The sequence below is a fragment of the Lytechinus pictus genome, chromosome 5, assembly GCF_037042905.1.
Source record: "Lytechinus pictus isolate F3 Inbred chromosome 5, Lp3.0, whole genome shotgun sequence".
Classification (NCBI taxonomy): domain Eukaryota; kingdom Metazoa; phylum Echinodermata; class Echinoidea; order Temnopleuroida; family Toxopneustidae; genus Lytechinus; species Lytechinus pictus.
The window spans coordinates 2667716-2956073 of NC_087249.1; the positions used below are offsets into that span (position 1 = coordinate 2667716).

A 288358-nucleotide genomic window follows, 5' to 3' on the forward strand; every position below is an offset into this window, starting at 1 on the left:
ATGAATCGAAATATTGACAGTTTCTATATAAGATAGACCATAAAATAGTATAAATTCATATTACACCTTTACTATTCCCAAAACACTTTACGAGCCTCTATTCATTTTGCATATTAAGCCAGGTGTTGCCTAACAAATTAAAAAAAAATCACACATAAATGGAATAAAGGTACAAATCTGTTCAAAAAAGTCTATTTCATCAAAGTTTGTTATATTTCTCACTGTAAAAAGCTAAAGATCCTAATTATGGTATCTGAAAATTCAGGTATTTTTCTCTTTTTTAAAATTTTATTTTCAACAAAAAAAGTTGCTTAAGCAAAAATCTAACTCACTGTACACTGTGATGCCTATTTTTTCCGGGAATCTTTCTTTCTTCTTTTCTTTGTATAAATGACTATACAGCTCATGTAATTATTATCATCTATTGATGTTGAAAGTTATGATAAAATTATACTGTTTACGTACGTGTTATGTAGGCCTAGACATTTACAGAAATTAATGAGAATTCTCTCAATAACCAATCACACATCAACATCATTTAAAGTTAGTAAATTTTGTAATGAAGATATCAATATGATATCTAAATATTTTACATACACATAGTTCCATAATGTGTTCCAACTATGGATGGCCAAAGTAACTCAGATTGTCAATATTGAATGCCTGATTTATCAGTGTTTTGGTGCTCAAACTAATTTAGAAACTGCATTGGAATTCTATTTCTTGACCACTACAGCATGAAGCCAGTGCTCTCCAAAGTTGACGAGGCAATAAATATCACGATTTTGATATATTTCTGAAGTCTATAGAAAACACACGATTAGAAGATTTCTAATTTATATTCATTATGCGAGGCCAAAGCTCTGGTAACAAAGTTGTCACATTTCACTACCGAGCAGTATCTCACAATACGGACATTATATATTTTTTCACATCAAAGGGCCATAAAAAACAACACATCTTTTGGGAACTCATGAAAAATATGCTCGTATGAGCTAAAACTTTCAAGATTTAAATCCAAACTTATTTTGAGTATTATTCAGTCTTCTGCGTTGAAAAAGGTGTTTTTATATAAATTACATTTTAGATCATGATAAGGACATTTCTTTTTTGGAAAAAATGCTTTGAAGACGGCATGAGAATCCAGGCAAGCATACCATCGCACCAGCCAACAATATACCCACGGGCACACAGTGTCATTGCAGGGATTTAACAAAGAATTTATCTCCACTGCGTTGCAATAATTGATCCATGTCATGAAATACGTTATTAAAAGATGGAATGCGCGAATGATCGCTCATGCGCAGGGGGACTTTTCGTTTGGATTTGTGTTCCTCTCTGAGCTAGTAGGGATTTTTCACTAATGCGACGAATGACAGATTCAAGAACCCATGAAAATAATGTACTGAAAGTGCCCTTCAAATGACAATGAACAGCTGGGAGGTCTTTGTCGAAAATTGGTGAACCGGAACAGCAGTTTCGTCCTAAGTTTCGGAGCTGACGAAATATTGCAAATTTGTCCAGAGTCCAGGACGAAACTGCTGCATTGATTCACCAATTTTCAACAAAGACCTCTTGGTTGCCCATTGTCATGAAGGGCATTTGACAATACATTTTCTATGTTCTTAAATCCATCATGCTTCGTTGAAGCGAAAACTATCTACTTTCCTCCTGAGTAACCGTCGTGTTAGCCCCTAAAATATGATGTGAAATGAACATTCCCTGTCCATGATGGGTCCATGATTAAGAAGTACTTTCTGATCTGGAATGTAGTACGCTCAGCATAAACCACAGCTCATTCTGCAGTGCGTTGTCATGTAACTTTCATTTTTACCGCATTCTCCGTCAGACGCCCATTCAGCGCAGTTGTTGCTACTGTCATAACAATCAGGATCATCTAACAAGGGAGATAAATAAATAAATGAAAATAAGTAAACAACTGAATTGATAAATCTATAAAGGGGGCTAGTAGATATACAGTATATAAAAAAAGAAAAGTATGTAACGAGATTTGTCACCTCTCCAGCTCCCCTGCCGTCAAGGCGGTAGGTGTGAGTGGGGTGATGACGGATTTCTTTTCTGCTTGTAAATTAATTTTCGACGGGAAAGTCGCAAATGATGTTACCTATGACTATTTTTACTAATCAAAATGTGTACAAAATTGTTCCTTTTCATGGCTCCTAGATATGCCGCTACATGTCTGATTACTGAAATTCATGTGATGTAAATATATTTAAAAAAAAAAAAATCTATACATGTATAATGACATTTTTTAAGCGGCAATAAACGCTAACTACTTTCGCCCCATCTATACCCTTTGTGTCATACCCTGATAAGTGTGCATTTCATCTTTATTGTATCTGTAACGCTATATTTTAATATAGTTTCCATAAGTGTCCTACGCAATATTAAGAAATAAAAAGAATCCCTTACCAGATAGATAATGAGGTAGGCGGAACTCAGTTCAGACCAATTTCTCGAAATCGTTATCGATTTGAATTCCTGGGCATTACACAATCCGTGTTATGCTTTTACACGTGTATGCGCCCAGACATAAACCATTTAAATCTGTCGTGCTTTTTAGAGAGAGGGAGTTGGTGAATGACATCTTACCATCACACGCATTACATGATCTTCTACAGTTTGGTCTCATCCATGTTGGGTTAATCTCACATTCTCCTCGTCTAGCCCAGTCTTGACAGTGACTCTCTTGATCCTCACATACTATATGATTGAATAATAATAAAGGGTTGGTTAGATGGTTGGTGATGATCAATATCAGTCAGATTAATGATTATCAGTCAGATTAATGATTATCAGGTCTGTTATCATCGTTACAATCACCATCATTACCGCCGTTGTCATCATCGCTATCATCATCTTCATCATCATCATCACCATCACCACCACCATCATCATCATCATCACCATTATTATCATCATTATTATCATCATCATTAACACCATCATTATTATTATCATCATCATTACCATCATCATTATCATCATCACCACCACCATCATCATCATCATCATCACCATCATCATCACCACCACCACCATCATCATCATCATCATCACCATCACCATCACCATCACCACCACCACCACCATCATCATCATCATCATCACCACCACCATCATCATCACGTTCAGCACCATCATATTCATTCCCAGCTTCATCGCTACCATCACATCGCTGCCATCAAAAAAAGTATTATCCTAATAATAACTTTACAAGATTCATTATCACAATATTGTAAATATAATAATTATTACTTTGCCGGCAGCATGGTGATCACCCCAATGCTGATTTTTTTTTATAATCACGATGACCTTAATTACCTCCGTAAAAAAAATCATTCATTTTCTTTTCTATTTCTTTACAAAGGAGATTATTCTTATAATTGGTTTGCTGTAGGGCAGTGTTTGAGCGAGTATGTTATTTCTGCACACTTGAAAAATAAAGTGCTAAATAAACCATACGGTTTTCTTCAAGAGGGCATTCTATGAATTTTCCTTTAGTTGATTATTATTTTATTAAATTTGATAGAAAATGTCATTTAAAAAGTCGCTCTTGGGAGGATGACTATATTTGGAGGATATCTCCCCGAGGTATAATTAACGTCATTTTGTTCCTGACAACTCATCAGCAAAACAAATTAGATAACTGCGCCAGACACACACAGGGCGTAAAGAAAATTGGACACTTCATATCGTGGTAAAGTATAAGCATCGAAAATTACGCGCAGATTTGACAAGGTTATTTAATTAGGAATGTTACGTAATCGATGATTGGCCATCTAATTCAAATCTCAGTATGGTGCGACGAACCGATTTCTCGCTATAACCAATTAACCTCCTTGCTAAAATGTATTATTAAAGGCTCGGTCACACCGCTAGAACTTGCTGGAGCGTTCCTGGAGCGGTGAAAAAAAATCATCCCAGCTCGTTACCGTTCACCACCGTTTAACAGAAGTTGGCCCCCGTTAAGGCAACGCCGTATACGCTCGGCCACCGCTAATGGTCCCTCCTACCGCTCCGAAAGTTTTGAACTCCTCTCCGGCAAAGTTCACCACCGCTCCAACAATGCCCAGAGCAGCCCAGTCAAAGATTTGCACCACTAGACGTAAGTTCGTGGACGCTTGGGTCCGCTAGGCCAACGCAAAGATCTTAAACGCTGGACAACCGCTGCTTCGCCAGCTTTGCACGGGCGGTGATTAAACGTTGCACAAACTTTGGTGGTGCGGTTTTAAGCGTTTTACAAGCGGACACGGGATTGCTGGAATGGTGTCGGGCGTTGAAGCAGTGATCCATTGCGGTGATGAACTTTGGTTTGGCGTTGGTATGGAGGTGTCGAAGCGGGACCAGAATATCAACGCTCGCGTCAACGCTAAAGCAACGCATGCGTCAGCGGTGCACTGCTAAGGCAACGCCCGTGTTTTCCATTTTTTCCCATTTTGTGCGCGTTGACGAGCGTTGTCGAAATTCGGCCCCTCTCCCTACCATTCAAGGAACCAACAAGCCTTAATGAACTATACGTTCCCTTGAAATTTGAATGCTTTTCTTCAACAAGCCTAACCACTATTTTTTAATCAGGCGAATGGCAAAGCTAATTTATTCAGTAGAGATTGATTGTCAAACATCATTTATCAGGGCGGTGTACTTAAACAGTAGCTTACAAAGGGTTCGAACCCGGTTCGAACTTCCTATCATAACCATATTTGAGATCTTCCACCATTATTATAATTATTATTATCATTATTATTATTATTGTTATTTCCATTGTCCACAACTTGATGTTCTGTTGGTATATTAAACAGTAACCGGACTTCTTCCAGAAATTTAGGGTTATTGTTCTATTTTCTATCAAATGGGTTCTCTTCTCATTGTTCACTTCTCTTTCTAATTCAAGACATTCCGTAGGATATGAGCTGTTCCAAGCAAGCTTGCCTTCCGTATCGTTTCAAAGGACACCTCGACTCCCGAGAACAGCCAGAAAGCTTCTGTGTCTTGTTGTGACAGTTCCTAAGGCTCCGATGACTATTGGAGCCTTATGATTATTGTTATTTATTATTATCATTATTATTATTATTATTATTATTATTATTATCATCATCATCATCATCATCATTATTGTCATTATTATTATCATCATCCATGTCATCATCAGCAACAGCAACATCATCATCATCATCACTAATATTACTGTTCTTACCACTTTGTGGTACATCTATGGGATGAGTAGGAGGATCTGGTTCTTGTGGAACCACCTCTACCTCTGGTTCAGGTTCAGGTCGGGTGCACACTCCACAGCTTAACCGACAATTCTTCTTCATGTACCGCTTGTTTGCAGTACACTCACCCCTCTCCGCCCAAGCTGCACAATCTTCGTTTTTATCTACACACTCTGTATTACCAGAATAGAATAATATCAAGATTTTAATGACCGTCGTTACATGTATGTGTTTCTATGGAATGTATACAGCACTTTAAACAGGTATCACTGTTATCATTTTGTGAAGGCTTATTGTAAAGGAGAATTATCATTAACTTCAGTCTCAAAGAGAGCACAACTCACCATGCAAGAGAGGACCCCCCCCCCTATCCCATACCATTATTGCAGTACAAAAATAAAAGTAAAAGCAATCAATGATAATGGTAAACATACGAGATTGTGGTGCAGATGTAGTAGGTGTGTCAGTCACTTCTGGTTCTGTAGAGAATAAAAAAATAATTTCTTAATCATTAGGTATATAGTACATGTGATATACACTGATGAAATAAATACATTCAAGCAGAACTAGCCAAATAATTTTTGTGAAAGATGAGTGTTTTATTTCGAATACTTAAAACGGTACATAACTGTAAACTGTATTCTGTAATGAGCAGCTTTTGAGTGAAGCTGGTATGTCGTTATTTCGTATTTATTTATTTTTGTGCAAAAATATTGTAGTTACTAGTAATTAATTAGGTAATGATAGATCTCTCAAAACCACGCTTCAATAAGAATCTCATTATTTCGAGTATGAAAATAAGTCACGCAAGAATAATTATAACTAGCCGATCATTCATGTTGATCAAATAAAAATACGTCCATACTATCACAAAAATTATGATTTAATCTGAACCCCTAGCCCCACCTCCTCCCTCGCTATGATTTTCACTTAGTGAAATGGGAGTTAAGGGATGGAGAGGAAAGAAAGCAGAATATCAAGAGGGATCTGCTGCTCTTATAACGATATTCTGAAAACCAAATATGCAATATTGTTACATTTTAGTGGATTTCATCCTGCGAACGATATGCATGTTTTGTCAATGTTTACAAACCTGGCTTATACAGCATACTTTTTATAAAAATAAAAAAATAATGTTGCACTAGAGTAAAGTTTAACTAAAAGTGCATACTTTACATGAAAATAAACATTATACCTTCTTGTTCATCTATCTGGCAATTCACAAATAATTGGTCCATCTCAGATAAAGATTCTGAAAAAATAAAAGGAAATAAAAACTTGATTGATCAAAATACTGAAAGAGACATGGTATCAGAACCTTATAAACATTATAAAATGAAATTGTATTGTACTTATACATATTTCTATTACAATATAACTTATTTGGCAGTGTGAATATAAAATGAAATAAATATTGACTGATTTTCCTCACCTGGATTAAAACTGCAGCGATCTATCATCTTATTTTGACATGGAAAGACTTCTAACATGACCTTATAGAGGGTGTGATCATATCTAGCTAATTTTTCTCTCCTATCTACTCCTGTATGAACTCCATATCTATACGGTGCTAACACATTAAAGTAACTCTGAACTCCGTCGGCGAAGTACCTGATAAAAAAAAACATTAGAAATCATGTCAAACTTATACTTCATTACCCAAAGAAGCTGATATGAATTACAAAATCACTCTGCAAGACACTATCTGGCCAATTCGGCCCCACAGGGTTGTATATGTCGACTTGGTGAAATGCCAAGTCCACTCATAAACAGTTGTGTGTCATTGTCAACTTGGAGAGATATTCTTAACATAAATCATAATATTTGATTATAAGTCAAAAGCAAGATGACGTATCTCGTCATGTTTACATAATAACGCATTATCGATAGCACTTTAAGGCTTACGTAGATTAGCGCAGGTACAACGCACTCGGATTGATCCCTGCGTCAAGGTATAATGCAACGGACATAACTCACTCTTCCATAGAGTCGTCAGAGCGTGAATTAGCCCAGAGATGTTCCCGTCGTGCATGGTAGTAGGCTGCGCCAAGCTTACGACTAAACACCCTGTCTGACGCAAGACCTATCTTTAGGATGCTATGTGCAAGTGAATGAACGAATGTATCCTCATCAAACCAACGGTCACTGTCACGACATAATAGATTCTCCTCAGCAGCTGACGCAAGGGGGATATATAATGTACCTGGGTGGAATTAATTGAAAGCATTGTTATAAACTTATATTAATCAAATAAGGAACAATTATTTTTGCAAAATGTTAGAAATTGAATAATAAGAAAAAATGAAACAGAAGCAGTCAAAATAATATTTATATATTTCTGTTCTGCTCTTTGGATTAGAAGAGGGGAAAATATTTTTTGGCTTAGAAGAATGCATATTTATAAGTAAGAGAAAGTACCAATAGGCCCCTATATTCCGTTCAAGCCAATAGACAGATAATCAACAAATTCATTAAGTACTGACAGGCAGACGGGTTTTAATTCTAAAATGCCAATTTTTTTTCAAAACTCACACACGGGTTTGAGTTCAAAATCATCCATCATTCTAATTTGATAATAAACCTGCAGAGATGGTCAAGAACTAACATTCTTTTGGATGATCCCGGGAAGCTTTATCAACCTCCTATAATATACCGAGCCCCCCCCCCCCCCCCCCAAAAAAAAAAAAAAAAAAAAAATGTGGGGGAGATCACACTCGGACAGGATCCGTAATAAGACTGGACTGGTGATATGCTCAACGTGTTATCGTCATATAAATGAAGAGCGCCCTCACCTCCTAGTGATCGAATACGGTCGTTATAACTTTCATCAAGATGAGAATGTTCAGGCAGATGAATGGTGAGTTCATTCTCTGCTAAGATGGCGATACGCATGAATTTCTTATACATCTCTTGCCTGAGGTCTCTCCGATCTGCCAACATGACACGTACGACGTAACATGCACGTTTAATTGCAGCGTCAGACACACGTGATGACGCCACTATTGGGATTGCGTAAGCGTTCGTGTACTTCTGATAGAAAGGACTGCAAAGGAGGTAACATGAAATTACCAATTTATGAATCATAATTTGACTGTCTGCGTAAATAATCTAAATGTTTGTAATTGCTCAAATGATATCCAATTTTAATGAACTTCTTTCTTGGGTTTTTTCTTCACTCTTCAATTTGTTCATTTTTTTACTTTTTAATTTCCCTCGTCTCCTTTTGTTTTAATACTTAAAAAAAAATCATAGGGGGGGGGGGGCTTCCCCTTGTAGCACCACCCCTGTATAATGTCATATTTCATTTGTAATGGTACATAAATGTAATTCTGTTTCAGAACATAAATTTGGAATGGATACCAATATTATTTTCAACCGAACAGCAGATCAGAATATTCACACATGAACAGTGCTGTTTGCTTTTCGATGACTGATGGAATTCTGACCCGCATTCATTTACATCTGACCTTTGACCTCTGAACTGTAGTACTAACCTTAGACCCATGTTGACCCTTACATGAGCAGGCACTGGACCTACATGGTCACATCGCCATGAGTTGAGTGCAGAACCATGTCGATCGCCCTTATTACGTCTCGTATACTGCAGATACGTAGCTGAATATCAACAATAAAGTAAAACATGAAAAGGTTAGGATTTCTTATTTTCTCCCCCCAAAAAATCTGAATAATATACCCTATTTTCATTCGCAAAGAGTTTGAGATGACAATGTATAGGGTTCATCAATGGCGTCTTCTTAATCCACATTTTTTTTTTCTTCTGGTGTGTGATAGCTGATACGAACACAATATAGGCCTTAAGAAACCCTGAGAAGTTTGCCATTATGGATCTGTTTTCAAAAGCCCAATCTAATTTCGTTAGTGCACTAGCTGATATAAGAATTATAGATTCAATTGTAATAAACTTTCTTCTTATTTTTGTTTTAAAAAATATTTGCTCTTTTTATCTACCCCCCCCCCCTGTCTCATGATATTTATCTCTCATACTTACAATATTGTGCTGAATTTCTGATAAAGTAAGCTCCAGTCTCTGTTTCTTCCGATAGTGTTCCATTAGCTTTAATTTTGCAAGGGTGAAAAGGAAAGATTGATAATTAAAATATAAGTTTATATCCGTGTATGGTGAATTGTATCTTGATCATAAAGAATGAGAATAAATATTCAAGTGTAAATAGGGGTTAACTTACGGGTTCCATCCCCTTCTGTACATTGTCCACAGCTCATACGACAATGCCAGTTCATCCAACCAGGGTTGCTTTCACATTCTCCTCGGAACTGCCAAGCACTGCATTCATCCCTCTCATCTCGACATCCTGAATGATAAAAACAAAAAATGATAGTGATGATGACACTACGACGACGGTGGTGGTGGTGATGGTGGTGGTGGTGATGATGATGATGATAATGATGATGACGATAGTGGTGATGGCAGTGATTACGATTAAGATGATATTGTGCTGACGATGACGGTACAGATGGTGATGATGGTGGTGATGATGATGACAATGGTGATGATGATTAAGATGATGATGGTGATGATGGTGGTGGTGGTGATGTGGTGGTGATGGTGATGATGATGATTGTGATAATTACGGTGATGGTAGTAATAAAGATGAATATGAGGATGATGATGGTGATGATGATGATGATTGTTACATTGATGGCAGTGATTCATATCTTCTTTCTGTTGCGAGGTATCGTTTTCAACAGTTCAAAAGCGTAGACTCTACCAAAAGTCAGTGAAAAACTTAATGAAAAATTGTCATTCATATAAGGACAAAGAGCAAATGACAAACCTAACATTTCAGAAATCTTACAATATCCAATTGATTTTATTACAACCGACTTAGATTTCATTTTTATAATCTATACGAAGCTAAGTGTGCAGAATGATAACGATAATTTACCTTTCCTGAGATTTTTTCTCAATTATACCCATGTAAGAAATATTAAAGTTTAGAGGATAGTAATTTGCATTTCATGAAATAAAAAAAGAAATCGTCTCTTTTATCTCAATTTTCAGAACCTAGAAAATGTAATATAATGATAATAGGAATGTGCTAATTGGTTAATACTTACCACATTCTAGCTCATCTGACCAATCACCGCAGTTGTTAGTTGAATCACAGGCTGAATCTCTGTGGATGCATTTTTCTCCATTGGCGCATGGAAAATCCTGAGAATTGCACGATTCTTTGCCTATCAAGTTTAAAAAGCGAACAAACATAATTAGCCTATTATCAAAATGAGACTTCCAACGCACATACACCATAACACACACTCATACCTCACGACAAAAATGATTAAATCCGATCGTTTTAACCATATTTTGATGCACACTTATGAAATATTAAGTTTCAATGCAACAAATCACATTAAAATATCAGTAACTTCATTATGAAAAACTGGAACGTCTTTTATTAATTTCGTTCGTCAATTTTGCCAATGAATTCAAGTCAGTGGTGGTGTCGAAATTTATATGAAACATCAATGTGGTTGATTTTCTATCGACTGCACACATGTGTTTCAGCAGACCCCTCTGATCCTACGATTTGTCACTTACGTGTAACATTATAAGACCTTCAAAAACTGTTGTGTTGCCCCAATCTGACCGCTGAAAGAGAAAACACGGTCACAATTTTTTTTAGTAGACACAAAGGCCCGTATTCTGAAGTCAGGTTTAACTTAGACCATGGTCTAACTCTGTGCTAAAATTATGGAAAGCCAAAAGTGTCAAAATTTTTATTAAGTTGTATGTTTCTTATGTTTGCTGTGCTCTTTCCTGATTCATCGATGGTGAAGACAATCATCTTTTTATACTTCCTACACAATCATGAATGATTTGAGAGCCAAAGAGGTGAAATATTATATCTCTATTGTTAGTGATTTATATGACAATTGGCTAACCATACTTACACCACAACTTTAAACCCGAGTTTAAGTTAAAACAGAGTTCAGAATACGGGCCAAAATATTCAATTGAAGTGCTTTTGTGAGAAAATGTCAGATTTGGGTGAAGAATTTGCTCAAATTTTTATTCAAAGCACTTTAATATGTGTCTTGAAATAATGACTGCATGAATAAATCATCCCAAACGTGATTTTATCTGTAGGGAGCAAAAGCAAAGGTTTAAAAAGAAATACAACAAGAAAACCGACTGAAAGACCCAATATTCATATTTGGAGATTATGAGGGCAACATAACATTTTCGAGCTAAATCTTTAGAGCCTATCCTTATGGTTAGTGTCATCATAAGTTCATCATCATCCTTGTCATCCTCGTCATCATAGCGTCATAATAGCCCCATCATCACCCTCACCATTGCCCTAGTCGTATTTACAGTTGCTATGATAGTGTCATCATTATCATCCTTGCAAACATTGTTATGATGTTCATCACATTATCACCATCATAGCGTCACCAACATCCATTTCATCAGTATGATATCAACCTCCTTATCATCATCCTATTCGTCGAGGTCATCGTAATTATCACATGCATCATCTACTCATTCGTCAATAAATCATGGTCGTCCTCGTCGATGTCGTCATTGTACTTCTCGTAAACATATACTTACAGTCTTTCTCATCGGAGCGGTCACCGCAATCGCCATAGCCATCACACACCAGTTCGTCTGGCATACATTGCATCCTGCTCTTGCACATGAAATGTTGATCCGTACAGTCATCCAAGATGGCTCCTAGTTGGAGGGTTCAATAAACGATAAACGATTCAATTATTGAGAAATCTCTCTATTAGTTCATTAATGAGGATGACTGATACGACTTTTGTTCAGAATATTTATATTATTTATAACGATTACTACAAATAAGCATACAGAATTTGTCAAAATATTTCTGAACAGACATTGAAATGACATCAGCTTTTCAGCAGAAATTATATCTACTTTGGTTTAGTTGGAGCCAAAATTACGCCATGAAGTATACCATAAATATATGCATTTAAGGTTTAAAATTCAGAAGTATAAGATATTATTTTGAATGGCATATCAGTTCGGTGATTGCGGCTATCGGTTCACATATACCTTTAGGTGGCGGTTCTATATCCTTGCAGGTCCATCCATCTTTATCAAGCTCTTGACCACTAGGACAAGAACATGTGTAGGAGCCGTGGGGTTCGTTCACACATGGACCATCGCACCAATCATCGTATTCTAGGCATTCATCGATATCTATAGAAATATGAAGGCATGTATTTTTTAATGTTGCATAATGAAACCATATTCCAAAGAGACCAAGCATAATCTACATGCATCAAAACAATTGAATTGAGTTGAATTCCTCTTCTATCGGCACCTACCCCCCCCCCCTTCTCCCTTTCTCTCTCTCCCACCCGCCTCTCTCCCTCTTTCCCTTCCTCCCCTCCCTCCCCTCCTTTCCTCCATCTCTCTGAATTTCATTTCTATATTGGTGAGGGAGTAATGCCATATAAAAACCCATTATCATTATGAGTTGACCATGAAATTATATATTGTCACAATGGACATCATCTCTGTATAAAAATTCAGCCCTTGATGTAATTTAAGTAATGTAAGGTCAACAAATTATTCAAAATATATTCCTTTAAACGTGGATTAGGACTATAACACATTGTTTTGAAGAATTATCATTCAGCATAATGTTGGCACAATATTCATATTTTCTTCGTATATTAGTGTAATCGTCACTGTGAAAGGACTTACCCTCACAGGTTCCTCGGCGTTCATGGAAGTAAAAACCTTCTTCACATATGCATTCACAGTGATATCTATCAAGCGATATCCCAAACAAACATTGCATTCCATCACAAGCTATAAAAAAAATGTATATATAGAAAATCAATAATCAAAGCTTATATCATTGTGACATAATTAGGTCAAATTCTTGGCACCCAACAAGCTATCATTCACTGATAATTCAAGAACGATTAATTTCACTGCTGGAAAGCAACTTCCAATAATGGTTTTCTTTAAAAGTTAGTGTGTTTTCAGAACCAAGAGTACAAAAAACTATAAAACATAGATATACTTAGACCGTATTATTCAGCGTTTGAGAAACAACGTCACAACTCGCTGCTTAATAATGACCGAGTTCGGATACCATCAAGTTTTTCTGAACATGCAATGTCTTTTTTTTATATTCTCCTATAAACTTTATAAATATTGTAATACTTTTGTATTGTGTGACAAAGACACGTTCTTTTGTTTTTGTTGTCACGATCTTGCAGAAAAACATCAATCACGAGAAAATAATTTTTCTCGAATTTCGTTATTCCGCCCTCTATGCCAGATGTGAAAACACTATAAACTGATTCATGGCCCCATGTTCCCTTCTTATTTTCGGTACTGTTTACAAATGAATTTATATCATAAATGTATAAGAAAAATGGGTCTTTAACTCACGGGGCGAATCTGGTTTAGCAGGGAGTCGAGAGCATGTTCTATTATCTTGGTTAATGATATAATCCACGTGACAGTAACATATATAACTCCTATGCGTGTTGATACAACCTTGCTCACAGCTATTTAGACCCTCAGAACACTCGTTGATATCTTAAGAGAGAAAGAACAAATCTAGATTTAATTTCCTGATGGTGGTGGTCGTGTTGGTGAAGTGGTGGAAGTGGTGGCTGAGTAGTGATGACAATAATGATGATGATGATGAGGATGATGACAAAGGTGATGATGATGGTTACGATGTAATGTTGATGATGATGGTGATGGTGATGATGATGGTTACGATGATGATGACGATGATGGTGGTTCTGATGATTATGGTGGTAATGGTTATGATGATGATGATGATAATGATGGTGATGATGATGATGATGATAATGATGGTGGTAATGGTTATGATGATGATGATGATGATTATGATGATGATGATGGTGGTGGTGGTGGTGATGATGATGATGATGGTGGTGGTGGTGATGATGGTGATGATGATGATGATGATGATGATAATGATAGTGATGGTGGCAATGGTTATGATGATGATGATGGTGGTGATGATAGTGATGGTGGTAATGGTTATGATGATGATGATGGTGATGATGGTGGTGGTGGTGATGATGATGATGATGGTGGTGGTGGTGATGATGATGATGGTGATGATGATGGTGGTGGTGGTGATGATGATGATGATGATGGTGGTGGTGGTGATGATGATTGTGATGATGATGATGATCATCATGATGATGATGATGATGATGATGATGGTGGTGGTGGTTCTGATGGTGATGATGATGATGTTGATGATGATGATGATGATGGTGATGATGGTGATGATGATAATTCTTTTGGGAACTTATACAAGGGGTATAATGAGCAAAAAAATACATAGATCACTTTCGGGTAATATAACTCAATTCAATAATGTATACTCAACAACATTGAATCAATCAAAACAAAACGTTAAGACCTACTTTTTCTAACATCCTGATCATGTATGCACTTGACTTAAAACAATACTGTCAATGCCTGGTAATTTGTATATCTTTTTATATTCTACATGTTCTACGCTGATGGCATCTTAGTGCACTTATATATCGTGGGAAAGGCACTATAGAAATATGAAAAATTATTGTTATTCAAATATGGAAATATCTTTAAAAGGGTGGGTGGGTTGCAGAAATTGTAAATAATGGCACCTGTCGATCATTAATTTTGACATAATTTCACAATAAACCGGGAGTCTCACCTTCGCAAACTTCTGTGATGAAATTATACCTCATTCCATGGCCGCAGCTACACTCGCATCTATTGATATCTAGTCTGGAATTATCATAGCAAGCCAAACCTGAACATACTGAAGATTCAAAGAAATGGATGTTAAAAAGTTATTTCTACATTTTGTTTTCAATCCAACCACCTCCATGATCCAACCTATTTTGCTATGAAAAAAAAAACAGCCTAAAATCAAGATGATAACGCAGGTGATGGTGGTGGTGGTGCTTTTGATGTTAATTCTTTCTTTTAATAATCAACCAATCAACAACGAAATATTTACATGGAAGAGTGAAAGCAAAGATTGAATTGATTGATTAATTGATTCATGAATGAATGAAATAAACGAATAACTAGATAAATAAAATGATACTTTTCACAAGATTGATTCCTTAAATGCACTAAGCTGTGCGAGCGGCATCTCGAGCTAATAATGATACGTGGTTAGGCTTTTTATCACGTGGAAAAGTTATCTTTATTATCATTATCATTATGCAGGTAAGCTGACTTTGAGTTTTAACTTACATAATGGTTTTGGAGCTAAATAACAATCCCAGCCGTTAGTATGAAGAACGTATCCATGGCGACATCTACATTCAAAAGAACCAGGATTATTGGTACATGTTCCTTTGCAACGTCGAGGGTGCTCTCTGCACTCATTAATATCTATAATTGAAGGGGGAGTGTTAAATAGGAAAAAATACAAGAGTATAAAAATCAAAATGTTTATTTGATAACACGGTTGCGTAATGTAGATACTTAAAAGAACATATAGGCCTAAAAATAAATTTTATTATTGTCAAAGTTTCACGATTGGTATCTGAAATGGTATACCCACCGAAGTTGTATACATGTAGACACCGCTACCACTTACATCCACTCCCCTCTCTAATCCTCTCTGCCATTCCCACCCGCCCCCCCCCCCCTCCCCCCTCTTTTCAAGTTCATCGTATTCCACTTTTCCCCATCTCTCCTCCCTGCATCCACCCCATCACCACTCCGTCCCGAAGCCGTATAGTCCATGCTCCTATCAATGGAATTATGACATTATAGAAGTCATGTTTATCTCATAAAAGCGGATGAGACAAGGTCTGTGAGGTGAGGAGATTAACCCACGTAATAACCAGTCAATGTCAAAACCCACGCAATAAAGAAGGATAACTCCATTCAAAACAGGTCAAAACATTGAAAAGGATGAAACATTGCAACCTCAAGAGATGTGAGGAAGGACACTGAATCCATTTCTTCGAAAGCGGGGGATGATGATGGCGTCCTTAACAAAGGAAGGAGGAAGAGGATGGAAAGAAGCAAAATGGACAGAATCATGACAACAATGTATAGAACAATGCATGAATAAGAAGAGCAAATATAGATATAAAAAATAGCAATGATATCATCATGGTCGTGGTTACAATCTAGCACAGTGTCGTGCGGATCAGTGGCGGTACCAAGGTTAGAGACATGGTAGGGCAATACCCCCTCCGTCTCCCCCCCCCCCCCCCCGCCCTCAAGTTAGTGGCGTCGACACCCAACCAACCCTGTCATTTTTTTGTAGTGCTCGGCATAACTTAAAACTCTTGATTCCGCCACTGACAAATAATATACCTTCGCATCTTTGATAGCTGGAGCGTCTGTACCCCTCGTCACATTCACATCTGCATAAAGACGTGTTCACATGCTCATTTCTATCGCACGTAATCTGGCATGAATCTAAGAGAAACATAGAAAAGGCACAGGTGTTATAATGGTTAAAAGTTAAAAAAAAAAAAAAAAGTTCAGTAGACATGGTAGAGCAGATGTATGTGTAAGCTTTATATTGGCCTGTTCAAGATTCGTCAAAGAAATACATACTGACCTGACGACGTAATCGTTCGAGATATTTATATTATTAATCACCCATACCCATAAGCATATCCACATTTATATAACCACAATATATATGATTAATATAATAAATATATGGACCTACGTTTAAACCCACTTGATCAAGTACCAGGGTCTGAAATTCCCTCATTTGGGGTACTATGAGTATGAGTAAAATGGATATGCCTATATACTGGAAAACTGACGATATTGTTCATGCTCTAATGCCATTAGACCATAAACGAACTGGTTGTAGACGAAATGAGATAAGACAATGTGGACGAACAGTGCATTAAAACAATGAACAAGACCAAATGGCAGTTTACCTGATGGCTCATCAACTCTTGCTGGGCTTGGTCTGGTCTTTGTAAGAAAAGATCAAAGAGAAATCAATGAATACAAAAGGAAGAACATTTTAACATTGATTTAAAGTACCTTTTGTCTGCACGTACCACCCTCTTATTTGTTTTCATTCATGCACGAATAGGTGTTCGATTTCAATTTATATTAATGTATTGCGATTCATTATTATAGGTAGAAATGCACGAGAAGTTATTTTTACAGTTACCTATATCATAAACCTTGCGTGTTTACCGAGGAAGTTTGGAGAACATGGTCTTCCTGTCATCATCAGATCATGGTCATAAAACCAAACAGAGATTTTATTACCAATGATTAGTAAATACTGATATGCCATAGTTGATTGAAAATAAATGAAACACATAAATATAAAAAAGAATGTGCAACGGCTGTTCTAACGAAATTCGTTACCAAAGATATGTTCGTTTTCATTAAGAAATACGTGAAAAGGTGATTTATTAATACTAAATAGGTTCATTATTGCGGATTGAAATAATCGCTAGAGGGTATTCATTTGTCTCGCAATCTACTATGGTGATTTATTGTTATCAATGAACATGATGAAGGTAAAACTAAGACAATTGCAACTAGATTTGTCTCTACATGTATATAACAAAGAAATGTATTTTAATTTGACTTACCATAAATTTTTAAAAAGTCATTTCTCTAATATTGAATTTGAATCTCATTTATTTGTTGCTTGTTTTTTTAATTCAATACTTTCGTCAACAATGCGAAATCTATTTCGACCTACATAACTTATATCTATACCGCCTTGAAACCAGGAAACGGGACACGTACTGAAGAAAAAAAAACTGTAGGCCTTGATCAAACTGTTAGCAAATTCTATGACAACAGTGAAAGATATAACTATAGAATTAAACGCAACAGCCAAGGTCATTTCCAAATACAGAGAAAGTGCATTCAGATGGTTCGCATTAGAGACTTGTTAATTAACAGTTCTAGGTTAACCGGGTACTTCCTGTGCCCAATTTTTTAAGGTTTGTTTTCAATGACAGATTTACTTTCAGCCATTCAAACTGCATGATTTCACTAGCTTATAACAACAGGCATGACAAGGTGAAGACCCTGGTCATGGGAAAATGAAGGTACAATCGAAAGATTGGATGGATGGGATGGAAGACTGTAATTCCGAGTCCTGGATCATGAACATGATGAGTGTTTAATTAAAGCCCATTAACAGTTGATTCATTGTCACACCATTATAATTAGATAGGACAGGGGAATAGATAAATAAATTTAACAACCAGATATTATTCACTCGCTTTCAAGTGAAAGTATTCGGTTTTTGTGTCTGTAAATAAGACTGGTATTTGTTAGATCTGCCGCTAAGATATCCACCGGGAAATGATTCGCTATTATTTTGTTCAGTTAGAAATTAATTAACTTTTTATTATTCATTTTACTTAATTAATTTATTCATTTATCTATATAATCTATTTTCATTTATTCATTCTTAAATATTATTTCATATTCATTTATATTTGGAGGCGGGTGTTCTGACGTTTCTCAGCTTTCCCCGAATCGAAACCATTCATTCTTAATTGGCGATGATCTACCTCTAAGGATTATGTCAATTTTAAATTGATTGAGATCAGCCCCTAAAGGCCATTTTTAGAAAAGTAATTAAGCCCCAGTTTGTTATTCCTGCTCATTAAAACAATGTACATTTTTAATTCTTAACGGGAAATTTCACTTGTGCTTGTAGTGGTAAAAGTAAATCCCCATTTTTATTATCCATCCCTCTCAACTATATACATGTAGAAACGAATCATTATCCTACTGTAAAAAAAAAAATATATATATACATGTATATGGGCTCTTAAAGGGGTACTCCAGGCTGAAAATAATATGATTTGAACAGATATAGAAAAATCAGACAAACAAAACACTGAAAAGTTGATCAAAATCGGACAAAAAATAAGAAAGTTATGCATTTTAAAGATTTGCATTACTCCGGTGAAACAGTTCCAGACATGTCTCATGAATATTCAATGAGCAAACTGATGATGTCATATCCCCCACTTGTTCTGAAATTAGGTTGATTCAAATTTTTACCTTCGAGAACTAAAAAAAATTAATGACAACTGATTTAGTGCACTATATATCATTTGCTGCGACTTATTTTATTACAAGGGAGACATATCATTCACACATGTATGAAAAATGAAACAATTATGATTTCATGTAATAACATAAGAAAAGGGAAAGTTGGGATGTGACATCTTCAACCCACCTAATGAATATTCATGACGACGTGTATATAAATGTTTTCACAATGTATTGCTAATCTTAAAAGTTCAATAACTTCGCTATTTGTTATCCGATTGTGATGAAATTTTCAGCATTTTGCTCTGTGAATTTTACTCTATTTATTTAGTTATAAATATTTCAGCCCGGAGTATTATTTAAGGTATAGTTATATTAATGTGCTCATTGATAAAAAGATGAATGAGTCATCCCCCTCAATGTGCTGACGGAGGAGGCTTATCATTTAACACAATATGCGTCATGTCCTCTTTAAAAAGGAAACATTGGATTGGCTCGAAAGACGATTTCATTATGGAGGAAGAATTCAAAAGTCGAATTCCTTGTCAAGTTCAGAGAAAGTGTAAAAAAATACCAATGGTCATGGAGGAAACAACAAAAAAGACTTGATAGTGGCATAGTGGGACAGATCAAGGTTGGGTTTGGATGTTACCCATGAAATGGCTTGCTGGGAAACAAGTTTGATGAGAGATTTTTCTCGCTCAATATTACGATGTTCAAGTTGACTATAAACTTGGAGGAAAAGGGTGAATATGCTTCCAACTATAATATAAGAGTCGATCCTCGAACAGGTGCGAATCTAGATCTATTGGGGCACAGGTGATCCCATCCCTCAGTTGCCCCCCCAAAAAAAAAAAAAAAAAAAAAACTTGTACACCGTGTCTACTCTTTTATGTGGAGTAGCTCTTGAAAAAAGAGAACTTCAAGTACATAAAATATCTTCAGTTTACTGTCATAACTTGTATAATAATTATGAATTAACTTTTTTTCAAAAAAGGATATTGCATATATTATTTTAGTAGTCAATTCACCATATAGTATAAAGGCCTATTTTGTTTATATCATGTTGCAGAAAGGAGCTAGAGTAACTGGTTACATTATGTTCCTTTAAAAACCTTCACTTGAAAACATGTAAACTAAACACAACTCCAGTTGACAAACCACACCGGATTGAGGTTTTCGATAGAAGAAAAAAAAAGTTTTTTTCGCCTGCACAGCAGTTTCACATCAAACAACGTATTAAGTAATGTAACACATGTTGAAGGCATAGAGAGGCATGTGAACTTGGCGTTCGGGGTGAGCGGTTACGATAAGTCCTTTTGGGAGTTTGAATCTCGGAGTCGAACCAGAAGTAAAAAGCAGATAAATAGTCTATACACGTGTATACCTGTCAGGTTGTTTTTTAGGCCTCCATGGTCGAGTATGCCTAGAACCCCAATTTTAAAGTGCTCTGAAGATACAAACTCTGGAACAAACTCAAAAGTGGGTTCTGATTTCCTTTGCTGCTTTGGATTTTAAATTATTGGATAAGTATATAAAAAAATGAACATGATTGTGAAAACTGAGGGTATTGCCCTTCAAGTTTTGAGAGAGTTTTGATATAATCTAAACAAAATCCTCTACCATAGTATGCAATCCAGTGGGTCAGAAAATTTGTGAAAATCTAAAGCCCTATCGCGGTGATATTGATCCAACAACAATCATCTTTGGGTTATAATCGCTATGGCAACGTCTCAAAGGGTTAATACTGAATAGTCTATACGGGTCGGCAGCCGATGATGGTGGGCGCGGGAAAGCCTCTTCATCCCCACCCCCACCACTCCAGTGGATCATGATGGTCTCCTTAAAGCTTCATGTTGACAGTATTGATCAACTCATGTTCAGTCACATTGGGCCGTCACTGGTCCATTAACACTTGCCCAACCCAACTTAAACATCACATACAGGGGATAAAAGCAGTATGATTCAGGACTTTAGTGGCCGAAAATAGTAACCACACTTTGGGGGCATAGTGGATCGAGGCCTATAATATTCGATCTTTCATTACGAAGTCTTTCGTGACAATCCAGACGTTGTACAACATACAACTTTGTACAACATTTCATTCATGTAGGCCTATTATATATAGACAGCTGAAAGAGTGTGTCACTAATTAGCCGAGTAATCTTGTCTATCAACATACCGGCGGAAATTCTCTTACCTGTCTCTGTTTCCTCCTTGCAGATGACCCTCCGATGACACATATAACAAGTAATACAGAAAACATCCATCCTCTTTTTAACGCTGTCATATTCATTGTCCACAGAAACTAGTCTTTACACTGTCGGTTCTTGTTGATATTCTATCCAAATTTGTTCCACACTCCACCAGTAAGATCAGGAATGATAATTCTTCCACAAATTTCCAGTCTCGAGTTTTATGGGTGTTACCATACACTCAGCTCATTTAAAGTGACGTTATTTAGTAGGCCTATTAAAAGAATATAATCTAAGAACTGTCCCGTCGGCGTCGGTGTAATGATTCGGGTACCTAAAGGCCTATAACAGCTTTATTTATGGACTGAAATTATCAGTGATTGTTTATTCTTATGAATTATTTCATTTTCCGAATTAAACGAGAAAATAGAAGTTACAACATGTATTAATCCAGGTCCATGTTCGACTGATTGTTACAAGATTAGAGAAGTGAGAGTATCCAAATTATAAGGAGATTCCGGAACATATTTCCCCCTTCTTTTGGTTACATCTCCAAGAAGATCATCGATGCGTTAACGATCTTGTCTTTGATCGCTTCAGGTCAAGGACATATTGAACATGTTTTTGAGCCAAGAAAAGACATCCAACAAAACGACAACTTTCGCAGATTCGTCCGAATGTTCCAAGAAACAGAAGAAAACTCACGTGATCCCATTGATACACACAAAAAATGATAATAACAATACACTGCTTCACAAGCGCAGCAAATATAAGGAGTTAAGACGAGGTGACTTCATATATAAGGTGTACAGGTGGTGCAGTTTGTGCTGTCATCAAAAGCAGTTTGTGAAGACGACCCACCAATGACCACCGATGACGTTTCGATGTCACACCAAGGACGGGACCAAGGAGCACTTGGTCACACTCACTCAGCTCTGTCTAGTATACAAAACAGATGCGTAAGATTCCCCACGAGTTCATTCCGATTCAGGTTATCTATACTCCTTGTTGGTTCTTTTCTGAGGGGTCCACCATCTTAGCAAAGGATTCCATAACGTTAATAAAAAGAATAAGGTACCAAGCGAGGAGGTGGGATCATATGGAGAGTGAACAATGATGTAGACTCCCTATTCCAAAATTCTGTACAGTGCATACAAACACTTCGCTGGTAGTCAGTTTGGCGCTGACTGGTGGAACTATACGTACGATTTTCCGAGCATCTGTTGATCTTACGTCTACAGGTGGTAAACTTCGTATTTATTTTCTTCAGTAAGGCCTAGTAGACAAGATAGGAAAAGACTATAATATAATGTCTCTGCCCTAAGATTCGACCTCGAGCTTGTGACCTAAGTAACTGGCTATCATAGCAGATGTCCCAATTAAATGTTACTTCTCTTCTCCTTTTGATGTATATATACCTTCTACCACCGTTTTCATGATGTAGACCTCACGGAGACCTCATGCTTTTCACGAGGTACATTGTAATTGAGCTTGACAGGTGGAATTTAGTCTACACGAACAGACTCTATATTGTCCAAGTGAGCATTGTAATGTTTTGTGTTTTTTTTTGGTTCGCCTCCGCACTGCAATTATATCTTCTCATTATTAGTCTCACAATGCAAAACCTGAAAATAATTATAAAAACTCGTCATTGATATTTTGCAATGAATTCATCTCTGCTCTGCACTAGCAGTCAGATAGAGCATGGACCTATCACCAACAGCAGAAGAGCTAAGTAAATGGAAGCCCTGCTTGGTCCCTGTTCGGGAGCAGACCAACGATTGATATCGAATTATTTATTCGAGTAAGGTGAATTATTTTTAGGACTCAGCATGGAGTTGGTAGACAAGTTTTTTTTTGTCATACACACTTAAAATGTTTGGCAACATACTGTCCACTGTGTTGGGTAATGTATGTTGGTAAAAAAATGTATTTATTCTGGGCAATTATTATCCAATATTGAGCAAATTATTTTATTACCCAATTATTAGATTTGAGCAGAATTTAACATATAGTTGTGTGGACAGTATGTTGCCTTGGGTTGGTTAAAAGTTGGGCATTTTTTGCCAAGGTAACTCTCAAATCAACCTCCACTCCATATCCACCCGATCCTTTTACCCAATGATCATTAAATCATAATCCTTGATGTCAAATTATATTTCCTGAGTGCGACCAACTTAGTTTTGCATCGCACTTTATGCCTCGGCTCCCACAAATAATAAATGAATTTAAAAGAAGAATACAAAAATAAGAAATCTTGTAATTGATCTATTGTCGGTACTTCCATACAACAGCGCCACCTTTTCCTGGACAGTGCGGGGGGGGGGGGTGGGGGTGAGGGCAAACTCTGTTGGAGATATCTCAAACCGGATAACCAGATTCGTTATCGCGAAATTTTACATGGAAGTAACCAGATCAGACAGCATTTAAAATCATGAAAAGGATTATTTTGTAATTCTTCTGAAAATCATATTATTCATTTGTGTTATTATCATTTCGAGAAGAGAAAATAATATTTCTTCTTTCCAGCTGGTAGAAAGTATGCGTTGCCATGTACCATTAATAATGCATCTTTTTTGGAACTGGTATGAAAATCGTATTATCTTATTCTTCATCTGAAAATCATCACTTCTAGAAAAAAAAATAACTCCCTTTCCTAGTGAGATATGGTAATTTTTTGGTCATTAATACTTATTTTATAATTAATGTTATTGACACGTTGTTTGCTAAATAATGATTTGGAATTTGAATTTGAATTTATCTATTACAAAATATCACTGTTAGGTACAATTACAAGGAATAGTACATCACATATAAACAAAACATTTGGTAATTGGAGCTAACATAATAGCAAGATGCTAATCGAGGTTAGCCCCAAATAATGTCATTATCATAGTTTAAACAATAATTTTAACTAAATCTCAATATTGTACATCAAATTCAGTACTAATTCTACTTATTACTGTTGCAGAAAATTTCGATCATTTTTAGTGAACATATTTACACTATTTACAAGACAAAAAAATCTTAATTATTCACAAAATCTTTATATAGAATTATTTGTTTTCAGGCAGTATTTTACCATACCAAATTAATTATAATCTTCCAGTAGCATTAATTTTAACGATTTGCTAAATATCTTGCGACTGGGGGTGTTTCTAATATTACTTGGCAGATGATTCCATAAAGTAGGACCAGAAAATGAAATTGATTGTTTTCCCAAATTGGTATTATTTTTGTCAAGATTAACATTTCGCTTTTCTCTATATCGTAAGGATGGTCTATTAATGAAAAAATAATCAATAAAACTATGCGGCAACCGATTATTAATTAAATCGTGCATAAAAACTCCTATCAAATATTGGTATTGCTTGAAAATATCGAGAATATTTAGATCATAAAATAAAGGAGCAGAGTGATAAGTATGATGGTTGAACGTCATTATTCTAGCTATTCTTTTTTGAAGTAATAATATAGGGTTCAAAGTTGTTTTACACGTCCCACCCCAAACTTCCAGACCATACGTTATATGAGGTAAAATAAATGAGTTGTATAACATAACTAAGATTCTCTTTGTTACATAATTCCTCAATCTATAAAATATTCCAATTTTTTGCTTAGCACATTGCATACAATGTCAACCTGTTTTTTTCCATGTGAGGTTTTTGTCGATACATAATACAAGAAATAATGTTGATTCCACACACTCTAGTAAAGTTCCTTTCAGTGACAATTGTCCTGATATTAAAATATTTTTTCGTCTATTTTTAAACAACATATATTTAGATTTGATACTTAAAAATGGGCCACCAGATCATTGTCAGCTATCATCATCTCAATGTCCATAGATGTCTTTCTCTACCTCCATGCATCCCTACCCCCCCCCCCTCTCTCTCTCCCCCCTCCCTCTTTCTCTCTGTCTCTGTCTCACACTATCCTTTGTTTCTCATCCCACCCACCATTTCTTCATAATACTCCTCTGTTTTCAACATTATTATCAGTAAAATAACAAATAACAAATAAAACCCTCCACACTCAGATGCAGCATCATACTGTATTTCTTTCAAACCTAAAATAAAAACCGTGATTCTTTTCCCTCAAGCTGTCTCTGGTTTTGTTCGGGGTTGTCTGGTCCAATTTTTTCTAAAATTCTACAAATTCAACTTCTGAAGCGTGAAATCACCCCTTTTCAAGCACTATATATCTTATGCGTTGAATCAGAATGATTTGTTGTGGTCAAGGTTGTTATGCATTTAATTTTATTGGTATTTAAGCATTATCAATGAAACGATTAAGTCAATAATGTTTTATTTGCCACAAGAGACACTTAAAATCGAATTATGCTGTCACTGAATATTGCCCTAGTTTTATCATGGAGATACAACCACGTACAGATCTGTGTTTGCATCTCCATTGTATTTATTATAATGGGATGCGTTCATTTGAACTCGAGGTGCTTAGTTTTGATGATTGTTTCTTTTGAACATGACTTTGTATTTACATTATATTCAATCATAATTTATGTAACATGCCGACGCGTATCCGTTTTATCAATTAGTCCTTTCTTGATAGACCCTATTGAATTCAAATTCTTGATATCAAGAAAATGAATTGTAGATTTATCATTTCAATTCGATCTTTGCAAGAGGCGCGATAGCTACAGTCGGTAGAGAGGGGGTTTCGGATTACGGTGACCCGGGTTCGATTCCCAAGTGGTGTGCTAGTGCCCTTTGGTAAGGCATTTATCCTCATTACCAGGTCCCTCGGAGAGGACCTTAAGCCGTTGGTCCCCTGGTTGCTTGCTCACAGGCATTTGTGCTTTCTTAGCAGTCAGGTAAAAAACCTCGGTATATTATGATATGAACTGATTTTGATAACAAATGGAAATTGGCTGGCAAACTCACAAGCCAGATGGTCCTTCTCGTAAAGCAATCGTGATTTTTATCAAGTAGACCTCTCGTTGTCATATCTGCCCATATTCGTACATAACTGGATTGATCAATCTAATTTCCTCAGATAAGTATAGAAAGTGGCATCCATGTCAAGTAATTTGGTTGAAACATTTCGATAAAGATTAGTATATTTTTACAAGATGGGTGATATTTTGATGCCGCTGTTGCTTTATTGTATATGTTTACAGAAAACGTGGGGCTGAAGCCCCCTCAGCCCCCCCCCCCCTCCCCGGGCCGGTCCCAGGGGCCGGTCCTGCGGCCCTACCTTTAATTGACGCTCTTCCAATATCATGCTCTCTATTTCATTTCATTTATTTTATTTTATTTCAACACGGTAAACGAACTTCAGCCAATGGCTGTTCTTCTGAACGTCCGTGCGTACATATATTAAAATCACATTACATGTATATACAATTAAGATACATAATACGAAATAAATATACAATTAAAATATCATCAATATTACAAAGAAAAACAAACAAACAGAACAAACAAGTTTACATCATTCTGGCGTCCAATCTAAATATGTTGAAACTAGTTACTTTTAAGTCATTAGGTAGTGCGTTCCAGCTTCTGACCCCCCTGTACTGTAGACTTCTTTTCTTATAATTGCTTTTAACTAAGGGTAATTTGATTTTTAGAGACGATGATCTTAGCATGTAGTTACAATCACTTAAAATAAATCGTTTACGAATGCTCTCTGGTAACATACCATGCATTATCTTGTACGTTGTTTGTAAAGTGCGTACATTTCTTCTTTCTATCAATCTTTTAATAAGAAATCCAAGTAGAATTTGTTCTCGTGCAATCAAATTTGGGGATTTCAGTATAACAGCAGCTTTTAAATGATAACAATTTTGTGATAGATGGCTATGAACTTTATGATTGACGTAATAAAATAATATATTTGTCAAGACAGTGCATGACAATAACCGCAAGAAGTATCTATTGTTATGACTGTGCGTCACTGAGAAAAAGAGCATTCAAATTCTTGACCTTGAATCTTTTTGCATTTCCGGTCTTTGAAAAGGCAAGGACATTCCTCTCATGGAGTATATAACAGGAGGTTTCCATTATCATATGCCTATATTACTTCACAAACTTTTAAAACCCGATGTAAAAGATTCGATGAGGAGAACTGACTCGGTGAAGCTTGATTATAGTTCAATGGTGTTTGATTTCATTCGACCAGAATAAAAACCTTGGACTGATATTTAATAAAAAAACAAAGCTAAAATTACAATATTGGTACATAGGAACAAAGTAACGTTTTGAAACAAAAGTGATTCGCATCATTATGACGTCATAACACAATCATCGTCGTCATCGTCATCATTATCATTGTCGTCGTCGTCACCGTTTTTGTCGTCGTCTTTGTCGTTGCTGTCGTCGAAGGTATCATATGATCAATCATAGTATCGGATCTTGCCATGAATAAAGTTTTCACGTCATCCATTCGTTATCATCAAAATGTAACTCCAGATAGCAAGTGAAAGGAGAATTGGGTCAATTTAAGGATTTTTTAGGAAGAGATGTCAGCGATAGTATCCGTGTTGATTTCAATATTTCTTTTTATTCTTACTCTTCCTTGTCTAAATTATTACATTCTGTTCATAAGTGGAAGTAGTGCTTTGGTAGGAGCAATACCTGAAGATCCATCTCTCACCAAAAGTTGGGAACATGACAAACTGGACAACGATAAATTCATTACAAAAGGTAAGCTATTGTTTTGTAAGAAGTATCTCTGAACATTATATAATTTGTTTCGAATTCGATATGCTGTTTCAAGATGACGCGAGCTCTGTCTTTCAAATTGTTTAATCGATTCCTTTTGACGAGAGAATCAGAAGTGATTTTTCAAAATAGAAATTCTTTTAAGTGCGCCCCTCTGTTAATCATGACTCAAATCACAACGAATCTATCGAAAAATGTCTGGGTATCTGCTGATATTCCTTTGGGGCTGTTTATTTTGTAATTATCGTGTATGTGATTATGTAATCAATAATTTATCAATTCATTCATCAATTTTGATCATCAATATTTTATTAATTTATTGACAGGACACGTCCACCGACGAAGCAGGCCAACGAATTGTCGACCCAACACCGACCATTCTAGTTGCGAAACCGTTTCAGCAATTCCTCGATTTATTCGAGAAAAATACAATTTGGATCCGTTCTATGAGAAATACACACATGCTAACCGGATACCCATCATCTCATCCAGACAGGTATCGGATACCGCGCTTGAAAGAGCCTGCTACACTGTTCGGTTTCTGATGATGGATAGAGCGGATATCCGCGAGGCTCTTCACAACAGAGGGGCACGAGTATCCGTACTTGGTATTAATGAATTAACTAATGAGATACCTGAATATAGATATTTGGATGATTCTTGGAACGCACGTACACGCAGTCTCGGAGGCACTCCTGAAAACCCGGTAACGGTGACAGGTGAATATATACACTGTAAACAAAATATGGGGTAAAAATTTTGATCACCACGAGGGTAATTATGTGTCCAACCAATTTGGGGCAGTATTTTACTTAATGCGGAAAGCATAATTATTGTCCAGTAAGGTTGAACAAATAAGCAGTAATTACTTTAGAGTGGGCAAAATTTTCAGCACACTGGATAAATAAAAATGCCCAAAAGAAATGCCCAATGTTGGTTGGACATATTATAATTACCCTCATGGAGCACTTTACCCAATATTTTTTAGAGTGTACTATTCTCTTCGTTTCTTTAATATTTTCTATCTTGTTTCATTAAGTACTGATGTTTGACTATTATGATCTCCTTTTCCCTTTATCTCTTTCAAACTGAATCTTCATACCTTCATGACCTTGGCCAATGAAATATATAGTAGGACATACAGGCATATTAATTGAATTCAGTGTTGACTTCAGAACATATCATCATCTATCAGTATTAAAAATATATATCTTTTCGACATTTAACTTTAACAGCTTTTCCAAAATTGCAACGTTTTTCTATACGCCCTGTGTAGAAATATCGAGGAATGTAATGTAATTGAACAGAAACAAATGTAATAAAAAGAATTGTAGACCAAAAAATTCATTTGCAAGAAAGTGCATATATAGATTAAAGACTGAAAAATGATTGTCATTATTGTTTAGTAAACATTCTGTTTGATCTCCCTCTGCACCGTCTAGCTGAAGAAAACCTCATCTGCGCTGATGAATCAATCGATCGATGGTATGAGGAAGACATCATCGTACACGAGTTCGTCCACGCCATCCACCTTGTCGCTGTCGACTTCATCGATACGAGCTTTAAGGATAGGCTTAAAAACGCATTTCTTGATGCATTTCGCTCAGGTATTATCAAGGAGCTGGAAGCTCCTTGGTATTATACATGTATAGCAATAAAATTGAAGCAAGGAGAAGCTCCTTGATTGAAGTTGCGCTGACACAGTATTAGAATAGCTCTATGGTATTAGCGATACGATACACTGACACACGAATACTCCACAATATGACACCACATCGACACCTCATTGACCGTTACTCAAAAATCAAAGTGACAACACGTTAACACATCACCGGCACCATATTGAATCCATGCTGATATTCTGTTGTAAATATTCTGGTGTATCTACCTACAGATGTAAGGGAGCACGTGCCCTGATGTGCTATTGGGGGCAAACACACACAAAAACAAAATCATGGAAAGGGGTGAGGAGAAAAATCGAGCAAATGTACTCGAATGTTTAATAATAAGTGCATGGACAACTAAAAAAACTGGTATCGTAAAATTTAGAAAGGGTGCCATTTTAGGGTTTGCTCCCGACATAATATGACAGGCGATCAATGGTGTGTTATCATTCCCCTTTCACTGTTTCAGGTATACATTTTACAATGATTTACGCAAAAGTCTGATTATTGACACTCCAATAGGGCTTTGGTCTAATCATATGGGTGGTACCAACATCAACGAGTACTTGGCCGAGGGTGCGCAGTCATTCTTCAACGTCAACGTCCATCACGATACCGATGATGACCTCCACATTAACATCAGTACACGTGAAGCCCTCTATGGCTATGACCGTCAACTCTATGATATCCTGATGGAGATATTTCCATGTGGCAACCATCTCCTGGATCGATGCTCAAATCAAAGTAATTAGTATTGTTGTTTTGTAGTGAACTGGTAAAGGAGAATAAAGCCCTGCATGAGTATTAGACCCCTTTTGCACGAAGAAAATCTTTGAAGCATATTCTCGTGAGTTTGAGAAAATTATGACCAGGAATAAAACAAAAGTTGTGAAATGGAAAGCTTTGACCCAGCCGACAGAAATATGACACATAATACTTTTTACAGATTATTAATTTTCCTTACTGCATACAGATTATCTTTATTATCACCGTTTGAAAATAGAAAGAACGGTTTCCCATCATCATGACTGATGGAGTGAGAAATAATATAATTGATATAAATATCACCCTTAATCATTTAATTCCATTTATAACATTAAAATTAGAGGACAAAGCTATATAAACTTTGCTGTTTATCTATTCCGATGTCTAATAGGTCAAACAAGTACTTGGCAGGTGAGAAGAGACTGTGTCTCCTCTCCCTCGACACCAAGCGTCGACCAGTATACTGCATCATCAACTTTAGAAGAGCCCTGGGGAATGAACACGACATCGCCGATATCGATGGGACACATCATGTCGACGCCGTCAGAGTCGACGCGGACTACAATTTTAACTGATGAAGGATCATTGACTAGAGTCGCAGTCATTAAGGGGAACCCAGGAAATATGTCATCAGCGATAACTGGTGAGGACGCACTTACAGATCCAAATGAATCCATAACACCAATATCTATAGTCATGATAGTTGCCTAATCACAAGGGTAATAGAGCGCTATTGTAGTAAGGTGACAATGTGTTATTTTTTTCCATAACGCGTTTCCTGAACCGTGTCACGCCTGACGAACTTGTTCTGTCTGGAGCTTTCACTCCACGGCGCTCGACGGAATCAAGAACATAGAAAATGTATTGTCATATGCGATTCATGACAAAGAACAACCAAAGAAGTCTTTGTCAAACATTGGTGAATCAAAAGACCAGTTTCGTCTTTGACTGTATTTAGAGATAAACGTCATATTTGCAATTTTTCGTGAGCTCAGACACTTCGGACGAAACTGCTGTTCCAGTTGACCAAATTCCTAAAAAGACCATCCAGCTGTTCCTTATCACTTAACGGGCATTGTCAATACGTTTAATGCATTCTTGAACTCTCCGTACATCGCGGAGCGAGAACTCCTTAAATCGGCGATTGAGTAACAATTCGTTTTACGTGCATGATTAAATCCAGAGACCACATGTACAATAAAATTTCATTAAAATTACGAATATATTCGAGAGTTCTTAATGTTTTGACAAGAAGGAAACGTATACATTGGTCTCTCCTTTTTGTAAGTTTGATTTGTATTCCAGTATTATCCATACGTGGAAAAAATTATCAAATACAACGTCTTTTTGTTGATTTGTGTTCGAGCTGGTTTTTTAAGTCAATTCAGATTGGTTGGCACCTTAGCAACCTTGAGTATTTTTTTTTTATTTAGCCTGATTATCAATTTAACATGTAATCTTAAACCAGAAAGACTCGAAACATCATCATCATCATCACCATCATCATCATCATCATCATCATCATCATCATCGTCATCATCAATCATCATCATCGTCGTCATCATCATCATCATCAATCATCATCATCATCACCACCACCACCACCATCTTCATCATCATACACTCGTAAAAAAATAAGCACAAATAAGAGTATAGCAAAGTACAAATAATACTGGAAATTATTTATTGATTCATTGCTCTAATTTCTAGTCTATCGATATTCTTGAGTTTCTAGGTTGCTCAGATAGGATATCATTATGTGGTGATCTGGTATCGGTCGAAGAGTGCAGCATTAATCCCATCAAAAGATCACACTGCATAAAGACCTGCCGATTATGTCCAGGTAAGAGGTATCTTTAAATATGCGACGCAACTTTTGTGAAACAGTTATTTTGCAAAATGTCATTTTGCTTGCGCAGAACATTGACAGTCTCTCGTTTACAATCTCCCAAGTTTCTCGTTTATATCAAACAGCACGAGAAACTTCTTGACAACGTACCCGAGACCAATAACAAATTATCATTTGCATGGGGACATGGGTGTCGATCGGTATTCTTGGTTGGGGGGGATGATTGACACAAATATTCTTGTGGATGGGGATCTTTCAATATTAACCCCACTAAAATCACAAGTTAGGACATTTGGGAGTGGTTGATATGCATGGTGTTCTAGGAAATTCCTTCATTGTTGCAGTGTACTGTATTTATATAATTTTTTTAAAATTCAATTTGTGTTACAAGTAAACCCAGTGGCGTACCGTGGGTCATGGCATTGGGGAGCACCAGCAAAAATTTTGAGTCACTTAGTGAGCGCGCGAAGCGTGCTCAGTTGCCAGGTATACTGACCTAATAGACACACTTTAAGGACAGTGCCATATATTAAACAGATATGTATCTCACTGATGAAATAATGCATGCGCGAAGCGCGAGCTTAACATTTTTGATATTCGGACGTAAAAAGGGACATTATAATCAACTTCTTGTAATCATTATACGTACCTGTCTCGCTAAACAATGCGAGCGCGAAGCGCGAGCTGAAATTTTTGTATATATTGACCCCAAACAGGGAGATTTTAAGGACTATATTTAAGGAATCCACTACATATCTCACCACAGTCATCTAATGCGAGTGCTAAGCGCTTGCTGATTTTGTTAGAATTACACATGAAGCACTTGAAGTCATTGTAATCGTGATTATTAACATACGCATCTCAATAATCAAATATTGCGAGCGCGAAGCGCGAGTTGAAAATTTAGGAAATTCAGACCTGAAAAGGGGCATTCTAAAGCTTGTTTGTAGGAATTCACTAAGACCATACATATTTCATTAACTAAATGATGCGAGCGCGAAGCGCGACCTGAAAATTTTTGATATTGAGATCAGAAAAAGGGACATTTTAAGGACTGATTCTAGGAATTCATGGAGAGCAGACATATCTCACCAATCCACTAATGCGAACATAAGCACGGACAGGAAATGTTTTATATTAAGACCTTAAAATGTGGCAATCACTTTAAGTATTCATGAAAAGAAGCATACTATTGCACATAAAATAATAATTCGAAGTGCGAGGAAGTATATTGAAAACAGGAGGTTTTAGTACCACAGGATTATAGTTAAACAGACAATGTGAGCACCAGGAACAATGAAGACATGGGCCCTTATCAAATCATTTTTCATAAAGGGCATACCCCTATAGGATTTACGTCCATGGGGGTTTCCCTGTTTATCTTGCCACCCTTTTCCACCCGTTATTTTCCACCCTTTTGAATCAATTGATTTCTTAAAATTAATTTATTCACCACTGGTGGGATGGAACACCCCATCAACAAAAGTTGTTTTTCGTCGGGGTCCTTTTATGTCATGTGTTAAAAAATATCATATACCGGTACATAAACATTTCATTTTGTTCATCTTGAACCTCCATCCATCTGTTTAAAAGTCCTGGAAAAGAATGTTTTTATTTAATAACAATATACACAAATTGCGAGGGAAACAAACTGATTGATGGCATACTATAATCATCACTATAATCATCATTATCAAACTTTTCATTTTTTCATCATCATTATTACAATTTTTCTACCCTAAATTATTGGGGGGGATGATAATACAGGCCATCCCCCCCCCCCACTTGAAATATTGGGGGGGATATATCCCCCCATCCCCCCCGTGATCGACACCCATGCATGGGGATATATACGGCACCCCGTGTTAGTGATTTTCGTGACATTATATTCGAACAAAATAACGTTGGTATTCTGTTCATAGTTCGAAAAAAATCGAGATATTACCCAAATAATTGTATTTTCTTTGCTGCATGGCTTCATCATGATGTCCATTTTCAGATTGTTCTCCGGCCTTGTGTAGATTATCGGAAACGTATATAGTCGCTTGATGAAACAGTTACTATGACTGAATTAAATGTTTCAAATGACTTCCTTGAAATGTGACAAAAAAAACATACCCTGTGGTTTGCCGTATTTATGTAAATACTATAATGTTAATCGGGACATATTTCAGGTTTTGATAATAAAGAAGTCTTATAGACACCAAAAATGGACGTGGTCATTGAGGAAAACAATCACGTATAAATGGCCAGTTTAGAATTGGATGCCAGGTTGAAGGCCTATTTTTTATAAACTCTACAATTGATGATTACCTTCCTTTCAAAATCTTCCTTTTAAAACAATTTTGTTCTCCTAGGTTGTCTTGACTACCATCGTCTTTGTGGTGTCCTATCGGAGAAAGGCTTCTGCAGAACGAAGATGGAGTACATGTTTTCGGTTTGCCCAAAGAGCTGCAATGTGTGTCAGAAGTAGCATCATAGCTGATCAACTATGAATGGGAATTTTGTTTCAGACAAGACCATGTAGACACTGGAAGCAAACGATGTAGCGCAGATAGAAGAATATCCTACATTGATTAAAGTATGAAAAGTGATTGACAGAATTACCCAGGGTTAAACTAAATCATCAACCCCCGCCCCCTCCCCCCTTCATCAAGCTTATATTACTCTAGTAACTATTCTAAACTATACCTGAAATTCTAAGTTTTATGACTCAACTGGGATTCGAATAAGGCGGGCGCTGTACCACTGAGCCACCAGTGCCATTCAGATATGTTCCAGTGGAATGACACCTAGTGCATGCGGCACTAGCGTACCTAAGGGGGGGGGGGGCAGGGGGGCAGACTGCCCCCCTGACGAGTCACAACTGATCTAGGGGACGTGCCCCCCCCCCCATTGAGAAGCAAAATTACTCATTTGTAATGTAAAAATGCAATGAAAACAAACGTGTGCTTGAAGTTTTGAACTTGAAGACTTTTTTTTTTTTTTTTTTTGCTTGTCAATTTTTTTCGCGGACGAAATATCCTCCAAAAAATTTGCCCCCTTTTGGAAAATCCTAGGTACGCCGCTGGCATGCGGTATGATGGGGGGGGGGGAGGCGAAATTGTTTTTCCCAATATGAATATTCGTGACTTGCATGTGTGTAGAGTGATACTATGATTTAATATTAGATAAATTATGCATGGTGGCTCAGTGATAAAAGGCCCGCTTCGTGACCCGGAGGTCGTGGGTTCAATCCCCGGCTGAGTCATACCGAAGACTGTCTTTTTTTGTCAGACGCTTGATCAACGTATGAAAATAGAGAAGGGTAATGATGTCATGCAGGGCCCGCTGGAAGAAAAGATTCCGGCTGGGGAGAGTTTCATGAAAGGAGTTGTCAGACGTTTTATCCGACAAGTCTCATTTTATCCAGCAGTTACCATAGTGACACTGCTTCTTAGCCAATCAACATCGAGGAAAGTTGTCAGATCTGACAACTTGTCGGACAAAAATCTTGATGAAACGTTCCCAGTGGCTAGCCTGGGTGAAAGAAAGTTATTATCATGATTATTTATTATTTATTAGTCTTTATATAGGACTTCCCGCTATCTGAGTTTTTTTCTCTCTTTGATTCGGACAGCCATGTGGTTGACCCCCCCCCCCCCCATTCTACTGGACCCATCCCAAATGATATCGTACAACTGTTAAGGGGAGACTATATTAAACAGAGCAACCAATGTTTGATTAGGCCTACTGATACTTCAAGTAAAACTGGGGCTTCCCCCATTAAAACTTATACAAAATTAATCATTAACGCCACACATCGAACCATATTCCAAACAAAAGTAAATAATAGTTGAATATTCTTTTGTATAGTCATAATGTTTTCAGAATATTGTCTATATATAACATGACATCGACGGGGATCAAATCATTATTGAAACCCATAATGCTTTTTTTTTTTGGGGGGGGGGGGTGGCGTCCTGGGGCGAATGAACTCGAGCCCCTCCACTCAGTGTTGTGTGTAGGACCGTTACCGTTTGGTTTAGATAAATCATTGAGTTTCCTTGTTTATTTTTGTCGAATTCCATGATAATAAACTTAATCATGAAATAATAAAATGCATGATAGAGGTTTTCCTATTTTCTTTCAAGGTCCCAATTCGATCTCTGGATTGATTCTTTGTGATGTTTCAAAATTAGGTCATATGGATTCCGTCGGAAGTGGTTCGTCAAACAGGAACAATCTTTGCATTAATCGATTGTATTAGTGGTTGCTGCAGCTGTGTTTTAAATCTTATGAGCCAGTTAATTCATTATGTGAACGATCGCTTATTATCACTGGTGGATATAAAATGGAGTCATCCCGGTAGAGATGGAAAAGGGGTGAACTTGACTGTTGGATAATGGTAAACGGGGTAGATGGTCTGTTACAGGATCAGTCTCCTTTTCCAATCCTAATCATACAACCATATTAATTCGCACTGTATATAGATCCCAAAACGCTCATAAATTTGTACTTTTAAAGGTCAAGTTCACCCCAGAAATAATGTTGAATTTAATTAATAGAGAAAAATCAAAAAAGAATAACTTTGAACATTTTCATAAAAATCGGATGTATGAAAAAAAGTTATGACATTTTATAGTTTCGCTTATTTTTCACAACAGTTATAAAATTATGAACAAATCAGTGATATACAAATGAGAGAGTCAATGAAGTCCCCCACTCACTATTTTTGTTTTTTATTGTTATGAATTATACAATATTTCAATTTTTACAGATTTGACAGAAAGGACCAACTTGACTGAACTACAACATGTTAAAACAATGGTAATTCTATATGTTCAGGGTAACAGAAAACTTTGTTTCACAGAAGAATGAGGAGAAAATTAGAATATTTCATATTTCATACAATAAAATACAAAGGAAATAGTGATTGAGTGACGTCATAAGTTCTCTCAGTTGCATACCGACCAGAATGTGCATGTAACTGTTTTGCGAAATTAAGCGAACATCAGTTCTAAAAAATCATAACTTTCTTATTTTACGTCCGTGATTTTGATGAAAATTTCGGTGTTATAATTTATGCTTGTTAGATTTTTTCTCTTTTTATTCAAACCAACTTTTTGTTGGTGTCGGCTTGTCCTTAAACTATGAAACTTGGACCGGGGGGGGGGGGGTTGCGCCCATTCCGTTTATGTAGTGGAATTTCTCAGTAATATTGGCTGTGTTGTTTTAATCTTTGCAACTATCGGGTATAAATTCTGTTGCAAGTGCATGGGCTACCTTTTGGGGGCGTAATCTATTTTAGTCCGCTAGTCACTTTAACATGTACATTGTCAAGGAGACCAATTGGGCTAAACTGGTCTTATGCTTCCATTCTATATCGCCGACGGTGAGAATTACTAAATATATATAGTTGCAGTGAGAAGTGAGAAATGATGGGGTTATAACCAAAAGGGAATTGATGGTTGTTGAGGAAACTATTGACCGCGGGTAAACAAAAATAAAGCCCCATACTATTATTTTTTCTATACAAATTTGTTCTGTTCGATGCTCATATGCCTTTAAAAACATGGGTACATGACTGTTGGTTTTCTCACTTTAATTTATATTTTATTGTTTCCTTAATTTTATGATGTTCCTCTCTTTTCAGATAATGAATTTTGTCAGCTAATTCGATAATTTGGAATTCCCTGAATTTGATCATGAGTTTAAAGAATACATTGACTACAAAAATATTTTTGTATTATCAAAACCATGTTTACGAATTGTTTGACCCCTTTCCCTGTTTCGTTATACCAAGTGGTTGCGAGAGTGAATAGTATATACATGCATCATGTTCAGTACAAAACAGATGTCTCGTTTTTGTTTTGCTTTTTGGTTTTATACAATTGCATAGAAGCTTTACAATGTTAGTTTACTAATGTAAAACAATGTATATAGTATGTGTCTATCCATATAATACAATAAAAAGCGGAATACCAGTCTGACAAAGTTAATTAGCACGTGTAAGTTAATTTCAACACACTAATAAATTTTTGAACCCTAAATGAGACTAATTGTTCCAACCTTTTGGGGTGTTCTTGCATCATAATGGAAATATATATATATATATATATATATATATATATATATATATATATATATATATATATATATATATATGTATATATATATATAGCTGTATTTCTAGCCTTAAAGGGGAATCCAGCCTTGGCCATAAAATGTTGTGTTGGGAAGGAGAAAAATAAATTACACAGAATGGTGAAAGTTTGAAAGAAATCGGACAAGCAATAGGAAAGTTATAGCTGCTTTAAATTGAGATCACTAATAGTATGTAGATTTCAAATTGGCAACTGTGTAAGTAAATTATGACAAAGGGCAAGGACAACTTTCCCATAGGCCATGTACTTTATTATCAGGGATTTGTGGTTTTCTCCTAAGTACCCATTCCCCTGGGGCAGTAATCTAAATATAACCCAGGTAGTATATTGTTTTATGTCCTCATGAAAGAAACATATAATTTGTAATAAAACTTTTGGGAAAAATGACATTTTAGCCATGATATGTATTGGAGTACATAGAAGAGTAGTACTTGCCTTACATCACGATGACATCCCATATGCGGCCAATTTGAAGTCTCCATGGGTATAGTGATTACCAATAATTACAACTTTTAAAAATTCATAACTTTCTTGTTGTTTGTCCAATATTGTTCAAACTTTCACCTATCAACTTGTCTGATTTTTCTCTTTCTTATAAAAACAAGTTTTTATTTGGGTTGGATTCCCCTTTAAAGGTGCACAAAATGACAAATGAGCATAATTGCACTCATTATAGCAACCCCTTGTGGTGCATATACCAAAAATATAGGGTCTAAATTTGAACCCCTATTTCTTAGTGTAAATAGTTATTCAAGATAATGAAATGTGTTTACAAGGCCTACTAATTAATACTTTATTTCAAATTCATGGATATGTGTTCCTCGGATGTTGTTCCGGTATTCCCGAGGTCCAGTGTGACAATTTCTAGTCCGTCAGATCTGACCATTTCCGTATCATCGGCAATTTGGGGTAATTTGCAACCAAGGATTAAATTCGGATGTATCTAGAAATTAATTTGTACATAGACAAATCGGAATTATATATCAGATGCAAATGCATATATCAGGCAAGCCTTTGGCAAGATTTCAGGTTGCTTCTCAAATCGTCGTCACTCCAAAAGCTTGCAGGATGAATATATAATATTGCGAGTCTATATGTCAAACAAAAGTTTCCAGAACTGGGATATCATAAATGCAAGAAAAGAGAGAACGTTTAAAATATTGTTTGCAATGTGTTGAATAAAATCTCAGTAGATTATAAAATTTATTATTGTCATGTATTGTATTTATGTACAGTGCATGCATGCAGTGCTCCCATGAAATAAATTTTAGGTTTTTAGTTATCGTTTCTCTCATCGCAACGTTTATTTTTTTCCTCTGCGTTGATACCTATACGAATTAAAAGGTGTATGATAAAAATTGATTTTTGAATTTGAGTAAAGAACGGGGTAAAAAATCACTTTCTTCCTCCTACCGCACTACTGGTATCGGAGATCCCATCCTGGAAATACATCCGGATCTTACGAAGAGGTCGCGCTTTTGTATGATACGGCAAATACAATACGGTACACCATGTATGCAAACCACACACATCTTGAAGGTCGACAACGTCCATTTGTTCTGTATTGCCTCTGCTGCAGTCATTAATAAGGTAAGAATCTTTTTTTTTTTCGTTTATTGTTTTTCCTTCAATCTGTCACAAATTCTGGCATTACAGGTGAAGATCCATATGGATTGGAAGTATTAAAAGTCTCACCAATTCCAAACCAAGATGGCATTGCCATTGCATTGGTCGGAGTCCGGGGTCGGAGTCTGGAAGTGAAGGAAACGCCTTCTGCTCAGTTAATTGGTAGGCCGACAGCAGCGGGACCGGTGTACACTCCTAATAAACCCGGTGGTATCTTCTATCTCAAGTCTAATGTTACTTAGGGTAGGCAATGGCACCAGATTTGTGCTGTAGACATGTGTAAAAAAGTCAATATGTGAATTGGCCTCAAATTTTCATTCTATATTTTGAGTGAACAATTTAGTTACGGTACAGTAAATGTAGTGACATCTTCACATTTTCTGGCAGCCAAGCCCAAGACTATCAATGACAAGGTGACATGTTTCCACGGCTCCTCACAGAGGCTCAAACAGTCTAGGTCAGCATAAAGACTTTAGAATGCCTATTTTTAGCCACTAGCCCACACAGTATAGCCAGGCAATGGGGATCCAGGAATGGGCTGAAATGCTACATGCATTTCCAGGCACATTTTATGGAGTATTTAAGCCTTATGTTTCACTATTTTGGAAATTTTGAGGTAAGTTTTGAGCAATGTTTTTGACAATAATGCTAATATTATAAATATATTAAGGTAATGCTTTTAGTAGAAATGCAGTTTCATTGGTTTTTTTTGTCCTACCTACTAATGTCACGTCCACATCAGTGTATCGTAGTACCGAACACTTCATAAAATTCAGTCATATTAAATCCAATATTTTCTTGAAAGACCCTGACCGGGGTAAAATCAACCATACATCAACAGAAAGGTAATGATTCAGAGAATAGAAATATACCAAAAATATTACATATATATCTCCTTCCATTAGTTAAAAATTAAATAGAAATCAAAGAAATCGCTCCTCCTGAACTTGTTTCAATTGAGCACCCCCACGTCGCATAAAAATGATGACGTCATGTTGTGTATGGAGGGTCGTGATTCCATAGGTTTGTGTACAAAAAAACTGGGTGATTTTTCTGATTTCCAGATTATGAATTCAATTTTTTTTTCATTTTCAAATGAAAATGGCAGTCACAATCATTCAGTGTTTAAATGGAGGGAAACTCACAACTATTCAAGTACTTTTTGTGTGATTTTTTTGTTTGGCTCTTATTGGGCCTAAATTGCTATGTCAGGAAAAGTTGTTACACATAATCTGAATGCAGATAGAATTGAAATCTGTGCCATATAAGCAGGAAATAAAATATGGCAAAAACTAGTCCAAAACTGTAGATTTCATAAATTCAAGCGTGCGGGAAAAAATATATGTGATATCACTGTGATAGAAGTTAAGAAAATGAAATGCGTAATCTGGAAAGCAAAGATATCATCCATACATCTCGAGGCCGGTGAAAAGCACAATATAGCCTGTTTTCTAAGCCTGAAAATTGGAGCTGTTCTGGGATATGCTATGCTTAGACTTTGTCTGGCTCCGCGGCATCCCCTCCGTCAATAGACCGATGACGGCCATTGGGCTTGTAGTGGTGGAGCTCCACTGATGCCTTAACTACAGCGTCTATGGAGAAAAGGGTGTGATTTTGCATCTTCCTCGATTACTCCTAAATTCTGCTTTGTGATGGGGGAAAAGGAAGAAAGGATAAAGATAAATTTATATTGAATATAATCAGCTTACCACCTTTCAGAAAAATATGCTGGAAAATAGCAAATTTTGATGACAAACAGATCAGGATCAGCCAGCCTTCTTCGATCGCTTGATCGCCATCAGCTACAGCTGAGCGTACATGGACGCGCCAGCAGATTGGCTTCTGGCTGGCACTTTCGTACGCTCAGCTGTATCTGCGCTGACGGCGATCCTCCTTAACAGCGGATTTCAGTCTACACTTACATATATACTCTAGAAGAAGAAGTGACCATTTTATGGGGTATGCTAGGCGGTAGGCCTATTAATGGCAGCTAGGTATACTCGCTAAGATCAGCAGATCCAGGCCAGGCAATGGCACAAGGGACACATACTATTACATAAAACTATATTCACCCAACTCTGCATGGATTGGAATGCCTGAATGTGTATAGTGTAGAGAATAAATCTGTGATGAGTAGAGATTTCTTTCAGGTTTTTTCATGTCATAAAATTTTTAATTGAAATAAATTATGATCTTTCAAATAGCCATGTTATATGATGAATCTTGACTCTCCTTTATGAACTGATGATGTGTGTCCATGCATGCATCATTATGTGCAGTGCATCCTTTGTTGCGCTGCATGCATCTTTGCATTCACATGGCAGTCCATTCATCCATACTAGTATTCAGGCGTACATGTACATTATGAGGCTGTTCTCACTACGTTCCTAAAACTAGTTTACTGGAAACTAGTTTAGTGGAAACTAGTTTAACGCGTAGTGAGAACGGTCGAAGCGGTCTTGGAAGCGATCTTCCAAACCAGTTTGGAAAACCACCTGGCGACGTAGTTTTCAAGATCGCTTTGCCTCGTTAAACTGTTTTTAGCGTAAGTGAGGACATAACCGTTCTTCGCACATTTTGAGCGCGCTACTCCACACGACAGGTGTAGAATGCCCATGCTGCGGTTTCGAATTTCGCGCGAAACGTGTCACCCCACTGAGAGCGTTTCCATAGCAACAAGAGCGCTTTACGTGAAGTGATTTTGAAAACCACTTTCGTGTGATCAAGTGGGAACGCTAGCAAAGCGATCTTCCAAAGTGGTTTCCTGAATCGGTTTCCAGTAAACTAGTTTTAGAAAGCGTAATGAGAACGGCCTCTTTGTAAAGCAGCAATTTGTGTGATTAGAAACCATTCATGAATGAAGCACTTGCATTTATCTAGAAGATTGAAACAGCTACAAAAAAGTACAAAGCATTTTTACAGTGTACAAATCTATCTAGACAGAGTGTCAGACTGTTTATTACTAGTGGTAATACTAAATATTTCTTTTGTTACACTGACATTGTCATTTAAAATGTCAAAGAAAAATTGAAATCATGTTGTGCCGCTGCTACTGTACATAGGTTGTATTTGCAATAATATGTAGATAAATATGTAGGTATCAGACCCACTGCACATTAAGTCCATCTCTAAATTAAAGCACTAGAATTGAAGCTAGAACTGAAGTAGAGGTTTTTTTTTCAAGGCTATGTAAAAAGCAAAAATTGTGAGATCTATTTATATTTTTCAGAGCTAGTCATTCTTTCAGTTTAGATCCATCTAGTCTTGGTTTCTGTGTTGTTTTTAATAAGTTGATGTTGCTTGAAGAGCTTATTTTTTAACTGAAGCCCATCTTTAGTTTTGGTAAATCCCCCCAAAAGTGAATTGTCACTATTCAATTTCATTGCTAGATTATATGCCCCAGAACAGATGTGAAGGATATGTGCCAACTAAAAATGTGTCTTATTGGATAAAGTATAACATACTGATTTTACATTGATTTTAATTTAATTGAGTACCTGATCAAATGTGAGTGTATATTTGTCTTGTTTATAAAACACCTCAAACACATAATAGGCTGAAAATTTCAGGATATAATCTTTGTCTTCCAGACTATTAAGCTAAGTGCTGCTTCAATGTGATGAAGATAAACACATTGGTCAGTAGCTTTTTAATATCCAATTGCTAGTGCTCTTAAATGGCCATTTTACATCAAATTAAAAACATTGCTGAGAGAGGAGATTCGATTTAAATCTAAATCTAATGCCCTAAAAAATGCCATATTCTTTAAAAAATGCATTCAATGACTACTTTGCTTTTGTAATATTGTAATATTTGATGACTTGAGTATAGTTCACATTACTGACCCTTTACCAAAACTAAAGACGGCTTTAAAAAGGGCTCATACGCATAGTCTGAAGCAAAGTGCAACTACCAAAAAAATAAATTATTGTAATCATATTTTTGGGGAAGAGTGAAGATAAAAGTGAGTGTACATGACTACATGTATAAAAAGTTTCATTTTAACAAATTTCTCTTCAGATGCCTGGACATTCAAAATATGATCAAGAACAGCTGAAATAAAGGCAGAACATTTGTGCGTAGTCTAATAAAGTTTGTGACTTGATAGAAAAAAAGATATAGGGCCCTTTTCAACTACATGTACAATTAGATCCACTTTGCCATTATGGCAGCTATACTGGTAACAGGACTCAGTAGCCAATCACAATTTAGAATTCAATTTCAATTAACACAGACTTGCCATACATGTAGTTGTAATGAAATGGGCCCCTGGTCAATTTGGTGCATACTTACAGTATATTTTCCATATATTTTGAGCCAGTTTCTTCCTCAACTCAATCAGCTTTGTTTTAAATCATGAAATGATTAGAATGTTTTTATTGTATATTCTTTTTGGAGTTGATTTCAGTCTAGATTGTGAACCAAGCTCTTCTCATTGTTAAAAGTAATATTTCAAATTGTTAGTGTAAAATGACTGTGACCTACATGTACCAAGGAATACACAAATTCCCCAAATAAGTGTTTCTATTATTATTCCAAGATGCCCTATAACAGTTAGTATGTGGAGGATATGAAATGAACATTATGTTTCACAGGGTAAATTTTGTGATTTTAGATTACATGAAAATGTATTTTAATTGGGTGCCCGACCAAAATAAAACCTGTGCATGGTTTTTCTATTTGATATAAAACCTACATGTATTCTAAAGCATTGGCTGCTCTGAATATTTCAGGATATAATTTTTGTCTGTAGGCTAAAGTACTAATTCTGGTGCCATGGGCGTACAGATTTTTCACGACCAAGAAAAAAAAAGAGAATAGGAAAGGCAAAGGGATAAGGATGAAATATAATATTGTACAAATATTACCGTATGTCAAAATCTATCACAAACTTGGATTTTTGTAACACAAATTTTTGCTCGCTCACATTAATTTTATGCAATATTTTACGTCATATCGAGCCCCCTCAAAATTTTGGGCTTATTACGCCAAGTGGTGCTCACAGCTTTTTATGGAATTGCTTCCTGCTGGTAAAGTTCACGGTTGAGTGCAGTACCTTTCTGGATCGATTTCTTGCTGAAGCAAATTACATGTACGTCATTGCTGTGATTTGAACCCACAACCTTAGTTTTCAAGGCAAAAGTCAGAAGGCCTACATGTACCACCAGATCACAATACTCCACTTATTCCTGAACATAATTTGTTCCCTCAACTTCTTAACACAATCTCATGAATTATGTAACTTGCAGTATTTCAGTAAGCTGAAGAACATGTACAATGTCAAGGGAATGTGAAGTGTGCATGAAGAAAATTGAGGGAACACTGTAAGTATAGTGTTACGAGTTGTATGTAAATTCAAGGGAACAAATTATGGCTAGAAAAAAGAATGTCATGCCACCTGTAAAGGGAACTCCTGGCTTAAAGGACAAGTCCTCCCTAACTAAAAGTTGATTTGAATAAAAAGAGAAAAATCCAACACTGAAAATTTCATTAAAATCGGATGTAAAATAAGAAAGTTGTGACATTTTAAAATCTCACTTATATTCACATGTATTTTATTACATGAAATATTCTAATTTTCCCCTCATTGTCATGTGAAAGAAAGCTTTTAGTACTCCCTGGAAATGAAGAATTACCATTGTTATAACATTTCATGGTTCAGTCAAGTTAGTCCGAATTGTGAAATTCATAAAAATTGAAATATTGTAAAATTCAAACTAAAAAACAAAAATAGTGAGGGACATCATCGACTCTTTCATTTGCAAGTTGCTGAGTTGTACATATATATGTAACTGTTTTGTGAAAAATAAGCAAAACTTTAAAATGTCATAACTTTCTTATTTTTCACCCAATTTTGATGAAATTTTCAGCATCGTGCTTATTCAAATCAACATTTTTCTTGGGTGGAGTCTGGACTTTGACCTTTAAAATACATGTAGTTTGGTTTGAACCGATAAAACAAAACACTGAAAATTCCATTAAAAGTTGTACAAGGAATAATAAAGTTTATATGACATTTTAAAGTCCTTCATTATTTTGGTCAAGTGGCTCTACATGTGTAGATCTACAGTGTACATTCATTTTTTAATGAATATACATGTACACTGTACAGTGAGTTAGATGATGATGTTATACCCCAAATTATTCTTTTGTATTTCATTGTATATATATATTTATTAATTTATTTTAATATACGTATTCGTGTCTCCCTCCTTTTGTTTTCTTTCTTGTCATTGATATTTTTATGAGACTCACTGCATATTCATTTAGCCTTCAACCAACAAGCTTTGCTTTTACTTTTGGCTCCCTCATCTACATCTCTCATTTTATCTTTTTGTCATTATTTTATAACCAACTAGAAGAAAACTTTCTCAGATTTTTCTTTTATTGTTAATTATGTACATATACATTTCATATCTTACAAGGATATTTATGCATATCTAAGAAAATCTGTATCATCTATTATTTGTATTGAGTTGATGATATTTGAAAATTGAAAAGTTGATATGAATAAACCTTGATATCAAATGTTGTTCACCAAGAAGGAAAAAAAAGGATTGAAAAATAAGATAATCATGCCGCATCTTATTCTGTCACAAGACTACATGTGTATGTGAATATGGAAAGGAAAGTGGGGACATCACATCAGAGGGAGGGAGGGAGGATAAAAATATATAAAGAGGGGTACCCAGGGGTAGGACAGAGAGAGAGAGAGAGCAAGAAAAGAAAAAGGAAGAGAGAAATTGTGGGGTGTTGTCTCTGAGTATTGAACAAAAAGAGATATGTCTCTTGTACTGTACATGTTTGCATGTCTGCTGTTTACATGTCAATATATCACAATATTTCAAAATTCAACCTCATCATATTTGGATTTCTTTTTGCAGATCATCTGTGGGTATTGAAATCCCACCCCCTTCAGCCCATCAATCAGGAAAACTGCATGTGCTCCAATTGTTATTGGCTGGATGAAAACTGTGCTCTATCCACAACCACAATGGGCAGACCTTAATTTGCAACCCAATTCACAGAATTTTTAGACGATGATGATGTGAGCAGGGCGCTTTGGCTGCAGACGGTGATCAGTCACAAATACTTGGATGGTTTGAGTTGGCACGTTTGAGCTCTGTACACTACTCCAATAAGAAGATGAGGTGCTGAACCTTGATATTGTGTTCCTCTTCTCCATCGTTCATTTTCATCATCTTATCTTTAGAGAGACGGCGGGAGGTGTCGTTGGTCGTGTAAGATTTACACCATCATGGCCAACTGCCCTAAATGGTAAGCCCTTAACATAAATTATGCAAGATGAAATGTACGTGTCTTGGGCTGTGGATGGGGAATTGGTAATGAGCTGTCTTGCTGTCAAATGTTTACATACATGTACATGTTGGGATTGCCTGTCTTTATACATGTATTTTTGGAGGGCAATGTGTGTTACCTTTAATGTGCATTCATTTGTTCATGAGGCAATGACCTACATGTATAAACTTTCTTATTAAAAAAAATATATGAGATTGAAATTAAGTGGAACCTTAGAATACCTGAATACTACAGAGTCTGCAAAACTGGGCAGCACGTATCATTCACAAAGTTGACCGTAGGCATGATGCTATTCCATTAATAAGGGCATTACACTGGCTACAAAGAATATTATTTAAGATTCTCTTGTATGTATATAAATCATTTCATGATCATGTACCAGTGTATATCAAGGGGGCACTTCAGATTCACAATCCTAAACGAGAAGGTTTGCATTTAGGTGGAGATCTTTTTCGACTAACCTATCGGGCAACTTGGAGCAAGGCCGGTGAACGTAGTTTTACTGTTGCTGCGGCAAAAGAATGGAACAAGCTTCCCATTACATTAAGATCTGAAACTTCTCTTCATAGATTTAAGAAACAGTTGAAAACTTACTTGTATCCAGTACAGATGTACATGTAGCTTTTAAGTGTTGTAAATTGATCTACAGTGTAAATGCTATGACGTTCCTAAATGCCTTATTATTATTATTTATTACATACAGTATGAACAAACATGCAGTGTAATTCCTTAAAGGAGAATGAAACCCTTGAAACCAGCTGAATCCATATCAAAGAAAAAAATCAAAGAAACATATTGTTGAAAGTTTGAGGAAGATTGAATGAATAATAAGAAAGTTATAAGCATTTGAATATTGAGATCATTAATGCCATGTAGATCCTCCTATTGGCAATGCGACCAAGATCTGTGATGTCACACACGTACAACTCCCTCATTACCTAAGTACTTATTTCACTTATATTCTCATTTTTATAGAGTCTATCACAAGGTGAGGTGTTCTCTTTATGAGAGGACAAGTACAGAGGTTTCACAACATTATATCATTGATGAATCGTTTGTCATATGATTAGAATGAGCAAAAAGAGATGTTTGGGGTATATTTTCAGTGTCCAAAAGGGGAGAGTTGTTCATCTGTGACATCATAGATCTTGGTCGCATTGCCAATGGGAGGATCTCCATAGCATTAGTGATCTCGACATTCAAATGGTCATAACTCTTCTATTGCTAGTCCTATTTTACTCAAACTTTTGTTGATCTTATTCTTTGATTTTTCTGCTTTCACAAAAGCTAACTTGCTCCAAGAGTTTCATTCTCCTTTAATAGTCAATTTGAATGGATAAACCAAGCATAACACTGAAAATTTCAAGATTATCAGATATTAAATATGAAACATCAGACATTTTGAAGTTTAGCCTACAATGTAATCTCACAAAATCATTATTTGTGCAAACTGACAATAAATTAGAGTTGATAGTGTCACATGTTGCACTGATAGAATAATACAACACAATACTAGTTTATCAAAATTAGAAATAAAATAATTTCAGTGAATATTACATAACAGTATTTTTTTCTCCAACTGATTTTTGTTTTTATGCATGTGTGCAATTTTTTTATAATAAAAGAAGAGCTTGATGGAATCATGTTTGTGTTTATAGAGTCGAACTATATATTTACTTCAGATGAGGATTTTTTTTTGTATTTCCTATAACTATGGTACATTATATAATTGGTTTTTCATTTGCAAACCACCCATGCAGTGCATAGTTTAGTGAAAGCCAGAAGAAAAAAAAATTGAATGCTAGGCCTATATAGAATTTGATTTCTTATTTTGCATCTTATTTTGAACCAAGATAAGCTGATACTGTAAGACAGCGAATAAGAGATACATGCATAAAGAACATCTTGATGGAATCATGTTTGTGTTTATAGAGTCAAACTATATATTTACTTCAGATGAGGAAATTAGTATTTCCTATAACTACGGTATATTATACAGTATAATTGGTTTCTCATTTGCAAACCACCCATGCAGTGCATAGTTTTGTGAAAGCCAGAAGAAAAAAAAATTTAATGCTAGGCCTACATGTCATTAGATTTCTTATTTTGCATCTCATTTTGAACCAAGATGAGCTGATAAGACAGCGAATAAGAGATACATTGTACATGTATGGCTAGTACACCTGTAGTACACACATGGATAGACATGCACAGGGACCGCGGAACGGTTTTCAAAGTGGGGGGGCTGAGCCAAACGTGGGGAATCATTGTATTGTATCTTCTGTGCAGGGCTTCACATGAAAGTGAGCTTGATGTAGAAGTATACCCGAGTTTCTAGGAACATTTCAATGAAAAAACTTTTTCTTTTTCTTAATTCCTTTCTTTGATTTCAACATTTTTATCATTACTTGTCGGTAACTGACAATACACATTAACATTTACCAGTGCTATATGATTTTCAAAGGCATAATTTTCTTGGTACTTGAATGTAAGGCTTTTTAAAATCATAAAAGTTTCATAATACTTCACATTTTTAATTATCAAAAGATAAGAAATGTATGTCTTACTTACTCGGGGGGGGGGGGGGGGGGTGGGGTCATAGCAGCTACATGTTTTCCTATAGTAATCTAATATTGCATTGACTGTACACATGGATTTTTCTGACTATACACCCATAATATATTCATCAGTTTTATATTGACTTTTTAAACCTTTTCCTTCTCCAACCTCCCCTCCCCTCAAAAAGGCAAAATGAATAAGGGTCTCCTCCCCTAGGCTACACGTACCCCTCCCCCAAATCTCATGCAGCCATGTAGTTTTATTGATTTCTATTCTGGTCAGTGCAAGCAATGCTTGTTCATATCTGTCCGATTTCAATTCTCTTCATAATTTGTTTAATCATTTTCTTTGCTAATTTCTTTTTTTAGCTGTCAACAAAAAATAAACTCCAGCTTCTTAACTGAAACTGAACTATTTGTAACTTAGAAAAAAAAAACAGTTTTAGTAGATCCATGCAACATTGATCAGAACTGTCAAATTTCACTTTTCATCTATACTTGTAAACCAAAAACAAAATTGTATCACACATCCACACTACTAACAGGTATAAAAACCAGGAATTTACTTTTAGCGAGGCAATGCTCAAAAGAATCCTAGAAACTAAAAAAGGGACCCTGGAAATCCCCTTCATCACAATGTTAAGCTTAAAAAATGTTGCAGATTTAGGCAATAGGTTGGGAAAAGTACCCCCTACCCCCCCCCCCCGAAAACCAAACAAAAAATTGTCTGATACAAACAATTAAGTACTTAGTAAGTGTATGTACAAAACAATTTCATAGTAATTTTTTTTTGCAAGAGGGGAATGCAACTTCCTTCATAATTTCATATAGTATTCCTTGTGAACTATACCTTTTAAAAGTCAATAGCAAGCTCCTTCTGGTGTGACTTTTAAAGTGAATGACTTAAATAACAAACTGTGTACAATAGTTCTTCACCATAAAATTGACCACATATTTGTATTTCAATATTGGTAACCAACGTTTTATCATGGTAACTGACATTACATCTCGGTAACTGACATTACATTTTCCACTTGGTAACTGACATTACATATATTTAATGGTACCCTATGGCTTCATTGTTAAAGGAGAATGAAACCCTTGAAACCAGCTGAATCCATATCAAAGAGAAAAATCAAAGAAACATATTGTTGAAAGTTTGAGGAAGATTGAATGAATAATAAGAAAGTTATGAGCATTTGAATATTGAGATCACTAATGCCATGTAGTTCCTCCAATTGGCAATGCGACCAAGATCTGTGATGTCACACACATACAACAAGTACAGAGGTTTCACAACATTATATCATTGATGCATCGTTTGTCATATGATTAGAATGAGCAAAAAGAGATGTTTTGGGGTATATTTTCAGTGTCCAAAAGGGGAGAGTTGTTCATCTGTGACATCATAGATCTTGGTCGCATTGCCAATGGGAGGATCTCCATAACATTAGTGATCTTGACATTCAAATGCTCATAACTCTTCTATCGCTAGTCCTATTTTACTCAAACTTTTGTTGATCTTATTCTTTGATTTTCTGCTTTCACAAAAGCTAACTTGCTCCAAGAGTTTCATTCTCCTTTAATTGGTAATCTTTAATTTTGGTGTAGAAGGGAGGGGTGTTACCTAGAGAGGAAATCTACCAAGTTTCATATAATATATCCTCTTTTCCAGGAAATGAGAAAAAAAAGTTCATGTTTTCGGTAACTGACATTACATACCATATCACATACTTCATCAATGTTTTTTTATCAGATGAATGAATTACTGGTGTTTCTTTCTGTGGGATTTTAAAAAGTGTTATAATAGCAAGCTAAATCACAGGCGAAAATATTATGATCAAACCTGTTCTTTAAAAATCTGTCAAAACAAAATATGTATCAATACGCTATTTTCAACACTAATTTGTATCCATACTTTGGCAGCCATTTTGAAATAAAAAATGGCTGCCAGAGTTGGAAAAAAATTTGTCTCAGAAACTTCAGGTCTTGTTTTATTGAAAAACATAAAGCATTTGACATGAATATCAACTTGATTTTTTTGCCTCTGTGTCCATCTGTGGTGAAAGTGCCCATATGGTCATTTTTACGTTTCTGTATACGGTATTGGAAAAAAGTGGGGGGGCTGAAGCCCCCCCAGCCCCCCCGCTTCCGCGGCCCCTGATGCATACAGTCTGAACTGACAGACAGAGAGACAGGAAACAAAATATGAGAGGGAGTTTATATGATAAAGCCATGAAAAATGGGGTTATTGCTTTTAAAAACTTTCTTTAATAGTCTTTCCAGACCATAAATTTATTATTACATAAAGCTCTTTTGCTTTGATATCAGAATAATTATTGTATTTTATGTTTTCCTGTATTAAATGAACATGTATTAAATGAACATGTATATAAAAATGGTAACCGTTTTTCTGCAGCCATGGTAATGAAAGGAAATCAGTTATCCTCAATCCATCACTCTCCCTGAAAGACCTGACTGTCATAAAATTGCCAGAAGCTATCAGACACATGGGATGTTTGTCGTGTCTTTTTTAAATCAATGCTCTCTCATCTCATATTGATGAAATTTTATCCTGAACCTGTGGTTCAATATTGCTTTCATTGGATGACGTCATTGATGTGTATGCATGCATAATGAAGAACAAAACCCCCCCAAAAAAAAAACTTTACTTTGTTTGAAATGCATGTAGCACTGAGTCAAATAGATCCCAAAATGATCACCATTGTACCCTAATCTTTTTTTTTAAACATTGATCAATCAAATGGTCCATAAGTATCAGTTGAGTACTTCTCATTTTTTCCTCAGTAAGACAGATATTGTGGATAATTTATGAAATGATTCATTTTAATTTTCAGTTGAAGCCTGTTACATCAGGATGAGGCTTTGTCAGACTTTATTTAAAGCTATTTTTCAAGGTTTTCAAGATAGCTCATCTCAACAGGGGTGTTGTATGTACACTGTACATGGATCGTGGGCCTTTTCCTCTGTAGGCCACATCTACAATATAGCTGTTCATTCCAATTTTTTTATTTTTTTGTGTATTATTGTTAAAAAAAGTGCTTTTAGAAGGCTCTTTTGCAACTTTAATACAACATGAGGGCTACATTTGATGGGCAATTGCTTAAGTTCTATCCCTTGTGTTATTTGATTTTTCAGACCTTCTGATGAACACTCTCTGCAGTAATCTTATTTTGTTTGCTCGATGTGAAATTCAAACATTTAATTTGCTTTTGATAATGTCTGTACAGTAAATATAGATGGCGCTATGCTCGACGCTTCAGGTAAGTGGAGAGACCAAGTTTATGAGACATGTTGAAGTGAACTAATCAACTAACCATGTACATACTCCAGGGGCCCGTTGCAGAAAGAGTTGCAATCAATGGCAACTTGATTTTCAACCAATCAACAGCGCGCATTGTGGACTTGCGATTGATTTTTATACTTGCGTTTAAACGCAACTCTTTCTGCTACGGGCCCCAGGAGTCTTTTGGATGCTTTGTAGGGAGGGGTTGTAGCACTGAAGCTTCCATTGCATGCGTACAGCCTACTTATGTATATCGGTAATAATCCCATGGATCCGAATGTGATATTTTTCAGAAACCATTTACTTTTCTTCAATGGATTGCACACATTATTGGTAAATTTGCGGTCTCTGTTAAAGCTTTAAAAAGACCTACCCGGTTCCTATCCCCTCCATCTCCTGATATTGAAGTGCTGTTTTATGTTGTCCAGCATAACCTGTAGATCAGGAACTATTAAAGCACACAGGTCTGTGAACAAAAAAGTTGTTTCCAGTGGCTTGCATTGAAAAAGCTTGGGAAATGTCTCTATAAAAAATCAATTTATATTTTTGTAACATGGAAATCTTGCATGATTTTCAGTAATTTTGAGATGATAAAGTAAATCAACCATGGAGGCAAGGCCTATCCAGTCCCCACCAATTCCCAGGAAGTTATAGGCCTTGTTGTCAGGGTAGGAAGGTCCAGTCCGGGAGTATACTCCCATATCGTCGGCAATGATGATAATAATTATGGAAAGGTAGCCTACATGTAAAAGGTGAATCATATGAAAAATTGTAGATTTGCCCAATGCCCATCAAACTCTACTGTAAGGTAGAGTTCTATGTTTTGCTCATCTGGAGTGTATGTGCAAGTGAGGGGGCGCAATAGCTCAGTCGGTTTCGATTCCCACTTGGTGCGCTAGTGCCCTTTAAAGGCATTAATCCTCATTACCAGGTCACAGAGAGGACCTTAAGCCGTCGGTCCTCTGGTTGCTTGCTTACATACAAGCATTCATGCTTTCTTAGTAATCAAAGGTGTTTCATAACTATCTGAGGTTCACCATGCCAAATCTGCAATTAATGTCAACATTCATGCATTAATACTAGGAGACGGGCATTGATGTGCTCACCAAGGAGAAATTATCAACACTAATACTGTATGTGTCATTTTTTTTTCTGGTTTTCAGGTGTAAGGTGCCCCTTTTAACCCAAGAAAAGTCCCCTCCTGAACATGTCCTGTGCCCCTTTCACCTGAGAAGGACCTGTTGTGTGTCAATGAGTGCCCCTTTGCCTTATCATAGACTGTGCCTGTTCTTAATATAAGATACATGTATTAAGATGTCCTTAAAAACCACTCTTTTTGTGCCTTAAGTATGAGTCAAGTGAGTGGGGTATATAAGTCATTTTTTCTTTAAAATCATGGCCGTATGCAGCGAGGGGGGGGCCAATTAAAAAAAAATTATTTCACTGCGCCTCTATGATAAGCGAGGGAGCGAAGTTTTTTCCAAAAAGTTTATGCGTGCTGCCTCCCCCCTTCCAAGCGAAAAAAATTTCTGCCCTTTTTTCCAGTGCCCCCCCCCCCCCACTTTCAACTTCGCTCCGCCGCCCCTGCTTTTTATATTTACCAAAAACGGGGTTTGAGTCGCTTTGTAAAATCATGGGTACAATGCACATTTTTTGAGCCGGTTCGTAAAATCATTAAATGCCATGCGCATGTTTTTCTAGCAGCACAAACCACATATTCGCTGCATAAGTGGTCGTTTTTTTACCTCTGCAGTCCATTCCAGAGACTTTATAGTACACAAAGAATGGTTTAGGCCACTTCGTAAAAATTTAAGGAGGGGTTTGAGCCGGTTTGTAAGAAATTCTAAAAATGTGCTCTTATGCTTTAAATAATTCTGATTTTTTTCTGAACTTTGGTTTTTCAGTAGAGTGATTATGCCAAAAAAAAAAATATTTTGAAAATTTGACCAAAAATTAGGTATGAGCCGATTTATATATTCACTGACGATGTATGACGTCACAAAAGGTGGTTTCAAACCGCCTCGATCACAAGAATCCCCGTTAAATTACGAGAACTTTTTAGGCTGAAAAATACCCATTAATTATTCCTGCATTCACACCGCCCTGAAACATACCCTTCGGGATAAGTTCCTGAAGTTACGAGCATGCGCAGTATGGTCTGATAAGCAGCAAGGCGCGAAATTCAAAATCACTAGCCCAGCAGCAACCCATGCACGGCGCCGCACCCAACGACACGCTGGGCTAAAAGTTCCCGTAATTTGCTTTCAGACCGCCAAAATACCCACGACCTTGGAAAAATCCCCGCGAAAGTTCTCGTAATTTCGCCAAGTACCTACTATTTATCGGGTATTTTCTTTCGGGGATATTACGCGTAGTTTGCTTTCAGACCGCCAAAATACCTGGTATTTTCTGATCGGGGTAAATTTCCCGATCAGAGAATACCTGGAACTGGCGAACTTCGAGGCGGTCTGAAACCACCTAAAGTTAAAACTTAAAAAATAAAGATTCATGATTCTTTTTCTTTTTTTTGGTTCTTTGATGGATTATCAGGATGAACTTCCACATAACAGGTTCTTAATTCATTTACATGTACTGTACATGAATTTTTGTGATTGGGCAGATTTGAATACATAGCCTATTGATATTTCTTTGATTCTGAGCATGATTAAATAACTTTTTGCCATTTTAAGCATCAGATGCAGACATGCAGTGGATTACCCACCCCTCTAATAGCTAAATTATTACTGCATGCCTGGTATTGGTAAAAGCTTCAAGGTCTAGTCTATACCAACAAAATTTTGCACAAGTGTGAAATTTGTTACAGCTCATATCCTTATTTTCCATTTCAGTATGTATCAGTAGTACTTTAAAAAAATGCCGTTAACATTCACATATGCATTTTCCTGCATGTCATGAATTGGCATGATTTCAGGATTGTTTGAAAGGAAATTTCCCTAGAGCTATTGAATGAAGATTAATAAAGTTTTCATTTTTTATAAAATGTTGTGCATTTATTTCTAGTACGGTAGTACCAAAAATGTATTATGAGAAATGCCCTTTCAAATTTTATTTCAATTTTTTTAGACATGTAGAGATTTAGAGCCAACAATCAAAACCTAATTTGACATCAGGGCAGATGATTTGTAATGTTTTTATAACTCTCATGAATGAAATTTGGCAATAAATGCTTTAATCATCACAGCTGCAAGAAACATAGATACCGAAACTACCGGGATTTATCTTATGGTATGGTATTATAGATATTACATTACAGTTTAAAGTGAATTTACTGGCATCATATTTCATATCTCGTACATGTACTAGCAGAGATTGGGTGAGCTAGTTAACATATAGTGATCAATTAGAAATGTTGATCTTCTTTAGCAGTATCATGATCACTGTACTTAAAGAGTAAAAAGAGAATACCAGGATATGAGTGGATTGAGGAACAGCTTTCTTGGTATCACATGCTTCATAGACAGTATAGCATGTACACTGTGATCACCCATACTGTTCGCTTAAATTTCTGACAGTAAAGTGTCTTATACAGAACTGTTGAAATCAATCATTTCCTTTTTATCAAAACTGTTAATCAATTTAAACTTAAGTAATAAGTAGTCCACGAATATTTCCAGTCTATGTCCTGTAAAATTGCATGAGAATATGGATCTGTGTCATAGTGCCGCCATGGCCTATGGGTTGGCCTCCACAGATCTGGATAAAGATTTCTGCTATGAATGATGGGGGGGGGGGGGACCTAAAGCTACGCATTTTGTTTTCAAACGATAATAACTATGCCAATTTTGATATTTGAACAAATAATTTTTCACTAATTTGTAATAGATATTCTAAAGATCCTTAACCAAAAAAAATATCACAAAACTCACTACGAAAATCCCACCTTGATTCGCCGCCCAATGTAGAAAGGGGTCCTAAAGCTGCGCACTTGGTTTATCATGCAAATAAATAGTATTTCCTGTGCCTCAATTCTTAAAATAAATCCATATCACGATAGAAAAATATGAAATTAAAGTGAATATAACTCCAAAATTTCAGGCATTTGCTAATTTTCTCAGCATTCAATGCCGGGGGGGGGGGGGGGGGCACTCCGTATATAAATCGTGGTGGGTATGTGGCGCGGAGGGGACCCCCATTTTTACATTCAAATTTCAGTTTCAAGGCATAGCAGTTTTTTTTGTCTCGCCTGCAGCACATACCTACCGCTTTTGTGTTGAGTGTTCCCCCCCCCCCCCCCCCGCCGGATTCAATGATTTATTGCAGCCTCTGTAGTCTGTAGAAAAATTGAATAGGGATCGTTCGTCACTCTGCAGTCACAGTTCCACATGCAGAGATAGAGTGCGTATTTATTTTTCCATTGAAATTGCATGCACAATGAAGTTGTGCGTAGCTCTTAGGACCCCGCAGCTCTAGGACCCCTGACGATACATTTAATTGCTTATTACACAATTGACACAGCCAGACACGTCAACGTTCCACTTGTTTAACTTTCAAGCACTACTCTGAAATGTGTTAGCTGTTCCTGTTTAAATTGTCTCATATTATTGATGGTAAAGGCAAACGCCCTTCAGGTTCAATAGTGTAAACACGTTTTGAACTTCTCTATCCCATTTTTGTATGTTCTTTATTTGTTCTTAATGAGAGCTCTGTCTGAAAGGCAAACAGTGAACAAAAACTGATTAAACACAATGTACTTCATGCATACACCCGTCTTCATGAATTTCACACCATGGCATTGGTGTAGGTCACATTGTATGATGAATTTAAAGAAATATGATTCATTTATTTGATTATTAAAGGTCAAGTCCACCCCAGAAAAATGTTTATTTGAAATAAATAGAGAAAAATCAATCTAGCATAATGCTGAAAATTTCATCAAAATCGGCTGTAAAATAAAAAAGCTATGACATTTTAAAGTTTTGCTTATTTTTCACAAAATAGTGATATGCACAAATCAGTGACATGCAAATGAGACAGTCGATGATGTCCCTCACTCACTATTTCTTTTGTTTTTTATTGTTTTCATTTTTTACAGATTTGGCAATAAGGACCAACTTGAATGAACCATATGTAAACAATGCTAATTCCAGATGTTCAGGGAGGAATGAATTGTTGTTTCACTTGACAATGAGGAGAAAATTAGAATATTTCATATAATAAAATACAAAAGATATAGTGAGTGGATGACGTCTCTAGTCTCGTCATATTTGCATACTTACCGGGATATGCATACATGTTGTTTTGTGAAATTAAGCGAAACTTGATTTTACATCCGAATCTGATGAAATTTCATTGTTATGCTTGTTGGGTTTTTGTCTCGCCTGCATAGCAGAGCGAGACTATAGGCGCCGCTTTTCCGACGGCGGCGGCGTCAACATCAAATCTTAACCTAAGGTTAAGTTTTGGAAATGACATCATAACTTAGAAAATATATGGATCTAGTCCATGAAACTTGGACATAAGGTTAATCAAGTACCACTGAATATCCTGTGCGAGTTTCAGGTCACATGACCATGATCAATGGTCATTTAAGGTCAATGAACTTTGGCCATGTTGGGGGTCTTTGTTAAATTACCATCCTAACTCTGAAGGTTTATGGATCTAGTTCATAAAACTTGGACATTAGAGTAATCGAGTATCACTGAACATCCTGTACAAGTTTCAGGTCACATGACCATGGTCAAAGGTCATTTAAGGTCAATGAACTTTGGCCGTGTTGGGGGTATTTGTTGAATTACCATTCTAACTCTGAAGTTTATGGATCTATTTCATAAACTTGGGATATAAGAGTAATCAAGTATCACTGAACATCGCCTGTGAGTTTCAGGTCACAAAACCACGGTCAAAGGTCAGTTAAGGTCAATAAACTTAGGCCATGTTGGGGTAATTGTTGAATTGCCATCATAACTTTGAAAGTTTATGGATAGAGTGAATGAAATGTGGACATGGGTGTAGTTGACAAGTCTTAAGTCACCGTTCAAATGTCATCTATGGTCAATGAACATGGTATTATGTCATATGAATGGTGTTTTTGTGAATGATTATATTACAGTAGTTTTCAAAGTTAGCACTGCTGCTATATTAAATCGCGTAATGCAGGCCAGACTGCCAGAGGCGTTCCACTTGTTCTCTTTTTATTAAAATCTACTTTTTTGTTTGGGTGGACTAGTCCTTTAAAGATGATAGGATGAAATGGTGACTGCTATTGTAGAGTGATATATATATATTTTTTGAGCAGGCAAAAATACCCATAAAAGTGTCAAAATGTACATCAATGATCCACACTTGCAGGTAGTATGTTCAGCTGTTTGGTTCTACAAACCTGTATGATCAGGGTTTTTTAATGAGAACATAACCTTTGTAATAAAATGATTTATTTTTAAAGAGGATCAAATAAATTATTCATCGAGGGAAGAAAGTCAAAGGGGGGGGGGGAACATGAAAAGATACACTTCATATTTACAATTTATTCAAACTTTCTGTACATTTATGATTTCAAATGCAATGTGATCATGCTTTAGGTCATGGGGATAATACAACCTTTCAAGATTCTTTTCTGCTGATGTTGTCTGGTTTTGTCTCTTTTAGCTTTTTCTCTAAAATATTGTTTATTTGGGTTGAATGTCCCTCGAGCATAAATTTAATTTCCATGAATCATTGTCAAATGAAATACATGTACATTAATAACAGTAGCTCCGCTTCTGGGGGATTTGAAAGATGCAATTCACAGCTTTACCAAAACTTTGAATTTAATTTTAATACCTACAGCTAAATTGTATAAATCCATATACTGCCTTACTTTCATGACAGAGGAATTTTAGATATTGATCACATGAAATGACATTTTCTATTTAAATGTTTTTTTTTCTCTCTTTGTGAATACCATTAGGTTACAGCATGGAAAGAATTGGTTCATGGTATGTTTGGCATTGTGTGTGTTGGGTTTAATCCTTATCCTGATCATCAATGATACAAGTATTAACATCATGCAGAGGACTGTCAGTGCGCATAGTAGAAACATTGGCAGGTAAGACCACTTTCAAGTCTGGACTCATGATCATGAGGAGCATTTCATTAACATTTTTTTGTCTGACAAGTTTTCAGATCTAACAGCTTTCCTTGATTTTGTTTGGCTAAAAGCACTGTTACTAAAAATAGGACTTGTTGGATAAAACATCCAACATGTCCTTTCATGAAACGCTCTTATCTGAAGATGATGTGTGGATCGTATCTGAGTCACCCTTTTCTGGGTTTTGTCATTTTTTTTTCAATGATGGATAATGCAATTCTATATGATGTAATTAACTTTTTGCAATATAATTTTATTATTTCAGTAGCTTATAACAACAGATTCCCTTTTGCAATATTTTCGCAAGTTTTATAATTCAGGGTCCTGCACTACTTGTGCCAAATCTTGTGATTTACTGTAAAAGAATATTCATACAAAATTATGTTGAGACATTTAGCTTTGACACAAAATGAAAACATAAAATTTGACAAATTGCAATTAAATGAAAAGTCAAATTGTCATTAAAACTTCTGTTGTTTTATAATCCCAAGATACTCCAAGGATAAGATCCTACCCATCTTATCAAACATGTTACGAGGCACAAAGACGGAGGCAGAGCTTGGAGACATGGAGAGAACCTCAGTCAATGGGTCATTCTTCAGGTCAAACTTAGATGATATCCAAGACCAAGATTACAGCCAAGCTCCAGAGTTACCCATTGCTAAAATGCTCATTGAAGAGAAAAAATATCGCCATGACGACCAGTTTGAAAAGTACATTGTGAGTCAATGATAACTTGAAGATTTTGTTCAGTAGAATGGAATATGGTACTGTGAATTGTTCACTTCTATTCATGAACTATCCTCTCTCATTGAGGCTTTGTTCATTCCATTGCACTCAGCCAGCCTAATGGCTTCATGTGATAGTTAGAACACAACCCAATTCAGGTGCTGATCAGTTCATATATTACTTTTTAGATAGAACTTTATATTGATTCATAACACATGCAATCAGTTGTATTCTATTCTATAATTCTGGATTCTGATTAAAAAAGTTTTGAGTTCAACACTTCATAGAATCTCTGTCTTTTCAAAGAAGAAACACCACTTGTTAAAATCAATTTTGATTTGTTTATTCGCCCCCTCCTGACGACATTGATTTCCTGTTTTCTCCTCATCTCTAGAAATGTCCTACCTCAGTGCGGAAGAAGATGTTGGATAATCCTAAGATTCGATCCAAGTTTATTCCTGATATACCAATCCTCATGTGGGATAAACACTTTAATGCCAGCGAGTACAGAAGACTTACTCAATATAAGGGAATCAATGGATGGAGAAATATGAATTATACTGGTATGTAAACCCTGCTATAGAAAAGTGGTCTTTGGTAATTTTTATTTGTTTTGCTAGTTAATGATTATAGTTGGTACTTGTTTTATTGAAAATTCCATTCAAAGCTATCTGATGAGAATCCAGCGATCAAGACATTTTTTCTTAAAAAATGATATAATAGTATAGATTGCTAATTATTAGATGCTTGTTACATTTTGATTTTCATGTATGAGATTATTCATTGAATGCTTAACAAAAGCCACTTTGTTAGCCTTGTCTAGATACAGAACAATAATACTTGTGATGTATTGGTATGTGATTCTCTCTCACTCTCTCTCTCTTCTTTGTCCCTCTTTCTCTTTCTATCTTGCTTCTCATTCTTGTCTTCTCTCCCGTCACCTCTCTCTTTCTTTCCATCTATCTCTCTTTTGCTCTGTCTTGTCACCTTCTCTCATCTCATTTCTCTCGTCTGCCACTACCTCATTCTCCTTCTTTTCCTCTCTCTATTTCTGTCTTTTCCATCTACATGTATCTCTCTATTTTGTTTCTCTTTCTTGTTTTCTCTCCTTCCACCTTTCTCATCTCTCTCTCTCTTGTTCATTCCCTTACGTTCATAATCTTGATATCTTCCAGATGTTCGTAGCATGGTTGGACAGCTCAATTCTCCCAACAATCAGTACATGTTTGATGACAGGTTACGGAAGGTCAAAGGTCAATCAAGAGATTGCACAACATGTGCTATCATTGGCAATGGAGGTATTCTCAAGGGTTCGGGGAAAGGAGCAGAAATAGATGCTCATGATTATGTATTCAGGTAAGCAAAATCTTGTAGAATCTATGAAAACTATAATTATGCTATATATGTGTATAGATGTGTACATATATAGGAAAATATATTTTTCCTCAGAAAAGATAGATTTCAGTCGAGATGGTGGACTTCAAATGAATTATATCAAACTTACAACTAACTGATTGTATATACATGTGATTCTGGTAGAACATGAGAAATAGGGCAATACATTGTATAGCATATGAGAATAAAAACCTTGGTTTAAAGAATTTCCCAGAAATTACTCCCTATCTCTTTATACATGTATCTAAATTGCTCCTTACTCCTGCCAAACATACACTATTTTAACAGCTGTGCCGGTGAACATTTATGTTTAGTCTGCAATTGTAGTATTTGCTCAATTCTTGAATGTCAAAATCTGAAAATTGTGATTGAATGTGAACCACAGTATTTGTACTCATTGTTAATTATTAATTACTGGCGGCGGCGGCATCAACATTGAAATCCTAACCTAAGGTTAAGTTTTTGAAATGTCATCAGTCTTATATGGACCTAGTTCATGAAACTTAGACATAAGAGTAATCAAGTATCAGTGAACATCCTGCATGAGTTTTAGGTCACCTGACCAAGGTCAAAGGTCATTTAAGGTCAATGAACTTCAGCCTTAATGGGATATTTGTTAAATTGTTAAATGTTCACATGAGTGTCCTGGTCTGAATCCATATTGGGCATTATTTAGAAATTCGTTTTTGTTTAAATAACAAAGTGTTCTATTGTATACAATTTTTTATAATATTTTCGAAAAACAAGGTAGTAAAGTTATTGGTCTGTAATTCGAAAAGAGATGTTTATCACCTTTTTTGTGTACAGGGATTATTTTACCTATCTTCATTTTGTTAGGGACTTTACCAGAACAAAAAGATAAATTTATGATATGAACTAGTGGATCAGCTATATTAAGTTGGATAACCTTTTTGACTAAATTAGTACAAACATCATCAAAACCTGTACTATTAGTACTTTTGAGCTTAGTTACAATATTTATTATTTCATTAGCATTTGTTGGATTTATTACAAGGATTCCAAAATGTGAAGTAAGTTTAGAAGTGACTGATTTGTTCAACTTTGAACGAGCAATATGTATTTAACTCTTCAACAATTTCTACATCTCTAGCTATTTTATTCCTATGTAGTTAATGAAATGTGTACACAGGGGTAATCAAACATCACTGATCAACTTGCACAAGTCTTTGGTCACATGATCAAGGTCAAATGTCATTTAGGGTCAATGAACATATTATTTTGAATGGTGTTTTTTATGAAAAATCTATAGATTTTTTCAAAGTTAGCACTGCTGCTATATTTAATCGTGTAATGCAGGCAAGACTACCAAAGGTGCTGCACTTGTTGTCAGAATCTGTAAAATCAAAATATAAATTTCCCCATTTGGACATGAGCATTCGTACAAATCAATAAAAACATTTTATCATGGGGCATCATGGTCTACTGGTTACGACTTTTGTCTCTCAATCAGAGGGATATGGGTTCAAATCCCAGCCTCAGCGTGTTTTCCTTCAGCAAAAAATTTACCCACGTTGTGCTGTACGCAACCCAGGTGAGGTGAATGGGGACCCAGCAGGATTAATTCCTTAAAATGCACTTAGCGCTGGAAGGCTGCTTGAGCTAAAGCTGGGGTAATAATCCGGAGTTTTATCTTCCATAACTACGGCAACAACATGTCTAGGTCACTGCATGCGATACATGCATGCCATAACTACTTCACAAGTGACATGAGAAACTCTTGTACTTTGACATACGACTGCTCAGCCCAGCATGCCCGCCTTCACCCCGGGACCCCCCTGGGCTAGTCATGAGAAGCGCTAGGCCTACATGGTGTATTATGGCATGGATAAGAAAGTGGTTCTTCTAACAAATTGAGTACATATTAAAGGAGAAAAAAATATAATACTTAATTACGGCTTAGGTATATATATAGTCCATCGAATCGATATTGCATCGAAAATGGATTATTGGTGGATCGCTGGCAAATAAATCCATTGGTCATATTCACCCCTCCAGCTAAAGCATTTATATGTGCACAGCAAAGTCCGTCTGAAATCTATCCAGATTTTTTTTAAAATTATTTTTTGTTACTGGCTCCTACACAAACATCAAGTAATTTTGCACACATATACCGTGTTTACACTTAATCGGCATTTGAATCGGCTCGCGGTTCTGAACCGCGAGCCGATTCAGCATCGGCTTTTTCATAGCGTGTAAACGCGAGCAACTTGAATCGGCTCGCGGTTCAGAACCGGCAATTTGCACCACCAAAGTAGTAGGTTCTATACCGCGAGCCGATGCAGAATCGGCTTTTTTACTACGTGTAAACAGAAAGCCGATTCTGCACCGGCAATTTGTGCGCATTTCAATTACTTTACCATTGTGACGTAATTGTAAGCGCACTGATCCAGCGTTGTCTTTATTATGACGTATATTGTAGGTATGCGTATCATTTCAGATTTTTGCATCGGCTCGCGGTTCTGAACCACAAGCTGTAAGAACGTGTAAACGCAATCCAAATGCCGATTAAGTGTAAACACGGTAAGAGTGAAGGACATGTATGCCCCATGGACATTATGTTTTACTTTCCCCTGAAATGGGGGATTAGATTTCAAATTATTCTTACATTGCAGGGTGCTACATAACTTTTTTGAAGCACTTGCCCAGTCGGGCAAGTAAATTTTCAAATAGTTGGAAAATACTTGCCCGAATATAGATTTCACTTGCCCGAAAAAATCCTTCAAAACAAAGTGTTATTGCTACAAAACAAGTTATAGCCTTATAGTTTTACATACCATACCATTGACGGCTTTAAAAATACATTTTTCAACATGACTACTGATGTACCTTGTAGTTGTATTTCTTTTTTTAATGATTTTTATCTTGAACATCATGACAAAATAAATGGTAAATATGCTCTTTAATAAATTTCCTAATCTCATATATTTTCCATATATTTTGGAGGGGACTAGGACACACAATAAAAAAAGGGGAAATCACTGAAAATAACCAGAGAAAAAAAAATAAGAGAGGGGGAGAGAATGAAAGAAAAAAAAGTAAGAAAGACAAAAAGGACGAAGAAATAAAGGAAGAAAGAAAAGGTATAAGGATAGATGGAAGGAAGGAAAATAAAGAAAAAAAGAAAAGAAAGATACAACGAAAGACATAAAGACATGAAGGAAGGAATGAAGGAAAGAGGTGAAGGAAGGCAGAAAGAAACAATAAGGAAGAAACGAAAGGATGGATGGAAAAAAAAGAAAGATCAAAACAAAAGACAAAAAAAAGAAAATCAGAAAGAAAGAAGGAAAGAAAGAAAGAAGGAAGGAAAGAAAAAAAAATAGAAAAAAACTTGAGGGGAAGAGAAAGGAAGGAAAGAAAGGACCAAATAAAAAAGAAAAAGAAAGAAAAAAGGTAAAAAGAAAGAAAGGAAGAAAGAAAAGGTAAAAGATTGATGGAAGAAAGGAAAAGAGAAAGAAAGAAAATGAGAGAAAGGAAAGAAGAAAGATAGGAAGAAAGAAAAGGTATAAGGATAGATGGAAGGAAGGAAAAAAAAGATACAACGAAAGACAGAAAGAAATGAAGGAAGGAATGAAGGAAAGAGATGAAGGAAGGCAGAAAGAAAAAATAAGAAAGAAAAGAAAGGATGGATGGAAAAAAGAAAGATCAATAGAACGAAAGACAGAAATAAAGAAAAACAGAAAGAATGAAAGAAGGAAAGAAAGGAAGGAAGGAGAAAGAAAGAATGAAAGACAAAAAGAAAGGAAGGAATGAAGGAAAGAAAGAATGAAAGGGATGAAGAAAGGAAGAAAAGGTAAAGAATGGATGGACGGAAGGAAGACAGTAGGAAAGAATGAAAGGAAGGGGAAAAAGAAGGAAGGATTAAAGAAAGAGGTGACCAAAGGTTGGATGGAAGAAAGAAAAAAGATAGAAAGAAAAGAATGACAAAAAGAAAGACAGATATAGTAACAGAAAAAATGAACAAAAGGAAGGAAATTTGAAGAAATAAAGAGAGATTAAAAAGAAGGAAAGATAGGCAGAAAGAAAGAAAATAGAGAGGAAGAAAGCTCAAACTATCCAGTCATAAATAAAGAAGAAAATTTATCAATTTCCTTGGCTAAAAAATAGTTACGAAAGAAACCACGTTTATCAACATACACACAAATGCATATGTGGGACTGTCAAACAAGGTATTTCAGTGTGTGTGCGATACAGACGATCATTTGAAACCCGATCTTTTTTAAGCATAACAGAAGTGAAAATTTCTCCTTTTACTGCTTACAAATGACAGAGCTAACCCAATTTTTAGGAGATATGGACATTACAAGAATTTTCATTGGTAAGAAATGTGAATTTTGACAGTTCTGTCACTTCTGTGGGAGATTTCTTCCAGAGCAAACTTCGTTCGTGCAGCACCGTACTCCGTAGAAACGTGGACTAGGCGCTAGCTAGCTAGGTATGCTAGACAGCCATTGATTCTGTGTGTGTGTGTACGTCTCTGAGCTGTGTGTTTATTGCAGAAAATGACGCAAATTTTGCAATTCGAATTATAAACTTTTTGAAAGAAGAAATTAATGATATTGCTTTTTTTGTCTCTTTTTCTTTTCTATATTTTGATGGTGAAATCTGGGGAATCTTTCTGAAATATAATTTCCATAGGAGAATTTTGCTTGCCCGATTCAGGCAAGCAGTTTTTGTCTTTGCTTCAAAACACTTGCCCGACTCTAACTTTTACTTGCCCCGGGCAATCGGGCAAGCGCTTATGTCGCACCCTGCATTGTTAGGAAATTATACCGAGGTGGTGATGATTATCAGATTCTATTTATTTTCAAAACCTGAATCCATTATAGACCTTTATTTTGATGAAATTCTTTTGTTAATGGGAAAATCAAGAATTTATTTGTGGGCATAGGATCCCTGTACAGACTGAGTGCAATAATATAAGAATCTATTTAGAGGTGCCCTGATTGACTGTTGCTTCCATATTACAGAGACGCTCTCGAGCTATACGATGACTATCATGTGGCTCTAAAAAATCGTCCCAAATCTGAGATGTCATTTTTACCATAGTAGCAACTAGAATTTTGCACACAAGCCGCAGATCTAATGTCCCCATTGCGGTTGCGAAAGTAAAAATTTTCACGTCATACAAATTGCGTTGCAGGACAGTTTTTTACGACAGGGCTAAAAGTCTCTTTCAAAATCAACTAGCGACGTAGAAGTCTGTTTCCCTCGTTGAGCGAAAAGTGCTTATGAATAATAACAATGCGCCTCGGAATATATTGATTTTAGATAGATGGTGCAAAATAAATGCCTGTAATTAATTTTTATCTGTATTATGAAATTATTTTTGTACTGATAATAAAGGGGGAAAAAAAAGAGGAGAATTGGCCCTACCACTTGAGATAATCTGCTATTAAAACCAAATTGCCAATGTTATTTTATATATCTAAAGTACCCCCTACTCCAGTCAAACACACTTTATTTAAAGAGCTGTTCTGCGATCATTTTTGTTTATCTATAATGCTGAAATCGTAAGATTTGCTCAATTCTCAAATGTCAAAATTGTGATTGAATGTGTACGTGTACGTGTTTGTACTCATGATTGCTCATTATTGTTGAAACAAATCATCATCATCTGTAAAAGGCTTCAAATCTTACAATTAAGTGCTACATAAAAGGGGAAATATAATGATTTTTTTCTCTCCTGTTAAAACAATGATTTTGAATGAAGTAATTATAGTGCATAAGTGTACCATGCCTGTCAAAAAAGACACTGACAGGGCAGTTGCTAGAGAAAAAGAGGAGGGTATATTACACATATAATGCACATTTATTAGTGTGTTTTGTAGAGATGCGCTGCATTCGAGGGTTTTCTCCGATTGCTTTTGCATTTTATTGTGAATAACTGAAATGTCTGCATTGTCCCTAACATCACAAATTTGAAAATGTGCATTATTTGTTTTATAAAATGGGTCGGCAGTATAAATTTGTAGTGGAAAAGTTGTTCGAATCTCTCCAAATTTTTGAGGATTGCATGGATGAAAAGATGACACCTGCTTTCTATAATGACATGACAGGCGTATCTAGTATGAGTGCCTATTGAAAGTAAGCCGATTAAAATCCTTGCCATAGCCTTTTCTTTGAAAGAATCCATATTTTGCACATATTTCAGATAGCTTCTCAGTTTTTATGCACTATGTGTAAAACGAAGCACCGAAAATGCATAGCTGGGAGAGCACTTATGACCTGATTATGCACTCACTATTGGCAACATCCTTGAACCCGTTTTATGATTTCTTAAGCATATTTTAGTACTTGATTAATCTAATAATTTGATGAGGAGGAGAAGGATGATGATGATGATGATGAATTGATGGAAGAATACTGACGTTCAATTATTTTTAGATATCCATGATGAAAACACAGGTGCACAGTCAAGCTAAGCTTAATATAGTGGCAACCCCTACAACCATTTTAATTGATATGTTATAGAAAATATTACTTTGTTCATTATTTTCCTGTATAATTAAAGATACTTTTTTTTCTTCAAATATCTCTTTGATACAAAAATGTTTTGTTACATTCTCTGTTGTATGTTGATTTATTAATTTGCTCATGAAAAAGTTGCAGAAATCGATAAATGAAGTGAAATGAAATGATATTTACAATTTGTTGTCCTTGTTTCATTTCACTTTTTTCATTATAGAGTAAATGCAGCAGTGACAAAAGGGTTTGAGAATGATGTAGGTAAGAAGACATCCTTTTATTGTTTTACCATGGTCACACTCCACAACACATTGGCACTGAGACACAGGACTGGATTTGAAATACCAAAAGGAGATGAGGTAAGCAATAGGGGTGTAAAGTGAAAGAGTTGAGGGGAAGAAAATATGAGGAAGGTAGAGGTATAAAACATGTTGTGTGTCTGTCCTTCCATGGTCCTTCCATCTCATTTCTGTTCTCTTGATACTTTTAATGAAGAACTGTTTGAGGGATCAACTTCAAACTTACTCTAAGTACTGAATGCATTTAGGAGTGACAATCATCTTTTGGAGTACCAAGGTCAAATGTCACAGTGATCACTACATCTTGTGCTATGACCAAATAAATGTTCAACATTGGGAGTTCTTGGCTCATTCATTATGCATCTTGGAAGGATGATAATCTTAGTTGATTTGAGGGTCATGAGGTCAAAGTTCAAAGATTACAAAGGTCATTATATGCAATGAAATAATCTCTTTCTTGTGGTCAACCAAAGAACTGTTTGAGGGATCAACTTAAAATGTGGTATTTTGGAGGGTTAGCAATCATTTGGGTGCTCAAAGTAACAATGCTCATTTAGAAGGCATAAATTTCTACTGTTCACATAATCCATCTCGTTTTGTTTGTTGTTCAGTATAAATAGTTTCAAATCTTTTCATCATTCCGTAGAATCTTCGTTACCTATTCTTTGCTGATTCTGACTGGACTTACACCTTTCTATCTGCTGCATTGTCTGGAAAACCTTTACCTAAAAGCACAGGCAAATACCATAGGTAAGCTTCTTATGCTAGGGATTTTTTTTCTCATATTTTGAATTCATTTTTGCTAGAAGCTTTTAAAAATATGACTAACTTTTGCTCATATTCAATTTTATTTTTTCACATAATAAAAAATCATGTACCGGTACTCTTTCTGGAATTTTAGTGCCTTGTGCCAACTTTCTTTGGCTTTTCTTATACGTTGAAGGTCTAACATTCCAACAGTTTTGCAGCCCTCGGGCACCGGGCCTTTAGTTGTGTTTAGCGTTTACCATGTAACACAGTAATTGAATACAAAAGAAAAAGCATGTTATTATAACCCTGACTAGGAGGGGGGGAAGCCCCCCCCCCCCCGGCATTTGGAGAAATATATTTGCAATGTTTTGCCACACTATTTTCTTTTGCGTCTGCCACATCTTTTAAGACCAATTTTCGGATGCCTTGGTACGCAGTTCCAAAGATATGCATAATGTTGTATGTACGTGCCGGATCAAAATTGCCCCAAAACATGATTTATGTATAAAATGTATGAATATTTTTTCTATCACTTATTCAAATTGCCTGATTTTATGCTATTCATATTTGTCACTGACAAATTTCATTTAAAAAAGCAGTGAAAAACAAAAGGTAAAAATCAAAGAATTACATAAGAAATCTATTTGATATCGCTTTTTATTTTAAAAGTACTTCTGCTTAGAATACCTTAAAGGATTTCTACACAAAAAGGAGCAAATTCGAAACTACAATTAGTGGGTTAGAATAAAAAAGTATATTGATATGCATGTTCAAGAAATAAATGACAATTTTGAAGATTAGTTAAAGGGCAAGGTGAGTACCAATTTTCAGTGTGATTGCGTGATTTATGGGTACACACTGATGATGATACAGGTGTTGTTAAACCACACATGATGGCACATGGATTTATTTACTTGTGAGCAAACAGCTGTGTATGTCATTGTTAAATACAAAATCCCCAATTTGATAGCCCCAATTTAGATATGAAAGATAATTTGACATTTTACCTGAAAATAAGAATATTTTGTGATATTATTTTTACTTTGCAAGAGGTCCTCCTGCCTTTCCTAAGCCATTGACTGCTGATAATATCAAAGTTCTGCATCCAGATTTTGAGAGATATATTAAATTAAAGTAAGTGTGTTTCATTTTTCAAAATGTATGTATATATAGTTTCTGTATCTTTGATGTGTGATTCATACATGTAGATGTTTATGTTATATTATATTTTGTATTAATCAAGCATAACATTCTTATTTTTATTATTTGATTAAAAAACCAAATCAAACCAAAAGTCATATCTGTCTAAAATTTCCCCCAGTTTTTAGCTCTGTATCATTAACTTTGAAAGTTTGTACAAGTTTGATTATGAAATGTAAGACAATTTGTATTTATGTCCTTTTTAAATTTTATGATTATCCATATCGCCATGAGCATCATGCCCGATGGATATGTGCGCTTTAAAAGAAGGGCCACCATTATTACTATTATTATTCAGGTATCCTGTTAACTTCTGTAGGTATCATAATCCCTTTGGTAATTTATTGGTGATTAACCAAGTTTATGGTCAACTTTGTATCAAAATATATCCGAACTTACCTGAACTACAAAATGTACCGTTGCACGGCTTTAGGAGGTGACGTCACAATGCCATTCATTTCATTGTGCTCAGTGAAAATGAAGGACGCGTATGTCCTGCTGGCTAGTTGCGCACTGCAGTTGCCCTAGATATGTGCGCTTGTGGGATTTCGCTTTTCTCTTTCCATTTTTTTTGCTCCTTTTTCATAGATTAATGCAGAAGAAAACTCAATATTTTTTCTTCATATTTTGCTAAATTCCGAGGTGTTGTACAACACAAATAGCAAATAAATATCTATTTATTGTAATGAAAAATATAGCAGAATTGTTTTCTTCAAGGTATCGATCGATACATCATCCTATGAGGTTTTGTACACAAGCTACCGTGCAGAAATTGCTCGTATATGCCATGATCGTGGCCATATAGCAGATTACGTAATTGCAAAAAGAGGGTAATTGACCAATCAGAAGCCTTCTCTCATAAGACCCATGAATAGATGATGTTGGGCCCATGATATAGTATTAATAATAATATCCAGTCCTTGTATAGTGCATATCATGTATCATATAACATCTCTAGGTGCTTCCCAAGGTAGTTTGATGCTATTACCCTGGCTTTAGCATGGCAAGCCATTAACAGTATTTCAAGAAATATTAGTTCTTATAATATAGTAAAAATAAATACCAGTTGCGGTAATGATCTCAAAATAAGTTCGAACAGAATGCAATAAAATGACCATCCAAATGTTTGTATGCATAAATAAAAATATGTGCCAAACAGCTCTGGAAAAAAATATGTGTAATTGCTGAGAAATGAGCAAAATAAGCACGAAATTCCATGAAATGTTCCGTAAAATGTTGGGTTTTTTTTACAATATTGATACACTGTCCCACATATGCCTTTTTGTGTCAGTGATCATCAGAATTATTGGTTTTCAGCTAAGATTTCATGATTTCACATAAATAAGTTTATTTCAATGTACCAGATCTAGATCTGTGATAATATTGTGGCATTTAACCTTGATTTTAAAAGCTTTCTCATGAAACAATAGTTAGCTGCAACTACTATGCTTTTCACACTGTACTTTTTTTCCTTAACCCCCTGGAAATTGGTGGGGCTAAGGGGAATTTCCCGGGGTTAAGCTTAGCCCACTTCGTTTTCACACTACGTTTTAGCAAAGTGAGCTAGCACGGTAAATAGTACGGTACTATCTGGCCCTGCAAAAAAGCAGGGTTAGCCGGCGTATTGTGGTGCTAGCACCATAATTACGGTGCTAAGAGATGCAGTGTGAAACAAAATCGGGCTAAGGAAATGTGGGGCTAAGCAAAAGCCAATCACAGAAGTCGAAATTGCACGTTAATCACGCTCTGTATGGTAAAATCATCAATATTCATGAGCTGTGGGATAGTCCGGGGGTTAAGGCGTTAACCCCGGCTAAGCAGATAGTATGGGGTTAAGAAAGACAGTGTGAATAAAAAAAAAGATAGTATGGGGTTAAGGATAGTCCGGGGTTAAGGAAATGCAATGTGAAAAGCATATACATGTACTCTCCTTTACCTTTGATATAATCTGCCTTGAAATGTTCTAAATCATATAGGTAAGGCCATAAACCCAGATGTGATCCCCATTATCCCTAATTCAACTCACCTGTTACAGCTTTACTTGGGAAGGGATCGTAATAATGTCTCTCATTTCCCTCATTTATTGCACCTGTTGCACATAGCTAGCTGAAGAAAAAAAGTATGTTAACAGTTTCTGACAGTGATTGAAAATAATTTGTTTGTAAATACATCACCGCATATAATGTGATTTTGCTGTGGGGGCAATCTAATACCTAATTATAAATTTATTCAGGCACTAGCTAGCCTCCTATATGTACCTCAGTCTCAATTTACAGACAACTGGAGGTTAATAGAAATTATGTACTGATGCTTGTTAACAGGTTGGAATTTGTAGGCTCCTCTCAGTACCAAAGCAGTGATGAAGTACTTAATTAGGTTCTATTCCTGCAGACTAGCTTAAAGGTAAATGAAAGTAGTTGCAGTAAACACTGATTTCACGAGAAAGTCTGTAAAACCAGGCTTAATTGTCATTATATCATCGAGGATCTAGATCTGGTACAGTTACATAAACTGAACTTTGTGAAATCTTGAAATCTACGCTGAAAAATGTTCGCACTGAAGATAACCAACACAGATAAGCGCACGTGATACAGTGTATTATTATTGCTTTGAATGTCGGCCCAACGCTTGACCCGAATCCCGTGCTTATTTGCTAATTTCTCAGCAATTACACAATTTCTTTCAGAATCCTTTGGCATATTTTTTAATTTATACAAACAGACACTTTGGTGGTCATTTCATTGGATTCTGTACGAACTCATTTTGAAATCGTTACCACAACTGGCATTTATCTTTAAGACATTGGCCCTTGTATACTCATTCGTTGCTCATATAGGATAATGAAAGTGTTATCTGTAAGTTTTCATTAGTTTAATTCTTTAAATCAATTATTTATTTGTATTTTTTTCCAGTTGGGTAAATTCAACAGCGCAACATAAAGACGTCCATCGCCCCACTACAGGTGCAATCATGCTATTAGCAGCCTTACATACGTGTGATCAGGTAACGTCATATCAATATCATCTTCAAGTGTTTCAGTGATTACTGGTTTACATAATTTTGTTGTCCATTGAAATTATGAAGTGCCACGTGTGAGTTCCTTATGTGAAAAGTTAAAATGCTAGTAGTACATGGATTTATTATCAGTTAATTGATCAAGCACAGCAATATAATGTGATGTCATTATCTCTCTCTCATTTGTATTATGAGGTGATACCAGATTTCTGATATTTTTTTTGGTGGAAAGTATGATATTTCTAAATTATATTTTTTGTGAATGTTTTGACAAGTTTTCTCAAATTTGTTATCATTTTGGGGTCCTGTTTCACAAAGACTTGTTACAATATTACAGTTTCTATAACAAGTTTTCCATCAGCAAATTAATCTGAATGATTTTAAAAGCTTTAAACTGTTATTGCCAATTGTTATTATCACAAGGTTAGTGAAATGGGCCCTGTTGTTTTCATTAATTAAAAAAAAAATTAATAAGGATCTTAACAAATGCTTGGAATATAAATTGGCCAAATTAAAGGTAACAAAATTTACCTGATTATTTAACAGAGTATCATGATTTCACTTTTGGCAAAATGTAGACTTTGAGGTGCATTGTTTTTAAATGATGAGAATGATAATCAACATTTTAACAATTCATTCTAATTAAGTTAGTGTCATTAAATAGCACTTCAGATATTATTTGAATTGCCATAGTAATTGGTAGTCCTTTTGTAAATAGATAACAATAAGTTACACTTATATAGCACTTATACTTAGTGTTTCTAAGTTCTACACATTGTAATTATTACCATGTACATTTACATAGAGCTTCATGCAATGCCTCCTCTTGTACATGTAGTCATTGCTATTCAAGAAAATTATACTAAAATGGTAATTTATAACAAATCCTTTAGATGAGTGCAGAATAAACAGAAGATATTAAGAAATATCTCCGAAAAAACATCTCTGATTTGTATATACTACACTAGCAATATGCTGTATCAAGTATTCTGTATTCATGAGGTCAAACCCATTGGTCTGTATTCTGAAATCGGGTTTAATTTAAACTGGTTTAAATTCATGGTTTTACTATGGAGAGCCAATCGTGGAATAAATCTCTAATAGTAGAATTTAAATGTATCAGCTCATTTTTCTCTCAAATTATTCTTAACTGAAGGATATATAAGATAGCTTTCTTCACCATTCAAGAGCACAGTTATTATAAGAAATATACAATGTAAGTGAAATTTTTACATTTTTAGCTTCCCATAATTTTAACAGAGTTAGACCATGGTCTACGTTAAATCTGCCTTCAGAATACAGGCTTCTGACTGGATTATCTTCTATTCTCTTTCATTCATCAGGTATCTATATATGGATTTGCAGGGAGCTATTCTGCCTTCAGTGAACATTACTATGATAAGACTTATTCAAAGCATGTCAATTTTGCAAATCATGACAACAACGCAGAAAATAAGCTTTGGCAGTTCTTAGATGAGCAAGGAATTGTCAATCTGTACCGGAGGACTGCTGAAGAAGGCTAGTGTAATGGAATACAGCTTGCTATGGTGAGAGGAATAGAGAGAATTGTTTTAAACAGGGAAATCCAATCGAAGTAGAAGATAATCACAGAGGCAGATTGGTGGAAGTTTGAATGAATGAATGAATGATAAGAAAGATATGAATTTTATGAAGTCGTGATCACTCTACCTATGGGGTTTTGAAATGGCCGACTATGTATTTTATTACTATTGTGTAATGTCATAATGGTGTAACTATTCAATTTACTCCAATACACAGAATAACTAAAATGCCATTTTTGTATAAAATTTTACTCATAATGATATTTTGCTCAATGAGGACCAATAGTGTGTTGCACTGAGGGAAAGGAACAGAGCCATAATAATAGAAAAAAACTACACAATGGGAGAATACTATGGTCATATCCTGTCACAACATACTGACTATAATGACACTTTGAATTTAAAGAGTCATAATAGTGATTTCATTGATCAAGTATCCATAACATTCTTATCACTTGTCCAATGTCATTCAAACTCACAGCATTCTGTTTTTTCCTTTTTCTGTTTCCACACAAGTCACATTGATACCAATGTTGGATACCCTTTAGCTAAGCCTTCATGTTATGTGATGTTAGCACTTTGATCAGAGTGATCAAGTTTCAGTGATGCCTTGAATGTATAGTGCTTCTTCGGATGTTTTCATCCCCTGTCAAAGTGTTCCAACAGCTTCATAGTGTCCCAACATGGTTTCCTAGAATTCCTAGAGATATTTAACTGCAATTTGATGTATGCAGAGGGCCACTGTAGTTGCATCAAGACCGTACCAACACAATAGAGGGGATCATTCTTCATCTGTTTTCACCTGTAGAAGAGAGTCCCAACTTGCTCATCAAAGGCTGTGTTGATGTTTACTTTTTGAAAGCAGTATGGGCATTCTGAAATTCACATCATAAACACTTTTTGAAATTATTGTTCATGGTGTATTACTAGCTCATCTTGGAGAGAAGCAAATTTCATAAACGTACAGCATATTAACTTCTTTTCAGTGCAAATATGGTTTGTATTTAGACAATCACAGAATTACTATATCAATGTAGATTTTAACTCTTGTGTTTTAACCATGTATACAGTACACTTATCTAAAAAGTCAATAGATTAAAAAAATGACTACTGTCAATGATAAGAATAAAAGTGATAACAATCATGATTATGAATGTAATATAATTGTTCGGCATTGAAGTATTCTATGTGTCACCAAAGTCTGCAATAGGGGATAATGTTGTGCCAATCATATGAATAATGAATGTATGCTAGTAAATATCTAGTTGTATGACATTACAATATGCTATAAACTTGTCGCTAGAAATTGAAATAGGGAATGTTATTATTGGTTAATTAATTTTTTTTCACCCACCGGAGTAAAGGCAAGATTAAGGCATCAAAGTGTCATATGCCATCTGTCATAAATGTATTCCTGCAAGATTCTCCTGTGACATAATACAGCTGATGCTTTGTTATTAGTGATGATTAATGTTCATGGAATCCTCTTTATGGTCATAATTTGAATTGGGAAATGAATTAGTATGGTATTTTTTCCCCTCTTATTGGACACCTATTTTTTGTGAGTTTAGATGTATCACAACTTTCTGTCTTAGATAATGCTGCAAATCTGTTTTAATTGTAAAAATTAAGAATCTTAAATTGATGTGTACTTAAAGATTAATATTGCCAAATCTATGTGAAATGTTTGGAGGAGAAATCTATCACTTATATGTATGTACTGGTTGTCTTTCACTGATCATTCCATGTGCTTTTACATTTAAGATGTAAGATATGATGTTTTAATTAAGATTTTCAATGCTGTCTGCCAGTGTTCTTGTGTAACATGTTGTCTCCTTTGTATGTCGTATATTTTGTTGTCATTTGTTTGTTGCGTGTTTATTAATTGGTCATAAATTTGTCTCTGTTTTATTGATTGATCATGAATGCATCTGTTTTATGCTCATTGATGTTTGTTTACATAAGTAGTAAAACCAATTTCCTGTGGGAGAATGATTTGATGCTTATAGCAAAGACTTTCAAGAAGTTTATATTTGATACCCAGTTATATTATATGATCAATATTTGACATCACCAGTGCCTAATAGTTGGATGCAAAATGAAATTCACTCATTGCATCACCATGGTTCACTTCCTGGATCCCGTTTCATAAAGACCTCTTATGATAACAAATGCACAATTTCTAAAACAAATTAGCCAATCAGAATGAAGGATTTCGTGCAACTTTGTTATTACAACAAGTTTCATTAAACGTTGCCCTGGAGGTGTTTCATGTATTGTAATTGAAATCGAAATTGTTAAGAAAATTTCTTCACAGCCAAGCATGCATGACTTCAAATAATGTCATTGCCAAAGCTGTTCATACATTACAGCTAATAGCTGGAATATGGAAACCTAACCCGGTTGCTCAATAGTTTGTAATCACATTAGTTGAAGTTTCAATAGATGTTGATTTAATGTGTTGAAGTAACTTCCTAAGCATTTATACAAATTACTTGTGGGAATTATGTAGTTTTCCATAAATCAAATGACATTGTTTGAAGTAAAGTCATGCTTTTTATAACAATTGAGAACTGAATATGTTAGCTTAACTTGTTAGCACCTTATACTCTAGTTATTCACAAAGTCATCAATAACTTTTTATGAAAATTATGAAGTTGCTCCCTGGTATGATAATTAGGGCTATGTAGGTAGACTACTTCTAGAACAGATACCCCCTCCCCACCCCTATTCCTTTCGATAGGGAAGCATGTTTGTAAAAAAAAAGACTGTGAATTCATATCCCACATTGTATAAACACGTTCATGTTCTTACATTTTACTAAGTGTCGTTACTTTAAGAGAAGATTACAAGAATTTCCAAGTTATCTTTTTGACATGTCCCTTTTTGAGAGGCCTATTTATAATTTATAATTACGACTTATTGAGTCATAAGTGAAATTCCAAATCAATATTAAGATGCTAACAGAACAAGATTGTCCCTTTTTTTTAATTCCAAAAGATTTTAATCTACAATGTAAAATTGAAGATTTATTTTTCCTAAATTCTTACATAGATATAAATAGCTGGGATTCAAAAATATAATCAAACTTCTTGAAAGCCTTTTGCATATGTATGTAAACATTAAATCCAGGTTCCTATGTCTTGTTCTCTTGTACATTCCTATTTATCATTTGTATTGCGATGAGAGCATATGCATTGTTATGTAGGTATTTTAAAATGAAAATATGTGTATGTTCCTGTTTTTTAATTCAAATGCATCAGTCTTTGTTGAATATGTGTTGCGCTCTCTCTCTCTCTCTGTACCAATAAATGTAATATTTAAACGATTGGTTATTTAAGACAAAGTATGTCTTCTTTGATATCATGTGTGAAAAAAAGCCACTGAAACTGTTTGGAAAGCCAAGTGATCTCATATATCTGCAATGACCATCATGTTCAGCATCATAAACAATTGTATATCCTTGCTTAGTAATGATCTGAAATATGATTGGTCAGTTATGGAATGTACAACCAAGCATCAAGGCAAGTTTATGAAAACCTGAGCTAGATGTAGGGATGGGGATTTTCGGTCTCATAGGCCTTTGGTCTCCCAGACTTCTAGAGAGCTGGATATGAAACATGTTTTCACAAAATTGAGATGTTGTCAATTTGAATTTGACTCTGCAAACAATGTTAGGGTTGCATCGTTGTATTATGAGCGTGCCTTTTAAACTTAAAACTGGGTATCAGTACTGGCAACTTGGTTGATATTTTTGAAGAAGGGAAGTTGATTACCAAATCTAAATGAAAATGATTAAAGTTTTGTCTCATATTCTTGTCATTCAACATATGATAAATGTCTTCTTACATTGTGATATTTGAATGTTTATTTCTCATTTACAAAGTTATTAAACTCTCATAACTGAGCATTAGAGTTTTTCCATAAAGAATGGGGTTTGCATCCACATATATACGGTTGGAGTGGAAAGATATTCCTCTCCCCCCCCCCCCCAAGAAAAAAAATACACACATGTTTGTAATTTGTAAATGTTGACAGGTGTGAATTCATTATGTAATAGATCATGGTGTTAGATTAGCTAAATATGAAATGAAAATAATAGATTTGCAGAATGGAACCCCTTCTATAGAATCATTTAAAAGTTTTCATTTTAGTATAATTTATTCGAAACAAAAGTCATATTATTAATAAACAATTGGTGATGATGGAATGAAGGAATATCACTGTGAAGTTCAATATCGGCTTGAGGCTCTGAAATTTGTTAATTTAAACATTTTATTATTTTTAATCATTATGTAGATCTTTTGAAGGATAATGAACATACTTCAATTCAGGTCTATAATAATAAAGTGGGGTATAAGGCTGAAAAAATTAAAAGAAAAACAAACTATTGACCAATGTATCTTCAGTATCACACATAAGTGCCTCAGCCATATCACACATTGTTTTGTTTTACTTTGTATTTTTTTGGACAAAATATTGGCGAATGCCAGTTATGTTCTATTAAAGGTCAAGTCCACCCCAGGAAAATGCTGACTTGAATAAATAGGAGAAAATCAAACTAGCAGAGTGCTGAAAATTTCATCAAAATCGGATGTAAAGTAAGAAAGTTATGACATTTTAAACTTTGGCTTATTTTTCACAAAACAGTGATATGCACAACTAGGTGAGTCAGTCGATGTCCATCACTCACTATTTCTTTTGTTTTTTTATTGTTTGAATTATACAATATTTCATTTTTTATAGATTTGACAATCAGGACCAACTTGACTGAACCATATAGTATTAAACAATGCTAATTCCACATGTTCAGGGAAGAATTAATCGTTGTATCACTTGACAATGAGGAGAAAATTAGAATATTTCATATTTCATATAATAATATACAAAAGAAATAGTGAGTGGATGACATCACAGACTCCTCATTTGCATACCAGCCAGGATGTGCATAAAACTGTTCAGTGAAATTAAGCAAAAATTTAAAATGTCATAACTTTCTTATTTTACATCCAATTTTGATGAAATTTTCAGTGTTATGCTTGTTGGATTTTTCTCTTTTTATTCAAATCAACTTTTTGTTGGGGTGGACTTGTCCTTTATTCAATTCAATTAACGTTGGTAATATTTTTTTTTGATTTTCCATTCAGTTCATATTCATTTTAATAAGTGTGATTATCTTTGTCATAATTGTGTAACAGGAAGGAGTAGTACTATTTTAATTCATATTGCATAGTATTTTGATGATTGAAATCAGTATTGGATGACATGGTCTAAATGCTTTAAATTGATTTATTGTATTCCTGTGCTTTGTTTTTAAATTGTGTTTCTTAACTAATGTGTGCTAATGACTTAAGTATCAATTAAATAGTGATTTATGTTTTTAATCATATGAGTTCATAAGTATTGATTAAGTATTGATTTGTGCTGGTGTTATTTGTGATAATTGTGGACAAAAGGTTATCACAATTAATTTTGTCAATATAACGGATGATTAATGGTTTGATGTTGAAAGCAATTACAGAAAGCAAATGAATATCTACATGGATCTCTTTATTCCAAAATTGAGTCTTGTAGGTGAGCATTTCTGATTTTATTTTTATTATATTCAACACTTCAGAGAAACATGTATGTCAAAATTAATACTATTTGAAATCATTCTAAGCTTTGGAACACAAAATCCAGTCAATTCATCTTTCTTAAAAAATAAAACCTTTATGTTTTGATTGGCATACAGATTTTTGTAGAATTTGTGTTTCACTGCACACACGGCACCCGACTTTCACATCTGGCCAAATCACTTATACAGCCAACGGCACTGGTTTAACAGTGTCAGATTGCATTGCACTTAAATAAGCTGACTGAATGTAAAGATGAAGAAAATCAATTGGAAAAATAATATCCCCCCTTCTTTACTACTTGAAAGCCAAGTTTGAAGCATGTCAGAAATTTGCTTGTATCAGTACTGGTTTGTCTGAAAATAAAGAAAGTTAGAACAGTACCAATATTCTAATATTAATCATAAGTATTTATGTGTCCTTATACCAGTTCATATAATATCAAATGAAATTTTGTGTTGTATTGGCAGAGGTACTGTTGGTACACTTTCGGTTTACAATGCTTGCAATTTTATCAACTGTTTATATTTATATTAGGAAAGCAAATCGCAATGGAATCTTGTGTATCGGGGGGAGGGGGGGTACTGATAATATAAAGTCCATATAGATGTAGAAGGTCTCAAGTATGGCCAATTTTATTAGTAGATTTCGGGGCTGTTGTAAGGAAACCTTTACAATCCATTGCAATTTGCTAATTGCTCATTTCCAATTTATACAATATTTTAAATGTTACCATGTTTGTATTTAATGTTGTAAGAAGCAGACAAGCAATCATGTAAATCTTCAAGTAATTGCCAGACTAATGATCAATTTTGGGACCCAAAATTGACTTACAAATGATTGCTAGTTTCTTTTAACACACAATCATTTGCATTTTCCAAATATTATCATGTAGGTACTGTGCATTGTATTTGCTCTGAAATTAGTATTCACAATGATGTTCTTATATAATACTATCAACTTGTTTACATTTGAAAATGAAATTTCACTGATTCCTTCTTTTGATCTTGCCATTAATTAGTTTGATTAATATGCTATGCTAGCCATCTTTTTAATTGAGAAATTAAAATTAAATTGTAGAAATCATGACTTATGATCCTGGTTATGGAGGGAGGTAGGTGGGGGGGGGGGTGAATATCCAGTCAATATTGACTGTATTCACTCCTTTGCAATGGGTACCGGTTATATTCAAAAGAGATATAAGGCAACTTGTCAAAGGTACATGTATGTGCTGGGTATTAATAGCAAAATAAAATTCTGCCATTAATACCTGTCATATTTCCCCTACGGTGACCGTACTGCGAGTCGAAAATGGCCGTTATGATATTCATTTTTATTCAAACCACCTATATGTAGCTAGTACAAAAAAATGTTAATAAAAAACTGCCCGTTTTTTACTCGCCGTATGGTCGCTGTAGGGAAAATGTGACTGAAGTATAAGGCACTTTGTATTTTAGTCATGGCAGTTCTTCCATATTTCCCATTAATCTATGATGAAATATGAGGATTTGTAGTGAAACACTTGCAGGATTCATGCAAGAAAGAGGTGGCTCTAACTCTTTAACAAGGTGTCTTAGCATGGTTGGACTTCAAACCCTTGGAGGAACAGGGATCGTGAATGTATATGGTCATGCCTCTTTGATGAAGAGTCTCACATTGAGGGGGGGGGTGTTCAATGTACTGTTTAATGTTCATAGGGATGACAAGGGGTCTTTTTCGTTGCATTTTCAAGGTAGAATTTCCATCTGTAATTTGTGTAGATCTACAAGTGGTCCTATGTAGCTCAATCTATTGGATATATAGGTACACTTCCTTTCCCTTTAATAGTTGGCCTGAAAAATGATCTGTTCCGGCTTGCCCATGACCAATATTCTTTCATTCAATAATGATTGAAAAATCTCTTCTTCCAAGGGTGGGTTACTTTGATAGAATTTGAATGTAATATTGTTACAGGGATGATTGATTATAGGCCTACAATCTAAGGATTTGTGTACACCAAAGATACATGTATGATTAATCAATTAATTCTGTACTGAATTTATAATGTATGTTAAGAGATACTATGTGTGGTTTATTTCACCTATTCAACATTCATATATTACTGTAAACCCTACATGAAGAAAAAAGTATGAAAATAAGACCACTTTCATATCATGTACATAAACATGTATTTAAGATTATTCTTAATATTTTTAAGATGAATTTTATTGACTATTGCCTGTGTGTGATGAATCAAAATTAAATGAAATTGTTTTTTCTCTCTTTTACATGAGAAGTATGCAGTGTCATTTGTTGATTCATTGAAAATTTACTTCTCAAGTACGTGTGTTTATTACCCATTCAGTGTCTGTGTGCGAGAGTCAGAGCCACTAGACCAAGACGTGCCCACAATTGAATTTGATTTATGAATATTCCAACTATATTTGCAAATTTCAATTGACATTTGAGATTTAAGTCTCTAAGAGTAATTTAATTTGTTTCAATCAGCCATAACTTCCTTATTCCTTAACAAATTTCTTTCAAACTTTCACTATCATCGCCAGTGTTTGATTTCACATTCATACATGACATAATCCTATTTTCTATTTACACCTATATTTGAATTGCCTTTCTATCTGCCATTCATGTTTTATTCTAATCCAATAATTCATTTATATTTATTCAATCTGTTCATTGTTGAATAACTTGTTATACACGTTGTGTGTATTTGACACATTGATTCAAATGCAAAGAAAACTAATTAGATGATTGTAAGTGATATTTGCTCCACCTGTTCAAATACATATTTTCCCGGTGATTGTGATATAAACTAAAGGATGACTAGAATTATCAAATTAATGGGGGGGGTAAAGAAGGAGGTGGGTTGATCATGATGAAAAAGGAATGATTTATAAGGGATTTTCTGTAAAAATGATAAAGAGGGCAAAGAGAATGAAAAGCAAGAAGGAATTTGAAATACCTAATGGCCAATTATTATCATTATTATATTATATCATATCATATTATATCATTATATTATATGCTGTGCAATGTGTAATTCAAGCTATTATTTGGAACAATTTATATGCCTGTTTGCTTATCACTACTTCTGATTCACGAACTTAGCAAAGTAACCCTTAAAGGGGTACTCCGGGCTGAAAATATTTATATCTAAATGGAGTAAAATTCACAGAGCAAAGAGCTGAAAATCTCATCGAAATCAGACAACACATAACAACATTATTGAATTTTAAAGTTGGGAAATATTTTGTGAAAATAGTTATATGCACATCATCATCAATATTCATTATTCGGGCTGATGATGTCACATCCCCACTTTCCTTTTTTCTTATGATATTACATGAAATCATAAATGTTTCATTTTTTCATACATGTGTGAATAATGTGTCTCCTTTATCATGAAATAAGTTGCAGCAATAAATATCTAATGCACTTAATCAGTTGTCAATCCAATTTTTTCAGTTCTTGGTAGAAAAAATTTGAGTAAGCCCCATTTCATATAATAAAATACAAAAGAACAAGTGGGGATATGACATCAATTTGCTCATTGAATATTCATGAAGACATGCCTAGAACTGATTCAACGGAATAATGCAAATCTTTAAAATGCCATAACTTTGTCATTCCTTGTCTGATTTTGATCATATTTTCAGTTTTTTGTTTGTCTGATTTTTTCTTTATCTGCTCAAATCACATTATTTTCAGCCCGGAGCATCCCTTTAATAAGCAATTGTGACGTAAATTGTTACTATGCAGTCACGCATCATGCATGGTGCACACATTCACTTGAGGCATAGAAATCTTGCGTTTGGGTTACGTTAGTGTTAGCGTTGGTTCATAAACTGGTTCCAGACAGATTTCTGAAATACTGAAATTAGCAATCAAAATTGGCTCCTACTGCGCAAGCACACTAGCAGAAATATAGCCAATATTGCCCTCTATTTTGTACAGGATTCCTATGGGCAAAGCCCGGAAAGGGCAACATGGCAAATATTTACCTTGTTGGTCTCGGATTGAAAGTCGCGAGCGAAATATGACTTTTATTTATCTGTTAAAATGCCTTGTCTAGGTAATTATATATTATGCCTCTCTGCCATTGGATATGAAAAGAATCCTTACATCCCTAAAAGGACTGTTATTTCAGGTGTTAAGGATGAGGGGTGGCAAATGCAACTTTATAAAAGTTTGTCATCATGAGAAAATGTTTTAAAAATGAAAGTTATTTTTTCCCCTACATATTATTTTTCAGAATATCCTTTTTGTATTTTTTTGGGGGGTGGTCTCAATGAAGTTATTACAGACCAATATATCAACTCTAAATTTATTACAATGTCTCATGGAAAGTCATCTGGCACTGTGAATTTGTTCTAAAAAAAAGTTGCAAAAGTTTTCTTTATCCGGGCCTTTTGGAGAATGGCATGGAACATCAAAGCCCCGCTCCGAGGAAGCAATGCAATAAAGCTGCTGGAAGATAGAAAGCAGAGAACAAATAAAAGATTGCATGTCAATCAATACCCCAAGATCGAATAATTCAAGCTTGCCTATTACTTGATACTTGAGGAGATAATTCCTCTTGCAGCTCCAAAAAGCTAAACTAGAATGAACTTTGCAATATATCATGAAAGATTGGTGTCATAGTGAAGATCTCTATTTTACAATAAAATGAGATGACGAAGACGATCTTTTATTCAAGTTTGAGATAAATTTACAGAAGGCAATTGGGCCCAGGCATAATTGTGATTTGTTCATGGGAAATTATAGAACTTCTACAAAGTATCTCATGTGCTATCTTATAACAGGATACACAACCATCGTGTTGAAAGATAATAATTAAAGCAAAATTAACTTTTTTCTCTCCTTTTATTTTTCCTGTCACTTCCTCTTATATTTCTTACAAAATAATAACAAACATAACACTACATGATGTACATTCCAGGTAGTATACATTTTACAGGCCAGATACATGTAGTCATACAAAATAACACTTTCTAAAATGAGAACTGATAGTACAGAAACAATAACAAAATATGATAGCTGTGCTTAATGTGTTGTGACTAAAACATCAACTACATCGAGATCAAATTAATTATAATTTGCTATGAATAAACTAATTGGTATGTTTGTAAACCTCCATTCAGTGATGATGCTAGATTAGGCAGCCTAACTCGCATTCAACACCCAACTAACATGTAATATCATCACCGATTGTCATAAAATATGTGTAACTTGGTAACATTCTTCAAACAATCATTTTACAATGATCAAGTTTATGGTTCTTGAATCTTGACAAGTGTTTAAGGGGATCCTATAAAGGTAATTTTGATTTCAAAGGATCGTGAGAACTTTGCATGAAATGTACCATAAATAGTAACTCGGCCATCAATGGTTGGTGTCGAGGTAATCAATTGATGCAGCATCCAGTCAAAATCAACAATACAACAGTAGTTACCATATCAGTGCCGGGCTACAAACCTATCACCTTGACACAAGTTACCCCTAGATGCAGAGAATGAAAAGGTATGGCTACTATAACACTGTATCCATGGGGTAGTCTTTCCTTTGATATGATGCAGTTAGATTATCTGGACACTAAAAATAATGAGTGATTTTTCTTCAAATTTTTTTTCCATCAAAATAAAACTCCTCTGTGTATTTACTATGATGCTGACTGATGTTAAAAGCTGTTAGTATGTTACAATTGACCCTATGCACGACTGGTTATGCCTTCTTGTGGTTTTTTTCCTATGTAACTGACTAATCATTTCCGAACATGTTCAGTAATGCATGATTTTACAAACCACTTTATGTAACACCCACAAGATGATCCAATGTTTGAATAATTTGATACTCGGCATAAATAATCCTAAGAAAGTTGAATGAATCCTGTAATCAGCATACCTCATCCAACTCTTAACAAAAGCCCAATATCAAAATTGAGTAAAATTGTACTACATGTACTTCTATTATGGACAATGACACATGACATGATAACAACAGTTCAAAACATTCAAGATTTCAGAAGATTCAAATGCGTATTTCCTCATGGAAATCAAGAAAATTCATTATTTGTAATGAGTGTGTAATCGAAAAATAATATTTAAGGTAAACTTCTGTACAATAATTTTTCTCTTCGAAATATCATCCTTATTGAAGTTTTGTTTTTATTTTGCTAAGAATGCCTTCCAAAGTGTAAATACACCTGCTGCTTGTTAAACTTGTGCAGTTACAGATTACCCTTCAATGCAAACAATATCTTATAATATAATGTTTACTTTTTGACTGGTCCACCTACCATATTTAATTAGAAATCTCATTAGTGTGGAAAACCTTTGCAGGTCCAAACAGAGTCATTTTTTTTTTATTCAGTTGAAATTGTAAGATTTAAAATGATCAAGCCTGCCATTTCTTGAGTATTGTGTGCTGCAAACAACTGACTTTAACATTCTCAACTGACAATCCCATTCTCAGCAAATTCGCTGGAAAGCTTCAGTGAAGATTGCATTTTTGAAGAAGAAAAATAGATAAATTGACTTATTGGGGAATGTGTTTTCTCTTATTTACATGATTAGCATTTGTTTAAAACACTCACTCTAAAGAAGCCAAATATGACGAGATTATAAGTACACTTAGTCTATTGTTCTGGGTTGAATAGTGCCATAGTATCAACAGGTACTTGTATCCTGCTTCTCAGGGACATTGCATAACACTCCGTAACATTTGTCACGTCCCTGATACGTTGGCCTCTTACCGACGCTGAAATCTGTGTCATATTGAGCAGGTATTCAATACTGGAATAGATATCCAAGATAAATCGACTTGTCCTTTCGTTGTTCACACCTAATTTCCTGTCCTTCGCATTGGGAAAGCCCCAGATGAACTGTTCACTTTTCAACCAAGTTGTCCTTGATAGCTGACTTGTGTCTTTCACTGGGCACTGTATAGAAATATTTCCAATGCCTAAGTTGTCAGTCAAACTGTCCAAGTAGGAGGACTAACGAATGAGTTGTCCAAGATCTTTGACTTGTCCTACAGCTTCAGCAAGTAATCCATTCCTCTCACAGTAGTCCTACTCTTCTTAACCCTCTTCTTGCTGAAATGGCCCACATTATTGATTCAGCAATGTCTCTCTTGGTGAGTTACCTGACTGCTTTGAGCTCAACATCAAAGACGAGGGTGCTATTTGGCGGGATGGGGCCAATTCTCTGTGATCCATACCTGTAAAGATATGCAGAAACAAATTGAAAATCATTTGAATATCACATTCAGTCATTACAGTGAGCCCTAGGGATGGCAAGGCAGTTTTTTTGAGAAATCACCTCGGAACCACTGTCAATAAAAGGGGAAATTCTAGGGCATCAAGACAGGAAACTGCAGGATGGCCTTAAATTAAAACAAGGCCTGAATTCGCATTCATGCTGGTTTTGAAATTTTGTGCATGTTCTAGTCAGGATTTTGCTGTCAATTTCGATTGAATTATGGAAAATAATTGATTAGGGATGCATCATTTTACCCCCTACAAACTGCACAATGGGATAATTACTCTGAACAATTATAGACCTATACAAGAAACTTGGTTAATTAGCAAGTCAAGGATGTTTATTTGTATATTTGCAGATAAATCAGAAGTGGAATATTCTTTCTTTTTTTTAATTAAGAAGTTCAATCCATTGGTCACAAATGAAATTGACAGAAAGGTGTTATGCTGATGTTTCAGATTAGGAATGAGAAGGAGCAGATTGTAGATTTAAAAAAAAGTGTCAAAATGATTTGAAATTCTAAGGAAGAGGGATTGTGGCTAATTATAACAATGATAATCATATAACATAGATGATCATCATTTTGAACAAGATTGCCAGAGCAATAGCAACATCTTCATGATCTTCTAGATAATCTCAGATAAGATTGTGACCTATGACCTCATGACACCCAAATCTGGGGCCAGTTTCATAAAGATTTACAACTGTTGTAACTTTGCAATTATGGTAAATACCAATTATGGTAAATACCATGGCAACCTTGATACTGATTGGCTGCTGAGCCCTGTTACCATGGTAGTTGCCATCATGGCAAAGTTACAACAGTTGCAAGTCCTTTATGAAATTGGCCCCTGAACAGATCATTGCCTCTCTTGTAGGCACACATGAACCAAAATTAAAAGATAATCCATCTCAGTTTTCAATTATAAAGAGTGAGGCATTTATTGAACTGTGACCTTTGACCTCCAAAAAGCCTCCAGCAACCACCTACAGTGGAGAAAATGCACAAAACATATATTATTTCAGTCATCAGATCAAATTAGGCTTGTTTACACACAATAAAGGCACATTTTCTACCCCTGGGAAGTTTTCCAACCAGTCACCGAGTGAGGCACTCACAATGCTGATAATATATTGCTGATAATGAGTATGAACCAACTTATTTCCATACTAAATTTCATGGCATCGTACATGCAATGTTATCTACTTACGCTTGTGATGGTGGAACTGTCAACCGACGCTTGCCCCCTACTTTCATTCCTAAATTGGAAACAAAGAGAAATCAAACATAAAAAAATGTTCTTACTATTTATTATCAAGAAGAATAATAAAGATCAAAATCAAACTAGTGTTTTATTCTATATGAAAAATATGACTCTGATATTGGATACAGATATAAACATTATTTACAACTGACATAGAAGTACCTTACCCTGTCAATAAAAACATGAAATACAACTTACAAATATTTTTCTCTTTCATGAAGAAATAACAATTCTAATAATGAAATCTTACCTATTATACCAGCATCCCATCCTTTGATGACTTCACCTTTACCAAGACCAAACATGAATGGTTTCCCTGATAGCTGGGAATCAAACTCTTTCTGGTTGCTAGCTAATACTCCACGATAGTACATGAACACCTTCCAATCAAAATAAAATGAAATGGTACAATGTAAGGACTGTATTCCTGTATGAAGTATGCAGTGGTTTTCACACTGTTCAGAGTGACCGCTACAAAATGGTCGTTTAACTTTCATGAATTTTGTAACTACATGATAATAAGGACGAATGTGACAGCAAAATTTCTGACTTGCCCACCTACCACGGATCCCACACAAGTAACAGAGAGGAAAATCAACCTCGAAGCTACTCACTCTAAACAAGGCCTATGTCATACCACAAAAACTATACTTCAACCTAAAAAGACATCTTCTTCCACATGCCCTATCTTCTTTGGCCAGCCTAAGATCCACAAGAATGGGAACCAGCTTCCACCAATCATTTCTACCACATGGTCACCGACTTAAAATGTAGCCCGTCTTCTAGCAACTATTCTGCAGCCACTATTAGGAAAGTCGGCACATCATGTCATCAACTCCTCACACTTCATCAGCAAACTCAGAGACCTCCATCATCACATCAGAAGACCTTCTGGTCAGCTCCGACGTGGAGTCACTTTTTTACTAGCATCCCAGTATGAGAAGCTTGGGACCTCATCAAGAGAAAACTCCAAGACTCTTCTCTACCAGACCAACTCCTATCTCACCCGACCAAATTCACAACCTTCTACTAACCTGCCTTGAGTCAACTTCCTTTCAATGGTGAGGCAGCTTCTACAAGCTACAAGGAGCAGCCTTGGGATCACCCCTATCCCATATAGTCCCAAACATCTACAGGGAACAATGAGTCAGCAGCAATTAAGTATGCTCAAACTCACTCTGGCTCAGATATATAGATACTTTTTGGAAACAGAATAAAATAAACGACTACACATGGTGTAAACTGTTAACCTACCTAACATTTCCATCTTTATGACCTCTGTGACCTTTGGCCACATGATCTATGACTCTAATTACATAATCATTCTCTAAATGAGTCAACCCTTTTGGCCTTCAAACGAAGATACACATACCTTCTTGCCTGGTTTGGCCAACTTCCCCTCTCCGGTTTTCAGGTCTTCAATCGTTGTTCCTGATTGTAACTTTATTTTCTGAATTTTCTGAAAAAAAAAGAGAGGGAAGTAGACATTTGCACATGTTTAAAGAATTTACATAGTACATTTATACTTACATTATGTTGATCTAAGCTAAATGTAACCTCAGAGTGTGTGTGATTTTTTTTTTCATTCCCTTTCATTCCTGACTATAAATCCTTATTACTAACAATCGCAACTAACAATTAACATTATTTAATCTAGGTTCTGTACAAAAAAATATCACTCTTCACCTAAACATAGCAGCAAACTTTCCTTAGGGAATATCCTATCACATAGCCAATATTTATTTTCTTTTTTTCACTTAAGACTTGAAAACTGATGGTTCATGTATTAATGGGTGCTGTTTGTGTTGACCTGTACAGATTGTTAGTGGTTCCAGAAATACAAAACCTTGATAATCTGACAATATCCAGAATAGAGAAATGGATTAGCTTTTGACCTAGCCCCTGTGACTTTAAGAAGAGTTCTTCGCTCAAAGGTACTATGACTCACAGCTTGGTATTGTTCCAGAGTCAAGGTTTTATTGATTTTTAACTTTCTTTGAATATACTTCCTGATCATGCTTCTCTATAAACTTCTAGGACTTTTAAAAATGTTTTACCACATCCAGTTAAGTACGCTTAAAGCTAAATGAACGTAGTTGCAGTAAAACACTGATTTCGTGAGAAAGTCTGTAAAACCAAGGTAAAGTATTGATATATCATCGTGGATCTAGATCTGGTACAGTTACATAAACTGAACTTTGTGAAATCATAATATCTAGCTAAAAAACGATCACACTGAAGATCGCCAACACAGATAGGCACACGTGGGACAGTGTATTATTATTGCTGGAATAAAGACCCGACGGAAGTGACCGAATCCGCGCCTATTTTGCTTATTTCTCAGCAATTACACAATTTCTTCCAGAATCCTTTGGCACATATTTTTTATTTATACAAACAGACACTTTGGTGATCATTTTATTAAATTCTGTAAAAAGTCATTTTGAGATCGTTCCCACAACTGAAATTTATCTTTAAGGTAAGTGTTGCATTATCAAAGCAGTGTTTGATTACTTCACATTCTATCACAAACTCAACAGATAACACATCCTCTAGTATTCAATTAATCTCAATAATTCCCATAAATATCCAGACATCCAGGGAAGGACATTTACCTATATTTTTCAAGATATTTGTTTGACATTGACCGGTGACAATGTTCCCATAGGAAAATCTGAGTCAACCCCAGAATCTATTCTCAAAATGACATACAATCTCTACTTTTGATCTATAAGCAGTATCACAATGCTATGTCACTAACCCAAGAAAAAATCCATCAGATATCATTGCACCTATGGGAAGTTTAGGGGCTTCTTATTAGCTTTCCAGGATCTGGGTTGCATTTTTTGAACAAATTCACCCTTAAACCCTGGGTAATTTTCTCCTTACCCTATCAAAATGTCTTCAGATAAATGAAAAGGGGAAGCTACTTTTAAAAGAGTCCAATTCCCCATACATTGCAAATGAAATCTGTTAAATACTAACTTGTTTAGCTGGTGTTTGTTCCTTCTTGGCAGATTTTTCCTTCTTTTGAACTTCAATATTCTCTTTATTATTGGTTTTTAGATTCTTCAGAGGTAGATCTACTTCTTCCTTGCTCTCTTCTTCCTGGATTCACAAAACGACGAAAAAAAAAATGACAAAGCCAAATAAAAAAATTATTTTTTCATCAAATAGAGAGTGGGGAGGTGAATAGACTGGGGTGCCAGCCTTTTCAAAAGAGTATGATGTACACCGTTCAAACTCTACTTGACAAAGGTAAAGAATCTAACAAATGTAAACTAATGATGACATAAATTCTCAATTTACATTATATTTCAGACTTGAAAGATGAAAACATGTGAAATAAACATTGGAAATAGAGTTATTCCTTTCTTGAAAGGAGGATTACACTTTAGAGGGTAAAGTTGAGTATCATGTCATAAATTGACATTAAATTGCTGGTGTTCAAAACTGTTTCTTGAGGTAACATACTTTACATTTTAAGTTTCTGTCCTTGCAAACTCAAATAATGACCACAAATTATTGATCTTTAAGACAGATATGACTTACCTTTACTTCCTGCTGCTGCTGTTTCTTCTTATTCTTCTTTTTCTTTTTGAGAGGGGATTCAGTCTTTCCTTCAGATTCTGGTTCTGCCTCCTCTATCTTTTGGGGAGCCTGACAAAAAAAATTGAACACCTCAATATCAACTGATTCCAATCATATTGCTTGCCACCCGATAAAAGACACCCACCAGTCTTGTCTTTTGATGCAACAAATTTATAAAACCGACTTTCCTGAATTATTATAAAAGTGCAATATAGAACAATTTTAGAGAGCATAACAGAATTGTTACAAGAACAAATATAAGCCTGGAGGTTCTTGCCATTGAAGAAGTAGAAGGAAACTGTTGATGTGAGGTTGAATGTGAGATGTAAGATTGTTCAAAGTTGCAATGGAAAGTTTTTAGCATCACAACCAATATGAAGAAGGTGATCAAATTGTAAATGTGATAGTTTGATTCATTAATTATTCAATCAATCATTTATCAAACCATCTTCCATCCATCCACCTTACCATCAATTTTCTAATGGGAGTTTTTGATTTGGAGGAATACACATATTCATGCTAGATACATCATCAGTCTGGATAAGAAAATGAAGATAAATGGCAATTACCTTTTGAGGGCTTGCTGTAGGTGATTTCCCTTCTTTGCCTTTTGGAGTTTGAACTTTCTTTTTTGGAGAAGGTTTGGACTTCTCCTCTGTGAATAGAAACAAAAATAGAAAATACAATACCACACCATGTAAAATATTCCTAAAATTCACAATGTTGAGTTGATGATGCTCTGGTGCTTATCACCTGTTGAAATCAACTACTATGTCCAAACTGGAAGTTGAGAAAAAGAATGACTTACTCTTGTCTTTCAATTCCAACTAAATAATTTATATTGTCAACTCAAAACATCACTTTCATTTATATTGTCAATATGAATCATTGTCATCAATGATTCATATATGTATTAATTGGTTATATACCAACTTGGCGTTGATAGAGCAGAAAGCTGATTTGCAGAGTTCCTAAGAGTAACCCCACCAGAAGCTGAAACAGAAACATTTCTTCAATCTACGATGCAGACAGTCCATCTCAGGACTAGCCAAATAGAGTTAGTAAAGCCCTTCCAAGTTATTCACACCCCCATGCAAACCTTCAAAGATCATATAAGTATATATCTTTCTATTCTCTAACCTTCTTCCTCCTCTTCAAAATCCTCCTCATCATCCTCTTCCTCATCATCATCTTCATCATCACTCTCTTCGGCTTCCATATCAAGGACTGGATTGAAATCTCCATCCTCCTCCTCCTCATCGTCATCCTCTTCATCACCACCTTCGTCAGCAGCTATTTCCATTTTGGACAATGTTTCTGCCTGTACAGCCGCTAAAAAAGAAAATGAAATTTTACCAGTCAAGAGAAAAAAATTCTGAGAAATAAGGTTATACAATTTAAAAAAAGCCTTTGCCCATAGCAAGAATGAAACAAAATGCAACTTGTATATAATAGAATTCATATTAAATTACCTATATAAGCAATACTATGGTGCATTAACAGAAATCAAGAGACATCAAGCGATTTTGTCTTAATCAATTCAATACCCAAACTAAAGTATATACGCTGCCAAGAGAAAGTCCCCCCCCCCCCCCCGCTTCATGTATTTGGTAAAATACTGCTGTATCATAGGAACTAATATTTTCCAGATTTCACAAGGATTGACTAGTGAATACTATGAGAATATCCACACATAAGGTTTGAAATTCACTAGCATGTCAATCTTCATTAGTGAAAACACAAGACATTTTGACGCTGAACCCTCAAAACTTTCCTGCCTACACATAGTAAAACTGTAAATTACCCACAAATGAAGTAACTGGCTTCCATAGTTGAGATTAATTTAGAGTAAAGGTACTCCTTTATAATATACAATGTTGGATATGAGCTGCTTACTTACCCTTTCTCTTTTTCTTGTAAGCTGAAAGAGTCATATCATCAGATATAGAATCATCTTGAGATTTTCTTTTCTTCTCTTTCACTGCTTTCTTTGCGCTTTTCTTTGCTGGTTTTAAAGAGAAAATATGGATTAAATCAAATTCAAGAGCTCATTTGTACAAATGAACTGATGCGTAATTCATATGAATCTTGATGATTCATTTCAGGGAAGTATTTTCATGAAGCAATAGTTAGTGATTTTCACTAACAATTATCCTGGGCCACTCATTTGTGAAGTGAAAATCAATATTACTTTTACTATATTCTCCCCTGGATGCAAAAAAAGAAAAAAATGATGGACGTAGGCTGGTTGACCATGGGGAGGTGCACATCTTTGGGAGGTGGAACTAAAGTGGTATGGGGGTGCATATCTTTGGGAGGTGGAACTAAAGTGGTATGGGGGTGCACATCTTTGGGAGGTGGAACTAAAGTGGTATGGGGGGTGCACATCTTTGGGAGGTGGAACTAAAGTGGTATGGGGGTGCACATCTTTGGGAGGTGGAACTAAAGTGGTATGGGGGTGCATATCTTGGGGAGGTGGAACTAAAGTGGTATGGGGTTGCACATCTTGGAGAGGTGGAACTAAAGTGGTATGGGGGTGCACATCTTTGGGAGGTGGAACTAAAGTGGTATGGGGTTGCATATCTTGGGGAGGTGGAACTTAAGTGGTATGGGGGTGCACATCTGGGGGAGGTGGAACTTAAGTGGTATGGGGGTGCACATCTGGGGGAGGTGGAACTTAAGTGGTATGGGGGTGCACATCTGGGGGAGGTGGAACTTAAGTGGTATGGGGGTGCACATCCTGGGGAGGTGGAACTAAAGTTTGGAAAATCAGCTGTTGAAAGCAGAAGGGGTACAGATTTCATTTTGCTTGCCAGTGTAGGAACTCCTCTGCCTTAGTGGGAGGGTGCACATGCACTCAGTGCACCCCAACCTATGCACTTCGCATTGTCACTATAAGCTGGCAACTTGTTTTACAAAAATGTTCAAGATTCTGGGGTCATTAAAAGCTAACTATAAAATCAGTCTATCAAATGATAATAATAGCCAACAGACAATTTTGCTTTGAAGATATTTTTTCTTCAAATTAGTACTCAGTGTAATCTGTCTCATTATTTGGTGCAACTATGACCTTTGACCTCTCACCTGATTCTGGAGTCCATTCTTCTTCTTCACTGTCATCATCATCCTCCCCCTCAAACTCATTGATTAGATCCTGCCAGTTACACGAGACATCTAAAAAAATAAACATACACACAAGGAAATATATTCACCCTGTACTCAAAGATTTTAAATTGGATGACATTTCTTTTGAAATGATGCTTGAGATATGGAGTTCTATATAACTCAGGTAGAAGCTTCCTTTCTACCAAATCTTTGATCAGCCATTGCAAATACACAATTTTGATAATGTAATCCAGCTAAAAGCGTGGATCTCTATTACATACAACCTCAGACAATTCAAGTATTAACAAGTAGTCGTATTTCACTTGTAAGTACACATTACAAGTTTTTCAGTATAAAGGCAAGCCACAATACCACTGCTATTCTCTGCCCTCCTGCCATTGTCTAGAACTAGACGGTCCATGTCACTCTCTTTGATATTCCTATTCATTTAACATTCAGGATGTACAGTATGGAAGCATTTACCTTGTAGATATGTTGGTTTATGTTCACTAGGCCTACAAGCAGTTGGTCTACTTACAAGTATCAGATAGTCTAATGTCACATGGGTTAGTCTATAATCAATTTGGTATAATTGCAGTTTGGTGGATATTACAGATTGGAATACATGATTAATACAATTCCACTTAGTCTGCTAATCACTCTGCACGTCATCAAATTAAAATCTGATGCAGTGATGTACCAAGTTGATAATAGACAAAATGGGTACAAGCCTAACCCGAAATGAGACAAAATTTGTTTTAGATAAACTGGTTCTGGACCAACAAGGATAAGAACATGTTGGATGATACCGAATGGGAAGTAGATGATACAGGCATAGACAAAGAGGCAATTTACCAAACATCCTACCACAATTTCTTTCAAAAAACAAATCACAGCCAATTGCACCGTCAGAGTGAGGCGGTCTTTACCTTGCGATGAAGTGCTTTCCATGTCTGAATCAGAATACTCCTCCTCCTCATCATCATCATCATCGTCGTCGCTATCGTAGTCCTCTTCCTCATCAGATCCAACTAGGAGATTACGAGCTTCTGCTATCAGACCAGGATCCTCCAAGATTGGTTCATCGGTTACAAGGTAACCCGTCAGATGAATAGTTCCTTGATGATGAAAAAACATTGCATTATTATAGACATATTACATGGGGAAAGGTACAGTTATAAAACAAAAGCTTAATTTAACCCAATGTCTTACCTTTCAAAGAGCCTCAATATCCCTTGTACTGGCCCAGAAAAATAATGATTAACTTTAAATATCTGTGTAGTAAAGCATTATGGTAAATTTGATAATGGATATTTTCCCTTCAACAGAACAGATACCCTTTACAATGGACGATATCTTTATCTTGCTTTATAATGAAATGAAATAAGATAAATATTAAGGTGATCAATTAATTTTTCAACTTCTCCTTTCCCTGATTTTCCTTTTCCTGATTTAATGATCGAGAAACACTTTTCATGAGGGTTTTGATGAAAATTTATCAAACAATAACATAGCTTTGAATAAATATTTGATGTTTATGTTTTGAATTTGGAATTGTAATCTCACATTTGTCCAGTAAATATGCCATGGTCTCCACAAATTCAAAAATTACTTTATCTATGGATAACCAACATATTATATTTTAGAAGTTTATGAAATGATATATTTGACCACCATGAATTATCATAAATTGGTAATTCATTGTATCCATTAAATACATGTACATGGGAAAGGTGCTCATGTGCTATGTCACAAAATCAATCTTTTGACAATTCACAATTATAAATTTAATTCATCTCTCATTCATTTTTTATCTCTCATTTTCCTGTATTTCATGAAGAACTAACCCCACAAGGTGAACTTCCCCTTTAAATAAAGACTGCAGTAAGTAGCAATGTCTCAGAATCTTAAAGGGATACTCCGGGCTGAAGATATTTATATCTAAATAAATAGAGTAAAATTCACAGAGCAAAATGCTGAAAATTTCATCACAATCGGATAAGAAATACCGGTAAGCTCATATGGCCCTTCAGGCAGAATGAGCCAATAACAAAGTTATTGAATTTTAAAGATTTGCATTATTCCAGTGAAACAGTTCTAGGCACTTCTTCATGAGTATTCATTAGTTGGGCTGAAGATGTCACATCCCCACTTTCCTTTTTCTTATATTATTACATGAAATCATAATTATTTCATTTTTTCATGAATGTGTAAATGATGTGTCTCCATTATGATGAAATAAGTTGCAGTAAGAAATAACTAATGCACTTAATCAGGTGTCAATCCAATTAATAGTTCTTAGTAGAATTTTTTTTGAATAACCCTTATTTCATATAATTAAACACAAAAGAACAAGAACAGCATTTTGCTGTGTGTATTTTAATCTAATTATTAATATCTTCAGCCCGGAGCATCCCTTTAAAAGATACCCAAACAAGTTTTTCTACTAACCTTTGCCCTCTGAGTAGAAGCTGATTTCCGATCCCTCAGACAAGGTGAGATTGAGAGTTTGTTGAAGGTATGGATACGGTATATCTTCACCGTATTGTAGAGTACAAAGAAGAAACTCTGCTTTCTCATGGCGCACTAACAGCTGCGTTGTACCTGTAATGATGATAGTGAAAATGGTGGTTACTATTGTGTTGGGACGTGTTAAAATTCATTATGAGAGACTGAATCAGGTCACTAACTGATCTACGCCCTAAAGTGACTTTGGGCTCCAAAAATAACGGTATCTTCTTGAGATAGAATGGCAAATTGTCCAAAGTACTTTACATACAGTTATACAACTAAAGAATAAAATCTGATATCACCAAAGAAAAGAGCATTGCAAAATTCTCTGTAATTAGGAATGAAATTATGAAAAAATAACAAAACATCATGATGAATTCTCACAGGTTTTAGAGTTATAATTATATGAGGAGATACAATCAAAATTTGAGAAAAATGAATATCAACAGATAATAAAACTTTTTTGCCTTTGAGCATTTAAAATACTATTTTTTAATTTAAGCATTTGCAATTTCTTGTCCATGAAGTTAGGATTCATTGCTTTTAGTTTCCTTTCTGCAAAATTCAATGTACAGCGTGATTAAAATAAAGGTCAAGTCCACCCCAGAAAAATGGTGCTTTGATAAACAGAGAAAAATCTAAGCAGCACAACAGTGAAAATTTCATCAAAATCAGATGTAAAATAAAAACTATGACACTTTAAATTTTCGCTTATTTTTCCACAAAACAGTTATATGCACAACTCAGTAATATGCAAATGAGAGCGTTGATGATGTCCTTCACTCACTATTTCTTTGGGTTTTTTTACTGTTTGAATTGTACAATATTTCAATTTTTACAAATTTGACAATAAGGACAAAGTGTCAAAGCAATGATAATGTTAAGGGAGGAATAAAACATTGTTTCACATGACAATGAGGAGAAAATTAGAATTTTTCATATTTCATGAAGATAATAAAATACAAAAGATATTGAGTGGATGATGTCATCATTCTCCTCATTTTCATACTATTTCCTGAAAAAGCAAAAATTAAAAATGTCATAACTTTCTTATTTTACATCCAATTTTGATTAGATTTTCAGTATTACGTGTTTGATTTTTCTCTTTTTATTAAAACCAACATATTGCGGGGGGTGGACTTGTCCTTTATAATAGGAGATGGTGTAAATTATGATCAAAATGTTTCTAAATGAATCATCATCAACATTGCCAATAACATATAATGCTAAAATAGTGATAAAAAAGACCATGATAAAATTGCTGATTCAAAACAGTACAAGTCGAAAGGGTCAATACTAATGGCAAAAATGTGACGATAAAATGATAACAGAGATGAAGATGAAGATGATGATGTGATAAAGATTAACATATTGATTTGAAGATGAAGATTAATTTAAGATGTCTAGATGATGATGATGACGACAACATATGATGATTGCAGTGCTCCATGCTAACCTGACTTCTCCCTCGTATCAAGTGCTGCCATGGAAACATGAAAAGACTGATCCACAGTCTGGGAATAGTGCTTCCCTGGCTCTATTGTCAGTCCTGCATAAATTAAAAGAAAAGGAGAAAAGAAAAGATTTAAATCATCACTTTCAGAGAGCATACTTTAATTATAAGAAAAGGAGAAAAGAAAAGAGAGATTTAATTTATCACTTTCCAAGAGCATAGTGTCTACAGATAACTTATTTACATGTGGTAGAAAGGAATAATCATCTCTTCTAGAGTCTGGATTTTCTGACATCTTTTCCACCATTTAGGCCTATAAAGAGGATAATAGCCAAAGTAAACATCAACATGGTCAGGGAAAACACAAACAGTACAGAAATGGGTCAGAGCCAAATGTTGTTGGCGCAGTGCAAATGAAATAACAACAAGAATACTTGTTAAGACTATATATATACCTGTTCATTGATCATAATTATTGCTCCATCTCACTATCAGTTCAACATGTTTATTAGTGGCAAGAACAAATTTCATTAATACCTAGCTCGAGTTCATGGCCTGGGTAGGCCTACTTTAGGTGATGGTTCCCGACTCTGGACTAGCATACACGAACCACCATCTGAGGTACGCCACCCAGGAATAATTAAAAATGACCATTGATATACACTGCTTGATAAGTATGGGGCTGGCTGTATACCCTATGTAAACTAACAATTTGATCTGTTTCAAACTTTGAGGCCGCTAACACTTGGTAGACTCCCTGCACTCATTTAGTTCAAACATTGTCAAAAGGCACAAAAAAAATTATCCAAGCTAGCAAAGCCAAATCTAGAATGTAGATGATCCAAGTAACTAGACCTTGAAACTTGACTGCAGAATTTCAAAAATAGATCTAATATTAACTGCATTATTTCCATACCCAGTAGTTCCATCAACCAATGAATGATCCAGTAGTTCTACAGGAGATTTTAACTAAAAATTAATAACACTGACACACTTCCATTTTCAACTTATTTAATTTTAAATCTAAAAAAAATAAACTTTCCTTCACATTATATCATTCGAAGTAAACACTAATTATCAAAGGTTAAGTTAAGTGATTCATTGTCAACAATTTAGATCAAGATGATTTTAACGTTATATCTTTAAAAACATACTTAGACCCTCTCTAGACAGGAGAGGTGCTGGCCGGTCCGAAAATTGGGATTGTCCCAGAAAACAAAGATATCCTCTGACTCATAAACCAAGACAAATCATGTCTTGATAAATTAAGATTGTCCTTGTTAATGGGAAGTTTTTCACTTACCCCTGTGGGACATAGACAGCAATTACGGGATTGAGATTACTAAAAGTAGATTCTGTGACCTCAATTCCCCCAGTTCAGTCTTTTTATCACGACTTGCCTTGGTGTCGGCACTTAACAGGAGAATTAACTTTCTTAGATTTCTTGTCTGGAAAAATCTTTGAAAAAAGAGACAGTCCCTGTAAGCTGGGACGATCCCAATTTTCTGACCGGCGGCTCTACTGCTAGTCTAATTAAGGGTCTAAACATGATAGACTCTAGATCTAGTTCAAATATGGTAGTGTCTATTTAGTCTATTTCTGTCACTTTGTCACAAATGCTCTGCAGAACCAGACAAAGTCTCAACTGGTGGATCATATCCCTGACAGAAATAGACTGTTTTTTTCGGTGTAACTCTTAGTCTTAATGTGACCTTTTTTTTTCTCATTTTTTAAATTATGATTTACCTAGGGATAGACTACCGGTACCTATGGAAGATTCTGAATGCAGGCATTTTATGCCTCGATCAGTATTCAGTTCTAATTCTACTAGGTTTTTCCTCCTCAAGATTGCTGGCTAATTTCTGAGAACAAGTCTTTCGGCTTACATGTACCTTTAGTATCCAATGTCATGTGATACTGATAATGTCTGTGTGTAATGGCTTGCCTCGTTCTAACGCATGAGTTAGTATCCATGCTCTCATGATCGATTATGACATTGCATTAGATTTTAAAGATTACTGCTATCGATAATGTCTTTAACTAATAATAACTGGAGTTACTGGATTTATATAGGCCCTAGCGCTTTTTCCAGAGGATACAAATTTGTATCCTTAAGCGCTGTTGATGGCATAAGACAATAAGGTTTACGGTTATATAAGTGTGTTTTGAGATGTTTTTTGAAGAGGTCAAGAGAAGAGATGAGAGATGGAGGGAGTTTGTTCCAAAAGACGGGGGGGGGGGGGGGGGGGAGGGTTGGCAAGAGATTGAAAAAGAGTTGAAACCGGCCTGTTTTCTGGATTTTATCGCTAGTCTTGTTGATAATCGCATGTTTTTGCCACTTAGCGATATCATGCAAAAACCTTTCTCTCGTTCTTGATACTACCCGCTATTAATGTAGGGACATATGGCAGTGATTATCCGTCACTCCGTGATTGAGAAAAACGAATGGAATTCACGCAATCACGGAAATGGCCTTGAGAAAGTGGCTTTTCAATTTCAAACGGAAAATCACCGAAAATGTATTTTTCCTCAAAATGCACAGAACAGCAACAGAAATTACTCCAAAATCTCAACAAAATACGAATACTTGCTAGCCACAAAACACCATCTCACTTCTCTTTGTATAAATAATCAGGTCTATCCTTACTGCACTCGACTCCATTCGATCGTATCGAAAACATTCACAAGCGCAAGCTCAATTTTTGCGACCAAAAACCTAGGGCTAACGTTAGGCTAACCCAGGGAGCCGGAGCTCCCTGCCTGGATTAGGGCTAGGCCTAGCCTAGGCTAGGCCATGTAGGCCAACGTAGAACTAGAAAGTAGAACTAGAACTAGAAGGCAGCACACAGTCACACTAGCTCACAGAGACAGATTTTGGAACAACTGCAGAATACCCGGACACTGCGTTACCTTATCGTTGGAGAGCCAACGCACAACGATGTACTTAAGCTATCAAATCAGAAAATCAGCTATAATAAATAATTGAATGATTTACAACTTACAAGTATTTTTTGAATAGATTCTAAGTGTTCAGACTGCACTGTAACGCTAACGATGCGAGCGCGAGCGCGCGCGATTAGTATGTAGACCAACAGTGTCCGCGATGCCAACGATGTGTATATTTTCGTAGTACGTGTAGGCCAACACAGTCCGCGATGCTAGCGGTGCGTTGGTGTCCGTAGTACAGGCCAACACTGCCCGCGATGCCAACGATCTATATACATGTATATATCTGTGTGCAGGCCGACATTGCCCGCGATGCCAACGATGTGTATATTTTCGTAGTACGTGTAGGCCAACACAGTCCGCGATGGTAGCGGTGTGTTGGTGTCTGTAGTCGGTACAGGCCAACACTGCCCTCGATGCCAACGATGTGTATATTTCCGTAGTATGTGTAGACCAACATTGCCCGCGATGCCAACGATGTGTTGGTGTCTGTAGTACAGGCCAACATTGCCCTCGATGCCAACGATGCGATCATATCTGTAGTTGCCTATGTAAACCAACATTGCCCGCCATGGCAACGATGTGTTGGTGTCTGTAGTACATGCCAACAGTGCCCGCGATGCCAACGATGCGATCATATCTGTAGTTTCCTATGTAGACCAACATTGCCCGCGATGCCAACGATGTGTTGGTGTCTGTACTGTAGAGTACAGGCTAACATTGCCCTCGATGCCAACGATGTGAATGTATCTTTAGTAGGTATAGGCCAACAGCGCCCGCGATGCCAACGATGTGTTGGTGCCTGTAGTAGATGCCAACAGTGCCAACGATGCCAACAATGTAAATGTATCTTTAGTACGTATAGGCCAACAGCGCCGGCCAGGATGCCAACGATGTGTTGGTGTCTGTAGTATAGGCCAACCTTGCCCGCGATGCCAACGATGTGAATGTATCTTTTGTATGTATAGGCCAACAGCGCCCGCGATGCCAACGATGTGTTGGTGCCTGTAGTAGATGCCAACAGTGCCAACGATGCCAACAATGTAAATGTATCTTTAGTACGTATAGGCCAACAGCGCCGGCCAGGATGCCAACGATGTGTTGGTGTCTGTAGTACAGGCCAACCTTGCCATCGATGCCAACGATGTGAATGTATCTTTAGTTAGGGTGTCTGAAGCCACACTGAAAAGTGTCAGCATAAGAGAGGCTGATTTAGGGGAAAATGTGGCACATTTTTTTCGGGAAGTTCAGGCTACTAGAAAAATGTGATCTGAATTGATTATTAACTTGTGTTTGGCATGTATGGAAAGAGAAAATTCAGGGGCTTCTTTTGACAGTAAGGACAAGTTTATATGATCATTTTAAATAAGGATTTAGAGATAAATTGCAAACCCTTATTTTTGTGTGTGTTGAGATTGCCATTTCCCCATGCGTTTTCTATGGGAAAATGAAATTTCTGTTTTGCACAATTTTTTTCACTTTGTCGCAATTTTTCATTGTGATCTGGTTTCCAAATCTTTATAAAAATCATACCATCAGAAAGAGCATAAAAAATCCTATTGGACTATTTATGGACAAGTTTTTGGCATTAATAATAAATTTACAACAGCTCTCGGAAGCTAAAAATTTGGATTTGTGTGTGTCCATTTCTTAACTACACAGTCTATGGCAGAGAAATGCTGAAAATTGACCTAATTTCATTCTTCTTTTTTGCAGCCAATAATCAGATTTTTTTCAAAAATGTTACATTTCTGTCAGTCTGAAGGTCATTTCTCTTCAAATTCACAAAGAAAATGTGATATTTTCTTGAAATAAGAAAAATAATATTTTTCTCCAGACACCCTACTTTAGTAAGTATAGGCCAACTTTGCCGGCGATGCCAACGATGTGAACGTATGTTTAGTATGTATATACCATAACAGCGCCCGCGATGCCAACGATGTGTTGGTGCCTGTAGTAGATGCCAACAGTGCCAACGATGTGAATGTATCTTACATAGGCCAACATTGCCGGCGATGCCAACGATGTGAATATGCCTGTAGTAGAGGCCAACATTGTCGGCGATGCCAACGATGTGTCATGTGAATATGCCTGTAGTAGAGGCCAACATTGCCGGCGATGCCAACGATGTGAATATATCTTTAGTAAGTATAGGCCAACTTTGCCGGCGATGCCAACGATGTGAATGTATGTTTAGTATGTATATACCAACAGCGCCCGCGATGCCAACGATGTGTTGGTGCCTGTAGTAGATGCCAACAGTGCCAACGATGTGAATGTATTATATAGGCCAACATTGCGCGGCGATGCCAACGATGTGAATATGCCTGTTGTAGAGGCCAACATTGCCGGCGATGCCAACGATGTGAATATAACCCTAACCCTAACCCTAACCCTAACCCTAACCCTAACCCTAACCCTAACCCTAACCCTAACCCTAACCCTAACCCCTAACCCTAACCCTAAACCCTAAACCCTAACCCTAACCCTAACCCTAACCCTAACCCTAACCCTAACCCTAAACCCTAACCCTAACCCTAACCCTAACCCTAAACCCTAACCCTAACCCTAAACCCTAACCCTAACCCTAACCCTAACCCTAACCCTAACCCTAAACCCTAACCCTAACCCTAACCCTAACCCTAACCCTAACCCTAATTGAATTCAATTCCCATTGAATTCAATTAAAACTTTATTTCATATTTTAATGAAGAAAAAATGAAAATATTTCATGTATAAAAAATACAAAAGAAATAGAGAGTGAATGACATCGATCACCTCACTAACCAGGATATGCATATATTAAACTGTTTTGTGAAACCATACTTTGAAACGCTTGCCAACGATGTTTTGAATGTTGCATTGCACGGTCACATCGTTGGTCGTTGGCTAGCGGCGCACCCAACGATGTATAGCAATAGCTAGTAGTAGTAGGTAATTTAAAAGAGTGTATTAATCTTGTACTATTGCACCTTCACATCGTGGGTCGTTGGTTAGCCAACAATGTTTTAAATGTTACATGGCACCGTCACATCGTTGGTCGTTGGCTAGCGGCGCACCGAACGATGTATATAGCTCTAGTAGGTAATTTAAAAGAGTGTATTAATCTTATTTTATAATATAACAGTTTCACATCGTGGGTCGTTGGTTAGCCAACGATGTTTTGAATATTATATTGCACCGTCCGTACCGTCACAACGTGGGTCGTTGGCTAGCAGCGCACCCAACGATGTTTAATTATAGCTCTAGTATAGTAGTAGTCAAAGGGCAAAGGTCATTACGTATGGCCTGGATGCATTGCTCGTACGTACCGTCATACGTACGTACGTACGTACGTAGTATAGTAGTAGTAGTAGTACCAGTAATGCATGTACGTATATAATAGTATGGATATATCTTGGCTATATACCATTGAATTAGTATATAGCTATAGGTCTTGACATCGTTGTGTTGGCTGACCAACGATTGGGTAGTGAGCAGTGTCGGGGTATTCTGCAGTTAAGCCCAGATTTTACTTTTAACAGTTAAATTCTGTTTTGTGCATTGATCATTCATAATTTATCAAAATCAAAGTTAGCGTGATGACCAATCCTAGTATTTTGCTGACTCAATGATTAATGTATACTAATTTAGTAACTACTATAATTATAATCTAAACACGGAAAGCCACAATTTTTTTACTCACCCCAAAACATTCTGCAAATGGTCAGGTAGCCAAGGATAAATTAAACTAAGGAGTAAGGTATGTGTAGCTGTAGCAAGGCTTGATAAATTTCAATTAGAACACAGCCTGTACAACTGAACTGGGAGTACACGATGTAGAACAAGTTCTAGAAAACATCAATGCATCTATTCTAGCCGGTAGTCAATGCATCTATTTTAGCCGACTGCAACACAGCATGCGACACGACAGCATGCATACGGTGTATGCCATATGCACGTGCTCGACCTCACTCGGAAATTTAAATCATGTTTTATAGATACTGTAGCGCCAGCAAATCTCGCGGGAAAGGTTGGGCTGCGCGCGCTGTTTAGCTACTGCAAGCTGCATGAATGCATATACCGGCGGTACGTATATGGCGCGCCATATACGTACCGTACACGCAGCTTGTTAAACTCTAGCTTGGGGTTATTTATAGTGCCACGTACAGTCGTTGCTTGTTGTCGATTTGACTATAATCCCCCATTTTTCAGAGTTTCGCCGATAGGTTAAAGAAATGGCATTCGGATTGTATACGTTACTAGAGGCAGCGTTACTGTGCATTAATGCTATTGCCATACTCAATGAAGAGAGATTTCTAAGCAAAGGTGAGTGAGAATCCTTTTTTTATTTTTCCTCAGCCCAGCCCCAGACCCACACTAGCGATTTTATGTCATGTTCGCCATGTTATAATAACTTAATACATTTAAATAGACTAGTTTTTAGCCTAACTTTACTAATACTATGTCTATGGCCTAGTAACTATACATGTAGATCTCTAGATTTTATATCTAGAAATCTAATACCAAATAGCGCTTTGCCTTAGGCCTTAGGCTTAGCTGAGCCTGAGTTAGCTCTGTGCCTGTGCTGTGGACTGTGCTTCCAAGTTCCAGTTCCACTCTTCCCGGAATCCTGGACCTGGAAATTCTGGAAAGTTTTGCCTGGCTTTACTTTAGTTTGGCTTTTGCGATTTTCCAGGATAATTCTGGGAAATTATCATCGATTATCATTTCCCGTGATCCCGGGATGATTGAACTTGTTTCTTAGACCATTTAGAGAAAAAATCTGAAATAAAAAAGAAAATGATGGGACAATTGGGGCTAAGGTCAAAGGACAGCGTACTGCGTATTGTTGGTCATTGACAATGACGTTGATTGGCCCTTTTTTTGGTAATGGCATTGTAAGTTAGTGTAGCAAACCAGTTCGCTACGGTTTTGGTTATCTTGCATTAAACGCAGATGGCGCTATAGCTTTTGATGCATGCGAGCTCAATGACCGACGGACGCAATGCATAGCCATAGCAGTGCAAAACAGTTAATCGTAAAGTCGAAACTCACAAATACTCTGTGGTCGTAGGCCTAGTACAGTGTGATTCACCAGTGTTGTTGGCTTCATCAGGCAAATGAACACCAGGTACGTCTTTCCAAATGAATCTGCATCCAGGTTGGTACAGGTAGACCGTATTGCCACTTCAGTGGGTTCCCCAGCCAGGGGCAGGAAGTTAGTTACGTGAGAGATCGTTCTGAACTTTCTGTAGAATCCTTTCCCAGTTGTGTCAAAGTTGAAACCGTAAACCACCTTTCTGATTAAATGAGGGCTGAATCTCCACCCTCTCCCAAATAGCTTCCTTTACACAACTTTTTCGAACACTGAAGTTTTATCACCATCAGCAATGATCGGCGGTATTCGGCATTCCTTTTTCTTCAAAAATATTAATTCTTACCCAAATCTTTGTATGGAACGAACATATCCACGAAATTCTCTCAAACAATAAAATATTAAAGACTTTTCTCCTGAAATTGCTGCATGTAAATTACACTTTCGGAACACTGAAGTAATGATGGGTAAATTTTAAGTTGCCGATTCAAAACATCAAATACGTTTGGGAGGACCCTTTTGTCATGAGCAATAGAAAGATGCGAGATGCAATGAAATGCTCAAGGGTGACAGGGTCACCTCTTAAGCTTACACTTGCCGATCTTTCATCTTCTTGCCTGGGCTAGATGTGCCAGAAAAGTGTTGCTCTATATAGCAATGCTTGTCTCAAACCATACTGGACTGGACTGGGCCGGGAGGATAGAGTACCTCCACCTTGATTTTCCCTCCAATACTTCAGGGATGATTTCTGGGAGATTCCTCTGTACACCTGTTCTCTCACAGCAGCATGAACTAGAGAGATAGGGATGAGGCCAGTCCAGCTTTGTAATTTGTACACTGATGATTCTCTTGAATAGATGAGAGTCTAAATCCTGGAACATTTTCTTTGTAAGATCCAAAATTTCACCTCCATAAAGCAATTCATGGGATGCCAAATATCAGCCAAATCACTGTCCCTAGCTATGGAACAAGAACACCAGTGTATGCTCCTGTAACATACATGGCATAGAAAGTATGTAGACCTTTCTTGTTAATCTTATCAGTCAGATTAAGACGAGTTTTCAGATATCTTGATGCCAAGATGAGTGTCGGCATCAACTTGTGGGATCCCTTCTCTGTCCATTTTCAAGGATACACTTGATGTTGATGATATCTTTCCATGGCTGATCGCAATAACTACACTTTTGGATGCGTTATTAATGCGGTACTTCCATTCAGTGGCATCTAAAGAGGTGACATGAATCATCTCCTTTATTTCTGCTTCTGTGTTACTAAAAATTGATCTTATCTCAAAACAGCACTGATCTATGCCATCTCTATTTTTTGCATTGCTATACCCTCTTTCTTTCATCAACACATTTCTTTATTTTCAATGAATTTATCATCCTCTGTAATTCACCAATTAATCATACATTAATTTTCAATGACTTAATTTTAGTTGGATGGGGAGGAGACCAGAGTGTTGGAGGTTTTGGAGAAGAGCCTGGAATGAAAGCACAGATCATCAACCTCATCAGATCAATACGTCTAGTCATGAGAGGTAAACTAACTTAGATTTAAAGGGTGATTGATGGGGATTGAACCTAGTCTGCAGGCACAGACCTTAGGTTAATGCAGTTTGCATAGTGCATAATACAGAGTCTGAAGTCATGAGACTAGATTCATTATGCACTTTGGTTGCCTCTACAGACAGAGAAATTGGTGTATAGCCTTCACTCTATACATGGTGTGATTGATTAAAGTGTCAAATTTGAGTCTGTGCCTGCAGACTAGGTTGAACCTTTGTCTGCATGCACAGACCCTTGTTTTTCACATAGTGCACAATGAAAAGTCTGAAGTAGGAGACTAGATTCCCACATGTACTATTAAAAGCTTCTTTTATTTGACACTCACACTAGACATGGTATATTTTGAATCGTCAAATTTGAGTCTATGCTGCAGACTAGTTGAACCTCTTGCAGCTTTTACATAAATCCTGTACTAGCATCTGTTTATTAAAGGTCAAATGATTTCCTATTCATTTTCAAAGATTAATTATCAAATAGTAATTATGCCTACAGGTAAACTTGCATGAGTCGATGTCCATGAAGTAGAAGCAATTTAAGACCAGATTCAGCAAAACATACATGTATGTGCCTTTTCTAAATTCAAAGTCACATTCTTCCTATTGACAAACAGATTTCTCAGGACCTAATAGATTTGACTTTTGCAAAGTTACCTGTAATTCAAAAGTCTCATAAAAATCTTCAAACATACCATTGTATGATGAGCGGGTGCCATGTTCGATGTGAATCCCCAGTTTGATCTACAGTCAGCTAATCTATACATTACCTTTTGATTCATACCACCAAATTATTGCTGATTAAATTTTTTTTCTTTTTTTCAACAGTCCCATTGATCTTCCTAAATGCAGCCACTATAGTGATAAAGCTACTCCTAGGATAGCATGATCTCCAGTTCAATTGTAGCAAAGAGACACGGACATAAACTCATGCAATAAAGAACAAAAGTTCAATTGATTTCTCAAGAGTTTGGGAAAGAGATCAATCCATGCTGCCAGCCTAGCATCAGTCCAGTCATTCTTCAATTATATTGATGAAACCAACATCAAACTGACCAAGGATGGAATGGATATTGTCTTGAGAAGCTCTTAATGGCTAATAAGTTGGTCAGTCGGAGTTAGCAAGATGTTAGTATGCAACTGAGGATATCAATGCCTGCACAGCAGGGTATAGAATCAGTTCTACTTCTAGATACGATGTGGGATCAGATCTGCGTTGAACAACAAGGGAACATTTCATGAAAGATTTTCAGTGACAAGTGTTATAAGCTACTGAAATCCTTGCATCTGATTGGCTCAGTACAAATTAGTCAATTGCTCTTCATGATACTTTCCTCTGGTCTATGAGAAGTGAGGTGATTTTCTACTGTAAGGGAGGACAGTACTGAAGGTGCTTACACCCACTAGGTTGCATCATGGTCTGAACTAGATCAAGTCATCGGTAGAACAGGCCTTGGTGTGAAACTGCTACAAACCTTAAACTCCATCCATGGACTAGAGTTCGTAGTATCTACAATCAATGTATCTTTGGTATAGAGAATTGCTGGAGGATTGCCTTGTGCCTATGGTTTGCAACCTAACAATATTCAGGGGGTTTTCATCAAGCAGTTTTAAAGTCATGCACAACTGTATGATCTGTTGAAATATGGCCAGCTGCATATCTAAATCATATTTGATTTAACCAGCTCAGGAGAAATAGCTTTGAATAGCTTTATGAAAACCTTCCTGTTGTAAATTGGTCAGGGGTAAGTTCCACAAAGAATTATTCCGGACCATAAGTTGCCCTTCTACTACTAATTTGCTATATTGTTTGTTTCTTGCAAGAACTAACATTATAGGAAGACATCAAAGCATTAAATTGGTTGGATCTCTCTTGAGGGACATATACTTTCAGGAGTTGTCACATTCACTTTTCATGGAATAACCCCCAAAACCGGTGAAGACTCAATGTTTTACAAAGATTAAGATTTGACTGATGTTGCACTTTAATTCCCAGTTGCATGTGGTACTCACGGCTTCAATCGGATCAGTCATAGCGGGCTCATTCTACTGTATCCATTGATGGTCAGAACATTAGAATGGGATCGCAAACATTGGCCTGTTTCTTGCACCTATTGATTGCAGAACCTTGGCGTTTGAGACCCTTGCCCATATTCTGAACTCCAGTTTAACTTTAATAAACCATACTAAAAATATCTCACCAAAATATCCCAACCTTATTTACATCAATGTTTCTTATTTGAGGATTTAGACATACCTAAAGTTAAACCTGAATTCAGATAACAAGGCTCCAAGATTAATAAAAATCTTGCCTATTTGATATCCGTTGACCTCTATACAAGGTTGTATGTGTATATTTGTAGATATACCACAGAATATGTACACCTGTATCATCATGTTTCAAAGCAGACAAATGTACATATGATGTATAAATCAACGTTTGTTAGAATTGTCAGTGTGTTATTGGATCATATTTTATGGTACTATTTTTCATGGGTCTTACAATTGCATAAAATTTGCATTGGGACAAAATCCTGAAAAATCAAACACAAGTTTATTTTCTCACATTTTTCAGCCAATTAAATGTGCACAATTAGGACATGCATTTTGTAAATTTTAGGATTTTTTGACAAATCAAGTTTTCATGATTCATGCAATAGCCTGCAGTACATGGTTGTTTGATCATATCTATATTTCTTTGATAAAGTATCTTAAACCTAAGTCTTGAATATTTCTATTGCCATTATAGTTTCTGTACAGAGACATGTCATTGATATATTATGTTATTCGATGTATTATCTTTTCAGCATATGAGAGTAAAATTGAAGTTAAAGTAAAATGAAAGATATATACACATAATTTATTTGGAGTCTACTTTTGTGAGTGTTTATGCAAAGAAGTGGAATCAGTATGAGGTCTTGCAATTTCTAGTCAGACTAACTTTTTGAAACACCCTAACTGAATTTGACTTCTAACTTTCAAACAGAGATTCTAGAACTATAATGTTTTTGTGATGTCAAATGTGTTTCTTCCCACAAGGCTGTGGATTAAATTTGTCAACATCAAAGTAATTTCTGCTGGCTCAATCTTTCAAACCTTCCTTTCGGTTTAAAAACATGCCCCGAAGGTACATAGTTTACTTCAACATGGTTAAAATGTCTAGTTTAGTGTATTTCAATTTACATCATTGACATTCGGATTAAGCCGAAAATGTTTTAAAGAAGACAAGCATATGTAACACACGGCCAAAATGGTCCCCTGGAATTTGACAAGAAAAAAAAGGGGTTTTACTACAAAAATGAAATTGTTTTGGTCCCAAGAAATTTGACAAGCAAAAAAAATACAGGGGTTCACTAAAAATGAAGGTCGTTTTCCTTACATTTCTCCAATTTGCCACACCTACCAGAATTCCAGGGAGTGCTGCCTATGGAGAATAATGCACACAGCATCCCCTCGGAAAGTCTTAGGGGTTCTTCAGCAGCCCTGAGACTTTCCCGAGGGGATGCACTCGGCCCTTGTGGACCCTCCCCATTATTAAATAAGATCTACTATCCTAGATGTCACGTAAATTCCATAAACTCTCATTTCTTCCTTATTCAATAATGTTATAATTAGACAGGATATGAGGGAGCTTGACTTGCAAGTGACTTAAAACCTTTTTTTTAATGCATTTTTAACAAATATTCAATATTTATATTCTTGCAATTTTTTTAACTTTCATCACCATATTAGGCATAAAAACTTTCTCTTATTCTTTTTATTTTGTCTATGTTTTCACTATCCTAAGTGCCACCCATTTGGCACCTCTTTCTTTTTCTCTTTCTATTTTTCTCTGACTCTGTCTTTCCTTCTCCCCTCGCTCTCTACAAATCTGCTAATAAAACATTGGTAAAGATATTGGTAATATCAATCATGAAACTTTCAATTGTACTAACTGTAGAATACTCTGCATAAAGGAAAGTGTTTCCAAGTTGAAGCAAGTCATTATTATCTATTTGAGAACAGGCTAAATTTCTTGTAGATGTGCATTTTGTATCAGGATACATAAACTCTCCCTGTTATAAAGTTGGACATTTTAAGAGAATTTATTTCAAAATGCATTTATCACATGCGAATTGATTGAAGAATGAATGAAAATACCTCATCCCGATTTTCTCCTGAATTACATGTAGTCTTGTTTCATCAACCATGTGACAAACTATTTAAATCATTTTACTGAGGCCATAAAAAGAAAACTACATGTACTTAACACACACTATTCAATCATCTCACATCCAACTCAATGGCCCAAATTCACAAAGGTGGTTTCGAAAAACATCGGTTGAACCCATGGTTTTATGCAAATTTCATGTATAAATTACACTTTGAATGTTTTGAATTAATAAATCCACTTTTCAAAACAGTGGACTTATGAATAAAATAGCATAAATAACCACAGCAACAGGCATCAAATTGGTGCAGCATTGGATATTTTTCTAACATACGTGGTAAATAAGCGTAATTTATACAGAAAATCTTCATAAACAATGAGTTCCATCGATGGTTTTCAAATCCACCTTTGTGAATTTGGGCCTGTAATACTCGACACTGATACACTGGTAAAAACTTAAATATCTTCATAACACAAGAACTTTATTGCAATTTACCTTCAAACATAAAATGTAAGTTTTTATAATTTCTTTATAATTCTGTGCATATACTTTTGTTTTACATGTATACATTTATTCTACATTCTAATCATTTTACAGTTTTCTGTTTCGATTCACTTTTGCTATTGATATACCATGCACAAATGGCCTCCATGTTAAAGTGATGGAGATAAAAAGCATGCTCTAAGATTGTATAATACAGGATATTGAAGAAAAGTGTCTCAGAATATTCAAAGGATGATTACAAGTTAGGTGTTGAAAGCAGTGTTGGCTTTGATCAAATGTTAATGTTTACACCAAAAACATGGAATTAAAATTCTTGGTGGTAGGATAGTGTTGGGTTATATACATGTTAAGTGTCTATTTGGAAACCCACTGTTCTAGATGAAGCAGAAAGACTTGACACTAGAACCATACTTAAATTCATGTTTGGTGTTAGAGCTAGATTCGGCAGCCTGATTCACAATCTTGACACCAGCACCTGACTAAAAATCAGCAAATTTAGTGTTAGTGCTACATGTAGGTTAAACAGCCTGAATCATGCTCTTAACACAGCCAACACTATGAAACACTAACACCATAACACTGTTGAATCCTCTACTGACTCCAGTATAAACATGCTCATTAAATCTTGGTTTGATTATAAAGCCAAAACACATCAACATTGCATTCATTAAATTTGGTCACAAATATAAGTAAATAAATGATAATTTGGTGGTTTGGCTGAATAACTTTGACTTGGAGCTTATATGTAGCCCAAAAGGCAAAATTGTACATGCTGTACCTTGAGAAATTGAGATGCTATTAAATCTTAAATTCATTTAGGATTGAAATTATGTTGAGGGAGTCGAAATCAATTCTGAATTTTCAATCATTTTGGCCCAAACATTTCTGAGACGCTACATTTATTTAGTCAGGTATCAAAGATTTTTATTGTTGCCACTTTGAAGAACACAATTATAGAGTCCTTGAATGATAATGCTTTTCTACATATGTAAAGCTACATAATAACACATTCAACCAATGTGTATGCTGGATATAAGATGATGGACATAAAAATTATAAATTAAATAGTATGGATTAAGTTAGTCACCATTGAATATTACTTGAGAATACTTTACATGATAACATAGAATTGAGTAATCCCTTTTCATTTTATTTTTCCACCTAGAATACCTTATATTAATATTGCTTTCTATTTACTCTATGACCAGGGCGTGTAATGTATATATATATGTATGAGTAGATACAATCGCTTTTCAAAATTGATTGTAAATTTTTTGTACCTTGTTTGCCATATACCTACAAGTAGTTTCACAAAGTTATACAATTGAATGAAAACCCTGCATTATTCATGCACACATGAAATAATGATCTAGAAAAGAATGACATCTTTTAATTTTACAGATAATTGTGCAGGAGTAGAGTGATATCTGGGCACCAGATTAAAATTTCTTAGAATCAAAATGAGAGAAAAAAAGAAAATACACAAATTTGATGCCAAGATACAAGACAAGAGAAAACTTCAGTATGATTGCGTATGAGCACATACAAAGAAACAAAAGGATAACATTACACCTGCACAGTCAGCTCCCAAAAAGTGGCTTCCAAGTGATATTCATAACTAGAGGAGAGGTTTTGCATATTTAATGAGCTTGATCCGGACCATAACACCTCTTTTCATTCAGTCATTGCTGCTCTTAATATATATCAAATATCATGATTTTGGTATTATTGTAAAGAAGAAGAATTATTCTTTCAGGTCATGTGTTTGAATTCATTTAAAGATTTTGTAATGTAGGTAAAACTTTTGATCTAAAATATGCTACAAAATAATGATTTTCACCTGAAAAAAAGTTGTTATTTTTACACTTTATTTTTGTTTGAGCCCAAATGATTTTTAAATCATGATAAAGCTGAATATCTATGCTTTAAAATGGTATAAATGTCAAAACAAGAACAAGAATTGTTTTAATCGAGTCAAGATCACACTATTCATTGGCCAAGTACATAAAAAGCAGCTTGAAAACAAGAATACTGTACTCTGATTGGTCAAAGAGACCAAACACTCAATGGCTCCATCCAGTGCTGGATTCACGGCAAGGTCACACTCCCCATGTGGTAATCTCATCTAATTCCCCGTGCTTGTTGTTTTGAAGCATTATCCAGCCAATCAGAAATCTAGATTTCATGCTACTCCAAAATTTTAGAAATCTCGTCTTGTAACTTGGTGGGAAAAGTGTGATCTTGACCCGATTAAAAGTGACTAAGTGATTAAGAGTGACATTGTGAGAAAGTATAGAAATTCAGCTTTGTAATGATATAGATATCTTTGAGGCTCAAAATAAAAAGTTTTGCACAATTTTCAAAAGAAAACAGAGGAAGAAAATTCAGTCTTGATGCACATCTTCAGGCCTGAAATTCACTTATCTATCAAAATATTTTATACAAAATAAGTGACCTACATGAAAGAGAAACATTTACTCTGTCAAATTGTGCAGATATTTCATTTGACTAGAGGATAAAGTAGGTAAATTCTTAGAGAAAGAAAATATCATGATTCTTGAGATTTTGCAGGAAGGAGGATTCAGCCACGAGAGGATTTGGATGAATCTGATCCATTTGCTCATTAGCATAGGGACCTGCGGTCTGACTGTACATGTTGATGTTATTTGTAAGAGTTGTTGTTATGGAATAGTGCCATCTGTGGCGAGATACAAGAGAGTGCTAAAGATGGAATCCAGATAAATGGCTGAACCCAAATGTATATCAGTTTGAAGCCTCCGTTATTTGAAGTTATGATACTGTAGTGAAGTTGAAAGTTACAGTAGGAGTAGAAGAGAAAAGACAAAACAGTTGTAACTACTTGAATTATTGTTTGACGATAGAAATCCTTAAGAGAAGTCTTTTTTCATTTATCACAATATTCTCCATTGTAATGTTGTTTTAACAGGAAAATTACATTGCAACAAGTTATCAAATACGAAAAAATACTTCTGCCATTTCGAAGAACAAAATGTACACAATTTTGCAGTCTACATGTACGTACGATTTTCAGGACTATATCAAAACTATGTGCCATAAAAGTGATAGAGTTGTTGCCAATTCAAAGAGCAATATGCTTAAATTTGTCTTCACAATTTTTTCCTGAAGAAATTAGGCCTAATATGGAATTTATGAAGAAGCATCGAAGAAACTGTGCAGAGGTCAAAGGTCAACAATTACTGGTCGCTGGAGGTGTCGCTACGGATATCAAAGTCATATTCATCAGACCCAGCCAAGTTGTCAAAATCAATGGAATCGATGTCCACATCAGGAACCTGCATGGAGATATAGGATGGATGAAAAGGAGAATTCAATGGTTGCTCATGCAGTGTTATTTCAGTCAAAATAGAATAAATGCACTTGATTCCCTCTATCACCAAAATATGGAATGCATAGCAACTAATCACAGCAAAGTATTAACGCTTTTATATGAAATGCAGTCGTATGTGCTTAGATGCAGTGCAGTGATGCTTTACAAAGGTAGGCAACTGGGAAAAAAGTTTCATGACAATTGAAAGAAATATGGAAAATGAAAACACAGATATAATATACAAGATATTAAAGAGAGGGGATACGCATTTCTACGATCCCAAAAGATTTTACTTAAGACATTACCTGAATATTATTTTCACAAAATATCTTCAAATACCTGACCAGTTTAACATTTTTTATATGGCAAATCTGTGAAATATTCACACCAACCTTTTTGTTGTTGCTTGCTTTCCTAGAAAATTAAGAGGATATGGGCTTTAAAGACAAGTACTTGTCTTGTTTTAACTCCAGAATCTAAGAACATACCCCTTTGGACTTATAACAAAGGTATGACATCCAAGTGGCATGTGCACTGCATTACTTGCCCCGCATCTTTTCAATCTTTCTTTTTTTTAAAGGTGGGGGTATATCTGATTAAAGATACTATTCACAGCAACATAATTAAAAACTGTATATAGAGTTAGAAGGGGAAGTAGTGAATCAGACTTGATGACAGAAAGTTTTATGAAATGGTGAAAACGCCACACATGAAAGCAATAATGGATGCTGACATAATGTCGGTCCCAGACATACATGTAGATAATCAAATTTGATTGATAAACGTACGGGGCCACGGAACTGTTTGAAAGTTGGGGGTTGGCTGACCATGCAAAAATTCACAATCAGATGGTCATTCCATGGAGCTATGGTCATTCTTACGTTTTTGTAAATGGTTTTGGAAAAAAAAAGTGGAGGGGCTTTTTTTACTAGAACTTTTTTCTTTTCATCTTTCTGTCTTACCTTTTCTTTCTTTTCATCCTTTTCCGTCTTGCTTTCTCCCTTTCCCTCTTACTTTTTTTCTTTCTTATATTCTTTCTTTCCAACATTCTTTTTTTCTATTCTATATTCTTTCTCATTTTTTTATCCTATATTCTTTCTCTTTTTTTCTCTTTTTTTTCTATCCTACATTCCTTCCTTCTTTCCTTCCTTCCTTCTCACCTTTTCTTTCTTCTTCACTTTTTCACCCTTTCTTTTATCTGATATTCAATACCCCCAAAATTTTCACATGAAATCAAAATTCAAATCATTGCAAATTTGATGAATTTTGCTAACAGTACCCATGTGCAAACAGAAATTATATTTAAAAAAAAACCACACACACACACACACATCAATGTACATTTTTTTACATTCTGAAGCATTGAAAATAGTAGCCATAATATAAAATGGTGCAGATAAGGGAATGTAAAGAAACAGATCACCAAATGAAAAAATAGATCACCAAGTGATAAATGTCTTTGTACCAGAATCAAGTATGCAACTTTTGTCAATTCAAATATTAACTGACATGTCAAATGGCAAATGAAAAATAAATAACCAGCAAAAAAATGATTATTCAAAAAATGTTGTGCTTATATGTGACATTTATGTGTTAAAAATGATTCTGTTTCAACAAAATGAAAGTTGATGTATAATAATGTTTGGCTGTGATGTGAAAAGAAATACACATGTATGGAATAACAAATAACAATTTTTTTAAAGAAACTGTGCATTTAATATGGTAAGATACATCATGTATGCTTTTATGAAATACAGGTTTTCCAGTCAACATGAATCATTAAAATTGGGAATTTAGGAATTACAATTAACAAAACCAATATCCTATGGGGCAGCTGTTCTCATGGTATATCATCACTTCTTTGAATATTCACAATTCTGTTATTTCCTTGACAAATTTTGTCAAACCTTAATTTCAATGAAAATACATTTCTTTCAGTTCTCTGCTTTTATATTGTAACCAATTCCCTTTATCTTCATTTTTTTTTTTTTTTTTTTTTGGGGGGGTAGGGGTTGGGCACATAAAGATCACACAGGTGTACAAAATGAAACCATCCTTTCAAAAATGACAACACATAGAAATGAGAGTACAATTAATCCAGTCTTTAATATACATTAATTATCTTGGAAAAGTTTGTTGTATTTCAGCATTTAATGAAAGATATCAAAACAATAAATGACCCAACCACACCCCTCCCCCCCAAAAAAAAAAGTATATGAATAAAATTTTCAAAATACATTACTGAAGAAAAAAAACTACAAAATCAGCTCATGCAAATTTGTCAACTTATATAACTTATATGATATTAAAAAAAACACCCTTAATCCACAGAAGAAGCATTTAGAAGTTGACTTGAAGAAATTATACTTGTATTAATAGTCAAAATTCATCACCTCAAAAGCACACAGTAAATATATTTTTTTATTTCATAGAAAAAAGGTTAGCCAAGGCAACCAAAATATAAAATATCAACATGTACTATAAATCTATGCATGCATAACAGTGAAAGTTGCTTGTAAAAATGATCAGCATAAACACACCTCACAATTGAACAACAGAAACAAAATGAGTGCACTTCTTGTATTTTTCATCTAGATAAAATGATAAAAATGTAAAATCCATGACCATGTCCAAATTATCATAAATTCAAAGTTTTAAACACTACCTAGAGCTTTTATAAGTCATACTATTTAAGTCAAAATCAATATCATTCCTTTGAAAAGACTGAAAAAATGTCTAGATGGTCTTTGTGAAAAAAAATAATTATGTCATTACAAAAATCTAATAAAGCTGTCTAATTTAGCAAAGTTATTTCAAATGAAACTGATATTTCAATTTTCATTTCATTGTGAAATCAAATTAACATACAAATTTGGTATTAAAATATAGAAATGTATGTAGTATGCAGCAATTTGTAAATTTTTCAGTTTTCATTTCATCGTGAAATCAATTTAACATACAAATTTGGTATCAAAATATAATTATGTACAGTATGTAGTATGCAGCAATGAAAATAATCTCTAGGCTAATTTCATATTACAATTTATTATTTCAATTTAAAATGAGAAGATTCACAAGGCAAACCAAGATTTCATGCATCAATTCTTTATTTCACTTAAAGTTTCCCATTTTCAGGTTTTAAGATATAACATATTTATTCCGACATCAGTCTCGTGTAACAATGCTGCAGCTTCCAACTAGAATACATGCATACTTGATACTTCCTGAATCACAATAGTTCAAGTAAAAAAAAACAGCTTACACAAGAAATTAACAAGCTTTTAACAGAGAAATTTTGAATATCACCATCACCTAAATTTTGATATATTTCATTCACATAGTTGCATAAATGTTGATGCTGTTCACATGAAATGGCACATTTGTGTGGACAGAAAATCAATTCAGTGTCCTGGCATTTTTTCTTGAAATCTGAATTAGAATTCCCCATTATGATAGAAAATCAAAATTTGGGGTGATGAAAAGTGAAAATGATGAAACCAGTCATTGATCAGTCTGTGACAGACATAGCTCTTGATGTGATAGAGGGATGACGGCAATGATGAGAGGCAGGATGGGGAAGAGACACCAATGAAGATGCAGTGAAATCAATACGAGAGCGGTGCTTGGTGGAGCGATCTGGACCCGTCACCTTGATGCGGATGTGGAGGGAGGTCATGATGTAAATGGACTGGACTAGGACATGCAGGGAGCGTTGGAGCTCCTTGAATGGACCTGCCCTGAACGACCCCGCCTCAAGGATGGCTTGCTTCAACGCATCCTTAGAATCATATGGGTGCATGATCTTATCACAGTTCAGGGTATCATGTGAGCAGTGTGGGCCGGTTCGCTTCAAACCGGATGGGGGAGTGTCATGAGGAGGACGCCATGTCATACCTGGTGCCACGCCCTGCAGCAGGTCTACAGTGGCTAGTCATTGGGAACGGGAGCCATTATTGGTGTAGGTGTGATCCCCAAGGGGCGATGGGGTGCTTTCAGCGACATGTCCATTGGACGTGGAAGAAGAAGTGTCTAAGTATTGTCTCACCTGTTGGGGTACCTGCGGATGGTTGAAAAATCAAGGATGGCAATGTTTGATAGACGGTTCTACAGAGCAGGCTCTGATGAGTGCTCCTGCTCTTCCAACAACATTAACTGGTATCCCACTATCATTCTACCACACCATACACTCTTCATCAGCTCAATGACTCTTGCACTCATGCTCTACTTTCATCCTTCTCTTCAAACTATCTGCTATTTCTCTGAAGTATGCCGTTAGTAATCTTGACAAGGTACATACATTGTGCAATTTAGACCATACTTGACAATCCTCCCCTGAGCCCCCCCCCCCCCAAGGATGTTCTACAATGTTCTTAGTTATATATACCCCCAGTAGGATATTGTAATATTGTGTATCATCATAATTCATGGGAAATGCTTTGAAATTGTTGGAACCACATTATTCCTTGAAGCTTGGTTGAATTAATCGTTATGTGAATTACTATTTTGAATTCTTTCTTGCTCCATTAATACACCTATCATTTCCTTGTTGTACAGCATTCGGGCCCTGCTATGATAACTACAGAAATTACTAATATGATGCAGTACAGCTTTGCATGTTTTTTTCTCCAGCACAACATACTGTACAAGACTTTGCAATCTACAATACAATACCACAATATCACCTTCACAAATTTATAATTTTAACATCTCCAAAGTTGTTTGTCGTGTCTACAAATTCATTTTATCATTAAATAGATTCTCGTAAGTGGCTGGTTGTATAAATTATAGAACCATCTTAATGGGTAGAAATTGACTTTCTTTCATAAATATTGCTGTATCTTTTTTTTTCTTCTTAAAGCCTGTTTTTCATAGCTTTGGTATTAAAGGGGCATAAATGTGAGCTACATATCATTGAACATTACAATATCATACAAGCGTAGTAATTGAATGCATTTCTACTAATTAGAATTTAAGCATGGCATTTTTCCGGCTGTGAGGACCTAAATTCTAATATAGCACCCTCTCTTGGTTGAAGTTTATATTTTCATTTAAAATAACCATTTGAGCATTCGCTTAAAATATTAATTAGATAATAGAAGACTACTGATGAAGATTATATCCTGAAATTTTAAGCCCATTGCCCCATTTCATACTTAAGAAGGCTTTTTTTCTATAAACAAGACAAAAATAAGCAGATATTCTATTTTGATTGGGCACCCGATCGAATTAAATTCTGATGTAAATTATGTAAATTTATCCAATATTTGTTTGGTTTATATCCTTTAAACCGCAACCATTTTTGGGCACATGCATTTATATAATCTAGCAATGAATAAGATTAGTAGTCACATGCACTGGGGGGGGGGATTTACCAAAAATAAAGTTTGTCTCCTTCATCTTATAAAACAACGGGTCAAATTTTCTAGGATATCTGAGTCAGAAGTTTCAAAATGTAAAATGAATAGTTGGTTAGATAAGATGATATGGTTTCAAGTATTGATGTAATGCTACAACTTTGCTGATAATCTTGATTCAATGCTAAGACCTTGCTGATATAATGGCAAGGTCAGACAAAGAAACATCAGCATTTCTTTCTATTCAAGGTTTTAGACCTTTGACCTGTAGTAGATATCTTTCATGTGACATTCAAGATTGTGCTGATGAGTCAATAGTAACAGGATATTGTTGTCATTCAAGTTTAATCAGGTGATTGCAATATTGTTTCACAACACATAGAATTGATAACCATTTTACAGTGTGCTAAATTTGTATTGTACTAAATTGCAAAAACTTTTTCTCTCATTCTCTCATTGTCAAATACATGTACAATGGTATCATGGAAGTGAAATTAAATGAATCAGATTTTGAGAGGTAAGTAGTCAAATGTTCAATTTTCTCATTAGATCTGATCAATTCAAACAAAGTTTTGTATAAAAAAAACAAATGTTCGTTTTTGACAATATGCTATTTTCCAGGGAATGTATTGTTGCAAACACAACTTTTGAACTCCCCCCCCCAAAAAAAAAAAAAAAAAAAAATGGGTTTCATTAAATACTTAATGTACATGTACGCAGTTACTTATTTCAAATAAATGTAATTATATAATGAAATTTCTTGTCTTAATGAAGGAATAAATCCAACCGGTCTTATGAACATGTAAGATAGTAAAAATAAAATGTTACATAAAAGTTTACAAGTGCATGTACCAGTTGTGTACCATCTTGCATAAGAGTTTGACAAATCTGATGTGATCAAATTTCAAAGATATGAGAGAGCCATGTCTGATGTCAAAACCACTTAAAATTGTTCTGTTTTCGAGGATTTTTTTTTCATTTTAGTGAAAGCAGCAGTGGCCCAACATTAAAATCTTTGCCAAAAATAGTGTATTTGTATTTTGCATGTTGACTGAAAGAATCATAAATTCTTAACTTTTAGGGTATTTAAACCGTGAGGAATCTTGTATTCTGGGAATAATTTGTTGCAATGTACTACTCGCGAATACAAATAAACACTCAACCTTGTATCCCGCCAGATAGGGTAATCAAAGTTAAGTCCTGTTTAATATTCAAACCTGGCAATGAATGACTCGATTAGATGCTGTCATGGATATATGCATGTTAAGTGGGGCCTTTTATTTTATTTTATTTCATTTTGAGTAAAAAATAGACCAGAGTGGCTAAAAAAGCATTGAATAGCAGCACGCAAATTCACAAGTTCACCATGCAACAAAATCAAAGCAACTAAGCTCAAGCAAGCAAAATATAAATAAATAATACTATATAAAACCAAATCAGAAACAGATTTAAGACCAAAACACAATACTGTGGAAGTTGATGAGAATAAAGATGGGATGACAGATATAAAATTATTAGATACCACATGCATACCATTGAATATAGGTGATAAGTTAAATACATTTTAATTGCTAGAATTACATGAAATATAGTTGTTCAAGCAGCCCCCCCCCCCCCCTTCATTCTAAATCTTGAAAAATTTGGAGGATGAAAGGGGATAAGACGAATATCACAGGTCTTTGGTTATAAACATGCCCTCTCTTTAACATCAAAACCTTGACAGATTTCTTTTTTTAAGACAAATATTCAAGAATATAAGGTGGTAAGCATTTAAATAGGATAACAGCCAATTAGAAATCATTATTTTGTAGGCTTTTAAAGTTAAGATCAGAAGGTTTTTTTTTTATATTGTCAGTGGGATTTGATTTTGAAATAAAAATGCACATATTACTTTACTATTTTGATTTATCTTTTTTTTAATCCTTTTGAACAAGTTTTCAGTATTTTTTTTTCACTCAGAACTATACAAGCCTTAGACGATTACAACTCAGGAATTTCCACTTGTTACAGTTTAGAATTATCTTCACTTTAATCTAGTTTTTGTAGAATAAATTTCTATGATTTGAATGAGGAAGAGGGGAATAGGACCAGACTTGAATGGTTAACAACTGATAATGAATGAATAATACCAGAACACAGAACAATAAACAATATTTAAACACTATAAAAGTTAAGACTCATTCACAAATGCTGTGTAAACCAGTGGTGCTTGACTTTATATTGAAAAAAGACAACTCAGAATGAAAAATGGAACTCCCATCAAAATCCTCTTCGCCCCTGCCCCCAAACGCTGCACCAAATCTATCAATTTTGTCTTTAAATCTGCATATGTCAACAGTATCTTATTGTTCCATTTTTCAAAGAGAGCAATTTTGTAAAAGATAAAGAGCTTTGAATAATATTTGTCTTTATCATGAAATTGGCAATACTGAAAAATGGGTACACTGGGAAATCTCTTTAAAGTTTAAAAGCTTTAAATTGGCAATGAAGTCTTTGAATTTGCAATTCAGAAAGGTATATCATAAAATTATCTCAACTCTCTACAATGAGAATGAGTTTGTTGTTCCAACAGGTATAAAGGTGATAACTCAACGTGGTTTACACAAGCATTTGCAAACAATATTTTGCAAGAAATCAAGACTCACCAGCCACTGAAGTGGTGTTGACGAGACAAGGAAATCAGCAACAGACATGGAGATATCAGACATCATGTTCAATTGTTGTTTAGCAGTCACAAGGACATTGGCCGGTAGATCACGGATCGTCTGCACCTACAATCAAAGTAATCTCATTTTACCAATTTGTTGAAGAAATGAATTTCTTTTGAAACAAATAAATCCCTTAATGTGAAAGCTAATTGAGACTTCCACGCAAAACCAATAAACTATCACCGCTATACCTGTATATGTCCATAGAAAGAATTTCCAATACTCAATGGTTTCCCTGTGAATGAGCTACTACATGTTTATATTAATACCTACATGCCAAAACACTGACAATGTAATATCCAGGTTTGATTTTTTTTTATAGAAAAAATATAACACTATTATTAAAATAATAAAATTTGAAAAACTGAAAATAAAATTAATTCTTTAAATGAGTAGCTTCATAATAATCCCTTTGTCATATCTAGATGGATAAAATTGAGCTAGATCATTTCTCTGGTACAATTAAAACTTACCTATAATACTTTTCTTCAACTTCTAAAAGGAACTAAAAGTTCTTAATACATCATAAATAGAACAAGAAACAAATCTTTACGGGGCGATGATTTGAGGATACAAAATCATTGGACACTTCCACATTTATTAGAGGGCTAATGAGGGCAACTGATATAACAAATCATTGGAGAGATGGAGGAGAAGGGAGGGGTAGTCAAAATCATTAGATACCTCCCCTTTTATTTGAGGGCTGATGAGGGCAATGATATAATAAATCATTGAAGAGATGGAGAAATAGGGGAAAGGGGAGGGGGTAGAATGAAGAGAACTTTCCATCAATTGGAAGAGGGGGATAATATCTTGCCATAAAACAATGACTGATCAAATGATAAGGGAATCTATATGAAATGCATGGTAAAAACAATCAATTGAGAAAGCAGTGTATCTTCTAAAATTAATCCAGGCAATGTTGAGATTCATTTATGTTCAAGCTAAAAATGTGAATTCTGTTTCTTATTTCCTAAAGCAACCTGTCATGTCATTTGATAATTAATTGCTGGTTGTTGGATTGGACCTTACCTCTTCCAGTGAGTTATAAAGGGCATCAGCAAGCTCACGACCTTCCTCTACCTTGCCTCTTAGATTCTGGGGTAGAAGACGTACACAGCCTGCAATGTTACCACTCAAGACTTGTAGACGACCAGCAAGATTACGAGCAATGGCTAAGGTCTTCTCTTCTCCGTTCTAAAGAAGCATGATAGAAATTATATATTCAATTTAAAATTAATAACAACAATTTAAAAGAAAAAGAAACATTTTCAGGATAACACGATCAGTATAATCCAAGACCTGATATAATACAATTTTACAACAAATTATGATATCAAAAAGAATCATCAAGTAATAATTTATATTCCTTCAAGTACAAAGGACTATTATACATGCATACTTCTAATTTTTTCAGAAGTTTTCATTTAAAATGGGTTTAAATTATTTTACTGTTAATTCCTTTGGCACCTTTAGCACCAACTTGTGGAGGCCTTCGCCTTGCAGTGGGCTGATCATGGCTAATGATGATGATGATCCGCAAATGCTTCATCATTTATAATACAGTGCATAAAATCAACATATTATTAAAGAGCAAGACAATAGGATTTCAACTCACCACAGCATCAACGTCCTTCTTGGCATCACTCTCTTCTTCCAACGTCCAGTCGTCCCAAGTTTTAGAGAGATTTTGATGGGTGGTCTCAATACGGGACTGGACAGCCTTGTTAGCTGAATCAATGTTTGTACGAGCATACTCGATCTAATAAAAAAAAAGTTGAAAAGGGGGATAATACATTGATTGTTTGTTAAAGTTGATTGCATAATAATAACATAAAGAAGGGAACACATTAATTTGTTGTTGAAGCATTTGCTTCCTGACCAGGTTTGTCCCTTGAAATGTCAGTGAAAGGAGCAGCAAGCTGGAGGGCACCAGGCCTAATCAGGATGTAGCCAGGAATTCTAAGGAGTGATGCAAATTGTATTCTAGGTAAATGTGTGTACTTTTTTGTACCAGATAATTCAAAACCTTGAAGGCATCAAGAGAGGTGTAGTGGAAGCATGATAGTAAAATTATAACTAGATTTCTAATTACAATTATCAAGGAATCTCCATACAATCTGACAAAATAAATTGATCATTAAGTAAAAATAATCCTTACAATGCCTATGGGAATTACAGATAATCAGATTCAGCAGGATATATGTTCCAATCCCACTTACCAAGTCTACAGTAAAGTGCAGTTTATCAAGCGTCTCCTGACTACGCTTCTGAGCATAACGGACGTTACGCATGGCTTTGTTGACAACACGACGTCTGACCTTGTTGGACACACGGCTTGCTCGCTGGACAGTCGCCTCAAGGGGCTTATCCTCAGGGATATGGTCTTCCGGTTCAACTCCAGCAGCAGCTAAAGCTTGGTCTGGGACCTGCACCTCACCGTTATTAGCGGCTAGAAGGAGATAGACAAGAGACAAGAGATTTTGAAATACTGGACACAGGTCTCAATTATCATCAAAGGTCTAATGATTGGACAATATGAGAAAATATGAATGACACAAAAATTAAAAGATGAAGAGATGAAAATAAAAGTGAAAATAAATTTCACTAATTTCACTTTTAAAAGTGAAAATATTGTGCAAAGATGAAAAAGAAGAAATGAGGCAATAATAATAATGTGATCCCTACATGGGGAAATCCCAAGATTACTTTGGACTACATTAATTTGTTAACCAAACTAAAGCCTACAGAACAATTTATATTTTGGACAAATATGAAACCATATAATCACACAAGATGTGTGTCTTGACTACTTACTGTTTTCGTCAGGAAGGTAGTAGTCCACAGCAAACTCAGAAAGTAGTAGAGCAGTGTCCACACCAGTGGTCAGTGCCTTCCCCAGTCTGGTCAGTAGAAGGTTATTGATGCGATCTGAACCAGCTTTCTTGGTATTTTCAATCATCTTCTTAGTGCCATCCTGGAGATTCATCATCATCTGATCAAGACAAAACAAGGAATTAAAGAGGAGTGGTAAATTTGTGGATGATTAGAATCAGAAGTAATTCACAGTTTCAAAAACATAGGGGGGGGGGTCCTTTGCTCACATGTTCCCAACGTTGTGGAATAGCCTTCCTAAGACATACAAATTTGTATCTCTGTTGAATCATTAAAAATCTGGGCAAAAAGTTTCTATTTTCTTCCTCACTCTCTATGTGCCTTGAGCAGTCTGGTCTGCTGGGAGGATTTTGGCACTCTGAAGTTGCATTATTACTATTTAGATGTTGAATGTATGAAAAATTGAGTTTCCAAATGTAAAAGATTATTTCCTTTGACCAGATTCAAGACTGACCTTGTATCATTTCGATAAATCTATTAGGTGACTTGAGTAGCATGACAGGGCTATAGGCCTATACTTTCAATATAGCAATAAAAACATTTAAAAATCTTGCTTGATTAAGATATTTCTTCAAATCCAGAAAAGATACAAGTAAAAATGAATTGTATGGCAAGAAAAGGAGAAGCGCTTCTCAAACTCACAACGGATACCTATCAAGTTTGATATGCCAGGGCCAAAACTCTCTTCATATCTGAAAAAAGGTTCAACAGTCAAGACACGAACTCTGCAAACCACAAGACAGTATTAAGTAACATGTTAACATTGGAAACAAAACAATGTCTTTCAGTATTGATACATACCTTCTCTGGTGATTCAGTGATGACTGGGACCTTCTCTTCAAGTTTATCCATCTGCTGGTTAGCATATTCATTAACAGCAGAAACTGAAGAAAAAATAAATATATTGAGGGGCATATTAAGTATTGACCTCTGGAATTGACCTATGCCATACTAATCCTACTCAGCAATACAATCAATTGAAGTGAATTATATATCATGTAAAACATAAGTACTAATTCATTGAGGGGGGTAAAGGTGATTACCACAAGAGGAGGAACCCATTCAACAGGGACAAAAAAAAAACGAATTCAAACCGTACTATCAGAGTTGTTGCCTGTAGGCATGTGAAACCCAATGACTCACTTTGATTAGTTCAAAACCACAACAAATTATTTGATTTCCTGTGAATGCCTACACAAGTTGAAGATCACCTAATACGCTGTAAATAACAATTTTTTTCAAGTAGGAGAAAATCAGTTTTATGGGATTAGATATTTTGATTGGGATAAAAAAATTATTAATTTAACTTTTAAGTATCATCTGCAGATAACCAGTAATGCAAAACCACTTCCCCTCGAATGTGCACATGTACATTATATATATGCAAGCATGAAGCTCCTAAGTCCTAACAAAAGGAAAAAATGAAAGATTGAATTATGATTGCAAAATGAGAAAGCAAGCATTATCTTACTTGGTCCTTCAAGTCTATTGACCACTGGCTGGGCAGTGCTAGCAGCCATGGCTACAGTACTTTCAGCCATCTCCAGAGTATACTTGACCAGACTATTCTTGTCCTTACTCCAGTTGTAAGCATTGGTCACTTGGGACAAGGTTGAACTGACCACAGGAAGTGCAGCCATACGATTGATGACATTAACCTGAGTGCCACAGTCTTCACCCTCTCCTGTAGTTTGGTTCTCAAGTTCTGGCTGCATGCTTGCTGGTTGCTGCTGAGCTTCTATATGTAAAGAACAAAATACAGGAAATCTTAACAAATAAATATGAAAGAAAATTTTAGAGAGTGGGATTCAGGGGAGGTGTGTCATTGACTTGAAAGAATGGACAATTGTTTTTCTCTTCACTTCACTGTCAGACATGCAGGTACACCCTAGAGTAGCAAATTTAAATTGCAAGAAATGACGTGGAAATTGTAATAAATTGCTAATTTGCAAAGTCTTTCAAAGTGATAATTGCCTTTTAACCTGTTGGCCAGGATCAGTTATTAGACCTACAGAGCCCAATATGGGTTATCTCTGGCATCAGGCTTCATGGATTAACTTTTTAAAATGCTACAAGTCATCCATTATTTGCAGAAGTTAAGAATTTCTTTGACTTGCAATGACAAGATTATAAGATCATGCAGTGCGTTGGCTAAGTTGGTAGAGCATCCGTCTCACAATCGGGGTTCAAACCCGGCCGGCCGCGTCAGAACAAAAGACGGTAAAAGATGGGAGTTGCTGCAACCCTGTTTGGCGTTCAACAATTCAAGGGATAGAGCTACATGTACATTGATCTAGCGCTGCACAGTGGCTGCTGGGCCCACAATCAATTGGGCAAAAATTATTTTCATTCAGAGTTTTTCTATTTTCAGATTTCGAACAATAAATTATGGATTTTCTTTTTATTTCAGTATCTCCTTAAATGAGGCATCTCCAAAATCTCTACATTATTATTCTCTTTAAATACAAGCTTTGACAAAATTGTTTCATTAATTTTAGCAATAAAAAGTACAAAGATTCAAGAAAACAAAGCTTTGACCTTAAAAGTGAAACTAGTCAGTACAGTTCATGTGGTCTGCTAACTCTGCTTCAACAAAGGTCACATATATGAACAGGGAATATCCTACAGGTACCTCAACTTTTACAATGTCTTTCTTTGTATTTATTTGGGAGTGAAAGCACTACAAATTGCTCAGATCTAATGCAAAGTGCCAGTTTCAATTCAATCCTAACATTCAAGTTGAAAAGTATAAAGTAAAACACATGATACATTGTAGAGCTAGGCTATACTATATAAATTTTGCACTAAAAAAAAAAAGAATACTTTCCTGGTCCTGGAATTATTTCACACAAACATTTAATAGTAGGATGGGGGATCGGGTGTCCGGACACTTTATATTTTTGAAGCCTTCTTTTTTGTCTTTGGATTACACTAAAAATATGAATTCAATACTTGTAATCATCTTCTATTTTGTTCTTAATAATATTTCCTAACATTTTGTACGGTAAAATTTATGAAACTTCGCTTTCAAATTTTTCCAAATGACTTTCTAAAATTGATCGCCCGGACACACAACCTGTCCGGACACACAACAACTGGGTATAGATTCAGGCTTAATCACACATATATCTCTGATCTAATAATAAATCAACTGTAATTGTAAGTCTAATCTATACACTGAGGCTCATGAGAAATGAGACATTAATACAAATCTCCAGCAAACATTTTGTAATCAAAGTATTTTACTATCTGCAAGGTGCCCCAAGCGCAGCGGAGTGATCCTTGCCTGTGCATACGCAAAACCTACCTGCAACGATCACAAACTTTACACCTGCAATACTAAGGCAGATATTCATTAAAACATCTGACTCAAAATGGTGGAAAAATATTGAATTTCAGGCATTTCATGTAACAACTTCAAAATGCTGCATTTCATATCAAAATCCGAAATTGTGGGCAGGTAGATATGGGGGCACCATGTTTTGTTCAGTCTGGAAATGCTGGCTGATGTTTTTTTCCCCCAGAAAATAATCATGTCCCTTCAAATTTTTTTGAGATTTTCAGCACACTTACCATACTTAGCTAGTCATAAGATTGGGCATTATCAAATGAATTGTTTTGCAGAATAAAAAGAAATTAATGCTTAATCTCAAATTAAATTAATAGGTGGGAAGACATGGGACCCGTTTCACAGGCCTACTCTGTAGCCCTAGTCTAGATTGCAAAAAAAAATAATAACTAAACATGCTAAAGAACACAAGAACATACAGTGCTGTTAGTACAGTAACATCTGAACATGTATGTACATGTAGATCGTAGTAACTGTAAAGAAAGCAAAATGCAGCATTAAACTTGAACTTAGTCTACAAAGACAACTGGTTGAGAAAAAAAGACAACTCACACAAGATTGAAATAGAATTGAAGATGGATCCAAAATGAATTGAGAGCTGACGATATCTTGCACAGTACTACTCAGTAGCAGTCAACTCAGTCAGCTATAGCTGTTCAAGCTTGATGTAACAAGGTTGGAATCGTTCTGATGCAACTTCACAAGAAATGGAACCTTAAATACCCTCAGTTAAATTCTATGTCTGGTAAATGTAATCAATAATGAACAAAGATGTTTTTCTAATCCAAACTAGCCACAAGGATGTATGGTAGATATGAAGAGAATTCAGGAAGCAGACAAAATAATCAATGCAATGCCCATCCACAATACACTTTTGTCTCATGTGGTATACGCACAGTGATACGTGCCTGACTGCATGCTGTCCGCATTCACAGAAACTCTGTTGCAATACTTTTGTCCTTGTGGTGACTTTCAGCTTTGGGTCTGAGTCAGAAAACAGCTGATTGATAGCTCACAGAGAGCTATGACCTACTTAGTATAGTGTTTGTAGAAGAAGAACACCTCAATGACACTGTCAAGTGATTCAACAATATGCCCATAACCTGGCCTTGCAGTAGCCCACTGACTGATTACTGCTAAAAAAAAGTTATAATAGTGTGGTTGGAAAAAGAACAAAATCTACTGGTACCCTCTTATCAGAATATTAACTAAATCATCTTCAGAAGAAAACTGACTGTAATCATTTTTTATTTCACTGTGAAATTTTTTCAATTTAAAATTACGGTAAATCCTCATGAATGAATTACAGATTATTTTTCTTAAACAGCCTTCATGACATGTATAAGTTACAACTTTAATATAGCGCCAGATTTTATCATTAGTCCCCAGTTTTCTGCTTTGTAAAATTCAAATTCTACGTTCTTTTTAAGATCAACTTCTCTTCACTACCATGGCACATGTTCAAAACACAGTAAATAATGATATTTTAATTAGAAAAACAAATTATGTATGCACAGAGGTTGATGAATAAATACTTAAAGGTCAAGTTCACCACAATTAATCGTTGTTTCACTTGGCAATGAGGAGAAAAATAGAATATTTCATATAATAAAATGCGAAAGAAATAGTGAGTGGATGACGTCATCAGTCTCCTCATTTGCATACCCACCAGGATGTGCATATAACTGTTTTGTGAAATTAAGCAAAATTTCAAAATGTCATCACTTTTTTATTTTACATCCGATTTTGATGAAATTTTCAATGTTATGCTTGTTGGATTTTTCTCTTTTTCTTCAAATCAACTTTTTTGAGGGGTGGACTTGTCCTTTAACAATGCATAACCATTTGATTGACAGATTTTCCATTGATGAACAGTTATCTTTATTTTGAAATTGCTTTAATATTCATGATTTTCACTGCATTTTTATATCATTTTCAGGAGCTGAAACTTTCTGAAAGTTGAAACATTGTTTGCCGAGAAATTCTGTTTTCTTCCTAATCCCGTCAAATTTTTCTGCTTTCCATACAAAAACAAGTGGAACGCCTCTGGCAGTCTCGCCTGCGTTACGCGATTTGATATACCTGCAGTGCTGACTTTGAAAAAGACTATTGAATAATTATTCATAAAAGAAAACACTCATATGATAATAAAATACTATGTCCATTTACCCAACATGACCTTTGACTATGATCATGTGACCTCAGACATGTGCAAAACAACTCCATTACCCTTATGTCTATGTTTCATGAACTACATATGTGTAGATCCATAAACTTTTTGAGTTATGATGCCAATTCAACAAATACCCCGAACACGGCTAAAGCTCATTGACCCTAAATGACCTTTGATTTTGGTCATGTGACCTGAAACAAGCACAAGATATTCAGGGATACATGGTTACTCTTATGTCCCAAGTTTCCATGAACTAGATTTATAAACTTTTAAAGTTATGACAATTCCACAAATACCCCAAACATTATCAAAGTTCGTAATCGTTGACCCTAAATGACCTTTGACCTTGGTCATGTGACCTGAAAATCGCACAGGATGTTCAGGGATTCACAACTGCTCTTATGTATAAGTTTCATCAACTAGATCCATAAAATTTCAAAGTTATGATGACGATTCCACAACTACCCCCAACATGGTCAAAGTTTGTTGACCCTAAGTGACCTTTGACCTTGGTCATGTGACCTGAAACTCAGGCAGGATGTTTAGTAATACTTGATTACCCTTATGTCCAAGTTTCATGAACTAGGTCAATAAACTTTTGAACTTATGACGACATTTCAAAAACTTAACCTTGGTTAAGATTTCGATATTGATTCCCCCAACATGGTCTAAGTTCATTGACCCTAAATGACCTTTGACCTTGGTCATGTGACCTGAAACTCAAACAAGATGTTAAGTAATACTTGATTACTCTTATGTCCAAGTTTCATGAACTAGGTATGATGATATTTCAAAAACTTAACCATGGTTAAGATTTCAATGTTGACGGCGCCGCCGCCGCCGCCGTCGGAAACGCGGCGCCTATAGTCTCGCTCTGCTATGCAGGCGAGACAAAAACTGGGGACTTTAGAATATTCATACTGCAGTCAACATGATTCCTCATACTTCCAGTCAGACCGCAGGTCCCTATGCTAATGAGCAAAAAGGCCAGATTCATCCAAATCATCTCGTGGCTGAAACCTCCTCCTTGCAAAATCTCATGATTCGTGAGATTCTCTTACTCTAAGAATTTACCTGTTTTAACCTCAAGTCAAATGAAATATCAATGCACCATCAGATTCATATTGGTCATTTATTTTGTATACAATATTTTGATAAAAAGGTGAATTTCTGGCCTGAAAATGCGCCTCAAACCTGAATTTTCTTCCTTTGTTTTCTTTTGAAAATTGTGCAAAACTTATTATTTTGAGCCTCAATGATATCTATACAGAGCTGCCAAGTTGTATTTTGCATTTTCAGTATTCTTATCCCCCAAAATCAGTATTTTGACAAAAAAAATCAGTATTTTTACCGTGTGAGATAAATATTTTGTATTTTTCCCCAAAAAAGTGTATTTCATAATAAAATGCTTGGCGCACTCGCCCATCACGGCGCTCAAGCTGCATGCAAGCTAAAATGCGCACTGCTCTTGCAGATGAAAAAAAAAAAACATTGAAACTTGTGTATATCTCACCCTGGTTTTTACAAAATGATTGGAAAAAAAACAAGTTACCTGAAATTACATTGATCTAATAACCATATTTGTGTACGTTTTATGAAATAGAGACATGTAGGCCCGAATTCTCAAAGGGTGGCTAACTTAGCCCGTGCTAACTTAGCCCACTGGGCTAACTATCCCCCGTGGGCTAATTTAGCCCACCGAGCATTTCTCAAAGCGTGGGCTAGTTAGCACCCCCGGCTAACTTAGCCCATCGGGCTAAATATTTAGCACGGGGTGCTAAATATTTAGCACGGGGGGCTAAATCTACCACGATCGATGACTGAAGTTAGCGCTCTATTTAGCACTGTACTGAGCATGCTCAGTGTAATAAAGCAGTACTGAGCATGCTCAGCGCCGTATTGAGAGTTTAGTCTGCTAGGGACATGAAAACGTCGCCATCGCAGGGGTTATGAAGCAGGACTCAACCAAAAAAAAATAATGTATCAGCAACATGCACTTGAATTTCTTTGCGAGATGGTATTGACAGCGAACATTGTCATTAATTTGTTAATTAACTTGGGCCAACGTAGGTATATATTTACCGCCGACGGCACGCCGCCTGCGAGCGCTGCCCCTGCCTGCACCGTTCCGGGCAACGTATCGCGTAACCCATGGAGCTCCCTGGGCTACGCATCGTGAGGACCAAGACTGCACTGTTCTACACAGTGGTACCTTAAATGCGAAAAAAGCTATAGGGGCCTACTCTAATTTTAACCTTTTGTTAGGTATGTATAGACTATAGGTTAGATCTAACCTTAGTCCAAATCGAGCACATATCGTAGTACTGAGTACGGAAAATGCAACTAAAAAACTTGCCATTTATAGTGCACATTGTGTGAAATACATCATCGATCTGATTCTGTTTACGAAGCCTACCTACCTTGTCAAAGTGGGTGGATCGAGTTTTGATTGAAAATGAAATGCCATGCTGCTATGGCTATCCTAAAAATTGAATCTTGAAAAAAATTGGGGTCTTGTATGTTACGTTTAGATGCATGTGAAAGATTTATGAGTTAGGGGCTGGGGCCGGCCGGCGCAAGCAACATGATCTCGACCCCACTATCGAGTGCCATTTATTTCTTTCTCTTAAAGTTGAATTAAGAAGGGGGTGAGTTTCCATAAGTATAGGTTCTACATACAATATATAGTATATATAAGTTGTTCAAACACATAGCATGTCACAATAATCATCTGCCTTCTCGATATTTTGCTTTGAAAGTCTATGAAATTAGCCACCTGTCAGAGCCCGAGAGACGAGTGTACAGAAAAGTCACTCGGAGTGTGACGTCACCGGGGGGAATTTAGTATAAGAGGTGCCTGAATGTCATACAGAAATGCTATGCAGAGAGAGAAAGATATTTTACAATTTTTTTTCAAAGCAACTCAAATCAAACAAATAGGACTGATATGTACAAATCTTTACTTTCCCTGTATAAAAAACAGTATGAATAACCACCATGAACTCTTCAATCATGATGTAAGATAGCAAACAGTGAGTTATTGAATGATATTTTCACTATTTCTCATTTATTTTATCACGATGTTCAATCAAGTGAGTAGCTGGAAAGTAATTCCGGCGGCTAGCTCAGCGCGCGCTGAACGCATAATACTAATACACACAACACCCAGGCATTGAGTGTACTGTTATGGTCTGGTATGTCGACTTAGTTCATGGCCGTGCAGCGATCCCCTGGCGTTTTTTCTTCTTTTCTTTTGTCTTTGACTCCACTTTTATATCCTCTGGATCATTTCCACCCATAGCTCATTCCACAGAACAATCTTGAACCAAACGTATAGTATTCTTTCTCGGCCTTCTGAGTTGTTTTCTATATTTAATTACGCTAGGGGTCACCGTCACACATACAAACGCAATTCGGAAGTGAGTTGAAGACAGAAAGATATATAGTAATTAGTATACATCTCTATGGTTGAAGACAACAAGAACGGTACGGTAGCTCGACAGCTAGCTGCGCCGGAGCGGGCGGCCGGTCGGCACAAAGCAATTCCGCAACCAACTGTGTTTTTTTGCAAGAGCCGCGTCACACGCGGATAAATATGTCATAATAACACGTCTGCTACGTTATCGACTGGTGAGAAGATCTCGATCAAATTTCATATTATTCACCTTGAAATTATTCCTTTAGGGTCTATGGTATCATTCTGAGGGAATTCACATATTTGGAATAATAGTACGGCCACAAATATTTTAATCATTTCCTCTTTGCAAGTTCTATGGCTCGCAGATACAACTTCAACTGCAGTTATTCCATAGTAGTACACAAAACGGCACTGCCTTGTTTACTAAACCGGGACCGAATACCCCCCGGTGACGTCACACTCAAAGAACACCCGTCTCGGTAGGCATTGCAGGAGCGAACTCAGGGGGAAATGGGTAGGGATAAATCGTTCAAATTCACTATTTTGAAAAAAGAAAATGGGGGGTCGAATCACCTATTAGTGTTTGGGGGGTTGTAAGGTTGCTATTAATGTAAATATCTCAATATTTGGAATCGTCTTCTTAATTCAACTTTAAACTTTCCTATTTGAAGTAATATTTTTAAAATTTTATGTTCTATTAATTGTATTTTTTCCAATAAGTTATATCTTTATCAATGGGGAAGTTGCAGCAGTATTTGTATGAAATTCCATTTTCTATTATTTTTTTTAATTTAATTATCTTTCACCTTCAAAAACAGAATTCTTTTAAATTTGTTTATTTCGTTATTTTTATTCCTTTATTTATAGTCTACCTCTTATAATTTTTTTTTTTTTTCTTTATCATTTTTATTTTCGATTGATTTTATCTATTTTTTTGGGGGGGGGGAGGAACATTTAATTTCTGCACCCCATGATCGATGAAGTCCTGGATGAACCAAAAATTTAAAGGGGGCTTGATATGGCGTATCTGGTAAAATTAATTTTTAAAAAGTTGTGCGCGAGCAAAAACTTCCAACATTTGTGCCAGAGCTAACAATTTTGGAAGGAGCCAAGATATTAATTGGTAAGCTCCTCCAAGAGCACTCACTGGTCACCGTAATTGCATTATCCCTAACTTATTTCTGTTATTGCTACTCCAGTTGGCGGGGGGGGGGGGGGGGGTAACCAAGTTAGACACCATGCTTGCACATTCGTAAGAGCATGTATTCATTTTTTCAAAGGCAATACAGTATTTTAGCCAGAAAAATGTTGACTTATGAACCCTGGATGAGTAAAAACGGTATTCCACCGATCATAAAAATATATTTGAAATTGGGGGAAATTATGACAAAATGTCCAAGGTACTCCTAGATTGAAAGATAATTGCTAATTATGGTCAATTTTGAAATTATCAGCCTGGTGTCCAGCTGCGGAACCGGGGGGGGGGGGGCCTTGACCGATTGTGATTAACTGTTCCGCAGCCCCTGCCTTGTAATAACTTTGCCCCCCTCCATCCCCTCCCGAAGACCAATTGCTTAATACAGGATATTTGGTCAAAATGCCCCTGCTTTTAAAGAAAAAAAATAAAATCATTTCTGAGGGGATTACAATTCCTACAATAAAAATTAACATTTAAACAAAGTCTTATGATATGCTAACCCCACATGTCATTCTCTCGGTGATATAGCTACCTTCCCTCCTTTCACTTCTCATTTGCTTTCATCACATGCACATTTATCATGTATCTTTACATACCAAAAAACTTTTCTCCCAATTAAAAGTTTATAATAAATAACATTGTAGTACCCACTACAGCAATTTTCTCTAATTGTATCCTCTTGCACAAGCAGTCAGTTTACTTCCTTCATACACAACCTTTACCAACATATCATTCACATTACTACCACCCCTGCCTTACACATAACCTTAATCTTTCCTTGGCACAATTTTAATCTGAAAGTGAATAAAGTATTTCTTATATTAATTTATTTTTTGCCTCCTGTAATAACTGAACACAGGCACATGGAGAGAGAGAGAAAAAAAATCATGTTTTCTGCTGATAACACACCTGGAATACAATATATAAACAAAACGTATGTACATTTATAGTAGATAGATTAGTTTATTCAGTACATTGTTTTTTTTTTAATTAGATCAAAAGTCGTTTATATGACACAAAAAAAATTAATTTACTGTCTACATTTATCACTATGAATGATAAGATACTCGGAAAAAATGTCAAATATATTTCTGAAAGACACTAAAGAAGGATGATTCAATCATAATAATAGTAATATTAAATTGATAATATTACTGGTAGTTTGCATTTATATAGTGCTCATTTCAGTGTATCGAAGTGCCTACGAAAAGCTGGAAAGTAAAAGGATATTAATTCACCAAAATGAAATTATATGATTTAAATTTGACACATTAGGGAGCTGCACATGCCAAGGCAAGTGACTATTTTATGAATAAACAGGTCTTAATCCTAAGAAGACCTGGGGGTGGCGGGGGGCTGAATCAGCCCCCCCCCAGTCTTCTTAGATGTTGAAATAGCCCAGTCTATAGGGTTAAAATTGAAACCATGAGGATTTAAGCATTGATTCTTAATTAAAAAAAAGATAAGTGAGACAATAGACTTGAATAATAAGAATGACCTAAAGTCGGTCCATCTCTTGGCAAAACTGAGTTAAGTATGATACAACTGTTGCTTATTAACCCAACATGTGTGTCATTTATATCCACCCAGAAGTACCTAACCTTTTATCAAACAAGAAAAATATTGTGAATTTGGGTTTTAAAAGCAAGATGGTCATTAGATCACTATTGAAATACAGGAATGCGTGGAAACACCCCAACAACTAAGAAAATATTATTTTCTTTGCAAATAAGTAATAAACCTGTCAATTTATTACATCCTGGTGTTACAAGGTACAGGAGTTTATGTCTTGAGATGGTGCTGTCTAAATTGGCTGTGGTACAGTAGCTTTAAAACCTCTAGGAATAACGAGCTGGTGACAGTCAAGAGATGTACGGGATTGAGCAAGCTACCAGTTTTAACTCAGTGTCCATGTTCATGCGTAGATTATGACATGGCCAATGGAATGCGAAATAGCACGCTATCTTGATTGATTGACGAGAGAATGCAGGCAGGAATTCATCAAAAAAGAAGAGCAAAGGATACCTGCAGTAAGGATCAAGAACAGAATACATATTTAAAAAATTGCTCTTCAGTATTATTTCTAGAAATATATCTTCATTGATGTAACAATTAATAGTAATACCCCTTTTACCTGAAGAAGCAAAATGCATTTTCTTTTCGATTTCTCATTTCTCCTGCAATAGAAAATTTTGCAGTTAACTCTTTAAAATTGTCTGATCGTACATATGAAGAGAATCAAATTATAATAAAATTTGACTAACAACAGGACTGAAAAAGGATGAAATACAGTATGTAAGGGCCAAGTTGACTGCATACATACAAGTAAGATCATGTCAGCTTGGGTGAAGTTGCATAACCGCTCATGATGGCTTTAAGCTCACATCGTTATTTTGTATTCATAATGTATTATGACTATTTTGTCTTTATTCTGGATTATTTTTACATAAGTTTGATTTGTATTGTATTAAGGAAAAAAAAAACATACTATTGACAAAAGCTCATTATCATGGGACATTAAGTAGATGGGAAATAACTCACCAACAGCAAAAAAATGAAGTGAAGACAATTGTATCAAAGTACTGGAAAAGAACCCTTCCTCAGATATTCACTCCCTGATCCTGTTCTAGCATTCTGGTGATGTGCATGGCCGTTTTCTTGGAGAAGCATACCAGAGTTGAAAAGACTCATCTGTGCACCATTCAAGCATTATTCTCCCCATATCTTGGTCCTCAAGGTGACATTCCAACATGTTCAAGTATCTGTGGGTTAGATAAAGTAAAAAATAAAATTTTAAAATGTGGACGAGTTAAATAATATGGATTGTGGACATGCATTCCGAGATCATCACCTTTTTTGCCATATTCCGAACATCGTCACTCTAAAGGTAAACTGCCTACCCAATCAAAATAATGGAAAGGAAATTACAAATGACTTTAATATGTTCTGCAGTAAGTGTAAAATAATAAGATTACAGTTATCCATCAAACAGGTTTTCATTTATTGTGATAACAAAAAAAGATGGCCCCTAAAATATAATTGGTTACAGTTGGCATAAAATAGGAAACCGATATATCAAGATTTTCTTATGGTTAGAAAATTAATGAAATAAAAAAAAATGAAACAAACCTCTCTTTCCATACTCCATACTCAACAATGATGAGTGACGACACTGTTGGAGAACATTAGCCATTTTCAGTATTGTGGCTTAGGTAGTGCCTAATAATGAAGAAATAAAAAGGAAATAAAAATCTTACTATGATATGAATAACAATCAGTAGTAGACTTGATAAATTCTGATATCGTAATACTGTATGATATTTATCTTTATCAAGAATTAGACAGGAATAACTGTTGTTTTGGGGGATTTATTCAACAATTTCTGACATTTTACTATAATCCCAATTGGTAAGCAGAGCCAAAGAAGTTCAGCGGAACAACCAATGTACATAGATAGAGTTGCAGACTGACGCTTTTGGTCTAATCTAGAATCTACTTGTTAGTACAAATAGTAATATTTTGTGTGCTCCTGTTGGTACTTTAAAGGGATTTATTTGATCTAGGGATCAAATAGAAATAATAAACATGCACAATGACTTCAAAATTGTCTACCTGCATGTTAATTAAATGGTAGACCAAAAATTTCAGTCTCTACTCTCTGTATATTGGTTGTTCCGCTGAACTTCTTTGGCTCTACAGTGGGGATGATTGATGGTAGCATTGTCTTTCCGTTAATGTCCACAATCATTATATTATTATGGCATATGAACGTCAAGTTTGACTTGACCTCAATGACCTGAATTTTGCCGGGACCGGCAGGTGCAATAAATACCGTGACTGGGTGAACACCCATCTTTGACGAATAGTGTATTGGTTTTAAAGTGCATAGGTTGTGACTCTCCTATACACGGGACCAACATTTGCGTCCTTTCCGATGGACGGAGTGTTTTCCAACTGCATTCACACCTGCACTAAATACAGTGATGAGAGTCTGAGACATGCTAACAGGAACACACAATGCTATAGCATCAGATTTTTTGTTAGACAAATTTTGGCTTGAACGGGACCATGGGCGGAAATCCCAGGGGGAGATATGTCCCCCCTACCAAAAATAGTAGGGGGGACACAATATCAAATGTCCCCCCTACTATTTTTGGTCTTTTATGATGGAGAAAAATGCATCATTAACATTCGAAATAATACATGTATTTTGGACTAAATGACCTTACATTTTGGGTGAAAACCTTTTTTTTTTTTTTTTTTTTGCTTGTCAAATTTTCCAGAGTGAATAAAATAAGATGAGGGGAAAACTTGGAAAATAAAAACAATCTTTCATGTCACTATATAAAATTTTTGCTCATGCTTCGCGCTCGCATTATTTGATTGTTGAAATATGTAACGTCTTCATGGCTAATTGCAAACAGTCTTTAACAGGTACCTTTTCCATCAGTTAACCTCTGCTCGCACTTCGCGGTCGTAATATATATTCAGTTGTATATACATCTTTTTCAAGATAACAAACATTGCCCAGAATGTTCAAATTTTAGGAAAAAAATACATAAATTTTCCAAAAAAATTTTGCTCGCGCTTCGCGCTAGCATTATATAAGGACAATGATATCATATATTTATGTTGATTTATAAGAATAAAGCTAAAAAGTGACCATGAGGACTACTCCTTCAATGAAACAGACAAAAATTACCTTCAACCAGCCGATCAGGGATTAACATATGGCTGAAAATGTTTTCACCCCCCCCCATTGGCGAAGGCTGGATCAGCCCGTTGTCCCCCCTACCTTTCGGGACAGATTTCCGCCCATGAGCGGGACTCGAACCCCTCACATTGAGATCTACAATCTTATCTGAAACATGCGCTCTAACCTACTGAGCTACGCTGCCTCCCAATGTAAATAAAAAAATTGTTAAAGAAAACAATCCCCAGAAACAAAGGTCATTCCAAATAATCTAGATCTATACACAGTACTAGGTGACATAAGTTTTAGAACTTTATAGAAGAGATTAATACAAAAAAATAAGAAATACAGGGGTCTATAAATTATAATGATGAGTCATGGCCTCACGGGTGCATTTATTTTTTTTTCAAAGAAATATCAACATTCCCAAACACAAAGTCACAGTATTTTTTCTTCTTGGAGGGGGGGGGGGGAGGGGTTGGGGACAAAACTTGATGAGTGGGCAGTTCTTTTTAATAGTTTTATACACAGGCTCCATCATGTGGATCAATCCACCACTATTTTTAACCTGGGTGAATGCCCCCCCAAAAAATGAGTAATCATTCTATCATGACCTTGTTCATTGATTGAGTGATGAGTAATGACTCAAAAATTGAAATAAAGAAAACATCAAACTTTAAACTAAACTTTCAGGTCACTTTACTTAGCTTGTCTTTGCGATGCCAGTGACCGAGTGAGTTTTGCAGTTGCCATACCGTAATTACTATACTCTAGGCCTAGTCATTTATGATAACCCTGCCCTGGCCAGCATGGCCATAGCTACATTGGCGGCGGAAGCCAAAAAATTAAGGGGGGGGGCCACCTGAAATTTTTGGATGGACACGGAAAAAATTTGACAAGCCCAAAAAAAGGCAGCGTAGCTCAGTCGGTTAGAGCGCATGTTTCGGATAAGATCGTAGATCCCAACGTGACTCGTGAGGGGTTTGAGTCCCGCTCATGCCGAAACGCGTCTAACAAAAAAATCTGATGCTATTTACTTAGCGTTGTGTGTTAGCGTGCCTCACCACTGTATTCAGTGCAGGTGTGAATGCAGTTGGAAAGCACTCCGTCCATCGAAAAGGACGCAAATGTTGGTCCCATGTATAGGAGAAACCCAACCTATGCACGTTAAATCCAATACACCGTCACTATTCGTCAAAGAGTACGGTATAGCGGTAGGGTGTTCACCCGGTGTATTGCACCTGCCGGTCCCGGCAAAATTCAGGTCAAGTCAATATTGACATTCATTATATTCATATGCCATAATAATCAAAATAATGATTGTGGGCATTAACGGAAAGACAAGACAAAAAAAAAGGTTATAAACCTAAATTTTAGGAGGGGATCGCAAAAAATTTTGACAAGCAAAAAAAAAAAAAAAAGTCATCAACCTAAATTAGGGGGGGAACAAACATTTCAGGGGGGACAGGTCCCCCCCCCCCGCCTATCCAATGGCCCATGCCATGCAGATCTAAGCTTTATAAGGACATTATCATGATATTGGGAACACCGTTCACTTCATTTACAGCAGTTTTTCTGAACGCGGTCGATCGTGATCCTGGCTTGGAGTGTGTATGGACAGACTGCACAGGACAGTCAGTCAGTCACACACAAAATTGAACGTATGGGACTGTGTCATTACTTCATGCTGTAACTCTTGATGTAAGACTTCCGCATCATCAGGTATTCCGAATCATATTCTGATATTTCGCGTTGGCACAGATAAATGAAAAATCAGCCGAAGGCTCTACAATGATCAAAACTCTTACGTCAAAATGCATACTTACGGTTTTGTTCGAAGATGTGAAGATAAATACGGCATTACGACCCCCTTCCCGTCCATATCGTCGACTCGTTCTCGCGATGCAGAAAATAAAACAATTATTGTTCATGTTGATAATCTGCTTTCTGATTGGTCAAAATCAGTGGGCTAATTTAGCCCACGATTTAGCCCATGGCCAAAGGGGTGGCTAAATTTGTGACGTCAAATGACGCGATTTAGCCCACGATTTAGCCCGGGCTAAGTTAGCCGAGCTTCGAGAAATGCAAAATTTAGCACCATGGGCTAAATGACGTCAAATGACGCGATTTAGCACCATGGGCTAAGTTAGCCACCCTTCGAGAATTCGGGCCATAGAGATTTTTTTTTTTTTTTACAAAAAAACAAAAAACATATTTTTTAAAGAAAAAACGTACTGCCGTATTTTGGTTACAAAAACGTACTAAATACGGCTAAAACGTACTGGTTGGCAGGTCTGTCTATATCACCATAAAGCTGAACTTCTGTACTTTCTCACAATGTCACTCTTGATATGCGGCACCTTTTAATCGGGTCAAGATCACACTTTGCCCATCAAGGTACAAGACGAGATTTCTGAAATTTTGGATTAGCATGAAATCCAGAGTTCTGATTGGCTGGATAAGGTTCTCAAAACAATAGGCGCAGGTAATTTGAGGAGATTACCACATGGGGAGTGTGACCTTCCCGTGAACCCAGGCACTGGAGTGGAACCGTTGGAATTTGCCAGTGTGTGGTCTATTTGACCAATCAGAGTGCAGTGTTCTTGTTTTCAAGCTGCTTTATGTACTTGGCCAATGAAAAGTGTGATCTTGACACGATTAAACAAATTCTTATTTTGAAACCTATACCATTTTAAAGCATACATATCCAGCTTTATCATGATCTAAAAATCATTTGGGCTCAAACAATAATAAAGTATAAAAATAGCACCTTTTGTCAGGTGAAAATAATTATTTTTTAGCATAGTTTAGATCAAAAGTTTCACCTACATAACAAAATCCTTGAATAAATTCAAACACATGACCTGAAAGAATGATTCTCCTCCTTTACAATAATACAAAATCATGAAATTTGATGAACAATTCGATCAGCAATGGCCGAATGAAAAGAGGTGTTTTGGTCCGCATCAAGCTCACTAAGTATGCAAAACTTCTCTTGTCATGAATATCACTTGGATGAAAGAAGTCACTTTTTGGGGACCTGCCTACTGACTGCTTCAAAATAACCTTAACAATACGAACTGCGATCAATAATACATTGACTGATGCTCCTCATATACATGTAGGATCGTAAAATCAACTTTCAAGGACATTTTCCACTTCTAATCCTATATTGTATGCTGCAATTGTCTGATGTTCCATGCTTCTCTTTAAAAACAAGATTCAAGGACTTCCATTTGTTAAACATGTCTATCAAAATCAATCCGCATGAAGATAAAAGACGTGTTCACGCACAGCACCCTCTATTAAGGAATATTACCAGCCTAGATATAGATCAAGGTGATCAAATTTCATCCAAGGGTGGTTCCCCATCCAAATTTCTCACCCCCCCCCAAAAAAAAAAAACACAAATTTTGATTTGAATATATAGCCATTAACACTAGAGTGTGACAGTGCCTCCTGGCTAGCCTCACCCTGCCTGCTGGCCCTGCCCCTGGCCTGGCAACGCGTCCGGATGCCACTGGCAGAGGCCAGAGGAAGAGCGAAAGCAACACCAGGTGGGTGTTTCATAAAGATGTTCGTAAGCAAGTTTAAAGTTAAGAGCAACTGGTGACCCTTTCTTGTGGTAGATGAATTGGCAATTTAGCGCGTAAGAAGGTTTCACCAGTTGTTCTTAAAAATCGCTCTTAACTTACGAACAGCTTTATGAAACGGCTCCCGTCCATTCACACTAATAGTGCGAGATTAGTATTAGTACGGTACTAACCTCATACCAAGAACCGCATTTGGCAGTGTAGTTTTCATGTATGGCAGTGAGTCCAAACTTCGCGCGTGTCCATACTTCGCGGACGGTCATTATCTAAAAAACTAGCCAATATCCTTAAAATCTGACACCACCAACGTGAAAAGCGACCTAAAATTACCCTTTGGTGTAAGTTTCTTTAGGATGAGTTCAGTATTCATGAAAATATTGGCAAAAGATCGGCAAATTTGTCGCCGTTAGCGCCCGTTTTAAAGAAATCTGATATTCTCAACAAGCATCACGATATCACCATTTTGCAAGCATAAATCATCAAAAATGTAAGTTAAATATGGTACTAACCGATTCTATAGCATTTTGCCATCAATCTGATATAAATTTTTCACTTTTTCAGCTTGAGTTTCTGTTTAAATTTCCACAAAAACTTTGGTCCGCGAAGTTAGGTCACACTTTTTCTGAACGGTTTTCCAGCACAGCGCGCATTCGCCGATCGGAATAGAATTTTGAGATCGCGATACCGGCGAAAGCCCTTGACCTACTTCACATTTTCGTCCATGATTTTATACTTTACGATCTTGCCGTCAATGTGGTAACTATTTCTTGAATTCTTTTTGTATGAATTATGAATATTTTGTGAAAAAAAATCAGCCTGATGAATATTTTTGAAAAGTGCGCGAAGTTTGGACACCCCATCATATATCTAACTAGTGGGTTGCGCGTGCTGCGACGCCACTTCTGGCTTCCACAAAACACGACTTCTATGGCTTGATTTTTCTTTTTAATAGACCAAAAGCTTCAGTTTCTGTTATATTGTTCCGCTGAACTCGATTGGCTCCACTCACCAATTTTCAATTACAGAGACCAAAGATCTAACTCGATCTGTAGATCTACAGGGACTCTTGTCTCTTGAGTCTTGTCAAATGTATTGCTGGACACACGAGTGGCCAAAGTATTTCCAAACACCCCCTACACAAGTTTATCTCTGTGTGCAAAATAACTCCCTAAACAAGCTTTTTGCAGGCTTTATTTACACATTTTGGCCCCTAAACAAGTTATCACCATTTGACCCCGGGGAAAAAAATACTCTATAAACACGTTTGGCTAGTCAGGGCTCGACACTAGCGCCGGTCCGACGGTCCCAGACCGGTAAAAATCACTGTCGGACCAGTAGATTTTCAGAAATAGCAAGATTTACTGGTCCGACATGACCAGTAAAAAATATCATTGTCGGGCCAGTAATTTTTCCAAAAATAGCAAGATTTATGGGTCCGACATAAACAGTAATAAAAACTATTGTTGGGCCAGTAACTTTTTCAGAAATGGTCAAATTCGCTAGTCCAACATAAACATGAAAAATATTCCATGACTCATTTCCCCCGTTAAATTCTGGCATTCACACACAGAACACACACAGAATGAATCGCATGCAATTTTTGATAGGGTAACATACAGTGTACACGTGGCTAGCCAGCCACACAGCCCACATGGTAAATTTCCTACTGGCTGCATGAACGAAGCTTGGCTAACCTCTGGCAGAAATCTCTCACAGAACTGGCAAAATTCACATTTCACACTAATGAAAAGCTCTTATAATGTCCATATTTCCTAAAAATTTGCCAAAATTGGGGTAACTCTGTCATTTGTAAGCAGTAAAAGGAGAAATTTTCACTTCTGTTTTAGTTCAAAGAGATCGGGTTTCGAGTGATATCGTCTGAATACATGATAGCCCCACATATGCATTTGTGTGTGTGTTGATACACTTGGTTTCTTTCGTAGCTAGTACTAGTATATTTTAATTGAGCCAAAAAGAAACTGATAATTTATTTATGATGATAGTTTTAGCTTTCTTCCTTTGTTTTCTTTCAATCTTTCTTTCCTTCTTTCTTTTCAATCTTTCTTTGTTTCTTCCCTCTCTTCTTTTACTGTCTTTCTTTTTTAATTTTCCCTTTTTCTTTGTCTTTTGTTCTTTCATTCTTTCTGTCCTGTTAATATTTGTCTCTATTTCTAATGCTCTTTCTTTTTCTTTCTTTTTTGATTTCCTTCTTTCTTTAATTCTTGAGTCCATCCATCCTATATTTATCTCTTCTTTCTTTCTTCATTTCCTTCCTTCTTTTCCCCTTTCTTTCCTTCTTTCTTTGTTACTTTCTTTCTTTCCTCATTCCATCCATCCTTTCTTTACCCTTTCTTGTTTTTATTCCTTCTTTCAGCCCTTTCTCTCTTTCATTCCTTCCTTTCTTCTTTGTCTTTTGTTCTTTCTTTTTCCCCTTTGTTCCATCTATCCTTTTACCTTTTCTTTCTTCCTTTTATTTACTGCTTGCTTCCTTTCCTTTCTTTCTTTGAAGTTTGGTCTTTCTTTTTTGTTCTTCCTTTCATTTATTCTTTTACATTTTCTTTCTTTTTTTTCATATTGCTTGCTTGCTTCCTTCCTTCTTTATTCCTTCCCAACATTCCTTTTTCCTTCTATCATTTTCCCTTTGCTTGATTTCTTCCTTCTTTCAATCCTTTCTTTCTGTTTTCCTTCTTTCCATCTCTCCTTTTACCCTTTCTTTCTTTTTTTATTCCTTCTTTCCTTCTTTCTTTCATTACTTTGTCTTTTGTTCTTTCTTTCTATATTGCTTGCTTCATTTCTTTCCTTCTTTCCTTCATTCTTTTTTTCTTTTGTTCTTTCTTTCCTTCCTTTCCTTCTTTGGTTTTTTTTTCCTTCCTTCACATTTTTTCTTTACTTTTTTCTTCCTTCGTTTCTTTTATTCTTTCTTTTTTCCTTCTTTCCATCTCTCCTTTTACCCTTTCTTTCTTGTTTTATTGCTTCTTTCTTTCTTTCTTTCTTTCTTTCTTTCTTTCTTTCTTTCTTTCTTTCTTTCTTTCTTTCTTTCTTTCTTTCTTTCTTTCTTTCTTTCTTTCTTTCTTTCTTTCTTTCTTTCTTTCTTTCCTTCCTTTTTTCTTTCGTTCTTTCTTTCTTATTTTTGTTCTTTCTTTCCTTCCTTTCCTTCTTTCTTTCTTTAGTTCTTTCTTTTTTTCCTTCCTTCACATCTATCCTTTCTTTACCTTTGCTTTTTTCTTCCTTCCTTCCTTTCTTTTATTCTTTCTTCCTTTCTTTCTTTTTGTCTTTCATTCTTTCATTCCTTCATTTTTTTTTTTTTTTTTGGGGGGGGGTAACAAGAAAGGACAGCAAAATAAACTCACACCTTTTTTTAATGTTTTCTTTATTTTGGGGGACCAGTAGATTTTAGGTTCGGACCAGTAAAAAATTGAAAAACTGGGTATCTACTGGTCCGACATGAATAGGTTGGACCAGTAGAAAAAAAGGGTTAGTGTGGAGCCCTGGGCTAGTCTTAAAAAAAAGCTTTGGAAAAAAAACATACCCTAAAATCTAAATGAGGGAAATAATAAAAACTTCGATTTTATTTAGTTATGTTTGTGAATCTTCAAAGTTTTTTCTCTTTTAACCTCATAAAGTAAGCTCCATACATCAATTCTACTATCAGTAATAAATAAAACATTATTTGATCTCCTTTTATTGAAATATCGGATTTTATGTTAAGTCGTCATTCAGAAATAAAAGGTTCAGGTGATGATGAAGACTAAATATTTTTCCGATACTATCGATATCAAACGATGTCGCGGACTTGGAAGACAAAATTGCCTTCGTGAAACGGAAAGCGCTGATTTGTCGCCAATCTTCCTATCTCGGAAGAATGGTCCTAGGACGTTCCTATACGTATCGCTCATCTCGTCATGCAACAGGCCCTAGGGTTATATTTGAATGAGTGGTCATGGACATTGGTGGTCCGGCAGATTCAATGCCAATGGAAATGGACAACAAATTCATCACCAAATCGTTCTTAATTAGACCTAGATTTAATACATTTTACGCTCATCTCACCTGACATCTTAGATGAATTCCTTGGCCAAATTTATCCCGAGATCGTATCCAAGAAGATGCAAAAAAGAGTAAAAGTTAGAGCCCAAAATTACACTGCAGAACTCCGGCTCTGTACGTGTTACCAGCTCAGCATGTAGCGGCGGCGCGGCAGCTCAGTTAATTAACCATTCTAAGTTAGTCTTTCTTTCAGTTAATTATAATGTATAATAAGTCTTGACGATTAATTTTGACATTTTTCATTTGAATTATTTAAAAATAAAATAGAACTATACATTACACTTATATATTCATGATAATTCTGAATAATGTAGAAGACAAACAACTTAAAATAAGCCACACAGAAGAATGAGATTACATGATTCTGCGCTTGCGCTTGATCTAGCAATCTATTGACGTCATCATGGGAGTTTCCCCATGGGCACACCCCAATTCACTCATCACAATGAACAGGGTAGCAACATGGGCGGATCCATGTAGCTTTCGCCAATAGGGGGGCGAAATTATCGGCCGCTCAAAGCTGCTCAAATTTTTTGTTTGTTTCTTTGAAGAGTTTTTTTTTTCATTTCAGTTCATTTATTTTCTATTAAAAACTCAATCAAAATAAAAAAATAGTACATGAATAGTAATCGGAAGGACACCAAGAAAAGCATAGCTTGCGAGGATGGGGCACTGTACAATAATTGACAAAACAAAACCGATCTTAGATTATTTCTTGTCCTGAAAATTTAACATTTTGGGCAATGATTTGTAATCCTGAACAAGATGCGTATATAGATAATTACTGCGAGCGCGAAGCGCGAGCAAGAAATTTTAGATATACGTTCTGGCCTGGATCAAAACGGGACCTGTTAAGGACTTTGCAGTTAGCCATGAAAAAAATTGACATTTCAGACCTAAAAACGGGAAACTTTAAGATTTGTAAATCATGAAAAAGATAGACAATTGGGTATCTTCCTACTTTAATCAGTGGCGTAACGGGCGGGGGCAGGGGGAGGCAATCTGCCCCCTGGTGGATTTCACCGGGATTTTTTTTTTTAATAAATGGGGAAAAAGATAAAAGAAAGGGAAAGGAGAGGAAAAGGGGAAAGGAGGAAAAGGTAAGGGAAAGGAAAAAGTCGAAAGCAACCAAAGAAAAACACGAATTAAGAACAAATCTATTCGAAGTAGGCCTACTAATGCATTAGCATGATTAGTAAGAAAGGGAAATAAATTTCGATGACAAAATGGCAAACAAAAACGGGAAATTAAGGTAAAATGTAATGAACCAAATGCTAAATTGGATGATGACGAAGAAAAGGGACTAGTAGGCCTACTTCGAAATGATTTTGTTCTTAATTCGTGTTTTTCTTTCGTTGCTGTTCCCGCTTTCCTACCGGTTTCCATTTTTTTAATGTTTATCTTTTGACTTTTTTCCTTTCCCTTTCCTTTTCCTCTTTCCTCCTTTTCCTCCCCTTTCCCTTTCTTTCTCATCCCCTTTCTCTTTTTTCCCCATTTATTTTTTTATTTTTCCCGGTGAAATCCGCCAGGGGGCAGCTTGCCACTGCAAACCCTTCACTCGAGTAAAGGGTCTGAATTGCCGCCTACTCATGCCTTGTGTACTGAAAGCCCTCTCTCTCAGGCCAGCAAATATTGAATGTGCTATTCTTTGCGTGGAGACACACTTGTTGATCAAAGTTTCAATCAGGGTCTGTGCCTGTAGACAAGGACCAAACCCATCTTTAAAAGCACATTTGTTTGAATATATACCGTAAAGAAAAACCAAACAAGCATCATGATGAGGGGAAAAAATCCATAGGCGGCTCCAGGGGGGCCGAGCCCCCCCCCCCCCCTCTTTGGCGGAGCCCCAAAAAAGGAAAAAGAAAGAAAAAAAGGAAAAAAAAGAAGTGAAAAGAAAGGAGGAAAAAAGGAGAGGAAAAATAAGAGGAGGGATACCGTGAATAAAATAAGGTTAGGGGAAGACTTGGAAAATGATTTAAAAATATGTTTCATGTCACTTTATTAAATGTTCGCTCGCGCTTCGCGCTCGCATAGCCAGTTCGATGAGATACATATCTTGCTCAATAGGCTGATATGTAGCTTAAAATATCAAGTTTTGAAGGCAATATACAAAACATATTTCAGCTCGGACATCGAGCTTTTGTTATTTTGTTTGATTTACAAATTTGATTTTTTAAGTGCTCTGTAAAATGTTCGTTTTATGGTGTGAATATCATGTGCACCTATTTGCGCTGTGCGCTCGCATTATTTGATTTGCCAAGTAGGCCTACACATTGTCTTTGTTTATTCCATAAGATTCTTTATAATTCTATCACAAACTACTTAAAATCCCCCTTTTATGACACTTTATCAAAAGTTTCGTCTCGAGATTAATAGTTAAAAATATATCAACTCATAAATCCTATTCATGATTACAAAAGTGCTTCAAATATCCAGTTTCAGGCCTCATTTTTTATGTCAACAAATTTCACTCACTCATTAGGCTTATTACATTAATAAATATGTTGATAAAATTTTCATGAATTCCTAATAACTAAATTGTCCCTTTTTCAGGAATATCGACAAGTGTTATATCGCGCTTAGGAAGAGGAATAGGAAGATAGTCATCATTTTGTGCTACCCACATACACTTCACAATTTCCCTACACAGTGCTTTAGATAGTGCTTAAATTCACCTTTTTCATACCTGAATATCAAATATTTTCCGCTCGCGCTTCGCACTCGCATTATTGATTTTCATGATAAAAAATGAAATGTGTTCAGAATGCCCAGATTCTGTCTAACTCTAAAACACGCGCACACATGTTTATTGAGATATGCAGCTTGATCTTTACTCAAAACGTGCTAAAATTATCCAGTTTGCGCTTGCATTATTAATGTAGGAAGATACCAAAATCCTTTTGATGATTTACAAAACATGAATAAAGTGTCCCATTTTTAGGTCTGAAATCTCAAAAAAAAATCCGCTCGCGTTGCGCGCTCGCATCATACCGTTTATTAAAAAAAGTGCTTAGAATGTCAATTTTTTAGGTCGGAATGTCAAAATGTTTTCAGCTCGCGCTTGCGGTTTGGCTTTTCTATTCAAGATTACATAACACGGATGAAAAGGTTTTGATGATAATGGAATCAGTCATTTGCAGCAGAAAATGTTTTTAATGCATTTAAGTATAGTTCTGGCTACCAACCTTATCAACATCCTTTTCATTTTCCCCTTTAGTGTTCAGGGGAGCGTTTCATGAAAGGACTTGTCGGACGTGTTATCCGACAAGTCCTATTTTATCCGACAGTTACCATAGTAACAGTACCTCTCAGCCAATCAACATAAGAGAAAGATGTCAGATCTGACAACTTGTCGGATAAAAATCTTGATGAAACACTCCCCCGGAACAGTTATAAGCGCTATATAAATGATGTTAATTATTATTATTATTATTAATTATTTAAAGAAATACCATTTGTTTATAATTTCTGTTTTGTATTTTGCCCATGCAGGCACATAAATCAGTGGCGTACCGTGGGTCACGGCGTTGGGTGGGGGGCACCAGCAAAAATTTTGAGTCACTTATAGTGAGCGCGCTCAGTTGCAAGGTATATTAACCTAATACATAGAGATATTTTAAGGACAGTGCCATTAAACGAATATGTATCACACTGATCAAACAATGTGAGCGCGAAGCGCGAGCTGAAAATTTTTGAAATGCAGACCTAAATAAATACATTATGAACAAATTTTTGTAATTATGATACATACTTGTCTCGCTAAACAAACAATGCGAGCGTGAAGCGCGAGCTGAAATTTTTGTTTATATTGACCCCAAACAGGGACATTTTAAGGACTATATTTTAAGAATCCATTAAGAATATATGCATATCTCACCATATAGTCATCTAATGCGAGTGCCGAGCGATTGCTGATTTTGTTAGGATTACATCTAAACACATGAAGCACCTGCAGTCATTGTAATCATGATTAACGTACGCATCTCACTCCCGGGATCTCAGTCACTAATCAAATTTATGAAGAGGGACTTCACTAAGACCATACGTATTTCACTAACCAAATGATGCGAGCGCGAGCTGAAAATTTTTGATATTCAGATCAGAAAAGGGACATTTTAGAAGGACTGATTTTAGGAATTCCCGGATGAATTCATGCAGAGCAGACATATCTTACCAATCCACTAATGCGAACGTAAGCACGGACAGGTAATGTTTTATATTAAGACCTTAAAATCGAGCAATCACTATAAGTAGTCATGAAAAAGAATCATATGTCACTACATAAAACAATAATATCTCGAAGTGCGAGGAAATATATTTGGTGTATATTGACTTGTACTAAAAACAACCGGGAGGTTCTAGTACATATATCTCGTTAAACAGACAATGCGAGTACCATGAACAATGAAGACACAGGCCCAGAGCAAATTATGTTTCATGAAGTAATGAAAAAAAATATAATAATAACAATATAACAATAATATAACATAATTACAATATAACATTATAGTGAAAAATAATTTCTTCTTTCCCACCACGTTTCCCTTCCTTTCTCCCTCTTTTTCTCCTTTTCCCCGTTTTATTTTACCAGCCGATGGGGGGGGGGGGAACGTGCCCCCAAGCCCCCCATGCCCCCCCCCCCCCCGTAGTTACGCCACTGACATGAAATATCTCCTTAATTTATCCCCATAGAATCGGATTAGTGTTATCCCATATCTACAATTATTCTGCTCTCCTCATTTTATAAATTTCAACATATAACATTGATTTTATTACTTTCACATGTCTTTTTGTTATGATTATTGATATTGTATATATTTTGTATTTTACCTTGCAAAGAATTTCGCAATTCAGCCTTCGGCTGCGATGAAGTTTTCTTAATAAACCATTTCAATTTCAATTTTCAATTGGGCTCCCATTTCTTTGAGTCCCGGCCCTCTACGTTCACAATGATCTTGAGATTATTATTAACTTCATATTGACTAATAATGCGGAGTATATTCCACGTACTCCGCATTATTATAGAGGGAAAATATTTTCAAAAGATTTTCCCCAAATACCACGGATATTCGGTATAAGAATTACTCTTATGTCATGTACGCCGAGTATATTTACTGGTTGGGTAGGAAATTGTTTTTTTTTAAATTGCCGAGACCCGGGACAGTCCATAAATTTGTATGGTTTGAACCAGGGACCTTCAGATCTTCAGACCTTCAGGTCTGACGCTCTCCCAACTGAGCTATCTCGGCATCTGAAAACCATATTCATGCATGTCTGTATTATTTCTCCATACAAGCCCTTTTATTCAGGTTTGCGATAGGATGGGTTGATGATGCAATTGGAATATTTATTATGGTATTTCGATTAGGTATATAGGAGAAAAGGAGGAATAAGGAGAGGGTAAATAGGCCGTTACATCAGTGGCGTAACAGGCGGGGGGCAAGCTGCCCCCCTGGCAGATTTCATCGGGAAAATTAAAAAAACGGGAAAAAAGAAAAGGGAGGGAGAAAGAAAGAAAGGGAAAGGGAAGGGAAAGGGGAAAAAGAAAGGAGGAAAAGAAAAGGGAAAAGTGAAAAGAAAACGAAGAAGAAGAAAAAAATTTAATGGAAAAGGAAGGAAAGCGGGAAAAGGAACGAAAGAACATTTGAGAAAGAACTTATCATTCCGAAATAGGCCTATGAAATGCAATAGCATGATGGGAAATAAATCAAAAGATGACAAAATGTCAAACAATAGCGGGAAATGAAGGAAGAATGGAATTAGTCAAAAGCTAAATTGGAAAACAAAGAAAAGGGACAAGAAATAAAACTGAATAACATGACCGGGCTGCTGAGGATAGAAAATAAAGAGCGGGAAGAAAGGTGGACTGCATACAACATTGTGCTATATAAGCTTGCTAAATTTTATGCAAATAGGCTACCGGGGCTTTGCCCCAGACCCCACGCAGTAAGGGCTCTATATAAATTTAATTTCCATAGGTACTTGTTTCCAGCTCGCTGGCGACTTTTTACAAATTTTCCCACATTACTATGTTTTGCCCCATCAAAATATTTGGTTCAACTGGGTTGAATAAATATGTTGTGTAGAAGTTATATTCTGTATATACCCGCGATTTGATTAAAAATAGCGGCAATCTGCGAGGTTTAAATGGCTTTGAAGAAGTTCCGTGGGCTCAAGACGGACCCCAACCTCATAGCACTGCCGTATATGAGTATGGAAGGGTTGGGCAATGGTCCCCAAAAGTTCTACAACCAAGACAAAAAGGAGGAAAGAAAAAGTGTAGGATATGATTTAATTTACTAAATAAAATAATTTTAAAAAATCTCAAAGTTAAATTCTCATGAAAATGTGATTTTTATTCTCGCTCGCTTCGCTCCCTCGGGGCTTATATTAAGCAGCTTTTTAGCACATGAGCCATACTGCGCCTCTCGTTTTTTTTTAACTCTTCACACTACTGCCGCAAAGAATCATGTTCACAGTGGCATTCAGACCACAAAAAAAGGAATGGAAAGAGAGATGAGTGAAATATATTATTCTCTGGATATCATGTCAAAATCTATCACAAAATTTGATTTTTGTATTTAAAAAAATGTCAAAATTTTTGCTCGCTCGCTTCGCTCGCTCGCAACTTTTTTTAAAAGATAAATTCTGCCTGATACGCAATGTCTGGCCCTCTCAAAATCGTCGCCTCATTACACCATTACGCCTGTTCATACCATGATATGACCGGGAAATTTTTGGCTCTTGCCTCCCCCCTCCCTGGCCACCGACACCTGTTACGCCGCTGCTGCATGTCCTACATTCACCATGTTCACACCCGGCCAGGGCGTATTCACGATTTCCAAAAAGGGGGGCAATTTTGTTTAAAAATTGAACCAAGAAAAAAAAATGCGCTTGCATACTTTGTACTTTTTTTTCTTCACTCCCAAATTGTGTTTTATGTCATGAAAAATCTGACAGGCCCACCCCACCCCCCCAAAAAAGAAAACGGGTATTCACTTGCATATGCCCGACAAACAATTATTTTCCGCTACAAATATTTTCTTCAAGGCAGCATATCAAACAAAATATTTTTGAGAGCGTTCGTTCGCATTACATGAGCATTCCAATTTTTCGAGTCTATTCAACGATTCGAAGCGGAGTTGAAGATATCCTTACACAATCCCATATTTAGGTATAAATCAACATTTCAGTTCGCCCTTTGCGCTTGCAATAACTACTTATAATAACTATAACAACTTTAATAACTTATTGAGATACATTTCCTGTTCATGATTACATAGAGTGATTTAAATGTCTCGTTTTAATATCTAAAAAAAATCTGAGCTCGTGATTCCCGTTCCTATATACTCTCTTTCTTTATTCATTCATTTCCGCATAAAAAAACCAAAGTTTGATACATGTTATAACAATCAATAATATTACACAATGTGGGGGAGTCGCTATAAGCTACACTGCTTGTCTAGAGAGACTCCTGTCGTAAGTTTAAAAAAATGCTCCTTATCAGAAATATTATACTTGAGGCAGTCCGGTTTTCAGGTCAGAATATCATGCATTTTCAGTTAGATACCTATCCTGTTCATGATTTTAAAAGGTGCTTATTTTTCAGGTAAGAAAATCGAAAAATTTTGCAGCTCGAGCGCGCATTATTGATTGGCGAGATATGTATCTTCACGAGTCACTGCAAGCTATTATTAACGGATCCCTTGTCAGGTCAGTAATTAAAATGTCAGCTCGAATTGTATACTAATCTTGTTTATGATTAAAAAAAATGTTTTGATTTTCAAGTCTAAACAATATATCCGAAAATTCAAGCTCACGCTTCGCGCTCGCATTATCAAAGAACAACAACCAAAAAGCAGCTTCAAACGGCCTATAGCAGAATGTGCATAAAAATATTTGTAAGCCCCCCCCCCCCTTGGCGAAAGCTGGATCCGCCCCTGCGACCCCCTTAATGTTTATGCCGCCACTATCAAAATACAAAACTCGTCAACTCACATTCTTCGCTAAATTTCTCTCAGGCGCGTAGCCAGGTGGCAGTGGGGGCAGCCCCACCCCCCCCCCCCAAAAAAAAAAAACGAAAAAGGAAGAGAGGAAGGAAAGAAGAGCATAGCTTAAATGTTTTCCTTTATTTTTTTCTCTCAAAAGAATTTAAAAAAACCTATTATATGACGTCTTAGCTTAATTTTGCTTACACGCTCCCCGCCTTTCCACAATGTTTCCTACCCCATTTTTCTCTCCCCGGCCATGCAGACTCATGGATTTCTTGCCAGAAAGAAATAAGTATACATTCGCTCATGAAACCAGAGTAGAAATAGGTATGTAGGAATGTAAGTATGCGATTTTTTTTTCTTTCAAACTTATTGATGACACAAAGTTTTTGGTCAGTGCGGGTAAACACTGTTTAGAGTACCGAATCGATGACGTCAGTTGCCATGGTGTCATGGCGGCCTGGTTTCTCATAGGAGAAAATGGCTGCTATCGGAATTTAATTGCAATCCATCTTTCAGACGAGCCAAAGTCACTTGCAAATACAAATGTGTAACAGACGATCGTCAACTGCGACTCTGTTTAGAACCAGCCCGCCATGACACCATGGCAACTGACGTCACACTTCGGTACTATTGTCACTTCCCATTTTTTCCTCGGGGTTTGGGGAATCGATTTTGGCAAGTATTTGCTCAAAGTGTCAGACAAAAAATTCGTGCCGTGCTATATACAATATAAAAAAGGAATATGAGATGAAATTTTATTCCATGCTCCTGCATATCTAATCCTTGTCTCTTTTTTTTGCGTCCCTATTTTGACATGTTGAATATCACTCATTCTTAATCATACAAAAAGAAGCGCTTATAATGAGCGAAATTACACCTACATTTTTTTCAAATCCAATCACAGATGTTCGCATGGAAAATGAGAATCCTCTCCTTACACCATCCCTTTCCCACCTTGAGCTCTATGTTTATTCAAATTCCTCAATCTAACATCCCTATTTTGTGTTTATAATTTCTTTCGAAAACAAGTTTCTTAATCACACCAAGTCAATTAAATTCGAGGTGATAAGGGTACTAGATACGCGAGGGAGACTTCTTCTTTTGATTTGAATTTGATGAGACATTGGAAACCTCACGCTTAACGCGGGAGGGGGACCTGCACCCTCACCCCCTCCAAAATTAAATCCTGGCTACGCGATTGATTCTTCACTCTCCCCCTCTCTCTTTCTATCTATTTCTCTCTCCCCCTCTTTGTTAATTTTGTAGTGAATTTCTATCACTCATTTTCAGTTGATCATTCTAAAATTTCACTAATTAATAAGGCAAAATTAATCACAAAAATATCAAAATCATATTCAGATACTTTTATCAGTGCAGGCCTATATGTTTCTGGATATCCAACTTCCAACAAATTTCAAATTGAGATTCGTTTTTTATTAATCATGCGACTTTTAACTAATTGGTATTGATTTGATATCACTTTATTGGAATCACAGTAAAGGAAAGTAGTTTACAAAGTGCATAAATATACATAATAAAGATTAAGATAAGCCCATATCATGACTCATCACTGTCAATGCAGGACAGTAGTATAAAGTACAGTATCGGCATAAGTAACAGGTACATTACATAATACAAACATATCTTAAAAATGAGCATGCGAAATGATCAGCCATATAGCCCCTATATACAGTGCGTCCCAGAAAAAACGAAACCGAGATTTAGCGATGATTTATCATAACTTAATCACAAATACAATAGACAAATGACCTACCAATGTAAATTTTAGAATCTCCTCTTTCATCTGATATTACTTAGATTATTCCTCATTCACGCATGAGCGAGCAAAAACAATTTGAAGAAAGGATACCAAAAACTCATTTGGCGGGGGGTATCTGAATTTCAAAAAGAAAATCACATGTCTTAAAAGTTCAATATCTGCTCTTTAATTTGATACCTCAATTACAGAAAATGGTCAAGAAATAACAAAGTTCTGGTATTTGAAAAACGAAATATAACATTAACTTCTCAATTGTAATATAATGTATTTTATATCAATCTAATGAGCACAGACAAAATAATTATATGGATGATTCCTACCACAAAATTGTAAATTCAGATAGCTAGAAAGAAAGTAAGTAAGAAAGAGAAGAGAGAGAAAAGAGAAGGAATGAGAAGAGGAAGATCACCAACCAATCAAAATCAAAGATTCCATACAAGTTATACCACTGGATGGAAAAGTTTTAAATGGTAGCTTTTATGCAATCTGGCCCGGGTCTTCAATTAGTTTGGATACGTGGCATGGGAATGGTAGAGGCTGGAGAGTAGCCAGTCATGTTATAGGACTTACACAAATCAGTAATCATCATATCCTCTATATTTAATGTGTTACATCTTGAAGAATACTGAGCATTTAATCAAAATGGAGCCACATAAATTTCATATATTTTATTTTTTTGTAATTAGTATGGATCTGAACTTTCATTAAAGGGGAATGCAACCTTTAGAACAAGTAGGCTTTTGTCGAAACAGAAAAATCAAAGAATAAGAACAAAGAAAGTTTGAGAAAAATCGGACAAATAATGAGAAAGTTATGAGTATTTGAATATTGCAATCACTAATGCTATGGAGATCCTCCCATTGGCAATGCGACAAGGATGTGTGATGTCACAGTACATGTGAACAACTTTCCCTTTGATGGACTATAAAATACCCTCAAAATGTATCTTTTTGCTTTTTCTTATGTTGATACAAACTCTTTATCCATGATGTATTCTTTAAAAGTCTGTATTACATGCCCTCCTATAGAAAGAACACATGATCTACTGATAGATGTGATAAAAGAGGCAAATTAAGTGAAATATATACTTAAGTAATGGGGAGAGTTGTTCACAAGTGACATCACACATCTTTGTCGCATTGCCAATTTGAGGATCTCTATAGCATTAGTGATCGCAATATTCAAATGCTCTTAATTTTCTCATTATTTGCCCGATTTTTCTCAAACTTTCGTTGATCTGTTTCTTTGATTTTTCTGTCTTCACACAAGCTTTCTTCTTCTAAATGTTTCATTCTCCTTTAATATCAGCATTTGCATGTAAATAGGCATTATAATAGATCCATTAATCAAGATAGTGAGGAATTAAAATTTGAATAGATTTAAAAGTAAAAAATTGCTCCGGTTTATGATTTTTTTTTTCTCGACATTACATGAAAGCAAAATAACATTTTTTTCAAAAAATAATTTTATGGACATGCAGAATGTGGCTGTGGCAAGGTTTTAATTAAAAAAATATATCTGATGATTTTTTTTAGTCTAAAGAATCGTTTTGATCTCTCAATCCATGCAGGGGATTGAAAAACAGCACAGACAAAGGACAGAGGAACACCTTAACATGAAGCTTGCTTCAGGAACATCCAAAATGAGATCGTACTGAAAAATGACTGCACACTGTTATTTACAAACTATTTAATTTACTATAAATGAAAGGCCAGGGTCAGCTAATAATGCGACTATTCATCTATTTTTATTGGTTGATTGATTGACTCCATATTTTACTTCAATAAAAAAGATATTTACAAAGTATGGAGAGCGCACCTTTGCCCATGCTGCTCCTTCACTTTGGAATACCTCCCCATCATTATGTAAAGAACTCTGAAAACATACTTATTTAAAAAAAAATTTAAATGAGTTAGTGCCACGATTGACAGCAAATTTCTCTCATTTCTTTGCTTTTTCTGCCTTCTTCAAAGAGCTCATAGGGACGCATTTGGCAGTGATAAGCGCTATATAAGAATGTTATTAACATACAGGATACATACATCATTTTGCCTATATACACATACATAAAAATAAGAAATGAAATGAGAGGCCTTCAAGAAAGGCCCTGTTGGGTACAAGTTTCCTCAAATACGTGTATTAAATTGCGTTACAGGCATATCAGAATCTTCTATACTTAGTTCTTCTAGTTGATTTTGACTAGCACAATAATTTTTTACAAGAATAGGCTTGTTATTTTCCTCAAAACTGACTACTAACATAACGGATCTCGTTATCTCAAGCAGTTTGTATAATTCCCATCATGGACCTCCATGTCGCCATTCCATAAAATAAAAAAGGATAGTATGAAAAGGGATTTTGAGCAAGCAACGAAGAAAATTGAGGTGGGCATTTTTGTTTAGAAAAAAAATGACGGGCCACCCCCAAAATTGTGCTTGCATACTTTGTTCTTCTTTATCTTTTTTTCTTTTTGAAAATATTTTTCACTCCCGCTTTTTTCTTAGAACTTTTTCTATTCGGTTGATTCGTAGAACCAACCGTTGATCCGTTCGAAGGCTCGTGATCATCTATTTTGCCTCGGTCAAAGTCTCCATCAACATCGCCAACAACCTCCTTATCAATAGTATCATTGAGATCACCGTCGATGTCAGAGAGGATATCACCATTCTTTACATTACTCGAGGTGCTACTGGTTTGACTTGGTCGTCGATCGTCATCCCCAATTGCTCCGTGATGGCTTTTAGAATCTTCGTCATCAGGTGGATGCTCGTAGCACTTGCTTGATTCTCCGTCTGATAGCTGAATAATTGAATAATTAGGAAAATAATAAAGAATACACGACATAAAACAGATTGGGGAGTTTTTAATATGCCTAAACAGTATTTTTAAGCCAATATAGAATTCTATGAGGGATAAAATGGTTGTTGAACATTAATCCTTTAGTTTGCAGTACCTCTTCTACAAGAGAAAACATCCTGACATCATTTAAATGTAAATGAAAGCCCAGTTCGCCTGAAAGTGATGCTTGTAATTACGGCTGATAAGTCAAAGTCACTTCAAATAATAATTCTTCTTTGAATATATATTCGGTTGATTAATATTACCCACCGGTGATCCGATTGAAGACTCGTGATCATCTCTTTTGCCTCTGTCAAAGTCTCCATCAACAACATCCTTATCAATAGTATCATTGAGATCACCGTCGATGTCAGAGTGGATATCACCATCCTTGACTTTATTATCACTCAAGGTGTTACTAGTTTGACATGGACGTTGATCGTCATTCCCAACTGCTCCGTTATGGTTTTTAGAATCTTCGTCATCAGGTGGATTTTCGTAGCGCCTGTTTGATTCTCTGTCTGATAGCTGCGAAATTATGAAAATAATAAAGGAAACAAAGCATGAAAATAGATTCGGCAGTTTCCTATTCTTTACTTGTTCATATACGCCTAAACTGTATCTGTAAGCCAAAATAGATTTTTTTCAAAAAGAATTCCTGTCATAAACTTGTTTCAGTGACAAGAATTAAAAGAATAATATTTAGATTAGGCTATAATAGCTCAGTAAGAATAAATAAAATACTGACAAATGTATACACTGAGAAATCTTTTCGTTAAGTAATCAAGAATGTTGGCAATGAAATGTGTAAATTGGTTATGAAGTCTTTAAATTTGCAATGAAGAAAGGTAAATTATCTCAACTCTCTACAATAAGACTGTGTTTGTCGTTCCGACAGGTCGATAAATTCCAGCTCTTTGATTGCATTTTAATAATGACTGATGTAGTCTATAAAAACCCCATAACTAACCAATAAGCTCTGGTGTTTAACACAAGCATTGGAGAACAAGATTTATTTTTTGCAAGAAATTAAGACTCACCATCCACTGAATAGGCCTCAAAGATACCAAGAAATAAGCAAAAGACATGGAGATATCAGACATCTTGTTCAATTGCAGTTTAGCAGTGACAAAGACATTGATTGGTATATCACGAATCATCTGCACCTACAATCAAAATCATTGACCAATTTGTAGAAGAAAATACTTTAAACTGAAACACATAAGAAGATCCCTTCATGTTTAATATCAAGAATTTTCAATAAGTGAATAAGTTTGGACTTTCCTGTGAGTTAGCTAAATGTTCACATCGATACAAAATGTCAAAAATATTGACAATATATCATCCAAGTTTGATTATTTAAAGAAAAAAATTCTTTCAAAGATAGAAAAAAAGGTGTCTAAATAGATAGTTTAACATTTATCTCTCTGTCACGTACATGGATATAATAGAACTGGTGGGTGTTTCATAAAGCTGTTCGTAAGTTAAGAGCGACTTTAAGAACGACTGGTGATCCTTTCTAGTGGCAAATGGTATATTCATTGGCGATGGTTTAGCGCGTAAGAAAGGTTCACCAGTCGCTCTTAAAGTCGCTCTTTAACTTACGAACAGCTTTATTAAACGACCACCAGAGCGAGATCATTTCGCCAGTGCAATAATAACTTAGCTTTAACTTTTCAAATTCTTAAAGGAAATAATAATTCTTAATACATCAAAAATACAGGAAAAGAGACAAATATTTACAGGGGGAGGTGCCGATGATTTGAGGATACCAGTAGTCAAAATCATTAGAAACATTCAATAGAAGAGCGATATGAAGTAAACAATAATAAATCATTTGGACAGATATAGGGAACAAAGAAAGGGAGAGGGGTAGAATGAATAGGTCATTCATTAATTGGAAGAGGGCATGATAGCTTGGCATGGCATGGCCCTGGGAAGCGGAGAGTGCTGAAGCACCCCACAAATTTCTTTGGCGGTGCTGATATTATTCTCCATAGGCAGCACCCCCAGGTATTCTGAAAGATGTAGCAAAATGAAATAATATAACCAAAATGACCTTCATTTTATAGTGACCCCCCCCCCCCTTTTTTTTTTTTTACTTTGCTTTTCAAATTTTTCGGGACTAATTTGACCTCATTTTGTAGTTAAAACCTTTATTATTATTTTTTTTTTGCTTTACTTGGCTTTTCAAATTTCTCGGGACTAATTTGACCTCATTTCGTACTGAAAACCTTCGTTCCTTTATTTCTTTTTTAATTTAATTTTATTTCATTTTTTTTTTTGCATTTCAAATTTACATCGGCACCCCCAGCCATGAATTAATGTCTGGTCTACAGATAAGGGAATCTGTAATATGCATGAAAGGAATGGCAATTAACAGAAGCTAAAGCGAATCCAGGGTCACTTATAGCTTATATATTGTTAACAAACTTGATTTATGCAATCGATTGTACATTTTGGGCAAATCAATCGTAAAAATTAATTCTTTGATTATTGCTAAACTTTATGTTACAGGGCTCAGGAATGTAAAATAATTCATGTAAACTATTTGTGAGTGCTGACAAATTTCATGAGATTGTGCTCTTATCATCACAAAGCTGTCTTTGTATTCAACAAGTGGAACGTCTCTTGCAGTATCACCTGCATTGCGCAATTCAATATAGCAGGAGTGCTATCTTTGAAAACTACTAAGATTAATAATTATTCACGAGAACGCCATTCATATGATAATAAATACTGATTTCATACTGATTCACCTTAAATGACCTTTGACCTTATCTATGTGACCTGAAACTCACGCAAAAAGATCAGTGACTCTATGATTATTCCATTATATCAAAATGTCATGAAATTAGTCCATATGCTTTTAAAGTTATGACGACATTTGAAAAACTTAACTTTGGATCAGATAATGATACCCCAACATGGTCAAAGGTCAGTGACACTAAATGACCTTTGACCTTGATCATATGACCTGAAATTCATGCAAGATAATCAGTATAAATTGATTACCCTTATTTCCAAGTTTAATGAAACAGGTCCATATAATTTCTAAGTAATGATGGCATGTCAAAAACTTAACCTTGCATGGTTAAAGGACAAGTCCACCCCAACAAAATGTTGATTTGAATAAAAAGAGAAAAATCCAACAAGCATAACACTGAAACTGTCATCAAAATCGGACGTCAAATAAGAAAGTTATGAGTTTCGCTTAATTTCTCAAAACAGTTCTATGCACATCCTGGTTGGTATGCAAATGGGGAGACTGATGACATCATCCACTCACTATTTCTTTTGTATTTTATTATATGAAACTTTCTAATTTTCTCCTAATTGTCAAGTGCATGAAACAACGATTAATTCCTCACTGAACATGTGGAATTAGCATTGTTTAATCCTATATGGTTCAGTCAAGTTGGTCCTTATTGTCAAATCTGTAAAAATTGAATAATGTATAATTCAAACAATAAAAAACAAAAGAAATGGTGAGTGAGGGACATCAACTGTCTCATTTGCATGTCTCTGAGTTGTGCATATCACTGTTTTGTGAACAATAAGTGAAACTTTAAAATGTCATGACTTTCTATAATTTTACATCCGATTTTGATGAAATTTTCAGCGTTACGCTAGTTTAATTTTTTTAAATTCAAATCTCCATTTTCCTGAAATGGACTTGACCTTTAACGTCGGAAAAGTATGGAACGCCAAGTGTAAAGCCACGTATTGTAGCTGTAATAATTTTGTACTTGGCGCCCCGTATAAAAGTGGCGCCTATAATAGCCTCGCTCTGCAATGTGGTCAAGACAAAAATTTATGTATTGCAATTAATATTCGACCTTACCTCTTCCAGTGAGTTATAAAGGGCATCAGCAAGCTCACGACCTTCCTCTACCTTAGTACGTAGACTCTTGGGAAAAAGAAGAACACAGCCTGCAATATTACCACTCAAGACTTGTAGACGACCAGCAAGATTATGAACAATGGCCAAGGTCTTCTGTTCTTTATTCTAAAGAAGCATGAGGAAAATTGTATATTCAATATGAAATCAATAACAATTAAGGATTTCTTACTATTCAAACATGAAGATAATGGGGTCAATGGAAATTTGATTATACATCCTGCATATGGTTCTGAAAACACAAATTTACAACAAATCATGATATGAAAAACAACCATAATTTGTATATTTCAAATTTCAGAGTGTTAGACATGCGTACTTGAAATGTCTTCAGAAGTTTTCATTCATACTGGGGATGTATTAATTTTCTTTCTGTCAATTCCTTGTTAGCTGAATCGATGTTTGTACAAGCACACTCGATCTGATCAAGAAAAAAAAAGGTTGACAAGGGGGAACAAATTAATTTTTTGTTTGTCTCTTGAATTGTCGGTGAAAGGAACAGCAAGCAGGAGGGCACCAGGCCTAATCAGGATGTAGCTAGGAATTATAAGAAGTGATGCAAATTGTATTCTAGGTAAATGTATGTACTTTTTTATCAATAATTCAAGACCTTGAAGGCATCAAGAGAGAAATAGGCCTAGTGGAAGTATATCACAACAAAATTATAACTAGGTTTCTATATTCACAATGTAGGCCTATCCATTAATCTATATACAATCTGACCAAAAAAAACCCCTGACCATTATGTAAATATAATTTATACATGAACCCGTTGGTTCCTGTACAAAGCCTTTGGGAATTACAGAGATCAAATTTCAGCAGGATCCCGGGGGCCACTTCCATTGACGAGTGGATACCATGCGCGACCATGGGGTCTTGAAAAGCACCCTAAACACGTATTTTCCATATTCTGAAAATGCACCCCTTAACAAGTATTGGCGTGTGAAACCCTACCCTTAACAAGTATTGGAAACAAATACTATTGGCAAGTATTCCCAGAACTGAGCCCCTAAACAAGTACAGCAATGTATTTTCCATATTCTGAAAATGCACCCCTTAACAAGTATTGGAAACAAAACGATACTCTTAGCAAGTATTCCCTGAAATGAACCCCTAAACAAGTACAGAGAAATGTTATTGTTATGTCACGCGTCCGTCGGTCGTCGGTTTTACCTTTAGACACCATTATTTTGGTTTAGTACGGCCCCATGCACCTTCCACACCTCGCGCAAATCAGACTCTAAACACGTAGTGTTGGGGCAAAAAGGACATCCTTTATAAAACATTTTTATTTTGTTTTATCATCCCCGCATATTTGACCCTAAACACGTATATTTTTCCGAGCGAAATAGATACCCTTTTTTCATTTTTTGGTGTTTTTGACACCCTTATCACGTTACGTACGTAACGTGCCCTATCTTGAAAAAGACATCCCTTTTACGTGTTTTTTTGGTCGCGCATGGTATCCACTCGTCAATGTAAGTGCCTCCCCCCCCCCCCCCCCCCCCCCCCGGGAGCAGGATATGTCCCAATCCCACTTACCAAGTCTACAGTAAAGTACAGTTTCTCAAGCGTCTCCTGACTACGCTTTTGAGCATAACGGATATTACGCATGGCCTTGCTAAGAACACGACGTCTGACCTTGTTGGACACACGGCTTGCTCGCTGGACAGTCGCCACAAGGGGCTTATCCTCAGGGATATGGTCTTCAAGTTCAACTCCAGCAGCAGCTAAAGCTTGGTGTGGGACCTGCACCTCACCGTTATTAGCGGCTAGAAGGAGATAGACGAGATATTTTGAAAAAAAAATGGACACAGTTCTTAACTATCATCAAGCGTCTCTTATAGGCCAACTGAAAATATATCAACAAACATGGCACATACAATTGACAATTTTAACCGCATTAAAAATTGAGCGAACAAAACTATTAATTAATTGATGTCGCTTCTGAAGGCAGGTCCATTAGTAAATTGTCAAATCGTCTACTGCCAACTCGTCCACTCACCATTTTTATTGTCTACCTTCAATAAGTCTAATGCCATTCCGTCCATCAACATTTCGTCCAACAACTATTTGGTCCAATCAGCATTTAGCAGGCTAATCATCAGTTTGTCTATGACCATTCCGTCTCATAACCAGTTGGTCTAATATCCATTTTATTTTCATTAATTTCGCCCAATTAACACTTATTCCAACTAGACCAAATTGTATATGGAATAGATGGCTATTGGACGAAATGGTGAATGGACAAAATGGCAATTAGACCGTGTGGATAGTGGACGAAGTGATGATAGACCAAATGATAGTAGACGAGTTGGTGATTGGACGAATGGGCATTAGACCAATTGAAAATAAACCTTAGAAGCCACGGAAATTCATTGCTATAACTTGTCATTCAATCAAAATGACACGGAGTTTTATTTCTGTGGCTTCCAACAGTGGCTTGTAACTTGCCATTCATAACAAGAGGACAATAATGCAAAATATGAATGACACAGGTAATCTATGAAAAGATGAATAGATGAAAATAAAAACAACTTTTTGTGCAAATATGAAATACATAGGCGGATCCAGCTTTTGGCGAAAGGGGGGGGGGGGGCGCACTGCCGAGCGGCGCACATATTTTTGCACTTCACCGGCGCCATAAAAGAAAATGTTGAAAAAGGGGTAAAGTCTGACCCTGTCAAATGCTCTTTTCAAAATGTAGGATTTCCAGTCATGCCATTTTGCATGACCACACGCAGATATATTCCAATCTGAAAAGCGGACAATTTGAGCACGATTTTAAATAAAGAACGAGTTGTGTAGCTCAATCTCGCTTGCTGATTTCTCTGTAACATTACCATCTTATTTTATTTTTGCACATGCGGAATTATTGGGGGGGGGGGGCAAAACGATATGTTTGCCCCCCCCAATATTTTCATTGGTGGGGCGATCGCCACCCCCCCCGCCCCCCCCGGATCGACGCCTCTGTATAAACAATGATACTACATCATGAATCATTCGGAATACATCACCAATCCAGGTTTATATATTATCATTCAATTTTCATGTACATGATATAGGCCTATGCAGAATTTGGTATATATTGTGATGCTTTTCACTAAATCTAATGCAATTTGCATGATGAGTAATTTTCATCTAATTACTTTGATGAAACTGGATATGAAGCTTATGACCTGAATTCAGAAAGAGATCCTTCAAGACAGAGCTTTGAAAATAGTTCTCCAGTTTTACAGGTATCGTTATCTTTGTTTTTAACTTCTTCCTGAGTGATCAGATGAATAATATTTAACTTAATGGAAGATGAAAATAAATCAAATTTTGTGGCGTAAACATTTAAACGTTAAAACAAAGGTATTGACAAACTGTATTTATACATTGAAAATGATATTTAGTGGTTTATTCTACCGGCGCCTATTTATTGGAACCAGGGGACGCTGATTATTCTTGACCGGCGCCGATTTAGAACAAGTAGTGCTGATTTTTTTTTTACCGACGTCACGTAAGATTCAGGCAGCGGCAATTCATAATCGACTGGCGCCGATTTAGAACCAGGAGGCGCCGATTATTCTTGACTGGCGCCGATTTTTAACCAGGTGGTGCTGATTATTCTTGTCCGGCGCCGATTTAGATTTAGGTGGAGCTGATTATTCTTGATCGGCGCCGGTTAAGACTCAGGCAGCGCCGATTTATAACCATATTGCGCTGATTATTCTTGACCAGCCCCGATTTAGATATAGGTGGCGCTGATTATCCTTGATCGGCGCCGGTTAAGACTCTGGCAGTGCCAATTTTTCTTGACTGGCGCCGATTTATAACCAAATGGCGCTGATTATTCTTGTCCGGCGCCGATTTAGATTTAGGTGGTGCTGATTATTCTTGATTGGCACCAGTTATATGCAGGCAGCGCACTGCTGATTATTTTCAACCGACGAAGTTGTTGGGAAAAGGGTAGTTAAAAGAAAAGATAAGGATGATGATATGATTGTGCTTTGCTGGGGGATAGTCTTTCCTCTACTGTTCCTAATGCAGTGTATAATTTTTTTTAAGCGGCGCCTTTTCTTTTCTTTCCTTTATTTTTATTTTTTCAAGCAGCGCCTTTTCTTTCTTTTACTTTTATTTTTTTTGAGCGAGGGGGGGGGGCGCGCCCCCTGTGCCCCCCCCCCTGGATCCGCCATTGAAATAGAAGAGAGGAGGCTAATATAATCATAATCCCTTAGTATGTGAAAATTCCGAGATCACTTTGGTCTCTATACAGAACAATTTATATTTTGGACAAATATGAAAACACACAGTTGCATACCATTATTATTTATCATTCTAAAAATAACTCACACGAATATTTTGAAATCGGAAGGGCCACCCTCTTCAAAATGCATTGGACCAATGCCCTCTATTTAAAGATACAAACAATGTTATGATTAAAATCAATCATAAGCATTGCTAAATCATGTACTCAGGATAAGGTTAATCGTGTCTCTCAGGCTACTACACTTCTCCGAATGGTGCAGAAACTGGAAGATTGTCTTTGTGCCATTCGTTCCTGGATGACTGTGAACTATCTACTCCTTAATGATAACAAGATGGAAGTTCTGCATATCTCTTCCCATCGTAGACATACCCCTGAGCTAGATTCAATTCAATTTGCAAATGTTCATATACAGTACATCCCTCTAAAACGATTACTAACTTAGGTGTTTTGTTTGATAATAACTTTTCAATGCGTCCCTATGTCAACAGCATCTGTCGTAAAGCATCCTTCGCCCTAAGAAAAACTGGTAAAATTTGTAAATATCTCTCTAAGTCATCTACTGAAGTCCTCATTCATGCATTTATTAGTTAACTTCTTGACAGTTGCAATAGCCTGCTCCATGGAATTGCAGAAAATGATATTTCTAAGCTGCAGAGAATTCAAAACTCTGCAGCCCGTCTAGTTTCCCTCACTAAAAAGCAAGACCATGTAACAACTACTCTTAAACAATTGCACTGGCTCCTCATTCAATTTCGTATACATTCAAAATTCTACTCCTAACATTCAAATCTCTTCATAATATTTCTCTGAATATCCAGGCATATACTCCCAGTAGGTCCCTTCGTTCTGCAAATCAACATTTCTTAACAGTCAAAAAAGCAAAAACTAAACTTTTTTTTCAAGCTCTGCCCCACGTCTTTGGAACACTCTTCCAGCTTCCCTCCATTGTATCCCAAATATCACATCGTTTCGATCCAATTTAAAGACGTACCTCATGAAGAAAGCGTATTCAACATAGCCCCATTTACAGTGTCCTTGATATTTTTTTAATTTTTAGTTACACGATTTCTAATTTCACTTTTGTTTGTATATTTCGTATGTTCTACATTGTAAATCGCTTTGATATGGATTTCATGAAAAGCGCTATATCATGTATATAAGACTAAGTTATTATTATATTACACTGGTTGAAACACACATCAACCTGGTGTTCTGTGTTTACCAATCTCCACTGTATTGCTTGATCTGAATAAACATGTATTGATTCCCTTTCTCTTGACTACTTACTGTTTTCTTCAGGAAGGTAGTAGTCCACAGCAAACTCAGAAAGCAGAAGAGCAATGTCCACACCAGTGGTCAGTGCCTTCCCTAGTCTGGTAAGTAGAAGGTTATTGATTCTATCTGAACTAGCTTTCTTTGTATTTTCAATCATCTTCTTAGTGCCATCCTGGAGATTCATCATCATCTGATCAGGACAAAACAAGGAATTAAAGAAGAGTGGTAGATTTGTGGATGATTAGAATTCATTTTCAAAAACATAAGGGGAAAGGTCCTTTGTTCATACATGTAAAAGCTCCATGTTGTAGAATAACCTTCCTGAAATCATCAAAATCTGTATCTCAGCTGAATCTTTTTTGAAAATCTTGTCAAAACCTCTCTACTTTCTTTTTAATTCTCTATGACATGTGCCTTGAGCACTCTAGTCTGCAGAAGGTATTTGGCACTTTGTAAGTTACATCGTTATTACTTAACATTATTATTATTATTCAAGATTGAACTAGACAACTTAAATCATGTCGATAAATAGGTGACTTGAGCAGCATGTCAGGGCTATACTTTCAATATAGCAATAAAAACATCACACAACCTTGCTTGATCAACAATTAATCTCTTTAAATCCAGAAAAGACACAGGTAAAATTGAATGATAGCAACAAAGTTTACCTATAATGTTGAAAATGCCACATGGCCAAAACTCTCTTAATTTCTGAAAAAGGTCAAGACACCAACTCTGCATATCACAAGACAGTATTTAGTAACATGTTAACATTGAAAACAAAACAATGTCTTTCAGGTTTGATCCATACCCTCTCTGGTGATTCAGTGATGACTGGGACCTTCTCTTCAAGTTTATCCATCTGCTGGTTAGCATATTCATTAACAGCAGAAACTGAAGGAAAAAAAAGTATATATATTGAGGTGCATATATGAGGATTTTAATAAGGAAAGAAAATGCAAGATTGAATTGTGATTAGACACACGGGTCGTGTGGTCCAGTGGTTAGAGCATTGGACTCATAATCGCAAGGTTGTGAGTTCGAATCCCAACTCTGCCATTGTCTCCACTTTGATAAAAAGGCCCAAGAGTTACGTCAGCTACTATGACTGATTAACCTAGACGTAAAATGTTTCCTAGGTAATTGGTTATATACCAGCTTGGTGTTTACCAGCAAAATGCTGTCCTGTCGAGTTCCTACGGGCGTTACCACAAACAGAAACAAACAAACAGAAAGCAAGGAAGCATTATCTTACTTGGTCCTTCAAGTCTATTGACCACCGGCTGGGCAGTGCTAGCAGCCATGGCTACAGTACTTTCGGCCATCTCCAGAGTATACTTGACCAGACTATTCTTGTCCTTACTCCAGTTGTAAGCATTGGTCACTTGGGACAAGGTTGAACTGACAACAGGGAGTGCAGCCATACGATTGATGACATTAACCTGAGTGCCACAGTCTTCACCCTCTCCTGTAGTTTGGTTCTCAAGTTCTGGCTGCATGCTTGGTGGTTGCTGCTGAGCTTCTGTATGATAAAGAACAAAATACAGGAAATCTTAAATATGAAAGAAATAAAAATAAGATTTTTCTTTTTTCAAGGGTGGGGTTCAGGGGTGTCCTTGACTTAAGAGAATGGAAAATTGTTTCCCTTTTCTCTTCACTTCACTGCCAAACATGTACCTACTAAGGAAGTTTATTGCAAATTACAAGAAATAACATGAAAATTAATTGTAATTAATTTCAAATATCAATATCTAATTGCAAACTTTCAAGTGATAAATCTCTTTCAATCCATTGGCCACAACAGAGCCAAGCATGAGTTATAAGTATACCAGGCTCAAATGACTTAGCATATTATAACATTCTATTCCAACAAGGGTATATGTGCGTGTTCACCACAAGATTGTATGTGGTACTTCATTATCCGTGTGTGGTATTAAGTTTTGTAAGGGTGATTGGGCTATTACAGATGTGTATCACTCAGAAATTATTATATCCGTCTGGGACCGACCTTTAACGTCACCATCCGAAAGACGTGACCAGGGTTCGATCCTCGAACCTCTGCATCAATTTCTAACTTCCCTCCAAAACACTACAATACCTTCTTCTTCTTAACTTGTTTTTATTGGGCAATTAGTCACGAGTGACCATCTTAACCACACACTTTATAACTATAATCAGTAAGATGAATATTATTAATTTCTGATGTACTTTTTCTCTTATTATTTTTTCTAAATGTATTTCTTGAATCGGCTGCCAACCAGTCAAGAAATGATTATATTTGACCCTGCTTTTCGGAGCTTTTTTTTTTTTTTAGTTCTGTCTTCTTTTCTTCTTTTTTTTTCTCCTTCATTTTTTCCTTTTTTCTTCCTTTTTTTATTTTATTTTCTTCTTTTGTTTCTTGCCTTTTTCATTTTTTTCTTGTTTACTTTATTTTGTTATGTGTTGCTTTGTTTGTTTTTATTTGTTTCTATCTCTTTTCTTTTCTTTCTTATTTTATTCTTTCCTTTTTTATTTGATATTCTTTACTTTTCTTTTCTTTTATCTTTGTTTCTATATTTTTATTTTCTTTTTACTTGCTTTTGTTTTGATTTTTAAAGCATTTCTTCTGTCACTTTCTTCTGATGCAATATATGTGACAGCAGAGAAAAAAATGTGACTTGGGGCATGAATGGAAAGTACAGGAAAGAAAAATAAATAAACAAAAACAAAAATATGGGTTGTTAGTATATTATACATTTATTAACTTCAATAAGACCCTGAACATTAGCATATTTATATGTATCTCAATTTCCTCATAGTCTGTCTCTATTATGAATTAATTACTTAAAAGGGAAGCACATGCATCCAAACATTACAAATTTTAATTGTGCCTCTCAAGGGGAGGGGGGCAGAGCCGACTCCCCCCCCCCTCCTCCCGTGGATCCGCCAGTGCATCAATGGATCCATTCGAACGCTAGTCATGCTATAGTAGCTATAGACCATTACCACCGCTGACTACGTTTGCGCGGCGTTCAAGAAATATATTTTAAAAAAATGAAATGAGAACTCACCGAGTGACGATAATAGCAGCAGCTGTTTAAGCTCGTTCTAACCATAGACCAGATCTAACCATGGACCTACTAGCAAGGTTAGATTTGTTCTGATGAAATTTCACTAGAAGTGGAACCTTATATACCCTCACTTTAATCAATGGCGTGGTTATTGAACCAAGGATGTATTGATGTTTTTTTCTAAACCATCCGCAAGGATGGAGATTAGCCCATATCAGGCCGGGGCGAACCCAGCTTTCGTCAATAGGCGCTATAGGCAGGGGCCAAAGATTTCCCGGTCATATCATGGTATGAACAGGCAGTGGTGTAATTAGGCAAAATTTTTGAGGGGGCCAGATATGGCGTATTGGGCAGATTTTTATTTTAATGTTGCGAGCGAGCGAAGCGAACGAGCAAAAATTTTGTGATAGATTTTGACATAATATCCAGAAAATGATATCATATTTCACTCTTCTCTATTTCCTTTTCTTTTTTTAAAATCTGTACGCCACTATGAACAGGATTTTTGCTTTATGATTCTGCCCGAAGCTCTATGCGGCAGTAGCGTGAAGAGTAAAAAAAAAGAAAGAGGGACACATAATGGTGCATGTGCAAAAAAGCTGCTTAATATTAGTCCCGAGCGAGCGAAACAGCGAGAAAAAATATCATTTTTTTCAGTCCTGAGAATCTAACTTGGAGATATTTTTGACAATATATTCAGTAAATGACATCATATCTCATACTTTTTCTTTGCCTTTCTTTCCTCCATTTCTTTTTTGTTCTTGGTTGTAGAATTTTTGGGGGGCATGGCCCAACCCTTCCATCTGTGCGCCGGTGCTATGCAGGTGGGGAAAGGGGCGGAACCTCTTGATATCAAAGCCATTTTAAACCTTGCAGATTGCCGCTATTTTTGATAAAATCGCGGGTATTAAAGGGGTTCTCCGGGTTGGAAATATTTATATCTAATTTAATAGAGTAAAATTCACAGAGCAAAATGCTGAAAATTTCATCAAAATCGGATAACAAATAACGAAGTTATTGAATTTAAATATTTGCTTTATTCCGGTGAAACAGTTCTAGGCATATCTTAATGAATATTCATTAGGTGGACTGATGATGTCACATCCCCATTTTCCTTTTCTTATGTTATAACATGAAATCATATCTGTTTCATTTTTCATGAATGTGTAAATGGTGTGTCTCCATTACGATGAATAAGTTGAAGCAACAATCCAACTGTTTCAGTTCTGGGTAGAAAAATTTTGAATAAACCTAATTTCATATAATAAAATACAAAAGAACAAGTGGGGATGTGACATCATCAGCCCAGCTAATGAATATTCATGAAGACATGCCTGTAGAACTGTTTCACCGGAATAATGCAAATCTTTAAAATTCGACAACTTTGTTGTTTGTTATCCGATTTTGATCAAATTTTCAGCATTTTGCTTTGGGAATTTTACTCTATTTATTGAGATATAAATATCTTCAGCATGGAGTATCCCTTTATCTTTTACACAACACGTTAATCCAATGCAGTTGCGTATTAAACCAAATATTTTGAGGGAGTATAACATATAGCAATGTGTGAAAATTTGTAAAAATAAAAAAAATCGCCACGAGCGAAGCGAGCCCGAAAATGGCGTTTTGAAATGAAATTCGAATTATGCGATACATTTTCCATTATATTCAGGAAATAAGGTTTCAGATGAAGAACCCCTACTGCATTGGGGCAGAGACCCCGGTGGCTTTGCAGATTTAGCCAAAGTAAACATTAAGAGACTTTTAACGGTAACTCTTGCCAACGTAAACCGTTACCTATTGGGACATAATAACGTACAACAGGAGGATATTTCAAGCCTTTGGCTAAGGACTTTTTTGTCCCGATTGCAACCGTTATTGCATCAAATTTACCAATCTTCTTCTTCTTTTTTTTCTTGTCCCTTTTCTTCGTTTTTCCAATGTAGCTCATTCCAATTTACCTTCATTTCCCGCTTTTGTTTACCATTATGTCATCTTTTAATTCATTAATCATGTTAATGTATTCGTAGGGGCGGGTCCAGGGTTTTCAAAAGGGGGGGGGGGACACATTTTCCGGATGAAAATTTGACAAGAATAAAAAGGTTTTCACCAAAAATTGAAGGTCATTTCGTCCGCCAGAATTTGACAAGCAAAAAAAACACTCCCTTTCCAGGGGGGGGGGGGCACACTTGAGTTAAAACGGTATATTTACATTACAAATTTTGATTATGGCTCTCAAAAGAGGCATCCGCCACTGAGTAGGCCCATTTCGGAATGATTTGTTCTTTTTCACATCACGTCTTTTTTCGTTCTTTTTCCCGCTTTTCTTCTGTTTTCCATTTTTTATGCTTTTCTTTAGTTTTCTTTTCAATTTTTCCTTTCTCTTTCCGTTTTCCTCCTTTCTTCTTCCCCCCCTTTCCTTCCCTTTTCTTTCTCACATTTCTCTTTTTCTTGTTTTATTTTTATTTTTCCGGTATAATCCACCGAGGGGGGACATCCCGTTTTCAAGTAATATTGAAAAGCTTTTGTTAGTTAATGTAGTGACATATGCTTCTTTTTCATGACTACTTAAAGAGATTGCCCCCTTTTAATGTCTGAATATATACCATTTCCAGTCCGTGCTTACATTCGCGTTAGTGGATTGGTGAGATAATTATGTCTGCTCTCCATGAATTCCTAAAAACAGTCCTTAAAATGTCTTTTTTTCTTATCTGAATATCAAAAATTTTCAGCTCTCGCTCGCATTATTAGGTTTAGGGAAATACGTATGGTCTTAATGAATTTCTACAAACAAGCCTTAGAATTTCTCTCTTCAGGTCTGAATATCAAATTTGTTCAGCTCGAGCTTCGCGCTCGAAATATTTTATTAGTGAGATACGTATCATGTTCATGATTACAATGACTGCAAAAAGTGCTTCATTTGTTTAGGTGTAATTCTTATATAAAAAAGCACGCGCTTGGCGCTCGCATTAAATGACGATGGTGAGATATGTATGCTCTTCATGAATTTCTTTTTTTAAAGTCCTTGAAATGTCCCTGCTTGGGGTGAATATAACTAAAATGTCAGCTCGCATAGCTTGTTTAGTGAGTGAGACAGGTTCGTAATATGATTACAAAAATTTGCTTATAATGTCCCTTTTTAGGTTTGAATTAAAAAAAAAATTCAGCTCCCGCTTCGCTCTCGCGTTATTTGATCACTGAGATACGAACATAACCTTTTAAATGTCTTTATTAGTAAGCATATACCTGGCTAATGAGCGCGCTTTGCGCGCCCACAAAGTGACTCGAAATTTTGCTGGTGCCCCCCATGCCGTGACCCACGGTACTCCACTGTCTGTACTCATGAATAGGATCTATCTAGCAATTAATGCGAGCGCAAAGAGCCAGTGGACAAATTTTGATATTATATATATATATATTTATATATAAACAACTGATGCGAGCTCGAAGCGTGAGCTAAAAGTTTTAATAGTCCGGTCTTAAAACTTAGCACGTTATATGATAAAGGACAAACTGTAATATCTCAACAAAAATGCGAGGATGAAGCGCAAGCTAAAAATTTTATATACTGACCTGAAAGGAAATCTTTAAAGCACTATTTAATTTTGGAAAATCGAAAAAGAGACGTTCCAAGCACTTTTGTAATTATGGACATGATGCATATCTAATTGAAAAATAACAATTAATTCAAATGCAAAGCAAGAAAATATTTGATAGACTGACCAGACAAGGGAACATTTAAGGACTGCTAAAATAATCTTAGCTTAGGACTTGCTAAGATAAAATAAGGAAAATCGAATAGCAGGATGTTATGTGAATATTGATTTATAAATGGTTTATTTCAAACCCCATATTTATCCTTTTGAGCAGATTATTATCTTACTCAACAGGAAATGCGAGCGCGAAGCGCAAGCGAATTATTTTTTTCTATCTAATGACCTGATAGTCAGTATTTATTTTCCAATTACCCCCTCCCCTAATTTCATTCACTTTTATTCCCCTTTTATCTTTATTCTTCTTGTCTTTTCTCCTTACTTTTTTCCTTGTTTTCCTTATTTCCATTTTTTGGGGGGAGGGGTCGCAAATATTGCAACTTCGCCCCCCTCCCTCCTCGGAAGTGAATTGCGAAGAAGATAAACTAATCAATTAAAATAATCAACACAATGTCCATTCACAACATACAAAGATTTGTGCCTGCATGATTTCATAATGTGCGCATTCTCTGAAGCTCTTGTCCACAACTCAAGGTCGATATGATGAGATAGCACAGAAAGTGCTATGATCTAGTACTCGTGCTTGTAGAACACCTAAATGACACTTGATTAAACAATCAACAACGTGTCCATTCGTAGCTGGTAGATTTCTTGTCTATATTAGTAATAAGAGAAATCGTTAAGAATAGAACAAAGTATACTGGCACCCTCTCATAATAATTATAATTCTGACATTGGCAGATTTTCAATTGATGAACAACAAATGTTCTATTGGATTTTCATGAATTTAAATGCATTATTTGTTATTTTGGGGAGCTGAAAAGTGAAGAATTTTTTTTTCTGTGAACAGTGAATTCGATGTTCTTCCTAATTCCTTTAAATGTTTGTGTTTTCGAAACACATACTGCAGTCATCTTGCAGGGCCCTGGGAACTATTTTTTGCTGGGCGTGCTGAACATGGACGGAAATCTCTCCTCAAAGGTGGGGGATACGATTGAGTTTTCCATTGTTCTTATACACACACACACACGCACACACCATCATCAACCCTCCCCCCCCCACCAACACACACTCTGCGCTCGCACTATTTAATGATATATCTACGTGTTTTTTTTAAATAAAACTAAAGCTAAGAAGTGACTGTATATAAATTATATGTATACGCTTCTTTGCTTTAATTCTATTAAAAAAACTTAGATACATCATTAAATTGTGCGAGCGCAGAGCGCGAGCTAAAATGTTTATAAATTTCATGTACTTTGTCCTGAAAATTGAAAATTTTCAGCAATGTTTGTGAGTCAAGAACAAGATGCGTATCTCAATAAATATTCCGGCACGTGTTTAGATTTAGACCTATGAATCTGGGCATTCCAATTTTTTTTTAATTATATACGAAAAGCAATAATGCGACCGCGAAACGCGAGTAGAAAATGATTATCTTCCTATTCCTCTTCCTCAGCGCGAAATGAAACTTGTCGATATTCCATTCTGAAAAAAGGGACAATTTGATTATTAGGAATTCATGAAAATGATATCATCTTACTTATTAATCTAATAAGCCTATTGGAGCGCGAAATTTGTCAATAAATGACAGGATGGCATGAGATGTAATATATTTTTGGCAAAACCCAAATTGAAAATCAGAAATTATATTATATTTATTCAAAAAATTTAATAATCTTGTAAAGATCACACTTTCCATAACTTTAGACAAAGTAGGCAATAAAATTATCGGTCTATAGTTACATATATTAATCTTCTCTCTTTTTTGTGCACTGACACGTTATCTTTGATATTTTCATATTGTCAGTCACGACGCCGGTTAAATATGTATACTAATGAATCAACAATATATTCTATAACATTCTTTAATAAAATATTGTCAATACCATCGTGACCACAGCTTTTTTTGCTTTTTAAGTTGTTCACTATATCTATTATTTCATTCCTATGTACTGGTACTAAAAATAAAAAATAAAGGGTTTGGTTGACTTAAAAACTTGATATTCTAATCTCCATATCAGCCTATTGAGCAGGCAATGCGAGTATGAAGCGTGAGCAAAAATTATGTATAGTGACATGAAAGATGCTTTCCCTTCACCTTATTTTATTCAATCGTCTTTTTTTATCCTCCTCTTATTTCCTCTCTTTTCCCTTTTCTTTCTTTTTTCTTTCTCTCCACCTTTTGTTTCTTTCTTCCCCCTTTTTTCTTTTTTTCCGTCCATGGTACTGAAGTAAATGTGACAAGCAAAAAAAGGGGGGTTCTACTACACAATGAAAGTCGTTTTTGTCCAGAAAAATTTGACAAGCAAAAAATTGGGGGAGGGGTTTGCTACAAAATGATGGTAGTTTTTATCCCATAACAAATTTGACATGGCAAAAAATAATTTAAAAAGGATTCAACAAAAAAAAATTGGTCCTTTTCCCTACATTTCTCCAATTTGGCACCCCTACCAGAATTCCAGGGGGTGCTGCCTATGGGAAATAATACATGCGGCACCCCCTTGGAAAATCTTGGGGCTGATTCAGCACCCCCGCTTCCCAGGGCAAAAGTGATTCCTTGTACTTCAAATAACCTTTACAATACGATCAATAATCCATTGACTGATGCAGGATCTTAATCCAACTTTCAAGGACCTTTTCACTTCTAATACTCCTTTGATGAACATCCATAAATAAATACACAGTATGCTGCAATTGTCTGATGTTCCACGCTTCTCTTTAAAAACAAGATTCAAGGACTTTCATTTGTTAAACATGTCTATCAAAATCAATCCGCATGAAGATAAAAGACGTTTTCACGCGCAGCACCCTCTACGGAATATTACCAGCCTAGATATAGATCAAGGTGATCAAATTTCATCAAAGGGTGGTTCCCCATCCAACCCCCCCCCTCCCCGATCTCCAAAGAAAAGTAATACACATAATTTGAATATATAGCCAATAACACTCAAATGTGACAGTGGATACTGTACACATGGTACATGTTCACCGCATGTTCAATCAATGAATCAATATTGGAACAAGTGAGCTTGTGTGAAAAAACATAGAAATAAGAGAATGAGATAATGACAGGATGAAAACAATTGGACAAATACTATTGCGATCCTCCTCTGGGCAATGTAACCAAGATTTGTGATGTCACACATAACATTAACTCGCCCAATTAAGTCATAGCATTGAAAATATACCCCAACCCCGATTTTTGTTCATTATGATAGTACAAATTCGTTCTCTACGATACACTCTATTGCATGTCCTCCCATAGCGTTTTTACTGATTGATAATTCAGCAGTACAATTCAGCCAGGGGAGGATCTAGGATTTTTCGAAAGGGGGGCACATTTTTTCGAGGAAAAAAGGTTTTAACCAAAAAGTAAGGGCATTTTGTCCAGGAAAAAAATGACAAGCAAAAAAAAAAAGGGTCTTCAATTTAAAAATTCAAAGGGGGCACATTTATGTTTTAACGGCATTTTTACATTACAAATTTTAATTGTGCCTCTCAAAGGGGGGCGGCTGTGCCCCCCCCCCCGGATCCGCCAGTGAATTCAGCATGCAAACATGTCAAAATTAATGACGCATTCTGCTCTCGTCTGAAACCCCTATAAGACAAAATGCACACATTATACCCGGCGGCCTTTCGCGATTTGTCTTTTTCAGTCGGTTGGCGTTTGATATAAACATCAGAGAAGGCACAGTGCGTTGTCTAAACTTAAAAGGCCATATCTATAAAGAAAAAAAAATGGGGGATTTAGAATAATCATACTGAAAACAACAAGATTTCTCGTACTTCAATAACGTTCACAATACAATCAATAATCCATTGACTGAGGCTCCTCAAATAGGATCTTAAAACCAACATTCAAGGACCATTTCCACAAGTTGATGAACATCCATAAATAAATACCGTATGCTGTTGATTGATGTTCCACGCCCGGGGGGGGCAGTTAAATATATTGCTGTACACACCCGTGACCAAAAAAAAACGCGTTTAAAGGGTTTTTTTTTTCAGTTTTGGACGCGGTCCACGAGTGGACTCGCTAAGGGTATCAAAAACACCGATTTTCAAGAAAAAGGGTGGTTTTGAAAGACTGGTCAATGGTCAATCGCGGGGTCAGACGTATTTAGGGTATGTTTTTCCCCAAAGCTTTTTTTTAGACTATAGCCAAACGTGTTTAGGGTATGTTTTTTCTCAAGCTTTTTCCCCGATGTCATATTTTGGCGACAAGTTGTTTAGGGGCCAAAATGTGTAAAGAAAGCCCGCGAAAAACTTTTTTAGGGGGTTATTTTGCACACAGAGGAAAAACTCGTTTAGGGGGTGTTTGGAAATTTCTTGGTCACGCGTGTAGAGCAATATATTTGACTGCCCCCCCCCCCGGGTTCCACGCGTCTCTTTAAGAACCAGATTCAAATTACACATTCTGTGCTCGTCTGAAACTCCTCTAAGTTAAAAAAAATACAAACAAATACCCGGGCTTTCGCGATTTGTCTTTTTTCAGTCGTTCGGCATTTGATATGAAGATCATAACATGCACAGGACCTTGTCTAAAAGCTATAGATAGGTCATTCTGACCAGTTGCCATCAAAACCAAAGAAAGAGGAATAGAAGTTGATATCAGTGGCAGTGCGCTTTTCTGGCACCTATCATTGATATCCAGAGCGAAATCGCAAAGTACTGCAGATCTATGAACTAAAATGTCGAAATTGGATCTCAATCTACCCGTCAATCTATTACATTTTTAGCTCAGCTCGACTGACATTATAGGCCTATAGATGATTTCCTTGAAAGAGTTTATATCGATATTGTAACCAACGTGTGGCGGTGCCGTGGGCGAGTGGTCTAAGGCTATACATGGAAAGTCCGGGATTCGATCCCCGGCTGCGGCACCCATGCCCGCGAGCAAGGCATTTAATCTACAATGTTCTTTTATCTTGATTTCAAATAAATGAAAATGCTATATGCATTATTGGTAACTAGGTGTGCACTTGTTTTTAAAAAAAAATTATAAAAAAAGAAGAAGAAAAAGAGAAGTTAGCGCCCGAGTTAATCCAGGGTTACACCAAAACTTAATTCTTCCGAATAATTTCGGACTGATTCTGCCCGAATATGGCCTGATTCATATGGATTCGGTGAATTCGGAACCTATTCGTATATGGTTCGGGGATCACCCCGAATCAATTCGGGAGGATTCGGGAGTATTCTGTTTTCCCTCCCCGAATGCGAGAAAATTCGGGAGGGATTCAGAAACATTCGTGGAGGGATTCGGCTCGTTTTTAAATAACATACTTCTGAATGTGGCCACGACAAATTGCATTCGGGTCACATTCGGATCGAATTCGGTTGGATTCTGGGAGGAATTAATGTTTGGCAATTACGGGACGTCAATTCTTGGCAATTTTACTTCGATTCGGGACCTAATGTGGACCGATTCGCATCTGATTCGGTCCAAAATTAATTGGGGAAATTCGGTTTTGGTATAACCCGAGCTTTAGAAAATGATACAGGAATCACATTTTTTTTCATAAGGGGGGGGGGGGGGTAACCAAAAGTTGATCTGCTGGTTTAGATTTCCTTTCAGTCAATTATATTATTCTAGGTCTTGCGAATTATGTTTGACATTTTTCAATTTGAATTCAATGAAAATGAAATACATGACACTAATATTCCTAATAAAGATAGGTATTTTCATCAACACTTTTCCCAATCGGAACATTTTTGTTTGTTTCTTTGAAGGGATAGTCCTGTATAACTATAAATGACTGAGGTTTTAAATAACAGTTACTTTTTAGTTTTCAAGGTAGGGCCTATATCTCGTGAACCAAATAAATTGATGCGTAGCGTGAGCTCAAAGTATTAGAAAATTATTTTTGTTTTGGGTCCTGAAAATTGACTTTTCTGATCAATATTTGTGATTATGAAGAAGATACCTTTGTAATTAATCAATCGATGCGAGCGCGAAGCGCACGCATTATTTATCAAATATTTTTTATATACTGTCATGAAAAGAGACCCGTTAAGGACTCTTTGCAGTGACTCATGATGTCGATACATATCTCAACAATTTAACAATAAGTGCACGAAGCGCAAGCTAAAAATTGTTGATACTCCAACCTGAAAACTTGAAATTCTACGCACCTTAGGATAGGTATGTAACTAAATAATTTATGCGGATTATCATGTAGCGCAAGCTGATTATTATTTTTTTTTAGATTTCATTTCATTCTGTAATCATGAAAAGGATGGGTATCTTCCTAAATCAATAATACTTGCGCGTAGCGCGGACTGATTTTGTTGATATTCCGGTCTGAATCTGGACATTTTAAGCGCCTTTTATTTATAGAAAAAGCTGTGTATCTCAGTAAACAACAGAAGCACGAGCTGTTTCTCACTTCTTTATTTTTTATTTAAATTTAAACCTAGAAGCAGGTATTCTACATTTTAATCATCATGAAAAGGATGGGTATGTTAGGCAGGCCTAAGGGCGAGATGAAAACTATTGATATTCCGATCTTAACAGGGGAAAATCCAAGGCATATTAGGAATTTATGAAAATGATATGTATTCTATAAATCAAATAGGACTAGTAAGAGCGCGGAATATTTCGATATCCAGGCTTTCCATAGGCGGAGGAAGCGGGGGGCAGGGGTCCGCCCTAAATTTTAGGAGGGGACGGTCCCCACTAAAAAACAAAGAGAGAAAGAGAAAAAAGGAAGGAAGGGAGAAAAGAAGGAGGAAGAAAGGAAGAAAGAAAGAAGAAAGAAAAGAAGAAAGGAAGATGAAAAGATAACAAGTAAACTGAACAGCTGAAACAACGAAATATCAAAACCTATATATAGAATAGTAAAAAAATACTGTTTTTACTATGGAAAGTACACAAATTTTAAACTCACTCCCAATGCGATTTTGTTCAGAAAAAGTTGACAACCAACAAAAAAAAAAAATTTTCGCACCACGAAAAAAAAAGAGAAGAGGGCAAGATAAGAAGAAAAAGATATGTGAATAAAATAAGGGGAGGGGAAAATTTGGAAATGAAAAAAAAAATCGGGTTACTACATAAAAAAAGAAAATTTCGCTCACACTTCGCGCTCGCATTGATACAGTAATCTGCTCTTTAGGATGCGGGGGGAGGGGTACTTACATTGACGAGTGGATACCATGCACGACCAAAAAACACGTAAAAAGGGATGTCTTTTTCAAGATAGGGCACGTTACGTACGTAACGTAATAAGAGTGTCAAAAACACTAAAATAATGAAAAAAGGGTTTCTATTTCGTTAGGAAAGCTACGTGATTAAGGTCAAATTTGCGAGGGTATAAAAAAGACTAAAACGTTTTATAAAGGATGTACTTTTTGTCCCGTCAACAATGTGTTTAGAGTCCAATTTGCGGGAGGTGTGGCCGTACTAAACCCAATGATGTAGGTAAAGGTAAAACCGACGACCGACGTCCGTTACATAGCTACAATATCGCTGTACTTGTTTAGGGGTTCAATTCAGGGAATACTTGCCACGGGTATCGTTTTGTTTCCAATACTTGTTAAGGGTAGGGTTTCACACGCCAATACTTGTAAGGGGTGCATTTTCAGAATATTCAGAATATGGAAAATACTTGTTAAGGGTGCTTTTCGAGACCCCATGGTCGCGCATGGTATCCACTAGTCAATGGAAGTGCCCCCCCCCCCCTCCCCCCAGGACTGAATCAGAATAGATCACGCGACACCGTCAAGTAGTACCATATTATGGTAAATTGCCAATTCGTCTACTGCCAACTCGTCCACTCACCGCAGTGTCTACTTTCATTTAGTTTCATAATGCAATTCCGTCCATCAACATTTTGTCTAACAACCATTAGGTCCAATAATCATTTGGTCCTATCATCACTTCGTCTAATCACCAGTTGTTTATTTCCATTCATTTTGCACAATATTAACGCTTAGTCCAATTAGACCAAATGGTATATGGACAAATGGCTATTGGACCGACTGGTTATTAGACGAAATGGTGAGTGGACGAATTGACAATTAGACCATGTGTCGGATAGTGGACGAACTGATGGTAGACCAAATGATAGTAGACGAGTTGGAAATTGGACGAATTGGAAATAAACCGGTTGTGTGTGTAACATACTGTTATTTATTTCATAGAAAAACTATGCTCTTTTTCCTTGTAGTGCAGGTCCATATATACATACATGTGTAAGTAAAAGCATTCCTATCACTGAACATAATAATATACTTTACCTTCTTCAATATCCCTCTACAAAATATCCGCTATTATATCCTACATAGATTGAATCCTGTAAAGTGATTGGTTCAAGTAGCATCATGTGACCGAATATATTTCAACTATGATGTTGCGTGACGTCAGACCTCGATATATTTTTGGATATACCAATATTATGACGTCATTATTTCACAAAACTGGATATCTCGGCGCACCGGCTTGCGCGCTCTCTCTCCCGGGCGCGCAAGTCCAGCGCGATGCGTCAGCGCAGACACTAATCTGCGTTCTGCTGAGCTGAGCGCGGTGGCTCGGAGAAAAGTAGGTAATTCAACGCAAGTAACCGGAATTTGCAAGCTCAGCGCATAGATTTTGGTTATAAATTATTAAAAGTAGGATATAAAACAAATATATCAGGCGTTTCATTCGAAAGCATAGTGGGAAGTATTAATCCTCGGTTGGACTGGCAAAACTACTATATTTCCCTCGGGGCTTCGCCCCTCGGGGAAAAATAGTAATTGCCAGACCAACCTCGGATAAATAATTCCACTATACTTTCTCAAAGCCTGATATATTTGTTTACTATATACCTCCAACAATCCCACTTCCTTTCCTTTTCAGAAGAACCGTGATCCTTTCAATCTGAGGTATCCGACCATGGCCGAAGATCCGCTCGCGCTTTCTATTCATTAGGGGGATGGCGCTTTGTATACCCCCCCCCCCCATTTTGCCCCGGCATTTTTTGTTCCCATTTTCAATTTACTTACAGTTACATCCATGGATTATACCAGAAACATAAGTATGTCTTTAATCAGTACGTCCAAATAGACAGTAGCGTTCACCGTGTCTCTCATTGTCTCTGACAATTAGTGACTTATTAATTAGCCTTTGCTCATCCTGACCACGCGGTAAAGACAATTAATTCAGCAGTATCAGAAATCTGGCCTTAGGCCTAATCTATACCGAGGCTAAAACTTGGTTCTGACCTGGATGAGTAATTAAACTTAATTAAAAGGGAACCAGCCTTGTATCAATTACCAATATTTACATCTTTTAAAAATTCATAACTTTAGCATTGTTTGTCCGATATTGTTCAAACTTTTACCTATCAACTTGTCTGCTTAATCTTTTGCCTCTAAAACAGGTTTATATTTGGGTTGGATTCCCATTTAAAACCTCTACAGGTTTATTGTGGCATCGCAGGTTCGTTACTATTAGAAATTCATATTGCTCACTATTTCATTATGTTAATATAATAATAATAATAACGTTTTATTTACCCAGGGTAGCCACTTCAGTGAGGAAACTGTTCTACCAGCAAGCCCTGCATAACATTATATGTTATTATTACCCTTCTCCAATGTAAATGCTGAGCGCCTAGCAAGAAGGCAGAAGGTCCCATTTTTACAACTCTTTGGTATGACTCGGCCGAGGATCGAACCCACGACCTCTCGTTCATGAGGCGGACGCTCTACCACTGAGCCACCAGGTCCGGTAATTTAATATGCCCTGCTTGCGTCAGGGGTGTGACCCTATAGGCTGGGCTCTCTTGTTGTGTCTTATTCAATATATGAACTGTATCTGTATTATTGTTGAAACAAAATATAACTAAGTATGGGTATGAATATCATTATATTAATAAAGTTGCTAAACCATACCAATTTTTCAGATTTCGAACAAACTATTATTATAATGGTACATCCTCGTTATAGCGTTCGTAAAGTGCCCCTTTTCCATTGGGATGTTAACAATATTTTCCAAGACGTGCAAGCCCTTTCAACTTCAGAGTATGAAATACTTTTTGTCGTTTTCTTCCTTGTAATGTTATCAACCTGATGGATAAAATAGTTTTGAACATCAATCCTGTCTAAACGATATTCTTAACCCTTTTCACAAGTGTAAATTCCTAAATCCTAACAAAATGTAAATGGAAACCCAGTTCGATTCAATGTGGCCGAAAAGTCATTTCGAATACAATTTCTTCTTCAAACTTCTTTTATTCAGTTGATTCGTAGAACCAACCTCTGCTCCATTCGAATGCTCGTAATGATTTATTTTGCCTCTGTCAAATTCCCCATCAACATCGTCAACGACCTCGTTATCATCGAGATCTCTTTCCATGTCATCGCCATTTTTCGCATTATTGTCACTGGAGGTGCTACTAGATTGACTTGGTCGTCGATCGTCATTCCCAATTGCTCCGTGATGGTTTTTAGAATCTTCGTCACCATGTGGATGTTCGTACCGCCTTCTTGATTCTCCGTCTGATAGCTGCATAATAATATAGGATACACGACAATTATTGATTATTCCCATTATAAACTTGAATTGACTGGAAAGACTGATTAAATAATCAATATTATAATCCTGAGGGCATATAGGCTTACTGTCTATAGCTTGGCAGTACAGGAAAAAGAGGTCATTCATTTACCGTTCGTTTTTTTTTTAGTCACGGTGTTGTTTAATAAACATGTTTAATTATTAATCATGTTTGATTAACACGCTATCTCACATATAAACTTGGGTGCTAATTATTAGCATGTTGAAGGAAATGACAAAATACCGTAGTTTACGAATTTTATAGTCTGTTGGGCCCGTATTCTGAAGTCAGGTTTAACTTAGATCACATTCTAACTATGAACTAAAATTATGGGGAGCCAACATTTCACAATTTCTGTTTATATTGTATATTTCTTATGTTTACCTTTTCGTTTCCTTTTGCTTTCACATGAAGAAAAATACTTCAGTTGTCATTCCCAGACAATTATGAACAATTTGAGTGTCAAATTAGTTAATAAAGTGGATTTGTATACTGTTAGGGATATTTGCCCCAATTGGCTATCCATACTTCAACCACAACTTAAAACCAGGGTTTAATTTAAACCAGAGTTCAGAATACGGGCCTATATGTCCCCCAAGAGGTGACAAGCTCACAAGCATACAATGACTTGAAGAAAACTTGTGAAAGTTTTATTTGCATGAAAAAGGTTTGGCTCGAGCATGGACCATTCTGGTTCGATTGAGACCGGTATCACCATATGACCTTGATGCGCGTACGTCCTTCAGCCTCAAGACACATTTTCTCTTCGTGATCAGGATAGGACTCCAACGGGAAGGTTTCCCCTTCCACATCAACCCCCCCCCCCCCCCGATTTGGTTCCATGACATTTGCGCCGGCGACAAAATTTTGCTCCGTTATACATGTTAATTCCACACGCAATATTTGAAATGACCAACTTTAAACCTTCATTTAATACTATATCCATGGAGCTATTAAACACAGATCCATGCTATATCCTAAACCTAACATAAAATCCTCAACCCTAACTTAGAGGAAATAAAGCCAGAGCAATTGTCGCCGGAGCAAATGTCGTGTGTGTGTGTGTGAGCGAGGGGGGTGCGCGCGGGGTCCCACACTCCCCTATAGGGCCATATCCCTTCACATTCCTCTCTCTTTATAACTCTTCATTCATCTATACATGCACACACTCTCTCACACATAAGTCCATCCTTTCTAACCCTCTGCCTCGCCCCTTCTCTATCTCCGTTATTTCTAACCTCCTCTATCTTTCTTTATACATCAACGTCTACCCCCGTGTCTACCGTTTTCCTTTTCAGCAACAATAAACAAAAACAAAACAAAAATAAAAAGTAAAAGGAAAGAAAAAACAATAGACGATATAGAGGAGTGAAGGGTTGGGAAAAGAATGTCTTGAATTCACATTTTTGTAGGCCTAATCTCCCTTTCCCCCTCCCGTCACAAAAATGTCCTGATCGAGCTCGCCCATCCTTAATCCCTTTCTGACAAGGGTTGGGGTAGGGGAGGGGTAAGAATATTATCGTTTATGTATTGAAAGATAGTGCACAGAAAGAACATAATATACATGGTAGTCACGTGTTTCACGTGGCATTTCTAAAGAACAAGGGTGGTTTTGAAAGACTGGTCAATATGGTCAATCGCGGGGTCAACGTAGTATTTTTTTTTCCAAAGCTTTTTTTTTTAGACTAGCCAAACGTGTTTAGGGTATGTTTTTCCCCAAGCTTTTCCCCCTCGGTCATATTCTGGTGACAACTTGTTTTAGGGGCCAAATAAAAGCCCGCGAAAAACTTGTTTAGGGGGTTATTTTGCACACATAAAAAAAACTCGTTTAGGGGGTGTTTGGAAATAATTTGGTCACGCATGTGTACAGCAATACATTTGACTGCCCCCCGGGTAGTCATGGTAGTCATAATGTATGTTTCACGTGGCATTTCTTTATCCAACATTATCTTTGCAAAGTTATGGACAAAATGAGCACGCGTTGTTTTTCGTCTAAATGACAAGTTTTGTGTTTGGAGGGCTTTTTGCAAGGATTGATTCAATAATACTAATTGCAATGGAAAAGAAAAAAAAACGAAAATGCTGATTAAATACAAATAGATAAAGAAGGTAACGGGGGAGAAAAAAAAGCAACAATTTTTTTATCGTTAGTCTCATTAGGTTATCTGAGAAATGTAAAAACTAACATGTTAATGACTTGCACATGCACCGTATCGTTCTTTATCAGAAGGTCACTGTCCTAATAGTAGAACACCAGAAAAATCTGCCATGAGGTGCAAGAAACAATCCCTCCAATTTACGGTACCCCACCGTGGTTTATGACCTTGATAAGTTAAACTTACTGCATTTAATACAATCAATGTTAGAGTTGTGATGGCACCAAGTGCCGCAGAAGTCATACCGCCATACTTCCAGATAAGTGTGCTCGCATCTTCTCCAAAAATATCCATTGCTTGATCAAAAGAGTTCGATCCCCTCCAAGTTCTATCTTCCAGTTACTCGTGCAACCTACGTAGGTTTCAATATCAAGGCACCAACCTTCATAGACAAACGAATGGGATGTTCTTCAAAGCAATCTTCTATCATTATCCCATTATAGGGCACTATTTTTACATCGCATTGAAGTGCTATACAGGGAACGATCGGCTTTACATTCCTATTACCATGATTACATTTCTAATAAAGAGAGAATGGTAGACGTGGTAAAGGCAGAACATGGGGTACATTATAAGAGGGTTCTCCGTGTAGCATGACCATGAATAACATTGATCTATCATAGAATACCAAACAATCAATCTTGGCAATCTATTATATTTAGTAAATTGTGTTATCGGTAAGGTTTAGTAACTGCAACGGGGTAAGACGCGTCGTAATCGACACCCCACCCGCCCCCTCCCCCTCGATCCTCCCGCAACGCGATTTTCATTCCAGAATACACATTTATTTTGTTATTTGCGATCAGCAAATATAGCTCGTATATTTACTCTTCTACTTCTATTCAAGATTATCAATGTCAAATAAAGGAAATCTTTACTATATCCATTTCGACTTATGTATTTTCTTGATTTTAGATGAACAATAGATTGGTCTTGTGGGGCTCATGCAGAGAAATACAAAATATCCCGTTTTATACGTGGGTCTATTATAAAATTATCCCCCTTTTTTGTATGTTTACGAAAAATGCTCAGTATACAGGTGTAAAAACATAATGTTAAAGAAAATATGAGACCGCACTTCGTGCGCTTGCATCTATCATTTACGCCCTATGCACCTTATCGTGTTTGTAAAAATAAGGCTATAAGATGTACTTAAAGCAGTAGTCATTAGTTAGGACTGCCCCCAAGGCCTAAAAAAACTTTTAGCGGACAATAGGGGAAAATGTGGGGATGAAACTATTTTTGCGCCCCGGCCATTGGCGAAAGCTGGGTGCACACCTTGGGGGTATTCCCCTCCCACACCCTCCATCCCGCTCGGTTGCTTTACTCCCTCGCCGAGAATCTCCCACTGTCATAAAATTGTGCCCTCTTCAAGATCCCCCTCAAATCTGAGTGTTCCGGCGTACATGCCGTTCATTAGTAGTTTAAATATGTTACATCTCAACTTACCGTGCTCAAGTTGAGAAAATTGTGAAAGTTTTGCTTATTTTGTACAACATGACCGTGATATGCACAACTCAGTGACATGCAAATGACACAGACGATGATGTCCCTCACTCACTATTTTTTTTTATTGTTTGAATTATACAATATTTCATTTTTGACAGATTTGACAATAAGGACAAACTTGATCGAACCATATAGTAATACATTGTTAATTCCTCATGTTCATAGAGGAATTAATCGTTGTTTCACCTGATAATAATTATGTAGAAAATTAAAATGAGACAGACGATGATGTCCCTCACTCACTATTTTTTTTTATTGTTTGAATTATACAATATTTCATTTTTGACAGATTTGACAATAAGGACAAACTTGATCGAACCATATACTATATAGTAATATATATTGTTAATTCCTCATGTTCATAGAGGAATTAATCGTTGTTTCACCTGATAATAATTATGTAGAAAATTAAAATATTTCATATAACAAAATACAAAAGAAATAATGAGTGGATGTCGTCATCAGTCTCCTCATTTGCATACCGACCAGGTTGTGCATATAACTGTTTTGTGAAATTAAGTGTAATTTAAAATGTAATAACTATCTTATTATATTGCTATCAATGAAATTTGCAGTGATATATGCTTGTTAAATTTTTCTCTTTGTATTAAAAGCAACTTTTTGTTGGGGTGAACTTGTCTTGTCCTTTAAGGAACCATTTGATGGTGGCAAGACCAGTGTTTATCCAGCCTGTGTTTGACTTTTTTATACGAAAAGCGATAGATTTTGACAATAAATTTAGAAAATAATATCATATTCGCCCTTTCCTCTATTCATATAATTTTCTTGGGTTTGAAATTTCTTGATGGATGGGAGGGTAGGAGTTGTCCACCCTATCTTTATACTCCATGCAACAACAATTGAGGTAACAACTGAACCCCCAAAAAGGGTGATATTGAAGAAATTCTTTTACTAATAAAGGTTATTTTAACCCCAACAAAAAGTTGATTTCAATGAATAAAGAAAAAATCAAGTATTGATAAGCACAATGCTGAAAATCTTATTAAAATCGGTTTTGAAATTTAAAATAAATGCACAACGTCTCTTATTTTCACACACAAAAATAAATCATACACACAACACCCACGATATGCAAATAAGGAAATCGATGACTTTACAGTTTTTAATATTCCATTACCATTAAATGAAATAACAAATATCATCTAATTTCCTCCTAGAATTGAAAACGTGATAAGGGTGAATGCTTATTTATTCTCAAATCTGATGAAATTAAAACAATATTTCCATGTAATAAAGAATAGTGTGTAAGGCCAAAAATGACACTCGTATATATGTACGTCAAAACGGGCACTTTGGTGATATTTTCACCATGAGATTATCATCTGCGTGAAGTCATTGTGTGCTTTATAGTAATTAAGTAGAGAAAAGCCTTTTTGAAGTGACTTCTGATTATAGAAAAATGTATATTTTGGCTTCATTTTTCGAGAGAGAGTATAATGAGCGAGCGGTTTGGAAAAAATTCAAAGCTGAAGTTATAAAACTCGTTTTTGGGGTCAATTACTGTTACAATGGCATTATTGCGAGGTGTTGCGAGCGTGCATCACAAGCTCAAACTTTAGGGCATTTCAATAAGAAATGAAAATACAAAATTCCGAGCAGGTTTCTGCTCTCATTAAAAAGATGTGCATCCAACCATGGACCCTAGGGTCCATGATCTAACTAAAGAATTAACACAAGCTCAAAGCAAGACCAGAAAAGGAACCTGTTAAGGACTGCATTTAGTGACCTCTTTAGGATACATATTTCACCAATCGAATAATGCGAGTGCAAAGCGCTTGCTGAAAAATTGTAATATTCCAGTCTGAAAATTTATCTAAAATGTATACTTTAAAAAGAGCATTTATTTTGAAAAAAGGGAATTTCCCATTTGGGAAAAATAGCATTTCCCTGTTATTCCTTTTGGGAGTGCAAGTGCCCCCTCCCCCCCACGGCGGATCCAACTTTTGCCAATAGGGGGGGGGGCGAAATTTTTCTCACCCATAATTTCCCCGATCGGCAGCTCAAAGTTGATTTTTGTTTGTTTGTTTCTTTGAAAGGGTAGTCCTAACAGTCAATAATAAGCTTTATTCTTATAAAATAAAGTAACTATTTAATTATATCATAAGCCCTTTTTAAATAATGCGAGCGCGAGCTATAACTTTTTTTTTAATCTGATGGGCAATATGTTTGTGATCTTCAAAACAAGATACCTATATGTAACTAGATAACAACTGCGAACAAGAAGCGCGAGCAGAAATTTTAAATATAAGCTCTGACCTGATCTAAAGGGGACATGTTAAGGATTTTTTGCAGGTAGCCATGAAGACGATACATGTTTCAACCAGGGGCGGCGGAACGAATTTTCCTGGGGGGGGGGGGCAAAGCCAAAAAAGGTGCACTTATATGCCAAAACGGGCTTTTTGGTGCAAACGGATATTTTCACCATGAGATTATCATCTGTGTAAAGAAGTTGTGTGTTTTGTAGTGATTAAGTTGAGCAAAGTTTTTTTAACTGATTTCTGATTGATAAGATATATATTTAGGTTTTATTTTTCGCGAGCAAGCGTAGAGAGCAAGCAGTTTGGAATTTTTTTTTCAAATCTGAAGTTGTAAAACTCGCTTATTGGTCAATTATGGACCTAATTACTGTTAAAAGGGCATCATTGTGAGATGTTGCGAGCGAATCACGAGCTCAAACTTGTGGAAATTTCATGTAGGCCTAATAGGACATAATAATAATAATAATAATAATAATATTGGTATTATTTACCAAGGGAAGCGTTTCAGTTCTGAAAACGGTTCTCCCAACAGGCCATGCTATTATTATTACCCCGGCTTTAGCTGGGCTGCTTATAGGCGCCCAAAGGAAGGCATTTAATGAATTTCTTTTTACCGGGTACCCATTCACCTCACCTGGGTTGCGTGCAGCACAGTGTGGATAAATTTCTTGTTGAAGGAAATTACGCCATGGCTGGGATTCGAACCTACGACCTTCTGTTTCATAGTCAGAAGACTAATCAACTGGGCCACAACGCCCCACATAAAAAGTAAACATTCCGAGCATTTTTGTAATCATGAAAAAAGATTAAAATTGTTAACACTAGGCGTAACGATCAATAAAATTTTATTAACATTTATATTCTTTATTACCATTTTTATTATGATCATCGTTTAGATTATGATCATAATTAGTATTATTTTTATTTTTAGTACCAGCAGAAGCTCTTATTAAAAATGATATCCCCTCCAATACAAATCCTATTATCTGGAGGTTACTCGCACGCGACCAACACCCTTAATCCCCTGCATCCTTAAACCATTTGCTTAGGCAGCAATTGCTCAGATAAAATCGAAATTAGGCATAAAATTATGCTTGATCCGGGCGCCTATTGCTTTGGCCACAGTACACACATGTATCGTCGTTCGTTATTACTATTATTGCATAATATCCTGTTTTCTTGTAAGGACAACACCGTTCTTGTCACCAAAATGAATTAATTTCATTTTCGGAAATACGAACCTTATTTTGTTTTCGGATGTACGAACCTTCGGAATTACGAACCTCATTTCGTTTTCGGACTAACGAACCTTCGGAATTACGAACCTCATTTCGTTTTCGGACTAACGAACCTTCGGAATATCCGAACCTTCGGAATAACGAAGCTTCGGAATTACGAATGTTTGTCCAGATCAGCTTTCTCTCTTATCATTTTCTTGTGTTGTTATCCTTACATTTTTTCCAATTTCTGCAATTTGCCAAACCTACTGTAGTGACTTGACTATATCTTTTTATATATCTACATCTATATATTCTTTCCTTGTATATATTTTCATTTATATTTCAACATTCTGTATATGTATATAAATTCTTTCTTTTATTTCCAATTTCATATATTCTCACTTGTTCACGCCATGTGTATGTACTACAATACTGTACATTCACATAGCAAGCCAACTCATTTTCTGTCCAAATCTACTTGGCAAACACATTCTTATATTGAGAAACAACCTTTCTTTTGTTCTTAGACTTGGAGCAAACATCCTTTCATTGTCCCTTGTTTATTGCAATGAACTTGCAGGTATATACAACATCACTACAGAGATGCTTGCATGTTTGCTTTTCTCACAGTCTGCTTCTCTCTTCTTTGTTCTTCTCAACTTTGTTTTGCCTCCCTTTTTGGCGCTTATTTCTTTGTCTCATCTTTTCTGATGTTGGTAAAAACAACTTGTTTTCTCTACCACATCATCACTCTACTCTCTGCCTTCGTCCTGACCACTCATGCTGACCATCTCATCCAGCTGCTAGTGAGGATCGACTCAAATCTTGTGGAGGATCAACTTATACTTATTTCTCTACATTTTCCAATTCTTACTTCTTACCGTCACTTCCACTCCTTCGAAGTCTATATTCACTCTGCATATTTAATGAGCTCATTACTTCGCGAGTCATTTTGTGACATCTTTCCCTTTTTCTAATCTATTTGAAATTGTGAAGTGTATATATTTCTATTCACGGATTTGTGCAATTTATCTGAGCGGCTGGACCCCATTCTATCTTCTGGCGAGCAAGAATTAAGGTAGGACCTAACTTTTATATAAATATTAGGAGATTGTATAGCCAATTTCCTAAACTGGTGACCCCGACGTGATCCTGAATCCTTAATTTTCTTTTATCGCCCTTTATTCATTTCTCTCACTTCGCTATTCTTGCTTCTCACTTCGCTATTTCTGTTTCCTTTCTACTTCTCAATTTTTTTTTTTCTTAACCATACAACATGACTATCCCTAATGTTTCCTCTACTCCTGAATCTTTCCTTTCTCCAATCGACCAACTCTCTGCGCAGGTTGACCAGCTCACAATGCAGATTCAAGCATTAACCATGCTGAAAAACCAGAGAGGGACTTGTAGTCGACAGCGCAAGTCGGTTTCACGCGGCCTGCATCGCAGTGAGCAACATGCAGGTGCCCAGTGCTGGTATCACTGGAAACATGGGACCAGTGCTCAAAAGTGCATTAGTCCTTGCTCTTTCTCAGCAAGACAGGCCCAGGGAAACGACCCCGCCAAGGAATAGCGGCGACTAACCCCCTTGGCAGCACCCAACCCAGTCGCCTTTTCTTTGTCAACGATAAGTACACTGGTACACGCTATCTCGTCGACACAGGTGCTGAGGTGAGCATTTTCCCTCATTCAAAATTGGGAAAACCGGCTAGGGTTGACGCGACAAATATCCAACTACAGGCTGTAAATCGATCACCAATCAAGACTTTCGGACAAAAGTCTTTCACACTTGATCTCGGTTTACGGCGTGTTTTCCGCTGGATATTTGTTGTGACAGACATACCTACGCCGATTTTGGGTGCCGATTTTCTTGACCAATTTGGACTGTTGGTGGATATCAAACACCGCCGATTGATAGACACCAAAACCACTCTTACAGTCCAGGGATGTGGTTCATATACTGGTACTATTAGCCCGATGTATGTTCAACATGACACATCGGAGCGATTTCACTCCATTCTCCGTCAGTATCCGGATATCACACGACCGGTTTACAAGCACTCAGAAGTGAAACATACTACCACGCATCACATCCCAACTCGAGGCCCGCCCGCGGCAGCGCGCCCTCGTCGTCTTGCTCCAGATCGTCAGAGAATTGCCCAGGCAGAGTTCGAGCACATGCTTGAACTTGGCATTATCCGACAATCTGAGAGCAACTGGTCAAGTCCATTGCACATGGTTCCCAAGAAAACGCCAGGGGACTGGCGGCCTTGTGGTGATTATCGCTTGCTCAACGCTCGCACGGTCCCGGATCGATACCCTATCCCGCACTTGCAAGATTTCTCTTCAACTCTTGCAGGTAAGACAATTTTTTCGAAAATTGATCTCGTTAGGGCATATCATCAGATCCCAGTCGAGCCTAGCGACATTCACAAGACTGCCGTGACCACTCCATTCGGCTTATTCGAATTTGTTCGAATGCCATTCGGCCTTAGGAATGCAGCGCAAACATTCCAGCGATTGATGGACACCGTCATTCGCGGCCTCCCATTTGTCTATGTTTATCTGGATGATATACTGGTAGCCAGTTCCTCTCAAGATAGACATGAGACACATCTCCGTCAACTATTTGATCGCCTGCAGGAGTATGGCATCATTGTCAATCCCTCGAAATGTCAGTTTGGTGCTTCATCGCTATCTTTCCTCGGACATACGGTGGACAACACCGGAATCCGCCCTCTTAGCGACAAAGTGAAAATCATCCGTGATTTTCCTGCCCCTACGTCGCTCACCAAACTTCGAGAATTCCTGGGATTGATCAACTTCTACAGGCGATTCATTCCACATTGTGCCGACGTGCTACAACCTCTGACTGATCTGTTGAAAAACAGAACAAAAAAGAACATGCCAATTGATCTTGGAGAGAAAGAGCTTCTTGCTTTCAATCATGCTAAAGATCAATTGGCTAACTCTACTGTTCTTGTGCACCCTCGCACTGATGTTCCCTTGTGCCTACTAGTCGACGCATCTGACGTAGGAGTTGGGGGAGCTATCCAACAACGAGTAGATGGAGTTTGGCAACCTCTGGCTTTCTTCTCTAAGAGGTTACAACCAGCTGAAACCAAATACAGCACTTTTGGTAGGGAGTTGCTTGCAGCATATCTTGGTATCAAGCACTTTCGCCATCTTCTTGAAGGTAGGTCATTTACTATCTACACTGACCACAAACCTCTTACACATGCACTCAAATCGAAACCGGATAGGCATTCGCCACGTGAAATCCGACAACTCGATTTCATTTCTCAGTTCACTTCTGATATACAGCACATTTCAGGTAAGGAGAACACAGCAGCAGACGCCCTCTCTCGTCTGTATATTGACAGAGTTGATTCTTCCTCAATCATAGACTTTGCGGCCATCGCAAAAGATCAGGAAGATGAAACTGAGGTGAAAGACTCCTCACTTCAACTCAAGTCAATTGCTCTCCCAGCTTCTAGCACTACAATTCTGTGCGATATATCAACTGGTACTGCCAGGCCTTTGGTACCAGTCAAACATAGAAGAGCTATCTTTGATTCCCTTCATGGACTTTCTCATCCAGGAATCAGAGCTACTCAAAAGCTCATTACAGAGCGCTTTGTTTGGCCTAGCATCAACGCTGATGTCAGAAAATGGGCCAAAACATGCCTCGAATGTCAAAAGTGTAAAGTACATCGGCACAACAAAGCACCACTTGGTACTTTCACTTCACCTGATGCACGCTTCTCTCATGTGCACATTGATCTTGTTGGCCCGCTTCCTTCATCAGAGGGTAACAATTACCTTCTTACTTGTGTTGATCGCTACACCAGATGGCCAGAAGCTATCCCTATCCCAGACATCACTGCGGAGACGGTAGCACGAGCATTTGTGGCCAGATGGGTAGCAGTGTTTGGCGCACCTACTACTCTCACAACTGACAGAGGTAGGCAATTTGAGTCAGCACTTTTCCTTGCGCTCACCAACCTCCTCGGCACTAAACGCATCCGCACAACAGCATACCATCCTGTCGCAAATGGTTTAGTGGAGCGTTTTCATCGCCAACTTAAAGCCTCTCTCAAAGCTCATAACAAGGTCCGTTGGACCGAGTCACTCCCTTTAGTCTTGCTAGGTATACGCACAGCAATCAAGGCAGACATTGGATGCTCTGCTGCAGAACTTGTGTTTGGGACTACAGTCACTCTACCTGCACAATTTGTAGCTCCTTCACAAATTGATTCTGCCGATGACCCATCTAACTATGCCCACAGACTAAAGAGAATGATGCGGGAATTACATCCCACTCCTACTCGAAAACAGCAAACTCGAACACAGGTACATCCTGAACTGCATTCTTCATCTCACATCTTTCTACGAGATGATGCTGTTACAAAGCCATTGCAACCTCCATACAGAGGACCCTTCCGAGTCATCCGTCGCACTGACAAGTATTTTACCATAGATTATAATGGTAAACATGAAAATGTCAGTGTCGACAGACTGAAACCGGCTTTCATCGAGCAGGAGGCTACCACTCCATTTCATCATCAAGATCCACCTGACCAAGTTCATCAACAACCCAACTCCACGGACTTGGCAGGGGATCCTGATGACAAGCATATGCCTCCCGAAATTCGTAAGACCCGTTCTGGTCGCCATGTCAGGTTTCCTGTCAAGTACGTTCAATTTTTCGGAGACGGTTGAAACATTTCTCAAAATTCACTGATGTTTCCACTCCTTTTATTTTCTTGTTTTATATAGCCAAGTTCCCTTTTACTTTCCCTTGTCGATTTGTTACTACATTTCTATTCGGTACAAATCTAGGGGGGAGCTACTGTAGTGACTTGACTATATCTTTTTATATATCTACATCTATATATTCTTTCCTTGTATATATTTTCATTTATATTTCAACATTCTGTATATGTATATAAATTCTTTCTTTTATTTCCAATTTCATATATTCTCACTTGTTCACGCCATGTGTATGTACTACAATACTGTACATTCACATAGCAAGCCAACTCATTTTCTGTCCAAATCTACTTGGCAAACACATTCTTATATTGAGAAACAACCTTTCTTTTGTTCTTAGACTTGGAGCAAACATCCTTTCATTGTCCCTTGTTTATTGCAATGAACTTGCAGGTATATACAACATCACTACAGAGATGCTTGCATGTTTGCTTTTCTCACAGTCTGCTTCTCTCTTCTTTGTTCTTCTCAACTTTGTTTTGCCTCCCTTTTTGGCGCTTATTTCTTTGTCTCATCTTTTCTGATGTTGGTAAAAACAACTTGTTTTCTCTACCACATCATCACTCTACTCTCTGCCTTCGTCCTGACCACTCATGCTGACCATCTCATCCAGCTGCTAGTGAGGATCGACTCAAATCTTGTGGAGGATCAACTTATACTTATTTCTCTACATTTTCCAATTCTTACTTCTTACCGTCACTTCCACTCCTTCGAAGTCTATATTCACTCTGCATATTTAATGAGCTCATTACTTCGCGAGTCATTTTGTGACATCTTTCCCTTTTTCTAATCTATTTGAAATTGTGAAGTGTATATATTTCTATTCACGGATTTGTGCAATTTATCTGAGCGGCTGGACCCCATTCTATCTTCTGGCGAGCAAGAATTAAGGTAGGACCTAACTTTTATATAAATATTAGGAGATTGTATAGCCAATTTCCTAAACTACTATATATATAAAGACCTGCACCCGTTCCCCGGCCCCTGTCATTCATTGGTGGATTTTTTTTTTATCTAATCTATTCTTCTCTTTTTTTTAAGAATTTGATAAAACTTGACAAATCGCATTATTTGGAAAATGATACAAACTAGTAATACTGAAATTGAATGTTTTGATGAAATCATATTCCACTATTGGGTTATAGAATTCGATTATAGGTAATCAGAATCATTAAATCATGTTTTTTACAGTTTTGCCCCATGCACTAAATCTGTGTTGGATGTCTGGTTGTCACGTGACAGTAATTGCTTGTAAATAATGTCTGACAATGATACGCAATCAGAAAGTAAATATTATTTCTCTAATTTATTTCTTTACAGATAATCGTTATTGAGTCTGTAAAATTATTTGTTTATTTTTCTCGAACAATGTCACCTTCTTTAATCTCACTTCTGAATCTCTCTGCTGAAGGGCATAGGTAAATTATGTTCGCCATGGGTTAGTAAGGACCAATTGATTATGTTTGAAAAAGTAAATATACTATTAAAGCGACTTCAATCAGCCACCGTCGACCAAGAGGCTTAATACACATGCATAGAATCATGCATATCATTCTTCTTCTTCTTCTCCTCCTCTCCTCCTCCTCCTTCTTCTTCTTCTCCTCCTCCAAATTCTTCTTCTGCCCTTCCCTTCCATTTCCTCGTCCTTTTTTTCTTCTTGTTGTTGTTGTTCTTCTTATTATTATTATTGTTATTATTATTATTATCAATTTTTCATGATATATATTTTTTAAAGAATAAAAACAAAACCTTGGCGCATTGCATTGTTTGGAAGTTGATGCAAACTTGTGAGAATGAAATAAATTGTTTTTGTGAAATGTATTCCACTATATTACAGAATTCGACTGAATGGTATTACAGGTAAACCCTTAAAATCATTAAATAATGTTTTTACAGATTTGCCCCACGCACTAAATCTGTTGGGTGTCTGGTTAACACGTGACAGTAATTGCTTGTAAATAATGTCTGACAATGATAAGCAATCAGAAAGTAAATAACATTTCTCTAATGTATTTTTTACAGATCATATCGAGTCTGTAAAATTATTTGTGTTTATTATTCTCGAACAATGTCACCTTCTCGAATCTCAATTTTGAAGGGCACAGGCAAAATATGTTGGTGGGTTGCTAGTACGTCCATGGTTAGTGGTAAGGACTAAACGGTTATATGTTTAAAGAAGAAAATATTAAGCGACTTTTAGGTTATTCAGCCACGACCAATAGTCCAACACAAAGGGGCGCGCTTAAACTTTGCACATCCACGTATTTTTATACAACATCGAGCAACACACTGGCGGTCGATCAGTGGCGTACAGGCGGGAGTGAGGGGAGGGGGGGGGGGGGCTCTTGACCCTCAAAGTTTTCACAACCAAGTAAAAAAAAAAAGAGAAAGGGTAAGAAAATGAAAGAGAGAAGGGTGAAATATGATATTATATTCTGAAAATCATGTCAAAATCTATTACAAAATTTGATTTTTGTAATAAAAATGTCGAAAATTTTGCTCTCTTGCAACTTTTTAGAAATTTTACGTGATACGCCATCTCAAAACTTTTGGCTCATTACGCCACTGCCGGGTCGATGTTTTGATTATTTGATCAAATGTGAGGTTTTGTATGTGTGTTTTCCCCTCTCTAAGTTTGGGTTTCGAGGTGTAGTATATTCAAGGATTATTACATGTTTGAGGTTTTTGTGTGTGTTTTCCCCTCTCTAATTTTGGGTTTCGAGGTGTAGTATATTCAAGGATTATTACATGTTTGAGGTTTTTGTGTGTGTGTTTTCCCCTCTCTAATTTTGGGTTTCGAGGTGTAGTATATTCAAGGATTAACATGTTTGAGGTTCAAGTCCCTGCACAAATGCCCATCAACGAGGAGTAATTATAAACAATTTATCCGGTTTTTTCTTCTTTTTTTAGCTCCTTCTCCATTCTTCTTCTTTATATTATTCTTAAAATACCCATCTCTAAATCTTATTCTTAATAGTAACTCCTGGCTTGTTTTTATCGTGAAAATAGTAAGATTTTACCTTTTATCATTATAATTCTGTGAGAACCCCACTGAAAAAAAAAGCTTGAAGCTTTGGTGGGTTCTATCCTGTTCAAGCCTACTGTTTTAATGCTACTGTAAATGTGTGCTTTAGAGACTTGGTAAATAAGATGCAATCAGTCCATCAATCTAATCTATGCTTCTCTATATTAAAAAAAAAAAATTATAAAAAAAAAAACAACCTTGACAAATATATTCCACTATATTACAGAATTCGACTGAATGGTGTTACAGGTAAACCCTTCAAAATCATTTCAATCATGTTTTTACAGTTTTGCCCCACGCATTAAATCTGTGTTGGATGTCTGGTTAACACGTGACAGTAATTGCTTGTAAATAATGTCTGACAATGATAAGCAATCAGAAAGTACATAATAATTCTCTAATTTATTTCTTTACAGATAATCGTTATTGAGTCTGTAAAATTATTTGTGTTTATTCTTCTCGAACAATGTCACCTTCCCGAATCTCACTTTTGAAGGGCATAGGCAAATTATGTTCACCATGGGTTATTAAAAATAAACTGGTGTATGCAATTTTGAAATACATACATGTACATGTACTCGTAAAATACTACAGCAGACGTGCACAAGATCATGTCGGAGTGAGACGTATACGTGTTGATCCGTTCGTGCACTTATCGATCAGTTGAGGGTATAGTGAACCATGTTTTATCGATAACTGGGTCAAATCCGAGGTCTTCACAGAGAGAAACTGCATCTGACTGGTTATGTTTGTTTCGAGTTGTAGTATCCAAGGTTAAACATGTTTAAGGTTCAAATCCCTGCACAACTTCCCGTCGATGAGGAATATATTCTTCTTCTTCTTAAACGCCTACGAGCCCCCCCCCCCCCCCCTCAACGAATTCGTCACGCGAACTGTTTTTTTTTTTACCACGCCGCTCGCTGACTTTTTAATTTCGAGTTTTGGCCTAGATAGGGTAAGAGGAGCATGACAAATGACACCTATATATCTGATCGTGTAAATTCTGAAGGTGACTTTATAGTGTAACACCTCAATATCAGAAGTGCCAAAGTGTCGTGTTAAAAACTTTGAAAACCCCAGCCGTGTCAGATCACTTCATTTGAAGTGCAAGCATAACTTTTTGTTTATTTATCGTTTCCTGTCCCATTTTAGTGTGCATTCCGTTCTGCTTAGGCATGCAAGCGGCAAATAAAGGGGAGGGGGAACAAATTTCCCTCACAATATATCCCAGGGGTAGGGGTGGAGGTCGTCAAAAGGTGGAAATTGCACTACAGTGCGTATTAAGAAAACGGGACAGTTTTGAAGTCTATAGAAAATTTGTTTCAAATCATATCTATATTTTGATGTTAATAGATGCTCTGAAATCTTATCTTAAAAATGCAATTTAAAAAAAATTGTTCATGCTTGAGGGAACACGGGACATTTTTGTCGGGGGTTCAAAAAGAGGCTAGCGCCAGAATGGCAGAATATGAGTAATATTTGAATTTTTAATTTTTTTTTTATTTTTGAATTTATTACCAAATATCACTGTCAGGTACAATTACAAGGAATAGTACATCACATATAAACAAAACATTTGGTAATTGGAGCTAACATAATAGCAAGATGCTAATCGAGGTTAGCCCCAAATAATGTCATTATCATAGTTTAAACAATAAATTTAACTAAATCTCAATATTGTACATCAAATTCAGTACTAATTCTACTTATTACTGATGCAGAAAATTTCGATCATTTTCAGTGAACATATTTACAATATTTACAAGAAAAAAATATCTTTATTATTCACAAAATCTTTATATAGAATTATTTGTTTTCAGGCAGTATTTTACCATACCAAATTAATTATGATGATCAGACTTCTTGCTAATCAGCAGACTTCCTTTTAACCTTTTCATTATCTGTGCCATAATTTTTCGAATTATGCTGTCAAATTTTATCTAAAAAAATTATTTATTTACTTGAATTTTTTTGTTTTTTCATTTATACTTCTTTTACCTTTGAATATTTCCTTCACAAGTAAGAAAAGAAGACTTTTGTCAACCCAAGCAAGAAGATTTGCATTATTAATTAGGAAAATCTTTTTATTATGTGAAACAAATTATGTTATGGCACCTTTAAAAGACATGAATCCATTTTTAAGGATTTATCGATTCCTTGACCAAGTTTAATTATATGCTTGACAGGACAAACAGGAAGGGATTCACGTCTTTCAAGGCAACGGTGTATTGAGTCAATTTTGAAGGAGCTAGATATGGCAGATCGGGTAAAATGTATTAAAAAGTTGTTGCGAGCAAAGCGAGCACGCTAATATTCCCACTTTTTTATTACAATATCAAATTTTGTGATAGATTTTGACATAATATTCAGAAAATAATATCATATTTTACTTTCTATATTTCCTTTTATTTCCTTTCCAATTTTTTTCTTGGTCATGATTTTTTTTATTGAGGGGGGAGAGCAAACCTGAGCCCCCGCCCATCTGTATGGCACTGTTCAAAAGGCACCATAACCTTTGTAGCACACAATGAAATTTCTGAAGAAAAATACACGCTCTCCCATACTTCGGTTGAAAAAGATTATTTTTGCTTGAAGAAGGAATATTCAAAGCTAAAAGAGAACATATTAAAAAGAAACAATGCAAGCAAATAAATTGATTTGAAAATGAATTTTGACCGCATAATTTGAAAATTATGGCAAAGATAATGAAAAGGGTAAGAGGAAGTCTGCTGATTAGCAAGAAGTCCGATCATCATATTTATCATTAATTTCTATGCCATTTTGGCGCAAGCCTCCTTTTTAAACCCAGACAAAAACATTCTGTGTTCGCTCAGGCATGAACAAAACTAAATTTGTTAATGGCATTTGAAAGATAAGACTTCAGAGCACCTATTAACACAAAAATATAGACATCATAATTTGAAACAAAAATTTATAGACTTTTCAAATCTGTCCCGTTATTTTTATACGCACTGTATAAACAAGTAATCATCCCTTAATATCAGAGTACCCTAAACAAGTCTATTTTCATAATATTCCCACCCTAAATAATCCCCCAACTAGTTCATTTTTATGGTAGGGTGAAAATCATACCACCCCCACTCCCCGATTTCAGCAATTTTTATACTCTTCACTTTACACATGTCTTTTTCTGTCAGAAATTGATAAAGTCGAGATCTAAACCTGCTTATACATTGATTTATCTTCAACTTTAGGCCTATATGTTGCATGGAATTTTCAGGAACATTTTTATCTCTACTTGGCAAATATGACTCAATATTGAGTTTACAGGAGCCGAAAAGATACGTAACATCACTGTTAATTTGATGTTTTATTGGGATTTTTTGTGGGTTAATACTTAGTATTTATCCTATTTGCATTATGATGTTAAATTATTTTTATATACCTTTTATAATTCGCTTTTAGAAAGGCTTGACATTGTGATTGGCTCTACTAAAATTAAAGTCTTTGTAATACAGGGGTAGTGGAACTGTGAGGGGGGGGGGCTTCAGCTCCCCTCCCCCACCTTTTTAATACATATGTACAATAATCTAAAAACAACCATACAATATTGTTTTTGGATAGTAAGCCCCCCCCCCCCCTTCATTCCCCCCATTCAATCCGTTCCGCAGCACCTGTAATGAGGTATCACGAGAGAGACACTGATAAAGAGAAAGACTGAAAGATAGAGAGCTCTCTACAACGATTCAAGCAATATTTTCGCCACGATAAAAATGTTTTTGCATGTACTAATTACGCATAATTACTTAATAGCAATTGGCATGAAATAAATTACTGTACAATTTTGTAGATTATGTCCAAGATAACCTGCGTGCCAATTTTTGGCGCGATTCCGCGATCGACTGCCGAGATCTCCATGGGGCCTGAGAGGCCCCCCTCCCCCTCCCTGGCCATATGATCTCCCAAAATACCCCGGCCTAAATAGGGTTAATATTATATCTTCACACATAATGATGACTTGAGTAAAACATTTTAAGAGATAATAATATTTTATTAATTTTTTTTTTTATACAAAAATAAATATCTTTGAATATATCATTGACAAATTGAGAACATGAATTTACATACTGTTCTAAAAGATCATTGCCACAGTCAATGTTGAAAATGATTTAGTGAACCCCAGAGTATGCTGGTTCCACTGGAAAAAAAATATCCATGTATGCTTTCAGCTGAATAAACCCATTTTGGTGGGGTCCTTTGGGCCTTATGTCTGGGCCCGCTACAGGATAAAGTTGCTGCCATTGGTAGTTTTTGAACACCAATGTATACCTGGGCTGGTATTCAATTGGAGGTATTGATTTTGTTAGTACTTTACTTAGCATTATCCTTGGCTAAGCAAAATGAGAACTCTTATTCAGATCACATCTAAACATTTTACTTTATCAAGCCAAATTTAAGTAAAATACTAAAAGCCATTGTAAAGTCATAAAGTTTGAGCCAAACAAATTTACAATGTATGTATCCATCTGTGCACAGAATGTATGACTGCACCTATCATATTTGTAAACTGACTTAAGCCTGGTTAGTGGCTGACTTAGATTTAAGTAAAATACTTAGCCAAAAAATGCAATTGAATACCAAAGATGAGCAAAATACTGAGCAAAAAACAAAAATACTCAATTTCTGGCTTAAGTATCGATTAATACTGGATCAGATCCTGTTGCTTAAAGTATTGATGTATGCTTTCAGCTGAATAAACCCATTTATGGGCCCCTTATTTTGGGCCCCTTGGGCCTTCCGTGTAAAGGATATGACTCTGCAGCAATTACAGGACCATCAAAGCTTTTGTGTATGATCCAGCTTAATAAACTCTCCCAGTCCACGGACTATATATCAAACATAGTATTTCTTTAACCCTAATAAGATTTGGGGAGGGCTGATTCAACATTTTTTGCAATTTTTTTTTACCTCTTTAATTAACATTTAATCAGAATCTAATAAAGAGTCTGTGAACCAAAATGAGCATTATTTTGTTATTATTCAGTTAATTACAGTACTATAAACTTTTTATTTTATTCATAAATGAGCATAATTAATTAGCATTGAGAATTTTCACAGAATTTCATCGACGGCCGAGATCATAAGGGGGAGGGGGCTGCATCAGCTCCCCCCCCCATCTTTTTAGGTGTCAAAATAGCCCAGTCTATTTAGGATTAAGATTCAAAATAATGTTGAATCTGAAAATGTCTTTTTCTTACTAAAAAATGTTAAATCAATGGTATCTTATACCAATCTATGACGTCGCCTAGTGCCATTTCATTATTCTTTTTCTCCCATCTTCTCAAAAAAGTGTACGCATCTTCAATGAGCACGACCCATTGCTGCTTTCGTCACAGGATGGCATCTTTCCTCCCCACTACTCCTGGGGTTACCATGGTCATGATGGGGTGCCTAAGATGTCTAACTTATAGAGGGTGATCCTGCCAAAGAAATCAGTACTCTCTGCAAAGATGATCTTCAAGCTGCTTGCTGAACATCCTGCAGGAAACTTGAAGATGTGCAGGAAACATAGAGTCAAGGAAGCATGCCAACAGGAAATTACAATAACATTCATATATATATATCCTAATGGATATCACATTCATAATTAAATATTGTTATAAGCATTGTATGTGCAGCATGTATCAAATATATCCAGATGTTAAACTTCTTGAATATTCCTTACAATCAAAGAGATTAAAAATCTCTTTGCATACATGTAGAAAGGTTATTAATATAGCTAATCCACTGGGCAGTGCCATATAAAATGTGATTTTGCATGTCCCACCTCCAACTCACCAATGTTTATGAACTGCTCGGGTGAAAATAAATTGAGAGCATTACATCCATACATACATAGGAGCTAGAAAAAACCCAAATCATTGAAGAAAAGTCCCTAATATAGGGGGTCAGATGTACATACTTTATGGAATTACTCCATGCCATAGTTATTGAAAACATGTTTATGATATTTCACAGATGATTATTCTCTAATTAGGACAAAACTAAACAGTACACTCTCATTACTTTGAAAAATGATCAAAAGTTGAATGTTGCTTGAGATCTGGTATGAGTGATGATATTCTGTTTTAAACCTCATTTCTTTTGTATTGTTAACCTCCTAAAAATAAAATTCATTTTCAAAGGGTTCGAAATTGACTTTGTGCTTTGCCATATTTCTTGCACATAAAACCGAACTTATCAAGGGATTTCATAATTTTGACCAACTTATATTTTCTGGAAATAAACAATACTTTCATGAAGTAGGAGTCATCTTCTTTTGTTTCTAGTATAATTTCATGAGACTCTGGAATATACATAAGCCTATTATTTACTAACCATATGGTGAACCCTGGGAAACAACCAGCTTACTACAATAGATCTTTTCATTTTTAAGATTTCTAATTTAATGATCACCTTTCATCCTATTGTTGAACCAGAACATTTGAATATGATATCAATTGGAATACAATTGCATGTCCCTTGCACATGATTTCCTGAATATTTTCCAATATGTTGTTACAAATACCTATCAGGCTATCACTATATATCTCATGAATAAATATGAGTAGGAACTTGAGGAATGATGTGCTTGCATTTCTTTCTTCTTCCTTTTTTTTTTTGGGGGGGGAGGAGGGGGTAAATGAGATACTTCACAACGATTGTTAAACTTAAGTTTTTACAAAACTATATCAATTAATGGCATTCACAAATGTGCTTAATACCAACTAAAATGAAGATCCAAAATGAGTCTGTTTGATGAATTGAATGTTGCAATCATGCTTAAGGTTGAGTATTGTCCTTGTTATGATAATCAATCTGAATCAGAATGTAGGGAAACAATCAAAATGAAAGGCATACTCTAGTGTTTGAATTCAATTTCATGTATGATGATATCAAGCAACCCAAACATTTACATTTTAGTGCTAAAACTAAACTAATCATTTAGGGTGTTTCACATTTTTTTTTTTGGGGGGGGTAAATGATTGGTTTGAGGTGCTACATAGCATAAAATGACTATTGAGCCAAAAGCATTATTCTACCATGATGGCAACATCAATGTTCTGAAATAAAAACAATACTGACACCGAAAAGCACTGAGATCAATTTCACATTGATTAAAATCAAGAACTGGCACTTAAATGTACCTATTGTGAACACTAGGGGGTGCTCTTCCAATTTCAACCAAGTACATGTAAATAGTGAACATGACAACTGCAATTAATGAAAATTGGTATAAATTCCAAATCAAGTAATTTTCAAGTGACATCACCAAGAATATGAATGTTTTCTATATTTGGAAATGAAATACAAACTCAATATGGCTCTTAATCCCAACTGCAACATATTTTCCATAGAATTATTTAAATGTAGCTAGTGCATAGATGAACTGTTGCATGGACTATGTACCTAAATTATTGGCTGATCTTTAAAGGACAAGTCCACCCCAACAAGATATTGATTTGAATAAAAAGAGAAAAATCCAACAAGCATAACACTGAAAATTTCATCAAAATCGGATGTAAGATAAGAAAGTTATGACATTTTAAAGTTTTGCTTAATTTCACAAAACAGTTATATGCACATCCTGGTCGGTATGCAAATGAGGGGACTGATGATGTCCCCCACTCAATGTATATTTTTTATTTCATGATAAGAAATATTTTAATTTTCTCCTCATTGGCATGTGAAACAAAGATTTATTCTCACCTCTATATGGGCATTTTCACGGTAACTGACATTACACGGCACAATGTTTTCACACCTTTCATTGTGTGTATCTCTAAAACAACAAATTATGGGAGTTTGCTTTTGATAGAGTTTAATAAAGTGAACCTTGCTGTATACTGTGATACTAAGTTTTCCTATGTAACCACATTTTTTTTTACGCATCAGCAAGCAAAAATGTGTCGGTAACTGACATTACGCAAAAGGACATGCAATTTCAGGGTGTTCATTAAAATTGAAATATCTCATGTCCCTGAGTAGATAGAGTAATAATTTGAATATGTAAATATACCTCCGTTACTAGGTTAAGATGTGTCAAAATATTAAAAAATTTGTTTTTGTCTTTTGGGGACTATGATAATTTTTCCACAACCATGCTGGTAACTGACATTACGGTAACTGACATTACACTTAATTTGCCATAGAGATAACACATGGAAGTCAAATGTGTGGAATCATTGCATTGTATCTTCTGTGCAGGGGTGCACATGAAAGTGAGCTTGATGTGGAAGTATACCCGAGTTTTTAGGAACATTTCAATGAAAAACTTTTTCTTTTTCTTAATTCCTTTCTTTGATTTGAACATTTTTATAATTACTTGTCGGTAACTGACAATACACATTAACATTTACCAGTGCTATATGATTTTCAAAGGCATAACTTTCTTGGTACTTATATGCAAGGCTTTTTAAAATCATAAAAGTTTCATAATACTTCACATTTTTAATTATCAAAAGATAAGAAATGTATGTTTTACTTACTCAGGGGGGGGGGGGGGTGGGGTCATAGCAGCTACATGTTTTCCTATAGTAATTTAATATTGCATTGACTGTACACATGGATTTTTCTGACTATACACCCATAATATATTCATCAGTTTTATATTGACTTTTTAAACCTTTTCCTTCTCCAACCTCCTCCTCCCCTCAAAAAAGGCAAAAATGAATAAGGGTCTCCTCCCTAGGCTACATGTACCCCTCCCCCGAATCTCATGCAGCCATGTAGTTTTATTGATTTCTATTCTGGTCAGTGCAAGCAATGCTTGTTCATATCTGTCGGATTTCAATTCTCTTCATAATTTGTTTAATCATTTTCTTTGCTAATTTCTTTTATAAGCTGTCAACAAAAAATAAACTCCAGCTTCTAAACTGAAACTGAACTATTTGTAAATTAGAACAAAACACCACAGTTTTAGTACATGTAGATCCATGCAACATTGATCAGAACTGTCAAATTTCACTTTTCATCTATACTTGTAAACCAAAAACAAAATTGTAGTATCGCACATCCACACTACTAACGGGTATAAAAACCAGGAATTTACTTTTAGCGAGGCAATGCTCAAAAGAATCCTAGAAACTAAAAAAGGGACCCTGGAAATCCCCTTCATCACAATGTTAAGCTTTAAAAATGTTGCAGATTTAGACAATAGGTTGTGAAAAGTACCCCCTACCCCCCCCCCCCCCCCCGAAAACCAAACAAAAAATTGTCTGATACAAACAATTAGGTACTTGGTAAGTGCATGTACAAAACAATTTCATAGTAATTTTTTTTGCACGATGGGAATGCAACTTCCTTCATAATTTCATATAGTATTCCTTGTGAACTATACCTTTTAAAAGTCAATAGCAAGCTCCTTCTGGTGTGACTTGACTTAAATAACAAGTATACAATATTTCTTCACCATAAAATTGACCACATATTTGCATTTCAATATTGGTAACCAACGTTTTATCATGGTAACTGACATTACATCTCGGTAACTGACATTACATTTTCCACTTGGTAACTGACATTACATATATTTAATGGTACCCTATGGCTTCATTGTTAATTGGTAATCTTTAATTTTGGTGTAGAAGGGAGGGGTGTTACCTAGAGAGGAAATCTACCAAGTTTCATATAATATATCCTCTTTTCCAGGAAATGAGAAAAAAAGTTAATGTTTTCGGTAACTGACATTACATACCATATCACATACTTCATCAATGTTTTTTTATCAGATGAATGAATTACTGGTGTTTCTTTCTGTGGGATTTTAAAAAGTGTTCTAATAGCAAGCTAAATCACAGGCGAAAACATCATGATCAAACCTGTTCTTTAAAAATCTGTAAAAACAAAATATGTATCAATATACTATTTTCAACACTAATTTGTATCCATACTTTGGCAGCCATTTTGAAATAAAAAACGGCTGCCAGAGTTGGAAAAAAATTTTGTCTCAGAAACTTCAGGTCTTGTTTTATTAAAAAACATAAAGCATTTTACATGAATATCAACTTGATTTTTTTGCCTCTGTGTCCATCTGTGGTGAAAATGCACATATGATTATGTGTAATTACAATTGTTTTTACATTATGTGGTTCAGTATAGTTGGTCATTATTGTCAAATCTGCAAAAATTGAAATATTGTATTCTTCAAACAATACAAAACTAAAGAAATTGTGAGTGATGAACATCATTGACTCTCTCATTTGCATATCACTGAGTTGTGCATATAACTGTTTTGTGAAAAATAAGTGAAACTTTGAAATTTCATAACGTTCTTATTTGACATTATGCTTCTTTGATTTTTCTATATTGATTCAAATCAAGTTTTCTGGGGTGGACTTAACCTTTAAGACATTTTTAAAATGCATTTGGGGTACGATCAAGCCTGTCTATTACGGTCACCCAATGGAAACAGAAAGAGTGGCCACTGGAGATGGTTGGTCTCTATCAGGATGTTCTATAACATTACAAATATTTCTTTTAAATAGAAAATAATTTATGGGGCCACAAAAAATACAAATTCAAATGTATTTTAAAAATGCTTCCACATAATTATGGGAGTCTCAAACTTATTTGTTAACCCATGTTACTTGGTCATATTGCAGAATGATGACATTCTATAAAAAACAAGGCAAAAGCGATTTTGTGTTTCGCCCACTTATGAAAATAACCAGAAATATCGTGATTTGCGAGGGCACGCAACAGAATTGTATCAAAACTTCATTGTGAAATGACTTGGATGGAATTACACTTTTCATACGAGCCTTGCACGTAAACTTTAATGTTGACCAGAAAATTACCTTTGACCTTACCATGTGACATCCGACTGCAGCATAACATGCAGGTCGCCTAAGTACATCAACCATCCAAGTTTTGTTGAAAAGTGATTTACGGTTGCGGAGTTAGGTGTCATAATAGAGTCTTGCATGTAAACTTTAACGTTGACCTGAAAATGACCTTACCATGTGATCTCTGACTGCAGCATAACATGCACATCCCCCAAGTCCATCTACCATCCACGTTTAGTTGAAAAGTGACTTACGGTTGCAGAGTTAGTTGTCATAAGAGAGTTTTGCATGTAAACTTTAACGTTGACCTGAAAATTACCTTTGACCTTACCATGTGACCTCTGACTGCAGCATAACATGAAGGTCCCCAAAGTCCATCTACCATCCAAGTTTGGTTGAAAAGTGACCTACGGTTGCGGAGTTAGGTGTCATAAGAGTCTTGCATGTAAACTTTAACATTGACCTGAAAATGACCTTTGACCTTATCATGTGACCTCCGACTGCAGCATAACATGCAGGTCCCCCAAGTCCATCTACCATCCAAGTTTGGTTGAAAAGCGACTTACGGTTGTGGAGTTATGTGTCATTAGGTTTGTGATGGACGGACGACAGACGACATTTGGATCCCTAAGTCTCGCCTTCACTTCTGGTGGGCGAGACAAAAAGATGGCGTACAAATGCATCTCCATTAATAATTCATTTACCGATACCAATGAACATTGCCATACTTGAGGTTATCCTAGCTTCAATCCAAAAAAGTACAACTGAAATGAGAAGCATGTGTGGTATGTAGAGGTACCATGGTGACAAATTTCATTTCAAAATTACAAGACAATGACTAACAGTAGTAGCTGTAATACAAACTTTTTCCGTGGAAGAAAGTGGCAGGACTTACCGCACACAAGCAGCAATCCTCCTGTATACCGCTTCTTCTTCTTCTTTGTCCAATCTTGTGCACCCTTCATCCTCAACACAACCAACCTACACTCTTCTTCTTGACTATTACCAATTGTTTTTAGAAAAGGATATTTGTAATGTATTATCATCCTGAGGGTAGATGTCCATGAGTTTCTTGAGTTGTTCTCCAGGCAAGCTTCCTTCTACTGTACATGTCTTACTGGCAAACCCTCCCTGGAATTGAAGATGGAGCTCTGTACATTGATGAGGTGCATGGAGTTCTAAAGATACCCACTGTGGTGTTCCCTGTAATCAACAACAAAAATAAGTACTTAGATTTAAAATCTGGAGAACAAAAAAAGATTTGTGATCAAGTATTGGTGTAGTGGTATTAAAATATTTATACTTGTACTTATCATTACTCTTATTAAAAAAAACACATAAATTAAACTTCACTCAATGATAGCAAATTTGAAATATTAACTGAATACCCGGTGCCTCTGTTTTATTATTTTCATTGTTTATAATGACTTGCACCCATCATCCCCCCCCCCTCTTTGTTTCATCTCCAAGTTTTACATTTTACTTTTGTACTAAAATCTAAAACAAAGATTTCTATTTTCAAACACTCCAGGAAATATTAATTTACATACTGGGCATGACCAACAGGTTTACCAAAACAAAAATTGACTACCAGGGGATAGTATATTTTCATGGATGTGACAGCCATGAAAACAGGCGCAATTATTACAAACACAGACCTTTTTCATGACTTCAAACTTGACAATCAATTTTAAATTTGACAAAAAATTTATTTACAGGAAACGTGTTAACACAATCTTCTTTAACCCTGACATTGGCTCCAGTGACAATCGCTCTAATGTAAAATCTGCAAACATCCGGAGCGGTATTCTGAAAACGTTCTTATCTTTTCTGGCTTACCTCCTATGCTGAGCGCATAAATTTATAACTTGCGCATAAGCGTGCTAAAAATAATTATTCTTGAACAAGATAAGTGCATGGTTTTCTGAAAACCTTCTTATCTTTTATCTTTCTTATTTTCCAGAATATTTATGATAATATTTACAATAGCTAGAGGGCTATCAAATCTCAGATGGCCGTGTTCGTTTTTGCTCGAAATCGACGGCCATTGGTAGTAACAAGGAGTCTATTCCTTCCACCTTTTTTTAATTCATTCATCCTTTGTTTTGTCTGTCTCTTAATCTTTTTCTTGATTAATTTTCTATCTTTCTTTTTTTCTTCTCTTCATCGTTTCCTCCTTTCTTTCGTTCATTCTTCTTTTATATCTTTTTATTTAAATTCTTTTAATTTCTTCGTTATTTCCTTTTGATTTCTTTCATTAATTCTTCATCTTTCTTCCCTTGTTATTTTCCCTTTTCACCCTTTTTCTATTTTTCTTTTCTTTTTTTTACTTCCCCTTTACCCTCTCTTCTTTAAGTTCTTTCTTTCTTTGCTTTTTCTTTATTTTTTACTTTTTCTTTTTCCTTCACTTTATATCTTTTTATTTTTATTTTTTATTTCTTCTTTCTTTTTCTTTTTTATTATTTCTTTCTTCCTCTCTTTCTTTCTTTCTTTCATTCATTCTTTTTTTTTTACCCTTTTTTCTTTTCCTTTTATGATTCTTTCTTTCATTCTTTAGTCTTTATTATTGCTGTCCCCTATCTATCTCCCTTATTTTTGTTTCTTTATTTTCTTTCTCCTTTTATCTTTAATAATAATAATAATAACTTACATGTAGTCTTATATAGCGCTTTTCATGAAATCCATATCAAAGCGCTTTACAGTGTAGAACATACGAAATATACAAACAAAAGTGAAATTAGAAATCATATAACTTTCTTCCTTCCCTTTATCTTTTCAAATCTTTTTATTTCTTCATTCTTTTACTTTGTTTTCTTTCTCACATTAATTTTTCCTTCTTTTTTTTTAAATTTTTTCTTTCTTGGTTCTTTTTTTTCTTGTTTTCGTTCATTTGTTCTTCTAGTTTTTCATTTTTTACTTCCGCTTTCTGACCCTTTTAATTCTTAGTTACTTTCTTTCTTCTTTTTTTTAATTCTCTTATCTGTTGTTAGTTCTTTATTTCACCCGTTCTTTAATTACTCTCTTGCATTACTTTCTTTATTTTTTGTGCACTGGCCAAGAAATAAAAATCAGTCACTGCATATAAAATGCCTACTTTGCACAATGTGCCAGAAACTAGTGTAAGCACAGCACCCATGATATTTTCTTGACTTAAAGAACTCTTGTATTGGTTAAACTTCAAATATAAAGTCTGTTTTGATTAATGAGCGCTGTGCGTACACTAGCTTCTGGCACATTGCGCAAAATAGGCATTTTATATGCAATGACTGATTTTTATTTCTTGACTGGTAATATCGAAAAACAAGAGTGTCGCTAAGGCGAGCACATAATACGCCCGTCTGTAGCACGGAAATGGAGCTATTGGTCAAGCAAGAAAAGTGGAAGATGGCGACGACCTTCTGACCTTAAAATCAATAAAATTGCTAGGATCTATGCTAGTATCATACACACCAAATTATATGAGCCTAGGTTAAGTTCAACTTTAGTTATCACGTTAACAAGGACTTCAGAAGGGTAAGATGAAAATATGTCACTGTAACCTTGACCTTTTGACCTTAAAATCAATAGGCTTCCTGGGATTCATGCTAGTATCATACACACCAAATTATATGATCCTAGGTTAAGTTAAACTGAAGTTATCGTGTTTACAAGGACTGCAGAAGGGTAAGATGAAAACATGTCACTGTGACCTTGACCTTTTGACCTCAAAATCAATAAGCTTCTTGGGATTCATGCTAGTATCATACACACCATATTATATGAGCCTAGGTTAAGTTAACTGAAGTCATCGCGTTTACAAGGAAAAGTTAACGGATGGACGAACGGACAGACACCGAGCATGATACGATAATACGTCCCGTCGAGACGGGCGTATAAAAATGTCTAAAAAACGAGCATCTTGAAGATGAGAAAGGGACAGTCCTTACAGAGGCTGCACAGAACGTGTTAAGGAGATTTTCAGAATACTGATTTGCAATGATTTTAGCGTCTTCATATCTCAATGAGATAAGAACGTTTCAGAATACCACCCCTGGTTTATACACCCAATCCTAATCTTGAACCATATAACCCTTTCATAAGCCGATTATGTTTCCATGGTAAATTGACATTAGCAACCGTGACAGGAGTGAATGTTCGGCCATTTACTTTCTACACTGGAATAAGGACAGACATTAGAACCTACCTGATCAGAATTCCAGCATGTTTCTTCATTGTTGTCAAAGAGAAACTTCTTTCCAAACTGCTTCACATCTCTATTCAGAACAGAGCTAACTCTGAAACACAAAATCACAGAAAATCACAGAAAGGTAGTAGCCAATTAGCATTAGTTCAAAATAAGGAGGGCGATAATTGTACACAATTGATTGAATCAGGAAAAAAAAGTGAATTTTGTGAGTTACATTAACGACCAGTCCGACATCAACTTGCATGTGGGTTTAAATTAGAGGTAAAATGAGACAAATTTCTGAACTCGAAAATAAACATTTGCACAAAGAAAAAACCATCCCAACTTCATTTATCGGTGACCATCACTGGTCGCCTCCGCCAAAAGAGGGGGGAACAAATTCATGGATAAAGAAATTTTAAAAAACAAATTTATATCTAGGCCTACTCATCTTTAGTAGCGCTATCCACAACAAAGTGAATCGTGAACTAACAAGCATGGTAGTAGCAATAGACACCGTTTTCATTATACTTTCTAAAACTGGTTTACTGGAAACCGGTTTGGGACACCAGTTTGAAAGATGGCTTTGCCAGGGTTCTCATTTGATCATCCGCAAGTGGTTTTCAAAACCACTTCATGTAAAGTGGTCTTGTTGCCGTGGGAACACTCTCAGAGGGGTGACATGTTTCGCGCGAAATTTGAAACCGCAGCGTAGGCATTCCACACACAGTGTGTGGAGTAGCGTGCTCAAAATGTGCGAAGATCACTTCCCGAAGAACGGTGGTGTCCTCACTTATAAAACCTGTTTAACGAGGCAAAGCGATCTTCAAAACTACATCGCGAGGTGGTTTTCTGAACTGGTTTGAAAAATGAAGATCACTTCCAAAGTTCCCAAGACCGCTTTGATCGTTAAACTAGTTTCCACTAAACTAGTTTTAGGACGGTATTGAGAACGGAGTCATAGTAGTATTACGCAAAGAATATTGTGGCAACAATTATGGTTGTGAGTCCAAAACTTTGTCTGTGTCAATACTTCAAGGACGGTTCGTTATCTCAAAAACTAATCAATATCTTTAAAATCTGTCATCAGATCATCAACATGAAAAGTGACCTAAAATGACCCTCTAGTTTCAGTATTCATGAAAATATTGGCGAAAGATCAGCAAATCTCTCACCGTTAGCGCCCATCTCCAAAAAATCTGAACTTCTCAACAAGTATCATGAAATCAGCATTTTGCAAGCAGATATCATAAACAAGTGGAACGCCTCTGGCAGTCTCGCCTGCATTACGCGATTTAATATAGCAGCAGTGCTGACTTTGAAAACTACTATAAAATAATCATTCACAAAAACACCATTCATATAATGACATAATACCACGTTCATTGACCATAAATGATATTTGAACGGTGACTTAAGACTTGTCAACTACATCCATGTCCACATTTCATTCACTCTATCCAAAAAAAATTCAAAGTTATGATGGCAATTCAACAATTACCCCAACATGGCCTAAGTTTATTGACCTTAACTGACCTTTGACCTCAGTTTTGTGACCTGAAACTCACAGGGGGATGTTCAGTGATACTTGATTACTCTTATATCCCAAGTTTTATGAACTAGATCCATAAACTTTCAGAGTTAGGATGGTAATTCAACAAATACCCACAACACGGCCAAAGTTCATTGACCTTTAATGACCTTTGACCATGGTCATGTGACCTGAAACTCGTACAGGATGTTCAGTGATACTTGATTACTCTTATGTCCAAGTTTTATGAACTAGATCCATAAACTTTCAGAGTAAGGATGGTAATTCAACAAATACCCCCAACTTGGCCAAAGTTCATTGACCCTAAATGACCTTTGACCTTGGTCATGTGACCTGAAACTCAGGCAGGATGTACACTCATACTTGATTAACCTTATGTCCAAGTTTCATGAACTAGATCCATAAATTTTCAAAGTTATGATAGTAATTCAACAAATACCCCCAACTTGACCAAAGTTCATTGACCCTAAATGACCTTTGACCTTGGTCACGTGACCTGATATTCGAGCAGGATGTTCACTAATACTTGATTGACCTTATGCCCAAGTTTCATGACCTAGGTCCATATACTTTCTAAGTTATGATGTCATTTCAAAAACTTAACCTTCGGTTAAGATTTTGAAAATAATTCTCCCAACATGGTCTAAGTTCATTGACCCTAAATGACCTTTGACCTTGGTCATGTGACCTGAAATTCAGGCAGGATGTTCAGTAATACTTGATTAACTTTATGCCCAAGTTTCATGAACTAGGTCCATATACTTTCTAAGTTATAATGTCATTTCAAAAACTTAATCTTAGGTTAAGATTTGATGTTGACGCCGCCGCCGTCGGAAAAGCGGCGCCTATAGTCTCGCTCTGCTATTCAGGCGAGACAAAAATGGAAAGACTTCCTTATGTCCCCTCCACTAATTTTAAAAAATACTTCTCCAAATCCTGCTTCTTTCGTTCTCTTTTTCTTCTTTTTTTATTCTTCTTACTTCCAGGTGGAACTTGGATTCAAACCTCTCGCTGCAGAACGAGGCATCTCCAGTCTGTCGCCTTAAGGCGACCGCACACCTTACGACTGGTCTGCGACCCGATTTTAGAATAAAATGTAGTAGTATTTGATGCTAATATTAAGACTTGGAATATCTTACTGTGTAATGTTCTTAATCATCTTACGAATACCTATGATCAAATTTGTGACTATGCTATCATCCTTCTTAGAATAAAAGCGAATTTGATATCTAGTCGTAATGACTTCATAGCAGTCGTACGATTGGCTACGATTTGAAACTAATTTGGACTTTACTCCAAAATAAGGGCTTGCAATCTTTCAAAATGGTTATAATATTATTATTTCAATTAATTTTAACCTCAAATAAAATGATATGTTCCATTCACATCTTCAAAAAATGAGCAAAATGCGATTTGTTCCAAAATCGGGTCGCAGACCAGTCGTAAGGTGTGCGGTCGCCTTTACTCACTGAGCTAGCAGGAATTGCTGAATACCATGGGTTTCATAAACGGTTATCAACCAATATCACAACTAGTCTACTCTCCAAGAGTATAGGGTATTCATTTTTCTGACTAAATAAACCGATGCCATTGAGAATTACACACACTCGAGATTTTGACGGAATAAAGCCATATTTTGGAATGAATCCAACTATTTCTTCCTAAATCTCTTAGATATATGTTAGATAATTCTTGATAACCCTTCCCAAGATTCTTTTTTTTTCAATTTTAGTGGAGGGGACATATGGAAGTCTTGCCTCAAAAAAATGTGAGTACAACGTGGAACTGACCGATTCTATAGCATTTTGCCGTCCATCTGATATGAATATCTCACCTTTAGTTTGAGCTTGAGTTTTTGTTTAGAATATCCACAAAACTTTGGTATGCAAAGTTAGATCACACTTTTTCAGAATGGATTTCCAGCACAGCGCGCATTCGTCAAGAATTTTGAGATCGCGATACCGGCATAACCCCTGGCAATGGCCCTGGCCTTGACAGGAATAACCGTCGTTTCTGGATATTTACTTAACAATTTTCTTACATTTTACTATATGTATTGGTAAGTGGAGCCAACACAGTTCAGCGGAACAACCAAAATACAGAGAATGAACCTATTGGTCTAGCCTTGACCTAGCCATCATTATTTTTTTTATTAGCGATGCGATGATAAAAAATGTCAAAAGTCTGACTAAATTTGGCTGAAATTCAGGCACATGATTGATCGAATATTGAAGAAAGAACGTGGGCAAAAAAAGAAAAGAAATTAGTTAGCTAAGATTCCCTAAATGAGTTTAAAAAGGGGGATGTCGTCACGGTCAGGCTAACTCAGCTCCGAAACTCGTCAACGAGAGCGTCGAAGAAATACTCCAGGGGCGGTATTCTGAAAACCTTCTTATCTACGTCACGATCTCAAATTGGTATTCTGAAAAAGTTCTTATCTTTTTCTAATCTTTTGTTATCTTTTTTCTTATCTTGCTTTCCATCATATGCTGAGTGCATAAATTTATTACTCGCGCATATAACACAAAAGCGCGCTAAAAAGATAAGAACAAAATGAAGACGTGGTATTCTGAAAATGTTCTTATCTTTTATCTTTCACAATATTTATATTTAAGATAGCTAAAGGGTTATCACATCTCACAATGTTCGTGTTCTTTTTTGCTCAAAATCGATGGCCACCGGTAGTAACAAGTATTCTTTCCACCCTTTTTTTATTCACCCTTTATTTTGCCAGTCTCTTTTTTTCTATCCTTTTCTTTATCTATTTATTTCTTATTCATTTATTTTCTCATTTTCTTCCTGTCTATCTGTCTGGCTTTCTTCCTTTCTTTCACTCTTCATTAATATCTTTTGTTATATTATTTTAAATCTTTTAATTTGTTCCTTATTTTTCTTTTGCTTTGTTTCATTTATTCTTCATCTTTCTTCCTTTTTTATTTTCCCTTTTCATTTTCTCCTTTCTTTTTTTTCTTCTTTCCTGAGTCTTTATTTTTGCCTTTTTTCTTTCCCCTTGTTTCTCTGACCTTTTTTTTTCTTTTTCTTTCTTCCTTCACTTTATTATTATTATTTTTTTATTTCTTTCTTTTTCTTTCTTTCATTAGTTCTTTTGTCTTTATATTTAATTTTCCCTCTTTTTTATTTATTCATTTTATTTTTTCTTTCTTTCTTCCATCCCGTAATTTTTTATTTTATCCCCTTATTTTTCTTTTTTTATCTTTCTTTTATTATTTTTTGTCTTAAATTCTTTTTTTTTCGTTCATTCGTTTGTTCTTTCTTTCATTTTTTTTAATTTCTGCTTTCTGACACTTTTGTGTCTTATTTATTTTCATTCTTTCTTCTTTTTTATTCTTTCTTTTTTCGTTCATTCCTTATTTACTCTCTTTCTTCTATTATTTTTTTAAATCTTTTTCTTTATTCTTTCCATTAATTTTTTTTGTTTTCTTTTTTTATTCAATCTTCATTTTTCCTGCCTTTTTATTTTCCCTTTTTGTTCTTGTTTTTCTTTCTTTGAATTTACATTTCTTTCCTTTTATCTTTCTTTAGTCTTTGCTTTAACTTTCCTTTCATCTTTTCTCTCTTATCTCTTTCTTTCTTTCTCTTTATTTCTTTTATTTTCCTTTTTTCTCTCTTCCTTCACTTAAATTTTTTTTTTCATTCCTTCCTTTTCTCTTTTCTTACTTCCTTTCATTCGTTTTTTCTATTTTTTTCTTTTGTTCTTTATTCTTTCATTTTATCATTTTTAATCTTTTTATTTTGTCCTTTTCGTTTTTGTTTTTCTTAAAGTTTCTTTCCTTTTCTTTCTTTATTTTTTCCTTCATTTTTTATTCCTCACTTTATGATTGATAATCGTTCTATTTCTACCTCCTTTTCCTTTCTATTTTTCATTCTTTTTTTTTTCTTTTAATTTTTTACTTTTCTTTTTTTAGGTTCTTTTTGCTTGCTTTCTTTCATTTGCTCTTTCTTTTTTCATTATCTTCTGCTTTTTTCCTTTCATTTCTTAATTTCTGCTTCATTCTGACCCTTTTCTCATTTCTGTCTTCTTAAACTACTTTCTTTCTTTCTGTTTTATTCTTTATTCGTACCTGCTTTATTTACTTTTTTTTCTTTAATTTCTTTCTTTCATTATTTTGTGCACGTGTCTCGAAATGATAATCAGTCATTGCGTATAAAATGCCTATTTCGCGCAATGCGTCAAGGACAGTGTACGCGCAGCGCCCACAATATTCTCTTGACATAAGGAATGCTTATTGATTAAACTGCAAATAAATGTAAAGCGCATTTTGATTGGTAATAATAACTAATAAGTAATATCTTATCATGGGCATGTTGAAGATAAGAAGGAGGCAGTCCTTGCAGAGATAAGAACGCGTTAAGAAGATTTTCAGAATACCGATTTGCAATGATTTAAAGGGGAATCCAACCCAAATAATAACTTGTTTTTATAAGGAAAGAAAAAATCAGACAAGTAGATAGGTGAAAGTTTGAACAATATTGGACAAACAACAAGAAAGTTATGAATTTTTAAAAGTTGTAAATATTGGTAATCACTATACACATGGAGACTTCAAATTGGCCGCATATGGGATGTCATAGTGATGTAAGGCAAGGACTACTCTTCCATGTACTCCAATACACATTATGGCTAAAAATAATTTTTCCCAAAAGTTTTATTTCAAATTATATTTTTCTTTCATGAGGACATAAAACAATATACTACCTGGGTTATATTTAGATTACTGCCCCAGGGGAATGAGTACTTAGGAGAAAACCACAAATCCCTGATAATAAAGTATGGCAGTGTATCCTATTGCCGGACACCTTTATTTCAGTGCTTTAAAAATGACAACTAGAGGAAATACAATCAAGAAAAATTCACACTTGCTATTCCAAATATTATGAAAATTATGAATATGATATAATTGTTTTATATTTACCAACCATTTTCTTTGCATCGCACTTGCCGCATACCCCTCCACGAAAAACAATTATTTTCGTGCGCGACAAATTACATCATGATTCCGGACGCGCGCCGGACGGGTAAAGATATCCTTGATTATAATGATGTAAGAGCAAATTTGTGTGATTTTTTTCTTCTTATATCTTATCATGAGTAAATTCTAAGTATTATTTGCTTTTTTTATATAGAATCTGAGCAGATGTTGGTAATAAATTCATGTTTGATAATTTATTTTATTTTGTCTTGTTAGCTGCATGTTCCATGGCACTTTCCAATAATAATATGCTCGCGTTCGTATCGTGACGCTCATCAAGTTCTATCTGCGCTGCCGATCGACGGCTCTGCTCACGGTAAACCTCGCGCACGGGTACCTTGAGAACTAGCCATCGACGATCACCCACAGATACACCACACCTCATCATTCGATCGAAGGAGTGGACGAGATTGAAATTCGGCAAATCAGGCCCATATTTCCGTTAGAAAATATATCAATTGTTAATACAAAACTATGCTATTTGATATTTTAAGCATTTTCTGTCATTTTTAGAGATAATTAGGTGAAAGTTGGATATTTCGCCTTGTTTTTGCAATTTTGTTCTATGTATTGCTCTGTGAAATTGAATTGCGGAAGTCTTACGGTACGAATTTGTTTTAGAACGAAGTAATATGCGCGTCCGGAATCATAATGGTGTCCGGTAATACAATACGTGACTATACATGGCCAGATGGCCTATCATGCCTATGGGAAAGTTGTCCTTGCCCCTTGACCTTGTCGTATTAGTGATCTCCATTTTTAAAAAGCTAGCCTATAACTTTCTTATTGCTTGTCCGAATTCTTTCAAACTTTCACCATTCTGTTTAATTTATTTTTCTTCTTCACAACACAACATTTTATGGCCAAGGCTGGATTCCCCTTTAAGCGTCTTCTTATAGCAATGACTGAGATTAAAAGATAAGAACGTTTGCAGAATACCACCCAGCACATTTTTAAGCACGCGGGACTGCACAGCATTTCGGGTCAGACATTCATGCAAATAAGAACAGGTTTTATCGGTCGTATTTCTATTCTTTTCTCAAAATGCTTCTAAATAATAATTACTAGATAGATCAAATTAAGTGTTTAGAGCTGCAGAGCAAGTTAAATCTAAAGAGTAAAGAAAAAAATCTCACCTTGTGCCAACCGCGGACTGGACGATGGAGGCTGCCATCTTGATTTGTGCGATTATAGTCTTTAGAGCCTAGACGAGACCCAGTTAGTTTGCATAGCAGGGGCAAACCATAGAGATATACCGTACATCTCTATGATATACATCTCTATGGGGCAAACGCATTTTCATCGATGATGCAAGATGAGGGCTGGAAGTCCAATCCCGGACTTTCGTGGTGTATTTGGGCGCGCCTCAGGCAGCCACGGCACCTCACCTTAATTTATTAATTAGTGCCTTAATTTGTATTAAGCAAAGGTTAGGACAAGCTTGGGAAAGGAGTGTTTATCTTATGTAGGCACAACTTCTTGGAATGAGCTACCAATCAAAATCAGAAAGAAACCATCAAGATCAAGTTTTCGTAAAGCTATTGTTGAACATCTAGCTGTTGGAAAAATAAATTTTGTTATCATCTATACGGTATTTTTGTTATCTTCTAGATATCTTTCATATGTAAATACTGTTAAATTTTGTTAAATTGTTATGTAGTCATTGTTTATATATATTACAGAGTATATTTAGTAGACTCACGATTGTTATACAAATAATGCATGCAGCCGAGTGCGTTAGTGGAAATGCAGAGCGCGCGAGGTTTCTTTAGATAGGAGTCGCACTGTGCACGAGCCGCTTGCGGCGAGTGCCCAGTGTGCTCCATCTGAAGAAACCGAGCTTTCTCTGCATTTACTTTTACGCACGACAAAGCAAGTGCATTATTTGTTTTATAAAATAGCAACACAGAAACAATTTTTTAAAAAGTTACAGTACAGTTTTGTTGGACTTCTACCGCACTGGTTTGCTCGAGCGTGCAATGTCAATTTTCGTTGCACACCTTTTGCACTGCCGTGCATGCAGTGCACAAAAAAGTTGGATGTCATGTGACGCGTATTGACCAATCGCGATGCTTGAAATAATACAGCTATTTTATAATCATTCTTAACTAATAATAATAATAATATCAGTATTTTACCCAGGGTAGCCACTTCACTTCTGAAAACTGTTCTCCCATATTATTACCTGGCTAAGCTACCTCTTCAGGTGCACACAGCTTTTTGAGGAATTACTTCCTGCTGGTACTCATTTACCTCACCTGGGTCGAGTGCAGCACACTGTGAATGAATTCCTTGCTGAAGGAAATTATGCCATGGCTGGGATTTGAACCCACGGCCCTCTATTTAATGTCCGGAGACTAATTAACATTTAAGTGGAATACGCACTAAACTAATAAGAAAGTTGTATAAGTGTGACATCACAGATCTTGGTTGTATTGCCAATCTACGTTATGGCAATCTCAATATTCAAATGCTCAAGTAACTTTATTATTCACTCAATCTTCCTCAAACTATAATTGATTTGTTTCTTTGATTTTTTTTCTTTCTGAATTCAACAGGTTTCCAGGATTTCATTTTCCTACCTTGGTAAGAAAACAAAATGTGGAAGAAGAAAAATAAAGTAAAAAAATGTTATGGCTATTTCATGATCAATGCAGTACTCGTATATAGCAGCAATGTTGTGTTCATATCATGCAAGAGCCATGAAGAATAATCCATACCACACTTGTTAATGCATAACTTTCAAAAAATACTGAAAGGGAAATAGAGGGGTGGGCTACTAAGAATGTAAGAAGTATTTTCAGAGAAAACCCAACTTGACTATACTGTACAGATGATGCTCACAAACATTCAACTTCATTTAATGCATCTTTATTTCATTTAACAGCTTTTAGCATTCTGTTTCAAATATACTTTTTTTGCACGTAGCAAGTGATAGTAGAGCGGATTAGCTCCAAAAATCACAACAATTGTGCAAATTTTGACTAAAGCATGAAACTTTCACAAGTATTAGTATATGCCGTAAGATTTATTTTAAAGGTGGGAGGTAAATTTTAAAATGCCATTTTCGGCCGTTGCCATGGCAACGGATTAATTTCTAAAAAATGACATACATTCCCATGTAAATGGTAAATAAACATGATATAGATGACCAAAATGATAATTTTCAAGTTCCCAATTGAATATATATAAAATTTAGAAACATTCAAAATTAACAAGATAGTTCCAATTGGTCTGTTGCCATGGCAACGACTTGTTTTTCCCCAGAAAAATAAAAAAATTGATTAAAAAAACGTTGTAGAATAGGATTTATCTTTAATTTCCCCTATTTTACAGTGTTAAACAATGATATTTTGGTTGCTCAATGTATAAACTACATCTCAAGCCATTGCCATGACAACCAAATAACATCTAATTTACAAAAATAACATGGTAAACTAGACAATGGACAGGTGGAAAATACAACTGGAAATGACTTAATCTGTATGCTTAAGTTTTGACCCCCTCATTTGAACAAAAAATACAGAAAGTGTTCTGCAGGAGTTCTTTATAAAGATAAAAAATTATGTTGCCTTGGTAATGCTTGAATTAAATTAAAAAAAACGAATGTTGCAAAGATCCCGTTGCCATGGCAACAGCTTATTTCCCTCTAGAAAGGTAAAAATATAGAATACATGTATGATCATCATTCCATTTTCAATATTTTTATGTTACTAATCGAAATATGATTGTGACTACCTTTATAAATATAACATCTTAAGCCATTGCCATGGCAACCAGATAACATCTAATAAAAAAAAAACAGCAGGGATGACAAGGCTATGGATAGGTGAAAAGTACAATGAAAATTAACTTATGTAATATGCATAAGGTTTGACCTACTCAATTAATTTAGGGGAAATAATACAGTGAGTGTTCTGCATGAACTAATTGGAATGATACAGATTGATGTTGCCTTGGTAATACTTGAATTCAACGATAAATATCAATGTTGCAAATTGCCTGTTGCCATAGCAACGGATCATTTAGTACCAGTTTTTATAAAAAAAGGACTATAGAATCTGGTTTTTCTTGCATTTCCCCTAATCTTAGTGTGTTAAACATAGATATGTTTGATGCAAATTGTTTAAATAACATCTAAAGCTATTGCCATGGCAACCAAATGATATCTAATTCACAAAAAATATTAATTTGGATGACAAGATCATGGACAGGTGGAAAAAACAAATATAACTCAATATGCGAAAGCTTTGGCCAGTCATTTAATTTTGAACAAAAAATTCACTAAGTATTCTGCATGAGTTCATTAGAATAATAAATTGATGTTGCCTTGGTAATACTTGAATTAAACGATAAATATTAGTAATTCAAATGTTCTGTTGCCATGGCAACAGCTCATTTCCCCCAGAAAAGTATCAGCAGCTTTGATAAATAAAAACATGATAAAATCTGATTTTTCTTTCATTTCCCCTAAGTTAAGGGTGTTAGAAAATATATGTTTGCTGTTAATATGTAGATAACATCTTCAGCCATTGCCTTGGCAACCAATCAAGATGTAATTTATAAATACAAAAAAATTACTGTTGAAATGATAATGGTCAGGTGGGATGTAAAATAAAGGTTTACTTAAGCTACATAATGTTTGACCAGTCATTAAGTTTTGAACAAAAATTACAGTAAGTGTTCTGCATGAGTACAATAGCATGATAAAAACTGATGCTGCCTTGGTAATGGTTGAATTTAATGATATCATTTTTTTGCAAATGTGTGTTCGGTTGCCATGGCAACGGATCATTTTCCCCCCAGAAAATACCATCTTTGATAAAAAAAAAATACCTAGTAGAATCTTATTTTCATTCATTTCCACTAAGATTAGGGTGCCAAACATACACGTACATGTTTGTTGTTAAATGTATAAATACCATTTTAAGGCGTTGAAATGGCAATAACATAACAATACATTAAAAAAAAAAACATAGCTGACAAGATAATGGACCGACGGAAAATACAATAAAATTAACTGAATATGCGTAAGGTTTGACCTACTCTTTTAATTTTGAACAAAAGTTACATTAAGTGTTATGCATGATTTCATTAGGATGACAAAAATTACTTTTGTTTTGGTAATGCTTGAACATAATGATGAATATCAATGTTACAAATGGCTCCAGAAAAGTACAAATTTTGATAAAAATATGTTTATTTAGTTCCTTTTCCTTATAGGAGGTTGCTGAACATAAATATGCTAAATGATAAGCACCATCTTATTTCATAATACATGGCATCGAAATAAGACCTACAAAAATCAAATCAGACTTTTTTTGGCTCAAATAAATTCCCGAAACTCTAATTTCGATGCTGGACAATTACGTTCAAAGTATTTCTGCAGGCGGCCATTTTGAAGAAAGCGTTTTGGGGTAATTTGAGTTTTAAAGCTGTTCATCATATCAATATCTAAGGGGATTATAGGGGTTGATAAATCAAAATCTTAAGTCTATTTGAGGAGTAGACATGGTCTTGATATCCTAATCAAGGTAAATACAGTAAATCAACTTTTACATGGAGATCATGAAATCATGAAATCATGCCTTGTCCGACTGTTTTAGCATACTTGGCTTGAAATACGATAGCAAATCACTATTAGGCATCATCTGCCAGGATACACTCTTTAATTCCTGCATACAAATATCAGAAAATTGTTACTTTGTGAAAATTCCCATCATTTCTTAAAAAATTCATGAAAATTGCCGAAAATTAAAAAAATTCCCACAAATGTCACGTTTATTCCCATGGAAAGTTTCCATCAAGAAAATTCCCGGGAATTTTGCAACCCGTCTCCCCCCTCCCAAAAAAGAAAAAAAATCATTATCAAGAAAAAATACAGAGAAAGTGAAAGAGAGATGGATAAAATATGATTATTTTACGAATAATATACCAAAAATGAAAAATTTGGAAGATTTTGCTCTGTCGCTGGCTCGGTGAGAACATTTTAAAGTAAATTTTGCCTGATACGTCATATCTGGCCCCCTTAAAATTGCATTGCTGATTTTGACGAAGAAAATTTTGTAATACTGTGATAATTTTTAAAGTAACATATGAATCTATTCAACGCCAAGTGTAATCTATTCACTGGTTATTTTAGATGAAAAGTAGACTGGTCAAATAAGATAAAAAATACCTTTACTGGTTGAAAGGTTAAAAATAATTTAAGCACTCAAGGGTATTCCAAGATGGTGCCCTCAGTGGGTGCCATAGGCTAAAAATCCACAATTCATCCATTACTTGATAAAATGGCTTTCATTTGGTTTCTATTCATTGGTTTTAAGGATCAAGTAGTACATTGGACCAAGTTACAGGGAAAGCCAGTGGTCTGGAATGTCCAAAAATCTAAGATGGCTTCAAAAAATTGAATCTAAAATGGTTGCTGATACCTAAAGCGGACATAGCTCATTTCATATTGGCCTGGAGGATGATATTTTGGTGTCTAAATCATTGGTTTCAAGAGTCTAACAATATTAGTACAAGTTACAATGACAGTCAGGTATATTCGAAAATCCAATATGCCTTCCAAAAACTATTCTAAAATGGCTGCTGATACTTAAAAGTGGAATAGCTCCTTTTATATTCACCTGTGATATATGATTTTGGTGTCTAAACCATAGTTTCAAAAGTGAAATAATAAATTAGGACATAGTTTGTTCAATATCTGTCTGGGGAATATGATTTTGATGTCTAAACCATCATCATAAAACCATGGTTTAATGCATTAGAACAAGTTACAAGGACAACCAATGGACTGGTATGTTAACAAATCCAAGATGGCCTCCAAAATGGGGTCTAAATTGACTGTTGTTACTTCGAAATGGACATATAATTCATTAATAATACACATTGGGGATATGATTTTGGTGTCTATACACTAGTGTTTCAAGGGTCAACTAATACTGTACATTGTGTCAAGTTGAATAAACAGTCAGGTGTCAATATTGTGTCCAAAAATTCAAAGATTGTTTGAAAAATGGGGGTTTTAATGTTACTTAAAAGTGGACATAGTACATTAAAAAAATACTCCTGGGGATGTTATTTTGGTGCCTACATTAGGATTTCAAGGATCAAATGATGCGTTGGGACTGGTTACAATGATGTATAGTTGTCCATTTTGCCTGAAAATCCAAGATGGCTTCAATGAATGGGTTAAAAAATGACGAATGTTACTTTGAAGTGGATATGATATCCGCTTGTGAGAATCTACCTTGGATTTTTGACAAAATTGAAAACTAACCATCCTTGTTACTTGTCCTAATGTAATAGTGGACCCTTCATACCACAGTGTAGACACCAAAATTGTTTCTCACAGGTTGTATGAACTCTGATAATTTTTGAGTGATAGAAGTCATTTTAGATGCCATTTTGGTCACCCTCTTGGATTTTTAGGCAACTTGGACAACTGGATATCATTGTAACAAGTCTAAACGTATTTTTCGAAACTTTAAACCAAAGTTTGAACACCAAAATCATTTTTCCTTGGTTGACTTTCAATGAACTATGTCAATTTTTAAGCAACAGACTCCAATTAAACCCCGATTGTTTGAAGCCATCTTGGATGTTTAGACATATTGGATTACTCACTGTCCTTGTAACTTGTTCCATGTCATGATATATTTACTGACTTTTAAAACCATGGTTTAGATATCAAAATAATATGCCATTGGCAGATATTACACGAAATATGTCAATTTTTTTGTAACAGGGCTATTCTATAATCCATTTTTGGAAGCCACCTTGGATTTTTGTCATACTTGACCACTGACTGTTCTTGTAACTTGTCCTAATGTATAGTTTGACACATTTCACCATGGCATAAACTTATTCCAGGATATTAAACAAACTACGTTTTTAAATGCAGCAACAACAATTTTGGACTCCATTTTGGAAGCCATCTTGGATTTTTTTTTAATATACTGGACAACTGACTGTCCGTGTAACTTGTCATAGTGTATTACTTGGCCATTGAAACCATGGTCTAGACACCAAATAATATATCCCAGACGGATATGAAATAAGCTATGTCCATTTATATATCAACAGCCATTTCAAACTCCATTTTCTCAGGGTCCTTGACACATCAGACCACTGGCTGTCCTTGTAACTAGTCACAATATACTACTTCACCCTTAAAACCATTGCATAGAAACCCCATTAAGCCACTGAAATTAGATGTCATTTGGTTGTCATGGCAATGGCATAAGTTATTTGTATATCAACAGCAAACATAATGCTTTGCACTCTAAAATTAGGGGAAATTTATGACAAAATGCAGATTCTAAACTGTTTTTCGATCAAATTTGGTACTTTATACGGGAAAAAAGGAGTAATTGCCATGGCAACGGGCTATATGTAACAGTGATATTTATCATTAAATTCAAGCATTACCAAGGCAACCTCAAATTTTATCATTCTAATGAACTAATGCGAACCACTGTAATCTTTGTTCAAAATTAATTGACTGGGTCAAACCTTGAGTTAATAGATTGCATTTTCCACCTGACCATTATCATGTCAACCATGTTATTTTTTTCAAATTAGATGTTATTTGGTTGCCATGACAATGGCTTAAGATGTAATTTGAATGTTAACAGGAAACATATCCACTCTTACCCTAAAATTAGGGAAAATGAAAGGAAAAAATCAGATTCTACAGATTTTCTGATCAAAACTGGTACTTTTCTTGGGGAAATGAGTAGTTGCTATGGAAACAGGTCATTTGCAACGTTGATGTTTATCGAATTCAAGTATTACCAAGGCAAAATCAATGTTTATCATTCTAATTAGTTCATGCAGAACACTCATTGTATTGTTTCCCCTAGATTAATTGAGGTCAATCCTGATGCATACAGTGATGCACATCAAGTGAATTTTCATTTTTTTTTCACCTGTCCATATCCTTGTCATCCATGTTTTTTTTTTTATCAGATGTTATCTGGTTGCCATGGCAATGGCTTAAGATGTTATATTTATAAATTTAGTCACAAATATATCTCGATTAGTACCTTAAAATTATTGAAAATGGAAAGATGATCATACATGTCTGTATTCTACATTCTTATCAATATTTTTACCTTTCTAGAGGGAAATAAGCTGTTGCCATGGCAACGGGCCCTTTGCAACATTCGTTTTTTTTATTTAATTCAAGCATTACCAAGGCAACATAATGTTTTATCTTTATAAAGAACTCCTGCAGAACACTTTCTGTATTTTTTGTTCAAATGAGGGGGTCAAAACTTAAGCTTACAGATTAAGTCATTTCCAGTTGTATTTTCCACCTGTCCATTGTCTTGTTAACCATGTTATTTTTGTAAATTGATGTTATTTGGTTGCCATGGCAATGACTTGAGATGCAGTTTATACATTGAGCAACCAAAATATCATTGTTTAACACTGTAAAATTAGGGGAAATTAAAGATAAATCCTATTCTACAACGTTTTTTTAATCAAATTTTTTATTTTTCTGGGGAAAAACAAGTCGTTGCCATGGCAACGGACCAATTGGAACTATCTTGTTAATTTTGAATGTTTCTAAATTTTATATATATTCAATTGGGAACTTGAAAATTATCATTTTGGTCATCTATATCATGTTTATTTACCATTTACATGGGAATGTATGTCATTTTTGAGAAATTAATCCGTTGCCATGGCAACGGCCGAAAATGGCATTTTAAAATTTACCTCCCATCTTTAAAATAAATCTTACGGCATATACTTATACTTGTGAAAGTTTCATGCTTTAGTCAAAATTTGCACAATTGTTCGGCTAATCCGCTCTACTATGACAAATTACAACATACCATTCAAGTTTTGTGTTACAATTACCATATAATTTACAAAAAGTTGAGAAAATATTTTTCCACACGGCATTGATGCCTATACTTATTTCTTCAAACATAATACACATCATTAACAAAAGAGATAAGCAAAAGAGATATGCAAATACATGGACCACCTCTTTAACATTTTCCGTTGGCTGCACCAAATAACATGAATAAATTAGGAAGAATAGAAATTGAAATCTATTATCTCTTTAGCTAAAAACGTTAGGAACTTCAATTCATTTATTTTTTTTATGAAACTAGGTTGAGAATTTTTTTTTCAGCTTTGACACCTAAGAAGAATAAGAACTGATTGATGAAGAGTGGTATTTGTCGATTATTATAAGTTCTTTATTTTTAGGGGGGGTCACTAGATGAAGACAAATCTGTAAAGTATGATAATTCATTTTTATTATGAGCATGATTGAAATATATGTACTTGTTACATCATTATTTAAGAAACTAATTCAATAAATGCTTTTATTAGAGAGCTACACATTACGTTGCCTTGATGTATCAGCTCTGTCAGCTGCAAAATATCAATAAATTGGTAGATATCATCTGAAATGACAAGAAAAGAAGGCCAAACCTAAATCTATGTAATGTTTGGAGATTAGATTCTCATCACTAAGTCTAGCAATCTAAACATCATTGTTGAACTATATATTTCACATTGATGACTTTAATGTTTTTGAATGCCCAGACATATCCCAAGAGGCTTTCATGATCATAAAAGCATTACATACAGCTGAATTCATGTTATCAAATATCACACATTTTTTGGGGTTAATTTCTCATACCACAAGTACACATATTTATAGGCTTTAAATTAGATTACAAGCTCCATGAAATGTAGAAATCTTCATAACAGGATGATAATTGATCTCAATTTTCAATGGAATACAGCCCTGTATTAACATACATTTCATGAGTGAGATGAAATATTTATGATAATAAGGTATCTTTGAAATATAGACACTCAGTTTTAAAAAATCTGTTTCAAAATCAATGAATTCAAAGGCGATAAAAGATTGTCATTTTGTGCCATCATACCAAGAAAGAATGTTGGTCAGAACAGAAAATATTCATGAAAGAAATGAAAGAAAGATGATTAAGAAGCACACATTTTAAACCATCCATCAGGTGTAGTCCATAGTCTTTGATAAAGAACAGTTTTAGATTTGTGAACAACTCAAGCTGTTACAAGCTTAATCATACACATGAAAGATTTTTTTTTTTACAAAATAAGCATGTTACAGAAGTTGCATCGCATATCTGAGGCTTCCTATTATTTCTCAAAGATGAATCCTGACAATGTTTTTTTTATGGATGTGTACAACAGGATAAAGGAAATCAACTCCAAAATATATACAACAAAATCACACACAATAGATTACAATACACAAAACCTTTCCTCGATAGTTTCACTACTGAACTTTGGCATAAAAGAAAAAATAAATTTGTGTAAGATTTTCAACAGCATCCTTCATTTGAACGTTACACAGTGCTCTTCAACATATGTTCAAAAGGTGGGTTATAAGTGGATTGGAAATCCCAATGCAGTCACAATATAAGTGTAATCTATTTGAAAAATTAATGTCAGGTTCACATCTATTGCATATAGACTGATAGTACCATTTGGACCCCCCCCCCCCCACCAATTATAAAAATTTGAAATGCTGGAATTTGACAATAAAACACCGTATATTACAACACACTGGACCATATAATTTATTTCATTGAGACTTAAACTGGAAACAAATCAAGAGCATGAACTGTAACCAATGTAATTAAAACATGTACCTATAGACAAAGGAAAGATATATCTTAAAGGACAAGTCCACCCCAACAAAAAGGTGATTTGACCAAATAGAGAAAAATCCAACAAACATAACACTGACAATTTCATCAAAATCGGATATAAAATAAGAAAGTTATGACATTTGAAAATTTTGCTTAATTTCACAAAACAGTTATATGCACATCCTGATGGGTATGCAAATGAGGAGACTGATGACGTCATCCACTCACTATTTCTTTTGTATTTTATTATGTGAAATAGGGAATATTCTATTTTTCTCCTCATTGTCAAGTGAAACAACGATTAATTCCTCCCTAAACATGTAAAATGAGCTTTGTTTAATACGATATGATTCAGTCAAGTTGGTCCTCATTGTCAAATCTAAAAAAAAATGAAATATTGTATAATTCAAACAATAAAAAACAAAAGAAATAGTGAGTGAGGGACATCATCAACTTTCTTATTTGAGTTGTGCATATCACTGTCTTGTGAAAAATAAGCAAAACTTTTAAGTGTCATAACTTTCTTATTTTACATCCGATTTTGATGAAATTTTCAGCGTTTCACTAGTTTGATTTTTCTCTATTTATTCAAATCAACATTTTTCCGGGGTGGACTTGACCTTTAATAACTGAAGACAACGAAGTCTTTCTGATAATTTTAAATTGAGAATATAAATAAGTAAAACAAAATAATGCTCAGCAACAAACTGCTTCATAGCACAAAATACCAATTTTATGAGGCATTTCTTCGTGATTCTCCCATTTCGATGGTATTCTAAAGCAAAAGACAACTTACAATGTATATAGATATTTCAGAATAAATTAAGGGAAAAAAAGATACATTGTTCTGTATACCATGAGTGGCACACAATATATTTTTCTTATAATTTCTGTATCTGAATACAGTCAGAGAGTAGAGCAATAAATAGAGGAAAGATTAACAAAATGATGAAGGATACATAACTTGTCTCTTTCCTAATGATCCAAAGAAATAATCTATAATCTATTCTATAATGCATCAAGATACTTAGAGTATAATGATACAAATAGCTAAATTGAAATAGGAGAAGGGAATGAATGAGAAATGGGAAAGTTCTCTACAGGATAAATTTGAGAGAGTACACTTCAGGAAAATAGTAAACCAATATGGATAGGGTATTCCATAACTAAGTCTTGTTAAGGACAGTAGATCATATGTAGAGACACCTTCTCTGGGATGGCCACCAATAGTGAATTGCAATTTCCATGTGCACAAAATCAATATTGTTTATCAACCACTAGTAGCCTACAGGATTCATATTCGCTTAGCTGATGATTATGAAAGTGCCACTCAACACCAGTTCTACAAAAAGAAACAAAATTGCTCTATTGCTGTTGTTTTTTCTAACACTTTGTGTATTTTATCTGAAGTTTACCAAGAATTGAATGGTTCTGTACTGAAATGATCTTTATGTCTTAAATGGTTCTTATTTTTTAATAACAAAAATTTACAATCACTATTATTACTTGCTACACTTTGTTGTGGTGTCTTCTTGCTTTGTCTTGAAGAAGTGTTTGAATTTTCGTAATTTTGAATAAATAGATATACAGCTGCGCTACAACCATTTCTAAACTTCCATTCCGCAGTAACATCTTGGTGTATAATGTTTACATTTGTTAACACTAAGATGTACAACCACCCAACTTGCTACATTCACTATTGGTCGAACCATCAACTTGCTAAAGTTTACTGAATCTTGTATGGTTCTGTAAAGAAATAACATCTCTATGTATTTTACTTATAACACAAAGAACCACAACTGCCCTACTTGTTACACACACTCATTGCGCAAGGGTCCACTTTCCATGCGTTGCTGTAATACAAGAATGGTGAGGTTCTTCTTTGGAAGGCCTAGCTTGGATATTGTCATGATGCATTGGCTGTGCATGTCCCAGGGGCTGATGAGGATTCACGGAGTGCTGAGAAGTCAACAGATTTACTTCTCCTGTGTGCAGGAATCTCCTCAATCGAAGGAAGAGGACTGGCAATATTCAGGGCAGATCTAAAAGACGGGAAGAGAAAACAATTCATTAAGTTTTAAACAATTGGATTCCCTTGAAAATATCATGTGCATAATAAAAATTTAAACATGATAAACATTTGCTTCACTATAGCAATGCTTTTGAAAGAAAATACAAATACACTAACCTGCTGATTGATAAACATCAAAACCATAAATAAATTAAACTATTCTTTATCATTTTCCTTTGTCCTAGCTTTGGTTTACAAACTGCATTACAAATTTTCAAGAAAAATCCTTTCACGAAGGTCACACAGATAGTGGGTCGGATGTACATGTATACATTTTACCGATTTGCCCTAATGTCAATACTTGGACAAAATTAAAATTAGCAACCTAGTGGCTTTATATAAAATTCAAATTACCTACATGAATCACCAACACTAAAAAGTGATCCAATAATCAATTTCTACATGCCTTTACTTGATTCAAACATCCAAACAAAAGACAAAATAAAAAGGTTGTCAACCAAACCAAAGAACTAAAATGTGCTGAATGGGCTACCCTTACAAAATATTTTTAAGTAAATGTGAACTGAGATCGTAGTCCTACCTGTTGTGTTTCATGTGGCTTTTTACAAGGTGACCAGCTGCCAGAGCAGACATGAGTGAGAGTTCACCTGCCATGACTGTAGCACATATGATCCTAGCCAGCTGGGAGGCATTCAAACCTGACCCATGAACATTGGATCCTTTCACATCCATCATCTGTTAATCAAAGCAAAAAATAAAAATTGTAAGTATTACAACACAAATGATAACAGACCATTGGCAAGATAATCGTCACTTGCTCTAATGCCTCTCGGTGTCATGCATGTTTGGATTCATCACACATGGTCTAAACCCCATCTTGTCTACAACCAGGAATTACGACCCAAACCATGAACGTTGATTGCTTTTACATCCACTATCTATTAATGGGAGAAAAAACACCAACAAAGCTGAAATGAGAATTGTGAATTGCTACTTGGTCTAACAAACCTTGTCTTATACCTATTTGGTCTCATCCAACACAGTCTAATTTGATCCATAGCAGGTCCATGTACCACTGATCATTATCTGACCAATCTGAACTTGGAATCCTACAGTCATTCGTATGCAATCTTACTATTCTTACTATTCTATTACCCCCCCCCCTCCTATGTGACATCAGCCATCTCACTTGGAGGCATGCTGACTGGAGGTAAGACTGTACCCCCTCCTACCGTTCCTAGCTCAATGGATGGCATGGTACATCTCATATACAGATCTTCATCTTTAGCCCCCCCCCCCCCCCTTGCCCCTTCTATGTATTATATATCATCTGTCTCACCTGAAGGCATGCTGACTGTGGAGGTAAGACTGTACCCCCTCCTACCGTTCCTAGCTCAATGGATGGCATGGTACATCTCATATACAGATCTTCATCTTTAGCCCCCCCCCCCCCCACTTCTTGCCCCTTCTATGTATTATATATCATCTGTCTCACCTGAAGGCATGCTGACTGTGGAGGTAAGACTGTACCCCCTCCTACCGTTCCTAGCTCAATGGATGGCATGGTACATCTCATATACAGATCTTCATCTTTAGCCCCCCCCCCCCCACTTCTTGCCCCTTCTATGTATTATATATCATCCGTCTCACCTGAAGGCATGCTGACTGTGGAGGTAAGACTGTACCCCCTCCTACAGTTCCTAGCTCAATGGATGGCATGGTACATCTCATATACAGATCTTCATCTTTAGCCCCCCCCCCCCCCCACTTCTTGCCCCTTCTATGTATTATATATCATCTGTCTCACCTGAAGGCATGCTGACTGTGGAGGTAAGACTGTACCCCCTCCTACCGTTCCTAGCTCAATGGATGGCATGGTACATCTCATATACAGATCTTCATCTTTAGCCCCCCCCCTCCCACTTCTTGCCCCTTCTATGTATTATATATCATCCGTCTCACCTGAAGGCATGATGACTGTGGAGGTAAGACTGTACCCCCTCCTACCGTTCCTAGCTCAATGGATGGCATGGTACATCTCATATACAGATCTTCATCTTTAGCCCCCCCCCCCCCACTTCTTGCCCCTTCTATGTATTATATATCATCCGTCTCACCTGAAGGCATGCTGACTGTGGAGGTAAGACTGTACCCCCTCCTACAGTTCCTAGCTCAATGGATGGCATGGTACATCTCATATACAGATCTTCATCTTTAGCCCCCCCCCCCCCCCCACTTCTTGCCCCTTCTATGTATTATATATCATCTGTCTCACCTGAAGGCATGCTGACTGTGGAGGTAAGACTGTACCCCCTCCTACCGTTCCTAGCTCAATGGATGGCATGGTACATCTCATATACAGATCTTCATCTTTAGCCCCCCCCCTCCCACTTCTTGCCCCTTCTATGTATTATATATCATCTGTCTCACCTGAAGGCATGCTGACTGTGGAGGTAAGACTGTACCCCCTCCTACCGTTCCTAGCTCAATGGATGGCATGGTACATCTCATATACAGATCTTCATCTTTAGCCCCCCCCCCCCCCACTTCTTGCCCCTTCTATGTATTATATATCATCCGTCTCACCTGAAGGCATGCTGACTGTGGAGGTAAGACTGTACCCCCTCCTACAGTTCCTAGCTCAATGGATGGCATGGTACATCTCATATACAGATCTTCATCTTTAGCCCCCCCCCCTCCCACTTCTTGCCCCTTCTATGTATTATATATCATCTGTCTCACCTGAAGGCATGATGACTGTGGAGGTAAGACTGTACCCCCTCCTACCATTCCTAGCTCAATGGATGGCATGGTACATCTCATATACAGATCTTCATCTTTAGCCCCCCCCCTCCCACTTCTTGCCCCTTCTATGTATTATATATCATCCGTCTCACCTGAAGGCATGCTGACTGTGGAGGTAAGACTGTACCCCCTCCTACAGTTCCTAGCTCAATGGATGGCATGGTACATCTCATATACAGATCTTCATCTTTAGCCCCCCCCCCCCACTTCTTGCCCCTTCTATGTATTATATATCATCTGTCTCACCTGAAGGCATGCTGACTGTGGAGGTAAGACTGTACCCCCTCCTACCGTTCCTAGCTCAATGGATGGCATGGTACATCTCATATACAGATCTTCATCTTTAGCCCCCCCCCCTCCCACTTCTTGCCCCTTCTATGTATTATATATCATCCGTCTCACCTGAAGGCATGATGACTGTGGAGGTAAGACTGTACCCCCTCCTACCATTCCTAGCTCAATGGATGGCATGGTACATCTCATATACAGATCTTCATCTTTAGCCCCCCCCCCCCCCCCACTTCTTGCCCCTTCTATGTATTATATATCATCCGTCTCACCTGAAGGCATGCTGACTGTGGAGGTAAGACTGTACCCCCTCCTACAGTTCCTAGCTCAATGGATGGCATGGTACATCTCATATACAGATCTTCATCTTTAGCCCCCCCCCCCCCCACTTCTTGCCCCTTCTATGTATTATATATCATCTGTCTCACCTGAAGGCATGCTGACTGTGGAGGTAAGACTGTACCCCCTCCTACCGTTCCTAGCTCAATGGATGGCATGGTACATCTCATATACAGATCTTCATCTTTAGCCCCCCCCCCTCCCACTTCTTGCCCCTTCTATGTATTATATATCATCTGTCTCACCTGAAGGCATGATGACTGTGGAGGTAAGACTGTACCCCCTCCTACCGTTCCTAGCTCAATGGATGGCATGGTACATCTCATATATAGATCTTCATCTTTAGCCCCCCCCCCTCCCACTTCTTGCCCCTTCTATGTATTATATATCATCTGTCTCACCTGAAGGCATGATGACTGTGGAGGTAAGACAGTACCCCCTCCTACCGTTCCTAGCTCAATGGATGGCATGGTACATCTCATATACAGATCTTCATCTTTAGCCCCCCCCCCTCCCACTTCTTGCCCCTTCTATGTATTATATATCATCCGTCTCACCTGAAGGCATGCTGACTGTGGAGGTAAGACTGTACCCCCTCCTACAGTTCCTAGCTCAATGGATGGCATGGTACATCTCATATACAGATCTTCATCTTTAGCCCCCCCCCCCTCCCACTTCTTGCCCCTTCTATGTATTATATATCATCTGTCTCACCTGAAGGCATGATGACTGTGGAGGTAAGACTGTACCCCCTCCTACCGTTCCTAGCTCAATGGATGGCATGGTACATCTCATATACAGATCTTCATCTTTAGCCCCCCCCCTCCCACTTCTTGCCCCTTCTATGTATTATATATCATCTGTCTCACCTGAAGGCATGATGACTGTGGAGGTAAGACAGTACCCCCTCCTACCGTTCCTAGCTCAATGGATGGCATGGTACATCTCATATACAGATCTTCATCTTTAGCCCCCCCCCCTCCCACTTCTTGCCCCTTCTATGTATTATATATCATCCGTCTCACCTGAAGGCATGATGACTGTGGAGGTAAGACTGTACCCCCTCCTACCGTTCCTAGCTCAATGGATGGCATGGTACATCTCATATACAGATCTTCATCTTTAGCCCCCCCCCCTCCCACTTCTTGCCCCTTCTATGTATTATATATCATCTGTCTCACCTGAAGGCATGCTGACTGTGGAGGTAAGACTGTACCCCCTCCTACCGTTCCTAGCTCAATGGATGGCATGGTACATCTCATATACAGATCTTCATCTTTAGCCCCCCCCCCCCCCACTTCTTGCCCCTTCTATGTATTATATATCATCCGTCTCACCTGAAGGCATGCTGACTGTGGAGGTAAGACTGTACCCCCTCCTACAGTTCCTAGCTCAATGGATGGCATGGTACATCTCATATACAGATCTTCATCTTTAGCCCCCCCCCCCACTTCTTGCCCCTTCTATGTATTATATATCATCTGTCTCACCTGAAGGCATGCTGACTGTGGAGGTAAGACTGTACCCCCTCCTACCGTTCCTAGCTCAATGGATGGCATGGTACATCTCATATACAGATCTTCATCTTTAGCCCCCCCCCCTCCCACTTCTTGCCCCTTCTATGTATTATATATCATCCGTCTCACCTGAAGGCATGATGACTGTGGAGGTAAGACTGTACCCCCTCCTACCGTTCCTAGCTCAATGGATGGCATGGTACATCTCATATACAGATCTTCATCTTTAGCCCCCCCCCTCCCACTTCTTGCCCCTTCTATGTATTATATATCATCTGTCTCACCTGAAGGCATGATGACTGTGGAGGTAAGACTGTACCCCCTCCTACCATTCCTAGCTCAATGGATGGCATGGTACATCTCATATACAGATCTTCATCTTTAGCCCCCCCCCCCCCCCACTTCTTGCCCCTTCTATGTATTATATATCATCCGTCTCACCTGAAGGCATGCTGACTGTGGAGGTAAGACTGTACCCCCTCCTACAGTTCCTAGCTCAATGGATGGCATGGTACATCTCATATACAGATCTTCATCTTTAGCCCCCCCCCCTCCCACTTCTTGCCCCTTCTATGTATTATATATCATCCGTCTCACCTGAAGGCATGATGACTGTGGAGGTAAGACTGTACCCCCTCCTACCATTCCTAGCTCAATGGATGGCATGGTACATCTCATATACAGATCTTCATCTTTAGCCCCCCCCCCCCCCCACTTCTTGCCCCTTCTATGTATTATATATCATCCGTCTCACCTGAAGGCATGCTGACTGTGGAGGTAAGACTGTACCCCCTCCTACAGTTCCTAGCTCAATGGATGGCATGGTACATCTCATATACAGATCTTCATCTTTAGCCCCCCCCCTCCCACTTCTTGCCCCTTCTATGTATTATATATCATCTGTCTCACCTGAAGGCATGATGACTGTGGAGGTAAGACTGTACCCCCTCCTACCATTCCTAGCTCAATGGATGGCATGGTACATCTCATATACAGATCTTCATCTTTAGCCCCCCCCCCCCCCCCACTTCTTGCCCCTTCTATGTATTATATATCATCCGTCTCACCTGAAGGCATGCTGACTGTGGAGGTAAGACTGTACCCCCTCCTACAGTTCCTAGCTCAATGGATGGCATGGTACATCTCATATACAGATCTTCATCTTTAGCCCCCCCCCCTCCCACTTCTTGCCCCTTCTATGTATTATATATCATCTGTCTCACCTGAAGGCATGATGACTGTGGAGGTAAGACTGTACCCCCTCCTACCGTTCCTAGCTCAATGGATGGCATGGTACATCTCATATATAGATCTTCATCTTTAGCCCCCCCCCCTCCCACTTCTTGCCCCTTCTATGTATTATATATCATCTGTCTCACCTGAAGGCATGATGACTGTGGAGGTAAGACTGTACCCCCTCCTACAGTTCCTAGCTCAATGGATGGCATGGTACATCTCATATACAGATCTTCATCTTTAGCCCCCCCCCCTCCCACTTCTTGCCCCTTCTATGTATTATATATCATCCGTCTCACCTGAAGGCATGCTGACTGTGGAGGTAAGACAGTACCCCCTCCTACTGTTCCTAGCTCAATAGATGGCATGGTACAACTCATGTATAGGTCTTCACCTTTGGGTCCTGTTGTCTCCATCAGGGTCATGCAATTAGAACTGGCAATGTTCTGGGCTGCATCCTGTATATAACACATCAAATACATTTGAGGCATTAGTTTAATAGTGGAGATATCTTTCCTGCATATAGCTTTCTGAGTAGGAATCGGTATTGAGGATCTTGTTATTTTTCCATCTTGAATGAATTAATGGTGTACTAATAATGGGCATTACATATGACAAGAACTCCATTGTATATGAGTTGTCAACATAAGTGGAACCATTTGATTCAATAAGTATGAACAGTATAAAGTGATTGCTGAGCGTTTTCATGTTATACATCTGAACAAGCCTTTTTAGACAAGACTGATTGTCATCCACTACACACCTGTCCTGTTGCAATATAGATGGCTGTGACAATGTTAGCTGCATGTGCGTTGAAGCCTCCTATACTACCAGCCATGGCTGAGCCTACAAGGTTCTTGTGGATGTTGAGGTCAACCAAAGCTGATGCACTTGTCTTCAGAACCTGACAAGAGATTATATAATGAATGAAACAGTTTTAGCAATTGTTTATTACCTATATATGAAATCTCACCTGAAGTCCTTAAGTTATAAATACATTCCTATTCATTTATCTTTTTTTTAAGAGGGAGTGCGTATAGGATTGTGTTGACCCTTGTTTGACTGGGCTAGTTTCACAAGGGTATTAGTACATGCATATGTTTGTCTGGTTTGATTGATGAAAGCAAACAAAAACAAATGACTTTAATTGAAGGGATAAACAGGTTGCAGTGAGTTATCTCGATTATATATCTCAATGAGATTTACATGTACAATACTTAATAGTAAAACTTGTGTCCATGAATTTTCCAACATTCATTTTTTTAACCCCAATGTTTCATACAAACAGATTCTGATGGATCAGGAAAAAAAATATGCTGAGTGCCATCTTGCAAGGCTAAACATCTAATGCTAGTCAAACATCTTACCTGCTTGACAATGTGTGCTGGTACAGTAGCTTCACAGACAACCGACTTTCCTCGTCCTTCAATCCAATTAATGGCTGCAACCTTCTTATCTGTGCAGTAGTTTCCACTCAAGCTCATGATTTCTAATTCAGGGAACACCGTCTGAAGAGCATGAAGCGCTTGCTCAGTGCCCTGTGAATATAACAAAGAATGGAATCAATTTTGATTGGCTGTCGTAGAAAAATTGGATAGACTTGAATACATTTGGTACAACATTTGTTCAACTGAGAATGTGATAAATAGACAGATCTTTTTTTTTTTATTAGCAAATGCTGTTTTTTGTAGGGGTCTATCAGAGAAGTCAATATCTAACAAATGAAACTCACGATCAACTGCATCAGATGATGTTAGATAATGACAATGATATACTATAGAAATATCTAGAATGTTTACAGATTACCTACTTTTGTAATGGAATCAGAGTACAACAATATTCATTAAGAGTGCAGTGATCAATCTGGACATTATAACTCGTTCCAGAAAGTGCAAAAAATTACAAACTCTGATGAGGAACATGTCTGTGACAAAAAAAATCTATCTCTTGTTTCTTTGGACATGACCATGAAGGTATACTTCAAGCCATTAAGATATACTTGACATAGACATTAGCATAATAATGCCTCATGTAAGTACCTTCAATGGACAAAGATTGAACATTAAGTTCTCTATGATACTTGTGAGAAAAGATGCCTACCTTTGATACCATGTTCATGCCCATTGCATCACCAGTCTTAGCCTTGAACCTAAGGAACATGTAACGACCAGCTAAAGCTGTCTGGATACTCTGCAGTTTGGCAAAACGGCTTGTCGACTCAAACTTCTCTTTGACGGCAGCAAAGTTCTCTGGGACCTCTAGCCATTCTTTGATAGCTCTGAAACATTGAGGGGGAAAACATAATGTTAGATCAATGCTGTTTTGCGATCAGGTAATTACATAATATTTCTAGCAAACATCCACATAATTTTGTTCCACAAACTTTAGGTAAAAATATATATTCCCATTATAAACAAGTTTACAGAAAGAATATGGTGGATTTGTTATGCTGCGGTTTGAGTACTGAACAATATGAAAATTTAACATCCCTTCCACACTTATGAAATATATGGAACATACAAATTTTCAATTTTCAAAACAGGGTAGGTATCAAACTCAACTTTATCACAGGAAATACCGGTATAGTGTTGCAAACTGGACACCAATTAATCAAGCTTGTCATCAATAACGAGTTGTCAATCTCTAAAAGTTACAATTTTTACAAGTGACAGGCATTCATCAAATAATCAAAAACAAAAAACTTTTGGTTGTCAATTAGCGCTGCATTGTACTTCCTTTGAACTGTACCTCTGAATTAATATTTTTGAAAATAAAATGTGATTTCTAACCAAAACATGAATTACTTACCCTGCTTCCTTTGCACTTGGTAATCTAACCAATGGTCCTCTTGTCATACCATCACCAATCAAGATACTATGAATACCACCAGCAGACTACATAAAGACAAATAAAAACAGTAGAAGGTATGAATGTGATCACTTGCTACATTATGCAACATCAGAGGCCACTGAGTGGTAAATTCAGCAACTGAAATGTTTCTTTTCTTAACCTTTGGCCCTTTCTTGTATCATTTTCAATTATATATTGTTGTTTTATATTCCTTTGCATAAATGGCTATGGTAAAAATACAATTTTACATAAATGGCTATGGTAAATTAAAATTTCACATTAATGGTGTACAATAAAAGTTGTATAAATGGCTAATTACAAAATTTTGTAGAGATAGCAATCCTAAAATGGTATTTAGAATCCTAAATCTGAATTGAAAACACATATCTATAATTTCTACATTTTTTATTAACAAAGAGGATATAATTATCAAGAAAGATAATTCTACCGAGCTAATGAAAATAAAGCAAAACTGAGAATCTGATTTAGCTCACAAACAAGCGACCACCAACTTACAACCACCTTCATGGAACACCCACAGGTTATCTATACTGATTGCCCAGTGACATATCCATGATATACTACTCACTCTCAGAGCTCTGCATCCTCTGTTTGTACTTGCAACCAAACATCCTTCAGTCGTTGCCATGGGAACTTGATATTCTTTTCCATCAAGAAGGAGAGGTCCAGCCACACCCACTGGTACAGGCATGTAACCAATCACATTCTCACAACATGCTCCTGATACCTGCAGAACAGAACAGAACAGAACAAAATACAATCATAAATTCAGGTCTTGATTCCTATACAATTAATATTCAAGAATCAATTTATCAAAATTCCATGAAAATAACCTCTTTTTGACCTAAAAATACCATGTGATTTTTTTGTTCGAAGGTTGTTTCATTCATCTAAGGTTATCATCACATATACATGGAGATATGTTAGTTAATTTTCATGGATGCCTTTTATTCAGGTTTGACAAAAACTGTACTTGAACTTATGATGCTTTCAGGGTTATAATACTACCATGGTGCACACTGCAAATATATGTATTATGCTACATGTACCTGTATGTGCCACTCTGTGAATTACGCAAAGGATATGGGAAATTTAATAAGAGACGGATTCATTGAAAGGAATTGGGAGGGTGGAGGTATTTACAAATGAATAAGAACTGGAATGTGCACGTCATACTGGAATTCATGTATGCCAGTTTGTGAAATCACTGTTCAGGCTGTGTATAATATTCATTCACACAATATGCAGAATAGGAACAACAAAATAGCAAACAAAAGACATTAGGCAAAGGGAGTAGAAAGGAACTTACAAATGAATAGTCATAGCTTGTGAATGGCAGTTTCTCCAAGGCATCGGTGATTGGTAAGAGTTTAGAGATGATCTGTCTCCTGACGGACACGCCCCTCTCAGGGTTAGCTAAGATGTTCTCAAGCTTGTAGGCAGGGATGTGTTTAGCATCAACCAAAAGCTGGATCTCTTCATCAGTTAGTTCATCTGGTCCTTTCTGGAAGGTCAAGGGGATATATGAATTCAAATAGGATAGTTAGGTGGTTCAGTTCTAGCACTTGTTTCACAAATATTTTAGTATGACTTCAATCCTTGTTGTGTGGATACATTGCGCAAACCCACACTGATAAGATTATACTTGAGGGAAGATGCAAGAATTTTGGTAGCTTATATAATAACAAATAGTTTCATGAAATGATCCATAGGGGGGATAGTGGTTCAAATATCTGTTGCAATAACAATAACAATTTACAGGCGAATCTGATTAACTTCGGACCACTGAAATAAGTTTGACTAAGAGGAGGAAAAGAACAATTGTTTTGCATAATCTGGTCTAAAAATTTGATAGGCTGGGGCAATTACTCAACCTATGGCAGGATGATATGTATACCTAAACTGTATCTGATTTTAAGGCTAGTATTGGTGACACTATGAACTCACCCCAACGTTCAGTATCTCCAGTAATTCTGTCATAGGTCTAGGAGGCTGAAGTTCTTTCTCTAGGACCAACTCGACTTCTTCTTCGATGACCTCATCTTCCTCATCTTCAGAACCGCTTCCTGTGGATCCAATAGTGAACCTGCCAACCAAAAACAGATCATACGATTACTTCAATTAATTTCAACTCTCACTGAGAATTAGATCCAACCAATCACAGATCACACAAACACTTCAATTAATTTCAACTCCCACTGAGAATTAGATCCAACCAAACACAGATCATGCAAACACTTAAATTAATTTCAACTCTCACCGAGATTTAGATTCAACCAAACAGAGATCATACAAATACTTCAATTAATTTCAACTCTCACTGAGAATTAGATCATTAGTTTTCTTCTTCATAAAACAGATTTTGAAATGTTCAGACCTTGAGGCCTGATCACCAAACTCTCTTTAAATTTTTGTTTGTAGAACCGTAAGTTAATTTTGAAAATTTCAAAATCTGTGATTTATGTTCCTGGACTGTACAATGCTCTTGCAAAATGGATTAATCTGGGAATAATAATAACAAATGCTTGAATAGTACTTTCTTTAAATCTTGATTTCCCTTGACTCTCTAGATGCTACATATGCACTAAACTCATTCACTATCTTCTATAGTAGAAAGGTGATGATAAAGGAATTATCATTATTGAAATTAATCGTACAGATGTGCAAAATTACAAAATTTGGATGCAAAATCATATCAAAATACTATACAAGCAGCCAATCCAAATGAAGATCTCCATAGAAGCATTTTTTTTTTTTACTGACCTTGCAGGTTTGAGAGAGCGTGATGACACAGGAGATGATGACCGACTATTACGTGGTGAAGCGGTCACAGGGTCAGTCTGACAGGCCTGGGTACGACAGGTCATTGATTCAATCACCTTCACATCACTCGTTGAAGGAGAAGATGAGAGGGACCCAATAGTATCCACTTCAGATGTATCTAGAGTTTAATATAAATAAAGATAAGTAGATTTTTGAAAAAGAGGTGCAAAGACTCTTAAAAAGCTTTGTTTTTTCATCATTTCTTCAAAAAGATGATGGATTATTTATCCAATTGAGATCAAATCATTCTCACTATAAAAAACAGGTGTGGTTCAATATATCATATTTTCATGCCCTGGTACATCTAAATGTTCACCAATGTTTAAGAAGTCTGAAAATAACTGAACAACTTACAATCTGTTACAGTAATTTCAGCAACCATGCCTACTCTTTTCATCTTCAAATTAGTAGAAAGCAAAACAAGTAAATGAAGAATATTGAAATATACCTCCTAATAAGAGCTATAATCATCTACAATTAAGTTGTGAAATGCTAGAGAATTTTCAATTAACAACTTATAGTTTAAGTTTTATGAACAAGCCCTTCATAACATTACATTAGCCAATTAATTTTACAGTGGCCCACCACCCCCCCCCCCCCAATAAAAAAAATGTCCAATAGAATCCCCTTTTTTTAATAACTGGTTCATAAAGGAATGAATTAGATGAGTTACCAACCTTCCTGATCAGATCCTGGATTGACGACCTCATGACCTTCCATAATACTGACCCGCTTCTCTGGGACAGTGGCCATGTCAGAGAAAAAGATATAGTGGGTTGCCAGGACAGAAGCCAGGATAACGGTGATGATGTAATCAAGTGTAGGAGGCCATAGTCTACATTAAAAAAAAATCATCAAATTTGATATTGAATAGGCTAATCATGTAAAACAAAATGACGCTTTTTGATGCACCATTAAAATGCCCTATTTAGACAATAACCTGACATAGTCTGCTTCTGAACACAGAAAATTCAAGCATATCATTTGGTCATACCTCCCATGTACACATATTGGCCTGTATTCTGAAGTCGGGTCTAACTTAAACTCAGGTTTAAAGTTGTGGTTTAAGTGTGGGAAGCCAAAAGTATCAACATTTTTATTAAGTTGTATGTTTCTTAGGTTTGCTGTGCTCTTTCCTGATTCATCGATGGTGAAGATGATCATTCATTTATACTTCCTATACAATTATGAATGATTTGAGAGCCGAATGAGCTGAAAGTATGATATCTCTACTTTTAGTGATTATGTAACAATTGGCTGTCCATACTTAAACCACAACTTTAAACCTAAGTTTAAGTTAAACCCGACTTCAGAATACGGGCCAGTAAGTTCAACTCTGGGTGGGGTAAGGAACACTTTACTACACAGATACAGAATAAGCATCTGCAAAATCTTTTTTTTTAAATTGAAAACCATTAACTTGAATGATCTGAGCAGTACCTTGTGATGTAGAACTGCCATAGAGGCATGCTAGGATCAATCTTCTTGTCTGTGAGTAGGTTTCCATCATAGAGCATGGATCGTCCCATTAGATCTGTGTCGTTACCAGCAAGCCAGTAGCTGTGTGCATGAACCAGTACAAGTCCTGTAGCCTAAATGGGAGAAAGAATTATTTGATTGGCAAACTATAAGAACACAGTATTGATCCAACAATTTTATTACTGTGATATCATATAACAAAATGAGAAAAGATAATAAAATGGTCATATAATATCACTGTTAGACCAATCAAAATAATATTTTCAATGGTTAACACAATTCTGTCTCAATAAACCATAAGTTAGGAATCCATCAGGGTCTAATCAATAACCAACATTAGCCAGGCCAGCATTACTGATACTAATAAGTAAATGTTTCTAGAAGATGCAAGCGTACACACCTTACGTATTCTTGTATTAAGGCAAATTTCTTTGCAATGAGAAATTACTTTTTTTTTCAACCAACTATTCATTTTGATCTGATAAGCACATTTTCTCTCCAGGAACTTTGTCTGGGTAACCAAAGGAAATTTGGGTGAATACAACTGTAGAGATTTCATTTTAATATGAAACTAGGAAACCACATAGTCTACAACGTACTCATTTCTGGAAAACCAAAGACATCTGGGAGGTGAAAATATAACAGTTTCAGTAAACAAAAAACTAGACAAAGGTCTTGGGATCTAAGAATTTGCTAATGTACATGTAGGAAAACCAAATACCCCTGCAAGATGCTTATGAAACAACCAAAATCACACTGTCACTTCAATATCAGGAAAACCATAAATTGGCTATAGACCACTACAGGAAACAACTAAGTTACAAGTGTCCTATGGGTAAAAGAATACATTGCAAAGTCTACAATCTTGCAATTTTTACTGCTCATTCAATTAAATTCCCAAGGGTCTATGGAACATCAATCAAATAAATATACCTCTAGTTTCAGTATTTAAAAGAAAATACATCAAACCTACATTCTTGCACAAATTCTCTCAAGGGCATTTTCTATGCCAAACTTCCTAACAGTTCATTGTCTTGTGATCGGTATATAATGCTTCTCTAAAACCACTTGGTCTATGTTATCAAGCTTATTCCCTTTGATCTACATTTCATTTCATCACACTTAGACTAATTGCCAGGTCTAACAACAACTTGCCTAAAAATCATTTGGTCTAATATCTGGTGGGTCAATTTCTTCTTAGCTGAAATAAAAATTTGATTTAATGGGCTTTACCCAAGTGAATGCTAGCTGAACCATTTATTAGGCAAAGTTGAAACAAAATGAAATGAAATGATATGAAGATGAAAAATCTGGAAATAAACTGAAATTAGACCAAGATGAGTTCATCTGTCAACTGTTAACCTGACCATTGCATCATGATATAAGTGGGTGTTTGCTCCATGGACTAAACAACCAATAAAACTCTTCATGTTCATCATGACAAGTATTAGGAAAACTCTACATCACAAGAGGACATTGCTAAAGTTACAAGTTTCATAGCATACTACTACTAATTATATACAAAGTCTATAATTATGAAAACTTGCAACAAAGGAAAATCAACTTGTAACTTAAACAATGTCCTCAAAGTCATGGAAGCTTTCATTGGACCATCAACCTGTGAAACTTACCATGATCATCTTGACCCGTTGGACCACAGGATTAGGTTTCTTGTCTTCCTCCTCCTCCAGAACTTCAGCAAAGCGTCCAAGCTGCCACACAGGTCGACCATACTTGTTACTGTTTGACAGCTGGGGGTTAAAGAGGAAGGAAGACATTAACCAATATGACTCACATCTAACATCAATCAAGGAATGGGACTCGATCAGGTTTTTTTATGACTACTGCGCAAAATTGTGGTCGCATAACACTTTTTGTATAGCTCAGAAAAAAGGACTTTTGAGCATCATTACTCCATATGCAATCACTGTATCTGATACCCCTGCTATCAGTTCTAGGACTACTATTATTGCCACCACCACCACCATTACTATGTTTAAGTACCACCAACATAACAAATACTACAAACTCTACTACAAATACATGTACTAATTTTAATACTTTTACCACCAGTTGTTGAATGCAAACCAAGTCTGAATATGTACATGTAATTTCACTAGAGCCCAAAAATGAATAATTTTTTTCTGTTTATAACAATAAATTATCTTTTACAAAGCAAAGTACACTTCTGCTACATAACAAGTGAAAATGCTCGCATAAAAATATATTTACATCATAGATTCCACACAATATATTCTAAAAGTTTATTTTCAGGTGCAGATGAAAGAAGGAATTGATTCTTTGTCATTTCAACCTGTCTAACTGCCAAGTCTATGGAAGTGATACTGGAGGAAACATCCTCCTAATAATAACATACTTCCTTACCTCAAGAACAAGGGACAGACAAGCTGGGAAAAATGTCATGAATACAAAGTAGTTGGCGATGAGTGAGAGGATGCCAAAGCAGCAGAAAACTTCCATTTTCCGGATTCCTAAAATAGAAGCACAGAAATAACTTGTATTTTGATAAAGTTTTCACAATGCTGAGAACACATCAGACATGGAAATTTTTGTAATATTTACTTCTCATTCACAAATTTCTATTAGCCTGTCTATTGCATTTTTAAGATAAGATATTTTTCAAGACATGTTCTGACTATTTCAACTTGTCTTTAGATAAAATATTATTTATCTGAATAGAATTTCTAATCACAAGTGAATTGTTCATTATTTTATTAAAATCATAAACTTTATGAATGATTTTATAATAAAGTGCCACAATCTGAGTTCTAACTATTTCCTGACTTTAGAAGAAAATACGACTGTTCTGGAAAAGAAAATACTTCAAATGTGCTATGATTTTAAAACACATCTTTCACTACAAAAGTAGGGATTTTAGAACCACCATCTCTCTCCATGTAAACTGCACTTCAAAATCAACTTATTTGACTGTGACACCCATTTGGCTTGCCATATATTATTTTTATAAATTCAAAAAAGACTTCAAGGATAGATTTGTGATACACTGACTCACCTGACATGGTTCCAATGCTGATGACCAGAGTGGTCACTACAGTGTCCAGGGTGATGGTTGGTCCAAGTATGGCCATACCACGGGCAATATTGTCCACTACCTCACGTTGTGAGGTGCTGCTGAGGGCAAACTTGGTGAGAGCACTGGCCTTGGTCAGGTCGATGAGGAGCAAGAAGAATGGAAGAGCCTCACTGGAAAGTGATAAAACAAATAATGATAGGTCCATTTATAAAGCACAGCAATACACATCCTCTTTGCCTCATATCAGCATTTAATTTACCTTTGCACAACAGAATTCCCGTTTTTGGTGAGTTCATTTTCTATGACAAAACATCAAGTTTGAAATGACTGATGGATATTTGTCATGTAAGAACATGTACAGGGTATATCAAGAAAACTCAGTTGTATATATATAGGCAGTATAAAATGTAAGAATTTGATATATTCAATATGTTTCACTTCATCATGAGTGGAATGTTAAATGATGTGTCTTGCATGGTTGTATTCATGGAATATAAACAACATGGGACCAATTTTAATCAGTTTTATGCCAATTACAGTATCTCTTTTATTACTCGCCAAAACCTTTAATTATATAAGGGCCGTCTGCACCATCCCAAGTTTTCAAATTAGCGCGCTATTTCTGATCCGGCAAATTATCCCGATCTGAAAAATCTCGAGATAGTTGGCGGTGGAGACGCAATTATCGCGCTAGTTCGTAGGATTAATCTCGAGATTGCAATCCCAAGTCAACTCGGGTTTATTTGCAAAATAGCGCGCTATTTTACGAATTATCCCGCTAATTCGTCGGTGCAGACGCACTCGAGATTGGACTCGGGGTAATTTATTCATGACGTCAGTCCATAATGCAATTCGCGTTCCACTTCCGCCTTGGTCAAAACATAAACACGTGCGAAAGTCAACTTTATACATGCGAATAGCGTTCATCAATTGCCTAATAAGCAACGATGGTGTCCCACCAGTGAATGGTTTTTGGGAGAGACCAGACCGAAGGGGAGGCGCTCATCGACGATGGTCATATTCAATAACAACACTGACAGCAGTGTTGTCTTATTCCTTCGCAAAATGTGAGCAAATAGCATTTCTTTCCCCCTTCTCTCCCTCTCTCTCTCTCTCTGTCGTTGCCTCCTACTCCGCCATCATATTTAACGAAGAATACATCACTTCTTCACTCGCTGAGCTGAGAGGATTGTTGCATAACACCGGTCGAATTCGGCGAAAGTGCTAGTGAAAGGAGTACATTGCTTGCATATCGCGGGAAGTTATTCAAAAGCGCGGGCCGTTGAAACTCCAAGATCCGAAAGTGCGCATGCTCGTAACATCGGGCTTGTTGCCTCGCTCGAGCAGGAATCGCTCTTCTTGCGATGGTGGAGACGGGGTTTCTTGAATCTCGAGATTAATCGCGAAGTGGGCCGATCGGGCTAAAATCTCGAGATTGAGCAAACTCGGGATGGTGCAGCACCACCTAAAGTGAATCATCCCTTGAGAATGATTACATATAATCATAATTCATAACAGGTGGAGAGTGACGCAAGGTAAACACAAACTTGCGTCACATGTAATCATACATTACATACATACAGCACCCAGTTTCGGGCCATGCAAAACCATGTGGCTAGTGTTTGTTTAAGACCTTCCCTTTAGCCTCTTGTTAAACTTAAGACTTTATACCTTGGTCAATATTGATTGGAGGGTTCATTAGTTGAAGGATAGACACAGGGCAGCTAATATGTAGTCTACAAGCAAAGACCCCAATTAAACACATCAAGACAATCTATACAACCTTATGCCTGCAGAGATTAGCACTGTCAATTTTAGGTTGAACAGTATGAATGATGATGGGTACATTTTATAAATTAACAACAAAATACCACCAACAACTAAACAACAATGATATCAACAATAATTTGTACAAAACATAGTACATGTCCATCAGTAATGTCCATATCATTGGCATTCATCCAAACTGTATTATCAGTCAATTTTGGTAAAATGAAGAATTGATTTTGAGAATTTTGCAAAAAATGAAAGTACAAGTCCTATTCTATTCATAACTAAATTTCTAGGCAGCAATTTATTGTAGTTTCTGAGATATGTGGGGACTTTCATGGCGATGCCACACAAATAGTGGATAAAATGTGCAAATCCCATAGGAAACGTGTATTGTAGCAAAGCAAACAACAGATGCGCTCACTTAATATCCAAATGCATGGTCAATCAAACCGTCGTATTGGCACCGCATTGACTTTGCACGTGAAAAAGTGATTCAACGTTTTGACTGACCGTGCGCATTGAAATCGCGGTCAGGGTTGTTGTATTGCCTATGGTGTTTTTGTAAAGTGAAAATCTAAACCGCTATAACCGAAATTACAAGCATGAAGCTGCTTTGCGATATTTTCTCTGATCATTGGTTTTGTGCAAAAATAAAGATACCAATGTCAGCAATTGTCTTGGTCTTTCCAACCGTGTATTTTTCTAGCAATGAATATGGTGTAAGGCTTGGGAACTACATGTAAGTGATAATTACAGTTAACTTTGAAGTCGATTTTCTCTGAAATGGGTTGCACCATCGTATGTGTGATACAACGGTTCGGATGAACGCCGACGATATGTTTAAGGTTTTACAGATTTTTTACCCAGTGTATCATTCCATCAAATTTGCTATAAAATTAAGGTATTAAACAATAGAAAGATATGCACCATAAAACTTAACAAACAAGATCATCAATGTCAGCTGAAGCAGAAAACATCCATATCCAGGCACTAAGCCAGCAATAATACTGTTGCCCTTGTTTGCTATCATCTTTCCCATTGCTAATGACATTTATTGACCAATGATCATGATGAGGTCATCTAGGGTAGTACCTTGAGACCTGCGTCCAGGGTAGAGGACAAAGAAGTAGGAGTGACAACAAGTAGCTATCAATGTTATTCAATTTATTTCTACTTGAAAACAAAGAAGAATCATAAATCAACATGAGAATATGTGTGCAAATTTTAAAATTATATATTAAGAAATAAAAACTTACTTGAGTCCTGTAAGTTCTAATCCAAACAGATGAATCACAGCACTGCTAAAGAGAAAACTAGAGAAGATAGTGAACAGACCTGCAATACCTGTAGTGAGTGAGAGGGAACAAAAAGCAGAAAACATATACTGATCAAAATATCAGGCCATGTTCCAATTTACATTTAGAACAGTCAACCATGCAAAGTAGTTGAAACGGTGAACACGGTTACACTACATAAAAATGTAAAGAATTATTTGAGATCCCGTTTTGTCTTTTAACCCATGAAGTGGTATGCTTTAAAGTAAAATGCAGTCAATTTTAGCTCTTTCAAATATATTTGACTTATGGAATACATGTACAGTACATGTACATGCAGAGACAAAGGAACATTGTACTCGGACGATAACAGTAGATGAGTATCTTTTTACGACAGTCAAAAGGTGCCTGTCTATTCCTACAGTCTGGTCCAGACAATCTATCCCTGCGAATAGTGGTAGATAGAAGAATAATATCCAACAAATTATAAAGTGTGAACAGAAAATCAAAGATTTTGTTTCAAGTAGAAAATAACTTCAAGAAGTGAATGCAAACATTTCGGGCATACACATACACTCCTGGATGGACACTACTAGTATCCAACAGAAGTGACTACACCCCAAGGTTTAAAAAAGTGCAACTCTTCACTTAAAGATTTTCTTTAACTCACACAATACATGTAACTGATGAATTGAGATAAAATGACGAGATACCTCATTTATTATGACTGTGAAGCATTTTTTCCTATGGATGCTGCATACTTAGTTATGTTTTTATTTAACATATAAAAAGGGATGTCCTCCTTTCTTTGGATTCCGTACATGTATGTGTAAAATGAAAGTTAAATTCACATTATTTTGAGATAATTTTGACTTACCTAGAATATATTTTGACCCTGTAGTTCTTAGTTTAGTAAACTGGAGGTAGAGATAAGCCACTGCTAGAGTTCTCATGATACACATAACAATCACATCAGAAGAAAGAGATGATTCCTAGAATGGTAAAAAAACAAAAAATACAGATAGCCAATTATATCAAGGTACATGTAATCCAGTAACATCACCAATTTCACTCTCACATAAATGTGAAAGGGTAACATAATTATTGGAATCATGACACACACTCATGCATAAATGCCAATGAATGAGCTATTTTCGAAAGTGCTCTGACAACAGTTTGATGAACATTGTATGTTTTCACTATAAACTAGCCACATATTATGCTCAAGTACTGAAGATATTTTGCCCCAAGAGTAGCAGTAAGAGAAGATTCAGTCTACTGTATGAACATCATATTGTCAGCCAGCTGTATAACCTCGTAATTTATGATAATCAAGCACATCGAACAATTATATTGTTAAAATGGGGAAAACCAGTGATTGAAAGTGGGGATATTTTAAAAAAAGAAAAGGGTTTATAAATGTTCTTTCTAGGCAGAGGAGCACAATCAAATTATATAAAAACAAAAATTCCCCAAGATTCTCTTCCTGTGCCAAAACACTGGCATTTCCTTTTATTGACATCGAATTATGTCACCTCCTTCATAACCTCTCAGAATCTTTGGGGGACAAGTAATCTTTGCTTTTCTGACTAAAGTGATTCAAGCATTACTGTGATTGCCAAGAACATTGTGGGTTCTTTCAGAAGCAAAATGTAAACATAATGAAGCAAACAAATTATTATGAAAATTCCAAATATATTCCCCAGATACATCATACACTATAAGTTGATAAAAACTATCATGAAGTGAGCTCTTGTTTACTGTATAATTGATTAACATATTTTAAAAAAAAATTAACCTTGAAACTTATTGTGTTTTCATCTCTTCCCTTCCAACAAAATTTACCAATCCACTTTTTGGGTAGAAAAATGGACAGGATTAGTAATTCAAAATTTTAATCGCTTTCTTTAACCTCAACAATGTAATGCCCATCTATGATTGTAATTTTTCCCAAATATTGGATTTTCACAACAAAAGAAAAATCAAATGAACAACCAATAAAAGAAGACATTTCTCTTTTCTTGTTGCTAGGACAGGTAATTGTCAATTTTCAGGAGCGAAATGAAATAGGTGGGCAAAGAGAACAATACAAACAAGAAGCAGTATTACTGTAGCAGCAACAGAATGATTTATATAAACAAGAAGAACCAGTATAAAAGATAAGACAAAAAAGGAGGTAGAGCAGAAGATACACCTGTAGATGAAAATGGATTTAAAATGACGATGCCTACCTTAACTTCTGGTGAACATTCATAATTCCATCCACATATCCTCGGTAGACCAGTAAAGTAGTTCATTGACAGCATACAGATGGTTAGTGTAAGGGTACAAACGATGACTTCCCATGGGTGGGAGGAACAAAACCTCCCCTGGGCTAGGAATAGACGTGATAACATGTTGGATCTTACACTGCACAAAGAGAGAAAACAAGAGACAAAAACATATTGATAAGTTCATCTACAGTGGCATGTTTTATAAATTGTGTTGTCACTGATCTGAAATCAAAGGCAGAGATTATTGGTTATCTTCTATGCAATGAAAGGAGGCTGGGATATTTTCTGTTGTTGTTTGATGAGACATTAATTTTTTTCATCATAGTGCTATTAAGGCCCTTGAAAATATTTATCCTTCACGGCTTGTGTGACAACTTGTTACAGAGTTTTTTTAGTTTAATACCTTTTATGCATACCATACTATAATTTTCTAACTGATATATCTGTACGGTATAAACTGTAAGCTCATGAAAATACAACAATGTATACCATCTACACTGTAGGCCATAAAATCATAAAATGTTATTCTTTTAATACTGTTCTTTTTTATTATTTGGTTTTGTTTTTCAACATATAACTTTATGTTTGACAAAGCACACATCATTTAACTGATACCATAAAAGTGCTTTGTTTGACAATCCTGTGATTTTCTTTACATCTACAATTGTACATGTACATGGATATATTGTGGACTCGATTATGATATCTACGCCTAGAGGTTGACTGAGCTTTTATGATAGACAAATAAATTTATCTAGACTACCGGTACATGTATATCAAAGAGTATACGGCTATAAAAAAAGTATCTACATGTACATTGGATTTATTTTTATACTGTACAGTACATGTAGTGTTGGAAAACAACATACACTGTACTGAGCAAAACATACATGTGCATTGCTCCTTCATGCATAGAATTTTAATCAAGATTACAATTTTTGACAGCACCCCATTTTATTTACATCATGACTTAAAAAGGGAAACTTTAGGCTGAGGTGAGTGAACGGTGACAGAGTCAATTTAAGTTCAATGCTCCAACAAGAGCCATACAGATAACAAAGCTTTGTGTTAATGTACAAATGATAAGACAGGATAACCTCACTAATTATATTCTACATTCAAAAACAGAGTTTAATATTTATTGATGATAATCTAAAGTCAATACTGTGTAGACATGTAAGACAGGATCCAACAGTTTTATCATAAATGAGTGTGTGAGTCAACTTAGTACAAAATTCAAGTTCAAGAGACATACCGGGTAGCCTTCATATGGTATAGAATTTTTATGATCAATTCGGGCTGTAGAATGTTAAAGGGCCCAGCCATTGACAAATCATGATGAAAATGAATCAATACAAAATTTGCAAAAGGCCAATTGACTTGCATAACATAATCCGTCCGTCATGAGCGCCCGTCGGACTAATGCAATAAAAATTCAGACAGCACTAATTTGACCGAACTCGTGATGGTTATTTTAATACTTTGAATCATCGAAGTTCCAGTTTCCAACAATTCCAATTCCTAGACTCATAGCACGTCTCTAGACTGCTAAACCAAAATAAATAACCTCTGTGAAGTTACATGTTTCAAAGTGAAAACACGCAGTTAACTTCTGGTTGGTTAGTCTACTAACTATTGCTCTCCTATAGACCTCCCAAACATGCTGTCGTCTATTACATAACACCCCCCCCCCACATGCAGCCAAGTATAGACTTGAATCCCTTCTCTGTTGTGAGATTAGCCTTGATTTCCCCATGATTTGTCAATGAAAGGTGGCTTTAAAAAGGGGAAACCATCCCTGATAACGAGCTTTTCTGAACAAAATGCAAATAATCAGAAAAGCAGATGGGTGAAAGTATGAAAACAATTCACCTATTGGCCAAATGGCCTAAATTTTACTGTGTCATTCAAAAGTACACTATAAAAATGCTGAGCAGTAAATGCGATGAATCACCCCTAAACCCCCCCCCCCCCCATTTTTTTAAAACTATATTTACAGATTTGTTGTGATTTGAATTCAACAGTCATCTGTGTAGTTTACCAGGGATTCTTGGTAGAATTATTAGTGTTCCCTGGAGAATTTCAAATTATCAAGAAACTATATAGATGTAACTTGCTCCCCCCAAGAGCCATATTAAAAGTCTATTGATTACTCAGTACACACAATTTTTACAAGTATGTAGGCCTTACATGTAATAATAATAATTATGTTTTATTTACCCAGTGTAACCACTTCAGTTAGGAACCTGCTCTACCAGCAAGCCGTGCATAACATAACAATCTTATTAATGCCCTTCTCCAATCTAAATGCTGAGCGCCGAGCAAGAAGGCAGAAGGTCCCATTTTTATAAGTCTTTGGTATGATTCGGCTGAGGATCGAACACACAACCTTCTGTTTATAAGGCGGGCTCTCTACCATTGAGCCAGCATGTACACTGTAGTGATATGGACAACTCCCATTTCTTAAGTTCATAAGTTCATGTTATTTGTCTTCTTGTTCCAATGCATGTTCTCTTTTAAATTTGATGACAGCTCTGAGGGAAGATAGGCTTATATGTTGCATTTCTAATTATATAATATTTCTAGACAGACGGAACTACTGTGCATATACGTGTAGGTAATATAAAAAAAATGATGTCAATTTATTTGACAAATTGACAATTACAGATGTGTGTATGTAGCCTAGTTTTGCAAGTATTTCCAACCACAATTGCTGACTTGCAATTTGCATTATTGATTTCATCATCAATGTATACATACATGTACATGTACATACTTAAAGGAGAATGAAACCCTTGAAACCAGCTGAGGCCATATCAAAGAGAAAAATCAAAGAAACATATTGTTGAAAGTTTGAGGAAGATTGAATGAATAATAAGAAAGTTATGAGCATTTGAATATTGAGATCACTAATGCCATGTAGTTCCTCCCATTGGCAATGCGACCAAGATCTGTGATGTCACACACGTACAACTCCCTCATTACTTTAGTACTTATTTCCCTTATATTCTCACTTTTATAGAGTCTATCACTCTTTATGAGAGGACAAGTACAGAGGTTTCACAACATTATATCATTGATGAATCGTTTTTCATATGATTAGAATGAGCAAAAAGAGATGTTTTGGGGTATATTTTCAGTGTCCAAAAGGGGAGAGTTGTTCATCTGTGACATCATAGATCTTGGTCGCATTGCCAATAGGAGGATCTCCATAGCATTAGTGATCTCGACATTCAAATGTTCATAACTCTTCTATTGCTTGTCCGATTTTACTCAAACTTTTGTTGATCTTATTCTTTGATTTTTCTGCTTTCACAAAAGCTAACTTGCTCCAAGGGTTTCATTCTCCTTTAAATTGTTAATTTTCTTTGAAACATTTGCCATTCTGGGTTTTTTACTTCTCCTTCTTTTCAAACATACATGTAATACATTTTATTACCAAGGTTGGTTGCCCTTAAAATAACCGTTGGATTTTTAAAATATTTATTTTAATTCCATATTTACAGCTCAAGCTATTTTTTTTTAAATCCTTTAATCTTTTATGGCCATCGTTGCAACATGAAGCACACACACACACAAATATTGCATCCATAATATTACCAATCTTACAACACATCCACTAGCAAACTCCCTAATAACAAATCTCTCTCCAGTACCGTATGTGAAAGTCATGACAAGGACAAAGCTTTTCCATCCATCTCTAGTCTGAATACACACAAGATGCATGAATTGAACAGAAAATTCAAACGCTTGCTTTACTACACTCAAATGGTGTATTATTTGATTCCAATACAATGGCAAAACACTTGTATACATCAGCAGGATAAAAAAGATAAATTAATGGGTCTACCCACATCTTAAACTCCCAAAGGGCTGTAATTCTCACTACCTTCCTAATAATACTAGTTTAGTGGAAACTAGTTTAATTTATATCCTACATACTGTAGATTGAATCCTGTATAGTGATTGGTTCAAATAGCATCATGTGACCGAATATATTTCAACTATGATGTTGCGTGACTTCAGACCTCGATATATTTTTCGCTATACCAATATTCTGACGTCACTATTTCAGAAAACTGGATATTTAGCTAAACTCTCTGGCGCACCGGCCAGCGATATCTCTCTCCCGAGCAAGTCCCGCGATGCGTCGGCGCAGGCACTCATCTGCCTTCCGCTGAGCGCGGTGGCTCTGAGAAAAGTAGGTAATTTAAGGCAAGTAACCGGACTTTGCAAGCTCAGCGCAAAGATTTTGGTCATAAGTTATTAAAAGTAGGATATAAAACAAATATATCAGGCGTTTCATTCGAAAGCATATTGGGAATTATTAATCCTCGGTTGGACTGGCAAACTATTATTTTTCCCTCTGGGCTTCGCCGCTCAGGAAAAAATAGTAATTGCCATTTGTTTAGTGTATTGAGAACAGTTGAAGCTATCTTGGAAGCACTCTTCCAAACCGTTTCATAAAACCACCTCGCAATGTAGTTTTCAAGATCGCTCTGATTCGTTAAAGGTCAAGTCCACCACAGAAAAATATTGATTCGAATCTAATAGAGAAAAATCAGACAAGCATAATGCTGAAAATTTGATAAAAACGGATGTAAAATAAGAAAGTTATGACCATTTTAAAGTTTCGCTTATTTTTCACAAAATAGTTATATGCACAAGTCAGTGACATGCAAATGAGAGTAGATGATGTCCCCCACTCACTATTTCTTTTGTTTTTATTGTTTGAATTGTACAATATCTTAAGTTTTACAGATTTGACAATAAGGACCAACTTGACTGAACCATAGAATATTTAATAAACAATGGTAATTCCACAAGTTCAGGGAGGAATAAAACTTTGTTTCACAGGACAATGAGGAGAAAATTAGAATATTTCATTTTCATATAATAAAACACAAAAGAAATAGTGAGTTAGTGATGTCATCAGTTCCCTCCTTGGCATACCGACCGGGATGTGCATATAACTGTTTTGTGAAATTAATCAAAACTTTAATAGAAATGCCATAACTTTCTTATTTCACATCCAATTTTGATGAAATGATTGATTTTTCTCTATTGAATCATATCAACATTTTTCTGGGGTGGACTTGGCCTTTAAACTGGTTTTAACGTGAGGACTCAACCGTTCGTCGGGAAGCGATCTTTGCACATTTTGAGCATGCTACTCCACACACAGTGTGTAGAATGCCTACGCTGCGGTTTCAAATTTCATGTGAAATGTGTCACCCCACTGACAGCGTTCCCATAGCAACAAAATCGCTTTATGTGAAGTGATGTTGAAAACCACTTTCGGGTGATCAAATCGATCTTCCAAACTGGTTTTCTGAACCAGTTTCCAGTAAACTAGTTTTAGAAAGTTTAAAGACAATAGGGTCTAATATAACGGTGCGGTATTAAAGCGTGTATACCGGTAACCTATGATGGGCATCACCGTTCAAGCGGAACTTAAAAATGTCACAACTTTTTTTATGATACTTTTTATGATATCGATTAAAATTAATATTTCAGCGCTCTACCCGTTGACTTCCCTCTATTTTTTTCAAAACTTTACTTGCCATAGGTAATGTACATATTTGTGTAGGTCTATGGCCTAGGTCTTTAGCTTTCAGGTACGCTTTCAGGTACTCGCTGGTCCAGACCAGGTCCCAGGTAAGTCGTAAAATTTTGCGTTATGAATGCCGCATGCTAAAAAACCCGCACCAGACCCGCTGCTATTTTGACGCTTTACAACATCTTTTGTACAGTACTCATGCATGTATGTATTACAATCCTGCAACAGAATAATACTGTTGTATACCTGCAGATACCTTATACAAAAATGCATGACACATTCAGACGCTACATCAGGAAAGCTATTCCTTGCAATCATTGTTGAAACGCACAATAACCTTAAAGAAAATTAAACCAAAAATCGAATACATCTTGAAAAATATAGGAAAATCAAAATTCAAACTGAATCCACTTATACCCTACTCAGATTTACCGGTATGGAGTACCACCTCTCCTTTTGGGCGTCTTCATGTTAAAAATCTCTGGATGGAAAACGCCATTTTTGCAAGGCTAGTTCAAAATTGTGATGTCAGCAACGAACTGCATCTTTATATCTACAATGTACATTCGCCTGTAATAAATTCTAAAATAATAAATCAAATAGGCCTATACACATAACTCATAGAAATATTATTTTAAATCTGTTTCATATATACGTGTATATAATAGTTTCAAAATACGATTTGATGAATTTGAATGGTTAATCATATTCCACCTTATCTACCTTTTCCAAATTAACAACTTAGATATAATTTGCCAATTTGGAAATCATAGATATAGGTGTAAATGTTTATGGGTTTAATTTGAATTTAATTATCAAATGTACCTACATGTACATAGGCCCTAGTACATGTATGTCCATCATGTAGACTGTTTTTAAAGGGATACTCCAGGCTGAGGATAATTTGATTTGAATAGATAAAGACAAATCAGACTAATAAAACACTGAAGATTTGATCAAAATCTGGTGAAATAGTTCTAGGCTTGTCTTCATGAATATATCCCTATTTGTTCTTTTGTATTTTATTTTATAAAATTAGGTTTATTCAAATTGTTCCCTTCAAGAACTAAATTCATTGGATTGAAAACTGATTAAGAGCATTAGATATTCATTGCTGCAACTTATTTCAATATATTATTATTATTATCATTTGTTTGGCGTCACCTGTGCCTGGGAAGCGAAAAGCGAACTGAATCACTATGACCCGCAGGTCTCTCCTCCTGATATAACTGATTGGGGGGAGTGCAGGTGGACCACTACACCGCGATTTCCCCCTACTCTTATACGAATAGTGCAGTGGGTTCTTAACGTGCAAAGGTGGTGACTCTCCTACTCTCGGGGCCTCCCTTTAACATCCTATCCAAGGGACGTAGTGTTTTCCATTGTAACATGGCCTGTATCTATAAAACATGGTAGAGACGTGTACATACAACTGACCTCAGTCATTCGCCCGGGGTGGACTCGAACCCACGATCTTAGGTTCGACGGGCAGAGGCGTTATCGACTGAGCCAACAATGCTCTTGGGAAAACATTGCTATGTATAAAATATGCTCTTTACATGTACATTGTATTAAAAGGAGACATGTCATTCAAACATGTATAAAATAATAAAACAAATATGATTTCATGTAATAATATAAGAAAAGGGAAAGTGGGGATGTGATATCATCAGCCCACCTCATGAATATTTATGACGACGTGCCTTTAACTGTTTTCACAAAATATTGCTAAACTTGGAAATACAATAACTTTGTTATTTGTTATCAAATTTTCATGAAATTTTCAGCATTTTGCTCTGTGAAATTTACTGTATTTATTTAGATATAGGGCCTATTTATGTTTAGCACAGAGCATCACTTTCTTTGCAATAGTAGAACTACATGTACCGGGGTAGGCCCTATATCTGTTTGACTTTGAGCCATGATTGAAATGTTTATGTTATTTTGTCAGGTAATGTTGGCTGTTTTTCAATTTAATTATTAAAAAACTAACAATCAAAATCATGAGGTAACATATTTCACAATAAGGTCCAAAAATACAACATTCCAACCATTTTGGCAAGGTTCTTCATCAACTGTACAAACACACTGAACCAATACTTGATCTATCTCAAATTCAAAATGGTGATTAAAATTACATGTAACAAAAAAATTTGATCTAGATCATAGATGCCGTAGTTCTACATGTATAACATTCAGAAATATAATTTCAACAGTTCTGGCCACTTGCGACAAATCAATATATATTGGTGTAGGCCTACATGTAATTACCTTGACCGGACATCCAGATTGTCTGTATCCACAATTTTGTCAATAAAAAACATTATTCCCTCCTTGACGGCAGTATGGGGACGGTTGCAGATTTGAAAATCTGATATTTAACGTTAGGTGGTGTCTATAATCTCTGATATATCCTAAAAGTCTGTCAAATAAGGATTAAAATGAAGGTCAAGCTCCAGATCTTGTGGAGATGCTCCCAAGGCAGTCAGACCGGTGCTTCTCTACGATTTTTCCCTTTTCTCTCTCTTTCTCTTTCCTTTTCTTTTTATCTCTCTATCTCTCACAGTAAATTTTCCAGGGTTGTGTAAAGAAAAGAGAGTTGATAATAGAAGTTCCACACACCTTCCTCCTCTCACTCTTTCAATCAATATCCAAAAGCAGGAACATCAATTATGCAAATAACTTGAGATTGCTCCATTCCATATCAAAGGGGTACTCATATAAAAGAAAATGTAGATTATTCTATCAAAACATATTCATAATGCTGTACCACCAAGATATTTATTTTTTTGAATTAAACTAATGCACTTTTTAAATGGATATTATTATCTGATTTTTCTTAAATCCGATCAAATTCATGAGCTTCTCCTGAAACCCCCCTATCAATATAATGGGTTTGTCCAGCAGGCCATCGTTCCATGGCACTGTACATGTGCCGATAGAATGATCATGCTATTCCTCCAGCTCTCAGGTAGAGAAAGCCATACAGAATTTGTATGGCATGACTTGTGCAATCAGCTGGCTTCTCTATGACCTCACTTTGAACCATCAGCCCATGCACTCTCTTATGAATAAACATGAGCATGAATAACTCCAGAGGTAAATCAGCCAATAAGGGTTCATAAACATGTTCTGCCTTTATAAATAGTCTACAGAACACAGACGTTGATGTTTCATTTATAACTGACTTTTATCATTTTTATTATTTTGTACATATATCTGTCATTTCAAAAATCAAACTTGACAAAATGACAAAATTGAAAAGGCTTCCCCCACTGCATTTCCTGAATTTGACAGGAAGAAAAAAAAATACATTGTACCCTCTGTCTCTCCATTGTCCAATCACCAATGACTGTAAATTATAGGCCTATATGAACCCTTTGTTGGATTTCTAAATTTCCAGATTTATTATAATTACATCAATTGCACTTGCATTACATGTATAAAGCTATAATACTGTACCTATCTGTTAACATTGCAAGAAAATATTTAATTTTCTTTACAATAACATGATGACACACGTCCAACAAAACCACCTGTGTGTAGTATACAGTGCAACTGCAACATTTTAAGTTTTAAAAAACCCATAGATATTTTACATTTTTAGTGTGTTGCAAAAGTTTTTTGAAAAAAAAAAATCAAATTTGTAAGCAAGGTGGACTAAGGCAAAATTCTACTTTAAAAAATGGGGGAAAATTTTACCAGTACATGTAATAGACAGACACCAATTAAACATCTAAACTTGTAAAGTAAAATCAACTTGCTTTAATAGTTACAATTTTATTCTTTAAGATTTATGGACAAATGAAGAAATTCAAGGCAAAATACAGTAGCTTGAATAAACAGTACATGTATGATGCACACTTTTCAGAATATAATTGTGAGATTTGCCCAAGCAGACCCCTCAGAAAAGAATACAGAATGTTAGGGGTGGATAAAAGAGGAGAGGGTCACAAGAATTAGGTCAAAAGTAGAACCTTACGTGATAACTCACACCGGGGAAAAAAGGTTTGAGTTTAATAGGAGACTACATGCAAATAATGGGAGTGTCTACAAATATCTCAGGATTGCATAATCAATTGTCCAGTGTCTCTGACCACCATCCCAGCTCATGGTTGTCTGTCTGTCTGGAACTAGTCTGCAGACACAGACACTGATTGGAACTTGAAGAGGCCCTTGACCTTGTGACCACACTAGCACAAATAAATTCAACTTTCAAGAGATTCCAAGTAAATTCCATGTACAAGGTCTATTTTCCTCAAGCAAAAGGGTTTGCACAACAAACAGGTCTGGATCTTGGTTAACAATTTATGTAGGCCTACATGTAAATCTACAAAAGGCAATTTTATAATGTAATCTAAAAGGGCAAGTCCACCCCAACAAAAAGTGGATATAAATAAATAGGAAAAGTCAAACAAGCATCAAACAGGTAGAAAATATCATTATAAATTAGAAAGTTATGACATTTTAAAGTTTTACTAGAGAGAGTTGATGTCAGTCACTCACTATTTCTTTTGTATTTTATTATGTGAAATACAGAATTAGAATACATATACCGGTATGTATCTAAATTTTGCAGATTTGACAATATCAAGGAAGCATCTTGATGATAAACAATGGGCAATTTTTTTTTTCATTTTTAGGGGCTACTTTTCACAACATGCTGCCTTAATCTGCTACATAAGCTTTAACATGGCAGTCAATGGGATTTTCCGAGCATTTCAAGGGCAAAATCGCCCAAGCTCCCAATTTGTTTATGCTAATTTAGGGCACCTTTGTGACCTAATTCGCATGATTAGTAAAATGGGCGTTACGTATGGGACAATTATAAAAACTCATTGAAAATTAAAACAAACTTGTGACATTTAGTCATAGGTGGGACATGGACCCCCTAACATCGTATTACTTTTGAGGGAAAAAAGTGGTGTCATCTAATTAAATATGCAAATTAGGTCTTGTCCAAGGATGGAATGTCCCATACGTAACATTTTGAGGATGTTTTTTAAAGTTATTTCTCATAATACAATACTTGTATTGTTGCATGTCTGGGAAGTTCTAATTTATTAAATAAGAAAATGTTATACCACAAAAGTTTCAAAAATATAGTTTACTTTTTAATTCAAAGTTAATTTAAACAATTGTTATGTATGGGATAACATGTTACATATGGGACATTTTACACACAATGTCAATGAGGTGAATTGAGAAAAACACATTTCAAGATGCTCTAAAAAGTGATTATTTACCTTTTCTTTAGTTTTTAAAGACTGATTTGTTATGAATACTGATTAATAAAAACAATAGAAGCGAAAAAATTGTGAAAATGGAAAAATATGAAAAAAAAACAATAGAAATACATTCGAAATTCATGAAACCATGAAAAACAAGAAATAAAAAATGTTGAAATGGCTACCGTAATTTCCTTTTCAGTCATATCAAATATGTCTCATTAGAACATTTTAAAAGAAAAAAACTCTTTTGATATTTCCAGATTTCAATTTATTTTAATTTTTGAAATTATGAGGAAAATTGTGTACGTTCTCTATGGGGACAAAATGTCCCATACGTAACTGTCCCATACGCAACATGTCATTAATTTGTTTAATTAGAGTCTGTAATTAGAGGGTTTTGGCTTATGACATGACACTTGCCTTAGATATACTAGGGTGTTGTGACTTCTATCACATAATCACACTATTTAAGTCACAAGTTGTCAAATTAAATAGTTTCAAAGAATTCTCAACTTGAAAAAACTGTTTAAAAAATTGCCTTTTTTGTGCGTCCCAAACGTAATGGCACATCTTTTCTCTCTGAAAGGTCAAGGCAAAGGTCATATGTCACCATTTTTTGCATGACTATTCTTCTCCTAGATGTCTAACATGAGGGTATTCAATCTAATCAAAGTCTTTCAACACTATTTTTCAGGTCATTAAAGCCTCTGAAATGTCCCATACGTAACGCGTGGGAATTGACATGCATCGGTGTGTAGCAAGTTCCAGACTGTTGCGCAGTCGATCTCAGCAAAGAAGGCTGCGTCCATGTCTCGGAAAACCACTTACTTCGCCGAAGAAGCTCGGGCGTTGCTATATGTTCATCAAAACGTTGGATATCACACAGAGTGACATCTAGACGTGAGTTGGAATTAATTTTTGACATATTTGATCCAAGATTTGGCGAAAACTTTAGTATTCTGTCAGTGATACTTTACATTTTTTTGAAGGCGTGGGACTGGGGCGGCTGAAACCCGAACTTTTGTTTTTTTTCTCCTCGCTCTGCAAACGATTGTCAAAGGTCAATATTCGTACACCTGATTGAACTTTGCCATGTACCATTCTATTCAACAGGTCCTATGCTACAAAATAAATATAACTTGTAATGAACAAAAGTAAATTTAAAAAAACTATTTCAATTTGTTTGAAACAATGCCTACTTATTACCAGTTTTATTGTTTCCTCCAGTGAGTAATTGCCATTATGCATAGGAATCTGTAGGTGCTATAGGGTTAAAATGTGGCACACAAGTCTACAATAAAAATATGAAAGTACATTAAGATTCTTATAAGTAATTAAGAAGATAAAAAGGTTCTCACCTGAAAAAAAATAAGTCCTACAATATATAAATAATATATTGAGTGAGGGATCACTGCCATTGGATAGTGGACAACATCGTGACAATGAAAACACAGAAAAAGGGGTGTTTTTCACAGGTATGTGCTGAACTTGAATAAAGTTTAATAGCTCCATGAATAGAGTGTCGAAAATGCCCAAAATGAGAAAATAGCCCCCTGAAATCACGATGGCTTAAAACGCAAATAGAGTTTGTAATTTAATACACCGATTGATGGGAAGCTCTTCAATGGACATACAGATTAGTGAGAAAATAGTGCCAACTGTGGCAAACACTAGAAAATTATATATAAAAACACAGTGTATGTTTAGTGCTTGCAGCAGCTGCCCTCTGTTGTTGAATGAGGGTAAGACTCCCGTGCACACACAAAAAATTTTATCCATAGAAAATATTAACTTCGGTGAGCGCTCAATCGCACATTGATTACTGCATAGACTGTATTTTTCTTGTGTTTTTTGTGGTGGGCGCAGAACGCAAATTAAGTGTCAAAAACGCCCCCCCCCCCAAAAAAAAAAAAAAAAAAAATGAAATGAAATCCCTGTTTTGAATGCAAATCTGGGATATCTGCATAAAATCTGCGCTTAGAGTGTCCTAGTGGCCTGCCCTTGAATCCTTGTACTTTTTTCAGGACGATTTTCACGGAAGTTGTCCACTCTTCAATGGCAGTGAACCCCCCCCCCCCCCCCCCCGGTTTCATTTAATAAAAGAAAACTGTTTTAACTTACATGTATCTGCCTAATTTTTGAACACCCCTTCCCCCCCCCCCCCTCAAATAAAAAAAAGGTTCTCTGTCAAAGGGGCCGGGAGGGGCAATTTCTGCATAATTCCTATTAAAGCAAGAAATACAGTGTAAATAGGCCCTACATGTATATATTCACTTTAAAATGGGGGAAAGTGAGGGGCACTGCATAAAAACAAGGCTAGGGGAGGGCTCACTGACAAGCAATACCCCAACTAACTGCCACTAAATGTCCCATTGTCTTCTTCCAAAAGATGATCTACACAATAAGTAGTTGGATTCTTGAGTCTCCTTGCTTGACAGAGTTGAGTGCAGTCTGCAAGCTTATTTACATACAAATAGGCACACATACATGTACACAATAGCAGAGAGTGCATTCACACACATTACACATTGCTCTGTGTGGAATTCTCACAATTGTCAGCTAGCTAGTTGCATACTAGGGGAGAGTAATGTTACTTATGACACCACTCCATGCTATAGTGAATGTATTACATACATGTAAACACAAGTGGAGGTCTTCATGTTCTACAAATATTCAGCAGTCCATCCTTGTTGTTGTCTATATTGTACAAATAAAAACTGCAAGTTATCAAATAAATGTACTCTGTATCATCTCAAGAAATTCTGGCTACCAAGTGAATTGTGACTGTGAACCACTAATAGTCAGCTAAACTGCTCAGAGATGGAGGTGCATACATGTAGCAATGATTTAAGTGACACTTCCAACATTACACCAAAACGGACAAGGAAAGCGAACTACACAAGGGAAGAGAATAATTTTCTTGCTGGCAAACTGGAGGAGTTTAGAGAAATCATTGAAGCAAAGCAGAAGGATACATTCACAAACTGGAAGAAGAAGGAAACATGGTCAAAGATTATGTATCAGTACCAATCAAGATTCCCGGACATGGGAAGGTCCTTAGATGAAATCAAAGTGAGAATTTTCAAAATGAAATCAGGTTTGAAAAGAAGCTCTGAACAAGCAAGAGCTACAGAGAGTTTCTTCATGAACACCCCAGTTCATACTTCGGTCATGGACCATCACGTCCAAAGTTCAGACAGCCTTCAAAATGAGAGCCCTTCTCAAGAAGATACATGTATAGACCTGAATGGAAAGGAGAGAAACTATGATGATGATTTCGAAAGTCAAAGTGGGTTTCAATTTAAAGAAGCTTCGGCTTGTACTGAAAATGAACTGATGGGGATAAACATTGGCAATGCCCTGATTAAACGAGAGAACTTGCTGTTAGAGCAGGAGAAGCTAAGGCTGGAAGTTATGCTTTTGAAACAGCAGCTTAAAAAAGAGAAAACAGATGAGGAATTCATGTAGAACCACTTGAAACTACAGTGAAAGGTGATCATGGATGATAAAAGGAAAGGAAAATGATAAAACTGCCCGAGTATAGGAAGAAACAGAATGTTGACAAGTGATGTTGACATAACAACAACTGGAATATTGGCAAACAAATGAAGAAATGATGAAACTGCCAGAGCAATGAAAGGAATACAAAGAAAAGAAATGATGTACGGTACACTTGAAACTGCCTTCAGGAGCAGAAAAATAGAGGAATAGATAACATGATAGAGAAATTGTGATATTGAGTGCCTGAGCAACACAGGGAATGCAGATCATCATGAGAAAGAGAAGTTGAAACTGCCTACGTACTGAAAAAGAAGGTCAAACTGATGAAGAAGAGACCAAAAACTATTTATTTTGAAATTTAGCATTAAATATGTTGAAAATGCATTGAGAAAGTGATGCAAAAAGTTGTTAAAATGACATTTGACTCACATTTATAACTACGCTTTGAAATGCCTTGATGATCAATATATTGGCACATGAACATATACAGTGTAGAAATAAGAATAATAATTAACCTTTATAGACTTTGTAAAGTTCTTTACAAGCAAGACTGAGTTTGAACAAAGCTGTTGAAGCATTAAAATAAACAGCCAAAAACAGATCAAATAAGATTGATCATGAACTTCTAATGAACTACTTATTTTAACTTACAAATTTACATAGTTGTGGTCTAATTCTCAGATTGCCTTTAATATATATATGTAAGACCATCATGGCTAAACCTATCTACCATTTTGTTCCAACCATTACTTGGTCAAGATCATCTGTCATTTAGATACATAAAATACCATGAAAATCCAATGTCTCACTCTGCTGAATCAATTTTGTATATTGCACTCTGTCAAATTTTTATAGAAATATTGTTTATAAAGTTGTGTTACATGTAGATCAAGTGGATTTTGGACAAAATGGTATCTGTATAACAGGATGGAATTACATGTACATGTCAACAAAATTGGGGTGGAGTTGACCTTTAGGAAAAGCAGCATAATTGATGTACATACATGTATTGTACACATGTATTTTACTTTACTGCAGAGATTACATTAATAACGGTTTCACCACATATATTTTTTATGAGTAATTCAGGATTGAAAATACTGTAGTACACTGGTACAGTACTACAGTTGTAAATGTACATTGGAGAAATAAAGAAAATACATGACAAAGGAGCATACAATACATGTATGAGTACTTTCTGATTCAAATGTATCGAAGCAAAGAGAATTCGCGTGTATATCTGTTTAAGTATATTAAATATCCCCTTTTTTATTTGCTCCAAAATTTTTTTGAATAGATAATGATTTATGAAATAACATAATTCGATTAAATTTAGAAAATTATTTAAGACATGGCATCGGAGACCAACGTTCTCGCCAGGTTCACTCTGACGCTTGGCGCGAAGCGACGCAAGCCGCATAGCGGCCTCGGTGCGTGCGAAGCACGCACGGGGGGAGGGTAGCGGGAGGGGGATGTCTCCCCTCCAGCGCGAAGCGCGGTAGCTATCGAAAATATCAATATCGACGAGCTTAGATTGCTGCTAAATGCACCACATTTTATGTCTATTTAATGCTTCTCCGGCCACACAGCCGTAACGGTTGCGCGAATTGCGATTGAAGCAGAAAGGCAATTACTGATAACTTAAAAATTGAAGTCAATCTCATTTTATACTTACAGTTTATAGATTATATACATCGATAAATTAACTCCATACTTTCCAATGTTCAGATCGATATCGCTACATCCTTAGAAAGTGCGATTAATTTTGTGAATGCGTGTTGTTTTCTTAATTATGTCAATGACCGACTGCATCTACGGACCGCATGCGTAGCCCTTTGAGCTTGCGCTGCGTCACGCCCTTACTAAATCCAAAGATTGTTCCGACTTTATACCTCGGTCACATTTGTTCTACGGCGGCCGTACGGCGAGTCAAAAACAGCCGTTTTAACATTTTTTGTACCAGCTGAATATAGGTGGTTTGAATAAAAATGAATAAAACGGCTGTTTTCGACTCGCCGTAGAGCAAATGTGACCGAGGTATTATTTGGAAGCCTCGGAAGTTTTCTTCCGAGGCTTCGAAATAATGGGCATCGGTATTCATGAGACGGGGTCCCCAACTTATATAATTTGCATGGTTTTTTGTTTGGTACTCACTGAAACTATAACTCTCATAAGACTTTTGTTGATGATGTTTATACTAATAATTTCCAATCGAGATTCTTTTATCACTGTCAATTATTGCTGTGTTCATTTGTATTGTTCGTTACTCACCTATAAAATAATGAATGTGCTGTGCTCATCACGAGCGTGAGAAATATTTTTAGTCATTCATAATACTCTAATGATACGAATTTGTTTTTCTTAACTGCGATTTAAAATGTTTTGAAAGTATAGGTTAATTGACAGGAAATAAGATTTCTATTTTTACATAATACATTATGTAGGCCTACAAATACAGCGTGTGTGAAAGAGAGGAAGAGGGGTGGGGTTGTAGGATGGTCGAAGGGAGAGAACGATAGGGGAGGGGTCGTGGCGTGGACAATGACAAGGGGATGTTGAGATCGTGTGTGTGGGATTGGTGAAGAATTCAATATTCGAAGCGACTACATTTTTATAGACGTGTCTATACTTCTACCGATGATGACGGCCGAATAATCTTTCTTACATGTATATTTTGGTGAATTTAAAAAATATTTTCTTGCACCATGAGTGGGATGATCGAGGTACGTGATTCAATAAATTGCATCACAATATCACTATAGGTGTAGTTTGAAAATCACGAACAGTTTATTAAAAATGAATAAAAGAGAAAGATCTTCTTAATTTTATAGCCCCCATCCAGCGTATACACCATGAAGAGTTTTTGAGGTCACGAAATCAGCTGATTCACACTCAAACAACAGGTTAACAGGTCACACACGTGGGACACATTCCAAGGGCGGGAATTCGGGGAAACCCGTTTTCAAGCACAATGATTGGCTCAACCCAGAAAGTGAATACTAATTAGATCACGTGCCATCGGCTTTGGGGCGTCTCGTTCACATTCCAACTCATTTTGAATAAATATCATCCACTCACAGTATAATTAGGCTAACGACGTTGTCAAGATATAACTCATATATTAAAAGCACAATTCCGATATAAAACATAAAGACATATAAGTGAACTTGAAAAATTCATCCAACGATATTCAAATTATACTAGCAACTCATTGTGGGCGTGAAAAAACGATACACATTGTACATGTACATATCCGATATCCTCTAAAACGTTCACACATATCAACTTCAATAATTCGTACTTGAAACGAATATCTGTGAATGAATTGCCAATTCCACTTTGTTGAATGTGTACTTCTATCGAAATCTATTGAATCACGTACCCCTCCCGACCCTAGGTGGATTTTCCAATCGCCATAAAGATTATGCAGCCACAATCACAGTAGACACATCCATAAATGAATATTAATTTCATTCGCTACGAACAATCCCCTCCCCACAAAGTCACAAACATCCCATCATTTTCATCTACATTGCTCACGGCCACCCCCCATTCTCTTTTTGTCCTTTACACAAATTAATTTCAAATGATATTTTATTTTAAATCGTAGTTAAGCAATTGTACAACAAATTCATAAAGCATTCACTGTGATGACTAAAAACATTTCTCAGGCCCGTGACAGGTGCGCTCATTATTTAATTGGCAGGCAAAGAGTAATAAAGAACAATACAAATGAAAATACACTGTACGTATAACTCACATTAAAAAATGAGTCGTACTGATAAAAAATGTGAATAATATTAATAAAGATTATTAATTATGAAAATTATAACAGATTCAATGAATATATGAAAAAAATCAAATTAAATTAGTTTTGGATCCCATCTAATTTTGGAAGACTATCGGATCCCCGGATCAAGGATTTTGATGCCATGTGCGATTTGTATTATGAATGTGACCGTTGCGAGCGCAAGTGCAGTGGCACAGAACTTGGTAGACACGCCGTCGCGAAATTAATCAACAGTTTCAAAAGATCGATGTAGAGATCAAGACTTTGGAAATAATGGAGTAAAATCGGAATTTAAATGTGAATAAATCATTTTGATGTAAGTAAATGACTTGGACATTATATCAATCCATTCCATTGGCTTTGTCATTATTAACGTGACCTTTCAATAGTTTTCTCAATTCTCTCTACGGCAGTGTCATCAGAAATGCATTCAATGAATTCATGTAGATGTAGCTATAAAGGCTGGGGCCTGGGACGAGATGAAACTATATTTCGATCGAATTTTGATAGTAATTTTGACACACTTTATTTTTGACATAATAAGTGACAATATCAACTGAAATTCGTAATAATCTAAATTACATTGCCCAAGCCAGTAACCCACGATACCCCTCTCCCCTCACTTGTTTTTGAGCGTATTTTACTACCATTTTAAAGACGTAAATAATGTGAGCAATGCGATACGCAAATGCGAGGTAACATCTTTCGCGCTTCCCACAAAAGAGATTGGGCCTCGAGTCGAGGTCGTATCGTATATAGCGCACTAGTAGTAGTGAGTGAGTCAAAGAAATCCCGGGAAGAAATCGTGGACGAAATAATCGACAAGTTTATTTTAAGATCTGAAAAGCAGATTATTTTTTTATATATTATTCAGTTTTTGTGTAGATCTAGGCCTGCTTTACAGTTGTCGGCCACGGTTGTCGGGGAAGTTCACGGTTGGCGGATTTGCCCTGAAAATTTTCAGGGTTGGCGGCGCCCGCCAACCGTGATGCGTGGTAGCGAGAACGTTGCGTTGTTACGATCGTTAATTCCACCTCGAAACTTCAGCCATCCATCCGTTAACGAGTATCGCCGCTAGCTGTATGATCGCGGCCGATTTTGTAAATATTTTGTTTATTACTTTTTACATTTCCACCCCAAAACTTCATCCACTCATCCGCTAACGAATATTGCCGCTGACTGCAGTGATCGCGGTCGATTTTGTAAATACTTTGTTATTATTTTTTATGTTTCTATCCCAAAACTTCATCCACTCATCCGCTAACGAATATCGCCGCTGACTGCAGTGATCGCGGCAGATTTTGTCAACATTTTGTGATGCGCGCACAACCGCCAGCAGATTTTAATGTATTCCTTTGTTTTTTCATTTTGCCAATTCGATTTTCGATTCGATTTCGATTTTTGAAGCTTAACTACTGATTCGATTTTTGATCCAATTATTGGTCCGATTTACAACATTAACTCTAACTTGTATTAAGCCTTAAGGCGTACATTTACCAAAGTCTTGGGTTGGAAATCAGAACAGCATTGTCCAACCCATAATTTGGGTAATGTCGCCTATGAGGTCCATACATGTTAATGTTTGGACCTCATTGGTACTAGGAGTGAATATGCCCATGTAGCACATGTATTTCAAGTTTTATACCATTAATTATTTCTGTTATTCTGTGCTTGTCGTGCGAATGTAACGATATTACCACCTATTTGCGGGCCCAACATAAAACGCATGATCCGGGTGTTTAGGTCTTGCTTCTGCGACTATGGGAAGAGTGCCAAGGCTCCATGATGAAGAAGTATAGACCTTATCGCAAATAGATTCACGCAAAGGATCATGGGATCGCAAAGCGAGCAATAGCGCCGCTGTTGTCCGGATGCGACCATGCGAGCGCAAGCAGCCGACAATAAAGTGTACGATTTCCATAGTGTATCAAAATATGATCGACGCCGGCAGCCAACATTTTGCTTACTTCCAGTAAACGCCTCGTCATATTTGTTCCAGAGTCTAACATCACTTTTCTTCTTAATCATGGGTGGCAGAGATAGATGTGCTGTATATAGCTGCAAGAATTACCACAGATTTTTATGAAGACAAGTGCAATTTTCTTTCATTTTCGCGCACTGTCTGTGCGTATTTTGAGCTGTGCAGCTGCTGTGCAAAGTGTGCTTGTATGCACGGACAGCGGGCATGCACTCTCGGCCCAGGGGTACGTCGGCGTGGCAGCAGAGCTGCCAACATTGGGAAGATAGAATCCAGTAGATTTCGCGGAGGTACATGTACTATGGTTTTGTGAGGGAGCGGCGCGGCGGAACGCTGTCCCATGGATGGGAGTTGGATAGCAAAACACATTAAGAAACAACATTTTATATTTTCAATAATTCATAAAAGAATGCATTGAACATGAAAATACCTTTAATTGTCCAGAGGGGAAGGGGGTTCAGTAACTTTAGTGGTAAACATGGTACATGAGCTTGCCTGGCCCTGTAAAGACTTTATAGACTCTAGTCTATGTGGCCTGTAATTAAAGTCTCTGTCTGAGTGATTCCTGTGAAAATTGTCACACAGTCCCATTCCGCTTGAAAATTCTTTAAACTTCGAAAAACATTTTGTCGTCTTGGTCTTGCATGACTCCATCTCCATGATCTCCATGGTCACTGACGAATCGGGACGGGGCGTGCTTCGCACTGCACAGCTCAGCCAACCAGCGCCAAGCTTAAGCTAGCTCACTCACGAAAGAGAAAATGTTTGAATCCGATCAACCCAAGTGAAACTTTAGTAGGCAAAAAAATATCCACTTTGCTTCTGTTCTTCAGGATTGTCAATAAAATTATTCCTGAAAGTAATCCACTTGTTAATCCCATGATTGATCCACAGTTTCAGCTCGAATAAAGCGCACAAAAGCTTACGAAAAATGCCCCGCAATGCTCATGGACTTCCCTTCTCGTAGCCTCCTGGCGCGGCGTAGCCGACCGGAGACCAGGCAGGGCCGCGCCGGGGCGCATCGGGGGGCATGTGCATGGAGTGCCGCTAAAGTGTTTCCATGCAACACATTGCAGAACCCGGAAATAAAATGGCTTGTTAGACTAATTCACCAGTCGTTTTGTAGAATTATCTTCATTAACATTGGAAATCAATGTACGATTATACAAAAACTGGTAAAAGTTACTGGATAAAATGAAAATGTGATTCGGAGGTTCCACGTGGGTGTAAAGGGAGTTGAACATGCTAGACTTGTAAAACAGCCGTTTGTATGAATTTTTACAATTTAACAGCTAAAAATCACGATTATCCGGGAGATTTTAGCATGGGGTCGGGAGAACGGGAGATTCGATCGAAATCCAGTATTCTCCCGCAGGATCCGGGAGACTTGGAAGCTCTGTGGCAGTGGAGGAAACTGGTCCCGGAATTCCAAGCAATAATAAAATGATGATCAATAAAACAAACTCTGCAGTAGATTTGATTACTTTAGTCTAGTTTACATATATTTTTTGTAATATCAATTGATAGTCAAGAATACATGTTTCATAAATAATTATCTCAATCATGATTTTATTAATTGTAGGCCTATAAACCGAGCTGTGTTTTCTTTTTCTCTCCACAGATAGGCTACATAATATTATTGCATATTATTCAGGATCGTGGTCGGACATTCTGAAGTTTTATTATTGACATGCATAGACAAAATAATGAATGAAATAGAAAAAAATGAGAATAGATGAAAGTATATTGAGAGAAAAATAAGCTAAAAAAAGAAATTAATGAGGAAGGTGATTTGTAAGAGAAGTGACTGAATGCGATGAAATTAATTGAAGATGTAAATGTTGAAATAAGATTTTTTATCAAAAGAATAGAATATATATCATCTATATGAATTAAATATCCATCATCTGCTAAGTTTCAGACAAAATAAAATTACAGAGAGATTGGAGGGAAAGGGCCTATACGGGATCATAAAATGTTTTAAATTGAGGGATTTATTCATCTTTATTCTGCATGTCATAGGCCTATTATTTTGTATGTCCTTAATATTATGTATATGTATATATATATATATATATATATATATGTACACTAGCTTATTTTGGGCTTTAGATTTGTCTCATGCACCAGAACTTGTATGATCAAACTAAACAGCCCGAGTTGCAAAAAAGGACTATATTTCCCCCAAAATAACAAACACTAGCTAAATTTATATGGAGATATATGGTCTACATTATGATTCTCATGAATATTCTTTAATGGAAAAATATGCTATCTAATTCGGATCGCCGACGTGCTCTTTTCTAAAGTCGATCGGCATTGACCCGCAATCACCGTCTCACTTTTCCCACAAAATCTTCCCAAGTTTAGCCCCAGAAAACTTCGAAAATACGGTGAATATTGAGTTCATACTTTCACTGGGCAATCATGATACAAAGATTGTTCTATAAATCCACATTAAAGTATCCAAAATAATATAAATACGCAGAAATCAGACTTTAAAAAAAGCCTGGATTTTGAGTGACACTACACAAAACATATGGCGTTGTATGGCTTCCCGAAAGCCGATTCCGCGTTTGCCCCCTTTCGCATCCCGTGATCCTCTGCGATGACAGACGCCCTCACGCGACAGACGCTATTTGCGATAAGGTCTATAGACTCTATGACTATGTCAAAATATTTTTAAAAACATCGACATGGAGTCCTCGAGGCTATTAAAGCCCACCACCGTTGGCGTTGCCGAGTGGAGCTGGAGGTTCAACCGGCTGGAGCTGAAGCTGGAGTGCAATACCGTACCGTTTCACGTCTGACTCTGAGTCTCCGGTACCGTACGTGTATAGCCTAGGCCTAGGGCAGGCCATAACGTAACCCAGGGAGCTCCGGCCCGCACAGCGGGCCGGAGCCCAGGGGCTTACCGTGTAATTCGCAATACCCCACGGTAGTAGCGTGAGGTATGGTCTAAATCACTTTAAGAGTAAATACTTAAAACAGAAATTAAGCACTTACCACGATTATATGGATGAAGGTCTAACGAGTGGCAGCTTCCTGACATCGAGGCACAGACTGGAACCTCAAAAAACGAAAAGTTCTGTCGCGGTAGCTCTCCTTCTTTCAAAATTCAAAACAAAATGGCCGATCGAGACCGAGGCTATAGCACTAGCGCATATAGACTTCGTCAAATTCGTGCATGCGCACTACACCCTCGGTACCGGTCTCGAACTGCCATTTTGCTATGAATTCTGAAAGAAGGAGAGCTACCGCAACAGAACTTTTCATTTTTGAGGTTCCAGTCTGTGCCTCAATGTCAGGAAGCTGCCACTCGTTAGACCTTCATCCATATAATCGTGGTAAGTGCTTAATTTCTGTTTTAAGTATTTACTCTTAAAATGATTTAGACCATACCTCACGCTACTACCGTGGGGTATGGCGAATTACACGGTAAGCCCCTGGGCCTGGGTTAGCCATAATAGTTTAGTTAGTTTAGTTTACTCCAACGATGTTGTAGGATTAAGCCTGTTCATCGATCAAAGTAGAATGTCTATTGCTGCTCTCCTTCAGACAAAATTAGGTGTGCTACTTATGTTGGCAGGGAGGGGTGGCAGGGGTATCGTAGACAGCAAAAGAAATTCCATGAGAACACACGAGAATCGAAAATCACTCAAAATCTTAGGCAATCTTCTCCCAATGCTTATCCAGTCTATTCTTAAATGCAATCACTGAACAAGCAGTAACTACATCTTCTGGGAGACTGTTCCACACATCTATCGGTTAGCAAAGAAAAACTTACGCACATCAAGACGTGAATATCTTTTCTCTAGCTTTAAGGAATGACCACGTGTTTTCACACCATATCTCAGACGGAAAAGCTCATAACTTGTATCATAGTAACCATGCAGATATTTGTACACGTCAATCATGTCACCTCTTTTACGTCTGTGACTGAGTGATGGCAATTTCAGGAGGCGAAGACGTTCAGAGTATGATAGGTGCTTAATACCTGGGATCAACTTAGTACTATAGCTCTACGTTGGACACTCTCTATCCGCCTCTGCTCACCCAGCTTATACGGTGACCACGCAGCCTGGCCATACTCTAAGATTGGGCGAATAATACCCTTAAACAAAAGCTTAATTGAGGTCTTATCCAAATGTACAAAAGTTCTTCTTATAACCAAAATTTGTGATTTTGGGCCAGTATCTTTTTCCTCACACGTATTATTCACGGCCAATTTCAAAACATCGCATGCGATCGCGATCGATCAGCGACCGATCGCATGCGATGTTTTGAAATCGGCCGTGAATAATTAATACGTGTGAGGAAAAAGATACTGGCCCAAAATCACAAATTTTGAGTATGGCAGTGAGTCCAAACTTCGCGCGTGTCCATACTTCGCGGACGGTCATTATCTAAAAAACTAGCCAATATCCTTAAAATCTGACATCACCAACGTGAAAAGCGACCTAAAATTACCCTTTGGTGTAAGTTTCTTTAGGATGAGTTCAGTATTCATGAAAATATTGGCAAAAGATCGGCAAATTTGTCGCCGTTAGCGCCCGTTTTGAAGAAATCTGATATTCTCAACAAGCATCACGATATCACCATTTTGCAAGCATAAATCATCAAAAATGTGAGTTAAATATGGTACTAACCGATTCTATAGCATTTTGCCATCAATCTGATATAAATTGTTCACTTTTTCAGCTTGAGTTTCTGTTTAAATCTCCACAAAAACTTTGGTCCGCGAAGTTAGGTCACACTTTTTCTGAACGGTTTTCCAGCACAGCGCGCATTCGCCGATCGGAATAGAATTTTGAGATCGCGATACCGGCGAAAGCCCTTGACCTACTTCACATTTTCGTCCATGATTTTATACTTTACGATCTTGCCGTCAATGTGGTAACTATTTCTTGAATTCTTTTTGTATGAATTATGAATATTTTGTGAAAAAAAATCAGCCTGATGAATATTTTTGAAAAGTGCGCGAAGTTTGGACACCCCATCATTATAACCGGAGGATGGACACGGACTGACGGAGTGAAATACGGGTGTAAAGTAAGATATTAAATCATTCATATCCCTCTTTATATTTTTTTTCTTTAATTTTTACGATAACCATGATTGCCATCCCACCTTTTATGACTCGGAATATCCGATCTAGTTCACTGTCCCGATGTTCGGGTAGGTGGAGCGTAGTGTAGCGACTAGCGGTAGTGAAGTGGAGTGGAGCCTGCACGAACATCGCCTGAGGTACGGTACATCTAACGTTAACTTACTTATTATAAAATAGCTGTATTATTTCAAGCATCGCGATTGGTCAATACGCGTCACATGACATCC

At 36.1% G+C, this 288358-nt stretch overlaps 9 protein-coding genes, 2 long non-coding RNA genes and 1 other non-coding gene across 16 annotated transcripts; 3 read left to right on the plus strand and 9 right to left on the minus strand.

Annotated features, from left to right (window-relative positions):
- Window positions 1-299: 299 nt before the first annotated feature.
- LOC129262580 (fibrillin-2-like) lies at window positions 300-22948 on the minus strand. The gene is made up of 21 exons (XM_054900716.2): window positions 21473-22948; window positions 17169-17205; window positions 16585-16689; window positions 15505-15645; window positions 14954-15061; window positions 13657-13806; window positions 12958-13065; window positions 12301-12447; window positions 11833-11955; window positions 10335-10454; window positions 9443-9568; window positions 9247-9312; window positions 8732-8852; window positions 8030-8280; window positions 7215-7440; window positions 6670-6848; window positions 6433-6489; window positions 5672-5716; window positions 5219-5410; window positions 2614-2724; window positions 300-1897 (listed from the first exon to the last, which is right to left on the minus strand). Exons 1-21 carry the CDS (start codon window positions 21566-21568, stop codon window positions 1779-1781), a joined length of 2628 nt encoding a protein of 875 aa, XP_054756691.2. The 5' UTR covers window positions 21569-22948; the 3' UTR covers window positions 300-1778.
- Window positions 22949-27532: 4584 nt separating this feature from the next.
- LOC129261938 (uncharacterized) lies at window positions 27533-36520 on the plus strand. The gene is made up of 7 exons (XM_064099360.1): window positions 27533-28135; window positions 28480-28872; window positions 29596-29760; window positions 30340-30561; window positions 30974-31225; window positions 32318-32425; window positions 34789-36520. The coding sequence occupies exons 1-7, from the start codon at window positions 27952-27954 to the stop codon at window positions 34902-34904; spliced, it is 1440 nt and encodes a 479-aa protein (XP_063955430.1). The 5' UTR covers window positions 27533-27951; the 3' UTR covers window positions 34905-36520.
- A 23733-nt stretch (window positions 36521-60253) lies between these two features.
- On the plus strand, window positions 60254-79897 carry LOC129262579 (alpha-N-acetylgalactosaminide alpha-2,6-sialyltransferase 2-like). Its single transcript, XM_064099617.1, has 9 exons — window positions 60254-60433; window positions 60967-61195; window positions 61599-61767; window positions 62380-62560; window positions 69306-69444; window positions 70031-70134; window positions 71185-71268; window positions 74247-74337; window positions 75693-79897. The coding sequence occupies exons 1-9, from the start codon at window positions 60321-60323 to the stop codon at window positions 75870-75872; spliced, it is 1290 nt and encodes a 429-aa protein (XP_063955687.1). The 5' UTR covers window positions 60254-60320; the 3' UTR covers window positions 75873-79897.
- Window positions 79898-86367: 6470 nt separating this feature from the next.
- On the minus strand, window positions 86368-107824 carry LOC129274362 (46 kDa FK506-binding nuclear protein-like). The gene is made up of 14 exons (XM_064099614.1): window positions 107339-107824; window positions 100711-100803; window positions 99195-99347; window positions 97673-97861; window positions 96723-96812; window positions 95539-95643; window positions 94779-94970; window positions 94208-94293; window positions 93600-93707; window positions 93033-93155; window positions 91420-91506; window positions 90298-90427; window positions 89994-90042; window positions 86368-88741 (listed from the first exon to the last, which is right to left on the minus strand). Exons 1-14 carry the CDS (start codon window positions 107346-107348, stop codon window positions 88663-88665), a joined length of 1494 nt encoding a protein of 497 aa, XP_063955684.1. The 5' UTR covers window positions 107349-107824; the 3' UTR covers window positions 86368-88662.
- Window positions 107539-113150, plus strand: LOC129254632 (immediate early response 3-interacting protein 1-like). Its single transcript, XM_054893135.2, has 3 exons — window positions 107539-107961; window positions 110169-110270; window positions 111120-113150. The coding sequence occupies exons 1-3, from the start codon at window positions 107871-107873 to the stop codon at window positions 111173-111175; spliced, it is 249 nt and encodes an 82-aa protein (XP_054749110.1). The 5' UTR covers window positions 107539-107870; the 3' UTR covers window positions 111176-113150.
- A 1752-nt stretch (window positions 113151-114902) lies between these two features.
- LOC129283766 (perilipin-2-like) lies at window positions 114903-133666 on the minus strand. 3 transcript variants are annotated; one of them, XM_064099615.1, is made up of 10 exons: window positions 133154-133666; window positions 130724-130990; window positions 130054-130136; window positions 129175-129352; window positions 128580-128809; window positions 127976-128119; window positions 127390-127554; window positions 126295-126420; window positions 122190-122352; window positions 114903-118260 (listed from the first exon to the last, which is right to left on the minus strand). In XM_064099615.1, the coding sequence occupies exons 2-9, from the start codon at window positions 130965-130967 to the stop codon at window positions 122227-122229; spliced, it is 1296 nt and encodes a 431-aa protein (XP_063955685.1). In that variant the 5' UTR covers window positions 130968-130990; window positions 133154-133666; the 3' UTR covers window positions 114903-118260; window positions 122190-122226. The 3 variants fall into 3 exon arrangements, 2 of the variants coding, with proteins under 2 accessions (XP_063955685.1, XP_063955686.1); XM_064099616.1 differs by lacking the exon at window positions 122190-122352; XR_010293581.1 differs by lacking the exon at window positions 114903-118260 and having other exon boundaries at window positions 120723-122627; window positions 124303-126420.
- Window positions 133667-140336: 6670 nt separating this feature from the next.
- On the minus strand, window positions 140337-149964 carry LOC129269875 (uncharacterized). Its single transcript, XR_010293582.1, has 4 exons — window positions 145910-149964; window positions 142520-142609; window positions 141932-142152; window positions 140337-141415 (listed from the first exon to the last, which is right to left on the minus strand). It is a non-coding gene; the product is annotated as an uncharacterized LOC129269875 (long non-coding RNA).
- A 6905-nt stretch (window positions 149965-156869) lies between these two features.
- Window positions 156870-156972, minus strand: TRNAS-UGA (transfer RNA serine (anticodon UGA)). Its single transcript is given in 2 exon segments — window positions 156870-156926; window positions 156936-156972. It is a non-coding gene; the product is annotated as a tRNA-Ser (tRNA).
- A 4210-nt stretch (window positions 156973-161182) lies between these two features.
- Window positions 161183-177347, minus strand: LOC129261936 (perilipin-2-like). Of its 2 annotated transcripts, XR_010293583.1 has the most exons (10): window positions 176817-177347; window positions 175022-175288; window positions 174578-174660; window positions 173779-173956; window positions 169779-170008; window positions 168180-168344; window positions 165376-165501; window positions 164606-164863; window positions 162653-164296; window positions 161183-162376 (listed from the first exon to the last, which is right to left on the minus strand). XR_010293583.1 is itself a non-coding variant. In XM_064099618.1 (9 exons), exons 2-9 carry the CDS (start codon window positions 175263-175265, stop codon window positions 163952-163954), a joined length of 1629 nt encoding a protein of 542 aa, XP_063955688.1. In that variant the 5' UTR covers window positions 175266-175288; window positions 176817-177347; the 3' UTR covers window positions 161183-163951. The 2 variants fall into 2 exon arrangements, 1 of the variants encoding a protein (XP_063955688.1); XM_064099618.1 differs by having other exon boundaries at window positions 161183-164296.
- An 11301-nt stretch (window positions 177348-188648) lies between these two features.
- On the minus strand, window positions 188649-193849 carry LOC129260604 (uncharacterized). The gene is made up of 3 exons (XR_010293584.1): window positions 193410-193849; window positions 189338-191018; window positions 188649-188807 (listed from the first exon to the last, which is right to left on the minus strand). It is a non-coding gene; the product is annotated as an uncharacterized LOC129260604 (long non-coding RNA).
- A 16176-nt stretch (window positions 193850-210025) lies between these two features.
- On the minus strand, window positions 210026-228723 carry LOC129262577 (nuclear receptor 2C2-associated protein-like). The gene is made up of 4 exons (XM_054900713.2): window positions 228661-228723; window positions 221000-221090; window positions 217846-218019; window positions 210026-211547 (listed from the first exon to the last, which is right to left on the minus strand). Exons 1-4 carry the CDS (start codon window positions 228696-228698, stop codon window positions 211428-211430), a joined length of 423 nt encoding a protein of 140 aa, XP_054756688.2. The 5' UTR covers window positions 228699-228723; the 3' UTR covers window positions 210026-211427.
- A 9456-nt stretch (window positions 228724-238179) lies between these two features.
- LOC129262576 (3-hydroxy-3-methylglutaryl-coenzyme A reductase) lies at window positions 238180-271170 on the minus strand. 2 transcript variants are annotated; one of them, XR_010293585.1, is made up of 21 exons: window positions 270793-271170; window positions 262920-263097; window positions 261566-261680; window positions 260671-260758; window positions 257621-257811; window positions 256972-257078; window positions 256218-256337; window positions 254548-254699; window positions 253785-253942; window positions 253048-253225; window positions 252232-252370; window positions 251594-251788; window positions 250853-251011; window positions 250222-250307; window positions 249514-249691; window positions 248781-248951; window positions 248177-248317; window positions 247713-247871; window positions 241809-241963; window positions 239496-241238; window positions 238180-239289 (listed from the first exon to the last, which is right to left on the minus strand). XR_010293585.1 is itself a non-coding variant. In XM_064099620.1 (20 exons), the coding sequence occupies exons 1-20, from the start codon at window positions 270843-270845 to the stop codon at window positions 241103-241105; spliced, it is 2859 nt and encodes a 952-aa protein (XP_063955690.1). In that variant the 5' UTR covers window positions 270846-271170; the 3' UTR covers window positions 238180-241102. The 2 variants fall into 2 exon arrangements, 1 of the variants encoding a protein (XP_063955690.1); XM_064099620.1 differs by having other exon boundaries at window positions 238180-241238.
- Between the last annotated feature and the right edge of the window lie 17188 nt (window positions 271171-288358).

Bases quoted from the DNA above. Each gene is read 5' to 3' on its own strand.
- LOC129262580 (XM_054900716.2), bottom strand. From the start codon at position 21,568: ATGAATATGACAGCGTTAAAAAGAGGATGGATGTTTTCTGTATTACTT. The intron at 13,807-14,953 runs GTGAGACTCCCG...TTCTCTCTTAAG, and splicing joins CATCACAGAAGTTTGCGAAG to ATATCAACGAGTGTTCTGAG. The intron at 9,569-10,334 runs GTAAGTATTAAC...TTTATCATTCAG, and splicing joins GTCAGATGAGCTAGAATGTG to GATGTCGAGATGAGAGGGAT.
- LOC129261938 (XM_064099360.1), top strand. From the start codon at position 27,952: ATGTCAGCGATAGTATCCGTGTTGATTTCAATATTTCTTTTTATTCTT. The intron at 28,136-28,479 runs GTAAGCTATTGT...ATTTATTGACAG, and splicing joins CGATAAATTCATTACAAAAG to GACACGTCCACCGACGAAGC. The intron at 29,761-30,339 runs GTATTATCAAGG...ACACTCCAATAG, and splicing joins TCTTGATGCATTTCGCTCAG to GGCTTTGGTCTAATCATATG.
- LOC129262579 (XM_064099617.1), top strand. From the start codon at position 60,321: ATGGTATGTTTGGCATTGTGTGTGTTGGGTTTAATCCTTATCCTGATC. The intron at 61,196-61,598 runs GTGAGTCAATGA...CCTCATCTCTAG, and splicing joins ACCAGTTTGAAAAGTACATT to AAATGTCCTACCTCAGTGCG. The intron at 70,135-71,184 runs GTAAGCTTCTTA...TTACTTTGCAAG, and splicing joins AGCACAGGCAAATACCATAG to AGGTCCTCCTGCCTTTCCTA.
- LOC129274362 (XM_064099614.1), bottom strand. The intron at 96,813-97,672 runs GTAAAGACCGCC...TTATTTTTTTAG, and splicing joins GGAAAGCACTTCATCGCAAG to ATGTCTCGTGTAACTGGCAG. The intron at 94,294-94,778 runs GTTAGAGAATAG...TTCTATTCACAG, and splicing joins TTTTGAAGAGGAGGAAGAAG to AGGAGAAGTCCAAACCTTCT.
- LOC129254632 (XM_054893135.2), top strand. From the start codon at position 107,871: ATGGCATTCGGATTGTATACGTTACTAGAGGCAGCGTTACTGTGCATT. The intron at 107,962-110,168 runs GTGAGTGAGAAT...ACTTAATTTTAG, and splicing joins AGAGAGATTTCTAAGCAAAG to TTGGATGGGGAGGAGACCAG. The intron at 110,271-111,119 runs GTAAACTAACTT...TTTTTTCAACAG, and splicing joins AATACGTCTAGTCATGAGAG to TCCCATTGATCTTCCTAAAT.
- LOC129283766 (XM_064099615.1), bottom strand. From the start codon at position 130,967: ATGCAGCCAGAACTTGAGAACCAAACTACAGGAGAGGGTGAAGACTGT. The intron at 128,120-128,579 runs GTAAGTGGGATT...TTTTTTTATTAG, and splicing joins TGCACTTTACTGTAGACTTG to ATCGAGTATGCTCGTACAAA. The intron at 127,555-127,975 runs GTGAGTTGAAAT...ATGCTTCTTTAG, and splicing joins AGAAGGACGTTGATGCTGTG to AACGGAGAAGAGAAGACCTT.
- LOC129261936 (XM_064099618.1), bottom strand. From the start codon at position 175,265: ATGCAGCCAGAACTTGAGAACCAAACTACAGGAGAGGGTGAAGACTGT. The intron at 173,957-174,577 runs GTATGGATCAAA...TGTCCTGATCAG, and splicing joins TCACTGAATCACCAGAGAGG to ATGATGATGAATCTCCAGGA. The intron at 170,009-173,778 runs GTAAGTAGTCAA...ATCTCCTTCTAG, and splicing joins CTACCTTCCTGAAGAAAACA to CCGCTAATAACGGTGAGGTG.
- LOC129262577 (XM_054900713.2), bottom strand. From the start codon at position 228,698: ATGGCAGCCTCCATCGTCCAGTCCGCGGTTGGCACAAG. The intron at 221,091-228,660 runs GTGAGATTTTTT...TTTGTGTTTCAG, and splicing joins CAGTCCGCGGTTGGCACAAG to AGTTAGCTCTGTTCTGAATA. The intron at 218,020-220,999 runs GTAGGTTCTAAT...TGTTGATTACAG, and splicing joins CATGCTGGAATTCTGATCAG to GGAACACCACAGTGGGTATC.
- LOC129262576 (XM_064099620.1), bottom strand. From the start codon at position 270,845: ATGTTTTTTATTGACAAAATTGTGGATACAGACAATCTGGATGTCCGG. The intron at 249,692-250,221 runs GTAAGTAATTCA...TCAATGTTTCAG, and splicing joins CCAAGTGCAAAGGAAGCAGG to AGCTATCAAAGAATGGCTAG. The intron at 241,239-241,808 runs GTAGGACTACGA...CCCGTCTTTTAG, and splicing joins AGCCACATGAAACACAACAG to ATCTGCCCTGAATATTGCCA.